Genomic DNA, 243,793 nt, shown 5'->3' with positions numbered 1-243,793 from the left:
AGAGGAAGCTCCACCACAAGGCTCATGCCAGCCTTGCACTTGGCTTTGACCTGGCACACATTCCATGACAATATAGTTGGACACCATGCTACCAGTTGTCTGGTGCTTGACTTCCACCACAAAGACATGAGTTTCCTGATATATCCAAACACAAGCAAACAGCTACTGTGCCTCCAGCTCGCTTATGCGTCACATCTCATGCACTTTTCTGCAAAATTAACGTGAAAATCTTCAACAAGTAGCATCATGGCACCAGTGTAAAGTGGCTATTGCTTATGTATAAGAACGATGCTACGTGAAAGTGTCAGCACAACACACTTTGAAGGGGCAAATTACCAAAACATTCTTGAAACATCCAACATTAAGCATTGATGTGGGCAGTATAATGTCCAAGAAACTGCCAAGGATTGTGCTTTTGTTTTTTTATTGGTGGCCAAAGCCATCAACTTGATGCAACTGCTGCCCATGTGGTGCACTCCCGATGCATCAGCTCTCTTACTGCCATGGTGGCGTAACATGATGAGCTCAGGTTGAACTCCAGCTTCAGTGCCCTCTTTGCGTTGTCATCACCTGCAGGCATGAATGTTGTGGTACAGTTGTGGCTCCACACTACAGACAATTTGCAATCAAGCTTTTATTGAGATGCACTGTATGCATGCATCATTTTGACACATCATATTTCAATACGTATGAAGGAGAATTAAATGCATTCAAGACAAGCGAACATGAAATCCGAAATTAAACTGAGAAGAAAGGGAACCGAGGGGCCCGATTTTTATTAATCATATCATAAGAAGCCAACAAACAATGCCACCAAGGACAACACAGGGAAAATTTCTTGTACTTACTAAGTGAGCTTACTATTTGATGTCATTGTTTGTTGGCTTCTTATGATAAAATTAAACTGAGTAACATTAGCAGTGTGCTAGAGGCATTCATAAAATGATACAATATTGTGCATAAACCGTCAACAACGACTGTCAATGTAGGCAAATAGCTGAACACTCCAATAAGGATATTTGCTTTATTAAAGAAATGGTGAGCTTGATGGCATACATTTGTTGCTGAAGATCTTTAAGTAGCATTTGTTGTTTCATTGCATAATTCCATAGAGAACAGAGCTGTTAACGAGCACGTCTTAAAAAAAATTAAATTATGGGGTTTTATGTGCCAAAACCACGATCTGATTATGAGGCACGCCGTAGTGGGGGACTCCGGAATAATTTGGACCACCTGGGGTTCTTTAACATGCGCCTAAATCTAAGTACACGGGTGTTTTCGTATTTCACCCCCATCGAAATGCGGCCGCCGTGGCCGGGATTCGATCCCGCGACCTCGTGCTTAGCAGCCAAAATGAGCACGTCTGTTGTGGTAGAATAGGTGGACAGCGCATTTGTCTCAAAGAGCCATAACAGTTGGTGTTCAGCAAGGAATGCGCCCTTTGCATCTGTGCCTCTGTATCGCCAGGGAAGTCCGACCACCGACCATGAAAACAGGCAAAAGAGCCCAAGCTTTTATTACCTTTAAAGAAATCATGAGCCATTCCACTCTGTGAAGGTGGATGACAGCGAAGCTGTCTAGCACATGACACAGAGGTGACACAGAATAGGGAAGCCATGTATAGTCCGGATTCCGGAATAGCAACGCGCCTACGAAAAGCGATGGCAGGAACAGAGACAAGAATGCAATCACCGCCTGGAGTACACACTACACGCGGCCTCCCCATTACGACGAGAAAAGAGAAGTGCAATTCAAAATGGAGAACGGCACCTTGTCTTTATAGACGCGCGACGGTGCCGCTGCCCCGGGAGAGCCGCAGGAAGCTTAGGCACGCAAGCGGTTGGAACGCCGACAAGGAAAGGGCGGTGCGAACGTAGACACGGCCGACGTGGGTTGGCCTTTTGGGCTAAAATCCGATCGTAGTATCTGTTGGTACCCGTTTCTGGGACCTCTTTGGGTCCCAGGTGTGACAAGGGTAGCTCAAGGGCGTGTTGCAGTTGCCAGAGCCCCCCACCCGGAGTCCACAGGGGCATGTGCCATTGCACTTGGACCCTTTCTGCACTGTCACCAGAATCGGCGCACATTTTTGCACACGAAAAATGCACGGAAGCCTAGACATAAACAGCTTCGCTGTAAAAGGCTAGCCACTTACTGCATGAAACAAGGAAACTGCCATTATGGCTGTGAACGGTGCTTGCCAATACTGCCAGGGTTATACCTAATACACAAATACTCAAGAAAGTAGACAGGGGACAGCTGGCTGCCATAGCTCAATAGGTTAAACATGGTTTTCGTCCACTTCCATTTACCTTATTACTTCTACATTTCAATTAAAGGAACAGTTAATTTCCCCTATGCTTTCATTGGCTTCATTGTGTTGGCTTCATGCGTTTCATAGGATCCTTATTCTTCTCAGCCAGGTGTACGTTATGCCTAAAGATAACCAAACGACTTCTGAACACAATCGTTTCTAACCATTTAGACATCCATGCCATTCCTACAATTACTTCCACTGAACAGCATCACCCTGCTATACACGTACATGTATCCATTTTAAAGATTTTACCCAACCTCTTCAATACCAGTGCCTTATTGGCCTAGTTACGTCTCTTTATAAAACTGCTTTCTGTTTTCTCTCACGCCACAGTTACCCTTTCCATTTGCCCAATACATACCTAGGGCAAAAATTACAATTTTCTTGGGCTCTATCCACTTGGAGAGTGAAGACCCGACAAACCCTGCCAGGATGACTACTTCTCTCTTAACAAAGTTTAGCCCACATGTCAGAAAGTTGGCAGAAAGCTTAATTATATACCATGCTTGTGCTTTTATCATGGTAACCTTTACGGAAAAGTGCACATTTTCACATTTAGACCCTTAATTATAGTAACAGTACTCCGGTTCTTGTGTTTTAGCTATTACATAATATGATCTTAGAGTAAATGATCTCAGAGTAAATGATCTTACAGCAAAGCTGTCAAAGGGAGTTTCACAGCCGTTTTCATGTGGCGAAGGCCAGCATGTGGCAGTGTGCTCGGTATCAAAACAGCCAGCAATGCAACCTGCTAGTCTCAAATATTTGCTTTGAAACATAATTATCAATTGCTCACTCAAATAGACAACAACTTCTTTGCGCAGTTTATTTTATCGAGTAATTCTTCATTTTTGTTTTTGATGTCGTATTTTATCGGCTCCACGTTGGAGGTCGGCCGAGAGTTTGTGCGGCTGCGGCGGTTGAAACTAACAGGTATAAAATGTCAATGGAAGATCAGTCAGCAATGCAGCTGGCACAGGAGCACCAGGGCATTGTTGAGAACACACAGGCAGCGTCGGTTATGAATTGTCACTTCGACAAACCCCTAGTCAGACAGACCCCTAGTAGTACTTGCGAAGGGTGCGAGACTATGAAAGATAAATCACGGACAACACATTCTATAAGTTACTTCTGTTGTATCTGCATGAAAATGGCCTTCATCCTTACATTGAATTTCATCCTGAAGTTACGCCGCATGGCAACCCAAATAAATATAATCTAAGAAAAAGAAAATCACTTATACAGCGTTGCTGTCTTTCATGTATCAGTTGCTCAGAGTGGCATACATCTGCGAAGGATTTTTTCGTACCTGAGGGTAACGTTGACAGGAGTAAAACTTATAGCAGCAATTCATAGCTAACTCCGGTGCCCAGCATCATGTTGCAATGAAAGAAATGTTTAAAGGCAACAGCACAGCTATCAGCTTTAAATGAGAAAATGTACAACTTTATAAAGATTACTGTGACAAACAGTTTATTCACCATTAGCAATGACAGAAACAAAAAGGCTTCAAATGCTTACTTTCACAGCTTTGAGGCTCCGGCAGGCCTTGTAGTCTGTCAAGGTCACTGAGCAGTAGTGCGGCTAGAGGGTCTGTGTAACTCACTTCCTCCCATTGCACCTCTCGTGGGACAGCCACCAGGTGGCGGTAGCAGCCACTCATAGACAACTCCCTGCAGCACAACATGCCACTTTTCTGCACTCTGTCTTCAAACATGCTGGTCGACAATGGTGTTCTCTTTTTGTTTTAGGCGTTATTCAGGTATACTATGATAGTAAATTACATCACCTACAAAACTAAACTTCCCGGCCTCTCTCTACATCACAACCACAGCATACCACACTGGTTGCACACAACCATGTTTAGACCAATATAATCATTATCATCATCATCCTATGTAGGTCCACTGCAGGATGAAACCTCACAGTAATCTGCAGTCACCCCTGCTCTGTCAACTGACTATTTTATGCCGGCAAATTTCGTAATCATCACTTGATCAAATCCAGCTGTAGTAGCCTTTCGAGACAAAAGAGTGAGAACAACAGCCTTAAATTGCCATTTTTAATCATCAGCAGCAAAAATTAAGCAAGGGCCTCCAACATGGTCATCTAGACACACAGCGACTTTGATGCTACAGCACCTAATAATTTTCAATTTGCACTCACGTAACCAAAACGGTGCAAGATCAGAACAAGGGATGTAAAAGGACATCTTGACTAAGCCTGCATATATTGCATAATTCAATTCGCTTTATTTCTGTATTTATCATAAGAAAAACTGTCGGGAGCAGGGATAGAAAGCTTGTCATGTGACAGCTACTAGACAGCTATACCTTCCACACTTGTAACACACTTGTAAACAACTATACAACTGTAACCAAATATAAATAAACAAACCTGTGCTTCTGTTCGCTGAAAGAATCCAAGGTGAGTCCATCCTCAGCCAGTATTTCCTTGTACCAATCAGCAACTGCATACAAGATAGCTTTGCAGCACCAGCAAATGCCATCCAGCCTATCAACTGGAAGTATGCATCACGCTGATGCAATGTGAATCAAAACAGCCAACCTTAAGAATCGACCCATCGAGCACAGGTGCTACAGCTCACCTGTATTTTCTACAGTACAGTCCACAGATTGCAGTTCACTAACGTCCGCACTAGGCTAAAAAATGCTGCCTAGAGCTTATTCATGGTTCTACATGTGGCCAGTCTGTGCATTCAACCTTGGCACTGCGGCCTTTGCTTTTTGTGCCAGCCGAGATCAAGCATTTGTACAGTTCTGGTTGTCACCAAAGGTTGAGTGTAAATAAACTTCTCCTTCGTCAACTTGGGCATACTGTGTTTTTGTGGCACAATGCTTGGTGCCCTTCAGAGGCCATGCATGTGCTCCATGTGGCTCGCCAATAAATGCAGCGCAATGGCTAGTGCTTGCGGCTCACTAAGCTCAAACATGCCGTGGGTGGTTACTCCCCCAAGAAGTGTAGAGAGATCACATTTATAATCACCTTCCCTGAAACACCAAGCAAGCACCACATGCACACACAGCTATCCCACCGTGTTATGTACCCTGTACCCTTAGAAAGCGATAACCATGAATGCTTTGGGTTACTTACCTTCGTTTTGTGGGTACCGCACACTATGACCAGGAAGTGGAAGCACCAGTGTTTGCACACTAGCAGATGCCACATCATCTGGACTTGCTACTCTCGGCTCCTCTTCAGTGCCACCTGCAGTTGCCACAGTCATGGCTTTTCAAGGAGCAATCACACTCTAGTTTATTATTTTTTTTTAAGGAGCCATCAACTGAAACCCATATTTGTGTTTCAAAAGACAAGGTCACAAATGTAAATGTATGGTCAAATAAATAGCCGGCAGACTCCACCAGAGTCGTCTATGAACCAGTATAAAAAGGCTACAAAACTACAGAAAATAAACAGGAACCCCATACAGAGCAATCTCATACAGAAAGGCATTCAGAATGTAAACAGAAAACAAAAGTACAACAACATTCAGAAAAAGTCGCAAGGACAATAAGACCCACATTCACATAGGAAAATACTTGCTACAAATGTGCGAGTTGTGGGGTGCTTTCAAGAATCAAGTTTATTAAGTTCATAGCAAAAAACAATGTACAGATAAATATACAGAGGGAGGTCCAAGAGCACTAGGCTGCAGGGGGACCTCCTGTCCAAGGATGTTTTGCTAGCTTTGTTAGCTTTTTTTTCCCTTTAGTTCTTGCACAGCAAGCACAAAGATCTGTGTGCAACCTCTCCCATGAAACGCATCTTTGAAAAATCTGACGCCTGGTCAGGGGGCTGCTTGCACCCATCTTATCTTATAAATTGATGAGTGTCTGGCAGTACGATTTGAACCCCGCACAACCCACAGCCAAGCCAGGAGCCCCAACTACTGGGCAACGGTTTTACATAGGATTCACACAGCTGCCAATTCAAACAACAGCCTTTTAGCAATTTCTTCAGTGAATAAAGTAATGCTGATGGTAATACAGGACACGGTACACTGCTCCATACATTGAGAGCAGAGGAAGACGTACGCCATTCTGCTGTAGCTGCTGTTTCTGTAATAAAATGTCCTTGTAAAATAAGAAAAGTCAATGGAGTCGGCATTCTTTGGAGAGTTCAGATCCAACTCGTGTTGCTCCATTGTCAGTCATAAGAAGCACTACCAATGCAGTGGCAGTGAAAATTAATACCACGGAAAAGTCACTTGTGGATGTGCTGCACATGAGGGCACCTTTCTTTTGCATGCAATATGCCCAATGCCCTCTGCCAAAATTTTTATGAGGGTAGACATCCCACTGGTACCAGAATAAATAAACAATCAGATTGGAGTGAGATTTAGAAAGTTTCCATGGTGCTGATAAGTGCTAAGTGAAATATAAATACATGTCTCCATCGATTCTGATGTATTTCTCAAAACTGCTGCTAAACAAAGGATTTCTGCTAAATGAATCCGACATCATTATCGCATGGCATCAATTCTTTAATGGGGACATGTGGCCTAATGCGAATAACTACAAAATTATAAGTGAAACACTGCTACTTAGTTGCCATCACACAGCAACTTGTCGTGCAAGTAGTGTTCGCCTTTTCTAGTAATCCAGGAGATGTGACATAATTCTGACATCTACCAAAAAAAATGTTGTACGTATAATACTGTTCTATAAAATACAATAATAATAATAATAATAATAATAATAAAGATTACTTGGCATATAATACCCTAACACACAGTGCACAAAGTATGCTAAGAACCATTCTGAAGCTGTGGTTCTACGAGGAAAGCATTCAGCTGCAGCATCTAAAGCCTCCTCCATTCAATTATTAAGATAGGTATATGTTATAGCGATTATACAGATGTAGTAAAGCCATAATATAGGTATTATTATACAGCTTTCATAAAGCCATGCTATAGCTATTATACAGCTTTCGTAAAGCCATGTTAGGTAGTAGGATTACATCCATAGCATGATAGTGCGTCTTAAGTGCGCATGGCAAGATGCTATGGGTACATTGTCGTCTGAACATGCATGTGCTCAGATGGCAATGGATGCATGTACCACAAAAAGCAAAACTACTGACTGTGTTCTGCATATGCAAACTTTTCAGCAAACAATTCAATTCTGCTAACCACGCTCCACGAAAACTATCTATATTGCATTAGGTGTATAGTCAAACACAGCTACTCTACATTTTTCTCTTTACAAGATCCTAAAATGTACAAGTCTTGAGCAGTGAAACAAACAGCATTGCTTCTACGAGTCAGCACCATGGGACAGGGTGCATTTCACAGCCATACTAGCTGAAAAATTGGGCAAGTTGCTGCTGATTCCCAATTGAGATCAGCATGAAAAAACAAGCACACTGTCATTGTCCTTGTCGAACAATGCCACTGAACAATACAATTACCCTCATGGAAAATTGTTATTGTTATTTTCGATACTTTTCTTTTTGGTTCTGCGGGCTCACCACATTTTGTGAAGTTTCAATAGCCAATCAGTGTGTGTGTGTCAGACTACGCTAGTAGTTCAAATATTTCGGGATGAAGGTATGTTCAAAGTTTCGAGCTACTACAATGTAGTTCCTCCTCTCTCCCCGGTCTCCATGCTGCCCTGAATCATGAATGAGTAGCCCACAAAGTAGTAACATGCAGCAGATAGCCAGGCCAGACTGAGTGTCAAGAAAGTACACAAACCAAGTGTCATGAGCAGATCCCCGGGGAGCACGGTGAGTCCAAATCGCTGCACCCGTCGTGACACGATCCGGTTCCACACGTAACTCTGGTATCCGTGCAGATACAGCAGACGCACATTCCTTGGAAGAGCAAGCAGGGCGCCGAGGTAGTTTGTGGTGCCCCCCTTGGTCAGCGCACGCAACAGCAGCCCCTCAATGCAACCCCGGTGCGGCAGCTTTGCCAGAGCCCGTGCAGCATCCTTCGACCTTGCCCACTCTTCTCGGCACTCTGCAAGCGCTCCTGCACAGAATCATTGAGAGAGGTGAGGACACTCGACTCTCTTGCGTCCCCTAACATTCGTCTTCCCCGCACGGTTATCACATCTCTTAACATTTGGCTTCCCCACATGACACACACATGATGGTGGGAGTCGGTAGACAGCTACGGTGAGAGTGTTTTGATGTAAGCGCCACTTGACAGCATGGATACTTGGGCACGAGAGGAACTAGCTGCAGACTGACTGCATTCATCAGTATTCTACGCAGTACTAACCCTTCATAGGCTTCACACTTGGCTTCGAAGTGCAGCATCAGCATAGCCTAACACAATCTGTCTAATGTGCTGCTGTTCATAGGACTGCACCCATAAATGATCTAAGCGTAGGCGTTTGTGCAAGTCATCCCATGATGCATTTTCCAACTTCTTTTGCTGATTTTACCGACATTCAAATTTCAAGGTAGTGACAATGGCAGGAACATTGATTGAACACCGACATTTGACATTTAGCAGAGATATCTCATCACAAGCGTGCAACATCTTTGAAAGGTGCTTTTCTTTGCCTGGCAGGATCTCGTACATTAAACTCATCTCAGAGAAATAAAATACCACACAAGAATAAATGAAGTCAACATTTCTGGTTCGATGATGTGATGTGACATAAGTGAAAGGTGTAGTGTGAAGCCTGGGAATTTCAGCAGCCAGTGGCAGATAACCAAAAGAATGGGTCGGAAAAAAGCATGTTTATCAAGTTGGTTCTCCTTGCCTCTTGACAACGAAGCAGCAATGCTGCAATACTTAGGCCAGTGCGAGGCATTTGTATACATGAACCACTGTAGTTTGTTTTCTTGTCTCTTGGCATGCCTTGGCCTGAATTCAGCCCTTACTGTGTGGTCATCTTACAAAGCAGTACTTGCACTGGGTGCATTCACACCGCACAACTCTGTACAAGCACTTTTGTTAGCATATGACGAGGCAGACACCACAGAGAAGGAGTACCACATGTAGTCAAAGCTTTGCTCTCTACAAGGTCACAATGGTTTGTACCTTCACCAATGATAGTACTGCACTTACCGCCATCCCGTGGTTGAAGCACGAGGTCAACTGCTTCCTCATAGCAGCCTTTCAGAAGAGCCCTGCAAGAAAAACAAAAAAACAGTACACTCAGCACAAATCAGAATTGCATGTATGCGGCCAGATGGCCAATGAGATGTTAGGAGTAGATGTGACACTCCTGTTGTTCTGGAGGAAAGAATGAATGCTAGATGCATACTATCACGACAGCAGAGTGTAGATCCATGGCTTTGTTTCGCACTCAATGACTCCAGGTCAACATGACAATTTTGGGCCTTTAATAATTTAGCACTTACCAAATGCAAAGGGGAAAAAAAAAATGATGCCAATTCAGCCACCTGTAAACTTTCCATTAGAATCCCCATGTGCATCACTTTATGCCAAGCATACATCTCCACAAAAGAACACTGTGGGCCTCGCACTAATTCATGCAGCTGCTCTTGCACACATGAAGCATGTTGTTTAACATGCTTGCCGACAAAGCTGCAATGTCAGGTAAGGCTATAATGAAGAGCTCTACATTAATTTCAACCTGCCCACCTTACAAGGCATCACTTACCTGTAAACATTTCAACGCTTCAAAAGTGTCAAGCTCCCCTATCTCAGCTAACAGGCATAGTATTTTCAAGAATCAGGAATTCACACTCAAGATGCATGAATTGGGTGCTGCATACACATTTCTATGTCCTTCCTTTATTGATGGGTGACTATCCCAGCCAAGAATTAAATCCGCAGCACAGTGTTCAACATACAGAATGTCACATTCGCTATAATTGCAGCCAGCATTAGGTGTAAGGTAAAGATAACCTTGACTTATGCAGAGTGACAGCAAAATTTAACGTTGCTTGCAACATGCTTGCACACATACAACAAAATGGTTGTTAGCTGGGCTTATTGGTATAACGACATAAGGCAAACAGTGCTTTAAAAACAGGACTTCGACTGGAGTGCACATGTCGTCCGTTCCTCCAGTCTCAGTCCTCTTGTCATGCTACTTGCCATATAATGACACATACAGCTCCAAACATACTGATGGCATTTACCGCATGTCATAAAAATCAGCAAGAAAGTTCTCTTTGTGTTTTCCGCCCTAACAGCATCAACAATAGATACCCACTACTGGCTCACTGAAATCTCTCGGTTTCTATAGTGAATGAGAGGTCAAATATGTCGCTTAAATGCACCCTAAAATGGAGTGCATTTTAATATGCCAGCCAATTCTCATCACTCATTTATCTGTTTGGCCTCTCACATGGCAGCCAATCATCACTGCTCATTTGCCATTTCCTAGTTCGTGCATGCGTGAATTTAAGTTCCGTTGTCAACACATCGCCTCATAACCCTTTTCCCTATAAGGCCATACCAATCAAGCGTGCTTCTGGGTCAGAGCTGTGCCACTTTAGACACACAGGGCTCATCACCATGCACTATTGTTTTGTATTTTTGTGCACACTATTTAGTAATAACTATGTGTGCCGCTTCGGCAACAGGACCAGACATACACCTCTTAACCAGCTCCACTCACTACAGCACCAATTCTTCACACTTAGAACATATGTGCATGTGTGAAAAGTTATCTTACTGCCCGTGTCTGTTCTCAACAATGGGAAGATACAGGAGAAATAAATTTCTTCAAAATTCTTCACAACCACAGACAGGTCAATTCCATCTTAAGGCCTCTATACAGATTACAAGGATTAGCACCGACTCCACAGCCTTCCATTTCAAGTAGCCCCGACTTCAGCTGTGATACCACAAAAGCGGCATTGGCAATAATTGCTATCCAGCTGATCATATATCCTCGTCTGGCCTTCCAGTTGCGCAGGATTACAGGGAAAAAGTGTCAAAAAGCACATTTCTTGAACAGTGCAACACAGGATGGAGAAGAGAGGCACAGAACAAAGCACTGTTTGACAAGATGTACCAACTAGACTAAATGAAAACGCAGGAAAAAGGTGCTTATCCCTGTCCAAGGACTCAGTAATTTGCATCTAATGCCACCAGCCGTTACGGCCTTCCTAACTGTGCATGTCTGACAGCCAGACCATTGTTTTGTTTATTTCTGCAGTATGAAAGCACCTTCTCCGTGTCTATGAAAGATGTAAGGAAACTTTTTTTCAAGCACAGATGAATGGAAAGCAGGCACAACACACAATTTTGTGAGAACAGCTTCTGCATTCTCAACTTGTCACTGACTATAGATCACTGCAATGCAGAATGGTGAACAGAAGCAACACTCGCCGACCAATCTGGTGAGTCGCCACTGCTGTGGTGCCAAAGCGCTGTGTGCCGTAATAGTTGAGAAAGCCATGCTCTGACAATGACTTCATTGCCTCCTCATGGTCAGCTGTGGTGCCATCCACGTCCCTGAAAAGCAGTCGTGCAGGGCAGGATTAGGATGCACGGTACAAATGGTGGTAAGTTATGCATGCATGCATTGATGCAAATACTACAGACAATTTTATAGTGATAGCTGTTGTTAGTGTAGTAGTAGCCATAGTGTGATTGTCATATCATTCAGCCCCCCTGGACTGGTGCACACTCACTCTAAGTGGTTCAGCGTCCAATGAACATAATAGAATTCATGTTAGTGTCTAAGTCATCACAGATCTACTGCAAAATACAAGATGCATAAGCCTGAAAAAGGGCCACAGCTATTGCTATGATTATGCAGCGGATTGACACACAAATTAGTTTTTCTGTTATTGTTATTATTATTATTATTATTATTTTTACTGCAAAAGATGACCACCTAAATTTTATTTGCATGTTAGGTTGAATCAATATCACTCGTCAAAGGCCTATTTCGCCTAATCAACAGTTGGCAGAATAGTGAAACCCCATTGTAACAAAGTCGCATATGACACAAAAATATCTTCAATATATTCGATTTTCGTTACAAGCACATTATCATCATCAGCCTATTTATGCCGCCACAGACTTCCCCCAGTGATCTCCAATTACCCATCTTGTGTCAGCTGACACCATTTTATGCCTGCAAATTTCCTGATTTGATCACATCCCCTAGTTCTGTCATCCCCGACTACGCTTCCCTACTCTTGGCACCCATTCTGCAACTCCAATAGACTCCTGGTAATCTGCCTTACACATTACATGTCCTGCCCAACTCCGTTTTAAGAAATCTCAACTATAATATTGGCTACCCTGTATTTACTTTACCCCCACACCGCTGTCTTCCTGGCGCTTAACTTTACCCCTGTCATTTATCGTTACACTGTTTGTTGCACAGTCCTCGAACTTCTTCTCAAGCTTCTTTGTTAACCTCCTAAGTTTCTGCCCCATATGCTGGTACCGGCAGAATGCAACGACTGTGCACTTTTCTTTTCTAGGATAGTGGTAATCTGCCGGTCATGACTTGGTAATGCACTTCAACCGATTTTTTGTTGTACTAGTAATTTCCTTCTCATGATCCCCTGTGACTAATTGACCTAGATAAATGTACTCTTGCACAGATTCTAGGGGCTGACTTTTTTTTTTTTTTGCCATCCATTATTTGTCACAAGCTGCTATTGGTGAGAAACATTTCAGGTTTACTTCAGTATGTCCTATAATTTGTCATATCTAGGTTTGATTGCAATTGCAGAGGCAAAGCGCAACTACTCCGGAAGGCTCAAATGTAGCAATATCCCATCACATGGACACTGCTCTATGCGTTAGAGGCCACCCAAATGGTGTGAACGACTCAAACGTTTTTCGATGTACAGTATAGTTGCAACCCTAGTGAAGTTATAAAACCACATTTGTGAACAACACATTACCTCAGGACAATGGTAAACCGGTTCCCCTGCAGATCACCTAGCTTGATGGCTGCATCTTCAAACCTGCACAGAACAGCCACAGTCAGGCAGCAGCTTTCTAAAATGCTCCTAAACCCCATTCACTCTGTGACTTTGGAGCTTCTGAAAGACTGACCAACAAACCTTCTGTAGCAAGAATTTTTGACAGCGGCAGAAAAGATGAAGCATAGATCTTTCAGAAAACAAACCTCTGTTTCACACTCCCAACTGGCCTTCTCATCACTCTCACCCTGACAAGCATTGTGTCTGCCAGACCTTGAGGAATGATTCGGTGACTGATTGAACTTCAGATCTCAAAGCTGCAGTGTGTGCCACGAGGAGGCTTGCCACAGTAGACCCAAGTTTCAGTTGTTTGTACCCTAACTGTAATGCAGCCCCACTGTGTTGCTGTGATACACTTCCAGGCCACAGGCATCTGAATGGTCAACCTGCAGTGAGCGCAATTATCTATTTATTCATTTCAACATACTGCAGCCCTGAAGGGCTATCACAGGAATGGGGAGTAGAAAATACAGCCATCAAGGTTGTCATCACAACTGAATAAGCAACAGGCTGTGAACTGAACACACACAGGTGTAAATTTTCTAACAGAGGTTCATATTTCTTGCACATCTCTCGTAATTCTTACACATTTTCCACAATTCTTACGGACATTTGGGGTTCTGCGTGCCAAAACTGCGATTTGATTACAAGGCATGCCATAGTGGGGGACTTCGGATTCATTTGGACACCTGGCGTTCTTTAACACGTAGCTAAATATAAGTACACAAGCATTTTTGCATTCCACCCCTATCAGCATGCGGCCATCGCAACCAGAATTGAACCCATGATCTTGAACTCAGCAGCGCAATGCTGTAGCCACTGGACTGCCATGGCAGGGCTACCATGGTGGGTAAAGACCAATGAATGTGTCAGTACAGCTTCAATCTCAATGTTGTTGAAAGACAGATATTGCTAAAGGCACGCAATACGCTTGTTCGCTAATCCTGTGTGTCTTTTGTCTCTATTTTGTCAGTAGCTTCCACAGTGGCAAGCGTTATTGTACGTGAGTATGCATGTAGGACCAGGCATATGTTTGCCTCTTCTCTGTCACCAAGCCTTTTGCACTTTCTTTCAATTCCTCTTGTATATTGTTAACCACTCATTTTTATTGCATCTTGTCTTGTTTCTTCTTTTTTTCCTTCTTTCCATCTCTGTATTTTCTACTCCCCATTCCTGCGATAGCCCTACAGGGCTGCAGTATGTTGAAATGAATAAATAATTCAGCTCACTGCAGGTTGACCAAAACATCCTAGTGATGCCTCTATCCATCTCACCGACCTTGTGCAGTGTAGCAAAGGCTAGGGGTCAGTCCATCACAAGTGATATCTGGCTTTGCGTTAAGCAGATGGGAGGAGAGCTTGCCCATTGTGCGCCACTACTCGTTCCATGCCACTTCCATTCAGCTGGCGTGCAGAAGACCATCAGAGATGGGCAATGGGGGAGCCCCTTCTGGTTCTTTCTCCTGGCTGGCTGACACGACCCACAGCTTTTGCTGCACTACATGGAGTTGTGAGAGATGGAATATAGTGACAAAAATAATTCAAGTAGTGAAAAGCATCCAGCCTACGTGATGTTGCCCACCCAAAGACCCTGTCTGCGGTTGAGATCCAGCAGCTTCTTTGGTGGCAGCCGGTGACAAGAGACCCGCTGGCAGGTTTTTGCCCGTTTGTCCTTGGTGCCCGCGTATCCCAGGAATGAGGGACGCATCCTGCAATGAACACAAGTCCGCTCTGTGTCAATTGCTCCACACCCAAGAGAAATCACTCGACACTGCATGCTACACATGCACTTGGTCTATTTAAATATCATAGTTTGATGCACACAACTTCAGCCATACAGCACCTTGTGGGCTAGAGAGTTGTACTATACAGAATCACTTATCTAAGCACTCACCAATAGCAAGCTTGTTTCATATGCCTACAGGCGATGACAAGCTAAGAATGCAGTGGCAAACGCACTGCCGTCTGACTAAAGAAAAATTGTATAGATGCAGTAGCCAATTAAATACCTCATTTTTGTGACGTCATGGTAGATGCAAACTTCTTTTGATATTAAGGTCTCCTGGGAGCTATGTTTTGGAGCGTGATGACACAGAGGGTGCAGTTTTGTGGGCAGAGCTTGTACTGAATTCATAAGTTGTCACTGATTATAGGTAAGCTGGCTCAAAAGAAATTTCAAATGTCCAGCAAGGCTCTGTGGATACTCCTATTATAAGAATTTAGTATATTCTGTTAAATGTCACCTGGTCTCAATGCGCAGCTAACAGCATGTCTGAAGCATAGAACCTTGCCTGTGTGTTGTCTGCATCTAAAGCAGCATAGCACATACATGCAGCTACTTCAAGAAAGCTAATGCAGCTAGCGTAAAAAGAGGCATTCAAAGCTAACGAGTTTCATTGGGCTAGTTGGTGTGACATTGCAAGCACGTACAGCGTGAGCAGATGGAGACAGAGCAGACAGTACTCCATCCTGTCTCATTCCTTGCTCTGTCTCCGTCTGCTCGTACTATGCATACTTTCATTCAAAGCAATGCCCATTACCCCGAAGCTTCAAGAAAAATTTGACCGCAATGCAAAACACTTAGGTACATGCAGCGCAGTTATAACACTGTACAAAGTGATATGGCTCCTCCACCAACACCTCCAGCAACTCCAAAAGACTCGATAACAGGCTAAATTTGGCTGGGTGGTACAGACGTACAGACATCTGGCACGCTGCAAAGCTAAGACAGTGACATTCTGGCATTGCTGCTTGCTTTGAGAAACAATTCTAGTAAGCAGCAAAAGCGGCAGCCATACATGGGAATAATGCAATATTTATCCCCGCAGCTGCCGTAGTAGTAACCCTTCTTTGCTGTGCGGTGCTGCACAAGTCTGAAACTCAAGACGGAAGAGTGGTTACTTATGCAAGCTCTAAAAAGCTACTGTGCCACCATGGTGGTGAAAGACAGGGTTTATCTGAAAGACTCAGCAAAGGTAGACTGTCCACTATATCTTATCGTACCCCAGAAACGTGGCTATTCGGTTGACAGCTTCGATGGTGTCCATGTTTTCCTTGTACAGGACAAATGTGGTGTAGCTTGGCCGGCCCGAAGGCCACGGTGCGGCGCGCCGCCGCTGCGCCTTGGAGCGGCTCACGCGGACGGTGCCATCCGTCGTGTGGCTCTCCAGGTGAGGCCAGTGGGCGCGGACCCAGGCATGCAGCTGGCCGCGCTGCTCCTTGCTCAGTCCCGTCACCGGAATGACTACAGGCTCAGCGCGCTTGCCACCAGCCAGCAGCTCCAGTTGCTCCTTCACCTCGGCGCTCACATTATCGTCTGCCCAGCTCGTTTCCGGCTGCGGCTCGGGTGGAGGTTCCAGCGTTTCGAGACGTACTATGCGTCCAGAGGGGTCGATCTCGTTAACTAGGAAGTCTGAATACCTGCATGCGGCATAATAAAAAAGGGTGATTAAGTTACGCTCTCTTTTAGTGCTTTAACACGATACTTATTCCTGAGCATCGACAAGTAGCCAAGTACGCGATGATCTCTAAAGGCGTCCGAACTGAAAGTTACTCTAATGAAGCCGGCGCAGAAATTAATTCAACGCGAATATACGACGTCCCATTCTTCGACGCTAAACTTGTGCGCCGGGGGCGAAAGTACTACAAACTAGGATAACTTGTTTTACATTTGACTGCAATGAAACACAGCGTATATCCTGAGCCCGCCAATTTCTATGATGCGGCTATTCTGGGTTTGATTTTTTGCTGACATAACGCAGTCTTCTGTAAATTATCGGATACCCGCACTACACAAACAAGTTAATGGCTCATATCGAGCCAGATCAATTCCTAAACATTTCACCTTTGTTTCAACACGCCATTGAAGCCTTTGTGTTTTCCAACAAATTCTGTAATGCCAACTTCCTCTTCAAAGCCCACCCGTCGCTTCTTCGAAACGCTCACGTCCTCGTTATCGGCTGACATGGTAAACGACGGAACGACAGCAACGACAGACAGCCAGATGCGCGGCAGACAGCATGCTTTTCTAAGCGGCTTGGCTTGTTGCTTGGCTCAGCTTTTGTGCACGTTTAATGATTGGCTGTGATTTGCGTTGGCTTTATTCAACTTTGTTACGACTTCTGACAAAGAAAGTCTGACTTTTTAAATATCTGCTCAAAACACGGGTACCCGTTTGAAGTTATAGCATGTTTTAAAATTAAAAGGAAAGACAGACCCGTTTCTGATACAGCTGAATGACCGAACTTGTCGTCTGCTACACCACGGCCGCTCGATAAAAACACACAACTTGTGCATCGTTCATTTAGCGGCCGTATCTGAATGTTGCTTCGGCCACGTGTGTGCTGCAATGTATTAATGTCCTTTCGCACTATTAAACTTCGTTTATTCCCGTGACCCCCGTGGTCGTGCTACCAAGGTGTCACCGACCCACATGGCGCAGCTTCGCGCTGAAAGAACGTCACGTACAATACGGCAAGTCTCCCGCACGATAGCTGGAGCTGTAAACAAGCCTGTACATTATTCTATGCTATAACATCAAGTGTAAATAATATGATCTAGCTGATAGTCAAGTTTCGTACGGTGGAGCGGTCGGGTTATAAAAAAGGTAGTCAAAGCTCGCGTTCCGTCCGTACCTCTCGTGCGAGGTAAGTGGTGGTGACGATCGACAAAATCGACACACAACTGAAATTCTTGCCGAAGTTAAGTACACACAGATTCATTCTTCGATTGTCTCACGCGTCTCACGTGTTCATATTTTTGATATTTTTAATTACTTGTTGAATAAGAAAGCAAGTTTTCGGCGGCCCGGGTAGCTCAGTCGGTAGAGCGTTAGGCTTTTAACCTAACGGTCCAGGGTTCGAGCCCCTGCTCGGGCGCGTGAATTTTTTTAACTATTTATTATTATTTTTTACCTAATGTATCTTTTTTTTGTGTGTGTGAACGCGAGTTGCTAGATGTGGGACGGAGTTTCTTACAACACCGGGGCGGCAAGGCGTAAGATGAGAATGGCCTCGTAAAGTATGCAGGAGCCAGGTTATATGTGGGCATGAGAAGCGATATATAAAGACAGCTTCGAAAGCATACTGGACAGGATATGTGTCAACGACGCGACGTTTCAAATTGTTTTCCGTTCTTCAATGGAGCACTATAATAGCACTAAAATTTGGTCTCCATCTTCATTTGCTGAGAAAATATATCACGATATGAAGATTGAACGTTTCACGTTTGAGTTATTCCAATGCCCGCCGGCATTCGTGGTCATTTGGAGATCTGCAAGATCGTATCTATATAAACGTTTAATAAAAATAGTGAGTACTCATTTATATCATCCTCTAAAGCGAAATGTTCAAGACACGCGCCAAATGCAGCGCGTGACTTCGAGCATCCCTGCAATAGGAAATGACGGTCACGTACGCATTGCTAAAAGCTGACTGAATTAATTATCACGCGCTAGAGCAGTTCAAATTTCATACAAGTCGATAGTTGTGCGCAATAATGCAAAAAGCTGGAGCCAAAATTTGGGTGTCAAATGCTCCTCTAATTTTCTGAACGATATCGATACTAGCTGTTGTTGAAGCGATTATATATTAAAGAGATGCGTGGCTTCGAGATAACATTCAATCTATTGGCTCTTATTTCCATATATAAAAAAGAATTGCAAAATACCGCTTCTGCTTTATCATACGCGGGTGTCGATCATGTGCTTCAGGATAGCACTAGCATATATATGCACTCGTACGTGTTGCGTGTTTGTGCGTGCGTGTTTTAAAGAGACACATAGAGATAGCGTGTATCACCCTATAGCTCGACCCTTTGAGGAGGAGGCGAGTTCATTAATTAACTGACAAATCACAATTTTCAAACTTCCAATAATACGTATTACTGAAGTGCATCAGGTAGGCTGCATCATACATATTATGCACCGCAACAATGTTTACCTCATTCGTCTTCAAGTTGGGCTATGCTTTTCACTTACCCTCTGTACACTCCCTCGTACCGCAGTGTACGAGGGAGTCTAATGGGGAAAGTAATTAGCTATAGTGGAACGCTGATGCGCGCTTCACCGTCATATATGTCACATATGCAATCTTTAATATGTGCGCAACATAAAGAAAGAAGCCGCAAGCACACAGACCTGCCTATACGAGGAACAAAACTGCCGATGACAACACTGCCATTCAGTGCATGCCGCCATTTGGCAAATTTGAATATGAGCAAACATCCGAGGATGCAAAATTCTGACCTATAGTGAAATCGGCTCAACTGTGAGCACGTACGTTACTGCAGGCAAGTATATCTTCCCGCGCGAAAAGCAACAAGACATAAATCTTTAATGTAGCATAATCTTCAAGGGAATTCCTTGCGAATTAATTATATAGCAGGGTTCTTCGTTCTCGGCTTTTATTCAGGCGAAAGCCTTAGGTGTCTATGTTGGCGGTGACCTTGGCAAAACTGCGCCGTGACGAAAAATGGCCGACCAAAAAACCCTTTTGAGTACATATTGCCCACGCCCTTCTTGAAACATTACAACAATAAACAATGGTACAGAGAACACACTTTGAATAAGATCCTTCATAATATCCTTCAATAAGACATATTGGAAAGGTACTCAAGGGAATATCTTGCCCTGAGGAACCGATAGGACGTCCCAGCTTCGCGCAAGAACCGTGACAACGTGTAACGAGGGCCAATTGCTGAAGTGAAGAAACGAAAACATCAGGCACGCGCACGCACGCACGCACGCACACACACACACACGCACACACACACACACACACACACACACACACACACACACACACACACACACACACACACACACGCACGCACGCACGCACGCACGCACGCACACACACACACACACACACACACACACACGCACGCACGCACGCACACACGCACACACACACACACACACACGCACGCACACACGCACGCACGCACGCACACACACACACACACACACACACACGCACGCACGCACAGAGAGAGAGAGAGAGAGAGAGAAAAGGGTCTCTGTCGATCGTCGCTTATCAACAAGAAACGTGATACAACTTAATGAAGAAACGAGTGACACACGTGATACAACTTAATGAAGAAACGAGTGACACAACGGCAGATCACCTTTCCTTACTAGACCAAACAAATTTGTCCTTGATGTTCGCTCCCACGTAGAGTTAGATCACCAGATAAACGTGGCAAAGATGCGGTGGAATTCTTTAATGTGCTTACGTGCGCAATACAGTGCCTGGAGAACATACATAATTTTCGTAGCCAGAAAAACATTACAAACAGTGGCACGTGCAAAAATCGACAATTCATGGTCACCCCATGCTTCGGCCATCGCACGCATATCATCTGTTTTTTCGAGCTAGAGTGACTCGTTCTCAGGATACCTTTCCAAAGTACCCCCAGATAAGTCCTAGGTGTCGTGAGCCACTGCATATTTTCAAAAACACAGGGCGTGGCGTCCCAATGGCCATGCCAGGGCCCAATACTATTTTGCTTATCAATTTGACTCGGCCGCTTTTCTCGCATAACCTTTCAGTAATTCTTAATAATGATCTAACACACTCCCTATTTACAGCAAATAGGGCAACATCATGGGCATAAGCTAGAACACGCACTTCACACGATTGTATCTGAAACCCCCTGATTTTAACTATTTTTCTACAAAGTGGCTCCAAAAATAAAGCAAAAAGTAAAGGACTTAACGGACAACCCTGTCGAACGGAAGAAAGTACTTGTAAGTTGTATGCGTTGTGAAAGTTCACCATTTGCAGTTAAATTGCAAATGGTGAACTTTCACCTCCCTGCCTCCATTGTAAGAGAGTCTCGGAGTCAGAGACTACCATCTCTGACTCCGAGAATTTCAAGACCGCCATTAATACTTACATTTGTTCTTGCCCCTCCTCTCTGTAAAGCCTTCGGGCGATTGAGAGTACGAAAATAAATAAATAAGTAAATAAATAAATAAATAAGTAAATAAATAAATAAATAAATATATAAATAAATAAAATTGGTACATGACCTTTGACATGCCATTTTGATGCTTTTACATATGTGACGGAACCAAGTCTTACATAATTAGGTAACAAAAAGAGAATACTATGTGGCACCATGTCAAAAGCGTTAGCTTTGAGCCTAGCTACTTTGAGAAGAGCGCTATCACAATATTCTAGAATGCTTCTAGCTACATGAATATGCGACCCAACGAACTTTCGTACAACTACCTGCAGCCTTGCTGCAAGAACTTTCATTAAAACCTTGTAATCAACGTTGGCCTGCAGTTGCATCTGCCGTTAGCAGAAACTGTCACAACTTTCCGGCCTCCTGATTGGTCTCCTCTGTGTCGTGACGTCACTGTCGCTAGGCGCAGGTGTGCGCCTCCTGATTGGCTCGCGTGGGTGACATCACTGTCGTCAAGTGCGGGTGTCGGGATGGTTCGGCGCCGCGCGGGTACAGCCAAAGGTGTGCCTAGTGCGTGCATAGACAAAGGTTGTTGTTATTGTTGCCTATCACGTCTGTGGCTAAAGGTGCGTGCCTGATTGCACCCGTCACGTGGCCACAGAAGTCAGAATTCAGAAGTGGTTTTATTTAGGCATTAAATTAATTACAAAATTTGTGTATACAGTAGGAGGTCCCGTAGTCGGATACTGAATCGGGACCTCTTGTAGTAGTGAATGCAAAAAAAAAAAAATTAATTAAAGCAGCAAACATTGAGAGACGCGCTCGTGCTACTGCTCGCGCGTTCGTCGTCTTCTTCCACAGCTGGCAGGCTTTCGCCTTGCTCCACCAGCCCTCTCCTGCCCAGCCTGCAGCCGCTTTCGCGTCGTCATTTTAACATTTTTTATTGTGTTCCACTTCGACGAAATCAGTAAAATACGGCCATGGCTTCGTCAGTGACTGCACGATATGGTAAATAACTGTTCAAAAAAAGCGAACAATTCCTTATCCGCCAGGCACCACACTCTAAAGAAAGCATGATCTCCAGCTGACATGGATCCCGGCCCACGCGGGCACTGTCCACCCACACCTCCCCAACCTCAACGAGGTCACCCACTCCATTGCGCGAGGCCTAGTCAACCGCGCCGGAGACACTGGAGACACCAGGGACAACATATAACGATCTCGTTAAGGCATTTTACCTTAGTCGCCGAACCTTCCCCCCACCTCACCCCAAGTTCAGCCGGGCGCAGGCTACCACCCTGCGCGTCTGCTACAAACAAATACGTACCCTTCACCCGCCCGCCTCCACCTTATATTCCCTGAAGTTTACAGTACCCCCAACTGCCGGTGCTGTGGCACTCACCCGGCTACGCTTCCGCATATGCTGTGGGAGTGCTCAGCACACTACACACAAATTAACACCACGACCCTCTCGTCGAGGTTGCGTAAGGCTCTGCGGAGCTCCGCCCTCGACGACCAAACCTGGGCGACCCAGCACGCCCGTGAGGCGGCGGCGAGGCAAGCCCTCGACGTCCCCTCATGGTAGGTTTTAGGGCCGGCCATCTTGAAGTGCTGGTTCCACAATAAAAGTGTATTCCTCCTCCTCCTCCTTATCAAGTCTTAGACATCGCCCCGATTGCTGGCGTCGTCTGCTATGGCGACCGACATGGAAACCACGGAGGCCGAGTCCGCTGCTTTTGTAAAATATAAGACACCATTGTGTCAAATTCAAACTAAGCATCAAATGGACTTTAGCGTGTGTTTATGGTAAAGAAACATACTTTTGCTGAAACATATTTTTGCCTACCATGTAATTTCATTCACTGTAGGTGTACATCTACAAACGGGCCGCGGTTGACGCGACTAATAAATAGCATTCGCAAATTGATATTCCTGTTTAGCACTCATACCCCCATACAGCACGACGCAAATGGTTTCTCTGTTTTGTGGGCAGCAATCGAACGCTTTCAGGTGCATGGAGCGCGACCTTTCTCACATGATTTGAGGCATACACACGACATCCAGCGCGCGTCATTCAGAGAGTTTATCTTGGCTATTTTTTTCTGACAGGGGTTCCCTTTGTGACGTTGTAGCTATACAACATTTTACATTTTCGCCAGTATGACGACGAGCACACGTTTGTCTGCGGCACGATTTTAATGTTTATATGTTGCTTCTTATTGCGCGAATCTTATACGGCTGTCACACGGTGCATTTTCGATCGCGATCGAGCCAGATCGAGATCGAATTTTTCGACGATTGACTACCGTCCGCAGCTTGCACAAAGGGGCCAATCGCGACCGAGAAATTGGTCCCTATCAGGCTCGCTCGCGATCGAAAACGCACCGTTTGACACCACGGCTCCGGGCGCAAGGCAGCGCTTTTTCCACTTCGCCGCGAAAGGAACAAATGTTATGCTATAGCGGTTTGCGGCCAACGAACAGTGCCCAACGATTGAAACACGATACTAGGAATGCGTGGCTGCCAGCACTTCTTGCGCCACCGGTGGGCGCTGGGGGCACCGAGCTGATGCAATTATGTATCGCATGAAAGCAAGAGTCTTTGTGATGCATTATGACAGCATTCGGCCCATCTTAGATCTCCTACTACTTACCAGCGGCGTAAAAAGCACCGGATGCCACGCGGCCCACGTATTGTGTATCCACTCGCTGAAGACTGCACGTGAGCGATCGTCTAGCGTCGTCTGCTACTCACCGAACATTTGCGTTCCGAGTCCGTACACAAAGTCTTCTTTGCGGAAGTGCTTGCTGCAAACACGTGAATATGAGCTCGGTTCCTTACCTATTCAAAGCTTTATCAGCCATGCGTCGCGCAGTTTCTTCTTCTTCTTCTTCTTCTTTTTGGTTAAAAGTGAAAGCTCACGCCCTGTGCCTTCGCGTACGTAGCGCACTGCGGTACGGAGCAGCAGTCTCTATAGGTGTCCGTGCACATGAAGTGAGCGCAAAACAACGCTGTTCCAAGGGAAAAACACTAGTAGACCACGGTTAAAAAACGCGATCCAACCGTCCACTTTCCTTTGTCGGAGCAAGGTGGAATCACGTGATCCAACTTTGCACGTCAAATAACGTCAAAACGATTGCAGTGGCCAGCTTCGAGGAGTGGATCCGTGGTGGTGGTGGTGTCACGCTGAAAAGTGGGCCGATCCTGGCGATAGTGCAGAAAGGGTCCAATCTCAATGGCACATACCAGGGACAAAAAAATAATGAGAGAAAGTGAGCGAGAAGGAGAGTAATGTGTTGACATTAATGTAACCCAGTAATGCGTTGACAAAAAAATAAAGAAAAAGAAACAATAAAAAACAATAAAAAAAGAAACAAGAAGTTTTCAAGTTGCATTGTCTAAATCATAGTGATACATACCAGCTCATATTTTATCATGATCAGTATATTGACAATGCAAGCTTTTATGCTTGCTGAATACATTCTTTTTATTCTTTTATTTTCATGATTACATTTTCTCCGGTTCATTTTCTTTTGATATCAGCTTGACTCGATATCAACTTTTTATTAATCTGTACACCCTCTAATTTATATCCGATTTCTGGACAATCTCCCAGACTAATATAGCTACTACTACCACTATACTGTATAAGGTGCCTCCCCGTTAGTATATTCGTGAGAGAAGGCCAAACAAGGCAGAGGTTCGTAGGAGGACGGAGACTTGAAATGATCAGCTGTGATGAAGAAATTAAGGGATATCAGATATACCTCAGGCTGAAGCCAACGTTTAGACCATCTTGTGTGTATGTGAGAGAGAGAAATGGGGTGGGAAAGGCAGGGGAGTTAACCGAAAAAGATTCTGGTTTGCTACCCTGCGCTGGCGGAAGACAGGACCCTTGTCGTTGCAAAGAATCCAGTAGAGACTGTGCACCTCTCATTATCAGCTTCACCGTATACCCGCATCTTTCCTTTCCATACCCTGTCTCTGTCGTTGCCCCAAGCCCCTTCCCCAGAGTGAAGTAGCAGGTTAGAGGCACGCACAGTCGCGAGCAAAATTCTGAAGACCACAGATGTCGCGAAAAAAAAAAAAAAAAAAAAAACGTTTTTTTTTTTTTTTCACTACCTAGGCATGCAGAATGAAATCAAGTTGCACAATCTACGTGAGCCAATGTTCCACCAATGTACTGTATTAAGGCAATATTCCACGTTGCGGCTGTACTAGAAGAAATTTGTGTCCTTGGCTGATGCCGGGGTTTCTAGACTATTGCTCCCGACTGTGCGTCACTCAGGCTTTTCGCACATTAGTCACCCCCCCTTTGTTGACACGCTGGCTCCAGCCTGACACGTACCTTGTTCGACTACTAGTGAGAGAAGAAGACGAAGTGCCCTCGCGGACTGGCGCTGCATCGCACAGGATCCGAACGAGGACAAGAAATAAGAAGTACTTCAGGACGTCAATCCTTTGCCTCGCCGTGGCCTACCGGTGCTATGACAACGGAGCTGAAAGATGGCGGAGGAGGCAGCGTTGGTGGCAAGTCATCGGACATGGAAGGCCCCGACGATAAGCACGTAAGATGTGCAGCTGAGGACCACCGACACCTGCACCTAATCGGGTGGTGTGATGGGATTAGGAAATTTGCGGGCATATACGATACGATACGATGCGATATACGAATAGGCTAACGCAAGGCAAGAGTTGGAGATCGCTGACCTTCCGTCCTAGCTACAGTGGACACAGATTTAGACTGCGGTGATGACTGCTGTTCGCTATATTGAGTAAAGGTGTTGAATAACTGACAGATGTCTTTATGTTGTTACTTTTACCTTGAGGCAGGCCCGTAGCCAGGAAGTTCTTTCGGTGAGGGGGGGGGGGGGGGGAGGGTGCTACGGGCCTGCCTTGAGGTAACTGCAGGCATTGGTTTAATGATAACCTTCTTAGGGGGGGGGGGGGGGGGCGCTGGAGGAATCCAGGGAGGGGCAAAGAACTTCAGCGTTGACCATACAGAACATGCAGAAAGCCTCACACCCCGCCCCCTCCTTTTTTTCTTTTCTTTCCCCCCGAGGCTGCAGCCACCCTGGACACCATGGTCGAATACGTGACACACGAACAACGTACGTCCGGCGTATTTTCAGCACACCGATGCGACTATATTTCGCACTATGTATGGCCGCGCGCTGTAATCACGGCTGAAGTACGGAATAGTTGGTTTGGCTTGCAACTACACTTTTGGAAGTTGTTTCTGCCGCGATTGCGGCGTATAAATCGTTCACATGGTACGGGTTACTTAGTCTAATGATCAAGTCGCACGGTGATTGCGAACATATCACTGCGTTGTTTTCACTCGTGTGCATTGCAACCTTCCGTCGTGATAAGTTTGCCTCAAAAATTATGGTTCTTCATCACACCAAGCGTCCGCTGTACATATGCGCAGGTCGAGCCACCGCTTCGGGAAGACGAAAGCCCAGATGCTCCTCAAGGGGACCGCACCGACCGTACCTTTCACCTCTCCCAAATCACCCATTACTCCAGCACTGAGGATGTAAGCACCCCACTCAATTTTAATATCTCCGGATATTCCTTCCCTTGATCACCATGAGCAGTTGATTGCAAAGCAGCAGTTTGGGGACCGTTGCATTGGTGTTAGAAACGTATATACCAGGGAGTCCCAACCATCGTGCAACAAGATTTAAAAATATGCAAATGTCACGTAGCTGGACAGATCGAACCAATGTTATATGCTTGCCGTGGCCTGGAGATACTCAGATTATGTTTTGCATTCCGCCTAATTACATATATATAATTTTCTTGAACAGAGCGGGTTGACAGAGGGCCTTATTAGCCATGCGGCTCTCTTCGACAAGGATATATATGTGTCGCTGACGAAATCATCGCTTGCTTCCGTCCATCTATAAGCGTCCCTTTTCTCCCTTCCCATGTATAACACCAGTCGTCGAACGAACAGCGCACCGAGCGCAAGCTAGGGCTCGAGTGCAGCTGGACTTCCCTCGCCCTGGCCGGCTTCGTGGCGACCGTGGTGGGGGCGCTCATCGCGCTGGCCATAGGGCACATGCGCAGCCACAAGCAGGCGCTCTCACTGGGATCCAACAAGCTGGATGGAGGACCAAATTACAGCTCCACCACGATGCACGATGACCCGGGTACCTGGTCGGACACTGGCGACAGCAAGGACGACGCTTTCAACGGCACGGATCAAGCCATCATGTTCGTGCTCAACGTAGACTAGTTATATATATGCAGCCGACCTCATCACTGCGGGAGACGTTTTTAATCCGTTCCCATAAACGCATTTCTAGATAATAACAATACATTTATTGAACGACTGGTCTTATAATTTTGCGTGCCATGCGCATCACTCGTCGCTTCAGGAAGCGGCCGTCGCGCGACAGTTGCGTATTCCGACTTCCGAGTCGCGCGGCATCACTGATGCCACTGATGCATGGGTTGGTGCAGAAGTCAAAGCCCCATTGTCATCGCCTCGTCGAAAGCTTAAGACGACGGGCTAATGTGAGAAAGATGGTGAGAAAGACGAAGGGCGCTGCGCGTTCTGACATAGTGACAGCAGGGGACAAATTAATCTTATTCCGTCAGGAATGTGGAGAAGCGCAGACTGAGAGAGGAAAGAATGGTTTACAGTAAAACCCCGTTATAGCGAAGTTTAAGGGGCCGCCGAAATTCCTCGTTATATCTAATACATCGTTATATCAATTATTGCCATTTGTTGCAATCTACGTCCAATAAGGGTGCACAAGATTAAACATGCATAGAAGAGGAAGACTTCGCGGCCCGTGGAACCGCTACACGGCCAGGTATGCCGTGAAACTTTCGTAAAATAGCAAAAGGAATCAGCGGTGTGTGCAACACACGACTTCTTAGCACCTGACGTGACTGCTTTTACAATAGCTGCCTTTGGTTCCAATGTGATGGCATTTCATTTCCTCTTTCCACTTGGCTGTGAAACCGGCGTAACGGTGACGCGGTCGAAGAAAACAGCTCGCACGCTGCTACGCGAACAAAGTGTATTTTTAATGCGTTAGCATTAAGAGCGTCGAAGTGGTAAACAAGTATATGTCTTGTAGTGTCGGAAGCCGGTCACGTAGTAGAAGTAGAGATGGAATGCGAGAGCTTAGAAGTGTGGGTATATATATATATATATATATATATATATATATATATATATATATATATATATATATACAGGCTGGGTGTTTCAGCGAACACTTTCAAAATTTATTTAAGGCTGCCTGTGGCAGATAGCCCAATTCTAGTTCATGAGCTGTTCTACTCGAAGCGGCGGACATCACTTGCACAAGAAATTGAAAGGCATAGTCGAATAATTAACAAAAATTACTAATTAGGTTTTTAAGTAATTACCTGATGGCCCATATTGTAATTTACAAATTGTAACCGTGGAGTTCGCCAGACGGATCCACTTAGAATTAATTCTCAGGACGACACCAGTTTCGAGATATTAATTCCCGAACTTTGCGGAGAAATGCATTGGCGTTCCAGTTAATTTTGTGCTTCAATGCATAAAGCGACCTTCTGTTAAGAAACTAACTGGAACGCCAATGCATTTCTCCGCAAAGTTCGGGAATTAATATCTCGTAACTGGTGTCGGCCTGAGAATTAATTCAAAGTGGATCCGTGTGGCGAACTCCACGGCTACAATTTGTAAATTGCAATATGGGTCATCAGGTAATTAGTTAAAAACTTAATTAGTAAAGTTTTGTTAATTATTCGATTACGCATTTCAATTCCTTGTGCAAGTAATGTCCGCCTCTTCGAGTAGACCAGCTCATGAACTAGAATTGTGCTATCTGCCATAGGCTTAAGAATTTTTGAAAGTGTTCGCTGAAACACCCAAGGATGGTGGTCTGCTCCGGACCACCGTCAGTTGCACTTCGCTCCACGAAAAGGCAGCGCGTATGTAGAGTAAGCTTCTGAACACTGCAATGTGGTGAACGCAGTTTAAATCATAGAGCCGGGTTCTCAAAGAGGTGTGACGTAATGGTAACGCATTTCTCTCGCATTTGCCGGTAAAACGCAGTGGAGTTTTTGTTGTTTCGGGGACCAATCTAGTTCGACATATCCATTGGCAGGACAATTTTACTTCTTTAAAGCAAGATTATTGCGACGATTATTTGATCTCTGTATTTTGTGGCAAATTTCCCTCCCTTCGCTATATCCACTATTTCGTTATATCACTTTTCGCTATAACGAGGGTTGAGCTGTATGCGACTTTGCGAGAACTGGACCAGGCTGACCGTCGAGTGCGTCGACTGTTTGTGACCACGCACTACCTCTGATTTCCTTGACGTGCAGAGATTATTTGTAAACAAACCCTACGGGCCAAGAAGCCACGCTCCATCTGGCGCGCTTTTTGAAATGGTCACATTGTAAGAGGATGGATATAATTGGTGATTTTCGCGCGTTCAAGGAATTCTGGCACAACTTTATAGTTAGGAGGTCTAGCACTATCTGAATAAAAATAAAAGGATACAAATTTTTTCTCAGTATCCCTTTAATAGTAATGCTCATGGATTTGAAGGTATTTTCGACGTAGAGTTTTGCGGCTTCCGTATGTCCGGGCTGTTTTTATTTTAAAAAATGCGAAAAGGCTAGCCGAGTCTGATAGCATGCTGTAATACTCCTTTTCCGAGCAGAGGTGAGCTGTCATGAAATGTCATGACGTCACTAGGATCGATCATTAGCGCGAATACTGCAAGATTGTCTTTCGCTTTTACGTCCTCTCTGGTTTACCATGACTGCTCTCACGGTACGATTAAAGATTGTGGTACTGGAGACGTATATTATCGCATCTTGACTTAGCAGTGTCCCTTTGTGAGAAGCTTTAGCTCGGGGCCAACTACATGTAAAAAGCAGCTCGCATAACGAGACAAACCGCTGTACTGATTTGAATGAAATTTGTTGCATTTGAGGCAGAAAAAGGCTCTAGCAACTGTAGGAAGCATAATTTTGATTGAGAACCTCGTATGTTTACAAAAAAAGTCGAAAATTAATAAGTGTCAAAAATGTCACAGTTTCGCCCTAAGGGCGAAGCAATGAATGCGATAGCAACACAGCAATGTCATACGAAGTAAGGTGAGCGGCTTTGGTAGCAATATGAATTGTAGTAAACATGAGCTGATTAAGTAAGCAGGTGTGCTGCGGCGTAAGTAGACCGACATGAAGAGAGACTCGATGACCACGAGAAGGCGCGTGTGAAACGGTGGTGTTGATGAGAAGCGCTTCCCGTGGGCAGCGCGTGCGAAGGGACACACCTGTAGCGCTGCACTGCCGACCCGGGCAGCATTGCATGTGTAGCGTGCGTTGGAAAATGTGGCCCGACTACTACTAACTGATTGAACAAGCGTGGTGTGAGCGCGCACAAACAAACATGAATAGATCACACTGAATGACTGCAGACAACGACTGTCAAAACGCTGCCAGCAAGCGCATACGCCGCAGCGACGGGCGAAGGTACGTGCGGTCTATCGCTTCAACGGAAACTGAGCGGCGAATGCACGGCGCATAAAGGTCAGAGCCGTGTGGAGATAAGCGACGGTGCGAGCGAGCGACGAGCGTGGTTGTTGGCAGAGTAGAAGTGCCCCCCCCCCCCCCCCCCCCCCGCTCCCTCCGGCGCTGGCTTCCCGCTTCCTTGCTTGCGCGTGGGAGATTGAGTGCGTTCGCACTCCGTGATAGCGCGCGTCCCCGCACGCTTCCGCTCGGGCATACGGCGCGCGGCGAAGATTTTATCTATAGGGAACCTCACGGCGACGGCGACGGCAACGGCGACGCCGACGGCAGAAATCCGGTTGAAGTGTCCATATAATAGACCGATCCCACCGACCGATTTGCGCATGCGCCGGTTTTCCGGAAGTAGCACTGTCACCATCTTGGTTGTAGTCAACTGGTCACCCACACCACCGCGGTACAGCCACTGTAACCGCTCTCCGCGCTCGTTGAGTACAGCGCACGAGCTTCGCAGACATCTCTGCGACTCCACCACCGAGAAAAATTCATGTATTTTAGGAAATGACATCGGCTGTTCATTGTAGCATGCGAGGCGAACGTTGAAAAGTGCCTGCTGCTCTTTCATTTCGGTTGTTACCCGATGATTACGCGTTGAGTGTCGCATTTGTTCAAGCTTTGTATGTTGTATATGCTGTTTGTTGTACGCGGTCGTTTCGCGCTACTGTTTTTGCACACGTGCATCTCGGTGACTGCAACATTATGTTTGCTTAGCGACGGACATAATGGGATTTGTATACCTGTTGGAGACAGGTTTGAAATGCGGCGCCGAAACCTTCGTGCCCTAATGATGTTTACCTACAGGGGTTTCGCGCACGACTTGCAGACTTCGGTAACAGCGATATCTAGAAGTTCTTGGGTAAGCTAGGCGGCGTTTTTAACACAAAAAACGCCAATAGCCAATGATCGCGAACTCATCGATAGCCAATCAATTGCTAATCGATAATTGATCAATAATCATAAATTCCTGAAATTCTGGGGATGACGTGGTAGTGCTTAGCCTAGCCCAAATATGTAGCCAATACCTTGCGATAACCAATCGATAGCCAGTCAATAGCTAATCGATTGTCGATCAATAATCAATAAATTCCGGAAATGCTGGGGATGACTTGGTGGTAGTTCTTAGCCTAGCCCAATTACGTGGCCAATACCTTGCGATAAGCAATCAATAGTTAATCGATCAATAATCAATAAATTTCAGGGAATGCTGGGGATGACTTGGTAGTGCTTAGCCTAGCCCAAATATGTAGCCAATACCTTGCGATAACCAATCGATAGCCAGTCAATAGCTAATCGATTGTCGATCAATAATCAATAAATTCCGGAAATGCTGGGGATGACTTGGTAGTTCTTAGCCTAGCCCAATTACGTGGCCAATACCTTGCGATAAGCAATCAATAGTTAATCGATCAATAATCAATAAATTTCAGGGAATGCTGGGGATGACTTGGTAGTGCTTAGCCTAGCCCAAATACGCGGACAATACCTTGTGATAGCCAATCAACAGCTAATTGATAATCAATCAATAATCAATAAATTCCGGAAAATGTTCGGGATGACTTGGTAGTGCTTAGATTAGCCCACATACGTGGCCAATACCTTGCGATAAGCAATCAATAGCTAATCGATAATCGATCAATAATCAATAAATTTCGGGAAGTGCTGGGGATGACTTGGTAATGCTTAGTCTAGCCCAAATACGTGGCCAATAACTTGCGATAGGTAATCGATAGTCAATCAATAGCTAATCGATAATCGACAAATCTATAAATTCCGGGAAATCTAAGTACACGGATGTTTTAGCATTTTGCCCCCATCGAAATGCGGCCGCTATTCGTCCCCGTGCTTTTTCTCGCGCTGTGTATTACCAGTACCACCTATTAATCCGTTGGATCCACGTCTCTCGAAGCTTTCGCTCTTTAGAAAACACATAGAATCCGAAGCCTTTGTCCCTTGTGTGGTTGTTGTAGCACCCAGGAACGTACAGGTCAATCCTCCCATCGCACGATGGCTCAACACGAACCATAAAAATTTCCAAAAAGCGTTCGGAAACAGGACGCACAGGCACTCCGGGCGGCTGGAGCGGCCGGATGACTACAAGTACCAGCATGCACCGCGGCAGCGGTGGCGTCGTGAAACTGGCCGGTGGGATCGGTCTATTGCTATCGCAATAAAATTTGAAGCACGAAGTCTACAAATCCGTACCTCTGCACCAAAAGCAGATATCACATTTCTGTAAACTGTGATAGCATCTGAAGCGGCAAAATTTGAAGTATGAGTTTACGCCTACGTGAGATTGTTACAACGGTTACGAGGGTTTTGTAGAAGACTCACAAATACAATGCATAATACACCAATGGACCTTCTTCCTATTCAGCTATGCGCATGCGCGTACCCTCGTTCCCAGCTGCAGCCAAGCTGCGCCGCCAATTTCGTTTCCCTTCCTCCATGTGTGCGAGGCGGGTGTATGATCCTCCATGCTGTACTGCTACCATCTGACAACGGCGCTGAGCTTGAGGGACATTTTCAGTGTGTACGGGGCACTTAACCAGTTCGTGGGGTAGATTCGAAGCCGTTTTGTCGACGAAATCGTCTCCGTGAACGAACGCTGAAGCGAGAGGCTCAGCGTTTGCGACGAGCCTCATGCAGGACAGTTGCTCTGCTGTAGGTTGCACAAACCGGCGTAGTGTTGGAAAAGATTGTCGATTCCCTACGGAGAAGTTCCACAAACAACTTCGAAAAAGATGGATCGCTGCAGTACGCTGCGTCAACCATGATGGGACACCGTGGAAGCCGTCGAAGAACGCACGAATCTGCAGCAACCACTTCTACAAAGGTACGTATGTTTGTCCTTGCTTTGTTTTCGCACGCGAACTGTTGCGTAATGCTCTTCGTTGTGACAGCACCGATGTGCGGCATTTTTTTTTTTTCTCAAAGGCTATACCACATTTGTGCGATTTCGATAACGCTGGCATAATCGACAAGTTTCTAGCTAACACATCAACTGATCGCTCCTAGGCCGTTGCTGAAACTTCAAATGGCTGTCGGTTTATTCTGCAACACGCCGGCGGTAGCAGGTGTTTTTCGCTCTGACAAGTCGCTTACCTGTGTTGGCCAGGGTTTCAAGGAAGGCACTCCACAGTAGAGCAAAGTGGGCGAGGAGATCAATTTGTTTACCGCAGGAGAGCCGTCGCGAGTGCCATCGGATCCGGACTATGTGCCGAGTATATTCACGTACCAGCCGGCGTGCGGAGGCGTTCTTCCTCGACAGCAACGGGCCTCGAGAAGACAAGGTATGGGACATTTTTTATGACAGTGATATAAATCATAAGTGTAACTGCATGTATGATCCCGAGTTTGAGGTTATCAAAAAATGAATGTGAGGACCTGATTTAAAGTGCATCGTCGCTGAGTATACATTTTTTTTTTCTCGTGCAGATGCTGCCAGTCTTGCAGCAACAGCCCCCAATGTAGGCGCTGCTGGTAAGAAGTGTTTTGTCTTGAGATTTGTGTGTGTTATTCGCACAATCTTAAGATCAATGGTGTGTAGCATACGAGAAAAATTTTAATCAAGCAGAAGCACTTGGTTTCAATGAGGGTCTGTTTGGTTAAATGTGTGAACTTTGTTATTGCGCTACGGGGTTCAGGCAGGAAGTAGCAGCATGTATATATCTGGTCGCCTTCGCCAGGATGAAAGCGTAAATGTGTGTTAATCATCATTACTGATTGCAGTTGTACGTGCTTGAGATTTTCTAAGTAATGATTAAAATGTGCACAGCATCAGCTTCAGATGAGTAAAGTCCACATTTTAGATATAACCAATGAATGACTGTCTAATTGGTTATGTAGCTTCCACCACACTGGTACCTGGCAGTGTCTAGGTACCTGATAAACGCAGCAGCAAGTTGCCATCAAAATTACTCTGTACAAATCTGCAAAGTTTATCTGCGTCTTGTCCTTTACAGGGGCTGCCACAGCAGTACCCAACAGTGCCGAGTCAGTGCCATTACATGCTGCAAGTAAGTTACACATTTACATTCTCCAAACCTACAACATAAATGCACATCTTGCCCTTGGCAAGTATTGCTTCAGCAGAGCCTGACAGTGTCGGATTAGCACTAATTGATGTTTCAGTAAATAAGTTACTATTCGACACACTTGTTTCAGTAGTTATTATTAGAAGACAATCTAAAGCTACGAGAAGTTTTACTTGCCAGCACTTTTAACAAAAGATATGCACGACTGTTAAATGCAGCGGCTTCCAAGTACTTTGAGTAGTCATGTACCCTGGCTTTCTGTGCCTTTGTCGTAAGATGTTTTAATAGCTATAGGTAAAGTTTACAGAATTATGATGCACAAGTTACTTAGTTACAGAATATAAAACATTGCACTTGCACTTTTTTCAGCAGTTCTCAACAGTTTTTGTAAAAAAATTGAAGGCTTAAATAGAAATTCCGATCCCTAACGTACTACGCAGTCACTATAGATCTTATAACTTTTTTTCCGTTAAATGAATTTAATATTTATCAAAATCGGTGTAGCTGGATGCCGAACAAGACGATTTCCCTGTTCCCATGTATTTATATGTATAGGAGCTCCTGAGAATAAGCATCATCTTACAGCGGCGTTTGATGAACCACAGCAAAAGTAGCATCAGAAAGCAAATGCATTTCCCACTGAGTGGGGCTCCTTAATTGAGCACCAATTGTTAGCTCAGAATAATAATGATGAAGTAAGTGTCTGCTGCTAGGACTTTTTCAAGGCCTCCAACTGTTCATGGGCACTATCAGAAACGAATGAATAAATTAATGTGTCCTCCGCAGTCAGTGAACTTGAGGATGCTCCTAAAGGCCAAGTGATTTGTTATCAGTTTGGCACAGGGACAGCTGACCCTCCAATATTTCCTACTGCCCATGTAGGGAAATGTGTGGACGCTGGTTGAGAGCTTGGGTCGAGAGAGAATTGACCAAAAAGGAAAACTAATCGAAGTCGAATTAACGGAAGCTTACTTTTTTGTACAGGTAAACATGAAATAAGCAGCACAGAAAGGAGGGTATGTTAAAAAGTGGTATGTTTACTTGTGTTTTGCAAGAAACACAATTTTTAGTGCATATATTAAATAAGTTATTTCTTTTTGTGAGGAAATACATGTCCTTGTGCAGGCTTTCTATATTGCTGACATACTAACAGCATCAAAGTTTACGAAACACAGGTTCCACAAAAAAAAAAACAGCGAAAGCTTGCACTAGGCCACCCAAAGCTCAAGACACAGCAAAGCTGGCCGATTGATATTGGGCGGCTCGCCTCCAACGCGTTCGGCGTCGACAAGCAGGAGTGTTCTTGGCACTATGCCAGCCTTGGTTAGCCTGCCTGCGTTTGTGGCATGCCAAGAACGCCGTCGCTTGCCGACGCCGAACGCATCGGCGCCTACGAGCGACAGCGTTCACGCACCAGAAATTACGGCTGGCTTAAACAGCTTCCCTGTTAAAAAGATTTCTATAGTAGTTTGTGTCTGCTGGTAATGAAGGATATCTTTATTGCATATGTTGCGACAGATTGCAAGTTTGTATCCCGGGATGCATAAATATCATAATTACTTTTTTTCTCTTGCAGATGCAGCACTTTGTAAACATTTCATGTTGATAGTACATGTGTAAGTTAAGTCCTGAGCTTGAACTGCATACCTTTTAGCTGTGAGGGCCGCAGCAAGTGACAAAGGGCAGTGTGTGTTCCTGAATGACTATTTAACAGAGTGAAAAGGACGGAGAGAAAAAAAGAAAACAAGTTATGAACCTGCATTTTTCTTTATTGGCAGAGCACAGAAACATGCTACACGACAAAGCGCTTCAGCTGCACAGCACTTTTGCATCGTGTCTCTCATTAGCTTCACGGCGAGGGGGGCCAGTATCAAAAATATGACCGTAGGTAGTTGGACCAGCTGTTGATTCCTCAATCAAATTGGCGAACAGTGCAGAAGCCTGCTTTGCTTGACAGCTATGACAGAAACAACGCCACGGTGGCTCCCAGTGCCATATACTGTAACTGCTGAACGCACACCTTTAGATATAACCTGAAGAGTTTCTTTCTTGTCTCATGCAAATAACTACCTTCTCACCATTCAACCAAGTTGATTTTCGACAATCTGCACTGAAACCTCGTGAACGCACTCGAAACAGAATTATGTACAAAAACTGAAATCACTTAATGTAGAACCATGAATCTGTGAATATTAAAGTCGGGGGTGGCCAGACTATGAACTGTGTGCCACAGACAGCTCTTCTTCGGTCAGCTTGTGGCTCACGGCTGGCTATTACATCAGGCAGTCACTCACTTGACTGTATTTTAAAACGTGCACATCTGTCATACTGGGAAACTCGACCTGTGTTCTTTAACAAGGAGCACAAGTAGACATAAGGCAGCCTGTGGCATTAGAGCCTGGAACTTCTATGTTTTACTATGGCTCTCAAACAATATGATGAACCATTTCGTGGTTCTTTGAATATGTTTGTCTAACCACCCCTGTTATTAATGGTCAAGCCAGAAATTAATATTAATAGTAACCTTACAGAATTATGGAACTATTTGTATCCAGCTATTATGAAACAAAAAGTGCATGAAAAATATAAACTATAAGTTAGATCTGTCTTCGACCACAAGCCCTGCAGTGCACTTGACCTTTCAACATGAGCATCATAGCCGAGTCAGAGTTTTTCTTCAGAGAGTAAAAATGACAGTGACTGAACTTGAGAGAGGTCAAAACTCTAGCAGAGAGTAACAATGGCATAATTAGGAAAGGAACGAGGTTCCAATGCAGATTTTTTCACCAAATATGTTACGCGAGATCGGTGTATCACAGGCAAAACATGTACTGACACAAAACAACTATTCCACAAGGTGTCGCAGTTTGTTTTTCCACAAGAAAACATAGGCGTTATTTTTTCACAGCAGTGTTGCTTCACAAACAGCTTCAGCACCTTTCATATATTCAACCACTGCAGCACATTTATTTACACAGAGAACTCCCAGCAGAAAAAAAAAAATCTGCATAAAAAATGTGACCTTAAATTTCAGGATAGTTGAAACAACATATGTGAAAGTGGCAGATATATATATTTTTCTCCTTTTCAAGGCAAGAAATAATTTCCGTACTGCAAAACCCAATTGTTGGGACACCTTTAAGACAGTCTGCTCATGGACATGAAGCACATAATAAAAAAATGCTAATGCACTGAAGTCTGCAATTATGGGCAGTCATAGTTCTTGCCTCTGATACGTAATGCCATAAACAGGTACAGTGTATATATATTAAACGCCTTTACAACTGGTTTTTTTGAAGAACTACTCAATAAACTTGAGGCTGCCCAATTGTGTGACACTCGGGAAGGAGCAGACTGCCCTCACTGGATCTGCACGCCAACAATTAAGAGCATTGCTGCAGGATTATTAAAACACACATTCTTTAAAAAAAAAAAAGAAAGAAAGCGGGAACTAAGAAAAGTTGAAGTGTGACTTAGAATGGGCAATGCTGGCAGTCTCAAACAATGATCAAGCATGCTCTCCGCGTGGCTGGCACTTCTCACCACGCAAACAAACTATTCAAAAAATGGCGCTACTATACAAAATGTACAAAAACGGGTGTGATGAACAACAACTGCGGCAGCCCGCGCCGCCCTCAATTGCGACGAGTAAAATGGGGTTCGCACATTTAAAAATAGCTTCGACAAGTACAGCGTGCGCACGGTGTTTACCGTGCACCTCGCCCGGTATTTCACCCTCCCCGACAAGATCGTCATTCACCCCCGATTGCCAACTCCTTGCGGTAAGATGACAACACGAGGTGGCAGCACACGTCCAGTGGTCCATAGTGTCTTTCTTCTCCACAGAGGCACATGTAGTTATAAATAGAACGGTGCTTGCAGACGACGTGGCGTGCTGCACAGCACCAAAGAACACCCTGCTTCCGAACCGAAATTTTTTGTTGTTTTAAGTGTGATCTCTGTCCCTGTGCGTTTGGTCAATCTATCCTCTTGTTCTTCTCGTGACTCAAAGATGAAGAGGCGGAGGGGGAGAATCCTCTTGTGTGCTCTAGGAAAAACAGTCTCTCTTTCTCTCTCTTCTCACAGCTCATAAATAAATGTGAAGAAAGTTTTGGGCATACACGCAGAAACGATGACACGGACGCACATACCCACACACACACACACGCGCACACACATGCACGCACTGTTGATGCGTCCGACACACGCAGAGTTCTGTAGTCGTAGCTGGCTTCCTGACAAGCTGCTTCGTATTCTGCTTGCGTTCGTTGCATAGAGCAGGCGTCGGTCGCTATCAACACATTGAAGTCTGTTCACCTTCAAGGGTGCATGCCACATTTAGTAGCTTGTGGGACAAATGTAGCTTCCGGCAGTGCAAGTCACCTTCAAGCCCCATGAGAACCTGCGGATGGTGAAACAAAAAAACAAGAGGCCGAAGGCTCAGAATGTGCAGTTTTCACAGCATATGCTTATTGTGCGCCATGACCGAACGTGTTACAAGAATGAAATGAAACAAAAGATCCCCTGCAGCTTGTCGTCAATCCAGAGTGCATTCACAGCACCGTGATCGGACTCTTATATATCCCCATGTATTTTACTGTACACCGGTGATGACCCTAGAGTTGATCTTGTAAATGTAGTGCACCTTTGAACCCCACTGAGTGAATGATTTCAGTTATAGGCATTGCCGTACAACATCGTGCTGTTCGGCTTTAACTGATAAAACAAGAATGGAAGGCATAGTAGTCTTATATTGGGCATGCAGGAATACAGTTGCATCTGTCTCGAATATTCACTGTAAATGATCTTTTGCATAGCTGTTTCAAATGTGATCATGCCTTGTGCATTCGGTATTATGTGTAAATTGCATGCTGTTTTGCCACGGTAGATATTTATTGCATTGTTTGTGGCTTAATGCAGATTCTGGTTCAAGTTGGTGGCGAGAGCTTTGTTGAGCTGCCTAAAGAGTGGTTTTCATCACTTCTCGTGTTCTGCTGAGTTCCGTACAGAACATAAAATAAACATTATTTCTACTTTCACTCCCACAATGATCTCCAAAGTGCCAGTGAGAAAGTGGCTCACCTGCTCTCTGTATTTTGCAGCATACACATACAGCTCTTTGACAGCACCGGAAGGCTCGAATTCGGAGGAATGTGCCTGATCATAGAAAGGGGGAAAAAAAGCAACGAAACAGACTGTGAGACAATGAAGAAATATTGATACACGCTGCATTTTCAATAAAGATAAGCACAGTGATACTGCTGCAATATCACTGCTTCCTTTCAAAGAAAACCCGAGAGGGAAGTGCTGATAAATATAACAGCATTGCCCAAGAATCAGTTGTCTGATAATGCGATATCTCCCTATAATGTAGTAAGATGAATTCCGAGGTATTGCTTTCAGCTTTGAAGAGCATTGATTATCAAATAACTTCTCTTCGCTAATATAAACCGCAGTTACATGGGGCACTTTCGTTCGTGATCAAGTTCAATCGGGATCAAATTTCTCAATCTCGAATGGCTGCTTTGCACAAGCTGCAGAAGGGAGCCAATTGCAATATAGGAATTCGATCCCAATCGGGCTTGACTGTGCACGAAAGGGCCTGTGTGACTGGGGTATTAGTTCGCTTAGTCAAATAGAAGTGCACATTTCACACCTAGCAGTGCCAAGCAATAGAGAAGTATGGATTGTACAGAGGTTGTCTATGTAGTATACAGTGCAATCTCGTTGATACAATCTTCATGGGAACCGGGAAATAAAACGTATCATCCGAAAATCGTATTATCCGAACATAATCGTGAATAAGAGGGGAATATAAGGGGAAAAACATATCCCGGAAAACATATCATGCATAATAATATCAACAAGGTTCCACTGTATATTGTCATCACCACTGCCAAGAATACGAGCCACGAGGGCCATTTACTGTTCAATCAAGATGTGAACTCACTAGGGAGAGTGCTTGCATGACGGCGCACATCTCTTGGTCTGTGACCTTGGGCTGGAGCGCAACGCCCTGGTAGAATTCCAGCACCTTGCGCCGGTACTTGGGGATGTCGCGCGCAAAGAGCAACTTGTTGGACGGCGAGTCCTTGCCGAGCCGGTGCTCCGAGGTAGAGCAGGCGTCCATCAGTGTCTGGGCGATTACCGAGAGGCAGGAGTCAACGATGGGGCTCTTCTGGACGTCCAGGATGAAGTCGGGATTCTTGATGAAGTTTACCCAGAAGCGTAGAGGCAGGCTGGGTGTTTCAGGAAAAGCGGGAAATTTGGGATCAGAACAATAACACAAAAAGGCAAACTCAAAAAGTAAATGCAGGCACAAATGTAAATTCAAATACTTCACATAAGCTGTTCTTTCAATTGTTCTTTGCTTGTAAAACCTCCAGAAGACAATTTAGTGCAAATGCTTAAAACTGGTATGTCTCGAATGAATAATTTCACTTGGGATGCTTTGCTTATCCTCTGAAACCAAACATTAATCCAAACAATGTTATCACTTACCAATTACTCTTCCAAGCATGGGGCACCTCGGGGTCAATGATACCATGTCTATGCGCAGCTTCATCGAGCAGGTCAAACAGCCACTTGATGGCTGGTGGCAGGGCTTCATTCACAGTCAAAATGGTCTTGAAGAAGTCTTCCACAAACTTCTCCACAGTGCCCTGTAGTAAACATATGAGAGATGTTAAACCATCCATGATGTGAAATGTTGTAAGCAAAGAACAATTGTTCAGAAAACCTGCACTTGTTCTCTGTCTCTCTCCCAACTTTCAGACAGCGAAACCAAAAAGCAGACTATTGCAGTTTTCATTAATATTGCTTAAATGCTTTAGATTTCTAGATAAGCAATTGGTCTCAAATATGATCTGCTAAGTGCAGTTCTTCTATTCGGTATCGACCATTATGTACACATCTTGCAACTGGTATTAAGCAATGAACACAAGTTCTGAGCACATGATGCATCAGAAGTAAAATAAAATGCTACAATATAATTGCTCTCTATAATAATGGCACAGTGCTTGCATTAAGATGCCTTCAAGTTTATGTACAGTTGACTCAAATGAAGTGGGATAAGAAACTTTGGCATGCATAACCGTGAACTCTGAGAGTTTATTTTGAAAGGGTGAATTTATTTCTTTTAATTTCTTGTTATAAACCTTCATCAGTGGTTAGCATGGCGCAGCACTACCGTTATTGCTGGAACTAGTCTTTTGGCATGATAGATGGCAAAAGCAAATAGAATCGAGCTCATTGCATGCACATTTTGGGTTGCCAAGTTCTTGCCTTAGTGGAAAGTAGCCTGGTGAGGAAGATCTCAGGAATGGCCTTGTGGTAGATGTCCTTTGGCTGGCCAATCGTCTCGTCCTCTGGCTTGACTAGATGCCAGTACTTGATGCCTTGCTCAAGCTCGCAGTGAGACACTATGGGAGACATGGAGTTCAGCGAGACATTGCCTGCAATGAGTGTTGGGGTACACTTGCTTAGGTGAGGAACTGATACATCAGGCATATTCAATGTTTAGAAAAGCCAGTGAAGTAGGCTTTATATAAATAGCAAATTAACAGTGGCACACAGGCTACAAAAAAAAAAAAAAAAGGATGTGGTTTGGCAGGCAGAAAGAGAGAGAGGGGAAAAAATACCGCTGGCCAAGAGCCTATAAAGTGTTCCTAATCACAGTAGACAAAAGAAGGTGACAGTTCGTAGGGTCAAAAATGAAAAGACACAGAGCTAAATTGCTGCTCACAGCAATTAGCAGATCAAGCAAGTGCAATTTAGCAACCAAAATTAATTCGAGCACGGAAATGTACCCAGCCATGAGCAAAGGTTAGACATGAGTAATCTTCAAATGGCCAAAAGTCCACATGAGGTACAGAGATGTATAGCACTGTCTTTTTTTGACAGCAATGACGACTTTCGAGCATACTGTAGTAATATAGGGGAGAGCAGAACTCTACGGTAAGCATATCAGATTTAAAGCTAGCGTGAGATTTACGTTTACTATTTCTCTACCTATAGTAGATGTAAGCTTGATGTTGGACCAAGATTCAAAGTCTAGGACTGCATGAATGTAACGGGATCAGAGATCAATTTCTTTTAAAGTCCAAAACGTCACATCAGTGGAAAAAGCTGCTTTTCTGAAAAACTGCATGAGCAAGTAAGTACATTTGCTAAAGTGCACTTACAATTGGAACTGAAGCTGTCATTCTGCTTCATGACTAGGCTCATGACAGCAGAATCCTTAACGTTGTAGTGCCGCAGGGTGTTGATCTGTCGCCAGCCATTGACTGTCTTTGTAGTCATGTCTTCATCAGCCAAAATGAGATGACCGCTCCTACCATTTCGCCATTCTGCAAAAAAAAGAAGGGGGGGGGGGGGGCCACAGTTTTATAGCTGCTGTGCCGAAATCAGTGCAAGAGACAGATATGAGTATGCAAGATGACTGGCACAGTTTCAATAAAACGCCAACAAAAGCCATTCAAATTCCTTAGTTTTTAAACAAGTGCCCTTGTTCTTGCCAGGCATAGTGTATGCCTCGTTGAAAGAGAGAGAGAGAAATAAAGGAAAAGCAGTGAGGTTAGCCACAAGAAAGATCCAGCTTGCTACCATGGAAAGAAAGTATAACGCAGCATTGCTCTTAATAAATACCATCCTGTTTAAGAAGTACACGTTTGCAGCTGTATTATAGGTCGGACAAGAAGCAGTGGCAGCAAGAAAAAGAAAAGAGCCCTGTGTTGTTTGATTTTTACCAAGATTGATTTAAAATCTATTTTAGAGCTGTAGTACAGTTGAAACTCATTACATAACAAAGTCATATCTGCCACTAAGATATCTTCATTATTTTTTATATACTTTACAAGCATACTTTCATTACACACTGATATTAGCAAGTAATGCTTTAGTTACATTGTTATATCTGATAATTCGTTATATCCATATTGGGTATATTGAAGTTTGGTCGACTTGCATATGAGAATTAACATGTCAATGAATCTGTTTATGCAATGTTTTTTCTGGCACAGTTCAGTATTAATTGATATTAATTTATCAATACCGCAGTAGCCTGTGCCATTCATGTTCTTTACCTTTACGCTTAGGATACTTTTCCTTCTTTTCATGTTGCGTAAGACAATAGTTAATATCTTGGATTTAAGCAACTTACCAAGATCGACGTCGTGGATGGACGGCCTCAGAGAGAAGGGAGTATTTTTGTACAGCGTGTCAAGTATTTTGCTTTTCACTTGGCTAATAGTGTCACAGTCATTGACCCTGCAGTGAATCTTCTCATCCTGGTCCTCTTGTATCACCTGAATGGTCTGCAAAGAAAACAGAATGATGGGTGTAAAAAATATGGAAAAAGCAAGCCTTTTAAACATATTGCTGCACTTGTTATGCAAGTCCTTAACACTAATACACCACGCCTTTCTTAAATGGATAGATAATTTCAGAGCTAGAACTCTTCCAAGAAAAGTGATCAATGGCATTGGTAGGCAATGAGCAATAACCTTCCTTTACTCTCGGCTCTACTAAGCTGCTTTGCTTAATGTGTCCATTCAGCGATGCTGCGTTGCCTTAGCAACCCCAAACCAGCCAAAAATAGCTACCTGAAAGGTAGCTGATGGTGTTGCATTGCACAGATCTGCTGTAACAGCATAGGTAAACTGGTAATTCTATACTGAAATGTTACAATTCTGTGACTGAATGCAAACAAGGAAGGCAAAAATCATGAAAGCACCGAGATTTGGGGAGTGGTAGTGTGTCACCTAAGGTTTCTACACTCTGACTAGATTTGACTTGGCTATTTCAGCCTCCTGAAGTTACCAGTGTGATATCGGCTGATATTTGGTGCACTTGTGATACTGTCTAATTGCCTAGGAAAGCGCAGTTTCGGATGTGGACACTCACCACAACTTCATAGTCAATTTGCTCCCGCAGCAGCCGTGCCTCGAAGAGGGAATAACGGGCATCGTACGTGACAGCATCCACGGGGCCCTTCTCGACTTGGTGCTTGATGGCGCTAAAGAGGAGGAACAGGGAGCTGCCCGCATAGTCTCTCAGGTAGTCGTACATGCTCAGTGCCAGCCAGTTGGTGAGCATCTTCTCGACAACTGACTCAGTCCTCCGAAGCATCAGCTGCGGGTGCTTGCTGCTCACGGACTTCTCGATCAGCTGGAGTAGCAATGTCCTCAGCACACTGCACAGTGGAAAGCAGCACAAGAAACGCAATAGTTTGACTACAGACACTTACCTAGAAATGACTTCAAACATATTCAATGAAGACAACTGAGCTAGTTTATGCATTTTCGAAGGCTACGACGAACTTCAGTGCAATAAAAGACACTTGCTCTGTCCTGTGTATTTCTTCTTGTCTGTTGTCTTTTACTGTGCCTAAGTTCGTTTATCCCTCAAATTTAAACACTTAGCTCCATGCATGCAGCACCTCTTTATGATAAAAGCTTTCAACTCACTCAGTTCCATACTCCAGCCTCCCCATGAAGACAATCATCAGCAGAGAGGCCACATTCACTCTGTCACGAATGGTGAATGACTTCTGGCTCTCCAAAGTGTTGATGAAAGTCACGAGGAAGCTCTTGTTCAGAATCAACTGCTCGAACTGGGACATTGCCACTTCATAGTTGCTGTAGATGCCGTTGTTCTTGACCTGAAAGAAGAACAGAAGCATATTTGAGTACGGTGAAGCGCGAAAGACGGGACAATGTGAGGCGAGACAGACTGGACAAGCGTGCATGCAGGCAGTGTGTATTATGAGTACAGCTTTAGGAGTATAACAGCAAGGACAGTCAAAATCCTAGAAGTTTAACGAAGCCTATTAAAGCAAAAACAATCGGGCAACCTTCCCTACGCCTATTGCTTATCCCTCTAAAAAAGAAAACTAAGGTGGCTTCCTACAATGCCACATTGCATGAAACATATTAGAATTGCTAATAACAAGAAGTAAGGAATAAGAGGAAGCTTATATGCTTTCTATATGCTCTCTATGGTGTTACTGAAGTGATTTCAGTCAAATTCGTTGCACTGTTGATTCAGGTCTTCATAAAATGATCCAAAATGGGAAAACTTAATAAAAAAAAAAAGGCATCAAGTAGATAAACAACCTAAAATGCTACTATAAGTAATGTGTGCTACATAAAGAAGATTTTCTACAATGTCATTTACATACTGGGGAAACATTCACGAATAACTTATTCAGTTTCTATGGTGAATGCAGAACATGTTGCAAGCATGATATATAGCACAAACCTTGTTGTCTTGAAGTAGAGGGTGTTCGTAAACACCAGGGAAGAACACCTTCATGATGTATGACCGATGATCTAACGTTGGGATACCAGCAGACTGAAGATCATTGGTTAGGTCAGTGACAACTGTCTGCAGCTCTGCAAAGGCTGAAAGTAGAAAGGTGAAATTATGTGATTACCTTCCACTGCTCTTCACTTGGCATTTTGCTGGTGCGAGCACTTTATGAGAAGCCATGATAAATGCACCTAGTATGATGACTGCGACAAATGTCCGAAATTTTCATGATTACCGAAGAGCCCACAACTTGGAGCCATCTGCTGGGAGAAAGGTTCTTAGCTAAGCCAGAAAGGCCATCCAATAATCTAGGTTTTGTATGTGATAGATTCTAACTTAAGTCCCTGCTCTCACAGATACATAAACCTAGAAGACAGAACAATATGTCAGCATTGCAAAGACTACACCATTCAATAATCAAGGTTTTGCAAGTAAGAGATTCTAATACGAAGTCCCTGCTCTGAAAAATATGTAAACCTAACGACAGAATCGTCAGCGTTGCAAAGACTTCATTACTTGAGACTGCACACACTCGCACAAGTAAAAGCTTCATGCTCTGCACTTTATCCTGTTCATAAAAGAAGTGTCACCTGCCATGGTTGCTCAGTGGCTATGGTGTTGGGCTGCTGAGCACGAGGTCGCGGGATCGAATCTTGGCCACAGCGGCCGCATTTCGATGGGGGCGAAATGCGAAAACACCCGTGTACACCCGTAAGCAAAAGTATACGGACCAGGGGTCGCGCGATAAAGCCGATTTTTTCCTCCGACTGCGAACGCAACTTGAAATTGAGGACTGCAGTTCAAAGTTGGCATTGCGACCTTTTCAACGTACTTGTCAATTCCAGTTTATGCTTATTAATTACAAAGAAATTTAGTTTTTCCGGCGACCCTGTGGTCCGCATAGTTTTGCTCACGGGTGTACTTAGATTTAAGTGCACGTTAAAGAACCCCAGGTGGTCCAAATTTCCGGAGTCCCCCACTACGGCGTGCCTCATAATCAGATCGTGGTTTTGGCACGTAAAACCCCATAATTTAATTTTAGAAGTGTCATCCACCCTATAGTAGCAAAAAGCTACAAAGGAAACCCATACAAATTTCTTGGAGAGAAGCTTCACAGTTGAAGAATAATTCATCCTTGCCCAGAAGTTGAACCCAAACTTTCTTTCCGGGAAACCCGTATAGATTTTTTTGGTAGTGTTGTGTTACTGTCATGTGGATAACATTTTTTCCTTTTCGTAAAACAGATTTCCACAGAGCTGATTTGCCATAGTAACCCTGTCCTGAACATCTACTTGGGCGATACGTGCCATGCCAAAACCTAAGAGAGCAATCGCTCTGAACATGGCAACACTGTCTCAAGAGTTCTGCATCATGCAGCAGGAGATTGCATTTGTCAGTCAGTACCTTGCTTGCACTCAATTCGAACGCTCTTCTCGAGATCGTCCATTTGGAGTTGGATGCGCTTGTACTCCCGCTCGGCCTGGGAGCTCTTGTGCCGCAGCACGAGCAGGATCACGGCACTCAGAAGAACCACGGCCAATGCCCCTGCTGCAAGGCCGGCGACAGCCTCTGGTGGGAAGCTGTATGTCTTGGCCACTTCGTAGCGCATAAAGCCCACCTCATAACGAAGGTTGCTGCCAATACGAACCTGCAGTGAACGGAAAAATTACAGGTGTCTTCTTGTGGAACCATTATAAAATTGTTTCTTAACTTCTCTGCATCTTAGTTTTAACAAGGAAGTTTCTCAAGCAATATGTAACAATGTCCACAGATAGCAACTTGGAATGGCAATAAAACAGCCAACCAAACCTAAGCAAACGTTCATTTGGACTAATTAAACAGAACAACCAGTACTGTCTGGTATCACTTGTGTTGGAAGGAATCGTAGCAACGTCGACGTGATAAAGCAAACAGGTAGCACAACAAAGGTGATTACAATGCAAAAGCATGTCTGACAGTTTAAATTTATGAAAGCCTAATAGCTAACCTGACCAAATAATAAAGCTTACTCTTTTCGGTCTAAACTAGCAAATATGGAAGGCATGCGGTGGGTTTGGTTGACAAAGGACAGCAACATTTAGAGATTGTTTCCGAAAACCTTTTTCTTGCAGTATACTTAGTTAGCTTGATACTGATAGTAATGAAATAACTACAAATGCTTACCACAACCATTGGAAGTCCATTGTCAGTCCAACGACCCAACTCATCTGTGCCCGAAGGCTGAACTTCAGGTGGCCAGCAAAGAAGTTGATTCATAGTCAGAGAAGTGATGTTGCATGACTGTGTTCCAATTGTCACATTTACTTCTGACTCGGTACTTGCCAGGCGAAGGTTACTACCCTGTAAGGCGAGAAAAAAATTTTAGGACTCGCAATATCAGCAAAATTCTGTTTTGAATTCACAAATAGCAAAATAGCACTCAGCTGGAAAGAAGCTAGGAGGGAAATTCTTAAACGCAAATAACTGCTAAGCTTAAAGCTTTATTGCAGCAACAACCGAACATGCCATAAAACCACTTTGTTTCAGCACCTAGTAATGTGCACTTGGCACATTTATTGACAGGTTTTAACATTCCATGGCAAGAAAGTTGGCTAAGAGTGATGCAATATTGAAAAGCTTCAGATTGATACTGATGTCCTGTGATTCTTTAACATGCAGTCAAAGCAGAATACACAAGCTTTTTTGAATTCCACCGCCATCAGAATGCAGCTGCTGTGGCAGTGAATTGAACCTATGACGTCATGCTTAGCACAAAAATGCCGCAGACAAAACTTTACTGACAAAGTTCTGGCAGCTCAGCTTGAACAAGCCTTAAGTAAAACTATTTGCTGCGTTAAACACAGTACATGTTATGACAGCTTATGTTCTCGACCAGCCCACTTTATGCTGAAAGAAAACGTGGCTGTGACCACCGAGTCAGACCGAGTTAAATAGCAATGAATGCCTTGGATAGGTTGCACGACCGATTTTTGCATGTCGAGCTTCCTAGACCTAAGGGTGTGAACATTTTGTTTTGATGTGGAAAGTAACCCTGCCTCCTTACCTCAATGACGAGCAATTCGCCTTTGTAGAGCTTTACGCCGTCACCCTCAACTCGGTGCAGCTGTGGATTCGGCACATAGACCAGGTCAGAGTGAAGCAATGGGAAAGTTCGGGGCAGCTCAAGGACACTGCTGACATCATCCATGGTGAAGCCAATGCGAAACCGCCACTCATCCCGGTGGCCGCCAGCGTCTTGGTCATTGTTGTAGCTGGTGCTGAGACCTGTGTGGCTGCCACCGCTGATGCGATTGTCCTTGCCCAGGCTCTTCTGCCTGTCGCTGCTAGGAAGCTGTCGGTAGGCTTCAGCATTGATGGGTGGTGAGGGACAGGACATCAAGGAAGGTGACAGGACTTCACACACCTGGAGAGATAAAAATGATCTAAATTCAAGATTACATGTTGACCAGGGGTTGTAACGTGAAACAATCAGTTTCTATAAAACTCTTTCATCACTCAGTGCACTGTTCTCCAAGCAGTCACTCTTGTGAACAATGTCCATCAACATTGAGGTATTTCTGCTATGTCAATGCACATAGCAACGACTCTATAATATGGAAACAGTGCTGACTGGACGTGTGTGTGTGTCCATAACTTCTTTTGTCACATTCACCTCACTTAGTTTAGTTTCTCAGCATACAACAGTCAAAGTTACTGTTATAACAAAGTTGTATATGACACCAAAATATTTTCGTTACATCCAATATTGTTATAAGCATACATCATTACACGCCGATGCCTAAGAGACATATTTTAGATTTACTTCATTATATCCAATAATTCGTTATATCCGTGTTCAGTATGTCAAGGTTCAGTTGTATGTGGAAACTAATACAATTCTCAAATGCCATCACTATGAAAATCAGACCATGGTTGCATCAACACTAACGTTGTCTGCATCATTGAGCTAAGCTGCTCGCCTGCAGTGCAGTGCTCAGAAAGATACAGAATACAAAATATATGTGCCCTAAACGCTGAATCCTGTTGTGATGTAGCTTTGTATAAGAAAGGAGCATGTTAAGGGAGTGAATGAAGCTGCAATTCAAGCTGGTCTGTGTGTGATGCAATTTGCAGTTAGTATGGGGTCACTGATGGGGCCCCATACTGCGCCATGCTATACTGCCTTAAAGGCAGTATAGCTTATGAATGTCAGTGGTATGCTTCAGGTAAGCATACTGCATTTGCCTACAGTTATCGCATGTGCCTGCACATAATGCATGCATGCACGCACACAAACACACACACACATGCATGCAACAAATGGTATGGAACAGCAAATCTCAACAAAACACCGTATGAGCATTTGAATTAGCGGCATGCACATGGTGGTGAAACAAGTGTTTGCATGGCTGCTCATAATATGCTTAAACTAATAAAAAACAGAAAGAAAGATGCTTACCGTTTCATTCAGTATTTGGTTCTCGTAAAAGACTGCCATTCGTGGTTGCTGAACAGCATTGAGATTGCTACCTGTGACCATCACATTCCGACCACCACTGAAATCAAACAAAAGCATTACTTTTAGTACATAAATACAAATGAAACAAAAGGAACTGTACCAGAACAGACGAAAATCAAGAAAGAAGACAGTTGAATACACAGGTAGCAGCTGACATTTGCAATATTAACATGATCAAACTACATTGAAGAATCTTTTCATTTCTACAAATATCACCCTAGACATTACAATGCAAAGCTCTGAAGCCCATTGTTTCACACACCTTTTAATTCTATTATAGTGAACTTCAAGTATACTATAATTATGAATGAAGATGTGCAATTTGTTGAATTTAGCAAACGACTAACGCACAGGTCAAGGCATGCAAGGCACGTGACGCATCGCATTGCCAAGGCTGTGATTTCTTCTGAAATGATAAAATGTATAAATGTGGGCAGGGCAGAAGTGCAACGCCTACGTACTATTACTGCTAAACATTTTATTTTGCTGAAGAACACTGGTGAACCTTACCTGCCATACCAAAATCCAATATGCTTATAATTCTTTGCATTGAATGTCCACAACACGTGCAGATGATTTTCACAACACGTTTTTCTTTCATGGCTTTTGAGTCGTCATACAAGGTGTAATTTGCACTGTATCCAAGGGCTTCCCTTGATGTCAAAAGCACTTTTGTTGCATTTGCCACCAGCATGCTTATGCATTCAGTGCAATGAGAGTGAAAGTAATGTTTGCAAATGTGACACCAGCCATACAGAAGACTGCTTTATAGTAGTGAGTGAGGAAGTAGAAAAAGAATGCACTAACCCGACAAAGCTTTTGAGTGGTGATATCTTGAGTATGGTTGGATCTTCTGAGTAGTTGAAAGGGCTTGGTATACTTAGGGTGGCATTGTCGATCTTGAGGATCAGGTAGGAAACATTGTACTTTGGTATAGCGGCCTTGCTAGTTTTGCATGAGATCTGGCTGTTGCTGGCCAAAGTTCTGTAACGAAAATCAAAGCACGGAAAGACTTTTAGAGCAATGCCTCTTTTTTTTTTTAATTTCACAGAGAATGCTGCAACCGAAGCGGAGTTAAGATGCATAATAAGCAACGTACTTGTCAACAGTGCAGGGGAGGTTGTCAAGGAACACAGTGAGGTTGCTGCCGACATTGAGATTCGATCCACTGATGTAGAGTCGAGTGCCTCCTGACTGGGGTCCCGTGCGGGGTTGAAGGTCGCGCACCGTGACCTGTCGATACTGGAACTTCTCCTTTGCCTGTGTGATGCCAGCACGATTCCCAACGACCACGTCTGCCGTGAGTGGCGACCCACTTGCTCCTGTCCTACAGACAACCCTGCAGAGGCAAAAGCAAAGAGCACTCAGAGGCAGGTACAAAAGACTAATAAAGATGCCGAGCCCCTCAATACAGCCACAATGGCATGACTCGTACCTGCAACCTTTCCTACCATTTTTCTATTCCTTTTTCTGCCACTTCATAAGTGAATTCATGAAATAATTTAGAAAATGATAGGAAACAGTAAAAAAAAAAAAAAAAAAAAATTTGCTGAAATCTGCTGCTGCTTTATTTAATTTCACGTTATTGCCAGTCACAACAGAGACCTTAAAAGGAGTGGGGAATATAATACATTCAGAAGGAATACAGGTTCACAGACAACTTGCATTGTATTGCAACAACGTGTATATACAAAATGAAGACATGACACATAAGCATAAGAGACATAGCGCTGGAGGCCATCAAGGGTGATAACAGGAAGCCAGTGAAGTTACAGCCTAAAGAACGAGCTTACATTGCAGCACATACAGCATCTATGTCAATGAAGAGGGCAAAGTACTGATATACCACAAAAGTGCAAAAAGTTGAACAGTTGTTTCTTGCGTGGCAATGAAATAAAAGAAATGACACGCTTACCTGACTGACACATTGTATTCAGTAGGGATGCAGGGGATTCCACCAATTTTGATCTTATCATAGATCTCTTCCTGGCTTGTTCCCAGGTTGCTCCCTTCAATTGTAACCTGTGTTCCACCTTCGATGGGTCCACTCAAGGGATGAATCTGCAATGGACACAAAACAGACAAATCCAGTCAGCCTTCTTTTCCAAATTCAACTAAATGCATAAAATCATCCCTTTGACTTCAATATTCGAATGATAAAGCAGTAATAAATGTACACTGAGCACAAGAATGTAAATAGTTTGCCACATATCAGACACTGCTGCGACAGCAGTTCTACCTCTTTGTCAGCCTACGCTTGTCCAGGTAAAGAGAGGATATGCATCATTAGTTTCGATCCCCTCAAAGCAACAGCACAACAGCCTTTGCTGTGTAAAATCTTAAAAATGGCTTCTTCTTTCACTCCAGTGACTACCACAAAACTAAAACAAAAAAGAAAGAAAGAAAAAAAAAAGATATCCTCGTCAATCACTCAGAGACATCGGATGTCATCATGAGCACAAACGCCTAGAACAAAACTTGTGACATATAAGAAATAAGACTACATTCATGCGTCATCTTCGTTCCACTCTGTGGTCTCTTTGTTAATGAACGTGTGTAGCAATAACCAAGTGTATGCTTCACGAAAAAATATATTTGCGTCGATGAAGCTGGAGGTGTTCACTGGAAAAGCAAGATATAATGTAGATAACAGGCTAGAAGGTCTATGGAGAAAAAAGTTACACAAGAACATAGCCCGAGCTTTGTGAACAAGTAAACATATAGCCTGAAAAACGTGTGTGTGTGCGCAATTACGCACAAAGTGAGCAGCAGAATGAGACGGCTGCTTGAACTAATCACGGATAAGCAAATGTAAGCGTGCAAGAAGCTTGGCGAGCTCGGCTCGATAAGCCCGAAGAATGCAAAACAGCGTCAGCGCGGTGAGAACTCGCTGTCAGCCGCAGAGACGCGCGCGCGCCCCGCGTGCCTGTAAGAAAACGTACGCCTCGCTCGAACAGCTTTTAACGCTGACACGTCGCGCGCGTCACGTCGAGAACCGGTAATTAAGAAACCCGCGCCGCACGAAAGCTATAAATAAACAAACAAGTAAAGAGAATTAACGCCGCGCACGCCCGCAATTTGATTACGCACGCACTTCATAAGGAACAAGCGAAGGAGCACGCGAAAGACGGGGGAACGACACCGCATCCCGACGGCGCCGGCGACAACGGTAAAACTTTCGGCGGCGCTCGCTCCTGGGCGTGATTAGATTTGCGGCGTCGCGGTTGATTGGGCGCCGCGCTGCAACGGCGCTTATACTACGTATGACTCAATTAGACGCGCATCTCTCGCTCTCTTCTTTACCCCATCTCCATTCCCGTTGCAGGGCCGGCTCTCGGTAGTGGCTCCGCCGCGCATGTTTATTGACTCGCGCCGCTGTCGTAGCATGCATATACTATATCGCACTGGCGGTCTTTAATATATAAACTCGAGTTTACAAAAGCATTAAACAATTTCAAGAGCTATCGCGCTCGAATTTGCCTCGCAGTAGTGATGTTTCCGCGTCATCGGTTTAGCTTAGTTGGATGACAGCGTTAGGTAGCAGCAAATTGCTCGTGAATTTTCTTCTTTGGAAAGATTGCGCTCGAGGGAACTCGGCTTCTCTTTTTCAGTTTTGCAAATAATTCACGCCTTCACGCTGGCTGGCCGTGGAGCCTCCTGAGAGATCGGTTGAATGGTCGCGTTGCACATCCGTTTGTGCGATCAAAGCCAGCAAAGAGTTCGCAATTAAACCCGGTGATAGCGGCAAACTAAAATGGCTATGGAGGTGCGATTAAGACAAGTAGCAGTTACAAGCCCAGACAGTTGAACACTTCCAGCTGCATTGAACTGAAACCCGGAGGCGCGCATTCAAATCTCCCGCCATATGGCGCGGTCAATGAACAGGCGCAACGCAAGTGATAAATAGTAGTAATCTACTTGTAGCAATGACCGGTAATGACATTACCACTATGATGCATTGAGCAAAATTGGGGTCGTAGGATAAAATGAAGTATATAAAGATTAAAAAAAAAAAAAAAAAAGGATAACATACGAAACCACTTGCGGTCGTCGACACAACGAGAGAGAGCTCTGCGAGGCCGTCGAGAGATGGCAGCACCGGTGGCGAGCTGGACAACGTAAACGGCCGCCACCCGCTCGGCTCGGCGTGTTTGTTATTTCAATTAGAAGCCATTACCATCATAATTCGCACTCCCCGCCGGCGACGTTTCGCGTAAGCTGTGTGCACAGCGCGCAAGCACCGAGCCTCTGCTGTCGTCGGAAATGGAATGCGCGACGCTTCCGCCAACAAGGTAAGTAGTACAAAACGCCAGAAATGGCGCGAAAATATCTCAGTTCGAAGCGCGGTGGAATAACGGTTGAGGTGAGACGACTGGCGGGATTGAGCGGGAAGGTCTTTGTAGAATATATATACACAGAGTGACGCTGCTTGGTAGCAGTGATGATGGTGTCTGTGAAAGTGGCGGCGTAACTGAATTTGACCGTCGTCTAGTCGCCAAAAGGTCAAAAGCGCCGCGCGCACTGAAACCGCCATTTCTGTTGTCGACGTACTGTATTTTACGGTAGAATATTGCGCTGCTACATCGGTGCAAGATTAAAGAGAGAAAAAAAAAAAGTATTTCATAGAAAACGTCACGGGAATGGATCAGAAAAAAAAAAAAAGTTTTACGTGCGCAAGGATGAGCAAGTCGCAAAGCGAGCAGCACAAATAGTTAATTTGCCTCGTTGCTGAGCAGTCGGCTTATTTTGAGACAATTCGCACGTGCAATTGTGGATTCATAGCGTAGCTAAGTACGCTTTTTTAACGTTGGCAATACAATCCGATGATATAGCTTGTCAAATACTGCGTCTACCGCCGACCCTCTAAGAAAAGCCATAAACGCACGAGGGAAAACGCGCAAGTTCAGAATCTTTTGTGTCACCGCTGCCCATCTGTGTGTTCAACTCGCATCTCATATGATCGTGTACAGATTGGCCACTTGCGTCTATTTCTTTTTTGTCGTCAACAATCTTTCCCTCGCCCTCTTTCTTCCTGACTTTGTGCTTACAGCGTCAGCACGCAGAAGTTTGTTTCTTAGCCGCTGCTATAACGGGCAAGTCATCGAACTGTCACACGCTAAAAGGCCCCGCCTTGTTTAGCGAGCCCACAACCGCTGAAGCACATTAGCAAGTCCTCCTTCCCCTGGAGAGATCGTTAGTTGAAACGACGACAGCCGTAGTAGCACTGCCAGACGCGCCAAGAGGACACGACGAATCGACGGATCCGGAAAAAAGGCTACGAGGGACGAGGAAACGGTGACGAACGAGACGAGACGTAAGACGTCGATAAAGTACCCTTGTTCTCGTCTTCCGGTACTAATACGGGGGCGCGGAAAGGAAACACGAACGAGGCTGGAAAACCGACGGCACAGCAAGGATCCGACAGGAGCTGAGGTGGAAAGGGAGAGAGGGACTAGAAATTAAGGCTCCAAGCGTCCAAACAGAAAAGGAGCGACGAAACGACAGAACGCTTCGCAATGAGGTTAGGCCACGAAACGAGACAGAAAAGAGGCGAAGTTAGACCAGCGAGACAAAAAGAAAGTGAGGAGAAGAAAGCAAGCGAGAAAAAGAGAGAAAGAGAGAACGACAAGTAAGTGTGTAACGTGTGGGGCAGAAACGAAAAGAACGAACGTGGCGCGCAAGTGCTCTCAGTGAAAGGCACCACGGGAAGAAATGAAGGAAGGAAGAAGGAAAAACACAAACAAGCCACAAACGTTAGACTGATGTCGCGGAAGACGAGCAGATGGCCAGAGAGAGAGAGATAGAGCAACAGAAAAAATTCACGGAACGGGAAAGCGAGGCCGGTCGTTGAGCGGAGAAGGAAAGCCACGATAACGACAGAAAGTGAAGATGAAGCAGAATAAAGGGCGCCTAATCTGGCGCCCTATGAAATTAGGGAAAAGAACATTAGGGCCGACGGGAAACTGCGTTAAACAAACGCCCGCTCTGCCGAGGAGGCTCGGCACTCGAGTGACGAGCACCGCGGCCTCCCTCCCTCCTTTCTTTTTTTATTTCTATCTCTCTCATTGATTTTATGGCTTGCGCGCGGCGGCCGTTTTCACTCTAGGCCGCGCTCTTCTTCCTCCTCTGTCACTCTCACCTTTTCTGCGGGCGGCGGTTAATTTTAGTTCATCTTTCTCCCTCCCCCATGGCCGGCACCTCCTTTCCGCCGGGCACACACTGTTCCATCACTGTTAATCCCGGAACAACGGGGAATGGGGCTCAGGGGGCCGTAATCGCGGAAGCTGCGTTGTGTAGCCGCGGTTGAGCAGCGAAAAAGAGCCGGGCAGCGAGCGGACATGGCATATGGCAGCGCAAATGCGTACGTGAAGGGTTCGATTCCTGACAGAACACGCGAATCTTGCTTTTTTTTCCCCTAGTTCCTTCGGAGACCTGGCGGCCTCTCTCGCACCAGCGAATTCCATTAGGTTGACGCTATATCCATCGTATAGCGCAAGACCTGTTGCGCGTTTGCTTCTCTTTGTGCAACAACGGCGAAGCGCATACGTTGAGTACCCACATGCTCTATGTGATCACAGGGTATACGACAGTGATCTCACTGCGCTAATAAGACACAAACTGAAGCAAGAATGTTACCAACATCAGAAACTCGCACAATGGCACAGCTATACTCCGTTTCGAGGTATATGTATATGCGGCACTGGCACGAAAGTTGGGGCGCGCTCTGGCGCTCGAGGCTTAGAACGTGAATTCCTGATGCGGAGGTTTACGTGCATTCGCATTCACGTTTAAGCGGAGTATGGCTACTTCCACGCCACTGCGCAAGTCTCATTGGAGCACCGCGGGAGTGATTCTATCCCCTATACTCAGGCTCATGTATATATAGCAAACGGAGAAAGCTTGCGCGGTCTGCCCCGCTTGTCGCGACAACTCACCCAGTCGATGCGCGGCGGTGGACAGGTGGTGGAGACGGGCTGGTCGCACGAGTCGGCCGTGGCGCAGACGCCTCCGCACCACGAGCACCGGTACTTGGGGTCGCGGGTCAGGCACAGCGAGCAGTCGGCGCGGCCTCCGTGGCTGCCCAGGAGCTGGCACTTGTACAGCGTCACTGCTCGGACACGACACGACCAGGAGGAGAAAGAAAGGCTCAGACTCGGCATCGGGGAGTGGTATAGCAAGGGTAACTCTATATCACATAGTTTATCAAGGAATGGCGAGTCCAGACGATATATCGGCGAAGTGAGTAACGATAAAGGCACATGACACGTCTGGCTAATTCATCGCTCCGTAGCAAGAAAGATGGCGGCTACAGAGAATTCAAGACCGCACAACTATAGCATAGGTAGAACCATCTAACGATGCCATGCAAGTTCCTTTTGTCGGTGTTCTCTTTGAAATCTTATAGCGACTTCAAAGAAGTCTGGCTTAGTTCTTTCGACTAACGGTATTTTCTCTAGAGGGTGAGAAAGGGAGTGATGCACATCAATGCCGCATTCGTCAGCAGAGCGAATATACACGTCAGATATACATGCATCAGCATCATTCACACTCACCGTTCGCCTTGCCGATGAATGTGTTTCCGTTCCAGAGGACTGTCAGCGTTCCTTGCTGCTCGGGAATCTCACTCTGGTACGAGTACTGCGCACAGGGACAGAACAAGAAGCATTTTATACTTGCGTGCAGGCTTCCGAATCGTGCAACGACTTAGTGTCCGCTGTATAAGCTGCTGCTGTTCGAATGCCGCCTTTGTGAGTGAACGCTCTCTCAAGTGAATCTATGGACGCGACATCGCTTTTCTGGTGAACAGGTAAATGCTTTAGGGGCATGCACTTAAAGAGAGATCCATTGCGATTCACTCATTTAACGGATATGATTGTTATGCTGACGGGCTTTAGAAAGACTTGTCGCGGGTTGAAGTATAGCGAGGCAGGTCTCTGGTATACTTACCACGGCCTGGGAGCAGATGATCTTGTTGTTGACGACTCTGGCTTGCACCCGTTCACGCCTGCCTTCGATGTCTAGCACACAGTGGAAGTTGTCCTGCAGGCGCCGGTAGCACGACCGAAGAGGGTGACCAGAAAAGAAGAGGCATACGTCAGAACATTCCGACCGGCACCACATTAATTTTGGTGCAGACCATTCACACCAGTATACGAACAGAGCCGCTAAACTGGGATCTAGCAAAAGCGTGCTCACCGCTGGGCTGGGCAGGTTGCGTGCTTCGACAGCCACCTCGGTGCGAACCCCGTTGGCCAGCAGCAGGGACGAGTCGGCGCCGAAGCTCGGGCAGTGCTGTCGGCCTTTCACCAGCGAGTTCTGTGGGCTCTGTCGGGGGCAGGCGGTTGAGAGTTAGTTCATCCCGGGAAGAGATCACGTAAAAGCAACCATGCATAACCGGACAGCGCAGGTCATTCATGCAGGCAGAGGCTTTCGTTATTTATTACACGACACTCGGTTCTTGAACATACGTCGCCTGCGCCTCGAACACTGTACAGTGCGCCCTCTTCATAAAATCAAAGACCTTGACGTTCTGCTGCGACAAGAATCGTATTCTCACTTTTTTTCTTTATAGAAAGATTTGACGAGCAATAACAAAAAGAAGGAAGCTGGTCGTCTGCTTTTGTCAGTTGGTCGATATGGCTATTGATGTAACTGGCCGTGGACGCAGCGACAGCTAGTACATGTTGCATGCGGCAGTTACGACAAGAACGTACCGCATACACTCCGGAACAACATCTATTCGGCGGCACCGCTGCTTTCATATAGCGGCGCGCCATAAAGCCTGCGCATCAGTCCGTCAGTATGCACGGCAGCTCCGACTCGTGCGTGCCTGGTTCGCGATGGTTAAATAAAGACTACGCAGCTGCGGTAGCTGCGGGCTTCGCTAACCGCCCGCAATCAATCCACAACTGCATCCACCGCCCAGAGCAGCCAAGCGACCACCTCTGTGGCGGCGGAGCGGAGCCGCGCGATCTCCTTGGAACGAGCACGGCACGGCGCTGTCACGCAAGAGAGACCGCGCTCGGAGCGAGTATATATGATGACGGCGACAGCGTTGACGAAGAGTAGTAGTGTGCGCGCACTCACGTTCTCTCCGCTGATGACGTTCCTGGAGCACGAGGTGGCGTTGTGCGTGCAGGTGTTCTCGCTGAAGCACCAGTTGCAGGCGAAGGCGCTCGTCACGCACGCTGAGCATCTGGAGACAGAGGCATGCACACGCACGCAGCAGTCAGATTGAGAAGGCGGGGACGATGTGGATTGCGCGCCGAGGCGATCCATCAGCGTTTATAACGAGCGCGCGATTAGCCTCCCCTTAACGAGCGAGCGATTACTGCGAGTCGTGCACTGCGGCCGAGAGCGGGATTAGGACTCACGTTCTCTGCGTTTCAGGACGAGCGAATAGCCGCGGACGGTGTGTGTGGCTTATGAAACACTCAACGGCACGACAACAATGCCTGCCTACTGCCCTTGCGCGGCGCTCTCTTAGCACGAAGACTTTCTTTCATGCGGCATCTGCTCCCAACGACGTCTGCTGTGCGCTGATTCCTATCAACTTGAGAAAGGAATTTCGCTGAACGTAATGGCGGCTCGGCCATAAAAGTAATTGGTTCCGGCGTCTATACCACTGTGGTTACAGTCGTAAAGTCAATGTCTGGGAAGAATATGTGAAAATAGCACTACTATACGCATAGCAGTCGCTGTAATCTTAAGCTTGTACCACACATAGTGCACTATTTATTTATCTTTATCTTTTTTTTTTTTCCTGCAGCGTTGTATGCCGCATTCCGTGTACCTTGTATTGAGACTGAAGACGCATCGTGAATTCAGGACTCACGTTTTGTGGACGGAACAGTCGTAGAAGGTGAACGGTCTGTGCAGGAAGTCGGTGTTGGTTTCGCTGGATCGGATGTACAGCGTCACGTCCACGTGATCTGCGCACGCAGAACAGTGCCGACGGCGGTCATTACACACAAGCACATAATTAGTACGAGAGTCACAAAAAAGAGATCAGATCATCTTGGGCACTAAACATGCGTGTTGTATACTTAGCACGAATGTTATTCCAGAGCCGGGAGTCAGGAGCGCCAACTTTGCGAACCTATGCATAGCCTGTGTATGACACCAACTACAATAGGCCCTTTAAGTTCTTTCGCAGAGTGTAGTAATCGGCACGCGACAGGCAGAAGGCAGGCTACACGATAGCCCGGGTCTGGAGATAAGCGATTGAGAAACCTCTGCCGTGCTGGGGTGTTGTTGGCATTCGTGACGTGTCGTTTTTCTTGTCCTATTACGCCCATTTTTCTTTCTTTCTTTCTTTCTTTCTTTCTTCTTTTTTTTTTTTTTTGTACTGCACACCGGACTGCAAAAGTCTTCAGAGTACGGGTGTCAGTCACGCAAGAAGTTCTCTGCGGCTTCGCCGCTCGGCCTGCAATTGAAGGACGACGTGCGGCGCTGTATGTGCGCGTTGCTGCTTTCAGAAATTCTGCGGCAGACGCACGTTGGTTGCGACGAAATCTTCCCTTTCGCGGATCCCTCGAGCTAGCTCCCCAAAAACTTTTCGCTATTAATGTCAGAACGTAAGCCTTCTCAGTTGCACGGAATCGAACCGTGCGTCAATCTATTACACAAGAAGATACGGATCCGAGGTTCGCCTATCTCTACGAATCTAGCAACGAGTCGAGGCTCGCCGCCGTGCTCTGCCACGGAGCTCGCATGCAGTAACACACACGCACCCGATCCGACGGGTATGGGCGGTCTGTCGGGCACGGCGGGCGTGGAGCAGGCCAGCCCGTGCTGCGTGGCCTTCGCCTGGATCGGGGCGCTGTGTCCGAACACGCACTCGTAGTGGGCGCCGCGGGGCAGCTGGGGCAACTGGTTGATGGCGATCTCCACCTGGGTGAAGGAACGTGCCACAGTGATGTGAGTAGTGTACACGGGTAGCAGATCGCGCGGATTGGCGAAGATTTGACACTGATATTAAGCAACATATGCACAATCTTGCCGCCAAAAATCTCGCGTCTGCTATATAAAATCATAGGGCACTCATTCTGAACCGTAATGATGGGGGGGGGGGGGGGGGGTATGTAATATATTCTTGATATAAGCGCGAAGAAGACACGGACGTCGCGCTTATATCAAGAACATGTTACCGTACCAACTCGCCCAACTATCCATTCTTATGGGGTATGTAATACCGTGCTAAAGCGTGGATTGCCTATTGTACCGTACATAAGCCAGCGTTACTGTAAACAAGGCACGAATTTTATCACTGCTAAATATCGTAGTCCGTTTCCTTTAAGGTAAACTTTCATGCATGGTGTACCCGATTTAGCACGTTAGCGTAATCGTGCTTATCTTTAAGAAGTCACTCGCGCAGCTTGCCGTCATGTCAGGACGACTTGCTTGAAAATTAAGGAATAAAGAAACGCCCAACACATTCTCACTGTGAAAGCTGGTTTCTCTCGCTTTCCCCATAAGCGTTTGTTTCTTTCTTATAAGAAGGTGCTATCATAGGGATTAATCGACTTTTACGGGGTGCTAAGACACCGAAACACCTTCCCAGGCTACACCGCAGGTCGCGGAACGTTTGGCCACTCCTGCGTGTTTGATGCACAATTTTCATGGCCACACGAAGAAGACAGCGCGAGCACAAGACTCACGGTGGTCGTGGCCGAGCGGGGCAGCTTCTCAGGCGCGATGGACTGGAAGTCGATGCACTGCTGCGTGTCCAGCGACAGCCACCGCGACGAGCTCCGCTGGTCGGCGCCAGCGGACGCGTTCAGACACTCCGACTGCACCGTGCACCTGAGAGAGAGAGAACAGTGCACGTTTTGAAAGAAAGTTGTTGAAACACGCGCAGCTATACATAAAGGAGTTTGTTTACCCCTCATAAGTACACTGTGGTGTGCCAAAGTGACTCGCGATTCGCTCACGTCGTATCCGGCGGTCGTCGTTTGGCACATTCTTAGCGGAACTGAATTATTCTGCCTCCGAGGTATCGGCCGGACACGAGCGTTTTCCGCATTCCAAGCTCCACTTGAAATCGGTCGCCGTGGGTCGGGACTCGAACCCGCGACGTCGTGGTCGGATCATAAACGCCGTATAACCACTGAGCTTCCCCACGCGCATATAGACACGAGGAAGCAGAAATAGCGGACGCGCTATTGGCACTGGGTGCTAGTTTAGTTTATGCGAAATGTTTCTCGTTACGGCCAAGGTCTCCAACATGCAGAAGCGGCTTGTGGTCCGCTTTCTCAAAAACCTCATTTTCTAGCTCTCATATAGCAAACAAACGGAGGCAAAATTGACCTGGAACGGGTCGCTCAATGTCTATAGCACTTAGCCCCCCCCTTGTCATTCAAAGTATATACTCTTGGCAGGGAAGCCTATAGAGTGATTCACCGCCGACTGCCCATTTGAAACCTCGGTCACCGAGCTCTCCGAGAGACAACAGGCGGGCAACAAAGGAAGAGCCCCCGCGCACACACACAGCCCTCGCCCAGAAGTCTCGTCCCCTGTCGGCGCAAAACGGCGGAAACCTGCACACAGTGGTGGACTTGCCTTCTATACCCCACACCCCAGCTGCCGCCCTCGGCGCGTGCATAATTGATGGGACCGGCGCGCCACCAAAGCAGCACGTGGCCCTGACCGCAGACCCGAGCTCCCTCGAGCGCGTATATACCTATACGGCTGTGTACCACGCTGCTAAGCGCGGTTCGTCGCCGTTGCAGAGACACACCACCACCACTGGCTCACTTCCCGCGTACTGTCCCGACGCCCATCTTCGTCCATTATGTAGCGGCCGATGCGGGCACCGATAGACGTGACGCAGCCGGCGGTGTGCGCTTTTACACCGAGCACTGCGGGAAGGGAGGGAGGGGCTTTATACCGTCTGCGTCCAGACAAACAGACGCACGAGTCTTCGTGCTTGCCGACCCGTTAAAGCAACAGGAGATTTACAGTGCGCGATAGAATGGGAGATGGAAAGAAAGAAAGAGAAAAAAAGTTGATGCGGTTGGGCAATATAGAGCCGGGAAGAAGATGGGTGCCAGGGAAGATTGAGGAGGAGGAGGAGGAGGGTACAGAGAGATGGCACATTAAGCTGGTCAGCGCCGAGCGCGTTCAGCACCGCGCGGGCCCCGCAACTGCTAAAAGCCCGTCCCACGTTCCGTTCCCACGGATGGACGGGGCGCGCGAGCGATCTCGCATCCACGGCGGCGAGCCGCGACCGAGTAATGTCTCCCGATGGCACTTGGCTCGGCAAAGAGCGCTATGGCCGCCAGAAGCCTATGAGAGGTTTGTCCGTCTGTTGCTGTGTCTGAGCGTGAGTTGCACCGAAGGGAAAGAACTGCTGTTGGAAATGCTCATCACTCTACTGCACCTTTTTTCTTTCATTTTTCTTTTGCAATTCTCTGTACTTCAGCGTCATTTCTATATATGCTCGTGTGACAATCCGAGCGGCAGAAGCCGGTGACAAACGTTAGCGACGTTTCCGATGCCGTAAAATAAATCAATAAATCAAGTAAAGGAAGAAACTGTGTAGCGTCGACACCCACTTTGCCGTCTGTACGAACCACTCCTTCACATTATTTATCTATCAATACTGAATTGAAAAACTCTCGGATCGCTCGTAGTCAGAATCGGTCCGAACAAAGCCGACGTAAACGTTCTCAAAGTCGTTCTCAAGCGCCGCCACTTTGTGCGCGTGAATGCGGAAAGCGTCGCGTGACCGTTGGGGCTATTAATACTACTTGCAAAATATGATTTTATGACACCAGAAACAAAAGTCAGTGGCAGTGTTCTGCCGCCTAGCACTAAAGCCGAAGTGCCACGACGCAGCTACAAGGGAAGCTTCGGGCACTCCGTGTCGACGATGAAGACACAACGACGGCTCACAAATACGTCAGGGCATATATACGACATTACACGCAACGGCAATCGTTAGCCGATACGGTGAAATCGTTCCGGCAAGCGCGAACCGTGTCTGCAGCTTATATACTACTGTACAATAGCACGACGGCCATGTATAGGCGCGGAGCAGGGACAGAGGTCAGGCAAAATAAGTCCTCGCGTAGGCCAACGCGAGAGACGGCTGCAAACGTTGTCCCAGCCGGCGCAGGCGGGCGGGCATCGCCGCTTTGCTGCTGCTGCCGCCTTCCTCTGCCACCGTCTTTTCACCGGGCGGATCCAGGCAAACACGTCGAGGGAAGATTCGCCCGCGTGTGCGTTCGCGAGCTCGGCAGCCAGCACAAGGACGCCTCGCACGAAAAGCAAAGACGGAGAATAGTCGCGAGCAAGAGGAAGCGAGGGAAATCCTCGTAAACTTTCGCCCACGCCACCAAGCAGCGGACAGCGGCGGCAGCAGTGGCACGGTCCATAATACGAGACGCGCCGCCGGGAGCCGCCACCACGACAGCAACAAGCCAGTCAGCCAGCAAAGCGAAGCAAGCAGCAACGTCGGGTCGGCGGAGGACGAAAATGTTTCGGAGGAGAACCCATAACCGCGCGCCTCTAGCTTTCTCTCCGGTCGTCGCGCTGCTGCGGTCCATAAATCCTGCAACGGCGGTGGCGCGGCAGCAGCCCTTCCCGCTTCCCCTCTCTCCCTCGTGCGACGGGGGGACAATGACGGTGGCTGGATTTGTTGCGCCTTCCCTGCCTTCCCCTCTTGCACTCTGGCGAACGCGTACCCTCCCACCACTGCACCACACACACGCGCTGTCTCTCTTCCCATGTCACATATCCCGCCCCACCGCACCAGGGACGCGACTCCGAGGAAGAAGGCCCCGATCGGGCCCCGGCGAGACCATCCCTCGTAATAACCGTTGCGCGCGCTCATAAAGGCCGGACGCACGCCGTAACGCCAGCGCGCCCTCGCGGCAGCCGAGGAATAAAGCATTCATATGGAAATGGGAGGCCCGAAAGCGCGCGCGTGCACTCACTCTCTGCGCGCTCCCGGCGAGTGACTCCGTGCAAGCGAGCACCACCCTGCGCCCCCATGCCATCACCCTTCGCTCGGCGCGTCGCACTATAGATGCGATAGTTATAGCCTCGCGGGACACAAATCCCAAAATCATGATAACTACACGCGAGCGTGCCTCCCCGTATCGCCGCTGAAGCCACTGACAAAGCCAGCACGCGGCCCCGAGGTGGCCGGGGTAGATAAAACGCGGCTATAGACGGACTCTTTTCTTTACATCTCAGTGGATCGTAAGATAGCGGCTCCACTAAAGATGTCTTACTGTGCCGACACGCTATGTTTATTTCTTCGCTGAGCTCTTGACCCGTGGAGACTAATCTGACAATTCGCTGTCCCTGTAAAAAAGCGCGTACTTGTATTCATGTTTGGTATATGCGGCGCGAAATTCGAATTTGTCACCACCTATGCCCACTTGGGCAGCTGCCTTATATTGACGTTTCCTCGACTGCGAAGATTGCAGTGTGGTGATCCTGGGCTTACCTTTTTTCGAGCGAACACCATCCGCAGTATGGGTTCCTGGCCTGGAGGCATTGGTCGCACGTGTTGTACTGCTGGCAGCGGTCCACGCGGACTTTGCTGACCTGCGAGAACCGTAAGCAGACGCCGTCAGACACCAATAAAACACGCACAGTGAACAAACAAAACATGCTCGGCGGTAATGTGTAGCAGGCAGAGTGTAACTGCTAAAGCAAACCAGCGCCGAAGCATGCATACTGTAGCATGCACAAATGGCCAGTACCTGCTTCCGCGTACTAAATGCGTTGATCACGCGCCAATGTGCGAATCCGACGTTTAATATTTCTAGCAGACTAGCACAGTACGGATCGATAATGGTCCATACGCAAGATGGGACATTTCGAGTGTATGCAGAAATAAACTAGCGTTCATATCGGTCGCTAGACATTCGACAAATCTCCAGTACTACTCGTTTTCGGAAATTGAACCACCGAACCGGAACATACAGCGCTTCGGGCCAAGATTTGCACGGTGCCCAGTAAGATCCACTCTGGAAGTGTCTACCACGGCGGCTAGCGCAGTGCGCAAACAAGCGTTTGCCGTACCGTGTCGTGGCTTGTCAACGGACCGTGTGTCAGCGCTCCCAACCCCCTCCATTTTCTCGTGTCGTTAGTGCGTGAGCCGCTCGAACAAGGCGCGCATGCGGCTAAAACCGGGAACAACCGGGGTCGCGGTTTGGCGGACACAAAGGATTCCTCCGCGCTGCCGTGAAAGCGAGTCGGCCCGAGCGCCTGGACAGAGAAATAAAACGAGGCGCCCAGATCGGGATCAGCCACGGGCGGCGAGCACAAAGGCGGAGGCGGCGGCGCTTGCCAACGCGCGGCGGCTAGACAACAGGCAGGCCGAGATGACGCCGTGGCGGCGCTGGTGGTGGTAGTGGTGCGGTGGCGGAGGACAACGCGCGCAGTCGGCCAGCGGCGGCATGCCGGCGGAATGCGCGGCGTACCGCCAGGCCGTTGCTCCCCCCCCCCTACGTTCACAACTACCTCCGAGTCCAAGCAATGCGCACTCGCCGTCACGGCGCGTGTGTCCGCTCGAACGAGTGCGTGTGCGCCCCGAGATGAAGGGTGACAGGCGCGGCGATAATAGGACTCTCAGGGAACCCGCGGCCCGTCTCTACACGGACGGGGTACTCGTAGGTGCACGGCCTTTGGGGCTGAGAGGGCGCGAACGTGGTGACGTCATGCTCCTGTAACGCGTCGTACTGGAACTGGGTTTCCGTGTTTGCTGCAACTAAAGCTAGCGCGGATACTTTTGTCGAAGAAAGGGGTCCTCGATACACCTGACTGTCTCATCGTGGTAGCGGTTGCATTGTCCTTCTCCGCTAATCACCGCGGCCGTGCAGCAAAGACAGCTTTACAGAGCCCTTCCCCCGGTCTTAATGGGCTCGATGACAGGTCCGGTAATATGCGCTATAGCTCCGAAAGTCTTGACAAAAAAAAAAAAAAAAGTGTACACGGGAGTTGTCATGCGTCAACTTCGCTGGCGCAAGGATCCCTCATCACGCGATCAGAAGTAGAAGTCTTGGATCAGAAGTAGAAGTCGTGGCAGTGCATGTTAACAGGAAAGTGTTATGCGCACACACACACACGCACAGCCATCTGCGCGCTTCCGCAGGCATCGCGGAAATCGCTTGGTGAAATTGGTTGGCGCATAGCGCAGAAGCGATTCCGTTCACGCATACTGACGCGCAAGAACCAGAACGTATAAACGGACGGAGAGTCGAGTCGGCGCCCTTTCGTTCGGATTAAGACTTCTCTTGGGATTACCGGATTGCACTGCTGATAAGCGTTTTCTGTCGACAGGAACGCGGCGTATCCGATGCGACACGTCTCCGGCTCAAACTGAATGCGCGAAGAAAAGCCGGCGATCTCGTGGGATGCTGCACTCGGGGAAAGAATGAAGCCGTACACGTCCTCGCTCGTATCGCTGCAATCGACGAACCGCTGGGCGCGCGTTCTTTCCACGACGGCAATAGGTGGCTCCGCTTAATCCCGCCGTAGTTTCATGCAGTAGCACGATGACAAACACCCCCGTGTAGTAGAGTGAGGGAAATATAGCTGCTTTCTTGGGAAGTTGGAAATGTTAGCCTGACTGACGGTTTAGCAGGCGACTCCAGATGTATAGCAAAATACGACGTCCACACCGTGAACGCACTAACTCTCAACCTGCCCTAACGGCCGTACACACTTACGTACACCGATGATAACTGCGGTGTTTCGAAAACAGCGAAGGGCTGCGATTACAGTATATGCATCAACACTAGGCAAGTGACAAAGTGACACCGTCTCTTTGTTTTATGATAGCCAACTTAAAGCGTAGCACTTGATTCGGGGCTACATAGTACCGAAGAGTCCTGGCTATATCTTCAAGTAAGTGTGCGGAAGATCGGTGTTTTCTAACGCCACATAAAACTACAGTAGGCGCTGTGAAATTCGGTTCTGCTGTAAAATGTGGCTGACGATGAGCTGAGTTCACGAACGCTCTTCTATGGACGACATAAGCTGGCTAGCTGCGAAATGCCCGAAGTTCATATGCAAAGTACCATTGCGATCGGAAAACGTCAGAGTGGCAACTGCTGGCTCAACGCGCGGAATTCGAAAAACACCGCACCCAAACTTGTCTGGTGTGCGCTGAAGGCCCTGATGAAAGAACGACAAAACGAAAGCGAGACGCTACAGATATGTCGTGCATGTTGCACGGTTCCCTCACGAGCGCACCGGGGTCAAGCCTGGCAAGCACCAAAATAGAGAGCTCTATACTCTGTCCGTAAACTCATTGTCGTTCCGGAATACCGGGATACCGGAGAGATGTATGACGACAACGATACTGGAAGCGATATCTTGTGGCGCCGAGTTTAACCAGAGAATAGACAAAGCCAATACTGCAGTTACCTGTCAAAATCTACTTAACTGCTGGTCTAAAGCGTTGGAGCGACATATCGTTAGCGTGCATCCTTTTATGGTTTTTCTTTGACGAAAACACTCACGACACGCCAAATTTTTAGAATGTGCATTATAGTTGAACAAAGCGTCACAAGCTGTCACTACCAGCTTTGCTACTGCCGTGCGCGGCACTGGTAATCCATAAACATTGAAGATTTCACGGACAAGTTATAACTCTCTAATGACAGCACACGCAACTACCGACGACGGCTCGGTAGTTACACAAATCGGGGAGAGGGGCACGATTACCGAGTAGACGAGCCACATAGGGCGACGGGAACGCGTTATCTCGCGCCTAAAGGCGACCGCGCGCCACTTCGGGCACTCGGGTTTTTCTGTGCTGCACGCAACTAAGGTTACGCGAGAAGCAGATACAACAAGGTCGGGGGAGGAAGTCGAGTATAAGAGCCCGGGTGCCACGCGGCGGCCCTGCATGGATCAGCGAAGACCGGACACGCGCAAAAGTTGATAACTCCGAAAGTAAAAACTGTAAGAAGAATAGGAACAAGAAAGAAGAGGGGGGGGGGGGGGGAGAGCCAAGTGCCGCCTGCAAGCAGGAATAAAACACAAACCGTTGGCTCAGCACCGCCCGGCGACCCGCTAAGCCCCGAATGGATGACCGCCAGCGCGCGCGCACGCCAAGGCCACGGTCGTATTTCGAGATGAGCCGACCGTATCTTTCCGGGGCCCCTTCTGGAGTCCGGCACAAGATCGCCGCTCATTATGCTCACTGGCTCGCTGGAGAAAAGAAGGTGAGGGGTTCAGGGGGAGGGGGGGGGGGGTGCCTTTCTGGAGTCTCGTGCCGCCTATATACGGTCAACCCGAGAAGTGCTCGGTGTGCCGTCTCGGTGACGTCTCTCGTGGCGTCCTCTGACGGAGAAGTCTACGCGCACGCCAGCGAGCAGCGGTTGTTCACGACGAACGCGGGCCCGAAGAAATTACAGGCCTTGTCCCCCGCAAGCCCGCGCTTGACGTTGACGGTCCTTTTGTTCGAACGGGGAGAGCCTGGTGTAGAAGAACGGCTGTCAGAAGTCGCGGAGTCGTCCGGCCAGCGCGGCAGTCAGCGAGTGCTCTCTAGTCGTCGTCGGTGCCGTGCGCCCCCACCCATATCGTTCGCCAACTTCCTGTTTATACTGTGCACGGTCCGGATCAGTGACTATAACGAAGCGCCTCGGTGAAACATAGCCGATTGTGTGTCTGCAGGGCGGCAACGTATGGTTTATGCAGCAAAACGATAAAGTCGCGATTGCGCAGCTACAAACTGCAGTGGCTATGTCGAAAAAAAAAAGTAATAAAGAAATGCAGGGCAGATTAGAACACGGCCGGACTGGACTACGCGCGCGCGCAGTCCAGTCCGGCCGTGATTATAAGTGGCTGGTTTGGTGGCGAATTAAGGTGTGCAAAGGCTGGCGTGTGAGGCAGTGCCAAGGATAACATACTTGGGCAGAGCCCATAAATATATGGTATTCATTTTTTTATATAAACACGCAAGGCTGCACTCGAGATTGTGCTAAAGAGCCACAACTGGACTTTACCTAGTGAATTTTCTTCCCAATGCCCCCGTGCAGGAAGAGCTAAGCGGAAGTTAGCTAAGCTAACCTTCCTACCTTCTTTCATTATCTTCCTTACTTCTCCCTAATACCCGTAGCTAATGAATAAGAAAGAAAGAAAAGAGACAACGGTAGAGATAATAAACACAATAAACGCGACCTGTTTACCGATGTCAAACGGAATGCGCACAGGAGAATGAGTTTCTTCTATTGTTCTTTCCAACGTTTCATGTAACAAAACCGCTAAACCGGCAAATCTGTCATTGCTTTAAATACAACGTAATACATCTTACGCGCCGGCATCGAATGCTTTCATCGAGACAGAGAATAACGAAGCGCACTCCGCTGTCGACCGCTCCTCTTTTTATGCAAATGAGGTCGCAATCTTGTTGCTCCGATCGCAACGTCCGCCAAACTAATAGCTGTTCGCGACGGGGTTAAAATAACGGTCTACCAGCCTCTACAAGGCTGTTCTGCAATATTAGCCCTTTTCGTACACCAGACTTCGAGAAAAAGAAAATGTGAAGGTTGAAAAGGCTGGCGCAAGCTTCATTCTTTTGTTCACTGCAACAAACACACTGCGCGGCAATTTTTCTCTCATTCGCGCGAAGCTTGTTCAACCGTTGGGCAAATTTACTCGGCGTGTAAAAACGCTTCGTGCGAGCGAGCGTGCGTAACGAAGGAAGGTAGGCAACAAAGGCTTGCGCGCCTATTCATGTTCTAGATCACGTGCCCTATATAGTGCGCAGCAGTCGACCCCTTCTGTCCTCGCACTCACATTGCATCTTGTTACTGAGCGTCACTCTCCTGCCGAGCTTGTATAACGAGCGTCTTCGGGATGAGCTAGGCGAGCACGGGAAATCTTATTTGCCGTTGCGGCGAAAGCGCGAACGAAAGTAAAGGAACCGAAGTACTATTAGACGCAATGTCTCCGGCCCGTCTCCACGAGCGTGTTTCTGAAGGGAAACGAAGAAAATCGGAAGGGGAGGGGTGGGGAAGGAGGTACGGACGAGGGGCTCAGCTGCGAGCTCGCGGCTCCGGAAATGAGCGAGGCCCGCGGAGAGCAGCGGGCACCCCGCAGGAGAAACGCGCTGTGTCCGGACCGCAGTGCTGCAGGCTCTAGCTGGCCAACGAACGGGGCCCGGCGGGCAGGTGCTCGGAACCGAGCAAAGCCGCAGGGCGGCGGCGGCGCTACGCGAACGGGGCCAAGCCGCATCGACCCGGCCGGGTTTACCGAGACAGGCACGTCCGTCGTTCCTCGAGCAGCGACCGGCGGCGGTGCGAGTTGAATGACACACGCACGGCCATGCGAGACAAGAGGCGCCAGCGCGCGCCGCGGTCCAATCTATCACGTTGCCGCCACCGCCGCCGCAAAGGCCCACTTGCGTTCTTCCGCCGTCTTGCGCGGAAGCCGCACTCGCAGAGAGAGACGTGCGCGACCATCGCGAGAATAATGTTCGTTTGGGCAGCGCAGAAAGTTGTAACTCGCTTAGCCCCGGCATTTGCGGCTGGTAGTCGTTCCAACTCTCCATCTTGTGGAGATATCAATACTTCGAGGTCGATGCGTCAGAAACGTTGGGAGCCGAGTTCCCAAGCCTTTTAAAACGAGGTGCTAATACCGCCCTACAGCACGTGTCCTTCGACGTCACGTTGCGACGTATACAAAACAGTATTTCGTCTTTCGGTAAAGGAGACCATTTGAACGGCTACGCAATATATTTTAGGTTTTCAGAAAGCGAGAAGAAAAATCGAAGTGAGAAGCGTTTCAGCGAATAATCGTGTGACAGCCCAGACGATGCTCTGGGGGGCCGACGGTTCCCCCAGAAACCAGTGTCTATAGCGTCACGCGGAAGCCGTTGTTTTCTTTCGAAGCTTTTACGTGCAGGCCGACGGCAGCGCATGGGAGTCGGGAATCGCGAAAAGAGCTATAGGGACGACAACGGGGCTGCTTTGAGACTCGCGGTGCACGGGCCTTCCTTCCTCACTTGACGCTGACATGCCTCGGTGCGATGCCCCTGGTTTGGAAGTGACTTGAACTGAGGGTCTCGAGGGAGGCATAGGAGGTCGATCCTCTCGGAGGGCGCCAACCCGACGCCGAGAGAAAGCGGAGACGCCGTGTCGTTCGGCGGGGCTCGCGACTTCCGCGTCAGTCTGTACATGCAAGCGTTCTGCTTTGCTGCTCCTCTCGTCTGAAGCAGACAGCGTCTTCCGCTCTCCTATAAACGCGAGACAATGCAGTCTCGTATTCGGTCGACACTCGAGGGTGAGTCATTCAGCGCACGTGATAGCCATGGCACGCGACACTCGCAACTCCGTGCCGCGACTCGAAACCGACCGAACGCATACGCTGCTCAAAGAAATGCGAATGGGAGGCAGAAAAGAAAAGGATACGGCATGCGGAGGTCGGGACGTTCGTTCGATCGCACCGGAAGCGCGCGGTTGCCACTTCCGCCGCGTCGCCGAAATCAGCGAGACTGGGAGCAGTCAGCACTTGCCGCAATCTAGGAAGTTATATGCAGCACGGTATATGGAAGCCATCCCCCTTTTCACGCTGAACCCTCAGCCAGGAGAGCGTACTTCGTGAGACGATACTTCTTCACTTGCACGCTAAGAACGATATGCATCTGATGTGCTTTTAGACAGACTCGTGATGAGTCACCTATGATTCGAGCGACGCGATTTGAAAATTTAGGGCGCATTGAACTCTAGGAAAGGAAACAAGTGCACAGAAAGAGGCTGGACTATAAACTGACGGTTTGAAGGAGAGTGCTTGCTTCCTTTCCTATAGAGTTTCTTTCGCTGGAAATTCTTATAATGCATTTAGCGCAGAACCAAGCGGCCCAACTTTCAGCTCTAAATGCAGGCACTTGTAAACCTCGCAGTGTTTTTTCCGGCTTCAACTTGGCTCCTCCCGAGTCCAAAACATGATCACCAAGCGTTTCGCTCTTCGCAGGCGCCACAAGTGAACACTGCACAACTGAGAGTGGCCACCGGTACACTTCACTTTCGAGGACTCCGCCGGAGAACTTGCCTTTCATACTTCAACGAGTGAGAGTCTATTTTTATAAAGGAGCGCGCTTGATCTCAGCTCGACGTGCAAGTGCACGCAACTATACTCGCTTACGCGCTGTAACCTCCGGCAAGAAAGCTCCGCCGTTGGCTTTTGTGTATGCGTGTCGACGGAGGGGCGTTTTCCCGCATCGCTCAACTCACGCCAAACTCGAATCAGCGAGCACCCCGAGATGTCAAGCGCAGGGCAACGACGAAGGGAGGGGGCGCTGAGATGCGGCGCGCAGCCGCCGCAGTCGTCACTCTTTATGCGTTTTGTGTGTTGCTCGTTTCCAGCCCGTTTTTTGGGAACCTGAAGCGCTCGACAACAGAGCCCTCGTCAACGCGACGATACGTTCAAAGCTGCTGCGCGAACACCACGCCGGCTCTTGCACGCTATGCTGTATGCGCTTATATGCTCTGACACGTGATGTTGTACAAAAAAAAAAAAAAAAAAAAAAAAAAACAAAAAAAAACGGAAGCAGCAAAGAGAAATAATTAGTCATCGATGTGTAATGGGTAAATAAGAAAGCCCGCAAGCATCCCGACAACAAGGAATGCTTCGCAAAAGCGTCGTTCATTGGTGTAGTGTAGTTATCCTAACGGCGCTTCACGTCGCAAAGCTTCACAGTGGTTGTATGAAGGACAACATACATATAAGGGGGGTGAAGAGAGCGTGTGTGTGTGTGTGGGGGGGGGGGGGGGGACTACTCCGGATAAAATTTTAACACCAAAGCATCTTTAATGCGCACCAAAATCGAGCGTTTTCTTCCTTTGCAACAGTGGGGATGCAGTCCCAGCGGCGCGGGAGTCGACCTCGCTACGCCACATCCAGACCCCCCCCCTCCGCGCAAGAGGGAGGCCAAAAAATACTAATGAGTAACCGCGGCCGATAGTCGAGCGATAAATGAGGAATTAAACAAAAGAAAGCCGGTATATATACTACAATTAACGTCGCCAATATTAAGGAACAACTAATGTCATACGTATTACTGCAACGAGCTCATCTCAACAAGGTCGTCGTCCATCGGTGTACAATAACCAGACTAAGAATGAACGAACATGTTTGAACATGCCCGCCGCACATTACGTTAAGCGCCTCAACAAGGTACGAATCATTGAAGTTCGAATCACTTGATAACACAAGCAACAGCAGCGAATGGTCAAGCTGTGCGTTAGCAAATAACCAGCCTATTTCATTATTTGGAGCGGAATGCGTGTTATGCATGTCCATAAAGTGTCCTGGAATATAACGTACACGTAAGTACACATTTGCTATATGAAATACAACTTGAAGTACTTCGAGTACGGCATGGAGTATAGAGTATGCTATATAGTGCATGCTGGAAAGATGGCGCCATCAGCTGACCTTGTAAGGCGAGGCCACGTAGAGGAAGTGTCCCGTCTTGTCGACTTCCATGTCGGGCAAGATGGGGTTTCCGTCGTCGATGGTCACCTCCTCGAACTGTTCGGCTCGGCCCTGATTCGTCAGGAACATCTGGAACATGGAACAGAGCACGGGCGTTGTAAGAACACACATTCTAAAGACTCACGCTGGCCAGATTCATGCTGTGCAAATATTACTTCATCGGTATTATTACTTTCTTTTCAAACATAATTATATTGTGACAAAAAAAAAAGACAAGAAGACGAAGAAGAAGAAGATCACCGCTTACAATTCATCAAATGCGGTGGGAGGGAGCAGGAGTTCAAAGATAATTTCAAGTCTTCATGTCTTCTCTAGTATAGTAGTATGTAGTAGCAATTAGGTGCGTTTCGTTCGCGCGTTCACGTATCATCAACTTTCCGTCTTTGCCGACATGCATGTACACAGTGTTTCTTACTTTTCGGAACGTCGCCACGCTTCATGGACGCGTTACCACATTAACGCCAACAGCCGCCGCAATGCGAGCACCGTGCATGCTCCGTATTTTACACTCAAAGCTTCCGTCATGCAACATGCTTCTGTTTGTCCGCATGACGGGAGGCGCGAGGGCACGGGGACAGAAATTTTCCTCACATACACACACCGATGCTTTGGTGAATAGCGAGATCTCATCAGTGCTTCACGTTCCCTGCAAACACAGACTGCGCCGAGGAGTTCAGCTCTGACAGTGCCCGAGGCGGAACCGTTTCTGTGGCGGCGGCCCACATGGGCTGCGCTCGCATGAAATTTTAACGGCCTTCTGTATACGTCTCTCCATTCCACTTGCATCTAAGGAGACGGTCAACGTTGCAATAGTTTTTCTAAACATAGCCGAGGTGCGCGACATTCGCGACGTCCGAGACGGCTCGCGTCCCGAGCTAAGTTTGCACTGCTATACGCGGGTGTCGAGGGGGAACGCAGGAAATTTCGCCGTGCGCGCCACGACGACACCCCGGGGCGCCATGGAGGGGACCCGCGGTCTAGGAGGCAGGAGGCGCCGCCGCCGCTCGCTGACGATGGCCAGAAACAGGAAAAAGGAGAGGAAACGCCCACTTAGACGCAATCTGGGCAGCCGCAGTACCGAACGGCGGAGACGGAACGGAAAAGAGGAAGGCGGAGGGGGCAAGGTGGACCACTGGTGCAAGCGCGCAGACCGGGAAGGCGCTTATCGGTGCCTGCGAATGCGCCCAAATGGCTGCTGCGTCTCTGGGGCTGTATACGTGCTGGTACGAGCATATGGATTGATAGCCGCTGCCTGACATCTATACAGATGGCAGACCCGGCCGAGTGCTACGTAAAGGCAAGCAGTGCAGTAGCATGGCTGTAGGCGCTTCTCTATGACGTACTTCAGAGGGAAGGCATTACGCAGACTTCCCTGAACTGTTCGACAGGCATTACAGCATAAACAAGTGAAGCTATCAGAATAAACCGCCGTTATGTTACGTCATAAAGCATTCGTATGAACACCGCGCTGGGTTGGGCTTTTCTGGTAGACTGCGAGGGAACGTGCTGATTTACCAACTGACGCGAGGAAAACGACCAGAACACGTCCATATCGCCCATCTCGCGTTCGGTCTGCGAACTTGACTTTCTTTGTCTTCCACAACGGCGCAATTCCCTATCCCTCCGCGTTCGGCAGTCGATATATGAAGTGGAACACGTTCCTTCGCTCGCCGGGCCACATCGATCCTAATCGAACAGCTATCCGCCGAACCGGCGTTTACGTGCATTCTCGCTATGCCTTGTCCAGCGGCGAACAGCCGCGGATGCGTTCGGTGTGAGCCGGATGCACCGGCGTGCCGCGTATATACTACAAACGACCGAGAGAACGAGCTGGAAAGATAAAGAGAGAGATGGAGAGAGCGTGCTATATAAAGACTTCGTTTAATCGTCGACATTCGGCTCGCTGTCACCGGACTAATCGTTAAGCGACCACCCGGAAGTCGAACATGCGGCGGCCGTCGCTTTCCTCCTCATTTGCCCCCTTTCGCCGTGCTGCTCTCACGCTACCCTTCCCCAATTTCCCCTCACGCTGTTCCCGTTTTCCGTCGTGTTCCTAGTCTCCGTCGCCCTCGTCCGCCTCTTTGTTTTCCTCCTCACCCGGCCATTTCGCGCCATTCTCACCTCAGCGCGAACCTGGCGTCGCTATCGTCGTTCAGACAAGGGAGAAGGAACAGCGCGGCCGGCCGATTAAGGGAAGCGAGGGGACAGCGGGAAACAAATAGAGACAGATAGCGCGGAAAGGAAGGCGACGGACCGGGAACAAGTAGGATGGGAGAGAGCGGGTAGGGAGGGAGAAATGGGGATCGAAACAGCGACAGGCCTACATGCGCAGGAGGCCCCTGGGCTCGAACAAGACGACCTGGGCCGTTAGGGAAGACGCCGCGAAGGCGAGGTACTCTACTGCTAGGGGAAAAAAAGGGGAAAAATAAAGAAACCGAGAAGGCGACGGCCTTGCGTGGGCGATCAAAACAATGCGGTGCACGGGGCGATTGAAAAGAGCAGCCGAGACAAAGCTGTAAGGGAGATGGGGGGGAATGTGCCACATTTGGCGGAAACTGGCTGAAACGGGTTCACGAAAGAAAAAGAAAATGGGAAGACGGGAACGCATCGCGTGTAAGGGGAAGAGGGAGAAGCCGCGGGATGTGTACAGGAAGGGAGGGGAAAGAAGGGATGGTTGTCACGAGAGAGAAAAAGGCCTTGTTTTGCCGTTGTTGTCGCCGCCAGAAGGAGGAACGATCCTCGCGGGCCATTTCACGAAGGGCAACGCAAGACGCCTGGTCCGAGACGCGGCCCTGCCGGCTGGGGGCGGCCGGTCGGGACCAGTATACACATTCCGAGCACCGAGAAACGTCGAACGCGCTTGTCGGGTACGTAGAAGACGCGATGAAGAAAAAAAAAAAAAAAAGCTAAGGACACGTAGGGAGCAGCTGGGAAGGAAAGAAATGAGAAAGTATCGGGGAACGAAAGAAGAGAATACACAAAGACAAAGATAGCTTTGGCGAGACGGAGGTGAAGGAAGCGCTCGGGAATGGGACGACATCCAATTTGCGCCAGGCGAGCGTGCTTTTCGGGATAGCAGCAAGTAGCGGCGGCGTGGCTGAGGCCCAGCTGTAAGGCACGATCGTGGACGCTTCCCGATTCGAATCGGCCCGCGGGTACCTCCCCCCCATGCTCCACCCCTACCTGAGCCCATTTATTTCTCTCTCAAGAGCTGCGCGCAAAATAGAACGAAGAGGTGCCTCTCTCCTTCGTCGCCGTGGGGCGTACGACGCGCGACGAATTGGCGGCCACAGGTGACGGATTACTGCGCACGGCGCAGTCGACCTATCTCTTTCTCTCTCTCTATATATATATATATAATGTCTGCAGCGAGCGCCGCCATCTTTGCTCCGGGAAAATCGGTGGAGCGCGGCGGAAAATTGGGCATCCGTGAAGCGCCCCGCCGGGGGAGGTTCGGAATTCGGTCGTCGCGGCGCTAACGACCGACGTTTATACGGCGTGTGAAATGATTCCCGCCGACGACGCTCAATTAGTCGATGTCGAAGAAGCGAAAAAGTGGGAGCGAAACGCGCGGCTCGGCATCCTAAATCGATGACATACTGCTGGCCGCGTCTGCCTCCCATTTTCGCGCGTCTAATTGCCGGCGGCATCATCGACCAATGTGAGCACGACGCACGTTACCGTGTAATGTCAAAAGAATTTATCAGGAAAGACGAGGGGGGAGAGCGCTCGCAGCTGCTGCCTGGGAAGTTAAAAGACAGGCGATATGGAATCGTGCGTGTCGCTGGAGTCCAGCGCTCTCGTTTTAAAAAGGAGCGCTAATGAGTGCTATCAGGAAACCTCAGGTCAGGCGATGGAAACTGCCATGTCAGGCGATGGCCCCTTGTTCGCATTACCCAGGCGAAGAAGGATTCTTCTACAAATTCGAAGATTTCTTTCACGGGAAACTCGTGTAAGTTTTGCTACGTATAGCTTCACGCTACCTTGAGGTGAATGACAACTTTTTTTTTTTTTTTGTTTTTTCATTACGTGGCCTACTCAGTGCACAACTTCTGGACCGTGGCTTCCTATCCTGAAACATGCTGGCTTTCATTATGTAAGCTATGCTTTCACCGCAGTTTTCAAGAAATAATGCATCTATGGTCAGGAAGTTCTAGGGTTACTTATTTGTTTATTAAAGGCAGTATACGAGTTTGCCTCGGTAGGTGACTGTGTCCAAATTTACCTCTCGATGAACGCTGCGACATTTTAGCGAGACGCATTGTATGGTTTGATGATGATGATGACGACGACGACACCAGCGTTCGCTCTGATAGGGGATGGTGGCACATGAAACATAGCTCTAGCGTTTTCCTTACCTTTCTGGCGCATCTTGTCTACATTATTCAACACAGAAAGTTCGCTTCATTGCGTGTTTTTCCTCAACTGCTGGTCACCACCACCGCAGGTCTGCGTCTCCCCCGCATTTCCTTAAAGTGGACCGTATAGTGGAAACTAAACTATACACTTAAAGTGGACCGTACAATGGAAACTAAAACTAAACTATACACTTAAAATGGACCGTATAGCGGAAACTAAACTATACACTTAAAAGTGGAACGTGTAGAGTCACCTTCCATGGGTCAGGGTGTCTCTACACGTTCACATTTACCTCTGGAAGGATGGCGCGACATTCTAGCAATACGTGCTCAGTGGTTTCATACTATAGTGTTCACGTATATCACGTGACAGGGACAGTTTCTTACCTTCTTGAGGCGCCCTCTGTCGGAGCCGAGGAAAGCCACGCTGTGCTGTGGCGTGGCGGCAGCCGCGACCGACGTCAGCGTCAGGTTCTCGAACACGGCGCTGGCGGCACGCGAGATGGGCGAGCTGCCGTTTAGCTTGAGCGTCTCGTTGCAGAAGCTCAGCACGTTGCCGCTCTGCTGCAAGTGGGCGAGAAGACAACACAACGCAGTCAGCCGGTGACGTCGCGCAAGTGCACGAACGCGTGCAAGCTGCAAACATTCTTTTGAAACATAAACCTCGATCCACGTGGCGGAACGTATGGTTTTGCTACGACCACCACACTTTGTTGTTACAGAGTGTGCTTAGGGCCGTTTACGAACGATGTATAGCAGTAAAGTGAAGCACGATCTATCAATATGATTGTGTTTGTTGTCACAACAGCTTCTTGTCACCTCTCGCGTCCACGCTTGCCACGGCGGTAGAATTAAATCAGCCAACCGAGCCATGCTCTAGCATGTGGAGTTGTGAGACGTACATTGTCCTATTGACTTCGTACAACATACATCCTGACTTCGTTCGCTCGGATAAGCAAACCGCAAAACAGCTGCGCTACTCGGCCTCGGTTAGAGACAACAATATCAAATACGATTCGTAACCTTCTACGTTCTTTAACACCTGTGAAAGAAGGCGTTGTGTAATAAAACGCGGCCCACACCCTTCTGAAGGCGTTGAAAATGCTTAAGATACTTGACGTTTGCTGGAGGGCTAATTTGGACGGTGCGTGGAAGGTGGTGGAAACCACGCTTACAGCTTCAGAACGCGCAGACGACAGCAAGTTATTACATAATGGCAGCAAAGTTCCTCCGGTGAGCGCTCAGGCTCACGCGACCTCAGCGACGCGACAATTTCGACGAGCGACCGTAACCGGCCCCGTGGTGCACTAAAGGAACGACAGGTTCTAATATCACGTCGTTAAATGGGGACCAGCCGCTAAGGTGGCCAGCCGCCAAAGGACCGCGGATCCGGTAGCTAGCGCTGCTGCACGCGCAACAATGACGTTAAATATGAGCCCCACAAGAACGCCCCGTAATCGAAGGCGTGCCGACCGCGCGCAGCATATAATATGCACGTTCATAACGCGTGATTATAAAGGCGAACGCGACGGATAAAAAGACATACTTCTGCTGCACCTTCCTCGCGCTCATATATGCCGACGGATTATGGTTTCTCGCAAGGAGCGGCTAGCTTTCTTCATGAAGTCGCTGATTGAAAAAAAATATAATAAAGACGCGCCTAACGAAACGCCGATTCCACGCCCATGCCATTTGTTATGTGATTAAAACGCGTCTACCCACGACACGGACCGTCCACGAAGGGCGCAGGCGTGCGAACCGGCTAAAGATGACGAAGCGCGTCGAATAAAACCGCCGTCTCCTGGTCATAACATTACGAATGGCCAAGTTAAAGAACGCAGCAACAAATAACGCGCCGATAGACCGCCGACAACGCGGACACGTATTCGGAAACCGAAATAAATCTTGCGCGCCTTTGGTTGCGCAAGGCAAGCAGTGTCCGTAGCTCAAGTCTCGCTCGCGGAGCGCCTATCATGAATGAAAATTGCCCGCAGTGTCGTCCTCGCGACCGGCAATTAATTCGCCACTGCTTCTGGACAAGAGAGAAAGAAAAAGAAGACACGGCGGGGTGGAGAGGGAGCAGGGGTTCGATAAATCATCGAAGTGGCCCGATACTTAAGAGGGCACGCAAAGGTGGTCGGAACCGTTTCTCTCTCCTCGGTGTCTCTCTCTTGCCATGCATATATCCTTGGAGACATTAGGAAAGGAGGAGGCAGGGTGGGAGAGAAGGGGGCAGTGGAAGTTGAGAGGAAGAGGACGAAGAGGCTTTCGAGAGGAGGCTTCAGTTGGTGAGGTCGGCCTGAAGGGCACGCCTCTGGCACGCCGATACACGCAGAGCTCCCAAGAAAGAAAGAAAGGAAGAAAGAAAGAAAGAAAGAAAGAAAGAAAGAAAGGAAGAAAGAAAGAAAGGCGTGGAGAACACTGGAGGGCAGGCGAGCTATAGGCGAAAGGCAATGAAGATATTAGATTTAGCCGGTCCTTATACTTTACCTACCGTTTAAGAAATACCGGGATGTCGTACTATTGGAAGCATACCCGTACAGTCAGCAGACTAAAATTAGGTCTCCGTATATACAATTATACTGACTATATGGGACGTCCTTGATTCTGCAGAACACATCTATCTAAATATGTGCGCCTCTATAGTAACAATAAAGATCCGAAATACGAATATAAGGTGAACGGCACCAGCAGCATCGCTGGTACTGACATCTTGCGACACTAAATACTCAGCCACAATGTTTTAGAAATGTCTCTCTTGCGTGACTGATCACGATTTAGCGGCGCCTTTACGTCGGCAGCTAAGTATAGCGCATGGTCCATCATTGCAATAATATAGTTTTGTGGCACTATGAATGAACTCAGCGTCACGGGATGGCGTCACCACCGGTGCTGCTCACGTCTGCGTCTCAGGTGTTCCAGTATTCCGTAAATCGCAATACGTATTACGAACAGGCTAAAACTATCTATTATTGCATTTGTGCACTATGTTCTGCTTATAGCTGCTGACGTAAAGACGGCGGCGGAATTTTTTTTATTTTTTTTAAACGTACTGTGGGTTCACCTTTTCCCCCTTCGGAAAGCAACACTCATGAGATACACATATAACTAACGCGTTGTCGTTTAACAAAGCATCACAAGATGTCGTACCTGTGCTCCTAACAAACTTTTTGGCCAGTTCTGCTCCCGCTTATGGCTGTGCGTATACAGGCCGCAGACTGGCGGCTTACGGAGGAAGCAAGCGCGTTACTCGAAGACCGCGAGCGCTCATCTGTGAGCGTACGCGCGGTTCTTTTCACGGTTGTAAAAACAGTGCACGCCGCGCTGACGCGCTGTTTCCTGCAGCAACGCGCTGAAACACGGATGGAAGCACGGTCTACGAAAACCCAAAGATGCCGTGACGCGTAATTACCGGCCGCTTCGAAGCAAAACAGTACAAATTTGAAAAAAAAAAAAAAAAACATGTTTTGAAGAGAAGAGTGAACGCGCAACAGAACGTTGGCCATCTGCGCAAAGTGTACGAGGCTGAAGCATTACGGACGTCGCGTCTGGAGCGCTGCGCTTATACACCTCGGACGACGACTATGCGTCGTGTTATACAGAGATGAGTGAGAAGCGAGAAGAACGGTGTATACAGGGAGGTAGTGTTGTTGTTTGTGGTGGTGCAGCTCGCACGGTCGTCGCATTGAAGGCCGCCGCGCTAATCACACGTTAGCGAAACTGGCTCGCACGACAGCGCGCAACATTTAAAAAAAAGAAAAAAAAAAAAAGAAGGAAAGAAATGGTTTGAGTGAGAGGGGGGAGTGCGCATTAAAAATGCTTGGCCCCTGCAGCCTAGGGTGTGTGTGTATATATATATACACGTATGGGCGCGCAGAGCGGCGAGCCTCATTAATAAGCGCCGGTGCATCGTTACACTCAGCCGCGACCGGAGCAAAACAACGAACCAGTTATTAATTTCTGCAGTTAATTCTGCTTGCTTTTTCGATTTTTTTTTGTGTGTGTTGGTATCTTTTTGCCAGAACCCCACGTGCGCTCTAGCTCATCGTCGAGTTCAGGTGCGCGCACGTATGCATAAGCGGCGTCGTGGTCTGTGATGGTGTATAGTGTTGTGATGCAGAAGCGACCATGACCGCACTTTTTTTTTCTCTCTCTCTCTCTCTTTCTCTGTCGTTAAAGCGCAAACGCGCGCCTCATGAAGGCGCAAGCATATTCGCTTCTGCACCGCGCTAGAACGAGCACGGCACTGTATAGCGACTGAGGTTGTAGCATGCATCACGCGTGATCGAGGGTCTAACCGGAAGGAACAACCGACCGACTGTTTTCGAGGGATCGGGTCTCGGCCTGGCCCGTAATGAAGAGGGCCCAAGAGGCCGGGGCGGGCGGCACCCCATCTGTCTAAACATCTTGCTTTTTTGTTGTTGTTTTTTTATTCTTTCCCCGCGGTCGAGCACGGAGCAGGCAGGAAAGGATGCGACGAGATCGCAAATGAGTAAAGCGCGGCGGTTGATGGCCAGTAATGGACAGTGTCTTCGCTGATGCTAAACAGGACGATGACTGAGCGCTTCGACATCGTGTCGCCCAAACACGCCCGTGAATGCTGAACACTGCCTCTCCCTCCACTGAGTATAGCTCGCCGCGTATGCCGGACTAGCATTTCTGTAGTCTTCATTAATTTCATCGTCTCTGTCCTCGGGAAGGGATGAGAGTTGTTGTGAAACCCTGTGTTAACGTTCGACAGTCAGTATAGGCAGTCTAGAAATACCTTATACCCAGCAATGCCGGCTGTCCTGCGAGAAAGGTGTTTGGGTTCTGAGTCCGCCATTCTTAACATATCTGCGGTATGTTCAACATCGGCAGGCCAATGACATCTCCACGCCGTTTTTATTCTACGCTAAGCTGGCTAAGGAAGAAGAAGATGAACATGATCACCAGTTTTCGACACAAGGGTGCATGCACGCTCGGTGAAGAACCATCCGTAAAAGTAAGGCTAAGGTAGCGCTACGTCCGATGAACGACGAAATCTACAACGCTCGGCAGACGCACCAGAGCAATCTATGTACTGTCGTACCGAAACGGAACGCTAACTGTAAGACAAAAGCTAGAACACCATTCACGATTAACTCCTTCAGAGAGCATTCATGGTTCCACCATGAACACACTGGCGTCACGTACGGTGGCGAAATGCGAATGCGCTCTCTAGCTTGTTTTCTCGCGTTTGCGTTTCATTCAGGCTTGGTAGTAGAGAAAAGCCTTACAATTTAATCGAAACAAACACAGAAACAAACAAACAAGCAAGAAAGCCAGCAGAAAACGCTACGGCACTACGCCGCCTGCACTGCGATGTCTCCCTGCTCTGCAGCGAAGCCGAACACTCGCTAAATAAGGCGCCCGGCGCTATTTATTACTTCTTCCCTGCCGGTGCTTCGACTTACTTCTTAATCCGACGAAGATTTTTCGAAAATTTCTTTTGGAGGGACTGGGAACCAGCACAGCACGCCGTGATGACGCCAACGAGGAATGGGAGGGTAGGGGGAGGGGGTGAAATAGGAAAAGACACAGTTCGCGGAACGAACACGTCTTGTGTTTCCCATTACGGAGAAACTGCGCACAAGCCGCCGTGCGCAAGGAAGCAGCGGGCCGAAGCCAAGCGCTCCGATTTCGCTGGAGCTAGCGGGAGAGAGGGGAGCCGAAAGGAATTCTCAACGCTCCATCCACAGGGCAGGCAGCCTTTCCTTCGCTCTTCTATGGGTGACAAAGGAGAGAGGAAGACTTGGAAAAACTCGCAAGCGCCTAGGTTGAAGGGAAAAAAAAAAGTGAACGAAGGCGACTGTGCTCGACGACTTGGTAGTGCTGTGCGTTCGAGCCTAGCTCTCTGCAGTCCTTTCGTCTCGAGCTCGAAGCAGCGTCAGAACACGGAGGAGAAGGGGAGGAGTGTAAGAGGCCATGCACAGGGGTGAGAGAAGGGGGGCAGTCAAAGAAGTCAGGGGCAGCTGGCGGCGAATTTCGCTCGGAGCGACCGGGGCATGCAATGAACTCTCTTCGGCAGCGCGCGCCGCGCCCCCCTGCTGTCGGAAACAATAAGAGACAACACCTCCGGCGGGGAGAGCAAAATGGCGGAACTTGAATGCCACGGGGCTTTGGAGGAAAGGAAACGAATACGAGAGAAACGCGCTGTGTTTTGTTTCTTGCTAGTTTGAGACACACGTGTCGCGCCGATCTGGCTGCTCTAAAACGGCGTTCCGTTTCCGAGAAACTGCCTCTTATACCAGAGAGAGAAAGACAGTGCGCGCGCGCGTGTGTGTGTGTGCATGAAAAGTACAAAGTCGAACGTCACGAATGAAAACTGAATCCACTTTCGTTTAATTCGAGGCCTCGCGCTGATGGCTGGCGGGCGTTGAAGTCCCGTTGTCGGCGGGGAAATAAGAATCGTGTGCCGCAGCTGGGTTCATTCAATTTCATGCACTCCTCGAGTGTGTGCTTAGTGTCTTTTTTTTTTCTCTCCCTTGTTTTCAATTTAATTCTCCTTCTTCGGCGAGGCAACGGACGCGCTTCCCACGTTTCTTCGCACGTGATGTTGCTAATTTGGCGCGAGAGACCTCTGGCTAAGCGCGCTTCGCCGCACGACGCTGTGCTGGCGAGGGAAAGAATATCGACCTAGTGCCTCCTATATCGACTGTAGTACGGGAAATGCGTGCGAGACGATGTGTTATGGAAAGCGAGAGATGCGAAGGCAGGCCTGGGCGTTAATTAAGGTCATTCAACTTCCGATGACTTACGACGCTCGTTGTTACGATTTACGAGATCTGAAAGAATTGCATGAAGCAAACCCGCGCAAGCGCACTCACGCGCGTCGCGCAATATTTAAGCACATACTTCAAACCTTTTCCACGTCTGTGTGCTTGGACGCATGCGAACATAATGCAGGCTAGGTGTTTTTTTTTTTTTCTTTGTTAAGATCTTCTTTATTATTATAAACTACATTGTAGCATGCATCGAAGTAACAGAAAGGCTTTCGGGGAAATTGCTGCTGCGGACACGCAACATTCGATAATACGCGGATATATAAACAAATAACAAATAAAAAGAAGAGAAAACAAGTTTCGCTCGCGCCTACAGACATGCTAAATTTTTTTCGCATGCCAAAGCTAATATGCTGGAACGAAATAAATTGTGACAGTGGGCGCCGACGTTATACCTTTCATCCAAGCAATGGCGCCACTTTTCCTATCTAAATTTTGCCGAGACTTTACCGCTTTGTCGCTAGCTCGAAGGTCCAAGGAAAGCGTAAAACGCGGGAGGATATTACGAATGAGGAATTCCACGTACCAAAGTTATCATTTTGACTGAAAAGGGCGCGAAGCGTAAATGAAAGCAAGAAAACGTGATCAATGGACATATGGCGCTATGTCTCCTCATATTTATCATGCACGCCCCAGTTGAAAACATGGCTATATATTGGCTTGATCTGGCGTTCTATAGCCATGTGATTGCAGATGTTATATGAAGAAGAAACCGCAGACTCTTGTTTCACGCATGCAGCACCCCTATATACATCGCGCCTATGCTGAGAATGCAATGGTGGCACCCGCATATAGTAAGCTCACCTAGTAAGTATACACAGCCAAACCCGCACGCGGAGGCATCGAAAAAGCCGCGGGGCACGGCGTCCCAAGCCGCTGCGCAAACATTTCAATCTGCTCCGCGTCGGGTGCCTCACATAGGCAAAGCATCGCCGCCACCAGCAAGCAGCGCGGGCATCGGAAAGTAGCAGCAACAGCAGCAGAGGCTGAAGCGCTGAGGAGCTGCTAAGCGGATTACGGGCGCATGGGCCTATACACGCACCGGCAACTTTCGATACTGCTGTTGCGCCAGGAGCAGCGGGCTTGAAACCCCCTCCGGCGCCTCGGAGGGCCAACTACGCACTCTCCCCCGTCCCCTTCATATTGGCCATTGGTGGCGACGGGGATTTCACAGTCGGCTCGCCCTGAAAAGCCGCCCCCCTCTTCATATCCTTCATTTTTTGAAAGTTTCATCGCCGAATCGACGCGTACTCCCGAGACGTGAACGCTTTGTTGTGAAATAGAAAACGTGTTGCTTTCGCGCTGCGACTTCCGGAAAGAAAAAAGCCCCCAACCATACGTTCTCTCTCTCTCTCTCTCAGAGTTCGAGCGCCGCTGGGCGTCGCTCACAGAAAACGGACGCTATAGCGGACACGCGCGCGCGCTTCGGTACGCATTCGCTGCCCTCCGTACACACAGCCCCTTCTTATCCTTCGCTTCGTCTTTCTTTCTGTCCTGTCACCTACGTCGCTCGTGACGTCGAGAGAGGAATCGGCTGCCGCCGTCGATCGATACTCAAGGACGAGCTTCCAAGGGCTGAGGACGCGCAACCCGGCAACGCTCGGAAAGGAGACGAGAAACAAACAGGACGGACGGGTAGTTCGCACACCGGGGAAGGCGCGCGAAGCGCGGTTCGATATGTTCTATACAGTTCAGTTCCTCACCCATGCGCGCGCGTTCGCCAGCGTGTAGTGAAGGGAGCGCTGTTGACGCGGCGCTTTATTGGTTCAACACTTAGGCGTGGAGACTCCGAAAGTTTGTATAAGCACTTGATCTTTAGTGCAAACTATAGTGTTGTCAGCCCACGTTGGCTGTGAAGACTATTACGCGGCTTGCGTTTATATGGTATACCAGAGCTGTCAGCCAAGATGCACAGTTGTTCTCAAACGGGTACTTCGCTTACAAGAACTTATACGCGAGCGGATCGAATCAGAAGTCGAGCTAACCCATGAATGCCCGATCCCACCGCATTTTTCAATCATTCAATCATTTATTATCATTAGACATTAATACAATTACAAAGTAATTGTATTTACATGCATCTTGCCAAGCTGGTTGGGCGAGTCAACCCAACTCTCGCTGGCGTGTTGACCGAACTCGTCTCGACGCTCGCTCGAGCCCGACCTGATGAACGTTTACGTGAATCAACTGATCGGCATTCAGTCAGACAAGCTGACCCGACCGGGCTTTGTCGGGCTCACGTAAGCGTGTAGCTACTTTTACGTATCTGCACAAGTACAGCCATCGTTCCTGTAATATACTTTTATTGAATGGCGAAGAAGATAACGAAAATCACTGCTGTCCACACGCGGAGCGCAAACTGCATACCGCGGACGCACAACGCGGATGCAAGGTCTGCAGTTGAGTTGGGACTAACATTTTAGAGCGGGCAGCATAAACAGAGACAAACAAGAACACACGTGCGCGCAAAGATCGGGAACAGAGCTTCTCCCGACACAGTCCGTGGTAAATGACAATTAGCAAAGGACAACACACGCATACGCAAGGCAGGCGAAACAGGCGTCATTTTGCCGATATTCTCTGTGCATTCATTCACCCGTGCGCACGCGTATAGTTTCGCGCTGATTATCATTTTCCGAAGATGAACATATCAGACCGTTCAATTAAATCACCTACGTTATAGAGCAAAATACGTTCAAGTAAGGCTCGCTGTTAGGCTGAATAAGTAGACAGTTCGTATTAACGTGCAGTAACGCATTCAGTAAAGCGGTCGACAACGTCATCAAACGGTACACACACTCGACTCTCAGTTAAGAACATAGCGCCCCGTTGCGTGACCGCGCCGTACTCTTTGTTGCAAATTTACTACCGGACCTCGTTACAGCATGAACACTGTATATATGCCAAGCTGCGTCCTTTGGTCCCTCGGTTAGCCAAGATCGAAGGACCTGAACTACACGGCTGCAGCGACGGTGGTATAAAAGCGCGGCCGTGGTCGAAGCGCGCTCGGGGGTCGCGCTCGGTTCGTCGCTTATCTGCCCGCCGCCGATGCCATTCATCAAAGGCGGCCCCGAAATTTTCGACACCGCTGCCACGCCCACTCGGCGGCGAACGCGCCGCGCTCGCGAGCTTATCGGAGGGGCGCCCGGAGCTCGAACTTGGAACGAGGAAAGGCCGATAGTGGACGCCCTGCTTCTTTTGTCTTGTTCCAGCGAGGTTCTTTTTCTTTCGTACCGGGGCCTAACTGATTGACTCTCGGCCACACCGAAGTTGTGGGCGACGGCTATTGGGCCGGGGTTACGGAGCGAGGCCGTCCGGTCCGAACTTATCGCCAGCCGCGCTAATGCCCCTCACTCTATACACCATACTCAAAAGCCGTTCTCTCCTCGAAGACATATACAACACCAGATAGCGTCACTGTCCCGAATCCCGCTCGAAGATAACGCGGGGACGTATAGTGTCTTCAAGTTCGTCGCGGTGTGGACGACGACCACAGAGATTTACAACCTATCGTTCATTTTAGCAGCTTAAAGTGTAGTGAGCGAGAAAGCCCCGATTCGGTTCCTCCTTCGGGGCCGCGAGTTATAGCGAGTGAGGGGTTTGGTCAAGTCGGCGCCAGATTCTCAGTTGTGACGCATATTGATCGAGCCTGCGATGAAGTGCACGCGTGTGTGCGTGTGTATACTTTATGTGCAGTCTTATTCGGAACTGTCGAATCCGCTGCGCGCGTGAGCCGGGCTTTCGTCGAGTCTTACGGGTACCGTGACCTCTGCGTAAACCCGTGTTGCTACAAAGTCTTTGAGGTCTAGAGGGAGCATGCATATAACTCTCCTAGCTGAGCTTCATATTGTTTGCATGAGGTTGGAAACAGTTATCAATCTTCGAAACATTCAATGAGGAATATATACAGGCGTACAGTATAGTTATAGTTAGCCCAATGGAGGTGGCGAAAGCCCTGCAACTCTCCTTGCAAGGGTATACGCGGAGGAAACGACGTTCATCATAAACGAGTGGTTATAGCTCTCGGTCAGGTCCGACAAGCATCAATCTACATTCATATACTTCTACGTTTACGGTGCTAACACAGGCATCTTAAATGCGTGTACATTTCTTTTTTTTTTTTTAACCTTGTGAGAAAATGACACATCTGGAGAGTTCGCAACTTACCCCCGGCTCCGGGCAGCTCTGGACGCTTCCGGCGATGTAATCCATATTTCGCGTCAGGACACTGCCGTTGTAGCACATGTGTATGTTCTCGGTGAAGCGGCGCTCCACGTCCCTCAACGGGTAGAGACACAGCGCCGAGCGCCGGGCCGACCGGGCCGTGTGGTCCCGCGAGAGCGCGAACACAGCGGCCAGCACACGCCGCCGCCTGCCGCCACCGCCCAGGGGCAGGCGCAACTCGCGACTCAGGTCGTCGCCGGCGTCGAACACCACCGCGTCCTGGAGCAGGTTGTAGTCGGTGCCGTCGGGGCCGACGCACTGCAGCGTCACCTCGGTGTACGTGTTGTACGCCGGGTCGGACGTGCACACGCGAGCCAGCCGGCTGATGTAGCCGAGCTCCTCGGAGGCGCGTAGGTGGCTCTTTCGCTGCACGGTGGCGAAGTACACGTACTCGTCCGTGTGGAAACCGTACACGTAGCGCACGAGGTAGTAGTCCTTGATGTGGTGCGCCATGTCGATGCGCGCCGACTCCGAGAAGTTGGGCTCGATGATGCGGAACCGCTCGGACTCCGGCTCCAGGCTGCGGGTGCAGATGGCCGGCACCATGTCCCGGTACGGGCCCTGCCGGCTGTTGGTCGTCGCCACGTACAGGGCGCGCGAGTCGCGGCCGTAGTAGTGAGACGGCGCGATGAGCGCGAACGTGGACGAGTTCTCGTCGTTGGCCGCCACGGGCGTGGGCACCAGCGGCTCCTTCTCGGCCACGTCCGAGAGGGAGTGCCGCTGGCAGGCGCCCTGGCGCGCGCTGCCGCACACGATCAGCTTCTGGGCCACCGGGTCGATCAGCAGGACCTGCGCCACGACAGAAACTCAGGGTTCCGTCCACAAGTCGCAAGGACATTGCGCGGGGGCTCTTATATAGAGGCACGTCGCATTTAATATACGCTGTTCTGTCCGCGGCAGAACGAGCTTTACAAACACTTAAGCCTACTCTCACAGACTGCCCGCACGATGTCGACAGCGAACGTATAGCACCAAATCGGCTCTCAGAAGGATGTGAACGTTTAAGCGGCGAGGCGGCCAAAGACCAGCTCGCCGTCTGAGATGCGAGGTCGGAACAAAAGAGCCTATAGGGACGCAGTCTCGAAAATGAAGACGCTCCGACAGACAGCATAGGCGTGCACGAGTGCACTAACACTCGCTGCGCACTCATTTTACAGGTACGGGATAGCTTTAGCGAAGGACGAATTGGGTCTGAGTGGGCAGGAGTATGAACGGGAGTGAGTGCCCGTGAGTTACAGCTTATGTGAGTAAGATCAGGGGTGAGCTCCGGTTAAAGGGAGTTAAAGGGAGCACGAGCTAACATCAGTGACGATGATTTTGAGTAGGCGAGAGTATCTAAGCGAAAGAGTGCCCGCAAGGTGGAGTGGGCGCGCGCATGAGCGTAAGTGGGTGCCAGTAAGTGTGAATGTATAAGTGACTACGAACGCGAGTGGATGTTGGTGAATGAAAGTGAGTGAGTGCCGATGAGTGTTGAATACACACGAGTGTGAGTGACACAGCTTGCGAAAATATTGGTGAATGAGTATGAGTGAGTATCGGCTTATTCTGCCGACCTACAGACGCAGGACGAGGCGTATATACGCACCTTGTTGACGTTGTTTGTGGGCAACGTCGGGTACCCTTCGCAGCTGGCGGGCGAGCAGAGCACGCTGTCCTGGACGGGTCCCGTGGCCAGGTCCACCTGTAGCTGCAGTCTGGCGGCGTCGAGCTGGTACAGGCGGTTGGTGGCGCCCAGGTACAGGCGGCCGCCCACCCTGTCCAGCACCAGGTGCGTGAAGTTGACGCTCTCGTTGTAGCTCCGGTACGAGGCCACCACGCCGTCGTCCGCCGCCGACACGAGCCGGGCCGCTTCGGCCTGCGAGAGTGGTGCCATATCGTGAGTTATAGCGAAATAAGCGATCAGTCCGCACGTGTAGGACCAAGTTGCGTACTCGAGCGTGTTCTTGCCTCTTAATTATCTTTACCAATTAGCTGCGACCGCGATCGATGCATATGGCCAAACTCAGGCAATAGGATTGCTAATTAGCCCTGTGAAGCATCTCGACTGTACTCACACGAGTTCCTTTAAGCTCACACGGGAACACCAGAGGGTCTGCAAATAATTAAGCGCAAAGCGTCATCATTGTAACTGTATACGCTAGGGACGCAAATGATTCAGTTACTTGCGCTGATTATTTTTTTGTTTAGATGGAGTTGTGGCACTTTTTGCGATACGGTATGACATCTGCCTTATGTAAGCGAGGTTTCTTGTTATCTCAAGCCGTCGGTGTTCTGGCAGACACTTTTTTTTACCGATTCAAACCTCAGCAGCTGTTTGCTGTAGTTACTGTCCGGCTTTTCTTTTTACACAAGCGAGGCGCTGGAAGGTATATTGTCTACGAAAGACTATGGAAATGAGCGCTGCTACACGAAGGTATGCTTTGAAGGTATACACGTGAAGGCGATGAGTAAGCGTACCGCGTGCAGAAGCATGGCCAGTAATAGCGGTGGCAGGCTGAGGAGGGCCATGGCGGCCGTGGCAGCTGCCGCGCCGTGCCGGCCGCTAGCACAGCGGCCTCGTTGGCGCGGCCGGTGCATCGCCGCCGCGCACAACTCGGGGGCGACGCCGTCCTCACCGTCGCCGCCGCTGGGCCAACGTCGGGGTCGTCGCCTCGCCGTCGATCATGGGTCGCTCAGAAGAGGGCCGCCGCGGAAGACGCAGCAGCGACACTGCAATGGAACCTGCGCGGAATAAGACCGGAGGGACGGACATTATAGAACTATACGCCATTGGGCTGCCATTGTGTTTGCATGAAAACGACAAATGCGGGTCGATTACATATAGGGTTGTTGGGCGGAACACTGGGTCCGTATAAGGTTCATGCAAACGCCAGCGGGTCCGACAGAGCCAGGGTTGAGACGAGTTCGATGGGTGAACCCGCATGCGAGGGGTGAGTCAGCTCGACGTCATGTCTAGACCCGCTCGCGTCGAGTTCAAACGAGGCACGGAGGCGGAATGGCAGAGCCCTGTTTCTCTGTTTCGTTCCAACAGTTCTCACTCGCAGTGTGCGCGCGATTGATTGATTGAACAACTTTATTGAGGGTCCTGCGCGAGCTCTAAAATGACTGGCCAAATGTGCTACCTTTCTGATATTGACAGCAGAGCATGTGAAGTAAGGGTTGTTCCGCTCAGCTTCTGCGATTATTTTTATTTCGGCCTCCTATACCCTGCCTGCGGTTTGGGAAGGCCCATGCGGCCTGTATTAACATAACCTAACCTCATTCCTAACCTGTAGATAGACGCCGCATCAAGGCAGCCTCGGTGAGTCAGGACGAGGGTCTCTGCACGAATGTGATAGATCTGACCCGCTATAGCGCAGCAAGTTAAAGTATAGAGGGACTAAAGCCAAAAGACGCTGATTTAATTACGCCCTGCACAAACTCGCACAGCCATTGCAACTATTTGGACCCCGTAGATTGATTAACCAATCTGGACGCCCTAAGCTACTGAAAGCTTATTATTTTTTTTCTTTTGTGCAGTTTTTTTATATCTCATATAAGGTCGTGTATATGCTATAGTTTATAGGACGCGGTGTCAGCGCAATTCGCAACAGCATCACGCGAGACGCTGACACCACTCTCGATATATACCTCTCATTTGCATATATGCAGCGTCGATCCAGCGGCACGTACGGCCGGGTTTTCTCCAGAGATCAGCGGTTCGTGCATGCCCCCCCCCCCCCCCCCCCCTCAAAAAAAAAAAAAAAAAACGCACCTCGGCCGTGTTTTTGCACAAATATAAATATAGACGCTTCTGCGCAATACATTGCATGTATATACATGCATGCACAGAGCACGAGCGTAAAGCATTAGTTTCTTTCAAAAGCCAAGCATGTATACTTTGTCGGAGCGTGCGCTCACGCAGATTATATACACTTGTTAGCAAACGAAAGCTGCGCATGGTACATAATATAGCGGATTTCTCACAGATTGCATACAGGGGTTTACTATAGCGCGGACGTGCACTGGAATAACATAGCGCGCAGATGCGAATAGAAGCGCAATATAATATTGCAACGGTTGCATTCAATGATATACTATGACTGGATAAATACCGCAACGCATATTAGAGCACATGCACCTGGCCAGTAACCCTAAATTTCAAAAAAAAAAAGAATACAAAATAGAAAACATACAAGACAGATGTTCACTGGAAGATGGAGGCTCGAAGTGACTATATAGCAGTAGTCGAATAAGTGATTGCTCCAGCGGCATCCCTTATTCGACCGCTGTTAGTGGCTGTATATCATGGTAAAGTGAATGTATAACAGTATACTTAAACACGCAATCAGTACGAGCAAATAAAAATGAGAATAAAACGGGGGATGGGGTGTATATATACGTAGAGGGGGGCGTGAGTTGCCGTTTAATTAGTACTGATAAAGCACATCGCACGCGCGCGCGCTCCCCGCGAATAACGTGACAACACTTCGAGTTCATTCCAGGAACCTTTCTCCTCCGACAAAGAACTCATCGCGCGAGCGCGAGCGCGCTAGCCACGCGCTGATGAACTCCAGAGAAAACGCATATTTGTATAAACGCGATCCTCCATTGACGTTGCTGCTGCCAGTATATAATATAGACTGCGGTATACAGAGACGGGTGTATATACCTATAGTCTATATACCGCGGGACCTCTTCAGGAGCGAGAGACCGCGAGCTTCCTTTTTTTCGGTCTCTCCGACAAGAAAGCGCTCGTGATGCGTGCTGCTCGAACACACCGCGGGTTACCTGACACCGGAAATTAAAGGAACGGCGGCCGAAGCGAGGCCCACGGCGGCGGCGCGCGTGCGATTAAAAATAGCAGATTTTTTTTTCCCCCACAGATGTTGCCGCGCGCACGCACACACACATAAGAAGACCCCGAAGAAGATAGAGAAGGATCGCATGCGGGCCTCTTTCATGCCTCTTCCTTGTCTAAATTCCCTCCTCTTTCTCCCCACCGCAGCGGCGGCGTTCGTCGCGCGTTTCATTCCCTGCGTCCTCCACGAAGCGCACGCGCTGCGGTGGCGGCCTTCTCGAAATAGCGAATTTCTTCCTGGCTCGCGCACGCGTGCCTGTGCGTTATTACGGGGCCCGACGATCGTGTTCGGTTCGGTCGTGGATATCTATAGATCGCGGTCAGCAGGAACGCGCGAGGAGACCGCTTATTTCTATGTTTGCTTGGGTGAAAGAGTATATAGCTATTGGTTATAGCTCGGCGGTAAGCGTCGTACGTTATTAGCTGTTTTTTTTTTTCTGCAAAAAGGAGCCTCCGACCTACATTATACGCAGAGCCAGGTCGGAGGCTGGCCAGTTTTGGGGGCGAGGCAACGTAAACGCGCGGTGCCTGCGGCTCTTGATTTAGTTAGCGCTTTAGCCTTTTAAGAGGGCGTGTATAACGTTACCGCCAGCACTGCACTATTTTTGCTCCCTTTCTATGGCGAGCTTTCTTTTTTTCCGCTCTTCTATAGAACTGCGATTGAGCCGCTAAGTGGGGCGAAACGACAAAATGCATACTGAAGCAGTAAAACCGGTTAGTGCCGGATGAACATATATGCAGACGGAAAATAAACTTCGACTGGTCGACGGAGGAAACTAGTTCTGCCGCCTCTGTTTTACGGCTTAACGATCCGATGTTGCGGCGATCGACGAATGCCGCGTGAATCTGCTGTCGGATACAGTGTAGACAACGATCGTGTGTCCCGTGTATATTTACATACACTGAAAGTGCGCGAAAATGGAACACACGCTCGCAAGGCGGTGACTCTTAAAGCGGTGTAGATGTCCCGCAGAGATCCCGCAGGTATCTTGCGCGTATACGCGTATGCGGAAGATACCTGTGGGACTTCTGCCAGATTTGCGCGAGGTTTCTACGAGAGATTGCTTCAATTAGGTGTTGCCAGAAGTCGTACTAAACACGGTGATGCACCCACAGCGGCGTTCGACATTAATTGATTTGAGTACCACTTGCGCGCATCGCTTATGGTGCATATCGACGTGATTCTCTCTGACTGCGTATATAGGACACTGCTGTAACAATACTTATTGTGTAAAGGTCGTTGATCACACCATCTCGTGACACGACCAGATTACGCGCTGCATTTTAAGCGTTCGACCAGGCTAATAACTCCGACTGCCATTAAAGTCGTCGTCATCATTTCTCTCTCTTGAAATGTCATCGCTCTCTCCTCTTTCAATGCACCACGTGAAACGCAGTCCGATTTTTGGCAGGTGAAAGCAAAGGCTAACGGCTCCCTCCCTTTTCCCTGAAAGCTTCTTCCAAAGCATCTGAGACGAGCCAATGAAAAGACTTATAGCGACAACTGTCGAGAACGGCCACGCAGTTCCGTTTGTCATATAACGATTCTTTGATCGCGCGCTGATATTAAACAGAGGCAGATGCACGGGCGGCCAGATGTTTTCGTAAACTGCAGAAGTATAGTTGACAGAGGCTGTGAGCATAAAAAGCTTCTCTCTCTCTCTCCCTCCACTTCACCCACTACTAAGTAGTGCCACTGCCTGTCATTCAAACGGTTTTGACGGTTAGCGTTTTATATATGGCACAAACAGTCACTGATGGGTGACGCGTCATTGCCTGATCCACCCCGATGGCAGCGGAAGACCGGCGTCGGAGGAGAAAGAAATCGGAATAGAGGGAGAGGGGTTCAGGAGATTACGAAGAGCAAAGCGAAAAAATGAAAAAAAAAAAAAAAAAGAACCTACAGAGCAAGAAAAGTTTGAAGGGGGCAGCCAACCAAAACTGGAAGCCGAAGCGGCTTTCTCTTTTTCATCCGCATTACGTTCATTCGAGCGTAACCCCGTCCGAGAGGCGGAGCCTGCGCAATGCGACGCGCCAATCAGCGGCGCCGGAGAGAGTAAGTACGGTGGGGGGCAGCGAAGCTAGCTCGACTGATAAGCGGCCTAATGCCCGCAGGAAATAAAGAACGTACGCTGGAGCGGCATAAAAAAATTGCGTAAGAAAAAAAAAGGAACAAGGCGACAAATGCCAGGCAGTGCACCCGCCACCGACTGGTTTTTGCCGCCGAGTGCGAACGCCCTCGGCCAGTAAGCCCCGCGAGTAGCGCCGGAAAAACCTGGCGGCTGCTCTTTCTGCTTTTCTCTTCTTTTATTCTTCCTTCCAATTCGTCCGTAACGAATCGGTCGATCGCTTTCCAAGTTCTCAGGAAAAGCACCTTCGGAAGATGTACGTAACTGCATGCTCAGTTAAGATAACGATTCTCGTGTGCCCGTTTGTCCTCAGCTGGAATTAGAACTGCGATCTGCGGTCATATTCTTATGGGGAAGAACGAAATAAAAGCGAACGCGCAGGTAGGAAGGATGCACGTCGCACGCGGCGAATACAGTGGTCGAGTCACGTGTACAGTAAACGATCAGCAGATAAGAGAAGCAGATAAGTACACAACAGGAGGACGTATAGCCCACGATAAGAACAAAAGCGTTTATTAGGATCTACCTTCATAGCCTACAGATGTTGTCAAGCATTCGCTTTGAGAGGATAAGCAATACGCCAAACATGGCCACGGACTTAAAGGAATCTGCGCGGATCTCTCTATTCATGGTCAATAAGCAGACGTCGCCTGTGATGTCGTAAGGGCTAAAACTGAACCAGTGGCGTATCCAGATTTTTTAATTTTTATTTTGTTATTGGGGGGGGGGGGGGGCGATAGGAGGAGAAAGGGTCACGTATTCGACCGGGGATGGAAGATGGGAAGGGACGTGCCTGGTGTGACCCCTCTCCCCCCCCTCTCCTTCCGCCGGCTATGCCCTCGCTTAAGAACAGCCAATTCGCTTACATTACGCACTATGGCAGCACTATATTTCGCGCGCGAAGTGACGTGTGAACTGCAAATGGCGGCTCGACCCGCGCGTCTCCTCGTAACAGGGCGTCGTTGCCGCACCGTCCCGAAGGAAATTCGAGCAGGGGCGTGCGACGCTTTTGCGGTGCTTTCGCAAGATCTAGACGGACAGAAAACAGACGTTTCCGTCGGAGGGCCCCCCAACCCCGCTTCTCTCTCTCCTCGAAGTCTACTACGAGCTCTGAGGCGACAGCTTGAGCATCAAGGCATGCGCGCGGCTCCCGGGGTTCAGGGAACGAACGGGGCCCGTCGTTCGTCGCCGGCGATTCCCTCGGCGCACGACTGCATCAAATAACCGCGCCTCCTCGGTTCACATCACTGAGCAAGAGTGCCGACAGCAGTTCACGACAAAAAACGATATCAAGAATAAGCGAAGCGAACAAATTTTATAAAATATATTAAACATTTGTTCCCCGGAAGGGAGCGAACGTGTTGATGTAGCAATCCCCTCTCTCTGAAAGCGGTTTGGAGCTGGAGATCCGTTTGATCTGCCTGCACTACCCTTACACCAACGTGTTTAAGTTGAATACCAACATTCCTTGCGCTCAATTGGGGCAGAGATAGTGCAGGAGTCGTGCAGGAGGTGCTGGCTTCCTGCGCGGGCACGGTACCGGCACTGGACTAGCGCCTATTTGAATGAACCTGATTCGCGCGGCGCGCATGTCCTCGCGCCGATCGGTCGAAGGAGCTGTAGCTCTGACACTGCATCAATCTACTTGTGACTTGAAACGACAAGTTCCGGGGAGCGCGTTACAAATTCACAAATTCCGCAGTCGAGAATCAGCGAAGCGCAATTTACAAAGCACTGCGTCTGAAAGTGAAGGAGAGACAGTGAGACACAGTTGTGTTGCTTGCTTTCACTTATTTTGTGTGACGCTCTATCCGTGCGCCATCCTGAACCGAAGCTATAGTATCCCTTACTATTATACTAGTAAGTGCCTCGCGAGACGAATTACCCTGCTCCGCGACGCGCATTCGGTCCTGTATTTCGTGGCTTCATCATTTCGTGTTGCCTTCACCTCAATCCCCATTTCGCACGCCTCACACACTGCGCGTGCACATGCCGCGGCCGCTTAGAACTCCGCGTAGATGGCGCCACCAGTCCAGGCATGCGAAAACAAGCTCCAGCAGGATGCCCTCCCCACACAGTACACGTTGAATAATATCGCGGGTCTCGAGCGAAGTTCACTTTAGAAGGAATTTTTAAAGCAGGGGCATGGACCGGAAGCAAAATTAGGCGCAGGTGACTTTAAAACGGGCTGTGCCACGGATGCGAAGGCCGGAGAGAAAGGCCGTCTGGAATATATACCTCGCCGCCGCGTTGCCGCTCGCTAGCTGTGTATAGCAGAATGGAAAACTGCCGGTCGTGATAAGAGATGAGGGGATCAGGATGGTAAAGCAGAGGAGGGGGGGGGGGGGGGGCGACGGCAAGCAAATTTCGGAGCCCCCGTCGTGCACGCGCCCGTTCCAAAGTGGACGAAAGCGTCTTTGTCGCTTTCTTTTTTCGTTCTTGCTGGCTTCCTCGAAAGCGTGGCCTATGAAGGCGTCATTAGGACACATTACCGCGCGGAGTCTGGCTCCCTCCACCTCGTCGCTCCTCTGTACTAGGCATCCCGGCGAGCCGGAGAGATCGCCCGTAGAGATAGACGACGCACAAGGCTCTTCCTTGGAGGGCGTCGTATACTGGGATAGATCAGGGGAGGCAATGCCGGCGGGGGAAGATATAGCTTGGTCGTTCTTCCTATCCCGGCGGGTGCTCTCAGCAAAAGATGCCAGAGCTATAGGAGACCGGCGGAGAGGGCGGTCTTCGTGAGGAACCCGAGGAGGAGATGAACGGGGCAAGGGGCTATCGCTTATCGGCTTTTCTGCCTGCCGATGGAACGAGATAAGCCCTCGGCAATGTCCCGGGAGAGAGCTTTATGAGGGAATTGGCTCAGCTGACGATGAAGATCGAAACGACGTCCTCACGAAGAAGCGCGCCAAAGAGACAGTATATATGAGAAGAAATCAAGCAAGAGACGCTGATTCTATAGCGCGCGCTCTTCTGTGGCACATGTAAGAGGCTGTCTCATTTTCTCGCGGAGGCTTGCTCGATGCGCAATCTGCGCACGATTGTGTGTCGTGCTGGTATAGTGCGGGCTTAACAGCGATGCTTGCCTCTTCATCGGGATCTTGCGCTTATGGGATTCGTAGGTCTCAATAATTGTGTCGTGCCTGCTATCCGCGTGTACAATAACTCCATAGTCACTACACCTATCACTGTACGCTGTTTCAATGAAGTATAGACGGTTGCGTCTAGTAAGACGCAACCGTCTACACACTGCCGTCGGGCCTCGGGGTTCTCGTCTGTATCCCCTACACGATTAGGTCTGCTTGTTCTGGAAGTTTCCCGACGTGGGGCACGATTGAACAATGCAAGCATTATCCGCTCGCTTGCGCGAAACAGCCCTGACGTGATCGCCATTAGACTTGGCTTGAAATTCTCTGGTCGCTGGCTCGGTGCCAGGTAAACCTGCTTGGATATGTTTTTCTTTACTTTACGTCATGCCGTACCTGAAAAAAAAAAAATGCGGTAAACGAACACCACCGGTGCATACATTTCCTAGCTCATGAGGTATAACTGCTCTTCGGAGTGAAACGCGCTGAAACTGTGCCCACAATTCATTTCAGGCGGATAGTGCAACGTGGTATATACTCTGTCAAGCTGCCGCTTACCAAATGTCGTAATAACCAGCTAGCTGTCTTATAATCAGCTTATATATGGTAAACGTTTTATAGACGTATCGTACATAATAACCGGCTTAAACAGCGCTAGACGTATTATAGGCTTTCCTGTTCAAGGGTGGAACATTTCGGTGCTCCCCCCTCCCAGTTTCAACGGAGGTGAACGCGCAATTTCGTTGGACATCAACTAGATCTTGCTGACCATAATACTCATTGCATCGCATTACTCAAAATTGTAAGATAACTTATACGTATAGAAAAAGACTAGCCCGTTTCATGCAGTAATGCAGGATCAGCTCGATCCGGCGGTCAAACCACACGAGATTTCGACGGGCGCACCAAACACAACAGCACAGTTTCGGTAAGAAACAAAGCAGCAGCAATTGTTTCGAACGAGCTTCGAAGAAAGCAGAGAGTGCAAGGGCCGACGCATCGTGATGCACGTATAACGCAAGAACAGAACGAGTAGTGGCGGCAACTGTGCACGAAGCCACGAGGCGAAGCGAACTTCCCCGGCGATCTCGCGTAAACGAAGGAGAGACAGGCGCGACGCATCGTCATCCGTCAACGATCAGCTGCTATATCATGGCGGCCATATACAGGCGGGGAAGAATAAAGCTTGTTCCTGCACGCCTGGTGGCGGTGGTGGTGTTATGCGCGAGCGTGTGTGTACGCGTTTGTTTGGGTGGGGCTTATTTTGATAGCGAGCGCGCGCCTGCTAAGAGCCCCGGGTCCTCTTGCGCTAGGAGACCCCGCGTGCGCCAAGACCGCTTTGCCTTGAGCGCCATTCAAGGAGGCCGGCGGAGGAGCCTGCTTTCAGAGGGAGCAAAGTGCTCGACGGCGATGCCGATATTGAGAGAGCGAAAGCGCCTCGCGGAAACGAAGAATAATAACGAGCCTCTTCTGTGCGCTGCTCAAGAGGAGCGAACGAGTAGAAAGAAGAAATGGCTCCCAGTCATAACGACGCAAAGAAAGTGAGGCCTGCGTGTAGGAAAAAAATAAAGTAGGAAAGGATGAGGCCGAGTGTATTTTAGGAACAAACGACGCGTCGAGTTTACATCAAGGGGCGGCGTCGCGTTTGCGAGGCCCCCTGTGCCCGGCTCGGTCGGTGCATGAACGTCCATCCACGGCAGCTCTTTCGCGGAGCTATAGCTAGCTCCGGCTTCCACGATAATAAACAGCCTATATGTGCTGCGATGCATGAACGGAAGAGGAGGGCGGATATAAAAGAGATGATCCTATATGATCCTTTTGCCTTCTTTCTTTCTTTTTTCTTTTCTGTGTCTTTGTTATTTTCCCCTTCGTCAAACTTGATGAAAGCGAGCGTCGGCGTGCCTTTGAATATATACGCGATATTGGGGGAAAAGAATAACACGAACGAAAGAGGGTTTTGACTTTGTTGCACTAGGCGCTGTTGACATGTCTGTCACCGGACTTTCGTCTTTCGCGCTAGTTATTATTCTTCCTTTTCTTTTTGAGAGCGTAAGAATGACATAGTGTTTGCTTTCCACAGATATCCTATATTATACGCGTCCGTTGGCACTTACCCTAATAACGTACCGGGAAAGGAATGTTACGGGCAACACATTCTTGCTGTTTTCACGTCTCCGGCGAATACGAGCGCGCGTGTATCTTTTATTATTATTTTAGTGAGATACTGAACAATTTACGTAGAGGCGAAAGTGAAGCATATACAGAACAAATCATTGGCATTCCAGCAGATATCACAATTCACTCCTTGGACTTTTGTTCCAAGGGCTGGAATGTGGACGTTAAAGTTTCGCTGCAATACTAATTGCGCATTCATTCAGAGTTTCGCGCTTGCATGCTGTGTATATACATATACATATGTATACATAGCCTACGCAACGCCAGTCGCCCCCGCTTCACGCTGCACTATAGAAACCTCATTCTAACCACGTAACAAGTGACAGCGTTTTCCTTCGTGAAATAATTTAAACAAATAGAATGTATGCAGAGAGAGAGAGAGAAAAAAAATACTTCCTCAAGGCAAATGCCACATAACTTTGTGACAATGAGCTGTTATTGAGTGGCATTGAGTGTCAAAGGAGCAAGTACGCAGTGTGACTGGAGATGCGTTTTATGAAAAGCCTGTAACATCCACCCCGTATACTATAACGCCCTGGGAAAATGCTTTGGATAAATTTCAAAGCACTAAAGACTCTGTCTCCGACGAAACGAACCTCCTAGCTGGCAGCGCCTGGTAACTATACTAAGGTGACTGTTTGGGCATGTTGGTAAGACATGACGAACTTTATGCGCACAAGACGAGGACAGAGAAGAGGCGGTTGAAGTCTGGACAGAGAAGGTTGTAAGTCTGCGCTCGTGTTTCTTCGCCTCTTCTCTGTCTTCGTCTTGTGCGCATAAAGTTCTTCAGGTAACTATACGCCGATCATGGACTCTAAGCGCAGGACACAGCGGGAAATTCCGCACGCAATCCTATCCGTAAACTATAGTCGTACATAAGCAAGCCGCGCCCAATAAGCTTCCAACAGGCCCCAGCAATCGGAAGCAGCTCTTCTTTGGGAAGTCGACGCGCTGCACGTCGTATCGGGCACGACACTGCGTTCGTACCACGTGCCTCCCCCCCCCCCCCCCCCCCAAGCACGTATCACGTGGCCCCCCTGTTTTACACGCGTCGCTCCCTTACCCCATCCGTGCTCGCGAAAACGCAGCCGAGCACGCTTAAATCGATAAACACATCTAACCATTAAAGCCCGCGAGACAAAACAAGACGCCGGGTTCTCCGGTGCTCGCGTTGCAGCTCCCGGCGGACGTTTAAGGGCTAAGCCGACGCGTGCTGCGACGGCGAGCATGGGACAGCCGCGCCCCTGGCTCTTGCACGGGGAGGAGCCTCGAAAAGAAAGAAAGAACGCAAACGGAGCGAGAAGAAAGAGTTAAATCTTCGTGACGGCGAGAGCTAGCGGGGGAGGGGTCCGTCGCGCGCTCCGGTTCACCGCCGGGGTTCTTGTCTCGACGGGAGCCAGAGCCGTCCCCGCTCTGTCTCCCCCCATCGGAAACGGAGTCGTGCGACGCGAACCTTTGCCGAGGCAGTTCGGGGGGCCGGGGCGATTGCCTTTGCACGCTCCGTCAGACTTGGTGCGCGGTTCTTTCTCTCTCGAGAGCAGCAAAAAGTTGGCGGCACATATAACGCACACGTGCGCGAGCTCTCGGGTGAGCGGTGACCCTGCGCAAACTCGGCGACGTCATTTTGAAGTCGAGAGTTATTACTCGCGTATGCTCCGAAAATCAGCCACTGCGGAGGAAGGGATGTTCGGGGACACCGTGGAAATAGTGTAGCAGTTGGGAAGCCGCCTTCTCAGGGTTTCGCTTGCGTGTTTGTGTGCTTGTGTACGTGCGTCAGTCGCTCCTCGCCGAAGAAAACCGAGCTGCCGTTGACCGAAGCTCTCTACAGCGAAAGAGTGGGCACAGCAGCCGGGCGGTGCAAAATCTGCCCGCGCGCGACGCGCTTCAGGGAAAAGCGCGTGGATCGCGTGCGCTTGTGGATCGCTGCCTCGGGATTCTTTTGTTGTGTCCTCGGGCACATGTCGGCACCGAGGCGAGCCCAGCCAAGCCATGACGGGGCGGCGAGAGAGGGCCATTCGAGCAGCCGCCGTTTGAAGCCGGGCATTGAAGAGCCGGGCTCTCGACGTCCTCCGCTGCAACGGCCGGTCCGATCCGTCTGTCCGTGCAGACACCGACCTCTCTCGACTCCCGTGACCGGAGCGGCGGCGGCGCCCGGGAGGCGGGCGGCAGCGGCGGCGTGGCCAGGGCGAAAAGCTGCCGCAAGCGCGGCCCGACAGGCGTGAAATGCGATTTTATAATCCCGACCCCCGAATTCTCCGAACGCGCCGCCGTCGGCCGCCGCCCCGCCCGTGGTCTGACAGCACGTCAGACGACTGTCTTTCTTTCCTGTCTCACTTTTCTTTTGGTTTCCCTTTATTTTGTTCTTTTTTTCCCTTCTGTGTAAGACTCCATTGGCAAAGAGGAGTAGTCGCTTTGACGCGGTGGCCACAGCAAAAGAAAAGAGCTCTCGCCCGATTCGGTTACAGTCACGTCAGCAGCTCTAGCGGTGGTGAGCGAGAATAATAAGGGGAACCCAGGGGCTTGATTTTTTTTTTTTTTTTTTTAGTTACAACCACATGAGGCAAGCGGAAAGTGATACCCAGAAAAGAACGGGGGCAACTAACTGGCTTTCTTTAAGATTGAAATGTAGAAATAACAAGAGAAAAAAAAAAAGGGAAAAAAGTGCACGAAAAGACAACTTGCCGCCGGTGGTAGCCGAAGCCACAGCCTCCGCATGATGTGTGTGATGCTCTAGCATTGAGCTACCCAGTGAGCTTTCTTAGGAAGTGTTAGCTAGCGCCACTCATGGCCATGGCGGCGGTAATAGCTTTTTCTGTCGGTCGCCGTACGTATACAGCCTTTATCAAAAGAGACGAAGATGCCGTTAGGAGCAAGCGCGTTTCAGAGTCCCACCTGCCGTTTTGTGCACTGCTGGCTCTAAAATGACCTGGAGGGCGAAGGAGAGAGGTCGTTTCTCTCTCTCTCTCTCTCTCTCTATCTCTGCCCAGAGCGTATGAGCATTGCGGATGCGACAGGAGCCATCTTGACTTCCCGCAGGGACAGCTGCGTTCTTGCGCGCAATGGCTTCGTTTTTTTGCGACAAATGCAGGCACGTATGTCCGCGCACATGTGGGCAACTCTTCCACATACCTTACAATGGTGCCCGCTGAATACAGTGTGTGTCTTTTACGCTTGCTGTTACACCTCGGTAGCTTGTTCTATGCATACCCCGATCTTCCAATGAAGACAATAAGTTCGCTTTATCCAGGCATCGACAACAAGGCGAAATGTTTTTATGACCAATCCTGGTACGGCGTAAGCTTCATGACGCATCGAACAAGTCGGCAACGGCACGCGTAGATTAAAAAGCAGCTGTCAATTTTCTAGCGCTGCCCAGTTTTCCTTTATAAAGGATGACGGGCGTTCCCCACCGCTACAAAATTTTAAAAATCGTTAATTAACAAGGTTTTACGGCACGTCGGTCCTTCATCCTTGCCTAGAATAACAATACATAATACATGATTTCTTCCAACTCGAGATCGCAAAAAGATAATAATAATAAAGGCAACGACTGAGAGCTCCCGCGAAGGAAACTACAAAAGGCGAGAGAGAGAGAGAGAGGAGCGTTTGAGCGCCGCCACACTGAGGTACCCTCGCGACGAGGTGAAACTCATCGTAACAAAATCCCAAGTCCGTGACGTAATTTCGTTCGAGAAGATTATCTTCCTCAGAGAGAGCGTGGCTAGAGAGAAATAGCGGACGAGACGCTTAGGGGCGGGCGGGGAGTGGCGCGCTAAGCTTGTCGAGAAGGAGCAAGAAAATATGACGAATGGCCCGAGATTAATCTCCGGCTAATCCCGTTGTGCACGGTGCTGCAGGCAGCAGGGAGCTAGCTCAGGCTGCAGGTGTACGTGCTCGCTCGGGGCGCAGGCGGCAAGAGACCACCGCCAGCTTGTACGGTCACACGCACCGTGCTGTCGTCTCCGCATGACCTCAACACGTGACTGCCGTCGGTGGGACTAGGTATTAAGTATGGGTGGGCGTGCGTATACTATATAGCACATCCCTTTTTCTCTTTCAGGTGCCGGTGTGTGTCGGTATTGGAATTAAATCGCGACCGCCCTAATATATGCCGCTGCAGCCTGCCAGGTGACCTGTCCTCTCTCTCTCGGGAACCGGTGATAAATCGCCGTTGCAAAGTTTTTTTTGTGCATAACCGTTCTTATCAGGAGTATAGCGTTGAGTCGAAGGCTCGTTGAGTCGAAACCTTCGAGTTATAGAGTCGAAGGCTCATTGGCCCCATACATCACACAATGTTGGTCTAATTAACGTTGGTCAGTTTTTATAGGTTCAATTGGGGTGCTGAATTCTTCTGGAAAACGTTACCGGCCTATTCAATGTTTATATCGAATAGTGATGAACCGCGTCCTTTGGTCTTCGTAAATGCGCGACACGAGCTTCTCGTTGTCACATACGGCCCGCACTTCTATGGACGGATGTAACGTGAGGCCACGGGCGGCGTCGTGAAGTACACGGGCGCGTTATAACGCCTCGCGGACAACTCCTGTCCGCGGTATCGCGTTCCACAATGCCGTATACAGCATCCTGCGCGCGCCGCCAACGCCGAGTCGAGTCACCCGAGCAGCGGAAACACGTGCTGACGAGATTACGCTTCACCGTCGTCAGCCTGCGAATATCCCGTTGCCGCCTCCCACCTCAGACACTGAAAATAAAGAGAAACTAAAAGAAAACGCCCGGCATTACGCAAGAGACGAGAGATTCGGATGAAAGGCAAGCCCGACGCTCGCCGCCGCGGCTTCGCTCGGCCGGTGGCGCGCGGAGTCGTCGAGCCCGCCTCCGCTGTCGCATCTCTCGCGCTGGCGTGGGCGCGCCGCTGCGGCTCTCTTAATCCTATTGTCGGTCCCGCACACGGGACGCGCCGCCGACGATGGTGGTGGTGGTGCATGCCGGCGGTGTCAGGCGTGCGCTTCACGGCACGCGGTGTGCACACAAGCATCGCTCTTCGCGCACGTGCGGAATCCGGCAAAGCAAAGATTATCCCCCCCTACCCGGCGGCGGCGCAGAATATGTTGTCTATAATCTTTGTTTTTTGCTTAATCTGTGAGTGGCTCGGCGGCGGCTCTGGTGGCCGACGAGACGCGGGAGAAGTCACCAGGAAAGAAAATAGCAGACCCGAGACTAAGAGCGGCGGGGAAACGAGGCTTTCGGACACGCTAATTCGCCGCGAGATGCCGACGACGACGGCGAGACAAGGCACGCGGGTGTGCGCATCGAAGTGGACAAGCTCTGGTGAAGCGTGTCTTCCGCGATTATATGCATGTCGGGACCCGCGCGCGCGCGCGGAGCGGCGGTGCGAGCATAGGGTTTTTGGGTGGGGACCCAAAACGTCGCGCGGGGGTCGCCAGATTATAATACTGTAGTACACGAGGAGATGCGGCGTCGTTAGCATAATCTGCGTTGTATAGTGGAGACTGGCTGCCTCTCCTTTACTTTCGCCTGCACTCCCTTCGCGTTTGCTTGAACGGCAAATATTTGAATAAAAAGAAATGGTTGGAGGGGCAGGTAGTTTGGAGTGGCGGTGAAAGTGATGCCCGGGCCGTGGGTCATGTCGGCGCGACAGCTTCGTTGTCCCTTAAATCTATTGATTGATTGATTGATTGATTGATTCACTGACTGACTGACTGACTGACTGACTGACTGACTGACTGACTGACTGACTGTAACGTCCCGAAGGCAACACCTGGGTTGTGAGTGACTTTTCACAACCTGAGGTTATAAAACTTGCACCTAAATCTAAGTGCAGGTAGCCTTTCGCATTATAGGCATCCGCAATGCAATTTATCCGCAGAGACCGGCTGCCAATCGAACCGGCGACTTGGACCTCCTTTGATACTTCATTTTTCGAATGCCGTCGAGATTGGATATAACTTACTATAACTCGTATAGTAAGAAGACATTAAGCGTTGATTGAAGCCTTGATGTACGACGACTCAGTCGCGAATCGTGCTGAACAGTGTGGAACATATAACAAGATTGCTCAGCGAAATGCTTTTTCCGATTTTACCCGAAAATACGGGCGAGGAAAAAAAAAAAGAAAGGACAAGCTAAACCTGAGTCACATAATGTGTAGAGCCGTGGTGGGTTGGGAGGCACATAGAAGCATTCACGCGCCTCAAGACGTAAGTGCGTCTCGAAGGACGGAAAGTAAGACGCAAACGTAGAAGAGCGGGAACGAGGGCGTGAAACTATAGAACTTTGCTTTCCCCCTCTTTCTCTCAGTCTTTGAAAGCGTAAACCTTATTTCTACAAAACTCATCGTCCGGAGTCGTTCCGAGCTGTCGAGAAAGCTATAGGAGACGCGTCCACGAAACCATCAACAAAACGAGCGAAAGCACATCTTTTCGTGCGCGCGCGCATGAGAAAGAAGAGGAAACAATCAAACGAGCAAAAAAATACAAGAGGGAACGTCGTTGGGAGACCGCCGACGTAGAAGCCCAACGTGAAAGTCCAAGCGCGCTGATGGAGCTTCAGCATCCGCCAAAAAAAAAAAAAAATAAGCGCGGAGAAAAATAATAATAAATAGAACAAAGAAAAGCGCGATCTTTACGCAGGACTTTTAGGACGCTTTGCCGTCTCGATCCCTCACACTCCTCCCTTATAGCCAGGCTCACTATATAGCGGGAAAGCGCGCGCACATACAGCATATACATGTCGGACGCCCGCGAGAGCTTCCGCAAACAAAGCAGCGAGCTCGGCTTATAAACAGGACGCGGACGACTATCACGACGACGACGACGACGGTGTTTGCTGTTGTCGTGCTCCACAGCCATGCGTCCCGCGGATTCGTCGGCGGCGGCTCGCGGGAAGACATCACGACTTCGGGGCGCGCGACGCCACTCCTCCTCCTTTCTTATCTATGAAAAGAGAGAGGGAGAGAAGCAACGCGCCGGGCTTGCTTGCCTTATATAACGCGAAACTATGAAAAAAAAAAAAAAAGAGGGGGGGGGGGGAGGGGAAGAAGAGGAGCGCCGGAACGAGCCATCGCCGAGAAATCCCCGAGACGCAAGATTCCGCCGGGGCAAATCCCTTCGGAAACGAGCCAGTATAGTGCGCCAAGGAAACGGGGAGAGCGCGAGGAAAGAAATACCCGGGTTTCAGTGAAGGAGCAGGCGGGGTTTAGTGTACTCGTAACAGACGCGGCGCCGGGGCTACAGAACCGCGCTCCGGCGCGCTCTTGCGATCTCCCTTGGAGTTTCCCACATTTGTTTTTTTCACCGCGCTCTGTCGAGCATATAGTGTTATTGCGAAGTAAACACAAAGTCCACGAGAGGAAGACAAAAGAAAGTATATATAGCTGGTGAAAAGTCGCCCGACCGAGCACGCTGCTATATATAGCTCTTAAAAAATTTAGCAAATGAAGAGAGGAACGCCGCTGCCGGGCCGAGGAGAGAGGGGAGTCAACTGTATAAGTCCTATATACGTAATCGCATATCCGCGCGCCCTGGCACACATTAATTCCGGCCTATGAGCCGAAATACAATTAGGGCGCCGCTTCTTAATGAGTCGTAATGCACTGGAAATCGTTATTACGAGTATAGAAAGGATGGGGGAGCTCCCCCCCCCCCCCCCCCCGCCCTCCCTCTCCTTTCTTTAATCTTGTTGCTGCGAAGTGCCTGTCAAGCAGTGCTTAACCCCTGCAGGCACGGGCAACGTCGACGCGATGAGTCGATCGCTGAGAGCACGTGCGGTTTCATTTTGTCACCCGTGTATATATGCTTATATCGGAAGGTTTCAATATTACCGCGCTATATATATTTTCGTTTTCTTGCCGAACGCGAGATACACTCGCGTTCGGCAAGGAAAGTTCTATTCCCGCTGGTCGTGTGAACAATTACGCATCAAACAAGTCCTCCACGGGTTTCCACTATGCAGGTTGCAATTGTTCGAAAAGCTGACTTTCCGACGCGTCGTCCCGACAGATGGGACGTTTTCGAGGCACGCAGGAGACGCGTGGAACAATTCCGCGCGTGGCTGCAGCGACGAAATACGACAAATCGTAAGCCAACAAACTATACGTCCAGTCGTATTTCCAGCAAGTTCAGTCTCGAGTTCTATGAAAATACACTGCGATACCAGCAACGGCAAATGTTGAACGACAAGCGTTGGAGGCGAGCCTCAGGAACTCATCTGCAGCGGGATGTATATATAGAACAAAACGCAACCGTACACAAACAATGCGAGACTGCGAGACTGGTAACGGGGAATAGTACACAAAGAGGGATCGCTTGCGGAAAGTAAATCGATTTTATCACACTGTATTAAACGTTAAAACATATAACGGAAATGTTCATTTCACAGTGCAATAAACTGTCCGTTCCTCCTGTCGTCTTCAACGGCGTTCACAAAGAACGCCGTTGAAGCCTGAATGCGTGCCACCGTGCCTCCTTCTGACCTCACATAACGCTATCTCTCTCTCTCTCTCTCTCTCTCTAGCTCTCTCTTTCTGCGCATAGCAATAGATGGCGCCGAAGAAGCTACCTGCCTGGGGAAGTATTGGATGATGAAGTAGAAAAAAAAAAGGAAGAAAGAAGAAAGAAAGAAAAACGATCGAGGAAAAGACCAGAAGAGGACAACCGTTGCTGCTCCCGCATTGGTATCGTGATGGGTCATCGTTGTTGGCATTCCCACCCCGCAATTTAGCTGCGACCTACGGAAAGAACAAACAGGCTGTCTGTCAGACAGTCAATCCCACAAACAGTGCACATTACTAGAGCACCGAGGGTACAGAAATGACTGTATACTGTCCAAACAAAAGAAAGAAAGAAAAAAAAAAGAAAAGAACGAATGTGGAAGGGGTGCGAATCTTCGAGTGAAGCTGACAAAACGTGTGCACATGCATACGGCAGTCGTTGGCAGGGCCACTGCTTCCGAGGCGACGACAACTCCCTGGCTGCAGCTCCTCAACCGCTCTTTATTCAAAAGACGAGCACAGCCAGCCTTCGGCCTTCTTGACAAGCGGTCATTACGTGGCATTGGTGACGGCTGTACCAGCCCTTATACACCGTGATGGCGCGCGCGCACACATAAGCGCAGAGGTCGCGCAACGCACGATGCATGTGCGACTGCTGTGCTCGAGACAGCCTCAAATCAAGGGCACGCTGTCGAAGTCATCCTTGGACGAAGAAGGAGCGACCGTCTGCGCCCAGCCTTTTAAAAGGAGACCCTGACACGGTGCGATAGGAATAAGAAAAACGACTGGACTATATATGAACGAGGCGTATGTAATGCCGTTCACGCGGAGCCGGACGGTGGATTCGTTAATTGCATGATGGGAAATGAGCACCTGTAATGTTTGAGGCGCTTGCGACAACACAGGCCATGTAGTCTTGCAGGGTATCCCACTCTATTTCTCGCTACGAATTTTAAACGTGCCTGCGTCTGCTTTCATTCGCTCACACGGTGTAAGAGTCGCAAGCCTTAATATGTTTATCTATACGCTCGCTAGCGGCAAATGGCGTTTACTTGTCTGCGTCGCTCCACACCGAACCCCGCACCGCTAGATGTCGAAAAGTTTGTAAACGAACACTGTGCAACGGCACACGCTTAAAATTCAGGACGCCGTACTGTTCGATATGATGCGCGCTGCTCCAACTGACGAGAAGTAGAAGTGCGTGCGTGCGTTCTTAAAGCGGACACCGCATATTTCACCGACTACGGCCGGGAAAACAAGCTAGGCGTCGGTCCTTCAAGTTCTCTCAGACACAAAGAGACAATGGCAACAACTCTTTCCGGGAACGAGGGGCAAATTAGCGAGTAGCGAAAATCGAAGAAAAGCAAACGAGTACGAGATTCAAAAAAAAAAAAAAAATGCATCGTCGGCCGGAAAGTAAAACAATGGAAGTTCGGCGACGTTCAGGGATGGTGGGAATCCGCACAGGCGCCTCGCGAGCAGCGGTGAAGAGGAGAAAGGGCGAGGGGACACAAAAACGCGCACAAAGAAAGGTACAGCTAAAAAAACAACAGAGGTGATCCCCAGTGGGACGAAGAACCACGACTGACGACTTCACGCTAGAGTTGACAAAGGAAAGGAGGAAGGAGGCAGTGTGGGAATACAGAGAGAGGGCGAGCGGGGCTGTCCCTGCGGCGGGACGTCCCATGTGCGGATAGGCTCGTTAGCACGCACGCACACGGCGCCACTGGCTCCGAAGCGGGAAGGAGGGAGGGGCACGCACGCACAAGTTTCTTTTATTTTCCTTCTCGCGGCGATGACGTCACGCCGGCGGCGGCAACGCATCGCGCTCGTAACCGCACTGCTGCACGTGTGTATATGTGTCTCCCTGGAACGAAGGACTCCCCACCCTCTTTAGCACAGCCCCCCCCGCCACTTCTCCGCCTTCACTTACTCTTTCCTTTGTCTCCGTACCGTCGCTATACGGCGCTGACAGCGGCGTAATGAAAAATTGAAAGTGGCACCCTCGCGCGCGCGCGCGCGCGCGCTACCGACAAGGAAAGTTAGCCTCGCCTCCCGGAACAAAAACACTCGCGAACGGAGTACGACGGACGAAGGACGCGGATGATGAACGGGGACGGCGTACAGGAACCGTCGAGGAAGGACGAAAACTAATCACGTTGCGCGCGCCGCGGCAGCTTTTCGCTTCGCATCGGGCTTAATTCACTCACGCAGAAACGGTGCCACGAAACCATAAGCTTTTTCCACGTTTGCATGTCGGATAACGCCACGAAAAAGGCGTCCGCGCTGCTGCAGACGACGAACATCATCATCACTTTGGGTGCGCGGTACCGCGAGCCTTGCTTCTTCCTTTTCGTAGCTCCAGGCAACATTTTCGTACCTTTAGGCAAAACAGTAGAGTGCGATAGGATGCAACGAGGTCAAGCGTTGCAGGAGTGTAGTATATTAAACGCCACGCCTACGATAATCACCGTGAACCCACGTTCGCTCTCCCTTGCAACTCCCTCAATGACTTTGACGAAATTAGGGCAGAGCCGTATCTGAATTTCTGTAAACTGGTTGCACATTCGATCAAACTACCATTCTCTGTACGTTCACCGTCGACTGTTCTGCTTAAACATTCCGGTGGGTTACCTAGAACGGCTGCCGAACGTCGGTGTGTACTAGCTCTTAGTCTTAACAGACACGCCGTAATCGGCACTGACTGCTTCCTCGAGATTTATACCGCGTTCTCTCCACCACAATCTGCGCGGAAGCCGGAGACAGCTGTTCTCCGGTCGTCCTCAAATAACTGCCGAACTAGGTATAGCCTAACCTAAATTATTGTCCACACTGGCACATAACACATCAGCTGGAAGGGGGTGGCTTTCCCGCTTGGCCTACGTGTCCGACGAGAAAGCCGAACCCATTTTCGGCACCGCTATCGCCGCAACGGGGACGACTGCTCGCAGCGGAGCAAAACGAAGGCGGCAGCTGCTTCGCGTCTCGCAAGCCGGCGCCGGCAGTCAGCCCCCCGCCTGCGGCCATTACTCGTTTCGCGTTCGCCGCTGGGCCGGCTCATTTCTCGACGGCGGCGTCGAAGTGTATCTCCGTTCCGAGATTTGTTGCTGCGGCCTCCTCCTCTTCCTCCCCGCGAGCCACTCGTCAGGTCGTTTTCGCCCCCCGCCGCCACCTGCACGGTGGATGGACCTTGCCGCGCTGGATGCGAGATTCGACGATGTCGCCAGCTGATAAGGCTGGTCGCCGAAGACGGACGGGCTCGCGAGGAACCGCTCAATTAACGCGACTCGGTTGTTTCTCTCTCTCTCTCTCTCTCTCTCTCCGTGCCTCTCCACTTTCGCTCGCCTTTTAAGTGTGCGCAGCAAAGTTTGGAGAAAAGAGTGTACGAGCGGGTGAGTGAAGGAGCCAACTCGGGGGAATGAACGGCTTATCTGTGACGGCGAGCGGGCTCGGTAAATTTTACAAAGTTCTGGCAACGCACGTAGCGGAGTAGCCGGGAGACGTTATCCAAGCTCGGCGAAATAGATAAATGATGAAGTGTGACATGTCATGTGCTTAACGAATGAGTGGGAGTGCACGAGCGAGGGAAGATACATGTTTGTTCTCCCGTGAGCAGGTACAAGTATTGCCCGCAAAGAGCGAGTAAAAATAAAAATAAAGAGTTACTGAAAGAGACGACTAAACGCAGCACCGGTGAAAAGGAACATTGAAACACTTTCAGACGCGGCGTTGAATGAGGGACCCGTACAAGACGATGAAAGAAAGAAAACACGACGACGTAAAACTCGGTAGTAAATTGAGTTTGTCCTGTCCGAAGCCTGGTTTGTTTGCCACTGAAGCTTGTTACGAAAAGCCAGAGCGTTCACACAGCACTCGCCCGGTTCATTACCGATAATTATTCTGGACGCACAAACAAAGGCCGTCGCTTAGAAATTGAATGAAAACGCGGTGGTGCTTGGAACGAGGTTTTATTGCGACATCAATAAAGGGACAGTCCAGGCGAATTTTCGCCGTCGCCGTGATGTTCCGCATAAAGTCCAAATGCGATAAGATCCTATCGCGCCCCGCGCGTGCCGTATGCTGTGGGTACGAGTGAACGCGTGCGAGGGTGAGTCGATAAGGATGCATGGTGGCTTGATGCGCGCCATCCTACTGAGCACCCAGTTGGAAGTCACGTGATCAAGCGCGCGCAAGGCGGGACAGGGGAGGGGGGCGGAGGTGATGCGCATCGAAATGCCCGACATGACAGCGGTAGCTATTAAAGCTTATTTCATGCTTTCGTGTCGTCTGTCGCAGCTGTCATGTTTACTCGCCAGACAATTAAAAAAAGTCAAAATGTCATTTGTCGCCGATTCGATCATACCCTTTAAGGGTGAGGGTCTTTAGCCATGGGACGAACCAAGCAACCTTAAGAGTACAAACTGGTTTACTGTACTAGCTATGGGTATAAAGAGATACACAGGCGTTTTACGAGCGCTCGAGAGCAAACGTTCCTAACAGATATGTCCAATACGCGAAGCCGGCAACTGTGCGCGCGCGGGGGGGGGGTCTTGAATAATGACGTTTCGCGCTTCGCGAGACGTCAAGAGCAGAGGCAAGCCGTAACGCATTAGCGTCGAATCGAGTCTGACGATCCGGGACGTGTCAAGAGACGCGCGGGCCCGGCCGTCACGAGCGCGTAAAGAGGAAGAAGAAGAAATGTGAGTGGTGAAAAACGACTCTGCGGCGACGACCGTCTGACTTCTCGACGCACTGCGTTTCGCTCGCTCGCGCGATTTCTCCGACGTTGCCAAATTCGTCGCGACTGGTTCCCTCGCGCGCGCGCGGCTGGCAGCGAATCTCGAAGCGCTTATATCCAGAAAACAAATAAATACTTTATAAAGAAAGCAAGCGGGAGTGACGAATACATAAAGCGCGCCGAAAAAACAACGTATACGTATACCCTTTTCCACCTCGCTGAATAGCGCGCGTCTTTATTTCGACGCGTCGTTTCGGATGTAAGAAGAGATGGGGACTTCTCCGAAGAAAAACATGGCTATATGGGGCGAGCAAAAACACGAGCCCCTCGCTATATGCAGCTTGTACTGAATGCGCCGCCATACACGCAGGCATGCTCTGTTTTCCCGTCTTTCTTTCCCCGGCAGAGTCAACATTTTTTTTTTCTTCTCCCAGCTTTATTATTATTTTGCGAGCTTGCTCGCGTGGAGGTCGCGAGCAAGCTTGCTGGTCGGGGAGGAATATATGACCCCGTATAAAAGAGTTTGCTTACGCTCTATTACGATATCTGTGAGCAAAATGCTATAATAATAGCGCGAATCACACACACACACACACACACACACACACACACACACACACACACACACACACACACACACACACACACACTACATACATACATACATACATACATACATACATACATACATACATACATACATACATACGTGCGTGCGTGCGTGCATGAATGCATACGTAAACCCTGACATTGGCGTGCGCTGGCGGCCGCGCCCGGGGCAATGTCAACGCGACCCGCTCGTATTGTTCCAACTCGTAAAACGTTTTACGCGCCGCCAAAAGCGCGCTTTTTTGTAGTTGGAACCGAACGGGCACCGGCTTTTTGTGCTAACATATTAATTTACCGGTCGTTTCAAGCAGCGCAGTCACGTGGCACACTGCTGCCGACGATGCGATAGACTTGTTTTACGAGGAAGAAAAATCGGGAAGGCCTTGAGCAACCAGAGTGATGAGCTTGCCTGTTGCCTCGAAATGAGGGGAGAAGAAAGAAATATATATCGAGGAAAGTGTTTTGAACGAGAGAAGGCGGTTGATGTGATTTGAGTTTGTATGAGTCTATGCATGGTACAGATTAAAGCCGCTAGACCGGTCCGGTATATTGCGTAAGGACTCATCGATTACGGCTTAATTTGACTGGCTTTGTGGATTGCAGCAAACAGTGGGAAAAAAAAAAAAAAACTCCGCGTGCGATGTTTTACTATATGCGATAGCTGTATGCAATGGCATGCGACAGTAATGATTCATCCCGGCACAAACTATTTCCGTTCGCTATAAACGGGAAGGTGGAATCGGAAACTTGAATTATATACGAAAAAGAGGTACATATATCTCGCCTGCGTGTATATATGTATATGTATTTCGCGGATTGCGGCAACGCTGCTGGGACAGGACTATTATGCAAGGATTCTTTCCACTGCGATTCTATAGTTTATTTGTTATCACCTGTTCCGCTGAGTGCCCGATATATACTGCTGATAGCGCGGAGCCCGGCTTCGCGCGAACTAATGACGAAGAATAGGAAAAAGAAAAAGGGAATTGTTACGTAATGCGGACACTGATTTCGATTGCAGCACTGCCCGAAATGCTAGTGTTACTACCGTATGCAGGGAAAACTCAAAGGACAAAGAAGGGGAAAAAAAAAAAAAAGTGATGACAGGACTCAAATCACACAGCGTTAATAAGCAATAATATTATCATCTCATTTTTATCTTAACCTTCCCGTTGCGGTATAGTTCGACCCATCATTTCTCCGTCTTCGTTTTATCTACTTATTTATTATATCATTGATATTTTCCTTCAGCATTTTTTTTTTTTTTGCTTTACATTACTGCCCCCTTCAGTGGCCCGGACAATTTGCCTATCCCTCCTACATAGCGGTCAACGCCACTTCACACGAAATCGGCGAACCGACCAACCAACCAATCAATTGTGCTTTCTCTCAGCCACTATACTTCACACCGCTAACTTAATTTAACCGTAAAGGAAGAACGACTTCGACGTTCCACTGGCCAATCCCCACTTCGGCCATGCGCCCGCGTCAGAACCTATCCCGACTGTCCCCGCATCCACCAACCCGGCAGATCTAGGCCGCGCGACTCGGGACCCAGTTCCGCGCGGGAAACGTCCGGGACGACTTTTATCCGCACTGGCATGCGCGCATAGCGACCGAGACAGCGCAGCACGCACTACGAAGGCTGCAGCAGCGGCTAAAGCACCGAGGACCGCGACGTTCCGCGCGCAACTTTCTTGTAGTTTCTTCTTCCGTCTCCTTCCGGTCGCCCGGCGGACGCCCGAGAGAACGAAAACAGCACTTATCGACCGCCTAGGGCTCCTTCGCCTCGTCGGCCCGAACCCCTTACGGCCTGCCTTCCACTCTACTCGACGCTAACCTCTTTTTCCATCGGCGTTGCTCGTCACTTGTACCGTTGCTTTTTTTCCTCGCGTGTGTCCTTCCTTCTCCATCGCTTTGTTTGCTTCGCCTTTTTTCGCGTTTTCTCGCACGCGATCGGCTGTAGAAAGAAGGAACGTAGCCCTAATAAGAAGCAGCGTCGGATCTGGTTGCCACGGCGACGGCGGCTCCGCAGCTTCCTGGTAATGAAAGCAACCGCGCGATATTGTTTACACTGAAAACAAGCGGACGGGGCTCTCGTATAAACACGCAAGCCCGCTAGTCGGTCCGGGGCTTCGAACGCCAACGCCAGCTACCGCCGCTGACTGGCGACTTGGCTTGTCTTGGCTGCGGGCTCGCGCGCGGCTAACCGAGAGGCCTCATCCGATTCGCCCCCTCCCCTCGCGCCACAACAAGCACGGCCGGTGGAGCGTGCTGCGCTCAGCAGTGCTTCTCGTATATGGAAACGACGGGTACGAAAGGGGGTAAAACGTCGAATCGTTTACTTGTATTATTATTATTGTTGTTGTCGCTCCATTGCATCGTGCCAGTACATGTGTTTTCTGACTAGAGAGATTGTGAAAGATATACGCGAAGGAAAATATCATTCACACACACTATTGAAGGGTAAGAAAATTAGCTTCACGAGCGCTCGGTCGTACATTTAAAGGAGAGAGAGGAAAGATAAGAGGAGTCGAGGGACGATAAAAGCCCGATAAGTGAAAAAGAAACAAAAGCGTACTGTAAGAGCTGTAATTACAATAATCTTTCGTAGAATTATTTACGAAGAATATAACACAATGTAACGCACGATGCCGCATGCGGCTAAGAGAGATAGAGAGAGAAACGCTTTGATGACATATTCAACGGTCACGGCAATTGCCATCAACGGTCAAGCAAAATAAGTCGAGTAATTCAATGCCGGAGTGACAGGCACGTAATCGCCGTTGGCAAACTGTACGAAGTGGTTCCAGGAGTCACGTTCCAACCGATGTGAAATGTTATTACGAGTCACATTCTCAAGACCACTTTTCTTCTTGAACGCCATATAAGTCTATCGTTGCACACATGTATAAAACATCTGCGTCAGTGGTGGCTATAACTTAGGTTAGCCACACAGCGCGTGAGTCGCATATAACGCGCGCAAGCCCTATTCACAACCGCACCACGTGCATAACGTGCCTCACAATGAACGGCGGTCAGATTCGTGCAATCCCCATACAAGATTAGACCACGAGAGGTCAAGGCCACTTCGACAAACACGCGCGCACGCGCGCCAGCCGCCACGAGCCGCGCTATTCTTATCGGCACATTTGCGGCCACGCTTAGCGCTATTACGAGCCGACCCTGGCGATATGCCGCGAATTCAATGCGTGCCTCTCCACGTGCGCGGGTCCGTTCCGCGTCCTATACACACAGAGCAGAGGAATGGCCGCCGAAGACGTTCGTCGGCCACGCCATTGTAATCCTCGCGTCGACGTCACCACTGGACGTCCATTGTGTTGCCGGCGCACGCACGTTCGCATTGTCGGTATCCCCACCCCCCATCTTATCACTACCTCGCCCACAGCACGCGTCGCGAATCGCTTGCGTAGCGTAGCCCGAATTAGGACAGCACGGCAGCCAGTGGCAGCGTTGTGACGTCGTATCAAGCACGCTTGGCGCGGGCTTCGGTTGAGCCAGGCCCATTCTTTCCTCTCATTCCTGGCGCTGCAGCCCAGACAGCGTGGGGGGAGGGGGGCGTTATGGCACAATGCGATGGCAGACTCGCCGCTGCTGCCAGAAAGGTCAGCCTTTCTGGCGGGAGCCCGTCCGAGTGCAATGAACAGTGTCACGGTGAGAAGCGTTCTTTTGAGGAACGGCGCGGCATTCTTTGCTTAGGCCGGCGGGAGTCATGGCCGTGTCTATTTATTGCGAATGAAGCGCGCGGGGCGACCTTAAGGTCCATTACACGATGATCTCGGCGGCCTTCCTTTTTTTCGTTGTGAACAAAAGAAAGGAAACGCTAATTGTTGTTCGCTTTCGTTTTCCGCCGTAGTTTGTTGTCTGGTATCCGCGTAACTCGCGTGCATATCTGTTCCAGGGACGTATATACGAAGAAGGGAAGCGTGTTGAATACTGCCAGGTTGCAGTTAAATGGACACCGAGTGTAAATGCTAAATCAGTTGGGACGGCTTATTATTCCTTTAGAACTCTGCAGACATCTCACGCGCGATGTCACCTCCTCAGAGATGGATGGATGGATGAAAAACTTTATTATAGGGTCCTTTAGGGGCGCGCGCTTGCGCGCAGCGGGCCGCTCCCACGTCGGGACAGAGAGGCCGAGCCTCTCCGCCGCGTCGCCGGCCCGTTGGACAGCCCATAACTGTTCTTCGAGGTGGGATGTCTGCAGGGTTCTAAAAGAATCGTTTGGAGACTGGGTCCGACCACGGGCTAACGTCAAAGGGACGCTCAGTAACTTAATTACCCTGCAGCTTCGCGTGCGAAGCTTCCATAGTGAACCATACTTAGCTCCGTTCTCTTTACTCACCTCCCCAAGTAAGCGTAGAGCCATCATTTAAATAAAGCACTCTCTTTCTCATGGGCGGAGAAGGAGCCATTATAAACCGATAAAACGAATTCCCCCCCCCCCCCTTTTTTTTTTGTATTCGCACCCAAACGGCGACGTGTCTGTGCGACGTTATCGATGTCGTAGTATTTTCGCCTATTTCGATCGTTTCTTTCATTTTTTCATTCTTTTTTTGTCTGTCTTTCCTTCTGCAGGGAAACTGAACATGCTTTGACAGATCGACTATGTGTTGCTTGACTTCGGATCGAATGTAATCTTTTACAATTACTATCGATAGACGACTGTACCTAGCAGACGCTGCCAAAATCTATGACCGTCACTGTAGCTGGCACGAGATGTTCACGGCGACGTGGCCACTTCTACATTGCCTTTCTTGCGTTCTTTTCTTTATTATAAGTCCTTCATTCGCGGCAAGACTGGGTTACTTGCGATTACAAAAGCGCAACTACCAATTTAGGTTAGGTCGAAATTTCTCTTTGGCATTTGTCTAAAAAAGAAAGCAAAGCAAAACATATGTACTTCGCGCAGTTTTTGCAAGTATTCCGCGATCGTATTTCGGCGGTCACCTAACCAGACCCAACGGTACAAGGACCAGCCATATATACGCGACGTTCAAAATGAGCTTCTGATGCGCACAACCCTTTAGTCCGAGATCCCTAATTCCCCGGCGGAACGGGAACATCATTAATGCCGCTCGGCATGACACGGAAAAGGCGGAAACACCGCTGCAGGCAGAAGGAGCCGCACAAGCAGAAACAAGCGGGGGAAAAGCGCCATCCAGCGCGAGTAACAAAAACAAGGGTGTTCGCTGCGTCGTTCCTGTGGCGGACAAAGCGAAGGCAATGCCATGTCCAAACACTCCTGCTACTTGCCGTTAATGGAACGGCGCACTATATACCGGTGAATGCGCGCAGTATACATGCTGAGAGCCTCTCTCGTCAACGTAAGAGCAACGACTTTCTTACGCAATATTTTCGAAGGTACTCTGACGAACAAGGCAAAGTGAATGTGGAGCGCAGTTCCCTCGAAACCGACCTGCACAAACATAACACCGAGGCGCAGGAGGGCGTTATTTTTCAACCAGCCGCGCGGATCGGCGAAGAACGCGCCGTTCACACTATAGCGATAAACGGAACCGGAGACCGCCAACCTTCGCAATGAGTTTGCAGAAAAATAAATAAAATAAAGATAAGGAACAAAGCGAGAGCGGCGAGGAGGAAGATGGGGTGGAGGATGGAGAAAACGCATACCGCAGCGTTTTCTTACAAGGGTGAAAAAAGAGCCGCACAAACAGCGTTCGTCGCGGCGCAAAACACGTCCGCGCCGGGCGGCCATTCGACGCCTTGACGCGCCCGGTCGAAGGCTATAAACGAAGAGATGCGAGCGCTGGCGGGCGGTTTCGACAAGAAATGCGAGACGCAGCCGCCGCGCTGAATCGCCAACGTCATCTTTTGCCTGGCCCCCTTCTCGGCTGGGCCGATGGCGCCAGCTTGCTGAGTTTTTCGGTTTTTTTTTTTTTTTTTTTAGCCCTATGCAGCTCTTGGTCTCCGTCTCGCCTCATCACGAGCGAGCCACGGAATCGCGTCTTGTCGCAGTGAATTTCCGCGCAGTGCCCCGGAAAAGTACGATTCCAGCGACTCATCCAATCTGCGAATGAACGGCGAATTCTACATGTGTCTATGCACTGCTGGTTCGTGCACCTCAGTATCCAATTCTTCAGCCGTATAAATCTCCTCCCCGAGGTCTTTGAGACTACAACTAAACTGGTAACATTTAATTTTCGCTGTACGGCCGAGTCGAAATTACTAACGTGATATCGCGGTCTTTCCAAGCCCCTTCTTTCCCTTTTTAATAAACGGGCCCCTTACGACGTCATCGGCTGGATGCCGCCAGTGGATCATTACAGTATTCATTTCGTGCCTCACCACATGGACAATCTTTGAAATGCAACCACGGCCGATTCCAGCGAAGCGCGGCCATCGTGCTGGCCTGTGGGAATGCCGACAACGTCAACGAGCACTGCACGCATTTAACTGAGACCGGGCGCAAGATTCACAGCACCGCGAGTTCTCGCGGCTCGCATTCTTGATTCTTCGCCGCGCCGAATTGCATGGTCGGGATGGTATATACAGGCGTTTCGTAACACCAACCAGGGGGGAAGGGATACGGACGGTTTCGCGAAGCCTATACACACACACAACACGACCCCGAAGATGCGAGCCGCTGACAACGGCTAAACACTCGGCGAAGACGATATTCGAACCGCTGACAGCGAGGAAATAGAAAGGCCGCTCGGCATTCCTCGCATCTGTTGCGCAACGCGGCTCGTGCAGTGCTTACAGGAGAGGCGTTTGTTGTGTTGACGCTGCGTCGATGCCGTGCCCGCCGTGGTTGTTAAAACAGCCCGCAGTCAAAGATGCCTCGGGTTTCACGGTGTCGGGCGAGCGCAGTTGTCGAGGCTTGCGAAGAGCCACGATATAGCTTTGGCGCATGCTGCTGTGTGCAAGCAAACAAACGTTTCCACGAGTGTGCGTTGAATGCGGTCTCACGCTTTACGACGTGTTTGGCTTGCAAGGCGAGAAACCCGCCCTGAGGGGCGGACCACGATGACTCGGCCGTTTGCTTTATGGCAAACTGTGTATATACGGTTTAGCTCGAATCTCTTCGCGCCGCAAGCCGGCTGAGTGACTATAAACAAAGCCAGGCGAGCCGCGGGGTTTCGTAACTCTCTCGAGTCGTCAGCGTTGAAGGGAGGCCTCGCGTTAAGGGAAGAAAAAGAAAGAACTTGCGAATCTCACAGCTTCGGGGTAGAAACGGACGAGACCGTCGGGAAATAGAGAGATTCGTCGCCGATTTCGCAACTTCCCGTTTCGGCGTTACCGTGTTCCAGCGGGAGGTCCTTTGAAGTATCTTTTCTTCTTCCTTCCTTTTTTTTTTTCTTTTTACCTTGCGACTTGACTGCCTTACGTGAAAGTTCGCTGATTTAATTCAGCCTTGGCAATTTGTCAATGTGTCTCTTCTGCCGATTAATTCTGCGCTTCCTTTGCGCGTGCACTTGTCGGATTTTCCCACGTGTTGCGCGTTGCTTTATTGTCTCTCTCTACGTTGTTCCCATCTTCCTTAACGCGTTGTTCGATTTCCGCCAACGCTTTTACGGCGAGAAACGCTGCGGACCCTCGAAAAGGCGACAAAAGAAGCAGCGGCAGCAAAGGTGTGAACATCGAAGGAAGCACTAAAATAACAGCAATATCGAAGTCCAAAAGAAAAAGACCAGAAGCGTCTCGCACAGCTTCCACAAAAGGGAAATAAAGGTCCCGGTTTGACGAGACAGTTCTTTCGAGATCACCGCAGCACGCCGTCACGCTCGGCAGCAGTTATCGCGTTATAAGCGTCACGGGCACAAAGCGGCTTTTCTGCCGACCGAAAGAAGAGGAGAGAAAAAAAAAAGGGGGGGGGGAGTAGCAAAGAAGAAAAAAAAATGGTTGCGACAAATCAAATTGGAGAGAACAAGGAAAAAAAAAAAGAAAGAAAAGGTCTCAGGGTCGCTGAAAAGAAACGTCTGACCTCTGCCGCGGCCCGGAAGCGATTCAACGCCGTCGCCGTCCCACTCAGCGGCGCCAGAAGCAACAGCAGCAGCAACAGTATAGGCGGCAAGCGCCGGCTTCATATCACCTCCGCGGTCTTTTATTTCGTGCCCGGCGCCGAGAGAAGGGGGGCTTCGTTGGCCGGCCGCGTAACTTCTCCAGTCGAGCGCGCGCTCGCTGAACCGAGACAAACCCCGGCCGTCCACGCCGGTTCTTCTTCGCGTGTGCGGCCGCGGCCGGGCTATTGCACGGGCCGGGGGCAAACGGGCGAGCTACCGCAGTGCCTCCTTTCGGCGGCTGCCGACCGGCAAACAAGGCCGCGCACGGTGTAAGCGTTCTGAGCGAAGTATCTGACGCTCGTTCTATAGACTGGAACAACCTTTCATTCGCTTATTATGTTTCTTTTTCTATGGCGATTGATCTGTCCTTGAAGAGCCCCCCCCTGTTCGCATCGAATACGGTTCTTGAGAGTATCTCACTTGGTCCGTGGGCGCGCGTCAAATGCTATACTGTACCTCCATATAGGAAACGACACGACACTCCTTTGCTGTTCTTACACATACTAGTTATCGTTCAGAGAAGCGAGTTACAACCGACTACGTGCTGCAACGTTTAAGAAAGTCGTCTTTTCAGAAGGTGGATATATAGGGGGGTATCGGGAACGCGTTGCGATTGACCAGTAAAAGACAGGGGATGGGAGTGGGAATTAAAGAAGACGACGACGTCTTCACAACCAAACGCGAGTCTAAGTTGCACAGCCCCAAAGTAAAGCAGCGTTATTTAAATAGATACAGTCGTCTCGAGTAACACGATCACCCGCTTTACGCAAGGTTGTATACCACAAGCAGTCGGCAGCCACCGTTCGTCGTCGCCCATTACCGCCACCGCATCGCGCAACTACTATACCTACGCATCTCTTGATTCATTCTGGACGGCTGACCTAATTGGCTGCTGCGGCGCGCATCTCATATGTAGACGTGCGATCGCCTTTCGCGCTGCGATTCACGAGAGCCCGTGTAATACCATTAAGCAGCGCCCTCCTCGTAATCCCATAATTTCGCGTCGTGGCAGGCACCCACGCGGGGCGGCGGACGCCCGCAAATAATCGCGTAAAGATGACGGGCCGAAGAAGAAGATGAGCCTGCATCTCGAAGGCCTCGGAGAGGTGTACACACAACAACAACAACGCGGCCTCTCTGTCGAACGTGGCCGCAACGGCAGCAGCATGCGAAGCGAGCGAGCGGGCGGGCGGTCGCCTAATGGCGGCTAGCCATCGGTTCCGCTTGACCCGAATACGGACGCCCAACACCGCACAACACACTCGCTATCCTCGCCGTGGGAAGAAGAAGGTGGCTCGACCGCAAGCAGTGCGGTGCTGGTGTGCGGATGGAAGCCTCACGCGGCGGCGCCCCCATCCGACCGAGCGATGCGCGCATCGACTGCAGAGCACGAACGCGAGCGAGCGAACGAAACGCCGATCCGCCGCGAAGCCGGACACGCACAGCCGGTTTCCTGTAACGAGCAGTCACGCCGGCGCATACCGATACGCTCACGACGCGCCGATGCTAGCTGCCGGCCGCAGCAGCAGCCGCCCGTTTACGAATACGTGCGCGAGTTCGTGTTCCGGCGCCACTGCGCGGCCAAGAAGAGTCGGCGGCGACGGAGGCAGCTGCTAGCTGGGACAACGGAGGCAGAGCCGAGCAGTATGCATGCAGTAACACGCCCTGCGCGCGTGGTCAGCGGCTAAATCATCGTTACCCTATAGATGCGCGCGCACTCGGCGACGCGTGTTAGCGCGTGGATGCGCGCACGACGGTCCAAGTATGTAGAGCGGTCGGTGCGGGGAGTCGATCAATAAAACTGGCCCGAAATGCGGTCAAGGGCCGAGGATGCTCGCGCGTTATACGTATCGACGAGGAAGCGAAACGACGAGGAATGGTAATTACGGAACAAAATTGGGGTTCCGTTAATAAGTCGGTCGCTAGCTGGTCGATCAGCCGAAGCTAATGGCCGTAAAGATGCGATTAGGCTGTTATAGTATAAAGCACTCCCCATCGACGGTCACTACGCGTTAGTGTCGGCATAGTTAAGCCACCGGCATACATATACGCACCATTCGCGTAACAAGTGCGCAATTTAGATACGAGGAAAGCACCGCGCTCTGCCTAAATCAAATTTGCGGCGCTCCGCTGGGCAGCGCAGTTCGAAAGCGCGGTTACTTATTGCGAACGAAACGAAATCGGTTGGGAGGCTTCATCAAAATGTAGTTCTGGCGGTTTGTAACGTCAATCGGGGAGAGAAAGACCACACGGAGAGAAAAGTAAGGCAGATTAGGGAGATTAAAAGATGCAAGGAAGTAAAGGTATGGATGTAAAAGAGTTAACGTGGTTCTGGCCCGGCGGGCGCGTCCGGTTTGCTACCCTACGCGGGGGGAAGAGCGAAACAAAGAGGAATGAACGGATGTCTCAGTTAACACTGTGCACACACGAGATGTTGCACAACACAATGCAATCGAGTCACTCAAGTCATTCTACTCTACGTAGCAGCGCTCGAATTGTCTCCTGCGCAATCGGCAAGCCGCTCAGATCGCTCATGTAGTATAGTAAGAACAGACTAAGGTATGTGTGTGTGTGTGTGTGTGTGTAGAGAGAGAGGGATAAATGAAATGGCACACTATACTCATGAAGACTTCAAGGCATCATCAAATGAAGGAGGTGGGAAGCGGGTCGGTTCATGAGAACGCGGTGCGTTCCGGAACTCGCCTAGTGACGCCGTTCGCGTTCAGACACGCGCGAACCGGCTGCAAGCGAGGAGACATCGCGTCGCGGGGTCGCCCGCGAAGCGGGTGGCATTCCTCCCACGCTTTGCTGCAGTGCAGTGCACGCGTGTGTGTCCGGCTTCCCTCGTCCTGGCACATCAGCGGCGTCGGCACAGTCGATTTCAATTACACGCCGCGTGAAGAGCGCAGCCGCACGGCCGTCGGGTCATCGCACACTCGCCGCCCTGAAGAACGGACGGGCTTGCTGGTGGAGGTGGAGGACTGTCGCGCGGCCGAACCGACCGAAAGGGCGAGCGAGCGCGCGCGGGCGTTTAATTCCGGGGCGGTAATTAGTCACGCCGTGATTACGCCGCTCTCCGCCATCCCTGAGCAGCGCCTCGCCGGATTGAGGAGAGAGAGCAGAGAGGACGTGGGGAAGGGCAGAAGACAGACAGCGCGCCGTTCGCTCGCGGTCGGGCACCGCGCCGCGTTGCCGTGATTCATCGCACGGAGACCCCCGAATCCCCTCCCCGGCACCGACGTTAACGTTTACGACCGTTCCACGGGGCACTGGCGCGAAGGCGACGCCAACGGTTGGTTCGCTACGTAATAGACACGGGAATCGTCTACTACTCCCTCCCAGGGGAGAACGTTGGCATTCGAGCGCTCGTAGCAGCCTTAGTTTGAAATGAAGGCCCTTCGGCATAACGCACTTCCGTTAACAGATATCTGCGTCATGTAGGCCGCTCTTCTAAATCCCACCATTAAGTAGACTTAACGTTGAAGTTGCGTTGTGAGATGTTCCCCTTCTAACAAGGTGTTGATCGCAAGCGTAGACGGGCTTATATGCATCGGCGAAGTACATATCTCAGATCTGTATTTTGTATAGGACGGAAAAATAAAGAATAGTTGGAAGATTGAGAGATTCGGGGACCGAGCTGCGCATACGAATGTAAATGTGTTTGGCTCGTGCAGCAGGCCTGTGCTTGATGGAGCAGATGCAGGGAGAGCTTGAAGCAGAGCCGAGAGAGATACATTAAGCGGATTAAGCGTGCTTGACGAGCGTTCGTTGCCAAGTATACGTCGAAGGGTCTGAGAAGTTTCTTCCGACGCTTAATTAATCAAAGTGGCACTTAAGATTAAATTCCTGGAGTCTCAGATACTTCTGTCTCAGCGTTAGCGGCGATACAAAACTAAGAAAGAGGAAGGTAAGGAAGAAATACCGACGGTGGGGGAGCGATGTAGCGGCGCTGCAAGTTCCAGCGCCAGCTTGTCATCGGCAGTCAGGGTAGCCAACCGTAACTACCTCTAGTTAACCTCCCTGATTTTCTTTGCATCCTTTCTCTCTCTCTCTCTCTCTCTCTCATCACCAACGTTGTTTTGGAAACTGAATCTGAAGAAAAGAAATGTGTGTGTTTCTGGGGTGGGTGAGGGGATAGCTGGCCTTTAGTTTCATTCCTTAGTAATCATGCAAGCTCCTCCCTCAGATAAACAAGAAAAAAAAAAAGACTTTCTTCAAAAGTAATTTTTAGTGCATCTCAAGAGTGATTTCGAGCTTCTATTTAGCTTCACCTTAGGCGAAACGTACAAGTAATTCTGGACAATTTCCTGGCTGGCAGCAGAATCAGCGGTGCGGGTTGGTTCCGTTCACCCTGTCCAGCAAGGAGATCAGTCCCTTCGGGAGGCTCCCCGACGCCACTTCCGACTTGTGCGGCGGCGGGGGCGGTTGTCAGTTCGGGGAAGCGCCCATATGTCTCGGGTTCTGCCATCCATAGCAGCAGCATGGCTACATCCTCTGTGATTCAGCGAGGATCCTTTCCTCCGGCTCCTTTGCGCAGACTATATAGCTCCCCACGAGGCGTGTTCGTATTGGACATAACGCTAGCACCACAGTCCGGATAAGACACGGTTGGTGCAGTCCACGGGCTCTCTGGTTTATATGTGGGACCAGAGCGGCCAAAACCAGATTCCGGCGTTTTCTTCTTCATTCCGCTTTTGATGCTGCCTTGTTCATCGCCGAACTATACTGCACTATACAGTGCGAACAAAGGCGATGCGCGCATCTTATGGCAAAAAGAAGTGTTCGATAAATCTCTTTGTATTACTGTCACTTGTATAGTTAAGAAGGAGTTATAGTTATCCTCGTCTCCCGTGCCCTGGTAGCCTTTTCTTTTAACTTAATGAGTATACTTTGCGATATTGAAGAACGGACTCGCCGCTGTCACTTTCAAGAGGTGTTTCAAGAGGAGCATTTGACCTATTCCATTTCCTGGCAGACGGGAACCATTTGCGACTTAAGCAATGTTGAGAAGCACTGTTGTGGCGGGTACGGTGTCGAGGAGGAAAGACGATTAACAAAGTGTTCCCACTCAAGCAAATAAAGGGGGCGCACGCATCTGGCACATCCAGCTTCGCGAGGCTCAACGGCGACTTGCTTCCTTCATTTCGAGCCAAATGCGCTAAATGGCTGCGTAGATGAGGACAAATGGTTTCTCAAACACTGGAGGGGTGTCTCTGCACAGACGGATGATGAAGCGATTCTTCATTGAAGAGAGCAACAGAAACGGCTCAAGCAGAGAGCGCGTTCGGTGTCGCCGATACGAATCATCAATCGCCAGCAGACACGTAAACCCCATAACGACCGTCGTTAATATTCCATATATTTTCGCTAGTCGAATTGGTACCGTCAACGTCCCCTTACGCCGTGAGAAAACATCCCGCGTGATGTCATGACCGTTTTACCGGTACCACACTCCCTTCCTTCCCTCAGCTAATCTGATTTAGATAAGCGCTGGACTATATAATAAACACGATAACGCAATGCCCACGAGGCCGTATATAGTTGCTGTTGGAAATAGGCGGGAGCAATCGCCGTATACTCGAGACGCTTGGGCGTTCGGCACTGTGGATATGCAGATCACGTTCTGTGGATTTCGAGGATAACGCTCAGATAACAGAAATTCCGGTGCCTAACGGCTCACCACGCCTCCTCCGTTGCCAGACCGTATACGCAGACGTTGCCGCCGTCGCCTGTGCGCAAGCGCAGTGGCTTCGTGCCCGCGCGTCACGCTGTACCGGTACTGAATTTCCACGTGGGCCTGTTATAAATACAGCTCTCTAACAAGGCCCAGAGCGCGGGCGGCAACCGCCAACGAGAGAACAATAGCCGGACGTCCATGCGTCAAAGCGAGCGCGCACTACTCGGGACACCTCGCCGGACCGAGCGTGTCCCCACACAGACGCCCGCGTTTCCGGCTTCGCTTTTGCTGGCCAAGCATTTTTTTTTCTTTTCGTTTCTTTTTTCTTTGTTTTCAAGCACCACGCTCGCGATGAGACAAGAAGACAGCCATACGGAAGGCGGCTGCGCCGACTCAGAAGAATGATACGAAAAGATAACCAAAGATAAAGCGGGCGTGTATATATACGGGGCCGACGAGAGTAGTGGCCTGCGCTGTAGAGCGATCGAGAGAGACCCGGCGGCGGATAATTTGAAGTCTCTGCCGCCGCCGCTGCGCGAGGAGAAACACCTGTTGCTTTGGCGGGCCCGGCGCCGGCGTCGAGACCGTATACACAGCCGGTGTGCCAAGATTGGGACTTCGTTTCGGGAACTACGCGCCGCGCGGTATTTGGCAAATACGCCGCGATGCGCCAGCTGTCGCCGGCTCTTTTTCGCAAGCAGCCCACTTTGACATCTCATTTCACGACGCTCGCCCAAAGTCATTATATAACGCCCGCCAAATGCAATTGTACGAAACAGGCCGGAGAGGCCAGGTTCGTGAACTCCCCTCCCCGTGTTGAAGCTGTAGAAGCTTGTAGAGATAAACGAGAAAAAAAAAAAAAAAAGAACCGACTCTGTGATTACAGTTATCGCTCTTTTAAAAACGGACAGGCAAGAGCACCGGTGCAATTTTTCTGGCAGGATTGCACGTTGCTTTTTGTCTCCGAGGAGGAGCGGAGGAAGGCAGGGGAGTGGCCATGGTGGACTTTTTTTCCTCAACACCATATGTTGAGCGAGGATTGGCAACATGCGTTGCTTTTACGAATTTTCGCAATCTTTTATGCAATCCAATGTACGCGGCATGCTGCCCTCGGTAGAGAAGTGCCACGAACGCGCACGCACGCACACACACACACGACACATGCCGTCGTTCGAATTCCTTTTGTCACATTGCCTACGCTAATAGAACAACTATTGTTCCTTCGAAAACCCTGCGCGGGAAGGAACGAAAAAAAAATTACATCTAATTACACGAGCCCCATGATTTGCATATACATTGGGTTAGATGAGGACAAGTACGAGCGCGCAGAAGAAAAGGGCCGAGCTGAAAAAAAAAATAAAATAAAAAAGATATTCGTTGAAGTAACTGCCGATATACAGCTCATTCTCATCTATAGCTATAGCACCGAAGACCGCGTAACAGCTATAGACTCCCGCCTTCTCTAAAGTGCATTAATCAAACCGCGCAAACCAACGGCGAAACCAACACGTGTAGCCCCCCTGTAATAACAAGAGCGCGGAACGCAGGCCTGGCATTCATTATAGACGCGCGGGCCGAACCCCACCTTCGCGATCTGAGCGAAATTCATTAAGCGAAGACAAAGGAAGCTCGGCGTTTTGTTCTCGCCAGATATTTCGGCCAGCGAAAAACAAACAAAAAAGAAAGAAGGAATGAACACAATGGCAAGCCGACGAACCAGAGTTGAAAACGTGGGAGAAGTGTGTGTTATGACAGAGTCTACATAGCACTGTTCGACATGTAGAACAAGGTCGTACCGCTCGTAGTGAATCTTTTCTCGCATTTCCTTTGTTCTCCCTCTCTCTCTATCGTTTTCAAGTTGCGCGTCTACTTTTATTCCTTACTTCTCGTTCGTAATTGCTCAAAAAACGTCCTCCAAATGCTTCGTTCTTTATTTGGCAGACGGGATTACTGGCCAATGGAAAACGAATAACAGCGAGGGGTTTTAGAGGCCCTCCACTGAAAGATTCAAAAGTTCAACAGGCCGTGAATACACGGCGCCTTTACTGCGTAATGTTTTCTTTCCCACTTTTATTTTCCCACTCAACGTATATTTTTTTCTTCTTTTTTTTTCTTCCTTTGTCCTCTCTTTGCGACTGCCTTATATCTGCCCAGGGTATACATACAATGCGGAGCGGATTAATTCTCAATTCGTGCACTTCGGGTATCCCTCCCCATTGGACTCTAATAAAGAAAAAAAAAAAGGAAAGAAAAGAAAAAGGACCGGAAGTGCTCCGAGTGTGTGTAGAGATAAAGGCCTTGCGAAAAGCGGGTATTGCCAATTTCTTTTCTTTTTTTTTTCATTTTTGTTGTCTGTATTAAAAAAGAAATTAACTCGCGTTTTCTGTCTGACGAATTACGTATGTTTTTTTACGCCTCGCCTTTGAATGGCGAGATATATAGCCGCCGTGCGCCGTCCTGAATTACGCAAACGCGCTCCCTTAAAAAAGAAGCCGCAGTCTTTACTATTTCTTTTGTTTGTGTTGTTTCGTTTCAACAAACACAGCGCATCGTTCATTCGTTTATTAGAAAAAAAAAAAAAAGCTGCTGATCCCTTGCGCACGCATAATACTCGACAGGAGAGTGGGAAATGAAGAGCGAATTACTTATTCGCGCTCCGAGACGAGCTATAGCTATAGTGCTGTGCAAATCATGTTTATAAAAGCTAAGCCGGACTTTTTCCTCGCACATATGGGCCGCTTTCCACCTATCTGCTTCCGAGTTGTCCTCCTATATAGGTACAATTTTGTCCAACTGTAACAGAATGAAGGAGCCGTTCAAATGAGCTCTTAAGTAACGAAAACGGCTTTGTCGCGGGCGTTTATCGTCAGTATGCCGAGCGAGCGATGGCATTCCGGAAACCGAGCGCCCGCGACGGTTCCGATGTACGATATTATATAACTCGTTATAGAGGCAGTGTGGCGTTAATGCGATAACTCTTCCGACAGGTGCGATTCATGCCATTGATCGCGCGAAGCTATAACGTCGTTCGGGACTTTATATAAACTTAAAAGCGGAGACGCGCGTTCTCCGCATGCATTACGCTCTCTTCATCGTTATTCTGGGTTCTTTTTTTTTTTTTTTCTTCTAAAGTGTATACCACACTTTCCAATAACAACAACCGTGAGATGTCTCTGGAAAGATCGGAGGACGGAAAACAGAATTAGTTCAGCACGTTAGCGCCGATAGTGTGTAACCACCGCGATGGCGTACACTGTAAAATTATTTATAGCCTTAAAGGTGAAAAAAGGTGTAAATGTGTCGATAATTCTTTTAAGGGCGTAAATTAATTTACAGTGTACAGTGGCTGTGGCGTTATACGCTGCAGAACACGATTCAATTCCCGACATTGGCGTTTGGATTTCGATGGGTCGGAGGACGAAAAAAAAAAAAAAAACAAGAACATTTATATCCTCCGCCCACCCCCACTACGACCGCTCTTCTAGCCATTGTGTGTCTTCTCTGGACGCTATATACACCCCATTAATTTGAATTAATTTGGTGCCTCGAATGGGAGAACCAACTGATTGCTTTGTGATTAAACTTCCTAAACTCCTAAACAGGCAAAATGACGAAACTTCTATAACATCGAAGATTCCGCGTGCCGTGAAAAGTTATTTCAAATTTCGATTGCTTTTAATACAACGAGGTTCAATACGTGCGACGGATGATTGCGCCACCGCGCCCCAATATATTCGCGGGAAACGTTAATGTCTTTCGAGTATATTATATTCGAGCAACACGCGCAAAGCGGAAACGATTTGCAAAGAAACCCAACATGCGTCTCTTTCATCCGCCGCTTAATCCCCTCCGAGTTCTCTTTGATCTTACAGTCTTCGTTACGCCCTTATTCCTTTCTCTTTTCTTTCTTCTCTCACTCCTTCATTACGTTCCTTCTGCAAGCCTCCTCGTGCTTGCCGCAGCAGATGTGCGACTGTTCGCATACTTTCTTTTTCGCGCGCTTTCGTTTTTACGCTTAAAAGGAACGAGACGAAAAAGAAAATCAAAAATAAGAGGAAATCATAGAGAACGAGAGCAGACCCGCATAAAGACGCGACGGCAGCTGGATTACTTATTCAGGCGGCAGAGGCGAAGACTAGGAATAACGTTCGGGAGCTCTCCCACGCCCCCCCTCCCTGTCAAGGCTGTTGCTGCGGCATTTTTTTTTTTTTTTTCGATCGATTCGCCGGAACGCGCGCACTTCAGCTGTAGTGCACACGACTTGTCGATACAAGTTCCGCTGAGCGCGTTCTTTCGTGTGGATTATATTATTTCTTTTTTTTTTGCGTTATGTCTGCATCTTTCATCTGCGCTGTTCATCCGCCGAAAGTATCGGAAAAACTGAAACAGTGAACGCGAGAGTAAAAAAAAAAAAAAAAAAAAAAAAAAAAAAAAAAAAAAAAAAATGTGCGGAACGAAACACGTCGGGGATTGAGATTTCCAGGAGTGCGGTATGGTGCTATAGGTAACGCGTATAACTGTGCAGTCGGTGCGGTTGGCCCGCGTGCCTCTTTATTAACGGTGGATTACCGTTAACTCTGGGCGGAGGACTTCGGCCCCGAGGGGGGAGCAGCAGGGGTTAGGGAGGGATTTTCCTGTAGGAAACAAAAGCGCCGACCACCCTGTGTAGATCTACGCATACAGTCCCCGACTGTATACGGTGGACCTAATTGGCTTCCGTATATCCCGCGGGAAGGAATCATCCAGTACGGCGCGCTGGAGCACCCGTTACATTCATGCAGCGAGAAAACAGTGTTTAATTCGTATGACGCCTGTGGAACAAAGCACCAATACCTTTCAAAGGTTGCAACAACTTCATATATGCTTCTTTCGTTGAACATCGTCACACGCACGCGCACTTATCCTCCCCCATCACACACACACGTGCACACTTCACTCCACTTACTCATCGTCATCCGTTCCAAGAAAACAATTCGTCCAGAAACAAATGCGCGCGAATTGGTCACTTACGTATATATACGTGCGACACTGTCACGAACTTCCTTGGGGAGACACTGACTTCACGAGATTGTCTCGCCACACATAAAACGGCGCGGTCTTATCGCGGATTAAAGGATGGCGGCTTCCGCCGCTGTGCACTGACCCCGGCTTTGCGCACGGAGCGTTCGCCAATCGCGGCTTCGCGTCATATCGTGGCTTTTTCGCAGCAACGACGCGAGAGCACGCGATGCTGGAACCTGTTTATCGCCGTTTGCGTGGCAGAATCTCGCGTCTGCCGTTCCTCCTGCACTTCGGTTCGGCGCCGATCATGCACGGAAAGAAAAGTGCAAGGTGAGGGTTCGCGACTCCGGGTATCTCGTTAATTGCGTGCAGCACGGAGAAAGGCGCGCGCGCGCGCACGCAGGGGGGCACCACCACCGCCCAGGAACAACAGCCTCGGATGAGGTTCCCCGCGGGAGCCTCATATGTACTGTATACAGTAACTCTAGTTTTGGTTAACTACACGCACCATCTCACCAACTTTGCGCAGTGCGGAGAAAGCCACACGAGTCGTCTGTGAGACAAGCCAAGCCAGAGAAGTATGGCGCTCCTCCATTGTCCGAGGCCGATCGCTTTCTGCGTGCACATCGCGACTCGGCGAAAGCGTTACGAGAGGGTTATAGCTGCAGCACAATGGGCGAGTCGTTCCTCCTTCCTTATCTGAAACGAGCAATTGGCCCGTTACTGATTGGCTGACACGAGCTCCATCCAGCTTTTACTGCACTGGAGAGACGGAGTGTAGGACGCGATAACCTGCGACGAATCGCACTAAATGATGGTCGACGTCTCAAATAAGTCTGAATCGATCGACAGGCTAAAGTATGGGACAGGCTGGAAAAGGGCTTGACTTGCCATGGGCTATGAAGATGGATGCTCGCCCGAAAAGGTGAAAAAAAAAAAAAGAAAGAAAGAAAAAAGAGGTCACTTCCAGAGGGAAGGCGGGGATGATGGAGAAAAAAAAAATCAAAGCCGATTCATCCTTTGCCTTCTTTTCTAGCAATCTGTAGAGTACTTCGCAGCAGCGAAGAATTCGGTAAGAACTTGCTTTCGGAGAAGTTAATGTGTGCAATACGTCCGGCATGTAGAAAGTGCCTGGTATATATAGTTTTCATTCGGTGTAACTCTATTTTTTTTTCTTACTTGTAAGGACTGCATCACATGGACGCGCGGCGACATTCAATATACCATACTTCCCATCTGTCTAAATTTACCTGTACACGTTAGGACCCATTAATATTGGCTACTGCCGCTACATTGCCAAGTGCGTGCAGTCCCGTTCAAACCACTGCTATCGTTCATGCGTCTGTTGAGCCCGAGTGTTACATAAAGCCGGTATACTGGTACAACTCATGGTACGACCTCACCTATATAGACGTATATACGAACGAACGCGCGCGCAGCTTCTTCCGGACCCTCTGAAGAGTCTGAGCATGCGCAGTGCATCTTCGACTCCGTACTCTGTATTGAGTACAGGGAAGGCAGCTAACCCCTGTAACCATCACCAATAGCGGACGGCAGGGGGAATTCAACTGCGCTGAATAGAATTATAGCAGCCGTTCGTCGACTCGTTCGGGGCACTACGAACGCGACCAAAGTACGCCATTATCGCCCGCGCGCCGGACGGTGCTATTTAATGTCCACGTTATCGGGCTCACTTCCGCCCCCTGGTGGTGCGCACTTCCCGCCAGTCGGGCTCGCGTAAGAAAACCGGAGGTGGGGGGAAAAAAAAAGAGGAAAAATTCCGGCCTGCAAAAGAAACAAGAAAACGCTGACGCGCGGTCGAAAACGAAATTGAAGAGGAGAAAAAATCCGCGCGCTTAAACCAAGAACGGAGTTTCACTGTCTCTACAGTTGTCTCTGCTGCTGCTGCTGCTTTCAGTACGAAACGCGCACATAAACAGAGCCGCCATCTTGGTACGCCGAAGCGCTATCTCAGCGGGACCAGACGACAAGCTCCGAACTAAAGATATTCGTTTTCTTTCTGTAATTTATTTACCCCACCAGATGGCGTTAATGTAAAGCCTCGGGCCGTTACAGGCAAACTGGCTTCTCTCTCTTTTTAGGGCCGATATTTCCTTCTCTTTAATTCGATGCTTATGTGATGCCGAACAGCTCCGCGTTGCGTTTGTACCCGAAATGAGTGGCGATGGGGAAAATATATATAAATAAAGGTAGGGATTTATCAACCTTCTGCCACAAAGACAGCCTCTTTTTTTACAGTGAGCACCCTATAAAAACGCCGCTACTTGGATAAATGGAGAGAAGTTTGCTTTATGACAGAGATTAGGTCCGATGACGACGAAACAAAAAGGGCGCGCTATCAGATTTCAAACTTTATGATGAACGACGCCGAATAAATAAGAAGAACAATATATATAAAGAAACTTACTTGACAGCCGCCTAAAGCAAGCAATAAGAATCAACTGTTGCGACCGATCGACACTGCTCAATCATGGAGTCGTGTTGTATTAAAAGAAAGTGCACGGGTATTGCATATCCGTACTTTTATACAAGTTTTGCGTTATTGTTTCTACAGTTCTTAATTTTTTATGTTTATTAATTTCTATACACCCGTCAGCAACCGGACAACCGTTCGGTTAATCTCCATGCTTTTCTTATCTCTTATTTTTTTTTTCTGCCTCAGTGTTTCGCATTTCCTGTCATTTTAAACCACGTGATCACATCACAAAGATCTTGTGTCGCTGAGGGGCGACACTATAGTGTCTGATATGACCGGGAATCATTTTTTTTCTTTTACTTATTCGTTTTCTTATCATGCTGAACTCGAGCATACTTGGGGTTTCTACACACGCGCGCAGCATACCACTGGTACAGCTGATTCAGTCGCTCAGAGCTCTGACTTTATGCGGTCCCAACAGATCTATCCGATTCCATTTGGGGCACGACGTCGGCGCCGACGCCTCTCAGAGAAAACTTCCAAGGCTTACAAGTATACCTTAAACTCCCTACTATACTTATAAAACAAACGTATACCTGTGTTATATTTTCGAACACACCGCCGTGCCAGCGGGTCGCAAGCCTCTGTGCATGCACGCCAGAAGGTCTGCCGAGAGCATGCGATGCGTAAAGTTACGAGACCGTGACCGTGCGATTCGGCGAGCGCTCCAAAGGGCGGCTCATACACACAGCAGGCGACGTCCTGTTTCACCGACTTCTAAAACCGCGCACCACGCCGCCGCGTCTTACGACCGTTGCTCGCGCGATACATCTCTCGCTGGCCGTATATATAGTCTGAACATGACATAACACGGCTGCTAACGTCGTCCCAGCTGAGAGAGAGAGAAGCCGATTTGAGCGAGGTGTGAGGACGACCTTTCCCGACAACTGAGCGCAAACTGCAGCTCTCCCCGCAGTTTTTTCCACGGAGAATACAGCCGCTGTCCAACATAAAGTCGCAAGAGCCCCCCAAGAAAGCGAAAGAAAAACCCGTGAAAAAAAAAAAAAAGGATAAAAGAAACTGTACAAAGAGGAAAGGAAGCAGGACTACGGTGTGATGGCGATGAGAGAACGACGCACCGGAGGCACGCGGGGCGGCAATCACGGCGACGCAGTTTGAGCCAACGTTACGATTTTTTATTTATTTTCTCGCAGGAAAAGCTAGAGAAGTAACGCTCAGCCGAGAAGACGGATTCGGCTGTATGGGATGAGGCGAAGCGGAGAGTGGGCGGCGTGTGGGAGGTTGGAGGAGGAGGAGGAGGAGGTGATGGCGATGGCGAAGAGAAATCCGTTTTAGCACTTTAGTGCGCCAGCCGTGCTAAGATTTCCACTTCGGGCAGCCGTCGAGCGAGCGCGGCGTTTTTTTTTTTTTTCTTCGCTAAACTTTCTCGCACTCGCCGAAAGTATATGAGACGAAAAGAAGGGACAACAAACTTTATAAATCAAGGGAAGGCGCGAGGCGTCACGCTACGAAGAAAAAAAAAAAAAAAAGAAAAACAAAACGAAGGACGAGGAAAGGAAACGATAAGAGAACACCATGGGTGCTCCCCCCTCCTCTTCCACCTGTTTCCCCTCCTACTCTTCGCCGAAGGCGTTAGAAAACTGGCCGGCGCGCTTGAAACCATATAGCAAGCAGTCAGCCGCTGCACTGCTGGCGGACGGCTCGCGGTGCGAAACGAGGTCACACACGTCGTCCATATACAACGTTACTGGCCCGAGCCGTTTACAACCTTCGTTTGTATGTAGCTTTCTAACACTTCGTCGTCGTCTTCTTCCAGCACAACGGCGAGGATAACGCCACAGAGCGCGTGGTGCGAAGAGTCTGCAAGATGCGGGTATCAAACGCAGTCACGCTCTTTCCCTCCTACAAGAGGCCGGAGAGAAGGGGAATACGCCTGCATTTTGAGGCGTTTTGTCTTGTTTAGTTTTCTTTTTTTGTGTGTGTGCGCGAGCGAGCGAGCGTGTTTATGTGGCTCCTGTATGCCCGTTAAGTGTGTGTCTGTGAGTACGTGCCAGTGTGAGTATGTGTGCGCGCGTGCGTGCGGACACAAGTGAAGTTTAGAAATGGCAGCCCTCCCCCTTCCGTTACACGTCTTCGCCTCACGCGTCGCTTTCAAAGGCAACCGCTATTCTTTCAAGGAGAAAGAAACAAAGCGGAATAACGGGATCGCGAGTGCTCCAGAGAACAGTTTTTCTTTCTCTCTCTTTTCTTCCCTTTTTTCCTTTTCTTTTTTTTTCTTTCTGTCCTCGCTCCTTTGGCCATTTTCGCAATTTATGCGCGAAAGTGCGAGCACCGTCCTAAATTCCAAAAAGAGCCGTTAGGCCCGCTTCGAAAGCTCGCTCGAGTAAACAATGAAAACATCGCGGTACTTGCAGCGCCCTCGCGTAGCTGGGGGCAGCGGGCGGGATGACCGCCGAGTGACCCCGTATGTATACAATGGTCGTTCCGCGAACGGCCATAATAGTGAGTAACTGCAGGTATATCGTGAACTCTCGGCGGCGATGTTCCGTAAAGGAGCAGGTATACGAGGGCACTCAGTCGTGACACTGACCGCTACGTGACCTGCTAGCGCTTACAAAGTAGCAGTCGCAATTTGTGGTACGCAGCGAACGAGGCTATACACGTCTTTCGATGTACGCGCGCTCCAATCGAGTGATTCGTGCCGCTGTTTCGCCTAATCTTCTCGCAAATTTCTCGTTGCGGCGCACAGAGTCGCAATGACACGACGATCGAACGCTATTTCGGGGAGGCCCGTGTAATCAGGCGCGGTCTGGCTTCTGCGGCTTCATTATGACTGGTTTCCTCGGCGACCTTAGCGTGGTCGTGTATATACAAATATGATTGACAAGCTCATTTGAAAGCAGTGCACACGTACCGAATCGGCAAACTAATACTTTAGGAACAATGCGTATAAGGTCAGTCGGAGAAGTCGAATGAATGATACACCGCGCTCAACATCCCTTATCCCGCTTAAATTCGGCTGCATTCTTGTTCGACAAACGACTTTCCTCCGAAGAGTCCCGAGAGCAATCACAACGAAGCACCCCGGCTGCCTGCCCCCGCGATGAAGCCTCCTCGATGATGACGAGACATCATCGCTGACCCTTGTCGCAATCACGCGGCGTCCGCGGGTTTTTTGACAGGGGGGGCGCGCGACCCAAAAGTTCAGACCATTACCGCCAGAGGGCGCGAGCTTGCGTGAGTATATCTAAGGGTTTACGAGTAGCCCCCTCCGAGCCAACCGGTTCGGGCGTCTCGGCTTGCAAGGGCCCTGGCGTGAACGGCGGGGGTTCCACCATCAGTATATGAAGAAGAGAAACGAAACTTGCTCGATTTGTTGGCCACGCAAAGGCCGCCGTGCTAAGACTCACTCGTCGTAGTCGTCGGCGGCACCGCGGCAGTTTTCGCCGCCGCGGGTCGGAAGATGGCACGCGGAAGGGAGCAATTTGGGATCCCGCGGTGACCGCCGCGGGCACCGCCGGTCTGCTTGCTGCTGCTGCTGCATCGAGTGACGGTGACGACGACGACGACGTGCGTGCGTGCAGGGTTTTCTCCCTCCGCGACGACGAGAGACGCTTATAAAAGAGGGCGGCAAGGGCGCCGGTCAACTGTCAAGGGCTTTCTCCCTCTCTCTGCCGCGCTGCAACTTAATCAGCGGCGCTGCGGCTGCTATACTGCTTCCGCAGCTCGTCAAGGCGTCCGCAAAAAGAAAAACACAGCCCCATAGACGCGCCCTCCTTCGACGACGGCGCGCACGCACGTATGCACTTACACGCGTCGTCCCGTCCCTGGCGAAGAACGTGAAGCGTAGATCTTGATTCGAACTCGCTCCCTGTCTCACGCGTGTTACAAAAGCTTGGGGATGAGCTCGTCTCGACCCGACGCCCAGCCCCCCACTCGGGCCAACTTTCCGCGCTCTCCATCGAGAGGTTGACGACGTGGTATGACGAGTATACTCCCATTTGAGCGAGACCTCGAAAGGCTGCGCGTCTACGTGTTGTATATGTGGTATCTTGGAAGGACGTGTCAAGAAACTAGAGATATTCGATCGCCTCTCCTCACCGTATAGATTCAGTCTAAAGCGACCCTCTGTACACGAAACAGTTGAGTGAACCGGCACTAAACGAAAAAAAAAAAAAAAAAGTCAACGGAGTTATAGCCGCGAAAGCAAACGTTCGTTATGGAAAAATAAGGAATCGGAACAGCACAGCTTAATGGTGCGAATACTAAGGCGCAGGGCGTGTCTGCTGTCTGCAACTGTGGACAAATCACTTTGGTATAGCGAAAATGTAAAAGCTAAAAGGTAATTGGCGTTGCGAGGCGTTACGCTGTTTCCAAACGCCTTGACGCTTCATGTACGATAAATGGAATGCGATCGAGTGGGCACTGGCGTAAGGGGGAATTATTAGTGTCACGACGTAACTACTGTGTGGGATAAGAACACGGCGCAACCAGACCGTGCTTTTCATTCTTGCCCAGGCAGCGGCTCGCGAGTGCACGCCCTTTAAGGTCGAACGTATTTGCGCAGGAAACCCAACTCACGAATGGGTTTCCCAAGCAATGGGCGTTTGCTCGCAAGAGGAAATAGCGCGCCTTGGTTGTACCGAGGCGCGCAAATAGATCATAAATGAAGGTCAAGTAGCCCTGCTGTTTCTGCGCACGATTTCTTCAATTATACCCGCCTATTTGAGAGCTAGCTGTTTGTTGCGCGATATGCATTTTCTCTCGAAATGTTGCAGTCAGCTTTATAGAGTACATGGATGACTTTGGGAGTACATGACATAGATAAGATAACCGGCGGTCCGAAATTAGGGTGATAAAATGGGTGCCACGAGAAGGATAACGCAGACGAGAACCGCAGAGCAAGGATCAGGTGGTGTGATGACGTTAGGAAATTTGCAAGCATGTGATGGAGTCAGATGACGCGACACAGGGGTAATCGGAGATCGCTAGGGGAAAGGCCTTCGTCGTGCAGTGGACGTAAATATAGGCTGGTGACGATGATGATGACCATATACGGCAGGAGACTAGACATTCAACGTTACGAAAACATGCAGTGGAACACGCCATCTCTGCCTAGTATAACATAAGGTCACGTTGTGACAGATGACACGTCGCTATAGTCTGTGATGTAATCTGCACTTACCGGTCTTTCACTCTAGCGTAAGAACTGCTTCACTATAAAGAGAGAGCGCGAAAATAACTCGGGTCAATAAGTGATCCATAATGCCCAGCATTGCACCTGACAGTACGGTCCTTGCACCCTCTTCTTTTCTCTTTTAAACCAGCAATACCAGCTCCGCAGACGCTCACTCTCGCCCGATTCCGGGAATCTAACCTATACAGCCATCCGACAAACCACCACGCCTTCGTATATAACACTACTAGTTTCCTGTCAAGCCTGCAAACCGTTCGGTACATAGTATATGCACGCGGGCTTCGGCCACAAAAAAAAGCACGGGCGTCCCGCGAGTCGCTAACAACGCCGACGACGTGCCTAATTGAGCACAGTGCATAATGCAAAGACGATTCGCCCGTCGCGCGTATGCACGCACGCCACGCACGGTCCCAAACGCCGGCGTCGTCGTTTCCGAAAGAAGCAAACGCGTACACTGTTGAACACACTCTTTCCCCTCTCCGCTCTCTCTTATTGTACACCTGATGACGATGCTGCCGCCGCCATCTCCGAGTCTGCCGACGCCGCAGTGCAACAGGCTCGAGAGCGCAGGCACAGATGCGCAGCAGCAGCAGCAGCGTAGAAGGTGCCGCTCGCTCTTCATCCATTATGGAGGCGGCTAAGGCTCCGGCCGCTTGCATCCCACTTCGAGAACGAACTGACCCGCGATTAGCGAACCCGGCCGGGCCCGGCCTAGCTACAGCGCAGTCTCGGGCCTCCTCGAGCCTTCTTCTCTCCTTTGCAGCCAACGTGTTATTAAGGCGCCGCGCGCGTTGTGTGAGAAGAGAGCTCAGGTTGCGATGTCGCCTGGCTCGCTCGCTCGCTGCTAAGTGCCTCGCCGCCTCCGACCGAAAGGGGGGAAGGATGAGGAGGAAGGAAGGGATTGCCGAATTATTCGCTCGCCAGGCTGCGTGGCGCGTTTTTGTTTTCGATGCCCCGGAGCCCTCCTGGCGAGCGGCATGCGAGAGAAAATTAGAAAGCCTTAATTTTGTTTTTGTTTTTCTATTAAAGAAAACGTGTCGGCCCCGCCGACGGGATGTCTGCACGAAACGTGGCCGGCGGAACCGTGTAAGTGGCGAGAATAACGTGTGAGAAAGATTCGCGGCGGAGGTTAAAATGCGAGTAGTTAACGACAGGTGAGTCTGCAACGTTCGTTGAAGCCCCGCTGTTGTCGATCTCACTACACATACGATCGCAAGTCGATGATGAGCCTGTAGAAGCTTTATCGTGGAGAGGCCGGCTCAGAAGAACGTTTGTGCTCGGCTGCTTAACTACAAAGTTAGTTGAACGCACCGCAAGCGGCGCGATAGAGCTGTTTTATTCCGTACAGACAAGTGTCGGCAGCAAATGGGCGTTTATTTCTTTTTACCGTAGCGTTAGAACTCAGCAGACGAAAACAGACGCCTGTGTAGTTGCTGCGTGCTCAGAAACATGGTCTCGCTTCTCAGCCCGAAACATTTAAAATAATGTTTCCCTCTCTCACTCACGTTTCTTTTGCAGCTGTTTACGCAGCTACGCGGAGATAAAATGGATCGCAGTGTGCTCTCTATTACTACATAGTGCGTCAGGTGACATGAGGTCACGTGTAGGAAAGAGACGACGATTTCAGTGAAATTAAGCCAAGGGAAAAAAAAAAAAAAAAAAACGCCTGGGCTTTCCAACCGCCTGAGTGCCCAACTCTAAATGAATGCATTGTCTGTCGGCCTTCCAAGATGGCGTCATTTCACGTGACGCGTAGGATCTACTTAAAGGGCATTGGTTCCGAGAGAACGCACTAAGCTGCGGGCACAAAAGAATGCATAGCGATTTGCCGGTGCCCCGGATAGGCTAGGCTGTCCGATCGAATTATCGTCACGTGAGCGCACCGCAACACACCGGCTGAGCGCACGAAAGCGCGATAGAAGAGTCCATCAAGGCCTGAGGCAATGTGCGCGTCGCGTCGTGCCTCCGTTCGACGTCTCAATGCGAGCCGGTCGTCAGCCAGAGCGCAGCCAAGCACGGGAAGAAGAAGACAGTTTGAGGACGCACACAAACACACGCTCACACTGCGCAGACGCGTAAACGCACAGACACAAAGTGAAACGGGCGCGGGCGCGCTCACGTCGCTCATGTTACAACGGGTATAACAGTTTAACGGTCGGTCGCGGGCGCCTGCTTTGTTTCCGCCGGTTCCGAGGTAATGCGGAACGTGATTAACGGCGGCGACCTCGACGTCGGAAGCGAGCGCCGCAACCACGCATCGACCCGCATGGTACATACGTTATATAGGCGTGGTGGCCTAACCGGGTCGCCCTTTTTCTTTCATTTTTGCCCTTTGGAAACTTTTGCTTTCGCGTATACAAGCCGGACACGGCTTCGCAATATGCCACGTGCCACCGGAGGAGCCGCAGCGTTCGACGGGAAAGAAGGACGACGGCGGTTTCGATGCATAAATTTTGTGACCGCGGGGGCGCCGCTAGCTGTCCCGACTTTGCGCGGGGTTTGTAGCAAAAGCAGCGAACCGCGCCCCGTATACGATGCATGGACGGAATAGGTACAAGTGAAGGGAACCACTGTGAAGCCGGAGAACAAAATGTGTCTAAGCGGAGGGCGGGGATCGATCGAGGCGACCACCGTCGGAAATGCCGTGGGAGAAACCCGCTGAGCTTGGATACAGCCGTGGATTTAAGGGCACGAAGAAATATTAAGCGCTCGTTCGCCAGCAGGACAAACGAGAGGAGGCGGGCGGCAGGACGGCCGTATATACTGTGGACACATCACTCTTATATGCCCGCGAGTTTGGGACTTCGGTGCCTCGCCCATGCGGGCCAAGGAGTTGTCATCTCCGCGAGTGCTGCTAAGAAACAGCTTATCGAGGCGCCCCCCTTTCAAGCTCGCTTACGTGACCATTCGCAGGGTGCGTTAAATCGCACGGTCGTCCCCGGTTTTCCCGAGAAATTTGCAATCTTATCGCCTGCACTTACAAATCGCCCAGTAGGTTATGCAATTCCCACGGAAGCAGCGTTCCACGGTCTGTCCCCGAGGCACGCGGGTAGTTGTTGTACCGTGGGGTCATATTCGCATGACTTTTTGTTCGTGGGAACTAATCGTCATTGGCTGGCCGCCTTGGCTAATAATATGCTCACTGTCGCGATCGGCAGCCGCGAGTTCTATGAATCGAACGGGCGCTTTGTAAATACGTCCGGGCGCTGGGGCTGAATTCACAAACATTTTTGTTCTTAAGAAAATGTTATCGTCTGTCGGCCGCCTTCACTATAACAATATGTTCGTTGTTCTCTGATCGAGCTGATCTGGCTAAAGAACTGCTTCGTTAACACTGGACCGGTGCCCGTATTCGCAGAAAAAAAAGCTCTTACGCTAAATATTTTCGCAAGACCGAAATCCAGTCAATTCCGACCTTGGACATATTAGCGAAGGTGACCGGCTAGTGGCGAAGAGCACATGCGACGGAAAAGGCTTGTGAATTCGGCCCCGGATTCTTGGCTTTCGCGTCACTGCATCGAGGCGGTGAGACGTATAGTCTGCCCGTAGGGCTAATCGGAAGAGGGGCGCGCGAAGCCATGGAGGGAACGGACGCGAAAAAATCCAGGCAAACACGCAGCGAGACGGCAGTCTCGGGCGGCTAGATAAAATAGCCGACGCCGCGGACAGCGTATACGAGCAAGCGGCAAACGAAGCTCCGGAAAAGCGGCCCGTGCCTTATCGTCCGCCGGCGGCGTCGACGCCGATGGCTGTGAAAGCAAACAGCAGCAGCGCCGCGCAGAAAAGAGAGCCGCCCCGGAAAGGCAAACCGGACGTGTCTGTACGTGCGTGTACGTGGACACATCTCTCTCTCTCTCTCTCTCCACACACACACACACACACACACACACACACACACACACACACACACACACACACACACACACACACACACACACACACACACACACACACACACACACACACACACACACACACACACACTTTCTCTCTCTTCACGAACACTCGGTGCGCGCCTTCTCTATAGCAGGAAAGACAGCAACGTCGTTTAGCCTTATTTTTCCCTCATGCTCCTCCTTCGTCTCCCCATATTTGACTTCCCGTTCTTTTCCCTTCGGCGCACTTTCGAAGAAAAGAGGCGTGCGACCGCCGCCGGGGCGGCCGTATTTGCACATTCCGTCGGCGTTCGCATGCGCGCAGTTGGCGACTAGAGCATGGGAGGGCGCCTGCACCGACTCGAATTCTCTCCGTGCGATGAAAATACCACTGACGCTGAACAGACTAAGGCGAGAGACTTCGTGCAGCTCTTGCTTGCTCCTTTCTTAATGTCGCGATTACAAAGGGATAACTAAGCGCTCGTGGTGAGCATTCCACGACATCCTATATAAATCAATAAGGTGACGATGCTTCTTCGCCCGAATGTTATCCGAGCAGCTTCACGCTAAACAGAATTGAGGACACTAAGCTGAAAAACAAAGACCGCGTTTTCGGCGATAAAGTGTGCTCTTAACCCTGCAGGAAATAACACTGCGAAATTTCACCAAGAACAACACATTGCCCAACGCTTCACTTCAGAAAGGATGCGGACACCGTTGCGATTGGAAATATCTTGAGTGCTGGCGCGACATCCGTCGTCACTTTCAGATAAGGTGAGTTAATCTGCGGCCTGCTGCAAACGTTCGCCGACGCAGCGCCTAACGAGTCACCTGGCGCACAAGAGCTCTTTGTCCGATCGACTGGATGGACGCGACATTAAATCACATATGCGCGAAGGCAGTAGCTAGCTGCATATTTCGGTTGCCTCTACGGGCTCCGATTCAGGGTCACGGTCATTATTCACGGTCCACTGGCAAGAGTCCCCACCGATCAAGAAGGTCCTTCCTCTTCGAAGCTGCGTCTCCAAATGGGATGCGGCAATCCATCGCGAAGCTGCTTTTATATGCATCAAGCTCCCCGGCGCCCCGCCAGTAAGCACACTCAAATCACGTGCCGAAACAGTTCCCATTAGCATTCGTGGATCAGGAGTGACAAAGGGCCCGTAACGAAGACTGAGGAGAAGAATCCGTATGCCCCTGTACGCACGCGTAGCATCCGCCGAGAGGCGCGATTTGCATCCTATACGCGGTCGGCTTTCCCAAGCGGTCAGCGCAGGGCGTCATAACAGGTGACGCCGCGCACCGGGCAGTCGTGGCATGCGTGGACAGATATACGATCTTCGTACGGCATTCAATATGCAGCGTCCACTCGCCTGGGATCCTGCTCGCCAAGCGACGCCGAAAGCAGTGGTGACCTTAGCCGCATGCATGCAGTGACCCGGAGACTGGTTGGTACCTCTCGCTGGCGTCTCGTCACCGTCCGCCAGGGGGCGACAGTGATGTCCCTACACTCGGCGCTAACGCAATACTTAAAATCGATGCCAGCTATCGCACGTATATGTATAGACAAGCTGGCTTCGCCATCGTTCAGCTTTTCGCACGACGCACTCACAAAATGTCGTTAGCAAAGTTAGCCTCCAAAACACTCTGGATAAATTAAAAGGCATGCTCAGCCTCAGCGCTAGGCCAGAACAGCCGATTTGGTAAGCTCGCGGATTGTAAATGTACGCACGTACCAGGCACTCGCGTGACGTGTATTTCCGGATATATTTGCGGTTAGCCTCTCCGCATTTCATTCTCTGCGGCTTTTTGCTTCACGTACAGCTTGTGGAACCCTGAAACGACATGATTCTACACTGCAGAGCAACAGGCAAGACCAATGTTAGTGAACCTCTACAGCCGAGGACGGTAAAGGTCACCGGTCACGTGATGCAAGTCTCATCCCAATCGCAGCACCTCCGCTGTAACGTTTAAGTAATGCATGCGAGCCACTGGGGATGGTATTAAAATATGAGACACCTTAAGTATCGCAACCGGCCATCCTTCAATCTATTTCTACTAAAATAATGCTCGTAGAGAGGACTTGAAGACGTTGCATGCTACAATTAAGGCGGAGCGTATGTAGAAACGTTGCACAGCTAGAAAATACAATAGACAGTTCAAGAGACGGAACATCTAGGGCTCTATTCCGTCCCTTCACTGTCTCCCCTCTGTTCCGGAGTTGTTTACTTTGGGAAACATGCTTCATCTAAAAACTCCTAAAGCTAACGCGCTCAGAATATCGTGCGGTCCAGATCAGCCCCTCTTGTAGCACTGACCTGCTTATGACGTGAAATCGAGGATACAATTACTTCCGACAGGCCAGACGTATATAGATATTCCCTGAACTGACGCCCCTCCAATCGCCAGCGCCTGGGACAAAGATGGACCTGGATGCGGAAAAAAAAAAAAGAAAATGAAAAGTGCAACGGTTAAATAATAATAAAAGTGTATGCGTGCGTGTGCGGGCGTTGGGGGAGGTGGGGGAGGGGCAGGGGTGAGGTGCCTTGAGCACGATATTACGTTAATGTTTTTTATTTGTTACTGAAGAAAGGCAAAATCCAATTCGGCTTTGGTGCCTCGCGGCGAATATCCGGACATATGATGCACTGCGTCTCATCATCGTCTCACGCAGGCATCCGCCGAAGGAGGCGCTCGGGGAGCAAGAACAGCGGAGGCGCCGAGGTCGATGGATCACGCATGATCGATGGAGATGGGCACAGGTGAAGACCCGGGGCGTTTATCGACCTCCCGGTTAATAGACTTCGCGTATTCGCGAAGACACCGTTCCTGCTTCCCCCCCCGCTGGGAGCCACGGTGTGCCAGAGCCGACGGAGTCATCGGCTCCTTCCGCGAGGCATCACCTCTGCCTGTTCACTCGAAAGATGCCAGCGACTTCGACTGCTACACATGCCGTATATATAGCTTGCTGACACTATCGAGCGCTGTCATTCGCTATCATGTGACTCAAGCGTATGTAGGTTGTCCCAGCTAACGTTAGCTGGGGCACACGGTGTATAGGGAACAGTATGCCCCTATGAGCCGATTAGTACATCCGTTTTCTGCCACTGATTATATAACTTGCTTGCTCCACTTGGGAAGCGTGCTATATGCGAGCGCGAGTATTCTTGGAGCCGCAGCGTAGCGCAGGTGAACAGACCTCCTATTTCTATGGCCTGGCGCGGAGATTACGAAACAGTGATAAGACAAAAGAGAGGCTTTGTGTTATTCTATTGCCCAAGCGCGAGGATTACGGAACCCTGATAACACGAAAGGCTTTGCGTTATCTGCGTGGTGGGTGTACGTTTGCGTACACACACGACTCGTACAAATGTTGAACGTTTACGCGTCATCCTATATATCAGGCGCGACAAGAGCGCAGTTGATCCAGGTAAACAAAATGATGCACGCGTTTTATCTCGACGTCCGCGCGCTCGAAGCGCCGTGCTTTGGATGAGCAAGTTTCAAGCGCGTGCACGGCCAGTGCAAATGGCGTCGACGACGTCGCCCTTCTTCAGCGGGCGTCGACAGTCGGCGCGTGCGTTTATGAGCGACATGGAGAACGGGGACGTGCAACAACATCTAAGACACGCAGAAGCATTCTTCTACAAGGCCCTCTTCCTCCGGACTTTTCGCTTCGTTTTTATTTTTTTATTTCATTTTCACTCCCGCGACGGCGCTCAGGTGCCGGGTTTTCGAGATCTCCGCAAACGGAACAGGAGTGGCACTGCGGAGGAGGGCAGCGGGAACGGCGAGCATAGCGACGACTATACGGCGTCGAAGAGGAGAGAATTGGCAAACACGCAATCGAACGAGTCCGACCTGCTCCTCAAGCTGCTGGCTGCGCTTCTGCCTCGGGGCGCAAGCTTCGTACGCGGCCACGTCTCAAAAGCGGGGCCCCGCGTCGCGCAGCTATATACCTCCGGTGTGCGCCGAGTTTGTCTGCACACATACGCCCGGAAGGGCGACTCCGAGGCGCTATAGCAGCTTCTTCGCCTCCGGAAAAACGACGGCAGACACCGTTTCGGGAACACCCCTCGAGCTTGAGCAATGAAAAGACGTCAAAACAAAAGCTTGATAGACGCGCGCCGTCACCGATACAGGGCGTGTCGCTCTCTCTCTGTACTGAATACGGGCTTCTTTTTCCTATACTGGCGCTCTGTGTGCACCTGCACTTGAGAATAGGCGGCGCCCGCTGCTACCCTTGTCCTCTGCTTCGTCCTCCATCCGCTCTCCTCTCGAGAGTGAAAGAGCGCAAACAGAGGCCGCGCACGGCTGGAAAGAGAAACCAAAAACGAATGTGCGAGGAAAACAGACGAGGTGAAGCGAGTGTGCCTCGTAACTGAACTGCCAGATGGAAAGTGACGATGTGACTCGAACCAACGAGGCTCTTGGAGAGACTCGAAATAGTGATAAGCGAGTCTGCAGGCGTAAATAAACAGCAACGCTTCCGACGAAAAACCGTAGGGCGAAGTGCAGTACACAGGCAAAAGTCCTCTTTCGGAGACAGTGGATACGTCGAAATGCATGAAAACGCTGAATACACGCTGCAATTCCTAAGGCAGGAACCTTACGCTCCAAGCTCGACATACTTAGGGGCCGGAATCATTACCCGCACAATTTGCCACGAATAGCTAAGAAAAGCGAAACGGCAACGGACGGGGCGGGCTAAGTGCGGAGCAAAGTTGCTCTCTACAATTCCCCGGCGGCGAAGAAGAGAGAGCGAGCGGTATGGGGTCGAAATGCGGGCGACTTGGAAGGACGCCATACGGAACCCGTAGACACACAACACGAAGGCAGCATAACTGCCCCACCGGCGCTGCTCTGAACCACGCCCACGTATGCATACCGTATGTACGTATACAGCATGCAGCGGCGACGTTTCGCAGAGCCCCGCAGCCGTTCTCCCTTTTCCTCTCGCCACACTGTGTGCGTTTGCGTTGCCCTCCGCGACCTGACCGCACCGGAGAGTCTCGGAAAGAGGGTGCGGCGCCGCCGGACACGCGGCTTCACCACGCACATGCGGGCCAAGATGGAGTGTATGAGGAGGGCAGAGGGGGGGCGGATGGATGAAGCAAGGAGAGGGAACAGCGCGGTGGTTTCCGCTGTTGTTGCCGGTGCCTCGTTCTCTTCAGCCTCATCGTCAATTCGGCACCGTCAATACAACGAGAGCCCCCCCCCCCCCCTCCCCCTCCTCTTAATCAACGCCACCTGCGTCAGCAAGGCGATGCCTCCACCAAGCAAGCTTGGCACTCAGGCTTCCCTCCCGCCTATGCCGGCCGCACAATGGCTCTCCTTCGCTTTCTCTCGTCTTCTAGCGCAGTGCCTGCTTCTTCCCCTTCCTCTACAGGCCACGCCGGGGTCACGGATCACCACCGGTGGCCGCACGCTGGCTAGCTGTCAGCCGATGAGCCACGAGCTACATCTCGCAATCAACGCTCGGGCGGATCAGGAGGCAGAGAGATGGTGTCTGACGGTCAAGCGTCGGAGAGAATGGGAATTCGCGCGTGCGTGTATGTCTCTGTACAGCGGCGCGGTCAAGGCAGGCCGGACCGGCCCGAGGCGGCGACCGCTGAAAGGTGTCTGGGCCCGCCGCGGCGCGCTTCAGTGGTTGCAGCGTTCCGCCTACTAGGCGCGAGGTCGCGGGTTCGATTGGTGGCTGCGGCGACCGCATTCCAATGAAAGCGCCATGCAAAAGCAGTAGTGTCTTTAGATTTAGTTGAACGCTAAAGAGTACTAATAATAAGTGATTCATGGATCGGTCTTCAGAATTGATTGACTAGGACTAAACGTCACTAAATAAATAAATTAATTAGTCAATCAATCAATCGATTAATCAATCAATCAAATGACACTCGTACACAGTGCCACTTGCCTGCGCCTACTGTGACGCGCGCTCCATACGTATATGTGCGCCCAAAAGCGAGTTTTGTCCTGATCGTCCTGTGCTTCGATCAGCGATCCACGAACAATGAAATGGTCAGGTTTTCCGCTACGAAGCGTTTTATATCTTCTTGGTTCTTTATACGTAGTTTCCCTCCCTAGCGCGTAACCACAACGTTGTGTTCTATAGACCTAGAACGCAGCACTCACGCCATGCTTCTAGTAACCCTCGTGAGGGCGTCGCGTATCCACAGCGATCGCGCAAATCGACGCGCACGCACTCGGGGCTGTCACCTTCGACCGTAAATATTTAAACGCGCCAGATTGAACTATAGACGCCTCCGTTCCCAGAAAACTCATCACGCCACCGACGGCGTCGTTTGATCCCTGTCAGGTGATAGCAGCAACCATATAATCATTAGCCGGGGAGGAGGGCAGGACCGCACCTTTTTCCAACGAACGAGCGCCTGACCATTTTTTTTTTTTTTTTTTTTTTGAGAGGGAGCGTGGAGCGCGAGCATGTATAAATCCGAGTGCTCCGAAACTCGGCCGTACGCACTGTGTAAGCAAGCAGCTCACACCTGCCTGCGCTTGCCGACGGAGGCGACGACGAGGAAGACGGATCCCCGAGAAATAGTTAAAAGCCAAGTTTTCGAGCGCACGGCCACGAGAGTTTGCTGATCGCCGCCGTCGTCGAAATTGCAGAACGTGCCCGGCATTTTGGTATGGGGGAAAGAAGAGTAAAATTAAAAGACGATTCAGTAGCAGCGAGCGCTTGGCACGATAAGTTGTTGGTAACGTCGTGCAGCGGCATCGCGTGATTCGGGGCGCGGCGCGCGCCCGCTCGCAGAGAAATTAATCTCGCGACGACGTCCATTAGGAAGGAGGGACTCCGCCTCCTCCCCCCCCCCCCCCTTTTTTTTTTTTTTGCGCGGAGAGGGCGCCGCTCGACATCATCAGCGCAGAGCCGCCTCTGCCGTTCCGCGAAAGGGATAAATTTCGAGCCGCGCGCGAGCTCGAGGCGCAATTAACGCCATTCGCGAGACGTGCGTGTATCAGACTGTACGGCTACACACACCCCGCCAAAAACGCGTGCGCGAGCTAACTGAACTGCGTGCGCGCATATGCGTTACACGCGCGGCGCGCGACGAGAGAGACGCTGAGCGGCGGCCAACGCAATTAAGCCGCTCGCTGCTTTTCCCGCAACCCGAGTATAGTTGCGAGGGGAGAGATACACACTTCGTATAACACCGGTATACATACGCGTATATATAGGCTTCAGCCTCACGCAACTTAATCGACCGGCGTACGCCCCGGAAGCGTCGGCTATAGCTGTCACGTTCGCCGTGCAGCAGCTATAGCCTGTATAGCTATATAGTCAGAGGCCGAGTGCCCCTCGGCCCTCTTTTAAAAGCGAGGAGCGGTGTAGACGTAATTAGCGAGCTCTCAGGTTGCGTCGCGGCGCGGCGGCATGCGGGAGTGTCGCCACGGGGTCGCCGATCCAAGTTCACAAATGTTTTGGCCGGCACGACAAGTCCCCTTTGCGTTCTGCCGAAATGAGTGGTTCAGGTTACCGCTTGCTTTGCAGGTATATGCGCGGGCAACTGTGAGCAGGCCCTCGAGTATAGCCCCCCCCCCCCCCCCCCCGCCCCCCTCGAGCTCCCCTTCGTCATTAATCCTTTGCATGCGCCAAGGGAAGAAGCTTAAAGCCTGATGAAGAGTGTGTCTGCGCGTATACACGCGTGATAACGAAGTGCGGGATTAAAGCGGTCTTAGACACCACGGCGAGTCGCCTCGTTAATGGCTAACTTAAATGCGCGGCATTCAAAACATAAGAAAGGGGGAAAAGCACCAGGAAGCCCGAGGCTTGTTGAGGCAACGAATGAGCTGGCACCTCCGACCGCTCGCGCAGCAGGAGTTTATTGGGGGGATGATCTAGGCGCAGTAGCGGACGTTATAGTTAGCAGACCTGGGGTGCTGCCAAATAAACTAAATTTACTCGCTGTCTAAGCAGGTAAACCTGGAATTAATGAGTGCATCTATAACTTCGGCATGCGAGTGCAAACATCGTTCCAGTTCCACAAACTTGCCCTGCAATACCACTGTGCGTGTGTGTGTGTGTGTGTGTGTGTGTGTGTGTGTGTGTGTGTGTGTGTGTGTGTGTGTGTGTGTGTGTGTGTGTGTGTGTGTGTGTGTGTGTGTGTGTGTGTGTGTGTGTGTGTGTAAGGCTAATATGTCCAACGTAGAACCAATATTGGGCAATGTCGGGCTATACTAGTCCATCGTGGTGCCAACATTAATTAATCTCTGTGTCTGTGTTATCATGGGCTTGTGTTTTCTTTCTACGGGGCCCGAAATAGCGACCTCGTCGAGGCAGTCCGGAGAGCGACAGACACCCTTACATTACTAAATCGACGAAAGTGGTCCTAAAAATGACATTCGTCTAACTTGACGCCAGGTATAAACCGCTCTCACCCGGCGCAGTTAGTAATCTTGTGTCTTTCATTTCTTGACTAGTGGACGTACTTGAAGTATACTCGCCCCGGGAGCGCCCCGGTAACGCTACGCAGCTGTCATAATCACCATCAGTACAGTCGACGAACGCTTTTGGCTTGAGATTATGCAGGGTGAACACCGAACACACTTATCTCTGTGCTGACAGCGAAAGTCCAACAGCCTCGCTTCCTTCGGGACTCTCCCGCGAAATATATTTCGCGCGCTTCAGGGGTGCAGCAAGCGTCAGAGAAAAGTCGCACCTGGTCGCGGAAAGGTACAACGCTGGATTGCGCCTTGCCCCCTTCCTAGAAACACTAAGCGAAAGCAGCGGCTTTTAAACAGCGCCAGTTTTCTGAATAAGCGTGAAGGTGCGCTCAGGACACTCATCACTCGAATGAAGTGCCACGCGGTTTCCCTGAGCATGCCGAGGAGAGACGTTTTGCACGCCACATGAAAGAACAGCGTCTTCAATGCTTTCGTTTGGGCACTTCCAATTTGGGGCCGTACCCCGCCTCGTCTCCATTGGCTCGCCTTCAGATAGCTCTAAATGAAGCTAGACGGTCCCCGTTCGCGGGAACCTTTCTGTACGAGCTTAGAAAAAAAAAATAAATAAGGAGACTGAGGTGAGGAAAGTAACTCGGTGAATATCCCGCATGACGCCATCTTGAACGCCATTTGTGCAAATGTTAGGAACGGGAGAGGAGGACTGATGGGAAAGGGGGTTCCTAGAGCAGAGCGATCCCGCAGGCAGGGAGGGCATTACCGGCCTGCCACGGAAGCGATTACTCACACCGGGGCCGAGAATTACCTGGAGCGCGGGGCAGCCGCACCAGCCGGGGGCCAGCGGCGGGGCTCCACGTGGTCGCTCCGAGCCAAGGCAAGCCACGCCAAGCCCTCGCGATAGATAGGGAAGAGGAAACGCGCGCTCCAGCGGGGAAGGAAAGCGCGCGTTCCACCCACCAGTCAGACAGAGAGAGCGCGCGCGCGGCCGCCGGGAAAAGTGGTATAAACGCGCTTAAAAAACAAACCGCTCCCAAAATGAAGACTGGGGGGGGGGGGGGGGGGGGGGGGACGGCGCTCAGTAAAGTGCCGGGGGGCGGGCGTTTAGAGGGCGCTCTCTGGTGGGGAGAGTCCAGACACGCGAGGTCCCCCTTCTGCGAGGCTTCTTCGTTGATGGAAACGGCGTCGTCGCTTAATTGCGCCCGGTGGTCTTCGGGAAGTGGGCGCACTTACTCCTGAACAGCGCTCCGTCACGAAGGCGACGGTGCGCAGGCGAAGAAGGAGCGCGCGGACGCTGACGGCGCCACAAATGAGCGCCTTCATCACCCGACGAGGCCTTCAGCGCAAACCTTTGCTGATGGTCCGGCAGGAGAGACGCATCAAGCACGGGACGGCGTCTCTCTGCGGTCGCTTTACGGCAGGTACGCGGACAGAAAGAAACCAGAAGATCGGAGATAATTGCGCGCGCCCCCCGGTGGGGTCGCAATGCCGAGCACCCAATCGCTGCCCCTGAGCTCTCTCTCTGTCTCTCTCTCTCTCTCTCTCACACACACACACACACACACACACACACACACACACACACACACACACACACACACACACACACACACACACACACACACACACACACACACACACACACACACACACACACACACACACACACACACACACACACACACACACACACACACACACACACACACACATATAAATAAATAATAAATAAATAAATAATAAATAAATAAATAAATAATAATAATAAATAAATAAATAAATAAAGGGGGGAGGGTAACAGAGCATCCACACGAGCAAACGTAATAGGACATCTGTCGCAAATGAACGGCGACCGACCGTAGCAAGAATTCAGCTCCAACTTTGTAAACAACTGCCCAATACCGGCTCCAACGGCTCGGAACTTCGCCGATTGACAAAGCTACCTCATACTACCGCGGAGAGCAGCGTGAGAGACTGCTTGAGAACAGAACAAGACAAGACCGCACACGCCACGTCGTTCTGTCCTCATCTTGCAGTTCATTCTTCTACTAGTTCTTTCTTTCTTTTTATATTTTTCGGTGTTTTATGTTATCACGCTCATTGCGCACCGAGATACGGCGTGCACCTGGAGATAGGCTATCGATAGACGTACAAGCTGGAGTGGCAAAATAATTAAGCGGTTAGGCCAAAGATAATGGGAACCGCTTCAGCGTAACACATAAGGGTGGCATATGCGCGCGAGATATTTGAAAGTCTTAAGCCCTGAAAATTCATTGTGACGCGCTGGAAATACATGGAAAGTCTTGGAAGCTATGGGGCGTTTCAGCTTCGCGACAACAGATTTTGCGCGAACCTGCAGCTGCAGCGCTGAAAGAGTGAAAGGTCAGGCAGAGGTGATTCGATATTGCCTGGTCGCAGCGGCGCATGTTTCCAGCCGACGTCTGCTCCCTCAAGAAAAAGAAAAAGCTGATCAAGCAGAAAATCCTGGCTTCGTAGCAAGCATGGGCGATATATTTTTCCCCCAGTAACTAACCTTTCTCAGAACCGAAAGAAAGAAAGAAAAATAAGAACAAAACACGCACACACCAAGCAGAATTGCTGAGGAAATTGGAATTTTCGTAAAGTGGGGCAAAGCCGCGACATGAAAAAAAAAAAAAAAAAAGGTTGAACGCGAATATATATATATTGGCAGCGTCCGGTAGACAGCGCATCGAACGCTATTGGGTTGGCGGGCACGTGGCGATCGAAGACTAATTATTGGGGAACAAGATTTGCGGCGACATGTCCGCCCTCGTTAATAAAACGACAAAAAAAAGAAATCGTGACGAAAGCAAGGCGGTGAAGAAATTTTAAAAACAAGGGAACGAAGAGCACAGGATATGGCAAGCCTTGGCACAAGACATGGCGGCTGATTGAAAACAAAGAGGGCAACGCAGGGGAGCAATTTTAGAAGGACGGGACGGCATTCCTCGTTTGCTCGCATATTTTCATTTCCTCTCTCTCTCTTTATCCTTTTCCCCGCTCTTTAGCCAGCCAATCGTTTTTCGTACTCTGGCGAGACCGTCAGCTACTGTGCTACACTCCCTTCATTCGTTTACATTTTGCGATCCCTGCCAAAGTCGCGCATACGTTTGTCCTTTCTGCCTCCTTCAATTGTTACCACAGAAAAGCGGGCTTTAAGAAAGAAAGGGAAATGTAAAAGTAGAATGAAAGAACTAACGAATAAGAAGCGCATCGTGTACGTATTATATATGCACAAGAATACGGACCCTCGCGTCAGTGAAGAGGTGCGCACGCGTATGTATAATTCCTCAACTTTTCTGTTTTTCGTTTTTGTTCTGTTTGAAGTGAAAACTGCGGTAGATGAAACAAGGAGTGAAAGAGAGTGAAACGTTACAAAAGGGCGAGGGATAGCGGTGGTGTTCGATTGGTCTTCGCGTTTCATTCTATTGCGTCTCGCTGCCCGCAGCCGTGTGTCTCGAGCTTTGAAAGGGTTTTCCCTAAAAACGAACCGACGCGCACAGTAGTCTCCATTCTGCCGGCGGACAGCGCTATGCAGTGAAGCGAAAGCCATGCGTCGAGTCGGCGCCAACCTGAACAGAGAATCAGAAGCAGCCATCCGCAAGCAGGTTTTTCCCACGCACCGACTTGCCCTAACCAACATGGCCGACATCTTGCTAATGAGCTCTCGCGAAGCTATCAGATACGTGGTTCCAAAACTTGGATGGTGCAAGAAACGAAGGACAACCGGGGCCATATGACGGCAGCATTAGTTCGCACGGTGGCTCCCTTATTTACGACTTCAGCCTGCAGGTCTGCTATTTCGGTTATAGGTCGGTCGTGGTGCATGCTTGCCGGTTTTGCATTCGGTCAAAATTTGGCGCTGAGCCGTGCTCCCTGAAGGGCTGCAGAAGATAGCGTCAACCCTTTCCCTTTCCTCACGAACCACTTACTACTCGGTCAAAACATATTTACGAAGGAACAAGAGGCGCACAATCGGCCGGCGAGCCTGCCTTTCTTTCTCTCAAACACGCAGCCTGTTCTCGTTACTGATTGGCGGACACGAGCCCTATACTCATAGCTAACAGCAACTGCACGATGTCGATATACGCGGCATAGGAGATCGAGTGTGGGTCGAGGAGTACACGGCGATAAGAGAGGAGGAGTAGGAGGATATCTGAGAAATCTGCCCACCGGAACCGATACAGTCGCATGGCCGCGTCGAAACCGACGAGCGACCGTTCTTGCCTCTTCACCAGCGTCCCGCCGTCTTCACATTCGACTCCTCCTCGCCACCTTTTCTCGCTTCACTCGCGCCTCCGTTTGTTGCGTTCACTGATGTCGGTTTCGGCTCGCGCTCTTTGCCGGTAGCGTCACTTCGTTTCATCCGCCGCCGATCTTCGGTGAGTTGGGTTGAGTATCGATAAATACAAAGAAAAGGGAAGAGAAAAGAAGAGGGGCGGAGCGGAAAGGAGGAAAAGCGTGCGAGACTCGGTTCGCGGCCCGCATGGCCGTTCAGGTGTGCGAGGCAAGTTCCTTAGCCGCGGCCACTGTAGCGGACACCGCGGCGCAGAGCGCGAGTTAAGTCTCGGGGGAAAGAAGGGGGCTGAGGAGGTGAGCACCGGGGGATTGCAGGGCGATGGAGGCGGGTGTTTCGGAGAGGTGTGTGTGTGTGTGCGCGCGCGCCGTTCCAATCTGCTGGTTCGGAAAGCAACACCCCCCGCTGCCGCTTCGGACGCGTTCTCGGGGAATTAGCGACCGCCGAGCAGAAAGGAGAGGGAGGAGGGTGATGGATCTGAAGGTGAAGACGGGACGTCGGGCACGCTGGGCGGCTTCAAACGCCGGAAAGAGAGAGTGATGGCTGCAAAACAATGGCCGCCGCCACCACTCGCTGATTCGTTTCTTCCTGTCTCTTAAATGAGGAAGGCGGTAACGAGTAAAGTTCAGAGCCGCAATTGTCCTGCGTGCTTCGCTTTGCCCCCTGCTTTGTATACGCTCTTCTTTTTCTTTCTGTCTTGTTGCGGCGTTTTGCACTCTATATATACGGATATGGCGCGCTGGCGATCTCTAGATATTTCACGACCCTTATATCAGCTTCTGGCCCGTCTTATCAGATTGTTTAATACACGAGAGGCTATCATCAGGTTGTCGAATTGTAACTCAAATCCGACAGCCCATCATGGAACGTGTTCTGACGCCGAATAAATACAGGCTAGGATCCAGGGTCAGACTGGAGCGCGTCACTGAACCTGACGAGCGCACGCCGTGAAATAGCCGCGCCCCTGTGCGGTCAACTCGATGTTGTCACTGCGACGCGACAATAACCTTCGTACTGGATCATACTTCAGCGTCCCAACTTAATAACGCTTACCGGAAGAGCGATCGCTATCTTGCTGTCTCTCCCATCAACAGCCACACTAAACCACGCGTGAAAGCCGCTGTTCTGACCTTCCTTCGCAACGCGTGAGCGACGTCCCATTTAACTATAGGTGTCATCGAGGTGACGTTCCCAGATGTGCTACCAAACTAGTTACAAATGTGGGTTTCTGGGTGTAGGCCCAGAGATCGCAGCGACGTTCCTCAGATCCGCATACGAAAGAAGCACGAGCGTCGCCTCCAAGAAAAAAAAAAGATCATGTCTAAAAAAAGGCCCGACCACGCCCACGTAACTACACCCTGCGCTCCTCCAACCCGCTACGCGAGCAGCTAATCTGAAATGCGAGCGATAACCTATACACGCCTGGGGCACAGCATAGCGTGGAGCGCGTCGTCGCACAAAACGGTCGTCGCCCGCTTGCACGACTGGCCAAGATTCACACCACGTCGGCAAGGAGAGAGAAGAAGAAAAAGAAACGCCAACAGCATCGGCGCGCCCGAAAGGCGACGGCTGCGAAGCAGCAGCAACAGCGATTGATGAACGACTTCCGCCGGGCCGGTCGCGAGCCGCGTAAAAGAAGTGTCGAGCGCGCGATGTGACGACCTCGGTCCTCTCGCCGCCATAGCGCCGTCGCGGCAGAGCGGTTCGGCCGTCTTATAGACCGACTCCCTCAAGAAATAAACAGACCAGCAGAAGACGTCGCGTTATAAGCAACGAGTAAAAGTAAGAAAAGGCATATCGTCACCAAAAGCCATGGAATTGACTGAGCGCGCAAAGGAGACGGCGAGAGAACCAACCGAGAGTCTCGACGCTCGGCTTATCGGAACCGCCGCCGACGTGCCACTCTGCTCGGCGCCCTCTATTTCCTCCTCTCTCACACTCCTCCCACTGATTCGCGCGAGCGTAGAAAAGACCGCTGCGTCGGAGGGGGCGACTGGGTTCGGGCGGCCGAGGTCAACGCCTCGACCCCGACGACTACAACGAGACCGGGTATGGCCCCGGGCCATGGATTCGGCGCGCGCTGCTGCTCTCGTCCGAGAGAGAGCCCGATTGAGTGCCAGAGGTTGAGGACAGGGCCACTCGCTTCGCTTTTACCGTTCGAACACGAGGCTGCGACCTTCGTGCGACGATACATTTTTTTTATCCGTCTGCTGCCCTGGAGAGGGGAGTGCCAGTAGTCGGCCAGCGCCAGCAAACCTAACTTACCGGCGCCGAGTATAAGCGCCTGCTTCCTCAAGAGTGTGTTCGCCTTCTTAAAACCTCCGGCCCTATACAGAATGAACCCACTTCCGGGTTCTCCTTTCAGATTTTATTGATTGATTTGATTCTCTGCAAACGCACTACACGTTTACGATGCTTGCGCTAAGTAGAGACGCCGATAATGTGTGTAGTTTACCGCTGGGAAGAACAGATAAAACGAATGTATGAATGAAGTTGCTCTCGTGCGCCAACGAGAGAAACCGCGACAAGCCCACAACTGTTTCCTGGTCACCTCGCGACGCCAAGTGGCTGCTGGTTATACCGGATAATTTATGCCTCCTACTCGTTTCATTCCCCCATTAAGCACACATCTCCCCTTGCGAGAGTTTAATGCGAAACTTTCGTGCGTGCACGACACGAATGAGACAGAAAACTCGGGAGAGAAGAAAACCTCGCACACCCAAGAACCTCGTTGCTTTCGTCGGACACAGGGCTCCCCCCCTCACGCGTTCCAACTATTTCGTCGTCGCCCCTTGATTTACCCTTGACACGCCACTCGAACCTTAAAAAAAAAATGCATTGCGTACTTTCGCTCGGGAACTACCATGCCGCTCTGAAAATGACTAGTCTCGTGCGAACTCTGTCATGAAATAAATAAATAAAAAAAGTGAGTTTTCCTTTGTTGTTACGCTCATTTCTTATCTTCTCTCTTTTCGGGCCTCACTGCCTTGTTGCATAATACGAAGGCGAAGTGTGGCTATTGAGCGTGCCGTGGTGAGAGCCAGCCTGTTACTCCGCAGTGACGAAACGTTACTCAATCTGGTAACGAACGGTGCTCTCCTCGGAGTTTTTTTTATTTATTTGTTCTTTTCTTTCGGAGCGCGAAGGCCGTCAGCCGCGACCGATCGACGCTTACCCTTCTCCGGCGTATTTCTCTCGCCTTGTCTTTTTAGTTATCTTTCTCGTTTCTGTGCACTTTGTCATTGTTTTCGTTCGGGGAATCGCTCATTTATACCGCTGTTACAAATAGCAGCACTCTGCCTTCTCGTGCGTACCATTCACAGCCTTCGCGCTGCCACCCACCAACCTATACACGCACGCACGTACGCCCACGCATTTTTTCTAAACCCATTTCTCGGTCTCTTCGCATTGTGTCATCCAGAGAGCGCAGAATATGCCAGCCCCTGTACCTTGCGAAACCCGCAGCTTGTTTCGAAATCGCCCCGAAGTGAAGTTGAATGAAGTTTGAACTCCGAGAGGTACCGCGCTCGGAGGGGACCGCACCGCAGAGCAGCTGTTCGAAATGCCTCGCTTCGCCAAACGCGCGTTCTTTGGTTTCTACTGGAATGTGTCCTCCGCTCAGTGTTCACCAATAAACTAAACAAAAAAAAAAATGAGAGCGAACAGCGATTGCGTCAGGTTTGGTCACACGAAGCTTGGTTCTCGAGCACAGCGAGCATGCTGCAGTTCAATACACTCGCACAACTTTTTTTTTTTTTTTTTTTTTTCGGTGCGTCGTCTGCTTCTGTCCCGAACAGAAGGCACATTACAGGTTGTTCGATTGTTAGAATGTACTCGTAGAGTTTTTTTTTTTTTTTTTGTGCGCAATTTTCTTACTACAACGCCTGCAAACTCCTGCGAATACACAACACAATAAGGTCGACAAGACGGCTTTGCAACAACGTTATGCGTACGAAATGAAGACAAAAGGGCCCATTAGAAGCTTAACGTGCAGCGTAATTAAATCTTAAGATAAAAAAAAAGAAACGCGGACGCAACAAATGATAGCGAGGGTGCAAAACTTGATGCTAAAGTTCACTGTGAAGCACTTGTTACTGAACACTCGGAAACGTTCATTATGAATAATATGGCGCGAGAAAGATGGCCGAGCAGGACAACATTCGCTCAACAATCATCGTGTTTTTAGACTCTCCAGCGCTGCCTTCTTCACAGTAAAGTTCAACCAACTTTCCCAGTTCACCGTTTTGGCGCACATGAAAACTTTTTCTAGTGCGCAAATACAACGACAAACGCGATACATACAAAGGAATAGGACGCACAGACAAAAGGAGCTGCTTTTGTCGAGGAGGGCACATATGTAACAGACATGATAACTCGCGACAGTGGACGCGATTTTTCTTTTTAGGACTATAGCGTCGAGTAAGAAGCCAGCAGACACAGACAACAACAATATAACCGCTAAAGGCTCGAGGGCACTTCCTAAAAAAAAAAAAGCGAGACACAAGCAACTGTACGGCGTGTTATCTCCAGTTTAGGGGTGCGCACAAATCCCCGCTTAAGTAAAAGAAAAAAAAAAAGAAAAATGCTTCCCGGATGGTTGAAATTAACGACGACCCGCTCGTTCACAAATGAAAGAAAAAAAAGAAGAAAGCGGGGAAAATTAGCGAGTGTTTTCTCGCCTCAAGTGCAGGAAAGAGGTCACACGTCCAGGCTGTGTATATACTTTATATATACGTTTATACTAAGAATTCATTTTCGTTATACACAACGGCGCCGCGCTACAGGACACCAAGAGGCTCCAGACCCACACCCCATCCCCTTCGAGGGAGCAGCTATATAGCAGCAGCGGTGGGAGCGATAACGCCGAAACGTCACGCTTACTGCGCGCATGAAAAGGGCTTCGCGGACGACGACGACGACGATGCGTTCGCAATAAAAAAGCTAGTCACGCTAGACGCGCTGAGAAGAGAGGCGTTCGTTTGAAAAATGAGCGCCACGCAGCGTCATTAATCTCGGCAACAGAGGCGCCCCCAGCGCCCACTTGCGGCGGTCAGCGACCAACGCACGCACACACGGTCACTGCCGCGCAGGAGCGCTGGATGATAATACGCGGCACAGAAGATGGCGAGCTGCTCCCGAGATCCCGGCTCCAGATTCGGGAAATAATTTGCTGCCCCCCCTCTCATATTTGTCCGTATACTAAGACTACCTGCACCGGGGCCGGTCCATCACTGTTATTATACGCGTTACACTGCAGCGTTTGCCGCCGCTGTATGTAGCTAACCCCATCAGACAACGAACTAACTGCCGGCGCCGCGCCGTGTCACGGCGCGACGATTGTTGGAGACAATCGCTGATCTCCGCTACAAATTTGATCACAAGAAGGTCGAACCTTCTTCTGCAGTGCTGTCTGCGAAGAGAGAAAACGGTGGGCCCACGTTTGTTTGTTTGTTCGTCTCGCAGCGCCGTACGTGGTTTTGATGCTGCACTCGCATACATATAAGTGCGTTTCCTTGTGCGCGTATGTATACTTGCTTTTCTGTTTCCTCGCGCTCGGCGATCTCGTCTCGTGACGGGATCCCTCGTGCTGTGAGAATCGTTATATACGACCGGAGAAAATCAGAGGGTCACAGAACAAATAACATGGCGCGTATTTCTTTTGCTGTCTTTTATCCGGTTATGCGTATAAAGCCGGGCACTTATAAGCCCCCGTCGCTCCTTTCGTTCCAGCGGTGACTCTGGGTCGACCGGCACGCGGGTGCTCCTAAACTGCGGATGGTTACCACTCTGCTGCGCATGCTCTGTCATTGATGACGCGTTTTCTGCAGCATCCTCTGTAATCACGGAGTGCACGGCGGGCCAGCGACGCGACTTCGTCGTCGGCGAGGCTATTAATCCCGGCGGCGGCCAATTGTAACGGCACACACGCCGAAGCCAAGTCACAAAGAAGAAGGGCAGTGAGATTTCGTGCGTGGTGGTGACCCGCGAGGGTTAGGTAACGAGGGACGGTCGCGCCGCGAATTGCCTACGAAATGCCCGTATATACATACACATATACGTATAAGCACGAGCCCCGCAGACGTGGAACGGTTTCCGGATACCGAACGCACCACTTTGCGCGCAAACGTCTTTTCGGCCGTGTATAATTAGGCGTACAAAGCGAGATGCGCGCGACCTGTTATTCAACGTGAGCGTGTCTTGAGTCACTGCCTATATGTGCACTGCCACCCGCATTACGAAACTCGTTGTCAAGCGGTTACTTTTCTTTTCGGTCGTATAGTGTGCAAACATGTTGCGCTTTTTGAAAGGTGGCAAGCTGTAGGGAATTTTAGAAGCACAGCGGACGCGTGGCATAACTTAGCGTATCGCCAATAAACAGGGTGGGCAGCTCTATACTGCGCCTTCGAGAGCACTGAAACTCTTGTACGCAGAGCCGACAGCGAGCCACTAACATTGCGGGCCTGCATGTCCAGCTGCTGTTCCTAAAAACTCCCTGCTGGACTCTGGCGAGTATAGTCGCCCACTGTGATCGCCAAATACCGCTCATATGATTTCGTCAAGCTGCGTATAAACTACGCAGTGAATTCGTCGAGGCAGTGGCTGTGAAAATGAAATCGATCTGCTGCGAACACCGTTATACGACTGGCCGTATAATGCAAGAAAAAGGGAAAAAAAAAAGCATCGCGAAACTATGTCTTGCCGAAGTATAGTTGCAGAGTGTTAGTACAGAATGACATTATCTTGTTAGGTGGCTCAGACATTCAACTCCTTCGAACTGTCTCTCGATCTTGTGCCGTTTCTGCGCTGCTTCCTTCCTAAGTACAATGTACCAGTCCAACAGCAAACTCACTTGAAGAGCGACAACCGTCGGTATAGCAGCAACTCATTACCGCTGCCACCGCTTTTCCTCGCCCTCAAGACACGGAAAGGAAGCTCTCGCGAGGCCTCCTGATCGTTTCCACACATCGCCCAATCTGCTGCCACTACGAGCAGCCGTTCAGGCAATACCAGAAGCAGGCGCGAGAACGGTTTTGTTTTCAGAACACGCGGCCGGACGATGTCCCCCTCCTCAGAGCTCTCTCTCTTATCGCACAGCTCTTCGTCACAGAGAAAGGAAGAAGTCGTACAGCAGCGGCAGCAATAGGAAGCGAACACTCCTCGCGTAACGAACGGGCTCCAAGGACGCGGCGTGCAGCAAAGACACGCTTGCGCCGCTGCAGCAACAGCAGCAGCCGTGGGGTCAGCCTTGGAGGAGGAAGAATGAAAACGCGCACAAGGCACTGCAAGAGAGAGGCGCCGGGCACATTGGGAAGAAGAGTGCGTGCTCTGCGTGACCTCGGCCGAGGAGATGACGGGGGGAGAACCACGAGGAAGAAGAAGAAGAAGCCAGTAACAGCCCAGCACACACAGCGCGCGGTTTGCGGCAGGCCGCCATTAGCGCCTAGCTTCACCCCCCCCCCCCCCCCTAAAAAAAAAAAGAAGAAAAAGAAAGAAGTAAAAGAATTCGCGCCGGGTCTGCGGATCTCTCCCACCGCCGCGAAATGCCCGTCGGTCGCTCGCTGGCCGCCCGCATGTTGAGCGCGTCCGTCCACCGGTCGTAAAGACGCTCATCACGAGCGAAGCGCACGGAACTCACGCTTGTACACAACAATCGCAAGCATATCTCTCGCGCGGCACACCGTAAAAACAGCTTGCCTGCCCCCCGACTATGCTCTATCAACGCGAGGAACAAATTACCGGAATTAGTTTCAGCACGCCTGCGCGTGTATATGCGCGCCCAGGGACGGACACGGGGAGACAAAATATATGCGCGCCGGCGGCAGAGGCGTCCGTGCGTGGATAGCACCTTTTTTTGCGGCGTGCACGGTAGGTATAGACGCGAGAGAGCGGGAGTCAGGGAGAACGGACGCAGAGACCGGATTTCGGTTGGTTGCCGGCGCGCAGCGCTCCAGGCTTCGGAAGCGGCCACGCGTTGTCGGTCGGGGCATCTGTAACTTCGGCGATAATGTGAGCGAGGGTATTTTTAGGCGCGAATTGTAACCAACCCTGCCCCGTTGCAGGACCCTGGGGGAAGCTTTGAAATGATTTATACGCATGCCGCGCTCGGGGAGGGTCTTTCACCGCGGGCACGGAGAAAAAAATCTCGTCGCTCGCAGTTTCTGCGTTCGATTAGGATAGCCTCGCGTGCTCCCGTGTTGATGCCGTACACGTAAGGGCTTGTTGGTCAGGGGCTAGTTCAGAACCGCTGGGATGGCGAAAAGGTTTTTTGAAGGATTAACGTATTTGCATTTAAGCGTAGCTGCGAACGTGTTTACAAATGTATCAATGTGGTCACTGGAATCTAAACATCCGCGCCCCAGTTGGATTTGTGCAATCATCACCGTTACGGGCCACACAAATCCGCTTATCGTTCATTCGGGACATTCAATTGTATGTATGTTTTCACCCTAATGCGTACATTAGTGTTTGATGGATGTGCGTGGAATCCACCACCTGTAGTTGGCTCTGCCAGGAATGAGAGCTACTCAATCTAAGACCTGCGGGCTACTAAGACCTGCGAGGCTACGGAACGATCAGACAGACAGTTTATAAGCGTTGGATCATGGACTGCAAGTTTACTAAGCCGCTATAGCAATTTCTACACAAGGAGGGTTTCTACAATATTACTTAAATACACATCTATGCCGTAGCTCAACTGTATGAAAAAAAAAAAGTGTCGGGTAATCATCTAAACAAATTACGAACTTTAATGAAACAGAGGGACTAGTTAAACAAGGTGGGTTTAGTGGTGAAAACTTGCGGAGGAAATCACTCAACAATGTCGCCGAACAAATAAATCACACCGAAAAAAAGGATACCAAGGAAATATAACATTAAACCTACGCTACGCAAACCGCGAAACGTCAGTGTGAACTCGGGAACTAGCGCGCATTAAAGAAACACTTGATTTCTAATCAATAACTCGAGACTGAGCGCGAAGCGCGGTCACAGTTACAACTTTTGTGCACGTGCTACGAGAAACGGTAAAAAAACGAAAAAAAAAAAAAACAACGATATCGTTGAAGAAATTATATTCCCTTTAACGCGGCTCGGTCCTTCTCTCGGATAACAGATACATGCAGGTATCTGGAGAACAGAGAAACTGCCCCGGAGCTAGTTTATACGAAGCCGAAGCGAGAGTTTTCGTTTCTTTTCCAGTCCGTAAATGTTGGGAGCTTGGCGGCGGTTTTTGAGACAAAGCGGTCTGTATGCCCACGGGTATATGAAGACTCGACCGAGCTTTCTTCCCGGCTTCTGTGAAAAAGTTAAAATGTTCCAGGGCGGTGAATCGGACACCGCGGCCCTTTTCCTGGGTAACCTTATGCAATACTTGAACATTTGCTGGCAGCCTCACCAAGGCATATTGATAATAATAATAACTGTGCTGTGCCCGTTTTTTTTTTTCTATCTGTCGGGAATTATTTTTCGCCGTTGCTTGCCTCAAAAATTAAATATACATGCACTGGCCCAGGCAAACCGTCTTCATTGAAAAAATTAAAATCACGGGACACTGTTGAAAAACCACGCTCCGAGCCCTGTTGAAAAAACCTCCTGTTGTGCTCGTATCGCTATAATGTTCAAAACGGCACATTGAACACGTAGTTTGACGTCGCGTACACCTTCATGTGCCAGCATAACCGGTGGCAATAACAAATCCAGATTAGCACCTATTACATATACCCGCTCATTCCAGTAATACAGCCTTACATCTCTCCTCCACGAGTTTTCTAGCATTACCAGGGCGTTCTAAAACTGCCCGTATACTGAAACACATAAAGGCGATAAACAGAATGACGTTTTCGGTACCAGCTGACACTAAGTTAGCGTAACGCTCACCGGTCTTGGGCACAACCTCCCCGCCCGTCGCTTTGAGCGCATTACCAGCTGATGCTACTTCTTTATAGTATACGACAACATGTTCTTAAACCCCTGCACTGCCTCGCAATCTCTAGGGGTTCGAGCACCGAATGTCCGAAGGCAGCACTCGTTACCAAAACGCCGTCCTACATGTCCGATCACGCAAGCGGAGTCTGTGCGGAAGTATCCAATAGCGTGCGAGAGCCCACGGTCGGTCTATTTATTTCTTTTTTTTCTCGCATAGCATGTTCTTACACGTCCATGCTTGTTTCGGGTACGTCTAGCTAGTAGCAGCCGTGGCTGTTGTTATTATGTATTTTTTATCATTGTTTATTGATACTCAGTTTCTTTCCTATTATCGCTGACGGCGCCGTTTTACCAAGGTGGTTTCGATCGCAGGTCCGGCTAAAAAAAAAAAAAAAAAAAAGCAGAAAGAAACCGCCGATTATGGGCATCTGAAGAAGTGTAACAGTTAAGTAACGACGAACGCAAATTCGGAGGAAAGCGACAGAAAAAAATATACGCCAGTTTGCCTAACTTTGTGCGTTTTTTCACAACGGCGCTGTTTTTCTATGGTATTTCCGTCCTAGTGTGGGCGTTTATTACGCACATCTTCTTCATCTGTATGTTATCATCATTATCATCCTCACACGTTTACCTATCCTCGCCTGTATATGTGATCGTCATCATCGCCTGTGTGCTGCGCTGATTCGCTGACGAGCTCCCGGGCCTAATAAACGTCGTCTCAACCGAGACGTCCCACTATATACACGCAGGCAGAGGACACGCGGGGACCATAAATCAACCCTTTTGAGGCATCGTTAGACATTTTGTATCGTTCCCGGAAAAGTATCTCGCACAACGTTAATATTTTTTTCGCGTCAAGCTGTTTTCCTACGAGGACATAACGACAATGCTTTGTCCTGTGTTCCGCTGGGACGTTAAAAAAAGCGTTTTAAAATAACGGGGCAATGAACGCATTATCGAGATTCCTGCTTTCTGAAAGAAAATAAAATGTAATGTACGCGAAAAGACAAAAGGGGGAACAGTGCCGTGTTTCATTGCGTTTTATCCGGTCACGCTCGTTTCCATGGTTACGCGTTAATCAAGGAAACGAAACGCAGTAGGGACCTTTCGTTAATCTTCCTCATCTCAACATCGCAAAGACTGCAAGGAGCGGCAGCGCGAAAACGTCCGCGTGGTTAACAACACGTGTAAACAACGCTAAGCTCCGGTTGTTCGTTGGGAAAGCCGAGCTTAAAATTTTTCGCCTGCCGTCCAGTCCGAAGACCGCCAGGAAATCCTCAACGCGATATATTTACGAGAAGGCGCAAGAACCCTGAATGAGAAACAGTGCAAGCCCTCGGAGACTGCGACGCAACAGCGCAGCTGGAATTTTTTTCAGTCACTATACTAATGAACCGTGTTTTCAAAATGTTAAACCTTTGCTGTCCTGCGCGTTGCTTCCTGTTACTAGGGAGATTAAAAACGCGCTCGACTGGCGTTGTTTATCTAGCTGCAGAAAACTGCAGCTGCAGGCAAGCAGTATTCTGATTCGTTCTGGTATTCATCAACGTTTCGTTCTCGTAACGTGCGTCAGAACTTTTTTAACGGAAAAAAGAAGTAAGAAAGGCTGAGTTTTCAAAACGACCATATGGTTTCGCAAAATCGTTTACCATCCTTAATCGCGTTTATACGCATCTAACGTAATTAAACTATTTTGAGCGTTCTCCACTGATGTATACTTCTGGCCGCCGTCGAAAACATTGTGACACACACTATATATATATATAAGCAATTCAGCGGCGAGTAAGATGTCTCGAATGAACTTCCTCGCTATGCATGGTATGAGCGCCCAACAACCTTGCCGGCGTCGGAACGGTCATTCGAGGATGTAATTTGCATCTCGCAACCGCCGCTGAATCACGAAAACGCGACGACGACGTCGCGTCATGAATTCCGCCGGGGAATACACGCGGCCTCATTTGAATCTCAAAACGCTATGCGCTACCAGAGACGCGCGGTGGGGTTTCCCACAAGGCTGGACGAGATTCCACACCTGGGTTTACGCGTCTCGGTAAAGACTTGCTACAGTAACAGTTAAGCGCGGCACGTTTCTATGCTCTTTTTCCAGTCAGAAGCGAGAACTGTTTTTCTTCAGCTATGTCGACCGAATTACGGCAGCGAATTTTTTTTTTTTCTCGATTAATCCAGAAGTTTTGCGCAAGCGAGGACTGCTGTCGCGTTAGAAACACGACGGACTGTTAGTGCAGCGCTTTCAATCGTGCTACTGTAACGGATGCTGTTGAGACTCAGTTGAGTCGTACACTGATAAAACCGTAGTTGACAAGTGTACAGGCCTGTTTACCGACTTTGGGTAATGCGGCGGTGTTGGCATAAAGACACTAGCCAAGGTTCAGAAGCATAAGGTCCGCCGGGTGCCATCACCGCAACAGATGTTGCTTCCACCAGCTCGCGCGCGGAGCAAGTGAAGTTCGTACTCACCGACAAAGTTCAAATCCGGGGCCGGCTGCTATCTTCAAAACGAGATCCCACGCGGAGTTCGCAGCACTACACCGAACACCGACGAACGCGATGTTCGTCACGCGAAAGCCCAGACGGAGCGGGGTCACCACAGTGCTGTTCGCTCTCAGAGACGAACCACAGACTCGCGCACAAGAAGCAACACGTTCCAAGCAGGGGAAAAAATCCCGATCGTGGTCAAAAAAATATCCTCGTCGAACGAAGACCACGCAGCACACACACGGAGGAGGCAGCAGTACTCGCTGAGAATCCAACAGGTGGGAGGGAATCCGGGATTTTTTTTTTTTTTTTCGGTCAACCGAATGTCTTCGTCGGGGAGCGAGTACGGTACGACGACGTCGACGACTTCAACGCGCACGACTTGAAATCACAACACGACCTAAGCCGGAGGAACGACTCGAACACCCGACCGGTCTCCACGCGCGCCGGCGAGAAACTGGCAAGCGCGGTCGCGACTCGTTGCCGGCTCGGCGCATCTGCCGAGCGCGGGCCGAGAGGCGAGGAGGTGGTTTCCCTAGGCGTCCCCTCCCTAGATTCCCCAGTCGCGAGACTGGATTCCCCAGGGTACAACTCGCGGGTCTGTGGCGTCCCCAGGCGTTCCCTAGGATTGGTTCCGGTTGGGCGCGGAGCCTTGGGCGGGACGCTTCGTGGAGTTCTTCTTTTCCTTCGTTTACTCTCTTTTATTTGGTTCGGTCCTTCGCTCATTCTCATTACTTCCGAAGAGGAGGGCTCTTTTCTTGTCATTACTTTTTCCTCATCTCACGAAAAGGCCCGTGAAGCTGAAGTGAAAGAAGAGAGCCACGAACAAAGCGAGATGCACAGAGAAAGAGAGAGAGAGAGAGAGAGAGAGAGAGAAATAAACATACAAAAGAGAGAGACAGCCCCTCCTCTTCATGGTTCAGGGTTGGCCGCCGTGTATTTTCTGTCTTGTCGGGGCATAATGGAAAATAAGGACCTTCGAAAAACTAGTTTGGAGGGAGAAATGATTTTGCGTGTTTGTGCAAATCGGGCGGAAAGCGGAGAAGGCGAAGTCGTCGGCTGGCGAGAGCGGCTTCACGAAATCTATACTTTCTTTTATGCTTAATCTCCCTGTGTACGCGCTTGCATCTGAAGTAATGGTAGCGGCTCATGGTAGCCCCGGAATATAAACAATTTTCTTTCTTTTTTTCAATATATATATATATATATATATATATATATATATATATATATATTTAGGCAAGGTCAGAGACGACGTGTTGGCGTCTACAATCTCAGTTTTTCTTGTTTTGTGTTTATACTGCCCTGTAAACGACGGCTCGCTTGCAAAACCAATTTCAGATGCGCGTTTCTGAGACAGCCAACTTCCAAACTGTTTGTTTGTGGAAAGAGATTAAACGGAAATAAGTTTGAATGCAAGTGTGCTCCACTGAATAATGCTTATGTGTTGCTCGCCCGCTGTTCGGTTCACATTGAACAAAAACCACGCACCGTTGTGTAACGACGTTTTCTTTTTAAACGGCGTGGGCTGCTTTTGAAGACTTGAAGGTTGGTGATTCTTCAAGTTAAGCCTAGTGTAACATTATTTTACTTTGAGTTAACCTTACGCCACTTATCGTATTACTACATCCGCTTCAATCAGAGCGTGTAATATTTGTCTCTAAATACTCGGTTTCGTAATTTCGATGGTACGCTTACAATGATGGCTTTCCCTGCATAGCTGGATGCGTCAACGTATGCCGACATTGCTCATCACTAACACGATCGCTAAGTGTTAAATACACTTTGTTTATTGCATTTCAGGCGAGGACACACTACGTCCATAGGAACGCATTTAACGGCTCCCTTGTTCACAGTTGCAACGATTTGTTGAACGCCAAGTTTCGGTCGTGTGGCGTCGCAGAAAAGCGAAGCTGCTGTTTTTAAAAAGGGTTCATTGAGTTACTGATTGGACGTTGCTTGTGGCGCCCGGTGGCGCGAAAAGTGCGAAGACGTGATCTTGTTTGATTTCACTTTCACGTCACAAAGAATAAAATGTTTCTGCAATGGTCATACGCAAAGTCGTGAGGTCACCAGCTCGGGGACGAACACGTACGTCGTTGATCTTTGAAGTAGGAGATCTCCATTAGAATGTTAACCTCTTAAATGCAGAGTTCGCAACTCGGCTGCGATATAGTGCATCGCTTGTGTGCATGGCGGTCGAGATGAAAAAGTCCGCGCTCATCCCGTCTTTCCAGCGTTTTTGAATTGTTGTGGCTCATCTCGACCTGAGCGCTCGTGACTTTCATCATCCATTCTCCTCACATACTCGGCCTTTCTTCATCTCGTTTATATATATATATATATTCGCAAAATAAGGGCACGTAAGTTATGAGCTTCAGCATTCGCCAAGGTAAGTCGCTTGTCTGTTCATTTCACTCACAGGTCTTGCAGCATTCTGTGAACGATACAAAAATCACCACAATACTAGCGAGATGTGGATCGGCGTTGACGGCATAACGTATCGCATGGAGCACCATAAAATTGCCTTCTACGGCAGGTTCGTCGTCATTTAGAAACTGTGATTAACAGACAGTCGTCGTGTAAAGCTGCAATATGACCCTGAGAGCAAGTTGCATGCGCTTCAGGAAACCGTGAAAACAATGGGAGTCACGGTTCATACCCTTTCGCGTCGGAAAATTCTTAGTGCGGCTCGCTAACATCGGCGAACTTAACAGAAGGGTGCAAGTTCACCAATCAAACGGAATTTTTGTGCTTAATGCCAACTCGATAGGTAGTACGTACGTATTAAGTCACTATAGACGTATATACGTCGTCTATAGTGACTCTATACGTACAGCCGTTCACTGCGACGTATATACGTCGCAGAACCACACTACGAAGCAGCAATCAGCGCGAACCGCTTACTGAATCTGAGAGAGAGAGAGAGAGAGAGAGAGAGAAAGATAGTTCACAAAAGAAAGGCAGGTAGGCTTGCTAGGCTGGGCGCGGTGACGTATACCCTGCACTGGGGAAGGGGAGAGATACTACATAATAGATCAGGAGAGAGAGAAAGAGAGAGAACAGTTCACAGGGCGCACACACGCTGAAGCGTTCATCGTTCAGTCAGACTTACGAGCGGCACGTCACATGTGCCGGTAGATTTTAAGCCACGCAGCAGCATCAGCAGCCTATATAGTGCCCAGTCTGCGCATCGCGCAGTTATGCAATGGCAACGCGTTCCAGTCGGAACACGTGCTGATCCGACCCCCCCCCCCCCCCCCCTTCCCCCTTTTTAGCCGCGTCCGGCCTCGGGCACGGCGCCAAACAGAACCGAAGAGAGCGTGGCCGGGCAGGGCGTTAATTCGACGCAAATCGCGCCGCGGCCGTGTGGCTCGAGAAGTAAGCGTGGGCGGCGGCGGCGGCGGGCGGATGACCGCGCCTTGCAGCAAGCGCTGCTTAGTCGAATAGTAGTCGCATAAAAGCTACACGGGCAAAGGCGGCGCGGCACGGCTTTCTTTCCCTCCCCCGTGTGCACTACTACTACTACTACACTATATGCACTCGAAAAGTGGCCGTGCTCCGGCGGCGGCAGCAAACAGCCGGGCCCTGTGCGCGCGGCCCGAACAATCCTGTTCGCTTCCGCGCGGGCCGTCGCTTCGCTGCAGTGCAAATCGTTTTCTGGCAGCACCCACTGCAGGCGTTGCGTTGAACGCGCGGGGGTGCGCGCGCACGCGTCGAGTTTGAAAGGGTGCCGCCCCGGCTGGTCAGTCCTCTACAGGGTTCACGCTGCGCCGCGCAGTAACAGGATCCGACTGCGCTGCGGCAATTCATTATTGCACTCGCGAACCGCGCGTGGTCCTCGTTGCTGCGTTGCCTTCTTTCTCCTTGACACTCTGAGCGGTGCCCGGGTGTTGTAGCTACTGCGACCTTATAGATCGGGACCGACGAGGGCAGTTGTGTATAATATAGAGTGATTGTGGTTGGTAGCAATGAAGTTTATGATGAAAAAAAGGATGCATGATAGTTTTGTCTGTCTCTTAAGTGTTGGGACACCTCAACAGCTCCGTACAAGGTATAGAGAGACGAAGGAACGAGATGAAGATGTGATCTCGGATCGAACCAGGAGTAAGCGCTTTCATTTGTTGTGTATCGGATGGTTGCACTGTCGGGTCACAATCCAACGCGTATTTTCAAAACAACGGAAATAATGAACACTGATCAACTTGGGAATGGGCCAGAGAGCTTAGAAGAATCTGCTTTCAGCCGATGTATATACTTCGAAGATCGAGGCAGGAATGCAGAGTCACATGTAGCTGACGTCAGAGCGAGAGCTCTAAGCATGCAGTGAAGCGCTAAGAAGGATCGTGAACGATTAAAGCTGCAACGGAACATTCAAATAGACTACACCAAAAAAGTACTGTGAATACACGGTCTATGCATGCTGTGGTGCTGCAGCAATGCGCGTGTATATATGTCGATGTGTATATGGCCACAGTGAGGAGCAGTGCATGTCACTATTTCTTATTTCTACTGGTGGCACATGGCCCTGTCAGAGCGCGCTGTCGTCCGAGGCTTTTCAGCGAGGCGTGACGTCACAAATCCATCCGTGGAGAGACAGGCCCTCTTCGCATGCATTACGAAGCGTTGTCTCTCTATAGCGAACCGCAGTTCAGGAAGTTTGGCTGTGTACATGCCAGCTGTCGCTATATGCGAGAGGAGCCCAGAGACGTTCCTAGTGCGCATACTCCTCAGCTGCGCCGCTTCGTTGCCCGGGCCTCTGTTTGGACGGTGGGAGTCGCTCGACTCGGCGCACGAACCTCTGCGGGCAGTTCGACGCGAGTCCGCCCATTGCAAGCCGTAACTCTTATACGTGTGTGTGAGTGCGTGCGTGCGTGTGTGTGTGTGAGAGAGAGAGAGAGAGAGCGAGAGAGAGAGTCTGTGTGTTTACGTACATAAACCTGGGAGCGGCGCCCGACACAACGCACCGTGTTAGGACCTGGCGGAGGAGGATGAGGGTAAGGAGGTTGAGGGAGGGATGAAGAAGGAGGAAGAGACGCGCGACTGTTTATTCGGCCGCTCATTGCAAACGCACCGCCCGTCCGCCCGCGATCACAGTCTCGGCGCAGCGTCCACATAGCAGACAAGGCAGAGAGGCACACCCGGATGCTCTAAGCAGAGTCTCGACGTCGGCCGCGGCGCTGAGGAGCCGCGTACAGCAGCGCGCTCTCAGCTGCAGCATGTGACACGCTGTGTGCACACAGCTGGCGAATTGTGCTCGCGCGTCCCTTGCCGTGCGAGTGCAGTGCGCCGCGGCGCGCCAGCTGCCAACCGCGTACACCATAACGTTTCCTACAAAAATTATTATAGGGGGGCGCCATATAGTGCCCGTGGGAGCTACAAGCACGCGGTTCGGCCAGCATTGGAATGGCGTTTATATATAGTGCACGGATTTGCCTATAAGCATCGTCCTTATGGCTTGGAACGGATTTGGGACTTTGCAAGTTGACCATTTTCAGCGAAATATCGCGTTATAACCGCAACGATTCGCATTGAATATATGGGTGTGCGCAGTGTCTTTTGCCTTGTCATGTTTTCATTTCCTCTATTCCCTCCTCCTGAAAGAGTAGGCAGGCGTTGTGCCCCTCTCGGTGGCAGTTGTCATCTTGCTCCCTCCCTATTTCCTTCGTGTCCTTGTGTTATATGTGTACAAACCAAATAATAATAATAATAATAATAATAATAATAATAATAATAATAATAATAATAATAATAATAATAATAATAATAATAATAGGAAAAACAGGATTGCTTCGAAATTTGGGCCGACAAAGGCATATAAAGCGTAGTAAACAAAACCTTGAGAATGTCTTAAGCTACAAGTACGAATGTATAATTAGACAAATTCATGTACTAACCATCATTCCCATAGCCGCTTAGCGGTCGCAGTGCCAGAGTTCTCTCTAGTAGTTCTTGCAGGAAACAATATGGCGTATCCACAAGACGCGGTCGTCGTCCCTCGGGCAGCGCTCGATCTCCGAATAAAAGCGCGGATACGCATTTCTGTGTGTGTACGATACGCGATGCGGCTCTCTCTGTCTTTGTACGGCAGCGTCTGCGTATTCCTCGAGTGAGTGAGACCTCCGGCGTTTTCTTGCTGCTCGTGCAAGCTAAGCGTGCGAGAAGGCCCGCCGCCACACACTCGGTGTATATCTCGAGCCTGCTTCTGCCCGTTCTCTGCGGGCTTCCTGCTGGCTCAAAAGGGCCGGCAAGACCTTTGAGCAAACATTGTCTCGTTCTTTATGTGGTATATACTCGTCCTTCTGCGTCATTACGCGGCCAATAAAACGCCTAGTATGGGGTCGGTAAAAGTCTGCCCTTGGGTATAGTATAACTCTATGTATACTAACGCGGGCTGCAGGGATGGCTATATGAGCTGTTTTTGGAAACATTGAAGCTGCGCCATAGGCGATTTGAGGAAGCTGCATGGTTCGATCGGCTTTATTCTACTACATTTGTTGGAGGGAACAGAACGCTGTGTCATGCACCGGAAATCCCGCTCGCGTTTGTATCCTTTATTAAGTGTCGACAGAGGGACTGAAGAGACAGAAGCATAATATCCACACGGAATAAAAGGGAGCTGTGCTCGTTATCGATGTTGAGACGCTCCCGGACCTGTACTCGAGGTCTAGCTCTTGCGCGGGCCGTATTAATTACGTAACGGTTCTCTTCATTTTTCATTCTTCTTGTCCTTCGCCATTGGCTGGCGGGTCGCCACGTGCGCTTACGCTACGCTAGCGCGGATATCGGCCACTCGTTGTGATGAGTGATAAAAAAAAACATGTGGTTGATCCCTCTTATATAGGAATCGGTATAGAACACGAAAGTGAAACGTGTCTTCACAGAAGTAGTGTAATGTTTATTGCACATTGATATATAATGTCTATTGGTGTTTTGTGGCTAAAGCGCCCTTAGGCGTTGATGCACCCACGCTGACGCCTGGTGGCACGTCTCCTCCATCACGACTACCAACGTCGATGACCATGAGCAACCGTCGTGCATATGGAAGCTGCACTACGCTGCACACGCTAGCACAACGCGAAAGACGAAGCACGTAACTGGCACACTAATACAACGCGCAAGACAAAGCACGTAACTGAATCGTCACCGAGTCAAATCAGCGCGTACAGCGCGTCGTAATTGCAGCCTCCGCGATCAACTTCAGAAACATTTTCAGAGCTAATTGCGGAGGCCACGCTCCGCTGTGCTGAGTACGGTGAACGCCACCTAGGTGGCGTTGGTAGTGCTTCTTGATGCCAGCGTCCCTTCGAATGCTGGCATCGAGGCGTCGTAGTGCTGAGACCACCGAAGCGTTCACTGTCGGTGCGCGTTAGTGTCATAATGCAGTACTTCTCTTTTCTGCTCGTAGGCGGCGGCACCGCCCCGAGCAAGAGCGCGGGTACACGGAGGAGTGTTAGATATATAAGGCGCGTCTGTGTAGCTCTCTGCAAATGCGTTTGTGGCGCAATGGGTTAAACGCTCGGCGATCTATCGTCGCGGACCGAGGTCGTGGGTTCGATTTCCAAATTTTGCATGTTTGTGGAACTTTTTCTTCTGGTTTCTTTCTTTGTATTATGTTCTGACGTATTCACTGACGTATTTCCGTCACGGAAATACGTCAGTGAAGTCTTGGTGGACCCCGGCATAAAACACTTTCGTGTTAAAAAGAATGGAATCGGTGTAAACGAATCCTTATACATGATGTACGGCACTTCACCGAATGGAGCACAACGCCGCCAGTACTTCATTGAAGAAGGCACGTGACTCGTACTTTGAGAAACACACCTTCGTACCAGTGTATTCGAGCAGGCGCACTGAGCAGAATTCAGTAGAAGATTCGATCAAGCGCAGTGACAATTCGAGCTGAGAGACGGCGCTATATACAGTCTGCCTTTTGAGTCGAGGTTGTTTGCGTGGAGTGGACGAACCTTGTAGAATATACACGGGCATAAATGTCTTCGGAGGATGACACTCCAAAGCGAACCCGTACTTGGCACGACGCAAGGCGACGCATAAACTGCACGTGGTATAGATTACGAAACGTCGTGACTCTATAAATTCCAGAAGCTTCCGCCGCCGCTCGACGAAAAATAAGGTGTGTCCGCATCCCCGCGCCCACTGCGTCGCGTCATCCTGGCTATAGGCGGATATAAGAGAGAGGAAGAAAGAGATAGCGGTCGTGCGTAACTCGGAAGAAACAGGCGTGTCTCCAACGCACGCGTCCGGACACACACATATACACATTACGTTCTGCACCACTCGCCGACGCGGTGCTGCACACACGTTCGGACCAGTCGAGTGTCGCGCCCCGCTTGCTATAACACACGTCAAAAGCAAACACAAAATCCGCAGTCGAATATGCGACGGCGACACGAAACAGCCAGAAAGGAGGAGATCCACGCGCATCTACGTCATTAGCCCAATGGCGCCTTCGCGCTCAGGAAAAGCAGCCAAATGCCGTATGCAGCGAACACTGAATCGCAGATGTATGTATACGGGGGGAGAGAATGGGAGACGCGAATGGAAGGAAGAAAGAAGGTATAGAGATCGGGCTTTCACACTTCTTTTGTTACGAGAGATGGCACGCAAACGGTGTGTGTGCGTGTGCGACGCGTGACAGCGCCATCAGCGGTGTACGCGAAATGATGCCTCCCCCTCTGCATTTTCTAAACTCCACCGCGAGCGAGACAGGCCGTGCCATTGCTGCCGCGAACGCTTTCCACTCGGCGCGGTTGCAAACGCGAAGTCTATGTATACCGACCGAAAGCCGTGGAAATGAAACCTGTGCGCTCCGTGGGCGAGTTGTGTGCAGTGAAAACTTGGATATACTTTAGTTACTAAAGAAGCCCGGCGTTGCAATCGTTGAGCTACCGTGGGAATTATGGATATATAATGCATAGATTTATCTATTTCTTCGTGCTTGTGACTTCGGACGTTCTTGCGGCTTTGTTTGTTACGCTTTACCCGCCTCTGTTGGCCTAAATTTTTAAGTATAGTCGCGTACTTCTAAACGTATATACCATGACCCTGCGAACGTGTATAATCGTTGCGAATTGTTTCATTTAAAACGCGACATTTGTTAAAAAATGATCGATTTGCAAAGTTAGCAAGATCGTAGAATACAGAAAGGACAAAATTTAGAGCAATCCATGTACTATACCCATCCATCCCACGCTCACTGAACGGTCATAATTGCATCTTCGGCATATAGAAACTATACAGCGCAAGATGTCCCTCTAGTAATTTTTGTACGAAATTGTATGCTCCCGAGGGTCTTCAAACTGAAACCGCGCTCGCGTTCTGAAAAGTGCGTCAATGCGTCGTTCAGTCTTTTTTGTTTCGGCAGTAAGAATAGCTTTCTTGAAGCGATTCTCGAAGCGATTGAAGGATAGCTCTCTTGAAGCGATTGATGGCATCCTTTTGCAGCTTCTCGCCAATTTGGAGGATTCGGATGAGTATATATAGTGTTTCGCGCTGGTGGCCAAGACAGACGTCAATGTTTTCAATAGAGAAGGTGGCTGAGCGAGTCGCATGGTGAGTAATTTCAAGAGTAATACGAACAAGCTGAGACGCACCACAGGGATGCGGTGCAGATGTTCTAAGCCAGCATCTAAGTCTAAGTCTAGTTCTTGTGGTCCGTCTCGATCCTCCAGCTGGCGAAATTTCTTGTGAAGTAAACGTGATTGCCGACTAGAGAATCAGTTCGAGAATGACTTTGCTGGCTACTGCTCTTGGCGTAGTTAATATCTCGTATCCGGCTATAGCGATGTGTGATACATGCAACAACCTGCACCTTTGGAATTGCAGTACCTACTCGGAAATCTATGAACATCTGCTATTCCATAAACTGCCGTTAATACCTTCAGGTGTCAAGCAACTGATACAGTTTACGCACAAGAACGACCAGTTACACAGACGCATTGACGTCGAAGTAGACGGAGCGGCGCCAAAGGATAAAGGAATTGACGATGATTGAAGGTGAGTCGCGGCTTTGGACGAATCAATGGAAGGACCTGAATCATCCATCACCCCGCCACCACGCGCTACAATGTTTACGAGCGCTTGCGTGGCTTTTCCCCTATAGCGTTTGGGGCGCTTTAGTTGCATATACGACATTTGACTAATTAAAACGGGTTGATATGGGGGATCGATGCGGTGAAGCTCTTGCGCGCATGGCGGCGCCAACCGAACATGAAGCCCCACGTTGGGCACCAGAATTTGGTACCAGGAGTGATGCTTTAGAGCTAGATGGCCTACCGAGGCTCTCAGAGACATACGCCAGGCAGACGAGTGGACGGTAGCACCTTTGCTGTGTCGTGGTCAAGTTTCAACTGCCGCTGACCGGGATAGCGCAACTCCCTATAGACAAGCTCGGCCCTGGACATGCTGGAGAGGCCATGGATATTCTGCGCGCCTGCGTAAGGTAGGACGCGCAACACCATCGGCGGCACCGCTGCACCGTATTAAGAGACGCTATAAGGACGGGGAGACGAAAAAAAAAATAGTGTAGGCGGAACACTGCAGGGCCGCAGCTGCGCAGCTAATGGTTTCAGTCGTGTTGCTTTCCGAAGTCGGGGCGGCGAAAAACGCGGCCAGAAAAGAAACTCGCGTCATCAAAGCGTCGCTTATGGCGCTGTATTTTATTTCTTTATTTTTTCTTTCGAGAAATGAGTTCTCTCGGGAAATGGTTCTGTAACTTTCTTTTCATCTACGGTCTCTCTGTCAGTTCGTGTTTCGCTTCGCGGCTACATGGCCACGGATATTTTCTCTGTTCAATTTTCTTTTTCCCCTTCTGTCTTTTCCTTTTGCATCCCAGAAGCCGCGAAGCCGATTATTTTGGGTAGAAGGTGTCACGCGTTGCTTGGGACGACGCCCATTGAACGGTGTTGCGGTGAAAAAAAAAAAAGAAGAAAAATGAAGAGAGATATATAGAACAGAAAGCTGCGGGGTCAATCTGTCATGCTTGCCTGCAGATATCCGTTCTAGTTTTCTTTCTCGTTCTTTGTTTTAATTTTTGCTCATAAAACCGACATTTCCTGGTCGGGCGGTTTCTTATGGGCACTAAAAGTGAATAGCGGATATTTTTATTGCCGCTTTCGCAGATTAGCAGCGGACATCTGCCTTTCGTGTCGTATTCCGCAAAATGCGCTATGAAATGAAGGCTACTTGCGACTGCAACGACGGCGCCGTCCGCGTTGATGTTCTCGCCACGACACGGACCTATATAACGCCATGGTCTGCTGCGCAGTGCCCTACAAAAAAGTACATTACGATGTCATTACAGCCGAACAAAACCCAGCATGGCTTTTCCTTAAAAGAGTAGCGAGCGCATCGGATCGTCGTTATTGAATAAAGGCTTGTCTTATTGAAAACGGATGCGAAATCTTCCATTAAGCGGGCAGCGACACTTAGTTTCCATGGAGCCGATGGCTACTGCTGCTGACACTTCTTTTTTACTGAGATGAGCGTGTGCGTGTGTCTTTGACTGCGAGTGAGTGAGTGAGTGAGTGAGTGAGTGAGTGAGTGAGTGAGTGCAGCTTTGTGGCATGGTTTATCGTGTATAGGTGGTGGTTTATTGGCAAACGCTCGCCTGAGCACCACCTCCCGCATATATAGTAGTCAACTGTCAATGAGTGACATAAAAGCGTGGATTGAAGAGGTGTGTCGTGCAGAACGTGAGAGGAGGCACTTTCGACGTTGTCCATATACAGTGGAACCGCGTAGATACGATTCTGCATAATACGTTTTTCGGGATAATACGTTTTCTTTTCTTTTCGCGATAGTACGATTTGGTTGGATAACACGTTGGAGGATACGCTTTATTTTCCGGTTCCCGTGAAGATCGTATCAACTTCGTGGTAAAGGCCAATTCATGATAGAAAATTAAGTTCGGGGCTTCAACGTGCCAAAACCGCGACCCGATTATGAGAAACGTCGTGGTGTACGGGGGTATCCGGATTCATTTCGACCACCTGCAGGGTTCTTTAACGAGCACCGCGGATGCATGATGCACGGGTGTTCTTGCAGTCCGCCCCCATCGGAATGCGCCCGCCGCGGCCAGGGACGAACACGTGCCCTCGAGCTCAGCAGCGCAACGCCATATATCGACTGGGCTATACCGCGGCAGATAAGCCATGCTAGCCATATCGCTTGCCATCTGGATAATCCATATATGCTAGCCATATAGAAAAAGCTAGGACTCAATTTAACATCGCTTCCTATACACTTCAACCCGCAGTCACGATAGCAGCGTGGGATATTTTATGCGGTTGTTGCTGGCGCCTTTCTCGTTGATGTCGCGGTTTCGCCTTGCGGCAGTGCCTGACATGAAGCCAGTTTAACAGGGCTTATTTATATATGCAAACAGGTATCTCAAACGAACATTCGAAGGTGTTATGGTTATTTCTCAGTTCGTTTGAGTGCATACGATAATCGCGGTAATGTTTCTCTACGTAACCAGCACTGTGACAGTGTATGCATAGAGGTACAGAGGTAGTAGCAAGTATGACGTATATGGGAGCGCCGTGGTGTGCTTATCTCGCGGCACTCGCGGTCCGGACCACCGGTGAGGCTGAAGGAGATGACAAAACGGAAACAGGTGCACGGGGCCCGACTTTCTTTCTCCGCACAGCAGGCGAAAGAAAGAAAGAAAGAAAGAAAGAAAGAAAGAAAGAAAGAAAGAAAGAAAGAAAGAAAGAAAGAAAGAAAGAAAGAAAGAAAGAAAGAAAGAAAGAAAGAAAGAAGGGGAGCTCACCAGCGCGACATAGGTGGCACGGCTTCAGCGACAAAAGTCGCAACAACGAGCTGAGTCTGTGCGGCAGCATGCTCGAGAACGCAGTGAGGAACAGCGCGCCTCGCCTACAAAAAATAATTTAATAGAGAGAGAGAAAAAGAGGGATGACATGCGAAAGGCAGGGCGGTTAACCGGAAGACAGATATCCAGTTTGCTACCCTGCACTGAGGAAGAGGTAAGGGGAAACAGAGAGATTAAGAAAAAACGCACACAAATATATAGAGAGAAAGGAAAAAAAAAAAAAGAGCACGCATACACACAACGGAGCGCGGAGGAGTGTCACAGTCGTTCAAACGGGTCGCTTGACCGGGCGAACTTCAGTAGAGTCTGCGAATTGTATAAGCTTTCTGTATAGATCGCATTGCCTACTTATGTATGTAATTGTCCTTTTGCTGCATAAGCTCTGTATGCAGTCTCTAGACAATTGTAGTTAACATGCCTATAATTTATTCGGTCTATTGTGGTTCGTAGATTTTTAGCGTTTCCTTCATCTTTTTCTTTCTTTTTTTTCCCAGCTGTAGACGTTATTTGACAGGAAGTGTAATCATACATGGTAGTCCGCAAGTTTTCTACAGACAATCTGTAGGTTTCAAAGGAAGAACGCCGGTATAGTTTCTATAGAGTATACAGTATAGAATATCTAGTTACGTTACAGTGAGCGTTAGTGGGTCTGCCAACTAACTGGCCAGAATGTATTTGCGAAAGGTTGGCGGAAACGAAATGACCGTGATTTATAGCGGTGGAATGTAGCACGCTGTAAGCGATTTAAGTAGGAAATATAATATTTAATTGGCAAAGAAAGTCGCTAAAACCTGGAAGTGGCGTGGCCTGGCGGTGAAATCTTGATACTCCGGATGTACATCAAGATCGTACACGATATTGCTGTACCTAAGTCGGCTGTAGTACAGCATTCTTATCGCTTAAAATTGCAGTTCATACATTGTTAGACGCTTGCGCTTTATTCTATGCGTGTTACGAAGTAATACATGGCGTAACGCATGGCGGCGCAAAGGCTGTTTGTACGCGCGCGAGTTTGCGAGTAAGTACCCCCAATTCTGTGGTCTCCCTGTGAGATACAAAATACCATCGACTAGTTGTATCGTAAATGGCAGTGCCAGCACTACAACATTAGCACATGTGCAGTGAGGATATATATATACACACACACACGGCAACACGTTGAACTGCGTTTCACGTGTAAAAGCGCTGTTTCGCTTTCCAGAATTGATTTGGCTTCACTAAAAAACGCTATTGACTGATTAATGACCAAAGCAGTTGAAAAGGAAACCACGACAACATATAGCCATTATTGCACAAATAATTTAACACTTCGGAAAACATGAATCGCAGGAACGTCGGCTTGATAAACTGAATAATATAGTTTCTCACAGTTACGGCGACGTGTCGTCTGCCTCCCACCAATGCCGGTGCATAGTCGCTATATATCGCGCTCACTTATCACTGTTTTGAGCTTGCTTCCACTGCAGATAGAAAAATTTGATAAAAAAAATGTTCCGCGGTGTTTTATTCGTTACTACTTCATGATTAGACACTCCGACCGGTAAGCTTTCTATTGCTTATAACAAATAAACGCGCACCAGGAAAATTGATTGTCAGTCTCTCTAAGCGCGATGCTTGGAGTTGGATCTACCACGCCTTACTTACCTCTCCGCCTTTTCTCCCCCTTATAAAGCTGTCCTCTCTTGACCATCGGTATATAATTGCATTCTGGCGCTTTTGCAGGGAAACATGCAGCTAAAACATACGGATATATATATATATATATATATATATATATATATATATATATATATATATATATATATATATGTTTGTCATCGCATGATGGCTTAATCCGTTTCCATTACTAGTATACTAGTATACATTATAAAATCTATGTTTGCCAAGTTTTTATACCTTTATGTTTATATATTCTTCTGGGGCCAGATTCACAAAGCTTTTATTTCGTAATTGCCTCGTGCCATTGGCTGGCCGCCTTCGCTAATATATGTCTGGCATCATGGATTGGCTAGAATTTTTTCTTGCAAAAAAATTCTAGCGTAAGACGTTTTTGTGAACTCGGACCCTGTATGGTATACTATACTTGCAGTGTACTTCTGGGCCCGTAAAACAAAAACGTCTTACGCTAGAATTGTTTGTAAAAGAAAATTCCTTTCAATCCTGATGCTGGACATATAATTAGCGAATTCAGCAGGCCAATGGCAAGGAGCACTCACGAACGAAAGTCTTTGTGAGTTCGGCCTCTGCAGCGTAAGAACATTTTTATTTGCGAATTGCAAATAACGAGCCCTGGTTGATTTATCTGATATTTCTGGTGTATATGTAAGCACGATAATCAGGGGCATGGTTCCCCTCAAGCCAACGTCTGCGTTTCCGGAGGCGCACCTTATAGCTGTAAGGTTTCAGTATGATGCGGAACCTCAAATCCGAATTAATACCTGATAACGCACTCTCATCGAGACTACCCTAAATTTGACGAGAAAACCGGGCCTTGAGTTCTGAAAGCAGTTCGCACGCTCTACAGGGCGCTCTAAAAAAACAATTTCCGGCTGATACAAACAACGAGCATACCGAATGAGGCCGCTAGCTCATCGGCAAGCAGCTCTTGCGAAAGAAAGACATGTTGGATTGCGCCTCGGTTCTCGCGAATTTCACCAGTGAAAAAACAAAAACAAAAAAAACAAAAAAAAAAACAAAAAAAAATCAATACGGCAGATGTTCGTTAGTCAAAGCTGAGTATTTGTGTTTTTCTGTGTGTCTTGTTGCTTTTTTTCGTCATCGACATTTACGAAACGGTGCGTCCGCTTTTCTTAGCTCACGCAGTTGCAGCAGGCTTATGCAATAGTCGCCCGCGACCCTGAAGTGTTAATTGGCGAATATATATATATCCGTTAGAGGAATAGACTTGCTTTGTTTCACAACCCGCAATAATTAGTCTCCGCTGGTCTGGTGCGCCCGTGGGCACTTGCCCGAAATCCATACAGCAGCGGCCTAAACTGAAGCTCAAGTTGCTCGGAGCACTTCGTTAATCTGTCCGGAGCGAGGAAGCGTGATTCGTTTGAGGCAAGTATAGGCCTGCATACTCTTAACAGGATCGATCAGCCGTAGCTGTCATCTAACGAGTGCGGCGGCAGCGCTCGCAAGTAATTGGAATAAAGTTTGCTAGCTAGCACTCTATTTCTCGAGCGGTCTATACGTTAGATACATCTGCGCAGCTCTGCGAATAATTAGGTATCCAAGTACTTTCCGATTTCATTTTACCGGTACATTATACTTTGCAAAATCGAGAGACAGCGGGCTATAGGTGCGTTACAAAGATTTGATATATATATATATATATAGCTCTTCTTGAGATCGACCGGCCTGTGGGAACGCCTGTGATTGGAACGCCTTTTCTGTTACCTGTTCCTGTTTTTCTTTTTTCTCTCTCTCTATCTCTCTCTTTGCCCTCTTTGCAACCCCTATAAACCCCACCCCAGTGCAGGGTAACAAACCGGAAACTCGCCTCTGCATGGTTGAACTCCCTGCCTTTCCTCTCTCTCTTGATGTAGGCCCAGCCCCTCGTAAAACAAACAAACAAACAAATATTGGCGTTCGTTTAAACACTTTACAAGACTATACTGCTGCAGTATATAGGTGACTAACAGAAATATCAGTCGAGAGTAGAAGTACAACAGCCTAGACAATGTAAAAAAACAAGGTCAATAGCAGAACATATTTTATTTACTGAACATTTTGTGTACATGTTTTAAAAATTTTATTAGCGAACACCTGATATTCTGCAATAGAAGGATAAGCTGTTCCGGGTCAGAATTCAGTGTGTGGGGTGTATTAAGTGTGGGCTCTGCAATATTTACGATATTTGACATTGCACTCCTGCCATGACATTGAGCTCCTTCGAACTGCCTCTTTATATAGTTCCGTTTTTTGCCCGCTGCTTCTTTTCTAAATATCATGTATCATTCCAACAGCAAACTCTGTTGAAGAACAGAAACCCTCAATGATACATTATTTATATCTATTATTTATCTATATTTCGGGCTATATTTTGCGTGCGTATTCTCACACGCTATCTTTTTGGGGTTTCACCGATAGACTTTATGTCGTGTTTAGCCACGATCTGACGCTGCACACGTGAGTTATGAGTTCGTTTCGTTGTGTTATTCAAACAGTATACGTGCATGTACGCTCTTTGTCAAAAGTGCATACGGGAAACGTTGCCTGCGACCTTTAGGCTGACTACAGGCTGTTAAGGGGAGTTCCTGTGGTATACTGTAAGTTACAACGCTTTGAGAAATGAAACACCTCCGTACTCACCGTCTCTGACAAAAATGGTACATTATATTCAGTTGCATCTCAACAGAAAGTCTGCTGTTGGCGCAAGACACTCAATAGAAACGCAACAAAGTGGCTATAATGATTTTTGTAAGGGATTCAGAGGTCTTGAGCGCCACGGATACCGCACCACACAGCCGAACCACATATATGTTGGGGGCGCGCAGTATATCCCGCATATTTTTGACGAAGGCTTAGTTCATCAAGGCTGTGCTCCTTTAGGCTGGAACACATAGGATAACGACTTAGAACCCTTAATTGTTTCCTCGGGGATTGAAAGTTGAGCCAGTTGGTGCGAAAGACTGGAGCTGTAATTTATCACGAATTAGACAATGTATTCACGACCACGCATTCGCGACCGCGAATGGAATTCAGTACCTGCTAATACTGCCGCCCTATAACCGGGCCATCAACGTTTCAGTCAGCTCGAGTCCTCTGGCGTTTCTTTTCTTTTTTTGCAATATAACAACGCTAATAGCTATTACATTGCTTTCGTGAATACGTGGTTTTATTTTATTCTTGAGTGGCCTACTATACTGTAGTATTCATTTCGAAATTATCGTGCTCGTGTTTTACGATACTTACAAGGTATCCTGCAACATGACAACGTTGTATCTGTGAATATGATTTCGTGCGTATAAAGTTGTTCTTTTCTTTTTTCACTGACCTACTATGCAATATTCGTGTTGAAGTTATTACGTTCCTCTATTATGAAACATAATTATCATGTATCTTGCTTTCAACCCTGTTTCTTTGTTTTCAACCATGTTCTTCGTTAGTGGGGTGCTGAGCCAATAGTCGCGGGTGGGCGCAAAGCATAAGGCAACACGCCAACGAGCCCTTCACCAGCTCGCTGGTGGCTAATTTTGGCGTCGCCGTTACTCCGCCTCTTTTCCTATTCGCTCCGCCCATTCTTGCCTGTACTCCAGTTGACGTCGCTGCCAAGCTCCGACGCAGCGATTCGCGAGCCGAGAAAGGAAATGGAGACTTAAAAAAAGAAAAAAAAAAAAGCAACGCACCGGCGATAAACTGCCGCGATATTAGAGCCAGTCTCGCGATATAGCGCGCCCTATAGCATACTTTCCATACCGCCCTCATTTCTTAGCCGTCTGCTCCACCCGGGCGGCTTGTGCAACAATTTTGTTGTTGTTGTTGCTTCTTTTTATGTGCGAGAAAGCAAGAAGTAGGGGGGGGGGGGGGGGGGAGGAGGACTTGGGACGACGGCGTTCTGACGCATGTTGAACGCCTCGTCTCCGAGCTGCTCCATATCCTCGCCCTCCTGTTTTCCTTGTCTTCTGCTCGTCTAATGCCGGACTTCTGCTCCCGCAGCATGTGTTATGCGACGCTTTCTTCTTGCTTTCGTCTGGACTGCCGTCCTGCCGCCGCCGGTCGCACCGTATACACACTATACAGAGGGCGCGCGCAGCAGTATACTTCGCCCGGCGGCGGAACGCGCAGTTCCAGAGAAACCATGCAGCCTGCAGCAGCCCGACCGACGCCGCGCGCGCCGCGGCGTCGACTAATAGGGGCTGACCATAATTATCCTTAATGTCGGAATTATGCATTATTAAAACCAAGAAAAAAAAAAGGTCGTAAGCGGCGCACGCTCATATGCGCGCCGCCGTGAACACGACGAGAGACGTATGTTCGGCAGTTCACCGAAAATGACTGGGGCGCTGCAGCGAGCAGCATCCAGCCGGGCAGGAGAGAGTGAGGGGTGGGGGGGGGGGGGGGGCGGCACCGACTCTGCGTGTCGAGAAGCGGGGAGGGGTGGACTTATTGCCTCCACCCGGTGCAATATCGATCTTTAGAAGAAAGAAAAACGAGGAAGTAAATATATGCGTAAAGGCAGCGTAGAAGAAATATAGATTAGCACGGAACAACCGGTATGCGCGCACACTGAGTACAGAGCGAAAGAAAGAAAGAAAGAAAGAGAAAGGAAGAATAATGAAGGAAGTCGCCCATTACGTCTCCCCCTCCTACGTCTGTCGTGCCGCCACCACCACTGTACCACCGGAGTCCCTGTGTAATACAGCGCAATTTTTAAGTCCGGATCCCGAGCTTACAGTCTTTCTTTCTCTGTTTTCTTTCTTTCTGCCTTTCTTTGTTTCTTTTCACGCAACACCGTGCGTTTTGTTTCTCGTTTCAGCACCAACGGCGTTCGCGCGCCCGCCTCGTGGCTCTTACATGGACATGCACGCGTGCAGTTTTCATTATGCGACTACTTCGGAAGGCCGTGTACTGTATCGGCTCGAAGCTCCGCCGCCTGCACTTTTATCCCGATTCTCGTGTAATCCGGCCTGCACGCCGCCTGGCCTTGCTGGGTCATATGGTGCGCGAATCCGTGTACTATAGTATATATACTGTAGCGTGTGTCCGTATATATAAGCAAGCACACGCGGCAGATCACGCGCGCTCTCTTGCTTGCCTCGTCTTTGTCGCGTCCTGCGAAAGGGACCTTGACTTTGAACTCTCTCTGCGGCCTCAATTTATGCGCGCTCCAGCTCGGGGAGAGGGTTTCGCATTGCAGTCTCGGTCGAGGGACGCAACCGGCGACGAAGCGTTGGCGGGGATTAGGCGATGACGCCAAGAGCAGCGTGGTACTCGAGGAGGTTGCGAGGACAGAGGAGGTTGCGAGACAGCTAGGGCGTGCGAGCGGGTGAAGCGCGTTCTCGAGGTCGAGTATCGAGGCTAGCCTAGCCAAGCCAAGCGTGCGCTTCGGTCAGCTTCGGTGACGACGAGTCGGTCTTCGCCGGACGGCAGCTAGCGCACGAACTCTAATAAAATGTAAGGCTGGGCCACGGCCGCGCTGGGAAATTTAAGCACTCAACTCCGTTTGACACATAGGTAATGCGAATCATTCTCGGTTTGACAGAGAATGGATCTTGTAAATTATATGTCTGCTGCAGCGGGCGGTTAATGCTTTCTTGAGACTTGTGGAGAACTGATGCTGAGTGCAACGCATGCACTCTTTAAAAATTTAAAAAGAAGAAAAGAATGTTTGTAGCTACTACTTACTTCTGACACTATTTACTACCTTACTATAACTCCAGTTGGTAACGGTATAGAGTAAGTACCATTGCTAACTAAACAAGATATTCACTGTTACTAATGTGGCTCAGCTACATACTCCAAACGCAGTTAGCACCACTGGATACAAGATTTATAGCCTACAACATATATATGGTACCAGCTCTGGCATATCCCAGAGTGTGTCAAATACATGTTTTATAGGCTAGACAATTCGTATCTGGTAGTGTTAACTGCGTTTCGAATTGGTAACTGGGACAAGGTAAGAGTACCTTGTTTAGCTAATAATGTTACTAACTCTACTGTTACCAACTGCAGTTATACCAAGTTAGTAAATAGTGTGACAAGTAAGCAGTAGCTACAACGACATTTTTTAAGGAGTGTGATGTGGTAGCAGTCCAAACTTAGAGATACGCATTCAGACAACCAAGGCGCATATTATACGAGGCGCCGGAAAAGCGCCGCCTCATCTCTCGCGCGTTTCCTTTTCTTAATTCTACGTCACGGGGTGCCTATTCGCCTCTCTTTGATTGGCTCAAAACATAAACACGGCGAAAGATGACAATATGGCGGAATTTGACGGTGTTCAGAATGGCACTCACATGCATGGCACGCCTACATGCAGACCTCGTACTGCCGCATGTGCCATGCAGGGCTAGCACACACGTAACTATATCGCAACTGTTCCGACAAGCCTGTCGACGAACAGAAGTTCGCTACTCAATTCTTCTTTTCGCAATTCTGTGCACAAGTGTCGACGACGGTGTGAGCGTTGTCGTGTTCTGTCCTCGTGTATATACAAACCACTGCGGTACCGGTATACATTCGCGAATAGAAACCAACGGACAAGCCGCATATGTTAGCTTGTTCGAGTGGTCCTGGGTTCGACTCTCTTCCGAAGAGTGACCACGCCTGAAAGGGTACACGAGGGGTTGCGATTGCCAGTGGCCATTTCGACGGTTGGGCGACAAAGCGCGCCGTGCAAGCGTATATGGCCCGAATTAATCCGGGGCCACCCACCTCATTTTGCCCGGGCACGGCATGTGTCTCGCCGTATGGGCCGCTCGGGGGTCGCCAGTGCGACGGCCCGGCGTGTTATTATCCGCATTATCATCTGTCGCCGAGGCATTCGCGAGCCCCGGAGGCGCTGGGCCACTCCCATCGGCGACCCGAACCGCCGCTGGCTAGCGCGCATATTCAGTGGCAGATGCGGAATGGGTCGCGTTAATTGGTCGCGCAGGCACAGCTGCTGCCGCGCTATGAAATTGCGCATGCGCATTCAGCGAGAGCGACGACGCCCTGCGGGTCAACGTATGTCTGTGCATTCCTTTTGGACAGCCCCGGACTGCAGAGGTGAGTAGATAAACGCGTGTCCGCCAGTATGCGCAAGATTTCACTTGTGAGACACACTCTTGACGACATGAGGAAGGTGTATATGGTTAAGTACGGAATATCTATCTATCTATCTATCTATCTATCTATCTATCTATCTATCTATCTATCTATCTATCTATCTATCTATCTATCTATCTATCTATCTATCTATCTATCTATCTATCTATCTATCTATCTATCTATCTATCTATCTATCTATCTATCTATCTATCTATCTATCTATCTGACTGCCTTGCGTAGTCTTGTCTGTCTGTCTGTGGTGTGCGCGCGCGCGCGCGTGTGTGTGTGTGTGTGTGTGTGTGTGTGTGTGTGTGTGTGTGTGTGTGTGTGTGTGTGTGTGTGTGTGTGTGTGTGTGTGTGTGTGTGTGTGTGTGTGTGTGTGTGTGTGTGTGTGTGTGTGTGTGTGTGTGTAATGCTTTAATGCTGCTTCGTCTTCTTCGTCTTTCTGGGGTTTTACGCGTGCCAAAACCAGTTCTGATTATGAGGCACGCCGTAGTGGAGGACTCCGGATTAATTTTGACCACCTGGGGTTCTTTAACGTGCACTATAACGCAATGCTGCTGCTTACGTTCGACAATCGCGCGACGCCTGCACTTCCATGCGCACGTCAGTTTTCTGAGCACCGTGCCGTGTGCATAAAACGACCGTTCTGCTGTCTTCCCTGTTGCATTTTTGCGCGCGTATATAAGGTATACCGTCGATGCTTTTTTATGACACAGCGCAACGTGGAACGATCAAACGTTCTCATCTCCACATGATGAGAATGACGCAAAAATATGTTACCAAGAACGAAAAAGAAAGCTTTCGCGTGTAGGAACGTGTACCGGGGTATCGCGCTGTATATATCGTACGTATACGCATAGGGGTCGTGTTGGCTCATGGCTCCGGCGCTGCATGCGTGGTTTCGCCAGCTGGCATGGGAACGCTTGGTTGACTCATGGAGCGCGCTAATGCGAAGAGGCTCATCATCAGAGATATATGCGGCGCGACGCTCTTACAAAACCACCTATACAACAGGCGATGCCTCTATGACTGCGTCGTATATATGGTGGATTAGTAAGCGCAAAACCCATTGTTCTTTTTCTCTGAGTCACCGTCGACCGTCGGGAGAGTGCCATGTTTCGCTAGGCTGTAACTGATGTCTGGACGCTTCTGAAGGTGACATGATCCCTAAATATTAGGTCGGATAGGTTTTTGTACCCGCCGTTCTGATTGCTCCAACGCGAGAGAGCTCTTTGATTGCCGGTTTTTGCTATCGGAGTTATATTCACCAAATCGTATTCATTGCTCAACGGAATGTCAGACGGTGCTGCGTGCGATATCTGCAGTGGGGAAGAGGACATCGTACACACCATTTGCGCTACCGCCATCAATAAATAAATAAATAAATAAATAAATAAATAAATAAATAAATAAATAAATAAATAAATAAATAAATAAATAAATAAATAAATCACATACCTTTATTTTCATCAAAATTTCACCAAAAATAGACGATTTACATTGAAAAAAGGTGACCGGGAAAAAAGCCGCCTAATGACAGCTTGACAGAGCCCCAAAAACCCATCGGCGGTGTAGACAGGGTACAGCACTCATAACATTTAGCATAACAAATTATTAAAGAGATAAGCAAACATAGAGTGTGATCTCAAACAATTGTTGTACACTCGCGCAGATTTGTACCAAGTTGACTTCTAGGGAGTATCTCGGGACGACCGACTACTGTCTTCTTCGGAGATTTTCGAACAAAAACCTCACTTCTTGCCGACCCATGAGACGTTTAAGCGTCCGTGCGTGCCTGTTTTCTAACGAATCCATGACGTGTGCGAGCAGGTTTGACTGCGTGGCGCTGTCAGTGCGCTTGCATCTGTTAAACTCCCTTCCATAGCTCCCTCATTCCCTGGGGAGGCTGGTTGGAAAGTTAAGTGTATAGCGTATCACTCTGTTAGCTCATTTATTTATTAAATTTTACTTGAGCGTACAATGTAATTACAATAGCTGTTTGGATCCGTATCCAAAGGCTGTATAGTAATGGGCCGAAAAGAAAGATGCAATACTGCACCCAGATATTAATTTCCGTACGCAGATTGAAAGCAATCATCAGCAAGGGTGACGCCAAGCTCGTTATGTGTTTATGTTGATTAAATAGAAGAAAAAGAAATCGAAGACATAAAACACTTAGTTGCAATATACCAAAAGTGTGTAAACAGCGGCGTTTCGAAGTTTTCCTTGACAAACTACATAATATAAAACTGCCATTAAGAGAAAGGAAATTATATACATATTACTAGGGTATCATTCGGGGAAGGGACACAGCCTGAACACAACATGACGGTGGCAGAAACAAAGATAAGAAATACTTCTTTCGCTACTATATTGAAGTTATGTATCTTCTTTTAGGTTTAGTCGTGTACAGAGTTCCATTACTTAAGCGCCATCATTCGTTAAATAGCAAGCACTACGTAGCTGCGAATGTGTACAAACGTTGTACTGGCGGCTCTGCATACCCAATTAGATGACGTCAGCTTTATAACTATACAGGCAGACCCAGCATAATGTGGGAAATTAAGCTCAACTAGTCACGTAAAGGTACACATTTTAATATACTGCATTGTTCACTATACGAATATATTGCATTGTTCACTGCATTCAATGTGCACATTAATTCATTGAATTGACGCTGCACGGCGTGAAGGACAGAATGAGAAGAATAAGCGCGAAGAGGAGGGAGAGAGGGAATTGTAGTAAGTGTTATTGTGCGCGATCGTGTACTTACCAAAAATGATGTGGTAATTATATTGCGTTTACATTGAGTTTTTGTTGCCTTCGATATACGTTCTGTAGAGATGCAGTTGAACGACATCGTGTTTTTCTTTTTTTTTTTTGTAAGCGGTGGTTTCATGCCTGAGAATTGCTATGCAACTCTTATTTAACCCCCTACGACAAAGAAGGCCGCGTCTAGAGACCCGGGGATTTGCGTGGCGATATTAATAGCGCGTGCTGCGAGCTACCCCTAGCGAACTCAACTAGTATACAACTCATTAACCAGTTCGCATTAAGTGCGGCTGACGGCGCGTAACAGAGCGTGCACGCTGGCGCAGGCGGGCCCCCGCCAATTATCCTGTCATTTCGTTCCGGCGCAGTGGTTAGTTATAGTTAAACCGCGGGGCGACGGTGACGCAGTTTCGGCGATGCTAATCGGATGCGCCGTCTGCATAAATTGAAAAAGCGAGCGGAAAAAAAACTGCGAATGTGAACGCTTCTTGCGCGCGATTGCTTGACAGCGCGGCGCGTAATCGCTGCTTAGTCACTTGTTACTGAAAATGCGGTGGCTCCGAAACTCGGTTCAGACCGAGCTTCACACGCGCATGCGGATGCGATCGTGAAAACGCGCGCCTCGCCCCCCCCCCCCCCCCCCCCCCCTTTTTTCTTTCTTTCTTTTTTTTTCTTTTTCAGTTTATCACGACTTCGCTTTCCTCGTTTCGTCGATAGCACGTGCGATGTAAATGAATGACTGGCGTTTCTGACAATGCTCGTTTTTGCTGCATGAAAAAAGAAAATAAATAAATAAATAAAAAACGCTGTGCGTTCCACAATGCGGACTCTTTGGTGCGTATACACGTTGCTTATATAGATGCTCCATATTATATCTATAGAGGCTGTCGTGTATTTCTTTCGTTCTTTCTGTTTTTTGCTTTAATATCTGCCCTATAGATAGAGAGAAAGAGAGAGCGAATAGGAAAGAACGCCAGGAAGGTCGCACGCACACACGTCAGGCTGGCTGTCCAACGCAGGGAAAGGGGGTTAAGGGATGCGAAATCTATATTTACTAAGCGATATACTGTCTGAACTAAACGTGAAGGCGCAGGCTGAATATAATAGTAGTTAGTGTTTACGCTCTTTTCAGTGACATGTGAAATGCGGCTCTGAACGCGTTTCCTTTTTGACGAACAGTCACCATCAAGTTCGTGAAAGTACTGTATGGTGTTACGAGCATTGCATTTTTCTCGGCGAAGCTGGCACTTTGACACGAAGCAACATTTTCCGGTTATCCGCTGTATAGTCAGCTGCTGTGTCCAAAAAAAAAAAAAATTCATCATCAGCCTATATTTATGTCCACTGCAGGACGAAGGCCTCTCCCTGTGATCTCCAATTACCCCTGTCTTGCGCTAGCTGATTCCAAGTTGCGCCTGCAAATTTCCTAACTTCATCATCCCATCTGGTTTTCTGCCGACCTCGACTGCGCTTCCCTTATCTTGGTATCCATTCTGTAACTCTAAGGGTGCACCGGTTATCCATCCTACGCATTACATGGCCTGCCCAGCTCCATTTTTCTCGCTTAATGTCAACCAGAATATCGGCTATCCCCGTTTGTTCTCTGATCCACACCGCTCTCTTCCTGTCTCTTAACGTTAGTCCTAAGATTTTTCGTTCCATCGCTCTTTGTGCGGTCCTTAACTTGTTCTCGAGCTTCTTTGTTAACCTCCAAGTTTGTGCCCCATATGTTAGCACCGGTAGAATGCAATGATTGTACACTTTCCTTTTCAACGACAGCGGTAAGCTCCCAGTCAGGATTCAATGCCTGCCGTTTATATTAAATTATTATTATTATTATTATTATTATTATTATTATTATTATTATTATTATTATTATTATTATTATTATTATTATTATTATTAATTATATAATAAGGTGCAAATGCTTGTTTGCGCTACCACATTACGTGCTGTTGAGCGCATTCAATTCGCCGAACGCGAACTGTGTTGTCGCCCGGGCGCTTTGGGACGTCCGAAGGCTTTAGCTGCTGTACAGTGGAGTGCTCGGCAAAGGCGGTCTTCCTCTACTCCCGCCGCCCTCTCTCCCTGTAACGGCTGCGGTAAAGGAGGATGACAGTCGCGCCTTCCACGCCGGCGCTCGCGAGATGGAGACAACGTGCACATACAGGACGGATCGGCTTATATGTGGAGCCCACCTGTATTTCCGCTACAGATCTGCTGGTTAACGTCCGCGTGTTCTAAGGAATACGCAATGAAACAACAAACGCTATACCTAAATATTCTCACTGCGACAAATATGCGCCGTCAAGCGCACCATTGCTTTATAATTAATAAAGAAAATAGCTTTGTTGAAGCTTTCGGCTATTCGCTTGCATTGACAATCATCGTCGATGGTTCCTAGCTGCACCCCCCCCCCCCCCCCCCCTCCCTTGTACTAATAGAAGTCGAGTTTCATCAAGAAGTACCGAAAAAAAAATGCGTGAAAGGGCAAGTGTAGTTGCCATATTCCAAACGCATGCAGTAATGAATGTTTCCTTCAGTCGCACAATCTTCCCGCTGTGGTACCGTCAGTACCGTTACTTTCGCGGAAGTTATTATATATGTTAACATTTTATGATGTAATTTTTCACCCGCAACAATAAACGACAACGTTGTTGTGTAAGTGTTATTTCCCCTCTCTCTATTTCTACCCGCCATGACATTCTGCCGTTTTCAAATAACAACTTTCACGCTATACTAAGAGCTGTTCATGAGAACCCCACTAGCGCATGAGAGTCGCCACAAGATTTACTAAGGTTGGTATAAGCTGCTGACTAATGCTGCCACGAACGAAAACGTTCTTGGATTCGGCCCATGGTTTCAGCTTACAACGAGTAAGGGCAGAAAAAAGAAAGAGCGCTCTTTATTTATTTGCTGTGCAGCGTCATGAACATCGCGTGCGAGGACAGTTGCTTGTGGTGTATACTGTATACGCTCTCACGAAGCTACATCTTGTTGCATGTTTTCATTAGCAACAATTCTTGTTCCTGCTTGACCATGCTGTCTTGAGAGAGAGTGAAGGACAGGGTGCGAGGGAGGTTAGCCAGAAATACGTTGGGTTAGCTACCCTACATTAGGAGAAGTGAAAGTGAACATAAAATAGCGCAGAAAGGAGATAGATCGTATAATAAGCCCGCATCACGCGTGCAAACACGCTTTCAGCTAGTACACAGACTTATAGCATATGCGGAATAGGATGCCGAAGAATCCGGTATGGCAGCCTTCACTGCGACCATACGCAATGTTGTGCGAAAACTGTGGCTCTTTATGCGGACGATGTATACTCCGCGGACGCACCTACAATAGAAACGTTATTCCTCCAATATTTTAATTCTTCTTTTTTAAGTGCCGCCTCGACTGGGCGGCTTGCACAGATTGCTCAATTCTGCAGCTGTATATACGCGGTGCATTTGGGCGATGATATCGAGAGATCGCATCAACATCGAATCAGACTTTTCTCTCTCTCGCTCTCTATACTCTCGTTTCTTCGTATCTCTCTCTCGGGAACCTTCGGTGCCCGCTGCCGAACGAATCTGCGGCGCTCGACGAAGTGCACAACCAGAACACCGCGTCCAGCCATGGCACCCCCTCTCCGGTAAAGCAAACACCGTCCTCGCCCGACCGCGGACACGGGCTTCGCGCACCGCTGCTGCAGCGCCGTCGTTCGCTGCGACTCACGAGTGAGCATTCGTTTTCGCCTCGGGCGAAAAACATTTTCGAATAAGTCATTGCCGCGCGCGCTGTTGAAAGATTCATGAGGCGCCTACCTTGCCGTTTTCTGCTCCTCTGGTACCCCCCTATAAGGCTGCTGCCTCGGCCGTCGCTCTCTTCTGCCTGCCTGCCTGCCTGCCTGCCTCGCTTCCCTGCAAGTCGGGGCGACGATAACCCTTCGCAACAGACGCGCGCCTTCCTGCGCGATGCTTATAGTTGCAGTCAGGGCATGGAGCAAACGACGAAAAAAAAAAAAAAAAGCAACAACGAAGTAAAGCAAACGTGTATCCTCTGGGACTGCGAGGCAGCCAAGCAGCAGAGGCCCGTCTTCGAGTGTCTTTGTGCGTCTGCGGCATGCTACAGGCCGGCGGCGATGCGTGAAATGCGGCAACAAAAATGTTTGTTGTCTTCTTCCTTGAAAAAAACACATGCGAACAGGCGGATCGATTCACAAGATGGTTTCTTTTTTTATTTTGTTGTTCATTTTCTTTTCGATCGTGTGATCTGTTTGTCATTGGCCGGTGCCTTCGGGCGCAGTCTTGTTTGGTATTACGATTGGCTGCAGCTAACTAGTTTTACGAAATGTTCTTGCGCGTGAATGGCCTTGTGACTCCGGGGCGCAAGGAAGAAGCGAAACGATTCTGCTTCTCGCTTTCTGTCCGCCTTAACCAGTCATGTCTGGTTATACTGATTCAATAAGTCGCTGACCTGCTTCGCGGTCAACGCTCTGCTTGTTGCACGCCCTCTTGTTGACGCGAACCGTTCGTGTTCTTGGAACGTGGCCGCCAGTCGGCCTGTAGAAAGCTATAATGCAGAAAGCTATAGTTACCGGCTTTACCATAACGTACCGTTTACCTTTACCGCCATACCATCCTACATGGCCACCTGCCACCCTCCGTGCGTGATTGTTAGCCAATACGTTCAGTCCGCGTGCCGGCGCATTCTCTCTTTGAACAGCTCTAGTTGTGCGCTAACTGGGAAAGATATCGCACAAAATGCAACCAATTCGCGACCCTCAAACAGAACCCGCGGCAATTAAGATCGCAGCGTTTCAAAACGAACCTCAGTCCGCATCGACTGTATAGTATATGAAATCGAATGGGAACCATGCATTCAGTCGCTCATGAATGAACACATCATGTTGTGCCTACAATTCCACCCCAACGCAGTCTATGGTGATACATGGTTGTATACATACTGCACACTATCCTGCGTGTGCTCCCTCCCCCTCCACCAATCCCTCCCGTCTCTTCCTAAACGCTTTGACGAGACCTCAAGCCGCGTGCGCGCCACGGGAGAGAACGAGATGAGAGCGTGACGCTAATGCATCGACCCGCAGCAGCAAACAGGCGCTTTTTTTTCACCAGGAGCTAGGGCCGTCCGCCATGAGGGCCTTGTGTTTGGCTAGCTCTCCAGCCACAGTGGTCTTCCGTGCCAAGAAGACGACGACGGTGACGCGAAGGAAAGGAAGTCCCCCATCCCCTCGTTCTGCTTTGCGGCGGCGGCGGCGGTTGCGGGATCCGCCCAGGCGCGTCTCTCTCGCGCTCCTGCATCGCTCGTGCAAACAAACAAGCTTTCGCTTCCAGCCTCTCGACCGCGGGCCCGAGTTCTCCAAAGCGATCGCTATCTCGGCACGCCTCGCCATCGACGTCCTCCAAGCAAGCGGCAACAGCAAGCAGAAGCGGCGGGGTCCTGCAGTCCATCGCGTCGTCTGCTTCCGCGGCCCCTGGACGCTTTCGTCTGCTAGCGGCAGAAGAGTGAAGGGGGAGGGGGGCAAACTCCGTTCGCTTTGGCTCTCTCGCTAGTTTCTACAGATACACGTTGTGTGCCGCGGATAGTCGCTGAGGGGCAGCTTATCGCGGGGCCTGTCACTCAAACTCACCGTGCGAGTAGTCTGCGATGCGCGCGCGAGATTTATTTTCTTCTCCGCGCTGTCGCCTTTGTCCGTGTATTCCAACGGGGCTCTTACTCCGCCGTCGTGGCCTGTGTTGTGGTTTCGGCGGCGGTTAAAGGCACGTGTGAACGGACACAGGCGGTGGACGTGGCCGGCCGATCAGCCCTGCGTCTGATTTCATCGAAACCTAACGGACCGCGTATGGTGTGATGTTGTCAGAACGCGAACAGACATTTATTTTTCCGCGTTATCTTCCCAGGTCTTGGCGATAACGTGCCAAGCGGCTTGCAGCGTTGTGTTTTGCCAGAGAGCTGGCTGTTGTATTGCGGGGCATTTTGTGAGGTAGCCTAGGTGCGTCTTGAGCCACCCCAAAAGTGAGTCGTGGAGTTCAACACTCTGTGACATCATACGAGCAAGAATGTGCTCGTGTGCTGTTGCTAGTTGGTTTGACGTGCCACTATTATGGTTTGATAATCAGCTCTCTGTGTAGTCTTGTTTATTTCCTTCTTTGGTTTTCCCGCTGGAAAGCAGCAGTAACGAGAACGAATAATAGTAATAACGGTACACGTAAGGTCGCGGGTAAGAAGTACATCGAAGATAATCCTCCAGAAGAGAATCTGTTCTTGGCAAGTGGTACTCGTCACAATAACATCTGAGTGTTTATATCCAACTTTGTGCAGACAGAATGAGGACAGTGGGGGTTCATTTTAAGTAATATCAGCAGAAGAACTGGCTCGCTGCTCACAGGAATGGCTCCGGGGTGTGCGAATCTTCGTGATATGGTATTGGAGAATCATACATAGCTAATAGCACACATGTTTCATAGTAACAACAAGCCCGCACAGAACGATGCTGCCGAAAACGAGAATATTTCTCTGATACTTTTGGTAGTTAGTATTCGAGGTGATCCAGAAGCCAAGGTGTTGCGCCGATCGCAGGCGATATCGATCACGTACAAGCTGCAGAGAGAAAGTCCCCGTACGGCGCCCCACGAAACAGATCAGCGCATGCGCATCTCTTACAAGACGCTGCAGCTTGACTGAATCTCGTTGCGATAAACATTTTCGACATCCAGAGGCAGAGCTTTGTGCCCTGTTTCCCCTGGTTGCACCTTAAAAGGGTCAAGCACGGAGGAAGCGACAATACCGCCGCGGCGTCCGGAAAGAGCGGTGCGGATCGCTTTGAGACGGATTTTACTGTCCCACAGAAAGCCGTTTCTGTCCCATTGTGTAGCGACAACTGGCAAAAAGGGTGAATTGTTCCCCCTGTCGACGACTCGGTCGTGTCTGATTCACGAGGGCGGACTCGTGAGCACTTTTGTGTCTGGCAGGACGCGGCCCCGGAGATCTTCGTCTTCTGGATGCACGCACTCTCTGTGAGCCTCTCTGAAGAAGAGGAAGAAGAAGGGAAGAAAAGGGCCCCGGGCGCTGCAACGTAATGCGCAGCCGTGGGTTCCAATTTAAGCTGCTCTTGACCCACCCTTCGCGACGGGAGATCGAAACGATGAACCCTTAGTGGCACGAGTCCGGTGCTGTCGCAAGCAGCTTTTTCTTCCCGCAAGCGAGAGAGGGGAGCTTCCTGAAGTATAGCGTCGAAAACATGCCAACGTAGGCGCGGGGAACGCGAGGGGCGCTTTTAGCTGAAAGGCTGTCGATAATGCCCAGATAAGACTGAATGCCAGCCAGACAGGCTTGAGTTTCCAGATGTCAGGGCACGTCGTTCCTTTTGTCTGCAGCGACGATTTGAAGCGTGCAGTTCTCACAAGCGCCGCTATCGCTCAGACCGCTTCTATAGACCAAGACGTATATAGTGATTCGTCTCGGTGCTTGGCTCACACGAAATATGGTTCAGTCTGGTCTGATTGCGTTTCGCTTCGTGAGTCTGATTGGCCCATATATTTGGGACGTTTATCACGCGCGCGGGGAACACGAAAAAAAAAAAAGTATAACTATAGAAGAAGCAGTAGAAGAAGATGCGACTTGTTGCTGTAGACCTTTATTTGCGTGCACCGCGTTTGTGTATTCATTTAATAGGGAGAACGGCTGGGAGATCCATCAATGGCAAGGATGCAGTAAAAGGAAGTTGTATATCGCCGCATTCATTTTCTCTTGGTTTTACTGCAACATCCGCGTTAACACACCGCACGCAATCGTGGCGCTTTCGTCGCCGGCCACCTGTACGCGTACTTCCTTGCCTTCCAAGAAAAGCAATACACACAGCACCGAACACGGAAGTTTTCCACGTCACCGCCTAAGGACACTGGCGAAAACGGTTCTTTACGATTAACGTAACTTCGGCCGCACACTCATATACATGAGCGTCGCGGAGCAGTTTCCGCTTATAAGCCGAAGCGCGGATGGCAAATTACCAGCAAAAGGGGTCCGCGGGACACGATATATAGTATATACAGCCGCGTAGTCTCTTCCGTGTACACATCCATCGCGCGCCGCGCATCCAGATCGAGCGTATATTCCGGTTATAATCGTGCCTAACGCGGCGAGCGCAGTCCCGAAATCTCGGACGTCCGCGTGCAGTTTGCGAGTGCGACGCGAACATACAGCGCTAAGCATGCACACACGAGCATCCATTATTCATTCGGGCTTGCCCTCTTACACGTATATACGTGTATCTATACGGGTAGGGGTTATCGGCACACAGCTGCAGAGCAGACGAAAGAAAGAACGGAGCAGACGAACATCAACGAGCAGACGTGCTTGAGGCAACGTCCTATAGACTCGCCGTCGCAGCCAGCAAGCACGTCTGCTTCTTTGATGTGTCCTAATTATCAATCGGCGCTGCGGCGCGTCGGCGTCGTGCCCTCGTTCTACGATGAGGTCCGCGCCGCTGCTAGACAAGGTATCGGAGAGTTCGAGCAGGTGTGCCCCCTTTGGTTTGTCCCCTCTTTGCCTTGCGTATAGAGTGTTTTCGAGGCACGCATTGTGTCTACCGACGCTTGCAGCACTTGCTCCTGCTGCCGCCGCTCCGCTGCTGCGCATGCTCCGCCCGACCGTTGTATCTCGCGCGTCAATCTGAGCGGTGCTCACGCCGAACCTCGATGCCTCGACGCCAGTGGTTGCACGTCCGTTTGTTTCGCGCTATCCTCTGCTGCTGCTGCTGCTGCTGCTGCTGCTAAGTCGATTGCGTAAGGCCCGTCATCATCTCCCGCTGGCCGCAAGTCGGCAATTGAATCTTCGAAACCTCACCTTTCCCGCCCATGCAGACGTCCGTTCTCTCTTCCTGTCCGATACCTCCTCAACCGGTGGCCACTGTGACCGTTGTAGTGATTAGATTTTGAGCTTTTTTTTCTTCTTTTCGTCTCCTCTCCAGAATGATGTGTGTCCTCCCATATACCCTAACCTATACACCTGCCTGCCTGCTACCCGTTCCCCGAGCATTCCGTCCGCACCTTTTCTCTGTGCGCTGGCAGCTTCTCCTTTGCCTTTGGAATATCGATTGTTTTGCTTCTAACGAAATTGTTAAAACTTGTTTTACCCTCTCCGTCACATCGAAGACTGCAGAGTCGATGAAACAGGCGTGTAGTGTATAGTTTTCAAACTTGACGGAGGCGCGGGTTCGGCAGGGTTCGCGGACAACGGGTTGCGACGTCCTTTTACTTTAATGTTTGACTGAACACTGAACGCCTGTACACTCCAGCGCATGCGCGCGTCAGCTGGCTGGCTATTCTGTATGTTTCGTGCGCACCGAAGACAATCGGAACGACGAAGCGTACGCACACGATTGGGAACCATGCGCTACGCGTAATCAAGGGAGAAGATACGCGAAAGAAAGCCTGACGGGGATCGAATTTCTTCTAGCTGGTCGGGACTTTCTAATTAAGTAAAATAACTCACGTCCAATTTGCTTGGCAAAGTGTATCACTGCGGTTCTTATTGACAGAGATGAGCTGTATGTGAGGGGACAAAGGACAGGCACTGAAAAGAGTATATAACAGCACGGCAAGCAGATATATGCCGACCTGCAGACTCTTAAGTTAGGATAAAGCGTAACGGGGTTCTGATAAGCGGCGAAGCGATCAATGGGAAACGAGACCGTAGTCTCCTTCTATCTATACATGATGAAAAAAAAAAACAAGAACAAAAAGAAAAAAAAAACAGCGCTACTTTTTCACGGATGAATACAGAGTATACACGCACCAGTACCTGCTATCAAAGCAAAACTATACCGAGGGGCGAGGGTCTTTAGATAACTAGGGACTGAAAGTGATTACCCATGCAAATGTGAGTGCAGTGAGAATTCAGCTCGGCAGAGATGTGGTGCGAACGATTCAAGGCTGCTCCGATGAGTAGCGCCAGCGAGGAGGTGAATTAGGATGCAACTGCTGCTATATTGCCTGTCATGTATATACATCGAAGGAGTCAGCTAGGAAGTCATAAAACACAACGCCGATGGGAAACGCCTGTTCTTCGCTGTGGAACACACAGTCACCGTCATGGTTCCTCTTTGTCCTTTGTTGATGGCAACAGTCGATCTACAGGGTGTTTTTTTTTAGCTGCACCAAATTTTTAAAATTAGGAAAATGTAAATTTTGGTCACGTTATGTTTACCATTCGAGTGTACGTATGGGCGGCCTCTAGATACAGAGCAATTTCCGCACATACGTGCGTAATTAGCAAAGTTACGCTAATTAACTTTCTAATTATCAACAATAGGTGGCTATAGCAAATGAGTACTTTGGGGCCCGTCCTCGACACTACCTAGCCCAACGATCAAATTTTGAATAGCGGAGTTCACGTGGGAGCTACGCAAACAATTAGTTCCCCTTGGCAGGCAGCTTGAAACTGAAACTGGCCGCAAGAAGAGCGTCTGTGTCGTCGATGTCGCCGCCCCTCAGCCTTTCGTCACGTCTTCGACGTCACCGCTGGTCCGGCCCAACGAGTAGCTTGTGTTATCTCCTTGCTGTTTGCGGCGTTTCAATGCCAGCGGGCTGCCAAATTTACTTCGTCATTCCGTCGGGCGCCACGTTGCGCTGTAGCGAACCCCGCTCCTTGGGCTTTTAGATACTACAGGCACGGCATCATATTACGTCATATCAGTCTGTAGCGTCGACGGCGAACGCCGCAGATAGCAAGGCGATAACGCAAGCTGCTCGCGGGCCGGACCGACACCTACCTCGGAGACGTGACGAAAGGCAGGGGGGCGGCGACATCGACGACAACGACGCTCTTTTTGCGGCCAGTTTCGGTTTCAAGGAGCCTGCCAGGGAGAATTAATTGGTCGCTTAGCTCTCACATGAACTCCGCTATTGAAAATTTGATCGTTGGGATAGGTAGTGTCGAGGACGGGCCCCAAAGTACTCATTTGCTGTAGTCACCTATTGTTGATAATTAGAAAGTTAATTAGCGTAACTTTGCTAATTACGCACGCAAGTGCGGAAATTGCTCTGTATCTAGAGGCCGCCAATCGGTGCACTCGAATGGTAAAGATAACGTGAACAAGATATATATTTTTCTAATTTAAAAAATTTGGTGCAGCTAAAAAAAAAAAACACCCTGTATATAGTTTCGAAATTACAGCCAAATTAGCGTGTTGGCATGTATGCGGTTCTTGCGAAATTGTCTGCTGGGGCTTAACTTACAAAGCTTCCTTTTTTTGCTCGCAACTAGTAGTTGCGGCATTGCTAGAGGCACCAGCGCTGTTGGCTATTGCGCAGTTTTGCGGCAACCCTTGCTATCTCTCGCATAATTTTGGCGGAGGCCGCTGGCTCTAATGAAAGTCCTACAAATACGGTTTAATCTCGAAGCGCGTCACAGGAGAGGCTGGGATACGCTGCACAAGAGGATGCAAAATGGCAATCCACGCGCCAAATTCATCTCACAATTTTGTATATACCGCACAATCACTGCGTGATTCAAGCGCAACAAAAGACAGCGATAAGTTCAAGCCCTAAGCGCTCACGAAAGCTATATATATCTCAGTGACGCTTTAGGCTGTTCTGAATGACGAAAAAAAAAAAAAAATCAGGGGCGATTTAGCGGTGAATGTGTTAGCACTGCCTCCCGTTTCTTTGAGGTCTCACATTGCAAAGTGTTGCTCAGGAGCTCACTCGACACACCCGTAGCAGAGAACCGCCACTTTATATATATATATATATATATATATATATATATATATATATATATATATATATATATATATATATATATATATATATATATGCTCCTTCAGACACAATATATATATATATATACGCTCCTTCAAACACATACACTATTTTCCACTTTGACACTCCTAATGCTCACGCATTAAAAAACAAAATAACGACGTGCAAGAAAGGAGGAAACAAAAAGGAAACGCGGTGGGTGGGACGATGAGAACCGACAAAGCGAAGACAGCATCTAGGACAGGGACGACGAGGGTCCTCGACAAACGCTTCAGTGAGGAAAGGACGCGTCTCTCTCTCGTTCTTTTTTGTTTCACTGGCGGCAAGACATCGCGTCGGTAATTATTGACGTGCAGCCAGCGCGTACGGGTGTCCAAGCCGACGCGGCTACGTAGCCGTGCGCACGTCCTCGTGCGTGCAAACCGCGCTCGAGCCGACGTGCGTCCATCACGCCCGACGGCGACCGACGCGCACATTCGTGAATCTCCTCGCCAGTGCTTTCTGCCCATTTCGTGGTGCGTCTTCAGTTGCGTGCAGTCACTCCGTTGGAGAAACGGACCACGCAGCTGACGATTAGGGGCGGCTACGAAAACGCCAAAGTTGCCGCTTCGATTCCCGACTGCGCGTGACGGCTGCATCTTTATGTACATATAGTGCGCAAGGTATGCACACGCAGGGACGCGTTTATGTGTAGGCCGTATGCGGTTTCCCAGGTGATCGTAGGCGACCAGTAGTTATCTGTGAACGTGGTGGAATTCGTAGATTATTGGGTATATGTGGAAGACTTGCTACAGACATGTGCACTATACGTCAATATATCAATTGGCGTATACAGGCATTTCTGTTGAGGTTTTTGCGGACGATATTTCCTCATTAAATGATGCTTTGTGTCTGACTATAGTTTATTTTTTTATTATTATTTTTTGTTCAATCTTGGTCGAAAGTTAGCGGTACACTGGTGTGACAATATTTCCCAAGTTCTTCTTGAGCACGGTAGCTAGCACGCGTGAGAGACCACCTCTTAAACAGCCGTTAGGGGCATTATAGTATAAGCCTGTTTAGCCTGCAGTAGGAAACCTTCATGACGAATGTAGTTGAAAGAAGGCTTTATCGTGCACTCTGAAGAATGGTACAACCCACTGATTACATTTACTATCCTTTTACGGGAAGCCGCGGCGAGATAAGCTAGCGTAACTCTGTAAGTGTCAAAGCGGAGGAGCATCTCTCGAGTGCACTCGAACCAATGCTAGCGCGCGGACTTAGGTGTCTGCTGTGGAGAGCATGAAACTCATGTGCACTATGTCATTCGTTCTATGTTGAAGCTAAAATATAGTCACAAGCAAGTGCATGGTATATATCTTGAACCTCTAGGTCCTCCGATCACGCCGAAGACGCATTCTCGAAGGATGCTTGCTCTCAAACATGCATGCAGGCCTGGTCTTCGCAGCATCCTCTACGAATATAGTTTCGCACCATTGCCGCCTATATCTTGGGCTGCAATACGAAAATATTCTCTTGATTCGTTCGGCGAGGACGCATTGACGGTCTCGCAAAATTTCGGATGCGCGTTCTGGTGCTGTGAATACGGGCCATGAATGCTTCAAAGTTTGTCGCAGTACCATGTGTTGCCCACTGCTGCTTGAAAGCGCCCGTTCGACTAGCCGATGGTTTCTGTCGCATCAACACCTCCTCGTAGTCGTCTCTTTAAAGCTGCACCAAACTGTACACACACCGGTGGCGCGCAGAAAAGTGCGTGCGTGCGTGGCGGTGCGTATTGCACGACGTCGATGCCACGTGACACCCCCGCGCCCTTTCGGGAAGGTCAGTCCGCGCGCACACCTCGACGGCGCGCGCGCGTGTGTTACCTCTGACCCAAATTACTGCGCGCCCCGGCGCCTCGTGGCGTCACGACGCGCCCGAAGGCAAAAGGAGAAGCGCGCATGCAGACGAACCGATCGCGTGCGAGAACAGCTGCGAATACATACTGTGCGTGGCGAAGCTTCGTGGCGTCATCGACGCTTGAGTTCGCCACGCGCCTAATAAGCTACGGCTTCCATCTTCTGCATGCAGGCACGGTCCGAGGCTCGAGGGCAGGGACAGCCAGCGCGTGCGGTCACGATGAGGCTGAAGAGAAAGAGGAAAAAAAAAAATCACGGGTTTTACACGCATGCACGCCATCGACGCGGCGCGCATAAAGGCACGGCAACCACATGGAACGCATCTTCGACGTATTTCCGGCGTCGCGGCATCTTTCACCGTCCATTTCAGACCGCGCGATAACCGATGTGTTTTCGCAGCCAAATCTCACGTCATGGGGCATACACTTTCACGGGTAGTCAAGTGTGACGCAGTGCAACGCGGTCGCTGCGCCGCTTAAAATGAAGGCGCCGCCAGGTTCAATAATATAAACAATTCTTATGAACGAAACACATTTCGTGCACAAAAGCAGGAGCGCACAAGCAGCAAACAACACTCAAGGCACACGAACACACACACCTACGGCCGCGACATCGGCCGCGACATCGGCCGCTTTCTTAAAAAAAAAAAAAAAAAAAAAAAAAAAAAAAAAAAAAAAAAAAAAAAAACCCGGAGCAAAGGAAACACGGTTCCTGCACCTGTAACGCTGGCTTCGCCACTCAACTCCGTCTTTGCCTTGTTGACACACCGCATAATTCGTGCTGTGTATGTGTGTGCGTGCGTTTTTAAATAGATTAAAAGCAAGCTAAAGTGATAACTTGGCTTCGGGAACGGGGTAGTTAACCTCGTAAACATCCTGCTTTGTATAGTCCGGATTTGTGCTGCAGACCGTCTCCGCAGAGAGGACAATGAATTGTACAGTTGCAGTGTTGTCTGCGGGCCCCGAAACCAGACGAGAATTTTCGAGGCTCTCTGTGGAGAACAAAGACATGCTCCAGCTCCTCGGCATAGCAGCAGCGGAGGCTCTCTTTATCGCCCCCCAAGATCTGGCGTGCTTGAAATTCAACGAACATGTGCGCTCTCACGCGTGAGAAAACACTTTTTTCCTCGGACGTGCGGCTTACGCATGCCGGCAATAAATCACGAGCCTCTTAGGACTCGCTGGTCATGCAAACAGGCATGCAAACATTTTTGCAGAAGAAGCTGTCCGATGTTAACAAAAGAACGTCTATCCGGCGGAAATCAGAGGCGAGCAGAAAGAAAAGAGAAATAAAGAAAAGAATACAGCATCTGCTGCTGCTGCCTTCTCGTTAATGTGCAGCTGCCAGAATGAGGACGATAAACTCGCAGCACGAGTTAAACAAGAGCGTGCTTATACGCCTCTCCACTTCTATACGAAAAATGACAGGATAACAAGGTCTCAGGAAACATTGGCTGTGAGCGTGACAAAATAACCTGGCGGTGTAGAGATGCTATGAAGAAGCTACAATTGGCGTCATGCAACGTAGTCACGCGAGCGCTCCTGCCCAGTGCCCTATATATACAGCCGTGTATATATATATATATATTCGCGCCTGAGCGTCTTTTTTTTTTCTGATATTGACTAACCGTTAAAGTTGGGAAGTTCGGCCATGGACTGTAAGGAGTTAAGTGTTAGCCAGGCAGACAAATGTGGTCGGGCTAAGCGCGTTCCAGACAAGTATGGCCGTGGCTGTATGTTGAGGATATACTGCTGCCGTCGCTGTCTTTGTCGCTGCGACGGAATCCCTATAATCTCATTAAGCTCATCATGTCGTGAGTGACAAAGTCTTTGTTGATTTTGTTGTGTATGGTTTTACGGCCAAGAGCGACTTAAGTCCTACAAGACTAAGTTAACAAACACGGTTATTTCTAACTGTTAGCTGTTTGTTAACTGTGTGTCCGAAAAGAATGAAAGAAAGACGCCCGATGTCGCGGGCACATAATGGCACTTCTGCGACGAGCCTGGGAAACTGCGTGCCTTGGAGCTCCGGAAGCGCCACGTCGTTCGTCGCGACAATCGTCAGCGAAGAACCGTAAACCAAGCGAAGTGACGAAATAATAAGCGAGACAAAAGAACGCGTGCGAACTCGAGCACCGGCCCGCGGCGCGGCACTCTATAGGACAACAACCACAAAAGGAACCCGTGTGCACCCCTCGAGCCTCGGCAGAGAGCGCTCGAGATCGCTGGGACAGATAGGATTCACGGAGCGGCATCGAGCGTGCGCTGCAGTGGCAAGGCACAACAGTTGCGGACGCTCCAAAACGCAGCTAGCGCCGCTGAAAAGGACTGAAACAAACGCGAAGCGGGACGAAACGCCGGCGCCTCCTCCACCGCAACAACCGAGATGGTGTATGTTGGTCCCGCAAAAAAAGACCAGAAACGAAAAGATACGCAGGAACCGTGACAGTAAAGCATATTAGTAGTTCGGTCGGGCGTGCGGACGTTGTTGTGGACTGGACGGAGAGGTGAGGAAAGAAAGGATAAAAAAAATGCCAAAGGGGATGGACGGGCGGTGAGATGGCGAGCGACGAAAAGGGCTGAATGGCCGCGCGGTGTTCGGAACCGAGGTTCGTCGTGGCCGGACGGTGGGCGCGCTCTAGAGGCGCAGTGACGCGTATACGTGCGTGTGTAAGCCCGTCCGATGAGCTCGACCACGCGGCCTGCCAGTTCGGACAATGGCGGTCATTTGTTAGCCCGTCATCCGTAGGAGCCGGGCGAGAATCCTAAACTGTCGCCAGCTGCTTTCTTCTTCGCCGCGCCCGCGGCAAGAGCTGCACGACCCAAGCTCCGCCGCAGCTCGAATCTCGAATGTATGCACGCACGCACATGCGCACGTGTATTAAAGGGAGAGTCGACGCGCGAAGCGGACTCGCAAGGGAGAGATTTTTGTCCCGGAGCGACCGACATTAATGCTGCACGCCTCGGCGGCGCAAGCAGCATAAACGCACGCATACAATTCTGGGCGCACCATTGCTGTATGTTGTGGTGGGTTTTCTGTTGCCGTTGCTGTCGGTGTGCGCTAAGTGCGGCGACGGCGTACCGGCGCCGCCAGATAAATTGAGCACGCACTGCCGGGGCCGTAATGACTTCATGTTGGCGTCCTAATTGCCTCACGACGTGCGCACGCAGCCGTGGTGGCAGCCCGAGGCGCAAGGTGGCAGCGGTGTCGCCTCCCCCTCGTCCAGTACCATGACCGACGAAAAGGCAACGGTCGTGGGAGCCGCTCGACCAAGGAGCCGCCGGAGAGCGATTGCGAATGGAAATGTCCGGGCGCTTTATCTCGACACTCTCGGCGGACGCGACACGCGGGCCGAACGTCGTTTCCTGTCCTGCTCGTCAGCCCGGTCAGGTTGACAACTCCATTTTGGCGACGCCTCCTGCGTTAGAGACGGTCGTGAGCATGCATGCATGGCCGCCAAGGAATAGCCCCGGAGCTATGGACGTGAAGGAGCTATCTGAGAGTGGAAGCAGGAAGTATAGGAGAGAGGAAGAAATGAAAATGCAGGAAGGTTAAGGAGATTTGTACCCGGTTTGCTACCCTTGCACTGACGGTAGGATACAGGGGAGATGGGGAAGCGACAGGCGTGTGAACGCGCTCACGCACGTGAGTATTCGGTACTCTTTCAGACGCAGTCGCATGGTACACCTGTATTTAGGGACCGTACCGGCGTGCCCATACGCTCCCAATTGTGCGTGAAGTCAAGGTCTCATCACCTTTCGCTCTGCGGATCCCTAACTGGCTTGGGTTATATAGCATGAAGAGAGATAAGAGGTTCTTCGGGCGTTGAAGGATGGACCACGGAAAGCGTAAGCGATGAGAGAGAGAGCAAGGAGACAGTACGTTGGAAGGGTGGCTTGCGGGGCGAGTTGGTAATGCATTCCTGACTTAGGCAGCGCGGCATAACATGGAGGGAAAGAAAACACAGAAAACGCGCTGTCTCTCTGTTTTCTTTTTTTCCATGCGCCTATGTTATTTCGCGCTGCATAAGTCAAGAGTACATTGGAGAAGGCATATGCTATGCCATGTGCGGTTAAGAGGATGAGTATGCTGACGCGAGGAGAGAGAGAGGGAGATAAGGATAAATGAAACGCAGGGTAGTTAACCAGGAATGAGTCTGGCTGGCTACCCTGCACTGGGGGAAGGGCAAAGGGAAGGAAAAGATTAATAGAAGGGGAGAAAGTCCCATGTTGATGTCGCCGACGTAGTCAAAGTAATTCGCTGCTCTGTATCAGAGACGGTCGAGCAGTCCGGTATTCTTTTAGAAATCGCAGCAACGCTTTTGTGGCCTTCTGCAGCCTGTGATATGCGAGACCATGGTTCCAAAATCTTGTCCAACGAGAAAGGTCTTCCGTCTAGCTGGTTTATAGCCGTGCAGAGGTCGAGAACTGAATAGCGTAGACAACTGGATTACGGGAACGTGACGGCGGCTTACTTCCTTGCTTCCCGCCTTTTACAGCGAAGCTGTATATGGCTAGGTTCTGGCGGATCGCGTCCGCGGACAAAACGACGCGTAGAAAAACAATTTTAGGTATTGGATATATATCGGTTTATGCATGAAGTGCCTTAGCACAGGTGTCGAAACGTGATGTTAGCTTAAGGAACATGAGGTAATCTTAAAGTGACTCACAACAATATCATCAAAAATAAGATTGGCCAAATTGGTTAATAGATATGCAGACTATACTTAAAAATTACCTTGAGCAAGGACTGAGGCTTTTCAAGGTAGCTTTTCTTAACGCCTCAGATACACACTTCTTCGCCAAGTGGAAGGGAAGCCGCTATAGCCGAACACGTGTCGAAGCTGTATGGCTAGGTTCTGACCAAAAGTGCGTGCATCGACAGGGTGTATAGAAAAAAAAAATTACAGCATCTTCCCGTAGGGGAACCCTGAGTAGTATGCGAAGCAGCCATGGGGTCGACTCAAGGTAGTTTTATCAGCTGTATAAACTTGGACATGCAGCAGCACCAGCAACGCGCAGAACTGTTGTCGACGCCGTCGGCGTTTTGCCCTCGTTCGCACCGAACGCGCGCAAAGTGTAACCGGAAGTGGAACCGGAAGTGGAGCCGGAAGTGGAACCGGAAGTGGAAGCGGAACCGGAACGCCATCTAGTGAACACTTCATAAAACTACAGGTGGCTACGGACACACAACGCCATCTATTGAGCAATTCATAAACTAGAGGTGGCTACATACTACTACTACTTCTACTACTACTACTACTACTACTACTACTTCTACTACTACTACTGCTACTACTACTACTACTACTACTACTACTACTACTACTACTACTACTACTACTACAGAGGAGGGAACGACCCACACCCTAAGGAGCTTCGCCCCTAAAAGTCGCGTCGACAACATTGAATTCACAGTATAGCCTGCTGCACGCCGGCGGTGCTCCGTGGCTCCGGAGTGGTTGGCGGAATAATAAAACGTCATTGTGTACCCACCAGTGTCTGTGCTTCGTTTTCTTGTGACGTCGACATCGCTCTAGCGACGTTCTCGGCAGTTGTACTTTGGTCTTGCTACGGCCTTGACGCGCGTATAGTCCGTACTGAAGAAGAAGAACGTGCGTGGAAAGAGCGCCGGCGTGAGCAACAGCGTGAGCCGGGCGCGAAGGTGACGGAAAATCGCTATAGCCGAACGCGTGTCGTCCGAAGGATCCGTAACGTGGGATAGCCGCTCTGTGGCTATCCCGCTCCCGCTTCTTCTCGAGCAGAAGCGGGAGTGGGCGGGAAAGCATCGGTAACCAATTGCAGCTCATCACAGTGACTACAAAGCAATGGTTACCACAATGACAAAGTAAAGAGAAAATAAAAGACGATAACAACAACGAAGTTATGTGTATGTGTCTTTATTTAATCAATGTTGCAATTAACCATATGTAACTAAATATAGTTATCAACAAGTACAGCTTCGCTGGTCTTCACATAGACGAAGGGCTCTGAACTTTTTTCTCGTATACATTTCTGTTCCTCGTATAAATCGCCAGTTTATACTCTTAGAAGCAACCCATGTTGCCGTTCTGTTCCGTTGTCTTCTGTTGTCTTCGCTGTTTGTTCGGTATGTAGATGTTCAACCAACTAGCTGAAATTATCACTCTTGTCAAGCCTTTCATTAAAAAAAAGAAGAAAAAAAAACGAAAAAAAAACGGGCAGTAGCACAGAATGTGCATAGCTGACGCAAGGTCACAAAACATTCTAAGATGTAAAAAGAAGTCAACGGTCCTTTCCTAACGCGTATTTTTTCCTTCCTAATTTTATTTTATTTTATTTATTTTATAATTTTTTTATAGCGTCCAGTCATGTCATAGGCTTTTACGGCGCCTCGACCGCTACCGGTATGGTTGGCCAACTTCCGCGTTTGCCAGAACAAACAGAGGTTGCGAAAACCGATTTGTTAAAAAGGTGGTTAGCGGTCGAAATTTTGTTTGGTGTGAGACGTTCAGCTGCTCCTAAACTGCAGTTAGCGTGCGTGACAGTCGTACAACGATCTCTATCTGTTGCAACCTCCACGTTGTTCGATTACAGCATTGGGGATAAACAAAATTGTCTTCAGTAGCGTGTTGAATTGGGCGGTTGGTACATTACTGGATTTGAAAGAAACAGTGCACGCTAAACAATAGGACAGCGCCGTGTTTGCCCCTCTCGTTGCTGTCCTGTCCTGTTTTTTTTTTTTTTTTTCGAATGGAAGCGTGGTCGTCGTAAAAGATTCCTCTTGGCTTTTGAGGCAGCCACTGTGTCCTGCCTGGAAGCCAGCATATTAAATTATTGTATAGTACTCGGGCACACGTTCCTCCTGGTACAGTAATGGAAACAGTAATGGCCTCATTCGAACATTCGATCCGTATTTGTCTGCTGTCCTCGATACAGTATACAGATATAATCGCTCGCGACTGCACTGATCGCATTGACGACAGAAGACTGTCAGAACAAATCATTTTCAAATGCCGACCTCTCAAGGCGTCGCATCTGAGGGCTACAAATGCAGTGTTGCAGTTAAGCTAGCTTACAGACAACAAATCTGCAAAAGCACGGACAACTGGGAACTATTATCCTGTGCCATGGCCACTCGATCAAAACGCACGATCAAAGCGCACTGTGCGTTTTGATCAAGTGGTCATGCCTGTGTAATGAACAACAGGATTTGTGCGCATCTGCTCTGTTTCTCTATGTCTATGTGCTTCTTATCTTCGTACCCCCCCCCCCCCCCACACACACACACACACACACACACACACGCACGCACGCACGCACACAACCTCCCAGTGTAGCGTAGCAAACGGGACCCCCCACCTCCCCCCCCCCCCCCCCTACACACACACGCACGCACGCACGCACGCACACAACCTCCCAGTGTAGGGTAGAAAACGGGATTTTTCTTCGGGTGAACTTCCCATTTTCTTTCATTTTGTTCCTAGCTCTCTCTCTCTCTCTGTCTTCTCCAAGCCAAAGAAAAAGAGAGAAACAGAAGACAAACTTATCGCGCATCGTATCGTGCTGTTGACACGTCCAATTGTCGCGTTTGCCGTCGCAAAGCTTGTCGCGTAACCTTCATGTATAGAACTTTGATTGCATGATAGTGTATGAGTTGGGACTTGCAAAGTTTTTCGGATGCCATTGTGCGGCACCGTTATCTTTGACTACATATTGCAGTTATTTTCTTGTCTTTGCATCCACCTTGCGGATGCGATGGCCTTTGTAGCATGGCCGTCGTCGAATGGCCTCAGTACCTCGATCCTGAATTTCTCTCGCTAATCTGCGGGTCTTATGCGTGCAGTCTAAACGGAAACCCTCTGAACAAAGGTCTAATCAAATTGCATGACCACAACAGAACTAAATAATTTCAAACATCCGGGCCCATATTCGCAAGAAACTTCTTATCGTTCATTGTGCTGAGCGGGAAAATTGCCGGAAGAAGAGAGACCAGGCGGACAGGACACTTTGCCTGTCCTGTCCGCTTGGCCTCTCTTTTCCCGACAATTTTTTTTCGCTCAGCCCAATTATCAATATGCAACACCAAAATTCGAGCCCACCAGTCTACAATCCTAAACTATATTTTTCTTACGCTTTATTCATATCGGAGAAAATTCCAGTCAATCCTGATGTTGGACACTATTGTCGAAGGCGACCGGTAATGGTAAAAGAGCACTTAGAAACGAAAAACTTTGTCAATTCGGCCAGGTAAACTTTCCGTTCATACCAGTTGTTTTCCATACGCCGGTTCACCTTCGCTAATGATACGTCCGACATCATGACTGGCTGACATCCATCTCTAGCGAACAGTTCTAGCGCAAGGACATCTTTTGGCAATAACGGGCGCTGCTCCATAGTGCTTCCGTTTCGACGACCAATATGCGTACTGTATCGTGCTCAGTATAAGCTACAACGCAAAAGCGCGAGGCATAGCGTTGTTCGCACATTGTAGATCGTATACTGAGCGCGTTATTAGATTGCTGCGGCCCACCGCGTCAATTGGGGCTCAACTTGCGTGTCGTAAGACCATGATAAAGGGCTTATCTTCCCTCCACTATATGTAGCCCTTTGTTTTCCAACCGGACTCGCAGCTGTACGTTTCATCCAAGAGGCTATATTAGATTACAAACGGCTGCGCACAATAAACCCGCATGCTGTACTCATATAATGGGAACCTCGACAAAGGCAGGATAACGGTAGTACAATACTATCTCATTATTGATTGCCCGTGTTTTCAGCTGCCGTTAAACACAAACTGTCCAAAGTTACTCATTCAGAGTCAGTGACGTACGTGCCTATAAGGTCTGCACCTATCCCTAATATCGCAATAATAATGTCTGGTCACGTCTACTCGTGAACGTGTGGTCCGCTAAGCATTGTCCTGCTAAAATATTTCTCTCGTAATGCGAATGTAACGAGCAGCGAACTTTCTCGCTTGTGAACAGAGCATGCTCGTTTTTCTTTGTGTCTTTTACTTTTTGTCACTTGCATCATATTTTCTCATAACGCTATCCCCTCGCCGAACTAATGTAGCAAGCCCGCTGGCTTTACATTTCGGCTCCTCTCTCGGCCATGGTCTGCACTCATTGTCGCTATTTTCCAGCAGCGACCCACTATAACGCATCGCGGCGCCACTAATCGCCTACACGCGCTTATAATACCGGAGATTAACTAGCGATGCGCGCAGACAAGGCAGGCGCTCGCATTTCTCTCTCCCTTCCCCCCGCCCTCTCTCCCTTCACCTAACTCTCTCTGGCTTGTCTTTCCGTCCCGGCAGGCGTATAAACAACGGCCAGCGAAAAGAGAGCTGTACGCGGATGACACGCTTTAAGCACGGGCTGACAAATTCGGACTTCTGCGACAACAACCTGCGCTGGCGCTGTTTTGCTTTTCGTTTACGTCTTTTGCTAGTTTTACGTGCGCGCGTCCTCTTCACGTGACCTCAGCACTGCATAATGGGAAGAGGCGCGCGCGACAGAAGCAAAGCGAGTCGAAAAAGCGCTCACGCATACTAAAAGGGGCCAGCAGCAGCAGAAACCCTGTCCTCCGACGACAGGTATTTTGTTCTCGAGTCGAGTTCGCTGAATATATATGAATGCACGGCCGACAGGGAGACAGGCAGGCTGGCGTCGTCGTCGTCGTCGTCGTCCGTCGTCGATCTCACCGTGCGTGGCGCCGCCTCGCGGCGGTGATTCAGACACGACGAGGATGCGTCGACGTACGGGCGCCGCCGACGCCGACAAGCTCGCATGTAAATAAGGGTGGCCATGCGCGGGAAATGCGAAGCACAGCCCTCGCGGGCCGTTAATCGGAGCTGTTCCTGGGAGCTGCATGCTCCTGGGCGCATGACGGAGCCCCCTGAGAGAGAGAGAGAGCCGGATGCTGCGTGCGCTTGCTTGAGCACGCGGAATGTCTCTCTCAGCATGTGCGCCGGCTTTTTTAAAGGCAGCGCCTTCCCCGGCAACTTTGTCATGTGCGTGATGGTTGCGAGGGTTTTGGATGGAGAGACGACCGAGCGGTATTCGTGAAGGGTGCGGGTGCGAATCTCCCGGCGGTTTTGTCGGGCGAATGATGTGTCTCATTTACGCGATCGTACGTCGGCGCCGACTTAAATAGTAATGGTGCCGCGTACGGACAGACAACACAAACACACAGACGTTATAATTTTTTCGCAGTGCAATATGAAAAATATTCGATACTTTTTTCGTGCTTTCTTTTTTTTTTCATTTTGCACAAGCTTCTTCGAAAAAGAAAACTTAGCAAAAAAGCGCATTTGTCAGAAAAAGACTTATAAGGAAAAGGGCTGAGAAATAAGCCCGTGTTCTAGCCACGTCTTCTATCGCCTACTCAGCGTTAAGCTAAGGGGAAAGGGGAACAAAATGTCAGGAAGAAAGCGGCGATGGTGACAAGGAGAGAAAAGTAAATGCACATAAATTAATTCCTAATTAATAATTAATTAATTGTTGATTCAATTAAGTAATAACACCTTTATTTGCAAAAGAGATGACACTATGGCCTGGATAGGCTATCGGGGCTGTTTGGTGGTGCTTGGAGAAGGTTGCACCGAAGGTGCTATAGGGTTCGGTGAGGTCAATCTGAGGAAGTCGGCCTATGTGGCGAATTCCCATACTGACAGATAAGAAGGAGAAAAAATACCTGAAACATTTCTTACAGTCGCATATCAGGTTCACTTTGTTTTCACAAAAAGTCACAGTACTATAGCCTTTAGTATTTTGGCCCTAGACTCAGAAGAGGACTCTGAAATGCGTGCGAAAGACAGAGTTTGTCTCTCTCGCAGGTGCAACGGACACGCACAGGTCTGCCAAAGCTTTGTCATCCATTGCCCTATAGAGAACTCATATCAGTGACTTCACCCGGAGTGTGCAAGATGTGTCGGCGCATGTATAAACGTTCGTAAGCGGCAGGAGACTAGTTGACGGGAGACAGCTAGGTGCAGCCAAGTCCTTGCGCTATCGTATGTATCCACACACTTACGCTTTAGGTTGCAGCCGAGCATATGACGTGACTCCTCCATATTTCAGGCGGCAGTATTCGTAAACGTTAGGACCGATAACTCAGCCCGCCGTGCGCAGACGTGCGTTCGGAATGTAAGTATACATACGTGTGCACTTTCTCTGGTATACGCATGCATGAGGCGGTATACGTGTCTCCAAGGTGCAGGCATTGCAAGGCGTGAATATATATGTCTCACTGCACGCCACCACAGACATAAGATAAAACAAAGGACAATAAAAAAAAATTGAATCCCTCTCACTGCCGACACTGCGTCATCGCTGCATAACACGGCGTCTTTCAGGCAGCGAATCCTCTTGCGGAGGCAGCTGCTCGCGTAAATACCGGGAAAAGGCGGAGCCTACAGGCTGTATACGCGCTCTCTCCCTCCTGCAGATCCTCGCCTTGCGGCACCCGGTGAATAATGTATGTAAACGCGGATTTTCTGCGTGTACCAGTCGTTATTACCGGCCTCTCTCGCCTTCTCGGGACAAACCCTCGCGGTTCGCAGTATGTGTAGTATACGGTCTATATAGCTCAGAGCTTGCGAGTAACGCGCGCGTTCGGATGACGACGCCATATGCATGGTTCGTCGAAATCGACTTCCAAATCGACTTCGCAATGCCTCCTCTTCGGCCGCATAACCTGCCCGCACGGTTTATGCGCAGCCGAAGATGACTTCGCGAAGGGTCGTTTGCGATGCTGACACTATGTACGCTGCTGCTCGTCCGTGCCTTATGGAGTTCGGCGCGCAGCTCGCTTTTACGGAGCCAGGCGCATTGGGACCCGGGAACCATTATTAGAGCGGATCTCAGGCGATGCCCGTCCATTACTGAACGATACGCGGATGTTGTTCGTTCGGAGAGATGCAGCAGCAGCGAGCACCTGCGGTGGATTCTACAGTGTACGTTAGCCGCGCAGTCACGGTGAAGATTATGCAAGAATCCTCTTCGATGGCTTTGCGAGAATTCGCGTGAAGGCATATTGCTCGGAGGAAAACGCGTTGCCAAAGTTTCTCGAACTCAAACCGGCTCTGCTCTGCCTTCGGTGTGGAATAACGCAACCTGACGGGCGCGCGCAGACATGTCATCATCTTCGTATACCAGTCTCATTATGACGTCATACGTTTAGGCAGGTGCTTCCATTGTGAATCGGTCACGGGAAACTTGAACACGCGAAGCGTCGCCGGCGTTTGCTTTCTTTCTTTCTTCGTGTTCTTCTTTTCTTTCCCCTTTTTCGTTGTTTTTCGAGCGCATATAGGCTGTCAGCCAGCACGTGTTTTAGATCACGCTATCAAGGACATTGACTTTGAGCGATGCGGGATGAAAAGCGTATCTATGGCACGTACCTACATACCCGTTGTAAATATAGGTAAATTATTCAATATAGATGTTAGCTTCTGGCGCGGCTCTTGCTAGTCTCAGTTTAGTAATGCAATGCGTACAGGACCGAGATGCTCTATCTCTGATCCAGACGAGCCGACCCCGCAGGCGAACGGGACTAAGGCCAAGGAAGAAGGAGGCGAGTAAAAAAGCATCCTTTCAAAAACGAGTTACTCTCTGTGTTATCCGTTAGATGCTATTGACCTTAGAGCTGCAGTGTAACATAACAAATGCGTCGCCATCTGTTCTTGTCGTTGACCTGGACAGAGCACACCGGTTCGATGCATTTTCCTTTTCATGACGTTCTCAACCTTGGCGCTCACCTTGCTTGGTGACTTGGTGTTACGGCCATGCTTATAACAGGGCTGTGTACAGCGGAGCTTTCTTGCGGAACTTGCTTATAACCAACTTATTCCCGAAGACGATAGCACGATCTTTGGTTATGCCGAGAACCACATATATTTACATATACTATATCAATGGCCTCGGGGCCACTATGGTAACGCCGACGAAGCCGCCCCGATCTGAACATGTGTGCAGATCAATGTGTATTGATCCCGCTTTCGCGAACTTACACCGCTTCGCGAACTTACACCGCAGCTGGGCTATACGCCTCCGCGAATGTATTTTCACCGTGTCTCGTTTCCGTTGGTCATATACTTCAAAAAGTATTAGGGATTGGAAAAACGAAGACAACGCACAGCGGCAGGGTTCTGTCTCTAACTATATATGTATACCAACTGATTTTATTCCTTGAGGAAGATACACTTGTATGCTTGTCTTCCTCCAGGAATAGAATCAGTTGATAAATGATGCTCGTCCTGTTGGCGTGTGTTTCTTTGTCTTGGTTTTTTTCTTCTCTTTTTTCGTGCCATAATACTTAATTTGAACGTGTACCACAGCGCAAGCGAACTGCGACAAAAGAAAGCAAACACGACGACACCTAGCTTTCTCTGTCTCCGCTGCTCTATTTATCTGTGTTATACAGAAAAATAAAAATAATATATGTAGAGAGGCACTCTAGTTTAATTAATTAGAGCGTAGAGCACTGCAGCGAGAGGTCTCACAGCGCAGGCAGCACGGCTTCGACCAACTCGTCGTCGTCGTCTTTCTCGAAGCAGTGCGTACTGCTCGTTCTTCTTCAGTACATATATTATAAAATATAGAATAATGAAAGCAAGCCGCCGAATTGGGTAGCTTCAGGGGTAGCGGCATAAGTATCTCTACCTTTAGTTCCTTTGGTACTAATAAATGTTATTTATACCTCTCTCTCTCTCTCGCTGATATTAAGGAGCTTTAGCATATCGCAACCGCGCATGCATCGCTACCTTTGCCGCCTCGGCTGTTCGTCAACTTTGAGTGCTCTAGTTAATTATAATGCAAGGTGCGTATGAATGGCGCGGATTAGCTATATAGCATGTGTGTATAACAGATATAGTCAGGACGCAAGAGGCACGCCGTTCCATAATTCCACCCGATTGTTTTTCCTTTTCTTTTCATCTGCACTGTTTCGTCCAAGTGGCGATCGTAATGTTTCCTGAAAAATAAAAAAAGTGCGGATCCCACGCACGGTAGCAATCGATGTTATGCGAAACATTTTGCAGGTACCTGACTATCTAACATTGTTTGGGGTTCCGTAAAGCGATACCAGGTGGACCAACGCGTTTATGTAAATTGAGTAGTTGTATGCGTGGGTCGCGAGCGTATATACGTGTCTATGACGACAGGAGCACGACGGTGACTGCGTTGAAAACGATCGTGTATTGCGGCAACGGCGTGATTTCTACGCCGGCCGATCGACGCGAGTTAGCCGCATGCAAGTTGTTGGTTTCTGCGTAGGTAGCGGACAAGCGCAACACGAATTCTGACGTTATCAATGACTGCTGATGAGATCATGCAATCATACATGTACTTACCTATGGGAATGTCTGTACTTTGAAACGACGATGGCATTTGTAGTCCGGCGAATAAATGTTAAAGCATGATTAACTTGACCGATCACGAAGTCGGTCAAGTCGGACGAGGAAAGTACTGAGGAAGGTGAGCCGGTCCCGGACGTTGTGCAGTCTAACACGCGCCTCAGAGCGTGATCTGTCGCAAGCAATTAAAGAAGACGATGAAGGGGCACGGGGCGCCAGCCCCGAGCGCTGCAAGGAACTGGTTGACTTTGAAACGTGAGGGAGACAGAAATAACTTTATTTCGTCAGGGTGGGGGGATTAGTTCATGGTGTCGTTATGGCCCGCCTAACGACACCATGAACTAATTGCCCCCCACCTGACGAAATAAACGAGGTAAGTAAGCGCGAGGTCGTGACCTAATGATCAGAGCACCTGGCAGCAGGTGCTCGACGGCAGAGGTTCGAATCCACCGTCGATCACCCATTATTTTCGTTTTAATAAAGTGAGGTGAGACATGAACCTAACTACCGCAATGTGCCAAGAATGAGGCTTTCGCATTAAAAAATCCGCCTCCATTCCAGCCTGTGAAAGTGGATGTGCAGCGAAGATGGTGCTGACGTTAGACAAGTACTACCACCCCAAGTGACGTCAGACGACGTCACACAAGCACCACCCCCACCACAAGCGACGTACGTCATGCACGCGCGCACGCAAGCGCAGCATACGTCCTCGTTCTTCTAGGCCGTCCGCCAAGGACAAGTGCCTTATTGAACTAAATGAATGTTTAAAAGTGAATTGCGTCAGACAATGCGTAAGGTACGACTTACAGACAAGCTGGAGACATGATAGCATCGGATTGTTATTCCAATGTATGAGAAAATATAAATCTGTTATGCGGAAACTGAAAGACGAAGTCCTTTTCCAGCCGCCGTTCGAGGTCTGGTTGGGTGGTGATACCGTTAGCACAGCGTACATCCTCATTCTTGTAGGCCCTCCGCCTAGCGCAAGTGCGTTATTGAAATAAATGAATTTCTCAACCCAAGATGCGTCAGAAAATTGTAGAGGACGACTTACACACAACCTACAGACATGATAGAATCGTATTGTAATTCGAATATACAAGACAACATAATTCTGTTACGCGGAAACTCAAACACAAACCCCTTTTCCAGCAGCCGTATTTTTTGTGAGGGGGGGGGGGGGGGGGGTTAGCACGCCACGAAAAATCCCGACCAACTAGAGGCTAACAGGTTCGCTGTAAAATGACGGTTTCGCCCAAAGGCGAGGCAGTTAGAGTTATATAGTTAGGTTTCGAATTACGCTGAATTTGAATTGAATAAAACTTTATTTGATTATATGCAGCGTGCTCTCGCTTGTCGGCGTCAGCACTGTGGTTGAAACACACACTTGTAAAGAAAGGTGCGTTCCTTAAGCGGGTGAACTTGTATAGGGGCTGGACAGGGGATGGCCACAGTGCGCAAGGCTTTGCGCCATATGTTCAGCCTTGCTCTGATGAGCGGATCTTCGAGTATCCAGTGGGCGGTTTCCTGCATGCTTTGCTGTAGGTTTGGTAGCGTAGTTTGCGCTCTTGTTATAAAAGCGGCTCTGCTTGAGTTAGGAATTAGGCATACCCAGAGGATATGCTCCGTGGTTGCTGGGGCTTGGCAGTAGGTACAATTGGGGTCAGGGTATTCAGTTAGGTACATCTGGTGAAGTACTGGGATTGCAGCGAAGCTTCCAGTTTGTAGTCTTCTTAGTATGACCTCGTAGAGGCGGGTGGAGCTTAGTGGTAGGGCTGCGTGTTTTGTTGCGTCTACTAAATTAGCTCTTAAATCTCGCCGGCGGTGCACTTTCGCCCTAGTTGGCTTCATAAGCGTCGCCTTGGATGGACGTTTCGGACTGCTTCGAACTGTCATCTCCGAGTTGTTCCTTGCTTTGATTCTGCAAGGCTCGCTGATGAACTAGCTTGTTCCCCGGAATATTGGTGTGTCTAGGAATCCAATGGATTCTTACTCGGGTGGATCGATTTTGTAGTCGGGAGTCTTTGCTGAGGATGAACCTGGCGTATGCCGGTAACTTCCTTCGTGTTTGGAGTGTCTGTATTACTTGTTGAGAGTCTGTGACGACGTGGATAGCTTTTGGCGAGGAGTCTGTTTGAGTGTAATAAGCTAATGCTTCCGCAATAGCGTACCCTTCGGCTACTTCGGGTAGCAAGCATGGTTGTGTGATAGAGAATGAGGATGCTTAATTCACCTGTACTGAAGTTCAAAAACGCCCCAGTGTTGAACCTTTCCAGAGTGCACGAGGCGTCCGTGTAGATAATTTATTCTTTTTGGGATAAGCTTTTGAGTTAATGCGTATGCCTTTGAGCATATTATTCCCTTCTCTCTTTGTCCGAGGCTTGATTCATACGCTTCGGAAGTGAGCGGTTGTCTGTCACTGTGATATCTTCCCATGGAGGAGTGGTGGGCAGAATTTTAGGTAGGTCTTCGTTACAAACACCTATGTCGCTTCTGATGGCTCTTCCTGCACGGGTCACTTTGAGGCGCTCAATCTGGGCTTGCAGTGTAGGTTCTAACTTCTACGTAGTCGCCTATTAGGAGAAGTATACCTGTTCCGTAGAGACCTTCGACCTTTGCGTACTTCGGTAGCCCTGTAGCGATCCGGATGCATGTTTTGTTGATGCTTTCAATTGTGTTGAGCTGGGTCGGCATGATTCGAAGGAAAGGTAGGCGATAGAGGAACCTTGAGTGGACCAGCGCTTCTGCGAGCCGTTTGATTTGACCTTCGTTTAGGCCCCATGCACTGCTTGTGAGCTTTCGCAGCACCCTTGTCTGTCTTGTCGTGCGCAACGTTTTTTCTACCCATCAATTGCGTGGACTTTGCGTTTCGTTGGTATATGATACCCAGAATCTTGATATGTGCATTGCGCTGGATGCTTGTGTTCCGAATATGAAGTTGAATTTTATCTAGAATAAATTGTTGCTTTCTGTAGTTTGGAGGCTTAAGAACCACTACAAACTCAGTTTTTTTCTGGTGAAACTTCAAGGCCCTGTCTGTCAAGGAAATTGGTGATAACGTCTAACCCTCTCTGGAGCTGTTGTTGTTGCAGAGGGACATCTCGCGCGTTAGACCGTATTGTAATATCGTCAGCGCAGATTCCCGCCGAGATGGAGTGTATACCTCTTTTAGAAGATACGCAAGTGGACGCATTGTTATATTAAACAACGTTGGGGAGATGACAGCTCCCTGCGGAACTCCTATTTTATTAGAATAAGATTCACTGGTAAATGAACCTATTTTTATAGCAAAGGTTCTGTTGTGCGGAAAGCTTCGAACATAATTGTACAGCCTTCTGCCTACAGATAGTCCAGCAAGCTCTCGGAGTATAGTGTCATGGGGCACCGAGTCAAAGGCCTTCTTTACGTCTATGCCTACAATAGTCCGCCAGAGGGCATTGAAGGCGTCGCGTCTGGTTGGTGCACGAGACGAAACTGAAGGAAAACCGTCGGCGTTTGTCATCAACCAAAGAAAGGCATTAAGAAAGCTGGACGTTTTACTGTCCATTCCGCTCGTGCGCGTCGGTACCGCGACAGCGCGGCGTCGCCACTAACGGTGACGGCGCGACACGACAAGATCATAATTACGAGCACATCAAAGGCACGATTTTTAAATCGTATTCGTCAACCTTAGGGCGATATTGCTTTCACATGATTACAAAGCAGTCGTTGCATCGATTTTCTTCAGAGCCTAGTTTGCCGGACCCGGTCGATTATTCCGACCTACGGATTATTCCGACGTATATAGCGCCACCTATACTCATAAATGCGTGAATATTTCGCCCGCCGCAGTAGTTCAGTAGCTCAAGGTCGCGAGTTCGATCCCTGCCGCAGCGGCGGCATTCCGATAAGGGCAGAATGCAATTTCGTTCGTTTCCTTTGATTTACGTGCACGTTAAACAGCCCCAGGTGGTCGAAGCTAACCCGGAGTACCGTATTACGGCGTGCCTTTTACTCAGATCCTGGTTTCGGCGCCTAAACCCCATAATTTAATCTTGCAACGCGAATATTTCACAAACTTCATAAACATATGCGTAAATTTCTCTGGCGCAGATCTTTCTTGCGTGTGACTAGAGATGAGAGTGCCTGTACAGAGCGCCTGTATAAACAGTCGGCGAAAATTTAAGTAAAAAAAATCTGCAAATGGGTAAAGGCAATTTCTGGCATTTTTCACGAAATATTAGTATTTCTTTTGCTTTGATTGTGGTATATTCAAATGCCTAAGGCTGGAAGATCTGCGTGTGACCGCGCCTTCACGCCACGGCGGCGCGACTCCTGCCCCGGCAGCATGCGTGAAGATGGCATTCGGGAAGCCTGGCGCTTGCGCGCGGGATACCGATGACGCGTGGACTCGGCGGAGAGAGAGAGAGTCGAAGAGGCATATATGCGACGCCGATCGGCCGCGGTGTGGCCCCAGCGGGAGTCCATGTTTAGTCAGCGGGCGAAGAGTGCTGCCGAGTTGCATGGGCTCCCAGCAGGCGAGCCGGTCAGATCCCCCGTCTCGTGTTTCCCGATCCGTCGGCGGGCGGGCCTCCCATGCGGCGTCGGTGGACGTCGTCGGGTCCGGTCGGCGGTGCCGGCCTCTCCAAGGTCGCGCAGGGCCGGCCCTTCTCCGCCGCCGCGCCGGTGCTTCGCCGTCAGCACGAACTGCTTTTTTGTTTTTTTTATTTCGTTTTTTTTTTTTTAAAGTCGAATACATTTCTTTGGCTCTTTCGACCGTTTTCGTGGTTGGTCGGTGGTCGGAGGTCTGCGATGGTCGATGGTTGGACTCTGCAAGAAAAACGTTCGTTTGTGGTTCCGTTCGCGCGTTTGCACTATTTATCTACGTAGACAATCGTCGTTGATGGTTTCTGCACAATTTATTACACTGCGTTTTGTGACGCCATGAATTCTCTGCAACGTGCAGTGCTTCACGATATGAATGTTTATAAATTTAGGGGGCACGTGCTGCAAGCGCCGAGACGGCCAGCTCTTCGTACAAGGCTTTGTCCTTTTATCGCCACCACTTGCGTTCAGGGGGGACACTCTGAACCATGGTCGCGCTCGCGACTGTATAGAGGCACTGTGTGAGCTGACGTCTGCAAGACCTTTGCAAAACCCTTGTGAGCCCCTGCAAGGCAGTCTGAAAGGCAGCTTCAAAAACTGTAATGGGACCAGTGCCATACGGGGTTTAGTCGCAGTTGAATTGTGCGTGGCGAATATGAATGCAAGCTCAATGGTGCTAATGACGCTTTTCATACTAGTTTCTTCTACACGAGAATACAAGACAGGTGTTCATGGGAAGATATAAACTTGGAGTGGTCAACAGTGGTCGAACGAGGAATGGCACCGGAGCCAATGTTTCGACAAGTGGGCCTGTCTTCGTCAGGGCAGCAACATCCCTTGTTCGACGATTGTCGATCGCTGTTTCTGCAGTAAATGACATCTTTGGAGATGTGTTGTATATTTTGTTGCAGCACGGCCTGGTGCGCTCTAATGCGACCGTTCGAATGTGTTGCGACTCAATCACAGATGTAATGCGCGGAAGGGCGGCTAAAGTCTAAGTAACTGGCAGTCGTAGTTCTTTTAGCATAATCGACTCTATAAAGGACCATCTCCCATTGCCACGGTGCCTCCTGTGAGATCACGTCCGTGTCTTCAGCGTGCAAGAGACCTTCAGCCTTTCGCGTTTACCGAATCGTATCCGGCAAGAATCGAACTTCCCACCTCGTGACCGGCAGGTCTGCAGAGAGGGAGAGCGGCCCGAGGGTCTATAGTCTCAAGCGCACCATGCAGTGGAGTCGGCGAGCGCCACCCGGCTTGGCCTTTCCTTCACTCTTTGGTGCACACCGAATGAGTCACTAACCGGGGGCTGCGCATCGACCACACGTAACCGGAAGACAAGAATACAAAAGGAAAAACGTGCCACAGTCACCGGGTGGGCTGCCGTAACAGCGTCATTCGGGCGCACGTGTATATACTACATGGCTCGCTGCGGCGGGCGGACGGCTTCCAGTCGCGGCCACCACTCTATCATGCCGTTCGTGGCCCGAAAGGAGAGGCCCGGGCTCTGGCGTTTTCATCGGGTTCGTCTCTCCGCTTCGCCGCCGTCGCCTCGGTGGCGAGACTCGCCAATGGAGCGAAACCCACGGAGGAGCAGACCTGTTCTGCGCGGTCGAGCGAGCGGCCGCGCCACCCGCTCTGGCGGAAGGAAGGAACGCGAGGCTCACCGGGGGATCCAGTGTCGAACGACGGAGGACCGCGCACGGCTCCTGTGGCGTGGGCATTTGCGTGCAGTGTGCGTCGAACAAGCTTTTCAGTCTTGCTACCTACTCTTTGCTTTCACATACCGGTGACACGTTCGAGTTGATTCAACCATATATGACACATGAAGAATATGCACTCTTTGTCAAAAGTATATTCTGGGCCATGTTGCCTGCGACCGCAAGGTTGACTGCAGGTTGTTTAAGCGAATTCTTGTGGTATGTCACAAGTTACACAAGCGCTGGAGAATGAAAAGAACTCTCGTACTCGACATCCAGAGTCTGGAGTGTCAGAAGCATCACAGAAACCGCGCGCACGCACGTACGTACGCACGAAAACACCCCCTCCCGTCACGCACGCACGCACGCACGCACGCACGCACGCACGCACACACGCACCACGCACGCACACACACACACACACACACACACACACACACACACACACACACACACACACACACACACACACACACACACACACACACACACACACACACACACACACGCACGCACGCACGCACGCACGAAAAAAGAAAAGAAAGCCGTATAGTTTCCTTGTAGTTCTTGCGACAACCTGTTGCTTCTTACTTTGCTGCGCAAGCACAATTTCTTATTTTGATGTAAGTGCATACGCGTCTAACATTCTTCACCAATGTTTTCAGTCTAGTGGCTCTCTCAGTGTTGTGCTTTCAAGTACTCTTGATGAAGTCCAGGAAACAACCGGAGAGTTACTGTACTAACTCAACTCCTTAAACCACGCACGTACTCATGCTCGAGTGCGTAAGGAAATTGGCACACGTGTTGGCGTTGTGTCTGGTTCAGTGACCGATTTGAGCTGGTGAAGAAAATCGTATAGTTACGTATTGGTCCGAATCACAGCTGTGTCGTTGTGAAATTTATTGCGAAATCTGTGTTGATAGCATCTCCTCGAATGCGGTCAAACTTTCATTGTTCGCCTGCTCGACCCCATAAACAAAAGAAAAAAAGAAAGAAAAGAAAAAAAAAGGAATAAAAGTGTTTTGCAAAGTTCTGTTTGCTAGAGGGAAGACATGATTTAAGAAATAATGACACCGCCTTTTGCCATGCGCCGTCCCTCTCTCATAATGACAAAGGTACTTTCCTAGTTTATTCAGTGAAAAATGAGGATTGACTTGCGACTATAATTTTCTTGAACAAATTAATAAATTTTGCAGTCACATAAGGGTATGGTCAGTATACGTTGTCCACGCACACGCATCTTGTCAGCAGCCGAAAGTAACTGCAGTAAATCTTTTTTTTTTTCTGCCAGGTTTCATTTTTTTACACATCGATCACTTTCCCTTTATTCGTACAGAGCTGTAGTATATTTGCTGAAAAATAGGTGGTTTTAATAATTGTGGCCTATACTCAGGCATCTGCGCATCGCAATACGGGAATATCGGAATCTCGTTCGCTCGTTGTCGCCGTGTCATTGGCCGCGCGGTTCACGAATACGCCAGTTGCTTTGCAGTCTTGACCACCGAAAGTGGCCACTGCTTCAATTTCTACTTGTCAGCATCAAAATTATTCTTGTTTCAGACTTCTCAAACGTTTGTATCATATCCGAACTTTGGCGTCAAATCTTCTCCGTCACTCCGTCACCACAACGCCTTTTTTTGGATGCGAAGAGCATTATATAAGAATGTAATTTTCACGCGCACTGAGCCTGAGATCCAAACTAAGAGTGGGCATTTGCGAGTTTGATCGGTTGCTGGTACAGCCGTGCTATGCGTGAACAGTTGGAACGTTTAACATACATTTGAAGCGACGAGAGATGACGTAATTACGACGTAAAAGACACTCGCTCAAGTGGCCAGAGAGAAAGAACGTCTTTATTTACCGTTCACAGAAAAGCTTCCGTTTCTCTTGCTCTTCCTTAATGGAGAAAAGAACGAAGACGGAAGAAATAAAAAGAGGTCTCGTCGCAGGTTTTCTTCTTTCCACTGAGTCCAGCACCGTACCGATCTCACCGCGTGCGGAAGTAAGCATCCGGGGACTGCACACATGTAACGCGTCCGAGATTACCGTAGGCACCACCACACTATACGCCGGCGTAACAAAGCTTTCGACACGGACCGACTGGCATTGTCGGACTACGTGGGAGTCGCAGGGGCGCGGCCGGCTAATATACGCGATCCCTGCAGTGTCCAGCAGCGTTGCACGCAACACGTGGCCGAACCAAGCGAGGGCACTGGCGCCCACAGCGAAACGGCCCGGTGGTGGTGGGGGGTGCAGGCTCACGAGCCCGGTGCCGAGCATTAATCCCCTTTCTGACCGGGGGGACGTGGGTGGTCACTTAGCCGGCTCAGGCCGGTTCTAATTGCTTCGCTCGCCGGAGGCAGCCGCGGCGGGGCGCCTTGACCCGGTGCTCGCGCTCGGCATTTGGCGTTCGCTCGTGGTGCGGTGCGGACAAGAGGCCGCGCCAGAGAAAGCCATTTAGTGGATCAGAACGACAGTAATAGGCCTGCTGGTTTCTCTCGTTTGCGTAGGGAGCGAGCGCCCGTGCAGCCGTGTTTCGCTGGCTCGCTTTGAGCGCCTTGTTTGAGCTGCGCCATGAGGGATGGCAACACTGTAGCTATACGTCTATACGGTGCAGTCGAAGCAGAAAAGCGAGAGCATGCAACGGGGTGACGAGTTCCGCTTGTTATGGTTACTCGTATAGCTTTTTGGCAGGGTCAAGCTCGTTTGTGGTGGTTCTCGGGCGTGTTGGCGATCATACTGTTTCCCTGGAAAGACAGAAAAAATAAGAGAAGGAAGGTAATTTTCCTGAAAGTTAATTGATGAAGGCAGCGTACAGCCTAAGCGTGATGCAGGCGGATTCGCGGTGGCGGATGGCGGGGCCGCGCGGTTGCCGAAGTGCGAGTCAAAATCAACATCGTGGAAGGGTTGGCGATGACGTTCGCGTAATGGAACGCAAGAGCGGACACAATTAAGGAGTTACTGCGTCGTGTACCCTCAGAAAACGGCATTGACGTATAATCTCGGAGGACCCACTGTGAGGACTTCTTCAGAATCGAGATCAACTTTGACCGGCACGGTGACGTGAATGAGCAACCACTGTGGCACAAGACTGTGGTTCAACTTGTATAGGTCTTAATATGTGCGTATGTACCTTGGAACCGGTGTGCAGTTGGCGCCAGCCAATCAGGACGCGGTCATGCAAATGCGCTTGTCAGCTCACTCTATAGAGTGCCGGGGCACGCCTCCAGTTTCATTTTAATTGAAACAGAACCGGTCCAGAAGTGTTTCACATCCCGACAACTGGTGAGAAGTTGAAACCTAGAAGACAAGAAACGGTTTTGTAAAGAACCAGAAGAGCAACAATATAAACCTCGCCACGACTATAATCATCCTCACCTCGAGCATCATTATCATCAATGCGTTCAGTCATCGTTACAAACAGCAGCAAGTAAAATAAGGAAGCAAATATTAAATGGAAAATATGTAACTGGGGCAAAAGCTTGACCCTTGGCGCGTGTAGGATCGATGTCCTGTTGGAACCAAGGCGCTGCTCGGCAGGCTTGCCGGCAGTCCCTGCACCAGGCTTGCCCCCGTCCTGCAGGAAAATGACACCGAGCTGCAGCCTTTTCGTCGCCGATATACGGAATGTACATTATATGTGCCCGAAGCGAACGCTATAGTCCAGACGTGTCATTTCAGCGTAAGAGCTGTTGTATAGGCACAACGTGTTCGAATCCCTCACCGCAAAGAGTTCGTTTATACATACGTATAAATTCGAGTCCGCGCTGCGCGTCCGAAGCATGCATTAGCCGCCCGCCAATGGTGACGGCCACATATAGCATGCACGGAGAAGCCATATTGCCCGTTTCGTTTGCTATAGAGAAGTTTGCCGCCGTACTATACAGCGTTGCGCGGGCTTCCTCAATGGGACTGAAAAGAACTCGCGTTCTCGTTACGTTTGGCGCTGTTCAGCTTCCGTCGCCGCTGCAGGCGCGCTCGTTCGCGACGTTACGGGCTCGGGCGTCAAGGACCTCATTAACGGCAAAGCAGCGCGGGTGGGGGGGCTGTTTTCCGGAGCGACGCGACGCGATGCCAACCTTATCCTTTTCCTGCCTCGTATTAATGGATGCCCCAGCAGCGGCGGCTGCGTCGACGCGGGGTTAATTATCGGAGATGCATATGCGCGAGAGCGGAGCTCGGTGTCGCTGTCGCGCGGATGCATTGCACGCCACGTTGTGTGTGATCGGCGACGACGACGACGAGAGAAAGTGTGCGAGGAGAGGAGGGTTGAGACTGCGCCGGCTGCCACCCAAGTCGCCTGTCCACCGCGAGGAACGCGAGAGCAGAATCGCTTGCACGTGCTCTTGGCGACGTTGCGCCTCGACTCTGACTGATGGCAGAGGAATGGCACTGTTTGGATCACTGTAGCTGTGTGCGTTACGAGGGGGCAGGTTTATGGGAGGAAACGGTTTCCTTCTGTCTTTTGTCTTTTAAATGGTTTTTAGTTATTTGCCTGTTCAGGGCCAATTGTGCTTAGAAAAGCTTCATTAGCATAGCGGTTTTGGTCGAGTTGATACTGCCCGTTTTAGTGCAATTAGTGCGCAAAAAAAAAAAAATGAGGACGAAGATAAGAGACATAGGACACATGCAGCACTACTGGGATGACAAAAAAAAAAAGAAAAAAAAAGAGAAATCTTTAAGAAAGACAGCATGTGTTTTTAGCATAGCTTGGAGGCTGCATGGCCTATACGTTGACGCCAATTGTCGACGCGTTCTGAGGTGCAGCTTGCTGGGCGATTTTACGCACTAAGAAAAACAGCTCCAAGGCTGACCTTCGCGTTTCAGCGGCAAGCTTAGGTTTACGCGTGTAGACTTTATACGGCGGATGATCATTTTTAATTAAGTTTGTCGTAATTTTAAAAAATCGCCTATGGCCGATGGCATTATTCTTGTCCTTAAGCTGTGTAATTTGAAATGGCGCTCATTACTAACATGATAAATCGAAACACTTATCTAACTAATTAACAAAGTCACTATTTAACTGCCTAATTAATTACTTTACGGCATATATTTCATTTTACTAATTGCAGCCGGTGAGTTTTCAAGACGATCGACTTGAAATGAATATCCAGGAGGACACCAGTTTCGAGATATTACTTCCTAAAGTGTGGGACGAAATACATGGGCGTTCAAGTTTGGGCTTCAATACATATAAAAGCGCTTTTTTTTTTTTAAAGTAAGTCGAACAACAGTGCATTTTTACGGCGAGTTTGATGGTACATATCTCCAAAATGGTGTCATTCTGGAAATTCATTCCAAGTGGATACGCCTTGCAATCTCACCGGCTATATATAATTCATAAGTTGCAATATGTGCCGTAAACTAATTAATTAAAAAGTTAAATAGTGAACGTTTGTTAATTAATTGAAAATGTGTTTCGATTTCTCCTGAAGGTGATGTCCGCCTCTCGGAATAATCCAGCTCAAATACTAGAATTATGTCATCTGCAACATACAATTCTTGAAAATTCTGTAAATTAAGAAAAAAAAAAAGATCACTTCGTACATTATAGCGCTACACGTGTCTCCATCTCGTACATTTGTCCTTATTTTTCGTGCTCTGCCTGTACGCCAAATCAAGCGGCGTGTCTCCGGAATGGCAGAAAGTAAATAATCAAATCCCGCGCTAGCATCGTCATATACAGGGAACAAAATGTCAAAGCATCCTATTTCCATGCTACAACTTTTGCGATTCCAGTGTAACCGCGCGTGTGTTTGGAAAAAGACCTCGCCGAAGTTATGGGTGATATACTATACGCCATCTACTACCAGGCGCGTCCGTGGGAGTCTTTTACTTTCAGCTATCATTCCCTTCACGCGTCGTGTGTGACGGCTCGCGCGTGCCGCTTTTGTTTCCGCGTGGACGAACGCGTTCTCGAGTCTGTTGCGCGTTCGAGAAACACGGCCGTACTTGTATTACATCCTGTTGCGAGGGAGGCCGGCTACCGGAGAATTACCGCCGCATACACGATGTTACCAAGTCCGCGTCGCTGGGCATGCGGTTCCCCATATATATAGAAACAAAAGAAAACACTTCAGTGCACGGCGGCCGACGACTCAAGGGCGGCATCCGAAAACAATTGCGCGTGCTCCGCCTCCGAAAGGTTGCCCATCCACCGAGAGAAGAGGGCGCGCTTCTCACCGAACCGAAAGAACACCGCTAAAACATACAACACTGTGTTCATTCTCCTATATTTTCGTTTGTTTTCTTTCTTTTTTATACATTCCGGAACCTTCAACGTCCGCGTTCTTCACTCTCGTTGTAGAGAAAGTTTGGAAGCGAAAAAAAAAATAAATAAAGAAGGGGACGTGTTCTCCCTGAGAAAACATGGAGGTAAGGGAATATCCAGCACACGCCTCCTCCCATCTCCTATATAGGCGGGCAACAATAGAAGCAGGAGCAGCAGGAGGAGCAGCTCGCAACGGGATCTCCGCGAGAAAAACCTGAGAACGCGGTTCTTCGCGCTTTGACCAAGGCAGGGCTGAACTATAAGGATAGCGCAAAATAAAAATAGAGTAAGGCAGGGAGGGGGTAGCTTGTCTAAGGGAACGAAACGGAAGACCCTTGCAGCAGGAGCAGCAGACCTTAATGCGGAGTCGGCCGGAGGTACACGTGCTTGAGGGGGCGTTGCTTGCAGCAACGGCCACGGCTTCGGAGCTGTGCTCTCACGGCGGCCGCCGCCGCCGCCGCCGCCGCCGCCGCCGCCGCCGCTTCGTGCCGAACATCGCAAAATTCCTCTCGCGCGGAGAGCGCGCGAGACAGCTACACGACCGCAGGCATATAATTTACCCCGGTCGCCATCAACTTTCACCTCCCCTCGCATTCTCCACCTTATTCCTGCCGTGTTCCCGTCGTCCCCCGACGCTGCTGCCTGTGGCGGTGGTGGCAGACTTCCACGGTTTTCTCTTTCGTGTCCGTGATCGCCAGCGAAGGAAGCTTCCATCGCGCGTCTGCACGCGTAGCTCCACCGTGGCGTCCGCCTACGAAGAGAGGAAAATTAGGAACGTGCGGAGAGGAGGCAGGGAGAAACTTTGGCGAAGGATGTAAACAAACTTAAGCGTCGTGTGGGGAGCAAATAGAGAGGAAGATAACAAGAAAGAGGCCAGCGAGGGCCGCAGGAGGGGGTCGCGGGGTGCGCGTGCCGTAGTGTGGATCGTGGACATTCCTGTTTCATCGTCGTATATACATACGCACGCATGGCAGGAATGACGAGGCCGCCCGATCCAGTAAACGCTTTTGTTTTTGTGAAGACTCGAGATGTCCCCAGGAAAAGTGTGTTCCGTTGCATCTCAAACGAAAGTTTATTGAAATTAATTTAATACAAAGACAACCGAATTTTCGTAATGGCATTTGTAAGAGGGTATTTTCCTCGTCGTATAGAAGGAATAAAAAAAAAACAAATAAATATTGTTATAGGGTTTAACGTCTTGAAGGCGTACAGTTGGCTGTTAAGAACGCCGTATGATGGGACTCCGGATCAACACCGACCACCTGGTGTTCTTAAACGTGCACTCGCACCATTTTTGCACGAGCGTTTTCGCATTCAGCCCACATCAGCATGTGGCCGTCCCAGCAAAGATTCGAACCCGCAACATCGCGCTGAGAAGCACAACGTCGTAGCCATCTGAGCTACCGTGGGGGTGTACAGAGGCAATGATATGATCGAAGCATGCGCAGGGACCTCGGACACTCCTGCTTCATTGTGGTTATAGTTCCGTACGTGAATGACGTCACTGACGTTGTTAAAGTCTTCCAGACTTGAGTTGCCGTTGTTATGTGTATCCTACCGTGCGCGTGTATATAATATGTATCCTCTTGCGGCTTCCTCTACTCTATGTTTCCCTCCCGTGTTTCCCTTCACTCGTGCAAGGTATAGCCAACAGGACGTTAGTCTGGCGAACTCCTGCTAGGACCAATGTTTTCTGTATTTCCTGTATATAACAACTTTCTATCTCCTCTCTCTCTCTCTCTCTCTGTTTTGCATCTCTCATAACGTCACCGCCCTGTCGCGTCGCTGCTATACCTCCGCAAGAGGTTCTTCGTTCACGCTCTTTCTATAGGCTCGTGGAGAAATGTTCCGTTCCAGGCGATGACATACAGATACCGCTTTACTGATGTGATGAGCCGAAATTCCGGAGTGTGTAGTGTGAGACCTGCGTGCCCAACGTATACTGCACTCACTAACACGGCGTAGAAACGTCGCACGCAGCCGTGCTACTATGCGCTGCCGCTCATCGTCGCATCCATCAAAAAAAGCCTCGGGCTCTTGTCAGGTAAGTTCGTCGACGTCTCGAAAATTAGGGTCACGGCCTCGAAACGATAACCGTTCCCGCGCGCCGACGGGAACGTTCGTTATATTACGCGCATACGCCTCGTGTTGTGCTTAGCCGAACTATTCGTACTGACAAACAAAAAGAAAACTAAAATGTACCGTGATGTATAGGCGCGTCGCAGAGTGATTGGCTGTTAGGCCGCAACAGCCACACGTGCACAATAGGCAGGGTGTGTGTAGCGACTGGCTGCGCACGACAGGTCCATTTAATTGTGCGGGCCGCTTATATAGGCAGTTGGGAAGTGAAAAGGACCGAGATGGACGCGGGCTATATAGCGGACAGAGGCCGCGAGCTTGCTTTCTCGTTGGCGGGGGCGGAGATGAAAGTGCAACGTGTGAAGGTCGGCCCCGCGTCGTTTCGTGAGAGCCCCGCCGAGCCACGTACGTATACGTATGCGCTCCGGTCTTTCCACGATCCACGCTTCACTTATTGTTCCATGTTTTTTGGCGGATATCCGCGGCGCCGCTGTCTATACCGGACAGCTCGGCGCATGGAATTGTCTGAGGCTCCAGCAAAAAAGCCAAGGTTAGACAGGCGTTCCTTCGGTTTGAGGAAACTGCTTGTGCCGAGGCCGACCGCCTGCCAGAAGCTGCGAGACGTATATGGGAAACATAGTGGTTATTGGCGGCGCGGCTCTGGAAGCAGCGTAATTCTTTTCAATATATGCACTGAGGATCCAAGAAACATTGCCGTATAAGCAAAGTGCGTAGTGCACCTTGCTGCAAAAGTTTCCGGAACGCGAGATCCGTGAAAAAAAAAAAAAAATTCTTAGTATATCATGTGATACGAATTAAAGGCGCAACCAGGACAGGCTTTTTTCAATTGATCGACATCGGAGTACACGCTTTGTTACACGCTTTCGAACACTTCGTCGTGGCTCCCTTACCTGAGCTGGAACTCCTTCATTTGTATTTGCATCAGTGTAGGTACGCGGCATTTAAGCGAGCCTGCGGTCGTAAGTGTCCTTAGACATATGCAGCCGCAAGGGGGCCCGCGGCTTGCAGGATTACAGGCAATAACCGTCTCTACACTGGGAAGTCATGACGTTGCAACGACATGATCGATTACATTAGGAATTCGTTAAAATGGTGAATGGGTTGATATACAAAGAGACATTTCATGCCCACAGGTGTTTCCAGGCGCTAAATAAATAGACCGATAATATATTCCTTTCGTGGCTCGGTGCCTTCCTTAGACTGCCGACCGCAGACTCCTGTGCCCTCCTGTGGCTCCTGTGCCCTAAATAACTATTTGCGTTGTTTTGTTTCTGGAGTAGTTTGTTGGTAATGGTCGATACATTGCTCAACTCCTTATTTTCCTTTATTCTCATAGCATAATTCTTCGCCTTTTCAATGTGAAATGGATCACCTACGAGATGAATTCATTTGCAGCACATCAGGCAACGGCGGCTTGCCCCGGTGTCAATATTTCGAAATCACTGTACTTTAGGTTCATAACGCCTTGCCGGTTTCAGTGATAAAGCTAAGGTGTTATCACTGTGTCCCCTCCCATCCCCCCAAAAAGATAATGTTGACCGAATGTAAAGGATGCCAGACCTTACGATCCGTTACGAAAGCGTTTGCCGTATCATTAAGGTGTTGAATTACGCCAGGCCTGTCTTAAGACTTGCTTTATACTTCTTTGAGATTTCTTCTTTAGGACTTTTGCTATATACTTCTTCGCTAAAATGTTTTTCATGCCGTATCCTTAAGATTTCTTCGAGACATCTTCTGAAACATAGGATATCGTCTTTCTTTTTCCCGCAAAGGAAGGGGGGTGAGGAGGTTCGTTTGACGTCTTGCGTGAACCCAGCAATTTCCTCTCGAAATAGAGTATCTGTCGCTTGACAGCAGCTTGCAATGCTGCGCGTCATAATGAAGTGCCTCAAAGGGACACAGCGAAAGATTAGGGCAAGAAAAGAGAAACGGTATTGGAGGGCATAATATCTGTGAAGCTGCCTGACACTGCCCCGGGCGAACGTCGAAGAAGCATTAATCTTGCGCAGTCAACCAACCATTCAGCGTATAGCGGGAAAATGCGTCCACGGAGGCGCTGCATGCAGTTTCAATACAGCGATGGAAAGCCTGTTGCTTAGCGACGCTATTGTTGTCTGGCATCATGTTTAACGGCACGATGAGCCCAATATGAGCACTCGAGGTAATTCAAGATGACGTGGTTTGTTTGACGCCTTGTAAAGGCAGAAGCGTGCGGACCAGCCGACCGCGGTTTCAACAGTCTTCTTCGGAAAGGGCCGACGTGAACTTTTTGTAGCAGTTCTCATAAAGGAATAGAAGGCCATCGTAATTTGTCAAGCTTCATCCTTCCTACTCTTACGTTTCCAGAATGCATCGCTCAATTATTTGTGATTGGTTCGTATCCTTGAAGCAGTTCTTCAATTAACACTATAACGCTGGCATTGAGTGGGGTTCTATACTCAGTCAGCGTGTTTGCATCTTTAAAAATACAGCGCCAGTACCCTCCGCACTTTTTCAGATTCCGCATAATTCGATGCCGGGGTGCTTCTTAATCCTAAAAAGATTATGCGAGATTTTCTCTGCCAACGATGACCAAAGGAAATGAAGACCGTCTTCGTTCGTGCGATTCGAGAGGGCTGATCTGTTTAATCGGGGATAACGGTTTGACGCAATTTTCTCGCACTTGAGCACTGCTTGTCATCTACATCTCTCTCCCCTTTCACCCATAATCCAGCCGCTTTCTTCTCTTCCTGCCAAACTTCCGGCCACCTTCAGTTACATTTAGTCTTGTTTTTGTTAATATTTCTGATGCGAGGTACGATGTGGCGGCACAATCGACATCCCTTTACTGTGGCAGGATACACCCATTGGGTGGAATCCGAATACGCTCGTCTAGCGCCAATCAATCAATCAATCAATCAATCAATCAATCAATCAATCAATCAATCAATCAATCAATCAATCAATCAATCAATCTTTCGATCTATCTTTCAATCTATCTTTCAATCTGTCAGTCAATCAATCAATAAGAGAGATATGCTAACGAAAGGAGGTTGATCCCCCCCCCCCCCCCATCCACGCAGTTATAACTAATCAGTATAGATAACCAAACCTCTCTCTTTAGCATTTCTCCTTTGTCTCTCGGCAGCAGAAGCGAGAAAAAAAAATTAAATTTCAATAGGTCGATCCTCCCGCACTCTGGGTGCAACGCGACGCACGCCGAGTGGCACGTACACAATCGAAGATCTACGCACGCTTAACGCGAGACCCTGCGGAGCGCACGCTAGACGTCGTCACGGAGCGTCACGACGTCCGCGCACAACGTCCGCGCACAACGCCGCGTGTTTCGAAACAGCGAACGCCGGATGGAAACGTGGGTGACGTCACCTTCGGCGGAGATTCGACGCCGTCGACGACTAGCCGTCATCGCTCGGCGTGTTTAGGAAGCCGTGGAGAGATCGCACACGTTGAATGTCACGCATCGTGCGGGCGATGAAGCGCGAAACAATCACTGTCGTGAGTCATCATACGAAATTAGTCGAAGGCGTATACACCGGCTTGCGACAGCCAGGTTAGTGTTTCGCTTGGTCACACCTGGAACCGTTTGCAGGGAACATTTATACCCGTGTATATGGTTGGGTACCAGCACTGAGCTTTTCATCGTGCGACAGGATGTTGACATTAAGAAAAAGAAATGTAGTATGGGCAGGTCATGTAATGATAGAATGGGTAACCGGTGGCTTATTAGAGTTACAGATTAAGTCCCAAGGGAACTGAAGTGCAGTAGACGACGGCAGAGGGACGTGGTCCAATGAAATTAGGGAATTTGTAGGCATTAGGTGGGAATCAGCTTATGTAAGACAGGGCTTTTTGGAGATCGCTGGGGGAGGCGTTTGTTTTGTAGTGGACATAAATTAGGATGGTGGTGGTTATGATGATAGTTCTCGACTGATAAAGGAGTGACAAGTGACAAGTATATATATATATATATATATATATATATATATATATATATATATATTGCGTGTCGACAGATAGCCGGGTTGAATACTTAATGGAAGCGGCCCTTGTACTGAAAGTATGCCCTTATTTCTTATACGCCGCATTCCTACGCATCGTCTTTTTTTTTTCTTTTCTTAAATTTGATTTTCTGCATTAGTCTCATATTCAATGAATGGCTTGCTCGCGTCGTCATCCATTTTCGTTACTTTCCGCTCCACCTGTGTACTGTAAAATCCCGTCGTGTTTTTCCTAGTGTTCTCCCGTGCCGGCACGGTCACCTAAATGCGGGCGCTGGGCGCGGTCGTGGTTTTTTCCTTAGGACAGGACTTTCTTCGGAGAGCTGAAAATAAGTGCTTGTGCACGGTTATCGTCCCGAGCGTTGTTTTACTGTAACATTGTTGCCACAGCCAGAGGGACACACAATGATGGCGCAGGATGTTGCAGCGGCGTGTGCACCCCCCCCCCCCCTTTTTTTTTTTTTTTCTTTCTGTACAACGTTACTCCGCGTGGTGCGTGTGCTAGTGTTGTTTGATATTAAGAACCCTAGACGTCAAAACAGAGACCAACGCGGTTTTCATATCGGCCATTGGAGGCCGCACTGACGCAGAGTTACATTGTTTACACTGAGAAGAAGGGAAACCGAGGGGCTCGATTTTGTTAATCATGACCATATAAAGCCAACAGACAATGATAGCCGTCGCCGTAGCACAATTGGTAGTGCAACGCATGCGTATACAGGGTGTTTCAGCGAACACTTTCAAAAATTCTTAAAGGTTGCCTGTGGCAGACAGCACAATTCTAGTTCATGAGCTTGTCTACTCGAAGAGGCGGACATTACTTGCGCAAGAAATCGAAATGCAAAATCGAATAATTAACAAAAATCACTAATTAAGTTTTTAACTAATTGTCTGATGGCCCATATTATAATTTACAA

General features: G+C 49.3%; 3 protein-coding genes, 1 long non-coding RNA gene and 1 other non-coding gene across 6 annotated transcripts; 3 read left to right on the top strand and 2 right to left on the bottom strand.

Annotated features, from left to right (window-relative positions):
- Positions 1-407: 407 nt before the first annotated feature.
- LOC119461042 (pseudouridylate synthase 7 homolog) lies at positions 408-17,258 on the bottom strand. Its single transcript, XM_037722221.2, has 11 exons — positions 17,063-17,258; positions 16,222-16,638; positions 14,787-14,927; positions 13,139-13,201; positions 11,601-11,726; positions 9,360-9,421; positions 8,031-8,309; positions 5,429-5,542; positions 4,712-4,784; positions 3,836-3,987; positions 408-570 (listed from the first exon to the last, which is right to left on the bottom strand). The coding sequence occupies exons 1-11, from the start codon at positions 17,182-17,184 to the stop codon at positions 443-445; spliced, it is 1,677 nt and encodes a 558-aa protein (XP_037578149.1). The 5' UTR covers positions 17,185-17,258; the 3' UTR covers positions 408-442.
- A 764-nt stretch (positions 17,259-18,022) lies between these two features.
- On the top strand, positions 18,023-18,095 carry Trnak-uuu (transfer RNA lysine (anticodon UUU)). Its single transcript has one exon. It is a non-coding gene; the product is annotated as a tRNA-Lys (tRNA).
- A 7,475-nt stretch (positions 18,096-25,570) lies between these two features.
- LOC119462644 (uncharacterized) lies at positions 25,571-27,373 on the top strand. The gene is made up of 3 exons (XM_037723961.2): positions 25,571-25,697; positions 26,561-26,668; positions 27,077-27,373. Exons 1-3 carry the CDS (start codon positions 25,617-25,619, stop codon positions 27,371-27,373), a joined length of 486 nt encoding a protein of 161 aa, XP_037579889.1. The 5' UTR covers positions 25,571-25,616.
- A 6,291-nt stretch (positions 27,374-33,664) lies between these two features.
- Positions 33,665-34,686, top strand: LOC125947552 (uncharacterized). The gene is made up of 3 exons (XR_007468381.1): positions 33,665-33,974; positions 34,120-34,164; positions 34,647-34,686. It is a non-coding gene; the product is annotated as an uncharacterized LOC125947552 (long non-coding RNA).
- Positions 34,687-36,466: 1,780 nt separating this feature from the next.
- LOC119461041 (plexin-B) lies at positions 36,467-172,332 on the bottom strand. Of its 2 annotated transcripts, none has more exons than XM_037722220.2 (32): positions 171,821-172,332; positions 92,834-93,097; positions 91,962-92,231; positions 90,320-91,165; positions 79,737-79,913; positions 74,932-75,060; positions 65,984-66,084; positions 62,187-62,331; positions 61,260-61,419; positions 60,362-60,458; positions 59,614-59,722; positions 58,723-58,851; positions 58,474-58,566; positions 58,080-58,164; positions 57,462-57,634; positions 52,442-52,587; positions 51,626-51,865; positions 51,334-51,510; positions 50,467-50,563; positions 49,072-49,431; positions 48,192-48,368; positions 47,433-47,676; positions 45,978-46,120; positions 45,185-45,378; positions 44,622-44,910; positions 43,879-44,032; positions 42,902-43,066; positions 42,003-42,172; positions 41,220-41,380; positions 40,669-40,957; positions 39,801-39,875; positions 36,467-39,120 (listed from the first exon to the last, which is right to left on the bottom strand). In XM_037722220.2, the coding sequence occupies exons 2-32, from the start codon at positions 92,951-92,953 to the stop codon at positions 39,013-39,015; spliced, it is 5,823 nt and encodes a 1,940-aa protein (XP_037578148.1). In that variant the 5' UTR covers positions 92,954-93,097; positions 171,821-172,332; the 3' UTR covers positions 36,467-39,012. The 2 variants fall into 2 exon arrangements, with proteins under 2 accessions (XP_037578148.1, XP_049528484.1); XM_049672527.1 differs by having other exon boundaries at positions 42,003-42,139.
- Between the last annotated feature and the right edge of the window lie 71,461 nt (positions 172,333-243,793).

Source organism: Dermacentor silvarum, chromosome 8, assembly GCF_013339745.2.
Source record: "Dermacentor silvarum isolate Dsil-2018 chromosome 8, BIME_Dsil_1.4, whole genome shotgun sequence".
NCBI lineage: Eukaryota > Metazoa > Arthropoda > Arachnida > Ixodida > Ixodidae > Dermacentor > Dermacentor silvarum.
Note: the sequence above shows the minus strand (reverse complement) of the source record. Positions and strands in the feature narration are given on the sequence as shown.

Excerpts from the sequence above, each read along its gene's own strand:
- LOC119461042 (XM_037722221.2), bottom strand. The coding sequence starts at position 17,184 with ATGTCAGCCGATAACGAGGACGTGAGCGTTTCGAAGAAGCGACGGGTG. Across the intron at positions 3,988-4,711 it reads TTCAGCGAACAGAAGCACAG|GGAGTTGTCTATGAGTGGCT; the intron begins GTTTGTTTATTT and ends GTTGTGCTGCAG. Across the intron at positions 571-3,835 it reads GGAGCCTCAAAGCTGTGAAA|GTGATGACAACGCAAAGAGG; the intron begins GTAAGCATTTGA and ends TCATGCCTGCAG.
- LOC119462644 (XM_037723961.2), top strand. The coding sequence starts at position 25,617 with ATGACAACGGAGCTGAAAGATGGCGGAGGAGGCAGCGTTGGTGGCAAG. Across the intron at positions 25,698-26,560 it reads AAGGCCCCGACGATAAGCAC|GTCGAGCCACCGCTTCGGGA; the intron begins GTAAGATGTGCA and ends ACATATGCGCAG. Across the intron at positions 26,669-27,076 it reads ATTACTCCAGCACTGAGGAT|TCGTCGAACGAACAGCGCAC; the intron begins GTAAGCACCCCA and ends GTATAACACCAG.
- LOC119461041 (XM_037722220.2), bottom strand. The coding sequence starts at position 92,953 with ATGCACCGGCCGCGCCAACGAGGCCGCTGTGCTAGCGGCCGGCACGGC. Across the intron at positions 62,332-65,983 it reads TGGTGTTCGCTCGAAAAAAG|GTGCACGGTGCAGTCGGAGT; the intron begins GTAAGCCCAGGA and ends TCTCTCTCTCAG. Across the intron at positions 42,173-42,901 it reads TGACAGCTTCAGTTCCAATT|GCAATGTCTCGCTGAACTCC; the intron begins GTAAGTGCACTT and ends CACTCATTGCAG.